Source organism: Amblyomma mixtum, chromosome 5 (genome assembly GCF_055824585.1).
Source record: "Amblyomma mixtum isolate Tamu chromosome 5, ASM5582458v1, whole genome shotgun sequence".
In the NCBI taxonomy this organism is placed as follows: Eukaryota; Metazoa; Arthropoda; class Arachnida; order Ixodida; family Ixodidae; genus Amblyomma; species Amblyomma mixtum.
This window is the reverse complement of record NC_143016.1, coordinates 161,734,971-162,009,401: the sequence shown is the minus strand read 5'-3', so window position 1 is coordinate 162,009,401 and position 274,431 is coordinate 161,734,971. Positions and strand designations below refer to the sequence as shown.

The 274,431-nt window shown below is 47.8% G+C and overlaps 2 protein-coding genes across 2 annotated transcripts; both read right to left on the bottom strand.

The window, feature by feature from the left end:
- Positions 1–81,981: 81,981 nt before the first annotated feature.
- Positions 81,982–220,471, bottom strand: LOC149344339 (uncharacterized). The gene is made up of 10 exons (XM_089547218.1): positions 220,316–220,471; positions 211,046–211,247; positions 152,546–152,649; positions 150,816–151,015; positions 136,271–136,433; positions 121,539–121,811; positions 118,262–118,406; positions 117,515–117,775; positions 84,682–84,838; positions 81,982–82,157 (listed from the first exon to the last, which is right to left on the bottom strand). The coding sequence occupies exons 1-9, from the start codon at positions 220,469–220,471 to the stop codon at positions 84,699–84,701; spliced, it is 1,644 nt and encodes a 547-aa protein (XP_089403344.1). The 3' UTR covers positions 81,982–82,157; positions 84,682–84,698.
- A 6,354-nt stretch (positions 220,472–226,825) lies between these two features.
- LOC149344338 (chymotrypsin-elastase inhibitor ixodidin-like) lies at positions 226,826–232,124 on the bottom strand. The gene is made up of 2 exons (XM_089542603.1): positions 232,034–232,124; positions 226,826–227,022 (listed from the first exon to the last, which is right to left on the bottom strand). Exons 1-2 carry the CDS (start codon positions 232,122–232,124, stop codon positions 226,826–226,828), a joined length of 288 nt encoding a protein of 95 aa, XP_089398729.1.
- Between the last annotated feature and the right edge of the window lie 42,307 nt (positions 232,125–274,431).

Below are 274,431 nucleotides of genomic sequence, written 5' to 3'. Positions count from 1 at the left end.
TAACAGTGAAATGCTAAATCATCAAACGTAACCAAAAAAAAATGGATGGCGGTTTGGAATTCCTGAGAACGATTTATTGTGCGAAAGGACAGTTTTTTTGCAGGTGAAATCCATCGCCACGTACCTGAAAGCGCGGTAGATGTGTCCACGAACCCACGGAGCCCGTTGTTGCCTCTGAAGTGATGGCCCTTCCCCTCGGTGAAGGAGTGGCCAGGGTTTGGTGCAGACAAAACAGGAGAAAATTTCATCCAGACTTATAGCACGCGGCTCATAAATAAGGCTAGAGGAATCTGGGGAAACAAATAATGAATTTTCAGATTTTGAGGCGATTGGAAGAAAAATGGACGTAAGAAAGCGGTAATGGGTCAAAATATATATATTAGGAGTAATAATCATAAATAATGAAATTTAGAGAGAAAACTGAAGGGAAAGAAGAGTTAACACAAAAATATCCCGGTCTCGACAACATAACTGCGTACAAGCTCACATACCAGCTTAACCGCATTCCCCTTGACGGTCGCAGTTATGCCAGTCATGCGCGTCTGCAACTTCTTTATCGTCACTGCCAATTAACTCAATCTGTGCCGGCGCCCCGTCCTGCAATATCGCGTTTCTGCAGCAACGTTTTCCACGCCAATGCATGCAGTGCACACCTCCTTGTCACCACTCGCACATAGCTGAAAGCGGAAAATTAGTTTGAAAGTAGTTTTTGTTGATGAAGACGATGTGCAATGCAAAGTGCGATAGTGTTTTACAGTTTAACACGAGGCGTATTGGGCTACGTTGTAGCAGTGATGTGTCCTCTGTTGCGTCTTTTTTCGTGATTGATGGTTTTGGTTTAGGTGCGTTGTATTATGCATTGTGTTGATGTGCGATTGTTTTCTTCATGGATTGTATATATATATATATATATATATATATATATATATATATATATATATATATATATATATATATATATATATATATATATATGCACACACAGGGTGCCCCAGCTAAATGTAACCAAGCTTTTAAAAAAAAAGACCAAGTGCCCTAGACCAGTCAGACCAACTGAGGGTTGTTGCCAGTCGCGTGTACTAGTGAGCAGCATTTTTTATTATGCAAACGTGATTAATTAGGTGGGAATAATGAGCCAACTTTTTAATTATTGCCTTCAGGAACAAAGTGTAAATGTAGGAACTGCAGAACCCATATAAAAATAACCGGTTGCCATGTTTGCAACCAAATACCGCTGGTACATCTTTTATTTACCTTAAAAGAAAGCCCACAAAATACAAAAAGTACCACGTGATAGGGGAGCAGTTTCAGCGCTCCCAGACGACCGGTCAAGCAACAACATCCGCTTATCTTTGCAACGCTCTACCGTACCGCGTTCGGCGTTTTGCGATGGTTGTGTGGTACACGCCAGCAACTCTCGCAAGGTGCAAAGGCAAAGTGAATGGAACATGACGATGGAATTTTCCTCGGCGATGAAAGTGTTCTGCGAGAATCACTAACTCATGGGTGAGTTGCCTTTTTTGTTGGCTTTAGAGCTTGAGCTTCATTCCACGAGGGGAGTACATATCTAATAGGAATGACAAGTTTACGCCACGTCACGTTGAAGTGCGACGCACCATCATCACCGCCGCTTGCTCGATGCGCCCGATAGTGATGCGGTACGGGAGTTAGTCTCTAATAGGAATGTCAACGACAAAGGAACGCCTGGACAGAACGGTTTCTTTTCATTTTTGCTCTGCACGGCGAGAAGGGTGCGCATTACAAATGAGCAAAAGACAAATATAATTCTTGCCTTAGGAGCAGCTGGTGGCAGTAGAAGGAAGGCCTGGAAAATATACCAATTTTGAGGCTTTGGAGGGAAGCCAACAGCATCCACAATAATAAGGACCTACTTGACGCTAAGGCAGACAGGGAATCTCAAGAGAACGAGGCACAGAGCTTCGGCTATAAGTGAAGAAGTGGAGACGGACGTTTTTGCATCCATGGCTGCGAACCCTCACGCAAGCGTTCGTGATGTAAGTGCTGACGCAATTTTGTCGAAGTCATCTGCCTGGAGGATCACGAAGAAGTCAAAGCTTCACCGGTGCCATCTTCAACTCCATCAAAAGTTAGAAGTGAATGATTTCCAAAGCCGTCTTGACTTCAGCAACTGGATTGTGATGAAGTGAGACGATGTGCCATGCTTCCAGAAACGCTTTTCCAGAAACGCCCAAGTCAATCTCCAGAATGCCCATTACTGGAGCGGAGGGAACCCGCACTGGCTGGTCCGATCGCAGAATTAGTATCAGTGGTGTTTAGTGTCTGGTGCGGAATTTTCGATGGCAGGATTATTGGCCGCCGCGTCTTCGACAACACGCTTAACGTACAGCGCTACATAAACCAGATCTTGAAGGGCCCAGTAGATATATTCGGCACTGACCTTCTCCTGAAGTGTCGTGGCGACCCGTGGTTCCAGCATGATGGTGCGCCCCCTCACAGCACTACTGCGGCTCGAAGCGGGCTTGATGGCGTCTTCCAAAAGCAACGGATCGGGCGGCCGGACCAGTGTTATGGCCTGCAAGGCCACCGGACATGACCTCAGGCGACTTATTTTTGCGGGGATACGTGAAAGATAGGGTACATCGAACCAAGACAACCATGCCAGTTGCACTGAAAGCGAAAATTGCCAATTTTGCAGCAAAATTCGTGAAGATATCGTCCAAAGCGCAGCGGCAGACGTGTTAAATATGTGCCAGTTGTGCATCGCTTCAGAAGGAGACTTGTTTGAGCACATTTTGTAATATGCAAAAACTGGGCTGAGCAGCACGTTAAGAATTTTTTGATGAGCGCACGTAAAATAACGATTGACCTTCATAACACTTTCTCGCACTTTATTATCTTCACCAGAGACATCAGCGATCCTGGATAACCGCAGATGAATTTCTTCCTGAAATTTTAATTGTATGTTGCCATAATACATGGTGCCCTTTTTATGTTCTTTCTTCCCTCTTACTTTTTGTAGCCCATTTTCCTCCATGGTGTTTTCACAGTTGATGAATAAAATAATATTATATTCGTTCGCTTTCACTAGTCTGGCGGCATGGAGCTTTTTGCGAGTACCGCGCGTGAAACGCACGTGACCCTACCGCCGAACATCCATGACCATGATGGTGCACGTTTGGCGGCACGGCCACATGCCTATCACGCGAGGCGAGGTTTCACGTGAAAAACCGCTCCATGCAAGCTGCACTCCACTTCCGTGAAAATCAGCGCCCGATAACTCTCCATGACGCATAAGCAGTTCCTGTCGCATATTCCGCCACCACCTAAAAACGCCGAACCCTCTCCGGGACAGCGTTGCAAACATAAGCGGATGTCGTTGCTTGTCCGGTCGCTTCGGAGTGCTGAAACTGCGTCCCTATCACGTGGTTCTTTTTGTATTTCGCGGGCTTTCTTTTAAAGCAAATAAAAGAATCTGAGAATAACATTGGTTTGGTTCATTGGGGTTTAACGTCCAAAGCGACTGAGGCTATGAGAGACGCTGTAGTGAAGGGCTTCGGAAATTTCGACCACCTGGGGTTCTTTAACGTGCACTGACATCGCACAGCACTCGGGCCTCTAGAATTTCGCCTTCAAGAAATTCAGCCGCCGCGGCCGGGGTCGAACGCGCGTCTTTCAGATCAGCAGCCGAGCGCCGTAACCACTGAGCCACCGCGGCGGGGCATTCTGAGAATAAGAAGATAATGGATTAGAAACGCTGAAGAAAAAACATAAATACCCCCGAAAGCAGAAGATTTGTCAGCCGTCGCCGAAGCTCAGAGGTAGAGCACCGGACGCGTAATTCGGAGGTCGTGGGTATGGTTCCTACCGGCGGCATGTGGTTGTTTTTCTTCTGCTTTTCTAATCAATTATCTTTAAGCGATCACATATTCAGTAATATTCTCCAGTGATCACCCCCACAAAATAAATAAATATACGAGGTCTGTTAGAAATGTATCCGACCTTTGGCCGAAGAAAAAAAAACTGGCATAACTGGAGCGTTGGAAACCTAATAACCTTCAAAGTAGTCTCCTTAGGGCTCCATATACATCTCCCATCAGAGCTGCCATTGTTGGAAGTATTCCGAAAAGGCACTTTTCGGAATGGAATTTAGCTCTGCCGTCGTTGCAGCCACAATGTCCTTTCTTTTCTGAAATGGCGCTCCTTTCAATAACCTCTTCATTTTAGGAAACAGCCAGAAGTCGTAGGGGGACATATCAGGAGAGTAAGGAGCCTGTTGAACTACAGGAGTCTGGTTTTTCGCCAGAAAAGTCTGAATCAAATGCGAAGAATGTGCAGGAGCAATGCCGTGAGGGATGCGCCAATTTCTTGTTGACCTCAATTCCGGTCTCTTGCGCCGCACAGCACCACGTAGGCGATGGAGGACATCCCTGTAGTACCATTTAGTCATTCTTTGACCCTGTGGGGTGCGTACTCGCGGTGTGCCACACAGAGGGAGTCAAAAAAGCAGTCAGCATCACTTTGACATTGCTGCGCACTTGGCGGGCCTTCTTTGGTCTTGGCGACGTGGAATGCGTCCTCTGTGACGACTGGGATTTGGTTTCCGGGTCGTACCCTTACACCCAAGACTCGTCACTAGTGATTACGCCGTCGGTGAAGTCAGGGTAACTGTTTCTGGAATCCAGCATCTCCAGTGAGACTTCAACACGAAGCTGCTTTTTCTCCACCGTCAGCAGCTTCGGCACGAATTTCGCCGCATCTCTCTCCATGGCCAAATCTTCGGTGATAATGGAATGTGCAGAAAAATTGCTGATGTACACTTCTCCCGCAATTTCTCGGATAGTCACACAACAGTCCCGCATCACCATAGCGTTCACTTCGGCAATGACGTGGTCATTTCGGCATGTTGATGGCCGACCGGAGCGTGGCTCTCTCTCCACGGATGTGCGGCTGTCTTTAAACCAGTTGCACCACTGCTTAATCTGAGTGCTGCTCATAGCATCATCACCGAAAGCTGTCTGAACATTTCGAATGGTTTCCACTTGGCTATCGCCAAGTTTCTGGCAAAATTTGAGGTAGTAGCGCTGCTCCTCTCGCTCCGCCATTTTCCTTGCAACAAAAAACCGACGAGAGCACTGCGCACTGCCTCACTCAAACGCTGCTTCCCAGCCACTGACGCTATCGGCAGGCGGGAAAAAATTCGTGCATGCGCACGAGGGTTCAAGGTCGGCTGCTGTAAGCGCGCTTGTTTCACATCCATCAGGTGTTCGCAAAAAAAAATAAAGTCGGACACTTTTCTAACAGACCTCGTGTATAGAATCCTCTGTGTTCCTTTGTTACTGTGGCAGTTGACTCCTGTTAAAAAATGTATAACGAGCCCCTCAATCCCCTTCAGTTACACACACACACACACACACACACACACACACACACACACACACACACACACACACACACACACACACACACACACACACACACACACACACACACACACATGCTGTGTATATATATATATACATATCTATATATATATATATATATATATATATATATATATATATATATATATATATATATATATATATTGTAAAGAAGACAGGACTGGCACAGCTCGCAGCTTAAGCAAAGTTCAGCGCACACCAGAAAACTCACAAGATGGCTGACTCGCTGACCGAACCACACACACACACACTCCGTCTTCGTCAACCGACACACGCACACTTCGGCTTCATCGTCGGCGCGCTCCCGTGAGCACGCGCCATTACCCCTCCATCAAGGCGGCGGCCCGACGCCGGGAATGAACACGCAGGGCAAAGGTAATGTTCGGTATAGACGGCGGAGGACAGAGGACACGGAGAACTGTTAAGCTGGTAAAATGGTGGGTTGCAGCCTTCCATGGTAGGGCTTCATGCGCACCACGTGGACAGTTTCGGTCGGATGGCGCCGACGTGGTAAGGGAGGTCGTGTCCCGCGGGACAACTTCGTAAGTGACGTCACTAATACGACGAACCACCTCCGAAGTAGCGTCGGAGTAGCTTTTCGGAGAGTCCGCGGCGGCGCACAGGTGTCCATATCCACATAGAATCGCCGGGCTCGTACCGAACGTATCGGTGTCGGAGGTTGTAGCGACCGGCGTCGAGTTGTTGTTGATGTCGAATCCGGCACCTTGCGAGTTGGCGGGCGTCTTCAGCCCGCTGGATGAATTTGTTAGCGTCAGCATAGGTGCCGATGTCTGCGTGGTTATGACCAGCGGGTAGCATAGCGTCCAGCATGGTAGTGACACGCCGTCCGTAAACCAGCTGGAAAGGTGAAAGACGGGTAGTCTCTGTTCTGCCGTATTGTAGGCGAAGGTTGCATAAGGAAGAACTTCGTCCCACGTGCGATGCTCAACGTCGACGTACATAGCAAGCATATCTGCAAGCGTCCGGTTGAGGCGTTCAGTCAAGCCGTTGGTTTGTGGATGATAGGCTGTTGTCTTGCTGTGACTGGTGTGGGTGAGTTCGAAGAGAGATCGCATCAATGCCGCCGTAAAAGCGGTTCCACGGTCTGTGATGGCGACTGATGGCGCACCGTGTCGCAAGACATGTCATAAAAAACTGAGCCACTTCTGCAGCACTAGCATGGGGAAGCGCCTGTGTCTCGGCGTACCACGTTAAGTAGTCCGTCACCACAACAACCCCGCTGTTCCCAGAGAAAGGCAATGGAAACGGGCCCAGCAAGTCCACGCCCACTTGTTGGAAAGGGGTTGTAGGCGGTGGGATGGGCTGGAGAAGCCCTGCGGGTTTAACTGGTGGTGTCTTTCGTCGCTGGCAGTCACGGCAGGTCCTCACATATTGCTGGACTGATGAGAGCAGCTTTGGCCAGTAATACTTCCCACGAATGCGGGCAAACCTCCATGTTAACACCCAAATGGCCAGCCGATGGCTCGTCGTGGCAGGCGTGCAAGATTTTTGGACTTAGTTCGGATGTCACAACCAGAAGAAAGGTTTCCGTGTTATGCGCGAGGTTCCTCTTGTAATGGACGTCATCTCCGAAACTGTAGAAACCCAAACATCGAATGAAAAGCCGCGGAACAGCGACGTTAAGGCCCTCCAGATGCTCCATGAGTGGAAGTAACTCTGAGCCAGCCCGTTGACGCCGGGCCATATTGGACGATGTGACGAGAGGGAAAAAACGGGAAGTTGTCCTCCGTGTCGGCCGGAACAACGTCGGCAGGTGCACGTGACAAACAATCGGCGTCATTGTGCTTACGGCTGGACTTGTACACTACCGTGATGTCGTACTCCTGTAGCCGAAGGCTCCATCTCGCAAGACGTCCCGAAGGGTCTTTGAGGCTGGCTAGTGTAGTGCCGGCGCCCACATTTCGCTGGCGGGCCTGTCTAAACCAGCGCTGCGCGCCCGCCGGCGCTCAAAGCAGGCCCAGACTCTCTCGGACATGTCGCGACGTGCAGCGTGACTCATCCCGCCCCCGCGGCGCCGACACGGACCCTTCCTCCTCCCCTCCTCTCCGTCGGTGCGAACTCCTCCGACGCTCGCCGGCTCTCGACCGTTGGTCTAATTTTAACGGTGGCCGGTGCCGTGACCTGATTGAAGGATTTGAACGGCTGGCTGCCGTAACCGTCACCAGCTGCTTTAAAAGCGGAGCCGCGCTGAACCCGCGCGGCAGACGGGCAGCAGAAGAGCCATCACGCCGGAGCTACGCTCGCCGCCAGGGCCGCCCTTCTTCTTTGTGCTAGCTCGTGGTGCTCTTGACCCTTGTATCATGTAAAAGCCCTTGTACATACTGTACATAAAAGTCATTTTACTCACCGTCGCCTCGACCGTTCCTTGGCTCGGACTCCCAGTCCCAACAGTGGTGGCAGCGGTGGGATGCCAAAACCCAACACTAGCCAGCATAACGAATGATGGTCACCTACAGGTCCCACACTACTGCAAGGCATTCCTTCTCTGTGGTAGAGTAGCTTGCCTCTGCTTTCGAGAGGGAGCGGCTGGCGTACGCTATGACTTTCTCTTTGCCGTCCTGCCACTGAACGAGAATAGCGCCAAGGCCAACATTGCTGGCATCAGTATGAATTTCAGTGGCCGCTCGTTCATTCAAATTGGCGAGTATTTGGACAGTCTGCAGGCGTCTGTGTAGCTCGTTGAAGGCAGCTTACTGATCCTCCTGCCAGACAAAAGAGACATTGTCTCTAGTAAGCATTGTAAGGGGCTCGGCAATTGTAGAAAAAGTTTCAACGAAACGTCTGTAGTAGGCACAGGGGCACAGAAACCTACAAACGGACTTTTTGTAGGTTGGGCGCGGGAATTGTGCCATAGCGGCAGTCTTCTCCGGGTCAGGACGGTCTCCGTCAGCGCTTATCACGTGACCAAGAAAGCTGAGCTCTTCGAAAGCGAAGAGGCACTTTTGTGGCTTTATCGTCAACTGTGCCGAACGGAGTGCCTGTAGCACCATTCGGAGCCGGTTTAGGTGTTCCTCGAAGCTAGGAGCAAAAATGACAGCATCATCAAGGTACAGGCGCGGCCATAAGTAAACGGAGCACGCTATTGCGTTCAAAGTGCAATCACGCTTTCTCCATTGGTAATAAAGAAGCGTTGTTTGTCTACAAGAAAGCCCACCAACCTCCTTTACCAGCATGCGCGTACCACTGCTGGAAATTTCAATTACGTGACGCGTGAAAAATATTCGAAGACAGTTGCGTGCTCCGTTTACTTTTGTCCGCGCCTGTACACTAGGCATGTCTGCCATTTCAGCCCAGAAAGAACGGTGTCCATCATGCGTTGGAAGGTTGCTAGCGCAGAACAGAGTCCAAAGGGTAGCACTTTGAATTCATAAAGGCCGTCAGGTGTCACGAACGCTGCCTTCTCTGTCCCTTTCGTCCACTTCGATCTGCCAGTAACTATTCTTAAACTCGAGTGAAGAAAAATATTTAGCATCACGCAGTCGATCCAAGGCGTCAACGACACGTGGAATGGGGTAAACGTCACGTTTCGTGATATGATTTAACTTCCGATAATCGACGCAGAATCGCAAGGTATTATCTTTTTTCTTCACCAATACCACACGAAAAGCACACGGGATCGTGGACGGCTTTACTACGTCGTCTGCAAGCATTTCTTGCATTTGGGGTCGTATAGCGTCCCGTTCCATCGGCGACACTCTGTGCGGGTGTTGGGATATGGGGCTTGTCTCCTCGTTGACGATGATGCGGTGTTTGGCTACCGGGGTACGCCCTACCTTTGATGTCGTGGCGAAACCCTCTGCGAAATTGTGAAGGAGCAGTAATACAATTTCAGTCCCACGGTAACGGCGGTCCGGAGGAGGATCAACAGGAGTGACAATGTAGTCAACTGGGGATGTTTGGTTGAGCACCAAGTAGGGACCAATGAAACGCGGCTGAAACTTGTCGCAAAGACCAGGCGTCCGCAGAGGGGTAGAAAGCAGGACCTCGTCTCCAGGGTTGAACGAGACAACACGGTGCGTCGTGTCGTAGTGATTTTTGCGGTCTTCCTGTCAGGTTTCCGTGTTCAGGCGAGCAAGATGGTGGCACCGGGCCAAGCGGGAGAGGAACTGGTCGTGAACAGACGGTGAGGAGGTCGCAGGCGTCGAGAAGAAAGAGGCATCGAGAAGGGTAGTGGGATAACGGCCGTAAACGAGGAAAAATGGGGAGTAACCAGTGGTTCTTTGCAACTCGGAATTGAGGGAAAAAGTGACACAGGGAAGGACTGCGGCCGAATTCCGGTGGCAATTTCGACGTACATAGCAATCATATCTGACAGGTTGCGCTGGCACCGCTCAGTAAAACAATTAGTCTGGGGGTGGTAGCTGGACGTCATCTTGTGAAGTGTAGAAGAAGCTTGCACAACTTTGGTAACAACGGTCGAAAGGAACGTCCGGCCACGGTCACTGAGAAGCACTTGAGGGGCTCCGTGGCGCAGTGCGATGGATTGGAGAAAGAATGTGCGAGCTTCTGGCGCCGACCCATCAGGCAAAACTGCGGTCTCGGCGTAGCGTGTCAGATGGTCGATGGCAGTGGCCATCTAACGATTACCTCGTGTAGAGATAGGAAGCGGGCCATACTATTCAATGCCGACGACGGCGAACGGCGTGGCGGGGCATGCTAGAGGCTGCAGATGTCCAGCAGGAGGTGAAGTCGGCCGCTTTCGGCGCTGGCACAGCCGGCAAGATACGACGTATTAGGGACGCTGGAGGAAAGGCCAGGCCAGAAGAAAGGGCTCTTGAAGTGGTCATAGGTTTTGCGAAAACCTAAGTGACCGGCCGTCGCGTCATCGTGGAGGGCTCCCAAAATACGGGGACGAAGTGTGCGTGGTACCACAGGAACCCAGCGGGTGCCATCAGGGCAATTAACGTAGCGGCAGAGCACGTCGTTTTCGAGTTTGAAGTGACGAAGCTGCCGACGCAGCCGAGAGGTAGGAGGGTCGGAAGCTCCCGTGAGACGGTCGATTATGGAGCGGCAATACGCATCGTTTCCTTGATCCGACACAAGGGCGTTTAAGGCGTCAGATGCGACGCAGGGGAGGGCGGCGACGTGCAGAAGAGCTTGCGACGATGTGGAGTCGATGTGACAGGTGGAAGGTGGAGCAGAAGAACGACACTAAGACTCCGGAAACGGGCAACGAGAAAGGGCATCGGCGTCTCGGTGCGTTCGACCGGCCTTGTAGGTGACGTCAAAACTGTACTCTTGGAGACGAAGAACCCAGCGCCCAAGGCGGTCAGTCAAATTTTTGAGGCTAGACAACCAGCATAATGCATGATGGTCCGTGACGACCGTGAAGTGGCGGCCGTAAAGATAGGGGCGAAATTTATGAACTGCCCAAATGACGGCAAGGCATTCCTGATCAGTGATAGTGTAATTACGATCCGCAGGTGTCAGAGTGCAGCTGGCGAACGCCATAACTCTTTCGCGAGAAATGCGATCACGCTGAAGAACAGCACCAAGGCCATGGCCGCTAGCATCAGTGTGTAGAATGGTGGGAGCAGCATCGTCGAAGTGGCCAAGAACAGGGTGGGAGGTGAGTGCTTGCTTCAAGGCTTGAAAAGCACTTTCGCATTCCTCAGTCCAAACGAAAGCACTGTGAGCAGTGAGGAGCTAATTCAGTGGCGCGGCAAAGGTAGCGAAATTTCGTATAAAACGGCAAAAATAAGAGGACAGTCCGAAGAAACTACGCAGTTTTTTAGTCTGCTGGGGACGGGCAAAGTTCAGGACAGCGGCAAGCTTATCAGGGTCGGGTCGAATGCCGTCCCGGCTGACGAGGTGGCCCAAAATCGTGATTTCTTTCCTGGAGAAATGGCTCTTTTTCGTATTCAGTTAAAGGCCAGCAGAAGCGAGGCAGGCGAAGGCGCCATCGAGGCGGCGTAAGTGTTCACGAAAAGTGGAAGAGAAAATAACAATGTCGTCCTGATAGCATAAGTAGGTATTCCATTTCACGCCGCGGACGACTGTATCAATCATGCGTTCAAAAGTAGCAGGAGCATTGCACAGTCCAAATGGCATAACATTAAATTCATGAAGGCCGTCGAGAGTAGCGAACGCGGAAACAAAGCATAGTAAAAAACCAGGCGTATTTGTTAAGAGACAAAGAGCGCAATGTCATTACAAGTATGGATAACGTAATTAAAGCAGCCAAAGAGTTCTACACAAATCTATGCAGTAGGCAATGTAATCAGGACATTAATGAGAGAGGTAGTCGCGCACAGCAGTAGGACATCACACCAGAAACGAAAGAGGAACTGAAGAAACTTTTATGAGAAATCGAAAAGTAGGAAAGCAGCTGGTGCGGATCAGGTAAAAGCAGACATGTTGAAAGATGGAGGGTAAATTGCGCTAGAAAAACTAACCACCCCGATATGCAATGCCTTATCACAACGACAGTACCAGAAGCCTTAAAGAAGGCTAACATCATCTTAACCCATAATAATGGGAACGTCACGGACTTGAGAAATTATAGACCAATCAACTTACTGTCAGCTGGCTGCAAAATATTCACAGAGATAATCCCTCGTAGAATATGACATCTTGAGATTTCAATCAACCAAGTAAGCAGGCTGGCTTTCGTAAAGGATACTCGACAATAGACAATACTCGCACTATCATCCAGGTGATAGAGAAATGCGTAGAATATAACCGACCCCCTATATAGCCATCATTGATTATGTGAAAACATTTGATTCAATGGAAACCTTAGCAGTTATGCAGACATTGCGGGTTAAAATACTGAAGATATCTATAACGAATTTACAGCTAGCATAGTCCTTCATAAAGTCAGAAATAAAATTCAATAAGGAAAAGTGTCAGGCAGGGAGGCACGGTCTCGCCAATGCTATACACCGCCTGTTTACAGGAGGTGTTCGGTGGCCTGGATTGGGAACCGCTGAGGATAGCAGTTAATGGAGAATACTTCAGTAATCTCCGAACCGCTGATGACATTGGCTTGCTAAGTCACTCAGGAGATGAACTGCAAAGCATTGTTAATGACCCAGACAGGCACAGTAGAGCGGTAGTCTAAAATCTAGCGTGCAGAAACGAAACTAACGTTAAACACTGCCGCAACGGAACAGCAGTCCACAACTGGTGGCGAGGCGCTGGAAGTAGTAAAGAACACGTCTGCTTAAAGCTGGTAGTGACCGGTGATCCCGATGATGAAAAGCAAATAACCACAAGAATTAATAACTAGAAGATTTAAATTTCCTGAGTGGAGGAACATAAAGAAGCATAAACCAAGATGTTATATGCTATATATGCAAGTGAGTTTATTTCAGTGCTAATGACTTAAAGATGGACTCAGAAACACAAGACACAAAACAGCACATGAACATAAAACTTGATTCTTCTGCGAATCTGAGGGACTTTACTACGCTTCTATTATCGGCCTAGAAGGACTCATAAGAGCAGGCCATTCAGAATCGTGGTTCTACGTAACATTACTCAGCTCAAACAGCATGGCATGTGCCCAAGAATACGCTCTATATAAAGGGATTTGACAATCGAATGTGCGATCCTACAGGAAGCTCGGGCTTCTCCTTGCTGAATGCCTTTTGAAGAGTTCCGGATGTGTTTGAACACGTGTAACTGTAAGCTCAATGGTTGGTGGGGTGTTACTCTCGTAGCACCTTACACAAAACTTGCATGCGAAATATTCGAGCGACCTGCTTTGCTTGGTCTCTGTGATTTAAATTTCCTGAGTGGGCGAATATGAAAAAATTATGCACACCCAGGAGATCATGTGAAAATAAATGTTATGAGCACGGCAGATGTTTTTCAGTCTAATGACACAGGAATAAGGAACACAAGAAATAACGCAGGATATGAACATGAAACATGGCTGTTAGGCGAATCTGAGGGACTTACTACGGCCGTCTTATCGCTGTTTCTCTGCATTCGTTCAGCGAGGAGTGAGTACAGTGAGACAGGCGGGATTTGGCAGTCCGGATAGGGTGAGTGGATGATACCTTTTTCTATTCTTGCCTTCATCTGTAACAAGGGAGGCAAGAGGTGAGGGACACCTTCGAATGACGCAATTTTAGGTCACGTCCGGTTGGACTGGATTTCAACGCGCCATGCTTCGCCTAAGACACGTGGGCTGTTTCTATGGCCCGGAACGAACAGGGGCATAAACACAAGTCCAGCTTTCTTGGACATAAGTTTTAATGGTGAGGCAACTGTGCAATAATCAGGGCAATGTAAAAACATATTGATTATAGTGGTCTTCCTACGCGCGAACAAAGCTTTCTTTCAAAGTTTGAACTGGGTTGACACCGACTATAAGTCTAACTTTGAAAATCTATAGGGTGCAGATCAAACAATATTTGCGAAGCAGCAAAGGAATATTCTAAGATTGATAGGAACTGCCAGATTTTCTGACTCACAGAAAAATCTTGCCTTTAATGTTTGTCCTGCGCTGGCACGGATAAGCAAGACTGACTCAGGAAACCGGTGGGGTGCGTTTTCACAATAAATGGCGAATAAATTACGACTGTCCAGAGCAATGTATCGCGAATATGTTGATTGTTATTCGGCATTCTTAAGATATGCGAAAAAATCGTCTTCATAAACAAGTACACATTGAAAAATGCGCTTGTCCAGATTTTATTGGTATGAGCTACAGGAAAACCAGACTAGTTTATTTGATTCGTGGCACACATTCACGACTAGGTCGGGCCACATCACACAAGGAAGCGCTGTTAATGTTGCCTCTAGGTGGATGTAGCGTAGTCAAGCTGTGTTCAAACAGCTTTTCGGGCCAAAAAACTCGATCTTCGATTCCTTGCCTCCAGATGAACATGATATAACATTACCCCCTGGCAGTCTCAAGAAAAAGGGGTAAGAAGCGGCGCTAGTGACATAAAAACGGCCACGCAGGTGGCTGCAGTCGCGGAGGCATCCTCGCCGGCGCCTGTAAAACCTCCTCGCATCATGCGGGCAGCGACTCTCCCCGAGCGCGGCACTTTGAAAAGCCTTCACGGAAAGGTACACAAAACAGGAATACACATGGCAGTGAAACACGTCCGGGCAAGCCTGCCGCAACAAACTTCGGGCGGCGGATCACCGCGCTGAAATGACATAACTGTCTACCTCTCTGAATGATACCCTGGCATCCTCTACATCCGTGCCGTCTATCCCACACGATGGCGGCGAAACAAAACTAGGCGTTTATGACGACGTCAAGCGTATCCGGGGATGTATATCTGGGATATACATGTTGGTTTATGGGGGTTTAAAGTCCCAAAGCGACTTCGGTTATGACGTACGCCGTAGTGAATGGTCCGGAAATTTCGACCGCTTGGGGTTCATTAACGTGCACTGACATCGCACAGGACACAGGCCTCTAGAATTTCGCCTCCATCGCAATTCGACCGCCGCGGACGGGGTTGAACGCGTGTGTTTGAGATCAGCAGGCGAGTGCCATAACCACCGAGCCACCGCGACGGCTCTCAGACCTATATGTCTCGAAGTTTCTCTAGAAGAAGGCACACAAAGAAAAAAAGCTTCGTCCAGCGCAAGAACAAAGAACTAGTTCTTGCCCTAACTTCCTCGCCGTACTAGCCGGCCACTCAGTGGAACTTTCTCATAGATTTCTTCTTTGAACGTCTCGTAACCGGGCTACATTCTGTTTGCGAGATCTGTACCGTTCGAAATTACAGATCCCAAAACTGCCTTAATGAGTGTAGAAAAAGTGTCAAAATAATGAGTTAACCTTTGCAAAACCATGCATAGAGCTTTCGATAGACATTTGGGGTAACCGTGGTTAAACCGCTACAAAATGTTTCTCCACCGTTCCTTTTCACCTCTTCTGTGAAATAAAAAAAAATGTTTATTCTGATTGTGAAGGCCTCAATAAGTAGAATTTATGTTGGGATTGATTGAAAATTTGGCACAAAATTATTGTTCTAGCAAGCTTATGTGCTTCTGTCGCGTATAGCAGTGATAATTGGGGCCTTGAGAAAAAGCGTTACTTATTGATAGTGTAAAACTTTACCCTCTGAAGTAGCGCATCCGGCTCCGGATGTGGGATTTGTAGAAGAGCAGGCGTTTCCACGAACATAGACAAAGAGGTGAAATAAGCAGAGAGCGGCAAAGAGCAAAAATCAGGAGCAGAAATGCTGGAATATAAAAGAAGCAGTGAATGAACCGGCACACTTTACATAAAACATGAGACATCCTGTACAAGTTCACGCTGCGATCGAAAAAGGGGAGAAAACGCAAATATAGAAAATAGCACAAGAAAGAGAACAATAATGTTTATTACAGGAAAACAAAAATTACAAATTCAAAGCAACAAATGCACCAGAACAAAGTTTATTATAAAGAACAATTTATTCAACCCCAAGCGGCTCCCACAGCGCCTCTTTCGCGCCGCAAATAAATGCAGCGTGGTACACGGGCACAGGGCTGCATGTTTTAAAGGGATAGTGTTAGAGGTTCTATTGCGGCAAAAATTGGTGTACCAACGGTGTGACGGTAAGTCCAATTGGTTGAGAGCGTCATTATGTTACACTCATATTACCTCTGAAAAAGGTGAAAATGAAAACTGTCCAGCCGTGACACAAGCCGCTAGCCCTTTGCCCTTTAGCCGGGCGCGCTGCTCTTTCACCACTAAGGAGCTTGTAATTAGTGTGATAAGAGGAGGCCATCTATGAACGCCTAGCAAAGCAAGGTAGACAACAGAGCATGAAACAACAGATATTAAAATAAGATGACTTGTCAGTGTCAGGAATAATGTCGCCAGTAAACGTAGCGAATGGGTACGAGCAACCGAACGCCGCTTGACAAGTGACAGCGACGCAAGAATGCGGCGGCCGCGGGACCTAAGAGAGCGACGGAGTATGCAGCAGCGCCAAGAGATGGCACCCAAGATGCGATCTGCATCACACACGCTATCGCATTGAAGTCTTGAGGCAACTTAAAAGTCTTTTGAATTTTTCCTCAGCGCCGATGCGATCAAAAGGATCGATAGTGAATGCTATGCGCATGTTCGGTAAACCCTGTTCAGGAGAACGGCGAGCAAGACCATGATCGTGGCGGAGGGCAAATAACGGCCGAGAAAGTGGCTCTCCGAGAGAAGTCAGCCAAGACACCTATTGATCAAAACGTGAGTGTTTCCGGCTCTCCAGGTGACTGACGTCACTGATGTGTTCGATGTCTGCGTCGGGGAGCATAAACTTCTCACACTGCCCTCTTGGCTTTAGATCATAATCGCGTAATATGTGAATTTTCCATGCGCATACGCTGATAGTTATCATAAATTCATACACGACTCCGGGCCACGCAGGACCCTTTTAATCAAGAATGACTCTATCGACTCCTAAACATCGCCAACGGAACGCGGAGTGCTTTGAAGCGCAGCCAGCGTTCGAGCTGCTCTCACCATATCCCCCCTGTTTTAAAACTCGGTGCGGTTAACCTAGAGTCTCTACGACCACGCACTCGTTCGAGTATGTGTGTACTTTTCTCCTCTCAACGAGGTGAGAAAAGCTCAACAGTGCGCTTTCACAGGCAAAACACTGGTTGTAGATCTGCGAAATAACGAACGTGCAAGCTTGTGTCTCATAGTGCTAATCAATATGATTACCATTCCATTTAACACGCTAGAAGGGGAAATCAGAAAAACCTAAAAGTGTAGGTGAATTCGAAATACATTGATGAAGTAGTGACCACTATCCTATTCTTGAGTTTCTTTATTGTTTAGAGCACGCACAGATCTCCGCTGCATTCCTTTGTCGCTGTGCGTTTAATTTTCAAGTGTCCATAAATGTCTGTCAGCCCAGTGATCAAGAGTCCTTCAAATTAAAGCGGTCTATCAAGTGAAAGCAGGAATTTTTTTACATAAGCAGCACGAGCGCTCCTGACAGGCCGCTTTATATTCTTCGTGGCTCAGAGCTGAGTTCAGTCGCAGTGTGCAAGTCATTGGCAACGGCACGGTTGGGGGTAGGGTATCATGCTGCACGCCACAGTCGAGACTATTCGTGCTCGTGAGCAGGACACTGTAAAAAAATAAAACACCTTTAAAGGCTTTTTCAGGAGTCTATAACTTCACGCTGCCCATAATGAAGTCTTGTGCCTTCATACATATTTTGTGCGGGATGTTTCGAGAAAGAACCAGCCCGAAAATCAAACCCCTTGACCTAAAGGTTTTGAGGTAAATCACACGCAATTACCGCCGAGCCATTGAAATTTTACCACTTCTACACCCCTACACCCTTGAAGAAAAATGCATGCAATGGGTTCATAATTTGTTACCAGTTGTATTAGTTTCCTTAAGCGTTCATTAAATAATTATAATGCCAACATAATGTAATATACCTGTACTACTGGAGCTCTTGATAGGAATAGAAAGGCTGTGTGCAACTACGAAAAACTTTTACGGACACGCAGATCAAAATAGTAAAGCAATGTGGAAAATATTTTTATCAAAACAAAACATCCATAAACAAAGCACAAAAAGCTTGGCCAATGAATTGTTTACTGCATCCAAAGACACAAATTCAATAATTTCAAGGAACACCTACAGTACATCTCCTTTTATTGGTTTTATGGTGCTGCAAGAAAAAGATTCTATTGTACTTACATCAGCCTCCTCTATTTCTCAGCAAACGGAATCTACAGTTCATTCTTGTGGAGCATTATCCTCCAGCTTGAGGAAGGCTTGGACTGTAACACTAAGTACCAGGAATAAGCGCCCAAATGCATAATAACTTGTCCGCAATGTTACGGTAGCTTACGCTGAACATCCATAATCCTGACATTATGGAAGCTGCGGAGTGAACTGCATTAATGAGCCAGCTGAGTAATCATCTTTCCTCGACGAACAGGCTCTAAGCCAACTAAGGATTTCTTCCGAGAACGGTATGCATGGTGCGAGTCTCCATTTTGCACTAAAACAGGAAAACATTTCTTATCTGTTTACATTGCCCAATGATCTTTATAGAATGCCAACATACTGCTTATTATGTGTGATATTACGCATGCTAACTCTAACAGAAAGTATAAAATATGCCCATGCTGTGAGCAAGCGCGAGATGTTATTCCCTCAGCCATGGCGGAGGTCATTGTGGTTTCAAAGAAAATAGCCCTCAACTGCATTACATAAACATTGTCTTAGCTAAAAAAGCTACCTGTTAAGAAATGGAATGGCGGTGGTTAGGCCATGCAGTTAATTCTGCACGAACTGGTACAAGCTAGTGCAAACGACTTGCCTGGCTGGAGATTATACTGACTATAAATAGCACGAAAGACCACGACAACAAAGACGAAAATAATAGTGAACTTCGTAATCCTTCACAATCACAACAATGACCAGACATGTGTAATATTCACTTTGACAACAGAAAAAGTTAATCTGGTGAAATATTCAACGGAGCCCCCAAGGTGGAGTCGATTTGTAAAAAGGCAGTAATTACTCATTGACATCCACCCAAGCGCAGCCATACGGCTAAAAAAGAAAGCTATACAGCTTTCTCAGAAACTTCGCCAATAAAGTAAAATCCGTCCGGGTCCGGGGTCAGCTAACCTGGACGGCAAGCTTGATCAACAACCCGAAGTAGGAAGAGTGCACCCACTTCGAGTTATTGATCAATTCGCTCTCGCCCTACAATAGCTTGCCGTCCTGGTTAACTCAGTTGGTGGAGCGACAGCTCCAGTGAAGAGGCGGTCCTGGGTTCGAGCCACGGATAGGACGAACTTTTCTTTAAATGCGAATTTTCTGAGAAAGCTGCATAGCTTTCAGCCTCTCCTTTATTACTTTCCTTACGGCAGGAGTCAGGTGTCCACCGAGATATCTGGGACATATGCTGCGGCATTTACTGTCCGAAAAAAAAAACTTTCAATTTTTTTGTTTTTCCAGTGCCTCTGTCTGGTCTCCAAGTGCTGTGCGCATTTCTTTTTTCTTGACTGCCTGAACCAGTCTGTCGCTTTACCTTGGGATCAGTGATCTAGACGTTAATGTTGTCATGAAAGAAACCTTCAGCTTTGTGCATAGGATGGTTGTGAATACTATGTATGCATATATATATCGAAGTATACGCTTCTTTATAAGAACATTTTTTTGTCTGGACGTTTCGATCGTAAGATTGGTCTTTTTGAAGGTCGGCTAGAAAATAGTGTGTATATATATTGCCACCTGGTGTTCTCAGGTGGCGCTGAAGTGTCTCCGAAGACGTTGAAGTGTCTCGCGCTGGCTGGCTGGCTGGCTGCTTGCTGTATTCTGCCGGTTAGCGACCTGTCGCCCTATCTTCCGTTACATATTTTGGTGTAGGCGCTGGGTAAAGATCCCCGTATATGTTTCATACTCCTCCGGATACCCTGGGCTCCAGTCCTTCGCTAGTGGACACCCCCGTGCACCGTGCTAGCCGGAGAAACCAAGGCCTACCTCCCGAACACGGGCTTTTGGAGTCTGCCAGAGCACCCACCCATCGACCTGCCATGCCAGCTGCAGCCTACAACACCTTGCAGAATCCGCGACTGCCCAAACCATTCCACGGCAGTCAGCTCGAAGACGTAGAAGACTGGCTTCTCGAGTTTGAACGCGTGGCCTCATTCAACCAGTGGGACGACGCCGCCAAGCTTCGAAACGTCTTCTTTAGTCTCGAGGATGGTGCGCGTACCTGGTACGAAAACCGAGAAGACGCCCTAACATCATGGCACGAGTTCCGCCGACGCCTGCTGGAGACCTACACCAGCACGGATCGTCGAGAACGGGCTGAACGGGCTTTGCAGTCTCGCATTCAGATGCCTAATGAGACTGTAAGCATGTACGTGGAGGATATGACTCGGCTCTTCCGGCGAGCTGACCCGGCCATGCCCGAAGATAAGAAGGTGCGCCAACTCATGCGCGGCGTTAAGGAGCAACTTTTCGCTGGCCTCGTGCGCAGTCCACCTGGGACTGTTGCTGAGGTTCTCACGGAAGCGGTCACGATGGAGAAGATGCTCTTGCGGCGGTCTACCACCTACGACCGGCCGGTACTCGCCGCTTCACTTACAGAGCCGCTTCCTGCCTTCGGGGCTAACCCTGGTCTTCTCCGCGACCTGATCCGCTCCGTTGTGCGCGAAGAGCTCCAGGCGCTTTTCGGTGCTCACCTGCCGACGGCCGGCTCTCTCGCTAGCCTCGTCCGCGAAGAGGTTCAAGCATTGAGACATTCGTTCCCGTCCGTTGACCCGCCGCCTTTACCCACGGAGTGCCGTCGTCCAACGTATGCTGAAGCCTTGCAACGTCCTGCGCCCTCTTCGGCGCATTTTCCTCCGTCCAATCAAGGCTCGCTGTTTTCCGCACACCCCGACACGTACTACATCGACAATCGACGATCACCTCGGCGGAAGACGGATCTGTGGCGTGCTCCAGATCGGTGGCGTCTCTGCTTTCACTGCGGGGAACCCGGTCATCTGTATCGCCAGTGCCCGTATCGACAGCTTGGGCTGCAGGGGTTCCCTATCGACATGCCGCGTCCACCAAGAGGTCAACGACCCCGGGAGATCGAGGACTACGTAGCCCAGCAGCGCATGGCGACAATTCCCCAGCGGCAGTCTCGGTCTCCATCACCACGCCGACCTTCGCCACAGCCCCAAAGCTCCTCCTGGATGGCGCATAGACGGTCGCCAAGTCCCCGCCGGGAAAACTAAAGAGAGCGACCTCAGGGGGCGAGGCCGCTGGCAATCGATGCGAACAAGACCCCCCGACAACGCGAACAGCGACCGACCGCGATTTAAAGGCAACGACTGCAGTACCTGAACTCGGAGATCGATTCTCGTTGGATATACCCGTGCTTCTCGATGGCTATAAAGTTAGTGCTTTGGTGGACACTGGCGCTGATTTCTCGATTTTAAGCGGAAAGCTAGCGGCGCTTCTTAAAAAAGTAATGACGCCATGGTCCGGCACGCAGACTCGCACGGCTGGCGGACATGTCGTAACTCCGCTTGGCCTATGCACAGCAAGAGTCCGAATTCGCAGCTCCACATTTGTTGTCAGCTGCCTAGTTCTACCTGACTGCTCCCGTGACTGTATCCTTGGCGTTGATTTTCTTTGAGAGTATGGAGCTATTATTGACCTCCGAAAGCGCACTGTCACATTTTCTACCGAGAAAGCTGATGTTTACTCCGAGGACTTTCCACGCCGCGCCGCCCTTCGAATATCCGCCGAGAGCGTTTGGATTCCGCCACGCGCCAGTGTTTTTGTGAGTGTTCACTGCGACGGACTACGTGAAGGGACAGCGGTCGCAGAGGGCAACCTGTCCCTTTTGCTCACCCACGGCATCTGCTCAGCGCGAAGTCTCATCCATCTCCGCGATGGCTGCTCTGAGCTCCTGGTGACTAACTTCTCTAACGAGCCCCGGCACCTTTTTCGTGCGACTGCCATCGCATTCGCCGACCCCTTAGCGGAGGTTTCTGAATGTTTCGCGTTCGAAGCTGTTAGACTTGTGCGCCCATCCCTTGACATCAGCCCGGACCTTTCGGTGACTCAACAGCGAGAAATACGTGCCCTCCTACTCGAATACGCTACCTGTTTCGCTTCTTCGTCGAAAGTCCGGCAAACGGCTCTTCTCAAGCACCGCATCATTACGCCCGACGAAGCCCGCCCCATCCATCAGCAGCCGTACCGTATCTCACCGAAGGAGCGTGAGGGGATCCAAACGCAGGTGAAGGAGATGCTTTCAGATGGAATCATTCAACCTTCCAGCAGCCCCTGGTCTTCACCTGTCGTGCTGGTGAAGAAAAAGGATGGGACACTCCGCTTCTGCGTGGATTATCGAAAACTGAACAACATCACTAAAAAAGACGTCTACCCGCTGCCTCGTATCGACGACTCGCTCGACAGACTTCGTCGCGCCCAGTACTTCTCCTCCATTGATTTAAAGAGTGGGTACTGGCAGATAGAGGTCGACGAGCGGGACCGCGAAAAAACGGCGTTCGTGACACCCGATGGACTGTACGAATTTAAAGTGCTACCTTTTGGGCTATGTTCAGCGCCGGCAACTTTCCAGCGGATGATGGATACCGTTCTCGCTGGACTAAAATGGCAAACTTGTTTGGTTTATCTCGACGATGTCGTCGTATTTTCCGAAACCTTTGCCGAACACCTTGAACGCCTGAGGACAGTATTAGATGCCCTCCGAACGGCCGACTTAACGCTAAAGCCAGAGAAGTGCCACTTTGGGTACAAAGAGTTGAAGTTTCTCAGTCACCTCGTGAGTGCCGATGGCGTTAAGCCCGACCCCGAGAAAACTGCTGCCGTCGCCAACTTTCCTGTTCCTGCAACAAAGAAAAGTGTGCAACGTTTTTTGGGTCTGTGCGCATATTACCGCCGCTTCATCGCCGACTTTTCAAAGATTGCCGCACCCCTGTACCACCTCACGCGCAATGATACACAGTTCGTGTGGGCTGCCGAGCAGCAGGAGGCTTTTGCCGAGCTGCGCAGACGACTGCTAACAACCCCTGTTCTTGCGCACTTTGATGAAGAGACTGAAACCGAAGTCCACACCGACGCGAGCAACGTCGGCCTCGGTGCCGTACTCGTCCAACACCAAGGTGGCGTGGAAAGGGTCATCGCGTATGCAAGCCGCACGCTTTCTCGCGCTGAAACACACTATTCGACCACAGAAAAAGAATGCCTTGCTGTTGTGTGGGCAACCATGAAATTTCGTCCGTACCTCTACGGCCGCCCGTTCAAAGTAGTTACCGACCACCATTCGTTGTGCTGGCTTGCCAATCTTCGCGACCCATCGGGGCGCCTAGCCCGATGGAGCCTCCGACTCCAAAAATTCGACTACACCATTGTGCACAAATCTGGCCAGACGCACGAAGACGCTGACGCACTCTCTCGCGCACCCGTCGGGTTAGCGGATGATAGCATAGAAGACGAGAGTGGTTTTATTGGAGTTGTCAGCGACTTAGACCTAATGACCCGACAGCGAGCTGACCCAGACCTGCGACCTATCATTGATTATCTGGAGGGCCGAGCTTCTGTCGTACCCCGACAATTTTCTAGAAACCTGCCGGCCTTCTGTCTCCGGAACGGCATTTTGTTTAAGAAAAACTCGGCATCGATCTTCTGGGCCCATTCCCTGTGTCATCGGCCGGTCATAAATGGATCATAGTCGCGACCGACTATTTAACAAGGTATGCGGAAACTAAGGCGGTGCAGCGCGGTACGTCATCTGAGATCGCCCAGTTTTTTATGCAACAAATTGTGCTGCGTCATGGCGCACCGTTCCACGTAATCACTGATCGAGGTACGTCGTTTACGGCACAGCTCATGCGCGACGTGTTCGAGCTCAGTCACACGAACCATCGCAAAACCACTGCCTATCACCCACAGACGAACGGGCTCACAGAGAGACTCAACAGAACGATCGCCGACATGATCGCAATGTACATAGACTCGCAGCACAAAACCTGGGACGAGATTCTCCCGTACGTCACATACGCTTACAACACGGCCACCCAGGAGACGATCCGATTTACACCATTTCGTCTGGTCTACGGACGTGACGTTCAGACGATGCTGGATGCAATGCTTCCATGTTGCACTGATGACCACCCACTCACGCCAGACGCCGAGCAGTTCGCTCAGCGCGCCGAAGAAGCACGTCAACTTGCCCGTATTCACATTCAGCGGCAGCAGAGCACGGATGCGCGTCGCTACAACCTCCGTCATCGGCACGTCGAATACCATCCGGGTGACCAAGTTTGGGTGTGGACCCCGGTACGCCGCCCAGGCTTGTCTGAAAAACTGATGAGCCGTTACTTTAGACCGTACCGAGTTTTGCGCCGCGTCACCGAAGTGACCTACGAAGTTCTTCCTGACGGGACTGTGCAGCCTCAGCGTCGTCCACCCCGCTCTGAGGTTGTGCACGTTGTCCGCATGAAACCCTACTTCACGCGGTAATGGATAGTACGCTGTTTTCCGCTAGTTTTCGCGTGGGACACCTTCGCCCACCTCCCTTGTACATTTTTATGTGCTTGTGCTGTTTTTTTTTCTCTTTCCACTGCCCGTACTGCAACCCCGCTTTTATGTTTTTCTTTTTTTGGGAGGGGGAGTAATGCCACCTGGTGTTCTCAGGTGGCACTGAAGTGTCTCCGAAGACGTTGAAGTGTCTCGCGCTGGCTGGCTGGCTGCTTGCTGTATTCTGCCGGTTAGCGACCTGTCGCCCTATTTTCCGTTACAATATGTATATATAAACGAAATTCGGTTGACACACGGTAGAAAAACAACTTTATTCTAACGTTTCGACCAGGGTCTGGCCTTCGTCAGAGTGCCGAAGGCCAGACCCTGGTCGAAACGTTATAATAAAGTTGTTGTTTTTCTACCGTGTGTCAACCGAATTACGTTTATGTTCTACCGGATCCATCCGATCTTCACCCCATTCTTATATATATATATATATATATATATATATATATATATATATATATATATATATATATAGTAGTTGCCGCAGGTCTTGTTGTTCAATGGGCCAGGAAGACTTGTAGAAGAAGGGGTCACAACTTTGCAATTATCTTCATTTAATACCGACAGTTTCAAACGGAGGACCGTCCTTCCTCAGGGTATACACGGTATACACGCAAATGAACACAATATCTGATTTATATATATATATATATATATATAGCGAAGTATACGCTTCGTTAAAGGAAACATATTTATTCAACTCGACGTTTCGATCGGAAGACCGACCTTCTTCAGGAGTGATTTTACATTGTGAAGGCATCCCCTTTTATAGGGGCGGGCACAGAACAGGAAAGTGGGAAACACAAAGCACATAGCAGAAAAATACACATAAAAAATTATTAGAGGCAGTGCGACCCACACACACATACACCAAAAAAAAAAAAAAAGAGTGCGAGCAACAGGTACTCAGTCAGAAAATACAACGTCCAGATGCGGCCTCTGCTTTGTTAAGCACCACAGGCTTGCTTATTGACAGTCGTGTCCAGCTGGGAGGTGCTCGACAGGTGCGTGGTCGTGCAACAACATTCGTAGAAAAATGCGAAAACTTGTTCCTTCTCCTGGCCGCGAGAGCAAAAAAAATAAAATATGACCCTCCAACAGAGAGAGCCGACAACAGAAAAAAAAAAGAAAAAAAAGGAAAATGAACAGAGCAAGGAAGAAACCTCGAAAAAAAAGTGAAATAGGTAAAAGAAAATCTTTAAAGTAGTGCTTTTTCTTCGCACCCAGCTATAGTGCACCCACCCCTGGTTGAGGGGAAGTATTGGAAGGAATGTAAAAAAAGAAAAAATATAAGAAAAAAAATATATAAAAAAATGTGAGCTTACATAGTAAAATTAAAAAGAAAAAAAAAGAAATTGTGCGGCATTCGCGTGACCACAAGGTGAGCACACCGGGGGGGGGGGGGGGGGGGGGAACGGCACAGGTGTGGCACAGGTGTGGCATGCAGAAAGGGGTATGACCTCAGACGACTTAGTCAGTGTTGCTTTGTTTAATTTCGTAGGCCCCTGACCTCGGAAGAGAGGTGAGGGTGCCGTAAGTTTCATTAATGCCATTTTGCACTGTGTTAAATTTAAAAATAAAATATGATTCTCATTGCTCGCGCTCACGAGTGTTTTTGAAGCCACTCTGTAGTATTGTTACTTTAAGTTTGTGAAACTCGTGACCTTTCTCGCGGAGGTGTTTCGAAAGAGGGAGGTTGGGGAGGGATTGGGTATGCGAGCGGTGGTTATTAAATCTGAAACGGAAGGAATTGTCTGTTTGGCCTATGTATTGCATTCGACAGTCGCCACACTCGAGCATGTAAACCACGTTGCTGGAATCGCAATTCAGGTCTTCCCGGATAGAATGCTTGAAATTTGAATGGGTGCTTTTAGCCAGTGCCGTGGTTTCTATGTGTTTGCAGACTTGACATCGGCTTTTTTTGCATGGTGTGCAACCTACAGCTCTCGGTTTATTGACTGTCGAATGGACAACATGGTTTTGCAGATTTTTTGGTCTCCTATATGTTACTTGGGGGACCGTTGTGAAAATATTTGAAAGACGGTCACTCTGTTCTATGATATTAAAGTGTTTTTTTTAGGATCTTGTTAATATTCGGGAGATCATTTGTGAAGGTTAGTATAAGATTACAGCGCTGTGATGATGGCTGAGATTCCTTAATGACATGATTAATATTAGTTGCTTCTGCCTTTTTAATGGCATCGTTGATTATAGAAGACGGGTAATGTTGTTTTTTTAGAGTGTCCCGCATGCGATTAGCATTTTCGTGAAAATCTTCCGATCGTGAGCAAATTCGTTTGAATCTGATGGCCTGTGAGTATGGGATTGAAGTTTTGCAGTGGCGTGGGTGGCAGCTGTTGAAATGAAGATACTGTTGTCTGTCTGTGGGTTTTTTATAGACACTAGTGATTAATGTACTTCCTTTTACTCGAACCAGAACATCCAGGAAGTTAATTTTATTGGTTGAGTAGGTGTGTGTGAAAGAGATATTGGGATGGATTTTGTTGAATGAGGCGATAAAATGGATGAGTTCGTCCTCGGTTTCTGTCCAAACTATGAATATGTCATCCAGAAAGCGTTTGTAAAACGCTGGTTTTGTTGGATATGAGGACAGAAAGTCAGATTCAATTTTGTTCATAAATATGTTGGCGTAATTTGGAGCCATTTTTGTGCCCATAGCTGTACCGCTAGTTTGAAGATAATATGAGTTGTTGAACTCAAAGGTGTTAAGTTTAAGAACCAAATTTGCAAGTGTCTCGACGGCATTTGGACTAGGGGTGTCTAGAATTTTGTATTCTTTATATGATCCAACCATTGCCTGAATTCCGTCGTCATGTGGGATGTTAGTGTAAAGTGATACCACATCCAGGGTAACTAGGAAAGCGCCTTGAGGGAAGGTGACATTCGATAATTCTTTCAGGAAGTGATTAGTGTCGCGTATGTAAGATGGATGTTTCGGAGGTATATGTTTGATGAGCGAATCGATATACTCTGAGATCGGTTCTGTTATTGTGCCAATACCAGAAACAATCGGTCTCCCTGGATGATTCTGTTTGTGTATTTTCGGAAGCATGTAGAAGCGCCCCGCGGAGGAATTTCTTGGCTTGAGCGCCTTACCTACTCACGGTGGTAATTCACCTTCATCTGTTAATTTTTTTATAGTTTGCTCTACGATGTTCTTTTGCTTAGCGGTCGGGTCTGATGGGAGTTTAGTATAGAATTTTGTGTTGTTGAGCTGGCGGTTGCCCTCCTGAATGTAGTTATCTGTGTCTAAAATAACTATGCCTCCACCTTTGTCGGCGGGCTTGATGACAATGTCGGTTCGTTTGCTAAGTGAGCCTAAGGCGTTACGCTCTTTTTTTGTGAGGTTAGGTGGCCCAGATTTTCGTGTCCCAAAAGCTTGAAGAATCTCCTTTTGTACCGCTTTTATATATAGGTCTAGATGTCTGTCCCTACCAGTTTTGGGTGTCCTCTGTTCCTGAGATTGGGGGTACCGCACATTATTTGTGTTCGGTTTGTCGAAGAAATATTCCCGTAATCTGAGAGTTCGCGAAAAGTTATCTAGATCCTGGAGTAACTTGTACTCGTTATACTTGCTATGGCTTGGGCAGAATTTAAGGCCAAGCGACAGCAGTGACTTTTCCTCGGGGGTGAGCTGTGAGCTTGACAGGTTAATTATATTTTCCGGAAGGTGTGGCTCTTCGCGTGTTTGGTCTAATGTGGTTGGATGTTGGTTTACGGTTTCCTTGTAATTGTCGGGTGTGGGTATGTGGCTTGCTAGTTGTAATGGCATTGTGAGCTCTATACAATCCTCGACAAGGATGCCATCACAGGAAAATTTAGTAAGTTTTTTCGTCCAAATTTGCTGAGTTTTGTTAGACTTGAAGACCTCAAGCTCATTTACCTCGGATGTTGAGAGTATCATGCTTTGACGCGCCCGCCTCTCCTATATTGTTAGTGATGCCAACGTCTTTTTGAAGTGCTCTATTGTTATTTTTAAAAGGTTTATGGATGCTTTAAGTAGTTCTGTGCTCCATGCTACGCGATGTGATTCCGAAAGGTTGCTAATGGATGGGGTTAAAGATACAAAAAGTCCTTTCGGCGCAGTTTCTGATTTAAGGTATATTTGAAGGGATTTTACGCGGAGCTGGTGCTTGATTCGTTTCTCAATAATTTTTCTTAGCTTTAAAAAATTCCGAGAGCGTGTGACACAAGTAGAGGGAGAGCTGGTGGGCGCGTGAGCTTGGTCGGCCCGTCAGTATTGTTTAAACTTTAGCCGTTGGGCTGAGCCACAGCGTCGTCTTAGGTCATACCTTTGTTTCGGCGTGGTGGCGTCATTCCCGAAGTCCTGGATGATGACGGAAGCTTGCCGGGATCCAGAAGCCGGTGTTGTTGGTGCTGAGGTGGGGTCCATCCGTGATCCGGGGCTCGTTGGTGTGGCATCCGGTGACGCCTCGGCCTGTACAATGGGTGCCGGTAGTGGGGACGGGGCATTTGCTGTTGAGCTCTGGTTCTCGGGTGTGGGGTCTCGCGCCGCAACTCTGCTTGGTTTGGCGGCTTTGAATGAAGACACCGTACACTCTGGGGCTCTCTGTGTTGGGGTTGGTAGCAAAGCTGCCCTCGGGGGCCTGGCGTCAGCTGAAGTTCTTCGCGGCGGATTCCGTGAGGAATTTTTCGGAGGAATCTTCTGACAGGAGCCTTGCAAACCAGGTGTCTGTCTTTGCTTGATGAGACTATCTGCTTCAGCGATGGTCGGGAAATCTGGCCCTGCAGGGCCACTGGAATGATGATTTGTTCTGCTTGAGACCTCAAAATAGCTCGAAGCTATGCGGGTGGACGGGAGGATCTTCTCTGAGGCAGTGAGGTGATCCTGCCATGGGACCAAGCAGTGTCGTCTGGCAGTGAGGATAAGGTTGTAAATATTCCAGGCGAGCACCGAAACGCCTCCAAAACTTGGGTGCACCCCGTCAGCGGCTAGGACTCTGGTCGCGGGGAAGGCCTCCAGGGAGTGGTGGATGTAGAACACGTCTTGTGTTTTGGCGCACAGTTGGACCAGTCTACAGTTGAACTCAATGGCTCGTTCATTGAATTTCTCCACTGTCCGCCTATTTCCGGAACCTCGTCGGCGGTTAGGGGCCCGGGGTAATACTAATGTGGCATACACCACCTCGATTTTAGGCCGTGCGTTGCGGATAAACTTTAGGGCCTCCTCATAGTGGCGAGCACCTGTCGAGCACCTCCCAGCTGGACACGACTGTCAATAAGCAAGCCTGTGGTGCTTAACAAAGCAGAGGCCGCATCTGGACGTTGTATTTTCTGACTGAGTACCTGTTCCTCACACTCTTTTTTTTTTTGGTGTATGTGTGTGTGGGTCGCACTGCCTCTAATAATTTTTTATGTGTATTTTTCTGCTATGTGCTTTGTGTTTCCCACTTTCCTGTTCTGTGCCCGCCCCTATAAAAGGGGATGCCTTCACAATGTAAAATCACTCCTGAAGAAGGTCGGTCTTCCGATCGAAACGTCGAGTTGAATAAATATGTTTCCTTTAAGGAAGCGTATACTTCGCTATATATTCTTATAAGCAGTCTAGTACTTCACGCTTTCGCAACCTATTTTCTTCAATGGCTGCCTTTAACGCTTCAAGGAAAGTTTTCTGGAAATTCCCACTCCACGCACCAACATGGGCCTTAATTGGAGATTCGCAGACCAAGCATCTGTACAACCATTTCGACGTTTCAAGCTTGTGCGCCCCGGCCTTCATTTCGCTACCCGGAGCCGGCATCAACGATGTGAGAAACCTGCTGGCTTGGTGCCTCCGAGTGTCACCGGACTGATCCTTCATTTGGGTACGAACGACATCTACGGTTCAAGCACGGACACGGTCCTTCGCCACTATGAGGAGGCCCTAAAGTTTATCCGCAACGCACGGCCTAAAATCGAGGTGGTGTATGCCACATTAGTATTACCCCGGGCCCCTAACCGCCGACGAGGTTCCGGAAATAGGCGGACAGTGGAGAAATTCAATGAACGAGCCATTGAGTTCAACTGTAGACTGGTCCAACTGTGCGCCAAAACACAAGACGTGTTCTACATCCACCACTCCCTGGAGGCCTTCCCCGCGACCAGAGTCCTAGCCGCTGACGGGGTGCACCCAAGTTTTGGAGGCGTTTCGGTGCTCGCCTGGAATATTTACAACCTTATCCTCACTGCCAGACGACACTGCTTGGTCCCATGGCAGGATCACCTCACTTCCTCAGAGAAGATCCTCCCGTCCACCCGCATAGCTTCGAGTTATTTTGAGGTCTCAAGCAGAACAAATCATCATTCCAGTGGCCCTGCAGGGCGAGATTTCCCGACCATCGCTGAAGCAGATAGTCTCATCAAGCAAAGACAGACACCTGGTTTGCAAGGCTCCCGTCAGAAGATTCCTCCGAAAAATTCCTCACGGAATCCGCCGCGAAGAACTTCAGCTAACGCCAGGCCCCCGAGGGCAGCTTTGCTACCAACCCCAACACAGAGAGCCCCAGAGTGTACGGTGTCTTCATTCAAAGCCGCCAAACCAAGCAGAGTTGCGGCGCGAGACCCCACACCCGAGAACCAGAGCTCAACAGCAAATGCCCCGTCCCCACTACCGGCACCCATTGTACAGGCCGAGGCGTCACCGGATGCCACACCAACGAGCCCCGGATCACGGATGGACCCCACCTCAGCACCAACAACACCGGCTTCTGGATCCCGGCAAGCTTCCGTCATCATCCAGGACTTCGGGAATGACGCCACCACGCCGAAACAAAGGTATGACCTCAGACGACGCTGTGGCTCAGCCCAACGGCTAAAGTTTAAACAATACTGACGGGCCGACCAAGCTCACGCGCCCACCAGCTCTCCCTCTACTTGTGCCACACGCTCTCGGAATTTTTTAAAGCTAAGAAAAATTATTGAGAAACGAATGAAGCACCAGCTCCACGTAAAATCCCTTCAAATATACCTTAAATCAGAAACTGCGCCGAAAGGACTTTTTGTATCTTTAACCCCATCCATTAGCAACCTTTCGGAATCACATCGCGTAGCATGGAGCACAGAACTACTTAAAGCATCCATAAACCTTTTAAAAATAACAATTGAGCACTTCAAAAAGACGTTGGCATCACTAACACTAGAGGAGAGGCGGGCGCGTCAAAGCATGATACTCTCAACATCCGAGGTAAATGAGCTTGAGGTCTTCAAGTCTAACAAAACTCAGCAAATTTGGACGAAAAAACTTACTAAATTTTCCCGTTATGGCATCCTTGTCGAGGATTGTATAGAGCTCACAATGCCATTACAACTAGCAAGCCACATACCCACACCCGACAATTACAAGGAAACCGTAAACCAACATCCAACCACATTAGACCAAACACCCGAAGAGCCACACCTTCCGGAAAATATAATTAACCTGTCAAGCTCTCAGCTCACCCCCGAGGAAAAGTCACTGCTGTCGCGTGGCCTTAAATTCTGCCCAAGCCATAGCAAGTATAACGAGTACAAGTTACTCCAGGATCTAGATAACTTTTCGCGAACTCTCAGATTACGGGAATATTTCTTCGACAAACCGAACACAAATAATGTGCGGTACCCCCAATCTCAGGAACAGTGGACACCCAAAACTGGTAGGGACAGACATCTAGACCTATATATAAAAGCGGTACAAAAGGAGATTCTTCAAGCTTTTGGGACACGAAAATCTGGGCCACCTAACCTCACAAAAAAAGAGCGTAACGCCTTAGGCTCACTTAGCAAACGAACCGACATTGTCATCAAGCCCGCCGACAAAGGTGGAGGCATAGTTATTTTAGACACAGATAACTACATTCAGGAGGGCAACCGCCAGCTCAACAACACAAAATTCTATACTAAACTCCCATCAGACCCGACCGCTAAGCAAAAGAACATCGTAGAGCAAACTATAAAAAAACTAACAGATGAAGGTGAATTACCACCGCGAGTAGGTAAGGCGCTCACGCCAAGAAATTCCTCCGCGGGGCGCTTCTACATGCTTCCGAAAATACACAAACAGAATCATCCAGGGAGACCGATTGTTTCTGGTATTGGCACAATAACAGAACCGATCTCAGAGTATATCGATTCGCTCATCAAACATATACCTCCGAAACATCCATCTTACATACGCGACACTAATCACTTCCTGAAAGAATTATCGAATGTCACCTTCCCTCAAGGCGCTTTCCTAGTTACCCTGGATGTGGTATCACTTTACACTAACATCCCACATGACGACGGAATTTCAGGCAATGGTTGGATCATATAAAGAATACAAAATTCTAGACACTCCTAGTCCATGTGCCGTCGAGACACTTGCAAATTTGGTTCTTAAACTTAACACCTTTGAGTTCAACAACTCATATTATCTTCAAACTAGCGGTACAGCTATGGGCACAAAAATGGCTCCAAATTACGCCAACATATTTATGAACAAAATTGAATCTGACTTTCTGTCCTCATATCCAACAAAACCAGCTTTTTACAAACGCTTTCTGGATGACATATTCATAGTTTGGACAGAAACCGAGGACGAACTCATCCATTTTATCGCCTCATTCAACAAAATCCATCCCAATATCTCTTTCACACACACCTACTCAACCAATAAAATTAACTTCCTGGATGTTCTGGTTCGAGTAGAAGGAAGTACATTAATCACTAGTGTCTATAAAAAACCCACAGACAGACAACAGTATCTTCATTTCAACAGCTGCCACCCACGCCACTGCAAAACTTCAATCCCATACTCACAGGCCATCAGATTCAAACGAATTTGCTCACGATCGGAAGATTTTCACGAAAATGCTAATCGCATGCGGGACACTCGAAAAAAACAACATTACCCGTCTTCTATAATCAACGATGCCATTAAAAAGGCAGAAGCAACTAATATTAATCATGTCATTAAGGAATCTCAGCCATCAGCACAGCGCTGTAATCTTATACTAACCTTCACAAATGATCTCCCGAATATTAACAACATCCTAAAAAAACACTTTAATATCATAGAACAGAGTGACCGTCTTTCAAATATTTTCACAACGGTCCCCCAAGTAACATATAGGAGACCAAAAAATCTGCAAAACCATGTTGTCCATTCGACAGTCAATAAACCGAGAGCTGTAGGTTGCACACCATGCAAAAAAAGCCGATGTCAAGTGTGCAAACACATAGAAACCACGGCACTGGCTAAAAGCACCCATTCAAATTTCAAGCATTCTATCCGGGAAGACCTGAATTGCGATTCCAGCAACGTGGTTTACATGCTCGAGTGTGGCGACTGTCGAATGCAATACATAGGCCAAACAGACAATTCCTTCCGTTTCAGATTTAATAACCACCGCTCATATACCCAATCCCTCCCCAACCTCCCTCTTTCGAAACACCTCCGCGAGAAAGGTCACGAGTTTGACAAACTTAAAGTAACAATACTACAGAGTGGCTTCAAAAACACTTGTGAGCGCGAGCAACGAGAATCATATTTTATTTTTAAATTTAACACAGTGCAAAATGGCATTAATGAAACTTACGGCACCCTCACCTCTCTTCCGAGGTCAGGGGCCTACGAAATTAAACAAAGCAACACTGACTAAGTCGTCTGAGGTCATACCCCTTTCTGCATGCCATACCTGTGCCACACCTGTGCCGTTCCCCCCCCCCCCCCCCCCCGGTGTGGTCACCTTGTGGCCACGCGAATGCCGCACAATTTCTTTTTTTTTCTTTTTAATTTTACTATGTAAGCTCACATTTTTTAATATATTTTTTCTTATATTTTTTCTTTTTTTACATTCCTTCCAATACTTCCCCTCAACCAGGGGTGGGTGCACTATAGCTGGGTGCGAAGAAAAAGCACTACTTTAAAGATTTTGTTTTACCTATTTCACTTTTTTTTCGAGGTTTCTTCCTTGCTCTGTTCATTTTCCTTTTTTTCTTTTTTTTTCTGTTGTCGGCTCTCTCTGTTGGAGGGTCATATTTTATTTTTTTGCTCTCGCGGCCAGGAGAAGGAACAAGTTTTCGCATTTTTCTACGAATGTTGTTGCACGGCCACGCACCTGTCGAGCACCTCCCAGCTGGACACGACTGTCAATAAGCAAGCCTGTGGTGCTTAACAAAGCAGAGGCCGCATCTGGACGTTGTATTTTCTGACTGAGTACCTGTTCCTCGCACTCTTTTTTTTTTTTTTGGTGTATGTGTGTGTGGGTCGCACTGCCTCTAATAATTTTTTGTGTATTTTTCTGCTATGTGCTTTGTGTTTCCCACTTTCCTGTTCTGTGCCCGCCCCTATAAAAGGGGATGCCTTCACAATGTAAAATCACTCCTGAAGAAGGTCGGTCTTCCGATCGAAACGTCGAGTTGAATAAATGTTTCCTTTAACGAAGCGTATACTTCGCTATATATTCTTATAAGCAGTCTAGTACTTCACGCTTTCGCAACCTATATATATATATATATATATATATATATATATATATATATATATATATATATATATATACATACACACAGTGCTAATATAGTCGTGCTTATTGGTTATTTATATATTGTCTTAATTATTTATTCTTTAATGTGATTCACTCATCCCCATATATTCCTATTCATTCTGTCTGTAAGCAGTTCGAGCGTGTCCATTTGTTGTGTGTTGTGTATTAATTGCTTCTCGCAGCTTGCGTTGCGAAAACAAACAGCTCGCGACGTTGGCCGGTGCCTAAACCTCTTTTTTCATGTGCATGTTGTGTTTTGAAATCCTGAAATATCCTATAGAACTGAGTTGCCTTCCAGCCCCCGCGGCTCCGCCGCTGGCTGCAGCGCGCAGCGCATACAAGGTCGATCCAGTCCACGACCTACTGTATAATGGGCGACCTGCGCGTGCGCCGCCGCCCCAGCGCCGAAGTTTTGCTTTTGCTTGTGCTGTATTTTTTAGTTCTCTAAGCCGCCACCGCTGAGAGTGGCGCTGTAACTCACCCCCACGACGAAACTAACGAAACCGAAGAGACGGCGACCGGCTGCGGAGCACTGCGACCTACCACGCGTGGGCCCTCGATTTACGTGCTGAGCGGCCGCTAAGCTGGGTGCGGAAGAGTTCTTTTTAAGTAGGCAGGTTGTCACTTAACCGGAGGAAGCTTTGGCGTGCCGTGTGCCTGTGGGTGGCAGCGAATGCCTCCGCGTTTGCGGCATCTTCCCGCAGCATGGTCTACTGTTGCGTGCCGCTCTGCAAGTCGAGCGGGCGAACGTCAACAGGGATCTTTTTTCGTGAAAGGACTTCAGCCACTAAAACGGTCCGCAGCTGTGGTGCTACCGTCAGCTGCAAAAAATCCACTGTTTCAGTGCTCCATGGATGACAGTGTGGCCCATAGAATGAGGCTTGTGAAGCTCGTGTGTCACAAATTCATGAGGCCCTTTCTCACTAACTTCATTGGCCAGCTGACTGAGCGCAATGCAAAAAGAAAATTATTGATCAAGAAACCTTGCTCTCGAAAAGTACTGAAAGTATAGCACTTATTTCTGTGATGGCGCGATAACGCACCACTGGCACTTATTTCTGAGCACATGCTTTTGGAATCATTTGTTAAATCTGCATGAACAGAACACTCGCAGCTGAGCTCACCCTGAAAATTTCCACAAATATTGCATGCATTAAAGTTGACAATCTCGCCCTTTCAAAAGACTCATCACTAAAGTTTGTGTTCAAAAGCTTAAGCGCACGACAAAAAACAAGGGGGCAGAAACCGAGCTCGCGTATTGCACTGGACAGCCTGCCCGTCAAATACGTAACACCGAGGAATGAACGTGCGCGGGAGTCGAGAAGGGAGACTGCCAATCTACTCCAACTGTGCTGCTATCGCCCGCAAACTAAAAACAGTGAAAACGCGGTTAAAGAGCAGAAAAGGCGAGTGCCGTCGCCACTGGTCGTAGCAATCGCGTCCGTCGAAAGAACGACGGCGGCATGACCTCCCGCCGCCGCCGCCCCCCAGCCCCGGAGCTCTTTCCCGCAACATTGCCACTCTCATTTCACTGGCCCGCGGCTTTACCTTGCCGCAACCATCTCTCATGCCAAATAATGGCTTCGCAAACTATTCCGCGGAACTCCGCGCCGCCGTCGCCGGTCGCTTGCAGCCACAGCCGAAGCGCGTGAAACGCTGCTGAGGGGGTGAGTTTTAGCGGCACCTACCGGCTGGCTTGGTCCCTACTCAGAGGTCACGTGGTATTTCTTCGGCCGCGCGCTCCCGTAGAGGGTGGCGCGATGCGCAGGTCGCCCATTATACAGTAGGTCGTGATCCAGTCACTGCAGTGCCACGTGCACATGTTATTCCGCGAACTTTCTCCATGGGTTCGCTGTAGCGCCGCGCAGCCCGTTTCTTTCTTTTTTTCATGACGAATTCTCTGGCCTGCACTGCTACCTTTTTTCCACGTTTCCACCTACCCCTACCCCTTCACGCCGCGAAAAAACGTGCACGTCTTTTACTCTTGCACTTTTTTTTTGCTTTCTTCCGAGCACACGAGGGGCCCTCTATATAGGGTTCTCGCGCGGTCAGCACCCTGTATAGTTCAATTTTTCATCCCTACATGCCAGTAGACGATACTTTCACACCGGGATCGGTTCGCGCGCACTCTCAAACCCAGGCAACAAGCGCCATCTTCTGCCGGGCTGCCAAATCGCTGCGAAACGCCTTCGCGCCATGGATAAAAAGCGAGCTTTGTGACCGCTCCGATTCCTTGAATTTTAAATTTGCCCGTGTCATCTTCATGGAAGTACAACAGGTAATCTGGGCAGCACTGGTTTGCCTCCGCATGCATTAAGAGCCGGAGGAAGAGAAGCAGCTGGGATGTGGAGCGCTGTGTGCGTTGTGCGCCACGTGTGTCGAGTGAGTGTGTGTGTGTGTGTGTGTGTGTGTGTGTGTGTGTGTGTGTGTGTGTGTGTGTGTGTGTGTGTGTGTGTGTGTGCGTGCGTGCGTGCGTGTGTGTGTGCTCTGCCACTGTGCAATGTTAAGCCTGCATCGTTTCCTGTTGGGCGTTAAAAATGCCAACCTATATGAAATATGGATTGCTGCGGTGCATAGAAGGAAATAACAAGTAAGTGCGAAAGCACGAGTGCGTACTGTGTTTGAGACGGCCGACCTAAGTGCATGGCTATCGCAATACAATTAGCATTCAAAGACCGTGTTATGCGACCATGCTGGTACGCTCGGAGCATTCGGAACGGGCTGAATAAACGCCTCCTTTGTGGACATGGAAGCCTGTTTTCTTGGTGCTAGTCGCTCTGCCGCCCTCTTTCCTGCGATTGCTGCGTGCACTGCAGCGGTGCCCGTTCAGCCCGAATCTGCGGCTTGATTTTCTGTGTTTAGACGCTAGCAGCGTCAATTTATGTATGACTGCTGAAATAGTGCGCTGGCTTGCAGTATGACCGATATAATCTATGAATTTGGTCGAGTGGGGAGTACCTCCTTGAGCTCATTTTGGTCGTTCGACTCAGCTCGAATTTGTAGCTCGAGTGCTCATGTGCTATGCGGGTAACACTTCGTCAGGATTTCCCCAATTATTGTATACCCCGGATTTCGTAATATCGTGCCTAAGTGCGTTCGTACCTCGTAACTGGCAACAAGTGCCAGTCTCGGAGCAAGGGTTTGCGATAGTGTATTGACAAAACATACGAGACGTGTTCCCGCTTAATCGCGCACAGTGCAGGCATTTCGCTGAACAGTTCGTAGCAATGCTTACTGTGTTATTGAACCCTGCCTCATTGTTTGATTTTATGGGGATTAACTTTCCAAAACGACTCAGGCTATGAGAGACGACTCATCGTTTAGCGGACTTCCAACACATGATTTCAGAAATTCGCATGCGAAGTCCTTCCGCTCACCGGAGGCATTTGCCCGGGTGGTTGAGAAAGCTGTAAAACCCATTAGCGGTGGACACAACAGCCTCCCCTAAAGTCACAGGACAACAAACTCAATCACCGCGAATTTTGTATTCAATTACGGAGCCGTAAAACACTTAGGTAGTGCCATTTAGCCGCCCCTCCCGTGTGCGCCCTGTGTCGTATCGCCTCGTATGAGAACTCGGAAGTCCACTTTCAACAGATGGCTCCAGAGCGCTTTCGAAATGGCGGCGCTCAAATTTATATTGTGCTCTAGTCTATATTCCATCGCTGACTTTACACCTGATTTTGTTTAATGGCAGCAAATCGATGGGACATTGCGCACCGGTGGGCGTTACATATAATTCAAGGAATTATTCTCCTCGGGTGTAATATTGTCACGTTGGTAATCAGCGGCCGAGGGACAAAAGCGGCGTAGCCCAGGACGTGCGCTTCCAGATCACTTTCACACACACACTTCCACATCTTCTTGAAAGGCGCTTTCGTCTGCACGAGCGCTGACGTCATTAGCCCCCCTCCTCCGAAGGCATCGACCCGATGCCGCCACGAACGCAGGAGTGGTATCGAGAAGAGTTAGTGCGCCCTTTCGTAGTAATGCTTCAGGCAAGCGATGTGGACCACCTCGGGGCGGGGCTGGCAGCGAGATTGTTGAGTTTGATGAGGGACGACTTCATAATTCAGGGCTCCAAGGCGTCGCACAATTCGGTAAGGACCGAAATAGCGGCGCAAGAGCTTTTCACTTAGGCCTCGTCGCCAGATTGGGGATCAAACCCAGACAAGTTCACCCGGGAGGTATTCAACAAGCCGCCTCTATAGGTTGTAGCGTTGCGCGTCCTGGCCCTGTTGATCTTGAATGCGAAGCCGTGCGAATTGGCGGGCAGCTTCGGCACGTTGTATGAAGGACGCAACGTTGTCATTTGGGTGGTCGTCGTCATGGGGCAGCATGGCATCGAGTGTTGTCGTCACCTGACGGCCATAAGCAAGGCTAAACGGCGTCATATTGGTGGTTTCTTTTACGGCTATATTATATGCGAACGTTACATAGGGCAGGACGTCGTCCCAGGTCTTATGTCCCACGTCGATGTAGATAGAAAGCATGTCTGCAAGCATCTTGTTTAGACGTTCCGTCAGTCCGTTAGTCTGGGGGTGATAAGAAGTCATCCTACGGTGACTGGTGTGACTGAAAACTAGAATATGGTGAAAGAGATTAGAGGAGAAGGCGGCCCCTCTGTTCGTAATCAAAACTTGGGGAGCACCATGACGTAAGACGATTTGATGCACAAACAAGTGGGCTACTTCGAGGGCGTTGCTACTCGGAGGGGATGCTGCCTCTGCATAACGCGTGAGATAATCAGTGGCTACGATTATCCACCTTTTTCCGGAGCCTGATTAAGGGAAGGGCCCCAGCAAGTCCGTGCCGACTTGTTGAAACGCTCGTGAAGGCGGCTGAATGGGCTTCAGGAATCCGGCCGGCTTCACGGGTGGGACCTTACGGCGCTGGCAATCCCGGCAAGTGCGGACATAATGTGCCATGTCATGACCCGGGCGAGGCCAGTAGTACTTCTCTTGAATTCTGGCTTGTGTTCTAGTAACCACAAGGTGGCCGGCAGCGCTTTTGTCATGGCAGGCGTGAAGGAGTTCATTGCGTAGGGACACAGGTATGAGCGACAAGTATGGCCTAGTGTTGGCAGCGAAGTTCTTCTTAAAGATAACACCGTTACGTATGCAGAGAGACGACAAAGCACGCCTGAAGGCTTCGGGAACTCTGCTGCTGGCTCCTTCAAGATAACGAATGACGTCGCGAAGAGCGGTGTCGGCGCGTTGATGCTCGGCGAAATTGTTGGTATGTAAATGATGATGTCCTCAGGCTTAATGTATTGCACTCAGGAATACCTCATCGTCGTCAGCAGCGTCATCCGGAGCTGGTTGCGCAGGAGCACGGGATAAGCAGTCTGCGTCCGCGTGTGTGTGACCGGATTTGTAAATGACGGTGATATCGAACTCTTGAAGTCGCAGGCTCCATCTAGCTAGGCGGCCGGAAGGATCCTTGAGATTGGTCAGCCAGCATAGGGCGAGATGATTGGTCACTACTTTGAAGGAGCGGCCGTAAAGGAGCGACCGTCTGAACTTGGAAACAGCCCACACGATGGCGAGGAACTCTTCTTTAGAGGCAGAGTAGTTGGCTTCTGTCTCAGAGAGTGCGCGGCTGGCAAAGGCGATGACACGTTGCTGGTCCGACTGAACTTGAACAAGGACAGCGCCCAAATCAACGTTGCGCGCATCGGTGTGGACCCTTGTGTCAGCAAAATCATCAAAGTGCGCCAGCACAGGGGGCGACTGCAGGCGGCGTTGAAGCTCTTGAAACGCTTTCTGCTGCGGAGGTTCCCACTTGATCAGTACATGCGCTTTTGTCAGATCAGTAAGGGGTGAAGCAATTTTGGAGAAATTTTCCACCCAGCGGCGGTAATATGCGCATAGCCCGAGGAAGCGACGAACTTCTTTCTGGTCACGCGGTGGTGGAAAATGGGCAATGGCGGATGTTTTTGCCGGATCCAGAAGGGCACCTTCTTGGTTCACCACATGGCCTAAAAACTTTAACTCTTCATATGCAAAATGGCATTTCTCGGCTTTTAGAGTAAGGCCTGATCACGTTATGGCCTGCAAGACCTCCTCGAGGCGACGAAAGTGTTCCTCGAAATACGGGGCTAAAACACGTCGTCCAGGTCAACCACACAAATTTGCAACTTGAAATCCGCAAGAACGGTGTCCATGAACCTTTAGAAAGTCGCGGGTGCCGAACGAAGACCAAAAGGCATCACCTGAAACTCGTACAACCCGTCTGGAGTGATGAATGCCGTCTTTTCGCGGTCTATTTCGTCTATCTCAGTTTGGCAATATCCAGACTTCAAGTCTATGGAGGAAAAATATCTGGTGTTGCATAAGCGATCCAAGGCGTCGTCCATTCTAGGGAGCGGATACGCATCCTTTTTTAGTGATTTTGTTTAACCGACGGTAGTCAACGCAGAATCGTAAGAGGCCGTCCTTCTTCATAAGGACTACAGGTGCCACCCATGGGCTCCTAGAAGGGCGAAAAACGTCGTTTGCGAGCATTTCTTTCACCTGTTTGCTAATAGCCTCACTTTTTTGGTAGACACTCGATAAGGTGACTGTCGGAGGGGCGGAACATTTTCATCTGTAATAATGAAATGTTTCGCAAGATGCGTCCGCCCGACGCGTGGGGAGGACGCGAATGCACCACGGTAGCGATTGAGCAGTTCCCGCACTTTGCCTCGCTGCTCCAGCGGCAGGGTTGTGTTAATGTCGTAGTTGACACCAGCAAGTCCGTCGGGCCCAGTTATTGAAGCAGTTATTAAACTGTGCACACACCTATTTTCACTAAGAGCGTCAATATACGCCGCAGTCATCCCCTTGTTAAGGTGTTGGTGTTCGTTGCAGAAGTTGGTGAAAAGAACGTTGACCTTGCTATCTTCAAGCAAGACAACCACCCTGGCAACAGAAATTCCTCTGTCCAGTAGCAACAGCTGCTTGCTTTCCACGACACTCTCAATATGCCGTACGTTCTGTGAGCCGACGGCTACCATTACGCTGGAACGTGGAGGCACGGTTACGCGTTCTTCTAGAATATGCAGCGCCGATGGGAGAACACTATCCACGGGTATGGCCTTCTCGGTCGACAACTTGACGGACTGCGACTGCAGATCAATACCTGCACCGTTTTCGGTTAGAAAGTCCATACCGAGTATGACGTCCAAGGAGCACTCTGCTAACACTACAGACGTTGCCTAGAATGTTTGGCCTTGCACGGTTACCCTCGACGTGCACGTTCCCGTAGGTGTGATCAAATGTCCCCCTGCAGTACGCATCAGTGAGCCGTCCCAAGCGGTTGTGATCTTTTTTAGTGCCGCGGCGAATTGTCCACTAAGCACTGAATAATCGGCACCCGTATTCACCAGCGCGGTTACATCGGCGCCGTCAACCGAAATCTCGAAGTCGGCAGTTGGTGGTGTCATACTTTGGGGATGTCGAGGCATTCGGTCTCGGCTGCGGTGCGTCGAAGGAGTTCGGCATCGAGAAAAGGCGTCGCGGCCATGGAGGGGTGCGTCAGGACATCAGCTAGTTTTGAGGGACGTGGGCTCAAGAATAGTCGGTATGGCTACGGAATTCAGCGTTGGTGGTGATGGAGGATCTTGTATAATTCGTCGTTCAGCAGTCGCCCCTCCAGGGGCTGCTGCATCTAGTTTCCCCTACGGGGCCTCTGAGACTGGCCTCGTCCTTGAGAACTGTAGCGACGCGGTGATGGAGATCTAGAGAAACGGCGCTGTACGGAGTCCGCTTGCGAGATGTAGTCCGCGATCTCCTGCGGTCGTTCTCCATACATTGGATGAAGACAACCGACGGGGAATCCTCGAAGGCCCATCTCCTTGTATGGGCAGCGGAGCCAAACATGTCCAGGCCGGCGAACAGCTGCTCCTTGACACCTCTCACCAGCAAGCTCACCTTGCTCCCCTCCGACATGCTTGGATCCACACGTTGGAATAGTCTCTTCATATCCTCAACATACACCGTCACACTCTCGTCGGGGAGTTGATTTTGGGCCTTTAAAAGCAGGTTATCCTTCTCCTTTCGCAACAGGCTGTTCTTGAAGACTTGGAGGAACTCTGTTTTGAACGTATTCCACGTTGCAAGACAGATTCATTGTCTACAAACCAGGTCCTCGCGTAGTCTTCAAGGGCCAAATAAACATGCCGCATCTTAAAGTCAGCGCCCCCACCATTGAACATGGCCACCCTCTCATACTGGTCTAGCCAGTCTTCGGCGTCCTCGTGTGGTTGACCGTGGAAATGCGGTCGCTCTCGCTGGTGTTGGAGCAGGACTGGCGGGGATGTAGCTGGAGGATTCATTGTTGTAGCACTTGACCTCCGTGAACAATGGGAATCAGGCAGCAGCCCTAATTCGGGAGATAAGCCCTGCAAATGGCGACTGGCCTGGTGGATTGGCGTGTCTACCTTCGGTATTTTTCGGGGGCTTGAATTGCGGCTTCAAGGGGGTGTACGGTGCATTAAATACGTACCCAGCACCTGCACCAGATGTCACGTTGCTAATCAGCGGGAGAGGGTAAACAGCGGTGTAGCCCAGTACGTGCGCTTCCAGAACACTTCCACACACAAACTTCCTCCTCTTCTTGAAAGGCGCTTTAGTCTGCGCGAGCGCTGGCGTCATTAGCCCCCTCCTCCCAAGCCACCGACCCGTTTCCGCCACGAACGCACGAGTGGTCTCGTGAAGAGTTAGTGCGCCCTTTCGTAGTAGTGCTTCAGGCAAACGATGTGGACCACCTCGGGGTGGGGCTGACAGCGAGATTGTTGAGTTTCATGAGGGATGACTTCATAATTCATAGCTCCAAGGCGTCGCACAAGTTGGTAAGGACCGAAATAGCGGCGCAAGAGCTTTTCACTTAGGCTGCGTCGTTGACTTGGGGACCAAATCCAAACAAGATCAACCGGGAGGTATTCAACAAGCCGCATCCGTACGTTGTAGCTTTGCACGTCTTGGCCCTGTTGATCTTGAATGCGAAGCCGTGCGAGTTGGCGGGCAGCTTCGGCACGTTGTATGAAGGATGTAAGGATGTCATTTTGGTAGTCATCGTCGTGGGGCAGCATGGCATCGAGTGTTGCCGTCACCTGACAGCCATAAACAAAGCTAAACGGCGTCATGTTGGTGGTTTCTTTTACGGGTGTATTATATGCGAACGTTACATAGGGCAGGACGTCGTCCCAGATCTTATGTTCCACGTCCATGTACATAAAAAGCATGTCTGCAAGCGTCTTGTTTAGACGTTCCGTCAGTCCGTTAGTCTGGGGATGATAAGAAGTCGTCCTACATTGACTGGTGTGACTGAAAACTAGAATATGGTGCAAGAGATCAGGGGAGAAGGCAACAACTAGTGGATAAACTAGGCTGGGAAATGTAGAGTAGCCAGTGAGTGTGGCTGGATGTCTGTGATAAACAACCAGTATATAAGCATGAGTGGGAAATATTAGATAGCCGGCGAGTTGGGCCGGCTGCTTGTGATGGATGAGCCAATGTGGAACCTTATATGACTAATACTGAATAGCAAAGGGATGCTAATAAACCCAGTGAATAAGCTTGTAGGCGATAATTGGCTGATGATTGGAAAGCCAGTGTAGTGCTTTGGCTCACATATTGGATCCTGTAGCGCTCTAGTGAGACGTCACTAAAGGTATTTATGAGTCACTTTTCCCCGGTATTCGACCAGTGCTGGGCCATTGTGGCGTTCTGCTTGGGCTCAGTTCTATTAATTGCATTCAAAATTCCTGGCTGGGAAATATTGAGTAGCTACTGAGTGTGACTGGATATATGTGCTAAAAGCCAGCGGAAAAGCTTGGGTGGTGCATATTTGATAGCCGGTGATCTGGGCGCGCTGCCTGTGATAGATGAGCCAATGTGGAACTTAGATGGCTAATACTGAATAGCCAATTAATGTCAAAAACCCAGTCAGTGAGCTTGTATGCGATAAGTGGCTGCTGATTGGAAAGCCAGTGTAGTGCTTTGCTCAGACATTGGAACCTGTGGCGCCCCAGTGAGACGTTATTACAGGTGTTTATTATAGTCAGCTTCCCCCGGTATTCGACCAGTGCCGGGCCATTGTTGGCGTCCAGATTGGGTCCAGTTCTATTCATTGCATCAATATTCTTGCAACTTAGAGGATATTAGGTAATTCACTCGGCATGCCGCACCGCTCAATTCAAAATACGCGATCAGGGGAACTGAGGTGACGCTATTATTAGCCGTCCTACCAGCCTCATTTTGTTTTCAGCGGTTGCAGCGCGCACATAGCACATACGTATGCCTGAATTCACTTTAAGTCTCACACAGCTGCTGAGCAGTGCATGCGGAAGCTGATGTTATTAATAGTAGCAGGCAGCTGTCCACATCTAACAACACCCTGCAGTGCTTGGTGTACAAGGAAATTTACAGGAAAGTAAAACGCAGTTGCGCTTTGTGAATTTTTTTCTTTATTAATGGCTCCTAAGTATTGTGCAGCAGCCCATACACGTCAGCGGCCCTCGGTGGAGTGTAAACGGTATATACTTAAGAATGCATGCGCTTTTTGGGCGAAATAACACTGCTCGTGGTGAATCGTTAAACATAAGTTCAGTTTCTTTTGAGGAATTACTCTGGCTGAACTTGTGAGCGAATACTGACTTCAGAACTGTGGAAAAGGGTGCCAGTTTTTCTGGTTGATGCGAGTGGTCGAGAGATTGTGTACTGCAACACTACAGCAAGCACACAGGAAAGAGAGGAGGCAAATGAATGTTTTAATATCTCCTATTCCTAGTTTGTCATTGTCTTTCGTTGCACTGTGGAACTTCACGTTGAGTGCTACAGCTGGAAAGATGTAAAGGGTGCTTGTTAGCTGCATTAGAGCTCATATTACTACTTGGCGTGTGCATGTATTTCGAGCTTTGTAGGAGTTACAAATGTCACACAATCTGTCATTCACTAACTCAACTAGAGAAGCTATTGTATTTTGTATGCATATGCATGAATTTTCGAAAGCTGGCCTCTCTTTCTGTGATGTGCACACCACACAGGTGAGGGATTTTTGGAACGCGGCGTGTCGGCAGTGGTCCGTCGGACAGCGGAGCGCCGTACGTGCCAGCCCCGCGTTGCGCGTGGGCGCGTGCGAGTGGTGTGCGCGAGGCAGGCATGACGAGCGTAGAGCTACGTGTCAGCAAACCGAGGTGTTGAGGAAGACACCTAAGCACAAGTCTGGTCGTTCAAGCGTGGAAGTGGCAGCTGTCGGACGTTGGGTTCGAGCTGCCGGTGACTTCCCTTGAATCACCGAAGCAAGACCATTAAGCCTCATTCAAGCGTGGAGGTGGCAGCCGTCAGACTTCGGGTCTGTGCTGCCAAGGCGTCCTTGGATAGGCTGCACAAGCCTACGGTGTTTGCGGAACGCCGTCGACAGGACCCGGCTACAGTTCTCCTGCTGCAGCCGCCCAGTTCTTGGGGGCGACTGACAAGAGTTCGTCAGCGTCTCCCGTGTCATCTCCGTTCCTCATCTCGTGGCTCTCTACCACCGCCTCCCAGGACGCAACGCCGGCGACGCATCGCAACTCGCCATCCGGCGTCTGTGCTATCTGCAAGCAGGGTGTCGAACCGGAATTTTTTCGGGTTCGGTTCAGGTTCGGGTTCACGCCTTTCGGGTTCAGTTCCGGGTTCGGCTCCGGAGCGACATTCTGTTCCGGTTCGAACCGCTCCGGATAGCGTGGAACCGGTTCAAACGGGTTCAGACTATAAAAAAATTCTGAACGTAAGTTTTTATTCAACCTTGTTTTGCTGTTTACTTTTCTAAAACAGCCCTGCAAAATTTGCTCCATGCGAGATGTTTTACTGTCCGCGGCAAAAAGATTTAAATTTGCGCAAGAGCCGCGAAATCAAATGAACTCAGAATTAGTGCACACCGGCTGTGCATATATACTAGACTCTATCTGATGAGATACATAAAAAGAAAAGCTGATGGATTTTTCATCTACAAAACCTTTCAGCTTCAGATGTTTCGAAGTCCCCGTCAGGCGAATAATAGGTCTCTCTTGAAGCCTGTGTCAATAGGGAATTATTCCGGCGAAAAATGCTTAAGCGGGCGCCATCAGGACCGCTGCATGCGCCCACTATGAGCGGAAGTTGTCTTGTATTTGCAGGTATATACAGCCAAGACATCTTTCTGTCACCCCAAAAGCGGCTTGCCAGTCACTCCCCCCCCCCCCCCCCCTCAGGCTTGCATTGGTTGGGGGCTCTTCGTGTCTGTACCGACACAAACTCGCGACGTCTTCGATGCGACGTTGCGCTGTGAATATGTTGCAATTGGTGCATTGCAAGAGAACGATCGTAAATTCGTTAAATAGAATCTTTATTACTTTTCTGGGTCGCTTTCAAAGGGAGCCCATGCGTGGACAGAATTTAATGCTACCTTGATACAGTATGGTGAGTCTTTCGTGCAGTTTTTGTCCAGTAACCTGTTTCTCGATTTTTATTTTCCGAAACCGAAAACCACCGTTTCCTGGCAGCTGGGCTTATTAGGTGACTAAATGCTATCTGTCTTTTATGTACATAGTCGTGAGGGAATTTTGTGCTGATAGACTTGATTTCCTAAGTATTCGCTTTTCCTGAGAATACCTGTACGGCTTCTCCAAAAGGCAGCTGACAAAGGTTCTGACCGGTCATTACTTCCTCTACGTGCAGCCTTGCCTAGCCTTTCTTGACGGCCTTATATTAAGGCGAGTTCAGAGGATGTACATTCAATAGGCCCCAAAAACCTTTCTTAGACTTCAAAAGTCGACCTTACGTGTTAGGACATGCCATCGAGCCAAGCGGACGCATGTCCCATGATCAGTGAATTGCTACATCTGCAAGCAAGGGGGAACTATTGAACAACGAAATTATTTGTGACGCTATGTTCGCTTGAGACATAGCTCACTTCATCATTCTCTTAAAAAGTACATTGAGGTTATGGCTTACACTATAAGATTTGTGCCAGTAATGAAGGACACCGGAATTCCGTGTGAACTTTTCCTGTTAATAAGACTGCTTAGCGTGTGAAGAAGCTGTATGCTTGATAAACACGCACAATCGCCACTTTCGGCGATCACTGTTCAGAGAACAGTTCATTTTAGCTCAAAACGTATATGCTGCGAAAGTTCAACCTCCTGACTGATCGCCTTTCTTGACGTGTGCGCCTTCAGAAATTTTTATGTGCGGGTAGAGCAAGGGAGTGATAGTGGCATGAGGCCGTATGCGGAGGTCGCGGAATTCGACCCAGTCAAGTAAGGCAAGACGAGGTCAGGGAGGTTCCTGATATTCCATGCATGCGGCAACAATAAAAAGAATCTTCGAAGATGGCCGAGTAGCCTAAGGCAGCAGTAAACAGCAGCTTCTCTGTTGCGCCCGCCGCCACTGGCTCGATTCCCACTCAGGGTTAGAGTATTGTAGTAGGTTTCTTTACTGCGTTCCCAGGTGAAAATCTTTCCCAGCTCAACTGGTTTATGGAACAATTTCCAGTTGGTTCCAGTTGGAACCAAATGGAACCCAGATGGTTCCAACTGGAACCAGCTGAAAATTGTTCCATAAACCATTTGGGCTGGGAAAGATTTTCGCCAGGGTTAGCAGTTTAGTCCTCTTTCTCAAAAATTAAAAAAATTCCGTGGTGTGTGCATGTGCGCGCGCGCGTGCGTGTGTGTGTGTGGGGGGGGGGGGGTGCGTGCGTGCGTGGGTGCGTACGTGCGCTTAAGCATGTGTATGCACACGCGTGCATAATCTGATGGGCGCACATCCGGGCACTCACTGGCAAAAAAATTGACAGACGGTGGCAATTGTCGGTAATGCGAAGTTTAATTAAGCGCAACTCATCACACGCTACCTGGCATGTGGCGTATTACGCTGCTATAGCCACTCTTGGGGTCTTCCCGTGGCAGCCACCTTCCAGGTGGCGTTTAATTCGCTCTGCTACTTGGACAACCGGTTACGCCGACTACGACGCGGAACGCTGGAACGGGCGCATAATAGCTTCGGTCTAAAATGCCCCATCTACCTGCAGCCGATCTACCTGAGATGGAATGCTGTGAATGCTGCACGTGTGCCATTGTAAAGCGTTCCACAACAGAACGCGAAAACGCTAGCGAATCCTGACGCCGCTTTGGAATAACTTGTATTTGAGTCGCCGCGGTGGTGAACGGCGAGGTTCCAACAAGTTCGAAATTTTGGCTTGGACGCGCCGCTCAGTCGCCCATTAGCTTGCATGTGAACCAACCTTTAGCCTCTCGTCTCAGACACAAACAACCCGAAGCGAGGGTTCTCGCACAGCTTCTGCCCTCACCGTTCGACCACGTTTTTCATGTGGCAGTCTCTGTAAAAGAAGACGCATTACGTTCGCTGCTATTGACGAGGGTGGCGCTGGTGAACACTCTGATGGTTCGGTTACACTACACTCCGGTTGCACCGCCGAAAGCCAAAAAGATTAGACAGTCGTCACCGCAGCGCCGAAGTAGCGGACACCTTAAATTTTCTCTCTGTGCGCTTTTCTTTAGACTACCTGTATAGCCTCTCCAGAAGGCAGACAACTCACGTACTTACAGTGCATTTGTTTCCTGTACTGTTGTAACGGCAACCTTTTCTGGAGTTCCTTAACACCAGTGCTTTAAAACGTGTAAAGGAAATGTACATTTATTTCTTCTGCTGCAAAAGCGTTCTTCTCTAAAATTCACACACCGACGCTGCCTGTCAAGGCATTACTTCATGCTGAGAAGATGTTTGTGTCATGGACGGTAAATTGCCGCGTACGCAATGCGCCAAAGACCATAGACCATTGTTCTATTCTGTGCAATGATGCTACGTTCTTCTGGGACATAATTACGGCGAACGTGCACTTGAGAAGGACATTGAAATCACACGGATTAGTACCCGTTTTTTTCCAGTGGAGAAAAACTGTGTTGTGCCGTGTGATCTATTTATGTTGCTGTGACTCTTTAGTGTCAAGAGCCGTATGATGGACCACCGCCGAATCACCGGGGTCATCGAAATCTTTGTTCCGTGAGCAGTGCGCTTTGGTGAGGGGAGTATACTTGCCCTGGAAGGGCCGCCTTGCTGGCTCCCCTATATACATGCATGGGTGGGCCTCTCTGACTTCTGATGTTTAGGGAGGTGGGGATTTGCAGGAGTATGGTGGGCTCGTATTGCACAGCCTGGTGTTTTGTGGCATGGGCTTACTCCGATTTTCCTTTTCGGCACTATTTCCATGCAATAAACAAAAAAATCGTCGCCGTAGCTCAGTTGGTAGAGCACCGGACGCAAAATTCGAACAAGGGTTCGGATCCTATTTTCGGAATGTGTTTTTCTTTTTAGTTTAATCAATTATCGTTAAAAGTAATTACTCTTTAAGCTCCTATTTATGAACACCACAAATTACGTTTAAAAAAGTACATCTCCTATGCTCCTTGGTTTCGGTTATTGTTGGCTTCCCTCATGTGCGGCAGAGAGGCAGATATAAGCCGCCCGTCAGAGAATTCAAGATACAGCAATCTGAGAACAGCGTGACGAAGCTGCCCGCTAGCGATTGGCATTTTTTTATATAAGCAGAACAATTTCAATGCATCGACATTAACGAAAATCACTTCATCGCAGTTACATTTCATTTCAGTAGCACATTTCTAGGCGTTTTTCACATCTCAGCGAGCGCATGTATTTCCCCATTGCCTCTTTGTGTAATGACTATTTTTTTTTCTAAGTATCGCACCGCTGCTACATGCCCGCCTTTCATTGTTTATTTCCGTCGCGTGCAACAAATAATGTTCGGATTCTTTAAAAAGAAAACACATGTATATTTCTTTCTTTTGTAATAATAGTATTATGTGTGTTCTAACGCGTCAAAGCGGCGCGGAGTCTATCAGGAACGCTGTAGTGGAGGACTCCAGATTAGCGTATACCAGCTGGGGTTCTTCAGAATGCGCTCACATCGCACAGCACACACGCATTTTGCATTTCGTCGCTATCAAAATGCGACCTCGCCACCGGTATCAAACCCGCGACCTTGGCATTAGCAGCCGAGCACCACAGCCACTGAGCCATTGTGAGGGGTCTTATTCATTATCTGCTATCTGAGACAAGGAATACCTCAGAAAGTAAACGTTGCACAACGTGATTGGGTCATTGCGCCTATGATTCACATATTTATGGTACTCGACACAAAGAAAAGGAAACCATTTTCACTCTGTGCTTTACGAGTTAAAGCAGTGCTAACAATTCGAGTAAAGCTGTACGTAAGCACGTGAAAGGGGTATACTATAAAATCCAACATTTCACGTAAATCGGATTTAAATTCTTTACAATTACCAAAATCACATTGCAGAAACGCCAATTAGCTTTCTTCGTAGACACGAGACTTCTTTCAGTTTTGTTGTTGACCTGTGTGCCATTTCGACTGGATGCCAATTTCGCACTCTATAGCGCCGACAGCTTTCGCTGGGTAAATCTAAGCTCTGGCATATGTCATTTGTTCTGAAAAAAGAAAAAAAAAGTATGCCGTGTTGCACAAAATGGGCGGCTGAACCGAGTCCCGAACCGGTTCGGAACGGTTCCTTTGAATCGTTCCGGTTCGGGTTCAGTTCCAAGATGGCGAAAAAAATTTGGGTTCGGTTCGGTTCCAGTTCCGGGCAAATATTCGGGTTCGGTTCCGGTTTCGGGTTCAGGTTCGGTTCCGGTTCGACACCCTGTCTGCAAGGCATTCCCGCATCACCTGGAACGCTTTGTAGCCCGTGAACTCTCTCCTTTTTATCTGTTGTGTTTTACGCGTGCCTAGTGTGTGTTTTTCTTAGTGTTTTCGTTCCTTTCATTGGCTTCTTTCCTTTAAAATATAAACTCTGCTTCGTTTTGTTTTGTTTGATTTTTTTGTTCCTTTCCTCGAACCTGCACGCGAAAGCGTTCCCCTTCACCAGCCGGGGGCGCGTCCACCCGATTCGTGACGATTTGGCGTCCGCGACAGGACGAAGCCATGTTTTTTTTCTCTTTCCTTTCTTTAGTCTGTAAAAACAAACGATGGCAACACTAAAGGAGTTGGTTGAATTAGGCGAAAAGATGGGGTTGGGAGATTCCGAGCTGCGTTCGTGGGTTTCCGCTGAGCAGGAGAAGGAACGCGCTGCACGTGAAGCCGAACGCGCTGCACGTGCAGCAGAACGCGAGCACGAAAAGGCCCAAGCAGAAGCCCTACGCACTGCACGTGAAGTCGAACGCGAGCATGCAAATCGCTGGCACGGGCTGAAGAGCGGAGATTGCAGCTCCAATTAAGGCTTGCAGAAGATGGTGGGGGTAACCGAGAACCTGCACCGGGGCCCTCAGCAACGGTTAGCCCACACAATTTCATCCCGCCATTCGACGACCGCAGGGATGACTTAGACGCATACCTCAAATGTTTTGAGCGTATCGCAGAAGGGCACAGCTGGCCTAAGGAAAAATGGGCTACAGCACTCAGTATGTCTTTGACTGGGGAGGCTCTCCGTGTGTTCGGTCGATTGTCTCCAGCAGATTCAATGGACTACGAAAAGGCAAAGCTAGCCCTGCTCCAGCATTTTCGGTTCACAGCAGAGGGTTATCGCGAAAGGTTTCGTGAGAGTAAGCCGCTAGATAAAGAAACAGGGAAGCAATACGCAGCGCGCTTGCTCAGTCTTTTCGATCGATGGGTCGAGATGTCGGGAGCGGCCACGACGTACATTGATCTACGTGACTTGGTGGTGGCCGAACAGTTCATGAGGAACTGCCATACTCGTCTAGCGATTTTCCTGCGAGAAAGAGAATGCAAGACGCTGGACAAATAGGCTGAGGCAGCAGACAACTTTCTAGAGGCCCAGCGGCTAAGAAACTTGTCTTTGTTCAAAGATCAGTTCGAGATGGGCATTCCGAAAGAGCAGGATGCACCATCAAATAGACAGTCAGTAAGGTGCCTCCTTTGTAATCGTTTAGGACATAAGGCTACCGACTGTCGCTCAAAGCCAAAACAGCTTTATTGCGTTTATTTCCGGGAAACAGGGCATGAAGTGAGTCGTTGCTCAAGAAAGCAAGAAAATCAAAACCAGTCGTCATGTTGCATCCAGCCAGAGAGTGTTGCGCTCGAAGCGATGTCCACAACGGCAGGTATGCTTGAACCAGCTGTGGATAAGGTGGTGGTCGGGCTTGTCCGGGAAAATCTTTCAGACGCACACCACATGCCTCTCTTAGAGGGAGAGCTCCGTGGCCTACCCGTACTTGTTTTACGGGACACGGGGAGCAATACTGTGGTTGTGCGGAGGGCCCTAGTTCCTGACTCAGCTCTCACTGGCTCGAGATCTACGGTGTTCCTCATTGATGGTAGTAGTTTGGAAGTTCCCGAGGCAGAAGTCTATATCGCTTCCCCTTATTTCACTGGGACGGCTCTGGTGAAGTGCATGGAGACCCGATTATACGATGTCATAATTGGAAATATACCAGATGCCTGTGAGCCGTCAAATCTAGATATTAATTGGAAGAAATCAAGGCCCGTAGCTATATTACGTCCTGGCATGTTCAATGACGGAGGATGATGCCCAATGTGCATACAGTGCTACTATCCGGTGTTTGTAATCTGTGCAAATGCATTGTAGTAGAAGTTGTGCTTTGTTTTCTTCTTCTTTCGTTCTGAGGTTATGGATTGTTCAGTGTGTACATATTCACTTGTATGATATAGACGTGTTTAAAGTTTATCTCTTATGTTTTGTATAGTTTTCATTTTGCGTTTGCCAGATGTATAGTGTTTGACCCCATAGTGTATGGCCCCGGTGTGCGCGTTTCCATGTGCGTCCATGTATGACTGTGCACAGTGCTTTCGTGGACTTCGGCGAAATCTAACTTGTCTGTTTACTACATGAACAGAAGTGTTGTGTGCACCGACGGCAGTTTTTTTTTTGAAAGGGGACGCCGCTAGGGGGCCAGACGAAGAGAAACATCAACGCAGTAGAAAATGGAGTACTCCATCGCTTTCTACTGATCAAGCGAAATCCGTGGATACCCGCTTTACATCCGTGAGTCCCGATTTCGCCATTTTCTGCCCGTCGGAAAATCCAAGGCAGAGAACGGCGCGCTAAGCCTAGGCGGCGTCGGGCCGTCGGCCCGAAGGAACGCTGCTACATCTCACGCCGCACCTGTGAGGATGGCTGACGCTGACGCGGCGGCGTCGGCCGGAGCCAGGACACCGCACGAAGAGAATCTTCAAAGCGACGACAACGCTACCGACCACGCTAACGACAATGCTACGGACCTCTCGCAGAAGAGAACAATCGACAACGGGGGATGGTTCACTGCCAAATACCAAAACTCGAGACTGATTGCCGTTCCGGAGGCCGGGACAGACGCGGCGGACAATTCAGCGCTGAGCCAACCCAAACTCAAGTGGAATCCCGTTCGGGGAGAGAAGCTACCTCGTTTGGCAAAAAGCGACTTCAAAGTCATACTTAGACCGAAGAATGGACTCAACATCAGCGAACTGAGCACGCATCACATGGCCCGGGCTATAACTAAAAAATGCGGAAAACCAAACATCTGCAACGAAGGCAGCTTCCTTATACGGCTGCGCAACGGATCCAACATCGCTATACTCAGAACGCCAAGCATGGAGACTGCCAGTGCTGTGCAGTGTATTTATTTCGAGTCTGCGCTTTGATGCAAAGAAGTATGCAGTGACAGCTTACGTGGCCGCGCCGGACAATTCATGCAAAGGTGTCATTCATGGAGTGGACGCCGGGACCACGCCAACTGAACTACTATCACATCTTCGGGTACGTACCCAAAGAGTCAAAATACTTTATGCAAGAATGCTTGGCAAATCCCAAAGCGCGGTCATTACCTTCGAGGGAAAGATCGTTCCACGCTACGTCTATTATTACGGCGGCGAGATACGTTGCTACCTCTATCGATCATCGCGGCAAGTCTGTTATACATGCTTAAAGTCCGGACATAAGGCGGACGTATGCCCGACACTTGACGTCGTCGTCTGCTCTAAATGCACCGAGCAAGTGATCGAGGACGGACACTCCTGCGAGCCCATGTGTGTGCTATGCACGGAAGCGCATCCTACAGGGGCAAGGGAGTGCAAGTAACGCCTGAGAAAACCGAGACCACGGACGAGAAAAAAAAGAGGAACCAGGCGGCGGAGACAACGGCGGACGCGGCCGGGCCCGGAAACGCTGGTTCAGTGAGGACTCCAGTTCGAGATCCAAGTCCAGATCGGCATCGAGATCAGGATCAAAGTCGAGATCGGCGTCCAGGACCCGGGAGGATCCAGAAACCAAAAACAAGCAGCAGCAGAAGAAGACCACACCAAAAAAGGAGGAAGCAACCAGGGTGAGCTGGAAAGAGCATCTTTTCCCTACCTTTCCCACTGCTCCAAAAAACAGAAACACACAGAAAAAAGTGATAGGTAACAACGCTAATGGGGAAGCTAACTAGGAAGTTCAAGAGCTAAGACAAATAATTCAGACGCTCAGGGCAGAAAACGCCGAGCTGAGGCAGAAACTAAACGATCTGATAGACGAACTAAAGGCCCAAAGAACAGGGCAGAACAACACTAACCCACACACAGATGAAGATCACGCGACAACTATAGGGCGCTAGGAATTTACAACTGCCATGGTTGCGGTTAACAAAGCACTGGCAAATCTTTGCATCCTCATCTCCAACATCCAAGACGAGACGCGCAAGGATAGAGAGCGTCTAGTGCAATTCACAGCCATGAAATCCAGAGGAAAACCCTATAGCAGGCCATCTCAGTATGGCGAGCAACCGTAAACGCTCGGTCAAGTTGGAAACCCTCGAGATATGGCAGTGGAACTGACGTGGGATCCACCGAAAGCAGGGTCTTCTTAAACAACACATCACAAATTGCACCTCTCCGCCAGACATAATCACCCTACAGGAAACCGGCTGCTCACTCACTCTCGCAGGGTACTCCGTCTATGAGGGGCAGGGGCAAAGCAAGGTCGCCACGCTGGTTGCGAAAGCAGTCACCGCAATCAGACACGACATCGACGGAACGGACATTGACCACGTCCGTATAGAAATCATTACCCAAAAGACAAGCCAAGAAAGCACCTTCCTACTTAACGTGTACAGCCCGCCAAGCCAGAGGAAAGCCAATTTCAGCTACCTGCTAGGCAAAGCAGAAGCAGCAGGCAAGAACGGTATCGTTATTCTGGGGGACTTTAATGCCTGGCATAAAAGCTGGGGCTACGTTCGGGAAACCCAGAAAGGCAGGGATCTAGCCAGAGAGGCTGATCGTAGAAGGCTCACCCTCATCACTGACCACACCCAACCCACGCGAGTGGGGAACAGCATCAACCGAGATGCGTGCCCAGGCTTATCATTTGTCAGAGGGGTAGGGCACGCAAGATGGAAAAACGACGGCGAAACTCTAGGCAGTGACCACTGCATCCTGCGCATCCATATAGAAACCCTCCCGATCAGGAGACAACATGGCCAGGCTAGACTGACAAACTGGGAAGCCTATAGGAAATCCAGGGCACAGTCTGAAGACGCTGAGATCACCGACATAAAAGGCTGGGTCGCAAGAATCCAGACAGACTGGCAAAAACTAACCCGAAAGGTCGCCCTCACTACCAACACGCCCGAGGTGGACAAACATCTCTTACACCTTTGGGACGCCAGACGGGGCCTACTAAAAAGGTGGGAAAGGCATAAGCATAATAGGCGGCTCAAGCGTAAATCGCTGAGGTCACCAGACAAGCCGAAGAATACGCGACGGAGCTCTCGAGGCGCGACTGGAACCAAAAGTGCAACGAATTCAGGGGACTCTAGGTTGGGCCAAGACATGGGCCTTGCTAAGGGCTCTCATAGACTCAACCACGACGAAATCCGAAACTCGTAAGACGACCCAAAGGATCGCTCACCAGTTACAAGGCATTGACGAGGAACTGGTACAGAACATCAAGAAGCGTTATATCGGCAATGCAACACACGCCGACAGCAGCTGTGCATACACGGGCGAAGCGAATCCCGCTCTGGACGAACCCCTTACCATAGAAGAAGTCAGACACGTTGTGATGTCCGCCACAAAGAACACAACACCAGGGAGGGATGGCATCACCAATTCCATGATAAGGAATCTGGATGACAATTCAATCAAAAGATTCACGGAATTCGTCAATAAACACTGGGAACAGGGGACCCTCCCGGACGACTGGCGACATGCGGAAATAGTAATGATTCCGAAGTCCGGAAAGACTCCAAACCTGGAAAATCTTAGACCCATTTCCTTAACATCATGCTTGGGAAAAGTGTACGAGAGAGTTGTGCATCACAGGTTGCAGACCCACCTTGAGGACAACGAACTCGTGCCGCACACTATGTTTAGATTTCGAAAATACTATCGACACAAGACGTTCTCCTGCAGATCAAGGAGGAGGTGCTTACTACCGTTCCAAAATATGGAGAAAACATCTTGCTCGCTCTCGATCTTAAAGCGGCCTTCGACAACATCAGTCACAGGGCTGTGCTGGAGGGGCTCAGCAAACTGGGTTGTGGGCAGAGAATATTCAACTATGTGAAAGCCTTTCTGACTAACCGAACCGCTACCATTGGAATAGGAGGCATCAGGACTGACACCTTCCACACCCCCGAAAAAGGAACACCGCAAGGCTCTGTGCTATCACCTATGCTTTTTAATATTGCAATGATTGGTTTAGCAAGGGCGCTTGAAGAAATTGAAGGAATCAGGCATGCCATCTACGCAGATGATGTCACAATCTGGTTGACAAGGGTATCCTTGGGAGAAAAACAAGAGCTTCTTCAGCGAGCAGCAGACAGGGTCAACGCATACGCCCGACACTGTGGACTCGCATGCTCCCCTGAAAAATCCGAGGTGCTCAGAGTCTACAGACAAGGGTATGATCTGCAAAACTCCATAGATATCTACCTAGGGGAAACGAAGGTTCCGGAAGTATCGAAAGTTAAGATCCTCGGCAATGGATCCAACGCAACCGTCGTATTGATCACACGATCAGACAGCTAGCAAATACCACAGCACAGATCACCAGGATGATTGTAAGAATTTCCAACAGAAGAAGAGGTAGGAAGGAGGAAGACACATGTAGACTAGTACAGGCCCTCGTGGTCAGTAGGATCTTATACGGCGTCCCCTACCAAACACCGCTCGAGCAAGAAAAGGAGCAGTTAGAGGCAATTCTTAGAAAACCATACAAATGCGCTCTCGGACTGCCGGTCAACACTTCGACGAAGAAATTCCTTAAACTGGGCATAAACAACACAGTACAAGAACATATCGAGGCCCACCTTCTCGCGCAGAAAACAAGACTGATGCTGTCCGCAACAGGCCGAAACACGCTGTGGTTGCTCGGCATGAGGGACGCTTTGAAAGAAATCAATAGCACAGCGAGCGTTCCAAATGAAATCAGGAGGATCATTGAGATCAGTCCGATTGCAAAAAACATGCATCCCGATATACATCAGGCGAGAAGAAAGGCAGGATCTGAATTCCACGAAAGAAGCTTCGCCGGGGCAAAAGACGTATTATACGTTGACGCAACAACATACAGACATCGATACGGCTCGGTAGCCAGCGTGGTGGATCACCAGCTCAGGGAAATAAACTGCGCTTCGATAAAAACCAACAACATCCTCGAGGCTGAGGAAGCAGTAATTGCACTCGCCATCACCCAGCAGAGTGACGAGCCCCATGCACACATCATTACAGACTCGCAAGAGGCGTGCAGAAGATACAGCAGTGGACGCATATCCACTGCAGCCATTCACATACTCAAGGCGAGGACAATCACTTTTACGAGATGCTTCGTCACGTGGACACCAGGCCATGAGGCTGTCAAAGGGAACCAATGTGCGGACGCCAATGCCCGAGCATACGCCAACCGGGAGGCGCGCACCGAAGGGGAACTGGACGCAGTCACTAGACGGTATGGAGCCATCTTAGAACACCAACGAGCCCTCCGTAGGGTCTACCCTCCTCTCAACAAAGACCTTAGTAGAGAGCAGTCGGTTGCCTGGAGACAACTGCAGACTAATACATACCCCAATCTGAGTTTACTTAGCAAAATTTATCCTTCAACATATGCCACATGCCCGCTATGCGGTGAACACCCAACGCTTTACCACGTTACATGGGCCTGTCAGAAAATGCAGGCAGCGCCGATAAACAACACACTAACACCGGAGCAGTGGGAGGCTGCGCTGTCCAGCTCGAAGCCTGAAGAGCAGCTCAAGCTGATCGACAGGGCTTGCAAAACTGCAAAGGCCGCTGGGGCCCTGGACTGAGGGCTCCACCTACGCTTCGAGAAAAAACACTTGTAGTACAATAAAGTTTTTCATTCATTCATTCATTCATTCATTCATTCATTCATTCATTCATTCATTCATTCATTCATTCATTCATTCATTCATTCTGAGGAAAAAACTTTTCCGAAGGGGGGGCATATGCAAATATGCCCCCCCCCCTTCCGAAAAGCTCCCTTCGGAAATATGTCCCTTCGACATATGCAAATTGTCGCGAATCGGGTGGACGCGCCCCCGACTGGTGAAGGGGAACGCTTTCGCGTGGAGGTTCGAGGAAAGGAACAAAGAAATCAAACAAAACAAAACGAAGCCGTGTTTATATTTTAAAGGAAAGGAGCCAATGAAAGGAACGAAAACACTAAGGAAAACACACACTAGGCACGCGTAAAACACAACAGATAAAAAGGAGAGAGTTCACGGGCTACAAAGCGTTCCAGGTGATGCCGGAATACCTTGCAGATAGCACAGACGCGAGATGGCGAGTTGCGATGCGTCGCTGGCGTTGCGTCCTGGGAGGCGGTGGTAGAGAGCCACGAGATGAGGAACGGAGATGACACGGGAGACGCTGACGAACTCTTGTCAGTCGCCCCCAAGAACTGGGCAGCTACAGCAGGAGAACTGTAGCCGGGTCCTGTCGACGGCGTTCCGCAAACACCGTAGGCTTTTGCAGCCTATTGTTACGTTTTGAATTATTCCGAGCTTCGAGACAGTGGGTTTCAGATGGACATCCGCTTGTCTGCGCAAATTCCTTCCGGCTGATCCCACAGGCTCGCGGTGCTCTTACGTTTCAAATTCCTCTGTGCATCGCGACCTCGGTGTGGAGATGGCCGTCCGCTGCCTGGGAAGTTTCATCCCGGCCATCTACTTGGGCCACAGCAGCATGGTGTCGTGTGCGTCGGCGGCGACGGCGGTGGTCTGCGTGATTCACGGCGGATGCGGCAGAAGCTGTTTACAACGAGCAACGACGCCTGTGTACTCGCGCTTCTTAAGAGACTTCTCCTCTTGCCTTGTGCGGAACCCTGGGCGCGAGGGAAGCTTCGGCAGTCCATCACGGCGGAGGGGGCAGAGGTTGTTTACAGCGAGCAACGACGGTTGTATACTCGCGCTTCTGAAGAGACATCTCCTCTTGCCTTGTGCGGAACCCCAAGCGCGAGTGAGGCTTCGGCATTCCGTCCACACGGAGAGCTGTGCAGTTCAGGTGTCTGGCCTTGCCCCCACTTGGATCTCTTTCCGTGCTTGTCATCACTGCTGCATGAACGGCCGGGACAACATTTTGCCGGATGTGGCGAGAGTGTGTCCGGAACGTCCTGGTGGACGGTTCCCGAAGACTGTACCCGTGACTTAAACTACAATGATTGGACGCTTTTAATCGAGCTAAATTCCCCAACCAGGGACCTAGGGACAAGGGGCCCCTTTAAAAGGAGCCGCAGTGCTCATTTTGAGTACCGAAATCTCCTTATTCGCCATTTAAATGAATCTCTGCTAAGTTTCTCTCATCCTCGACCCGTCTCTGCATCGGCGTCAACCCCGATGCCCGAGTGCCTGCAACCCGACTACTCACTTGGTTTTCGTTACCCGTTGAGTACGCTACCGGAGCAGACACAACGCAACACTATCCAAGGAAGCCTTGGCAGCGCAGACCCGAAGTCTGACGGCTGCCACCTCCACGCTTGAATGAGGCTTAATGGTCTTGCGTCGGTGATTCAAGTGAAGTCACCGGCAGCTCGAACCCAACGTCCGACAGCTGCCACTTCCACGCTTGAACGACCAGACTTGTGCTGAGGTGTCTTCCTCAACACCTCGGTTTGCTGACACGTAGCTCTACGCTCCTCGTGCCTGCCTCGCGCACACCACTCGCACGCGCTCACGCGCAACTCGAGGCTGGCACGTACGGCGCTCCGATGTCCGATGCAGCACTGCCGACACGCCGCGTTCCAAAAATCCCTCACCAGTGTGGTGTGCACATCACACTTTCATTGCGTGTTCTCCCCGTGCTCTGCAGAATGTTTTTTACAGAGCATCTCCAGGGCCATTTTGCACTGTGGTCCCTTGTGTGTTCAACCTGCCTGACCTCGTTGCTTGGTGGGGGAGTCTAAGAATCTTGTACGCGTTGAAGTATCCATATGAAGCGTTATGTGGACATTTTTGTATTTAAAATTTGTGTGAAACCGTGATGCCTAAATAGGAGAAATTTCGTGTCAGTCCAAACACAGAGCTCGGGCTTAGACACTTTTAATCTACCATCCAGTGCCCTAACGACGGACGAAAGATACGTTCACTATCGAAGCATAACATTTTGCCCCCCGACAACTAAATACAATGAATTCTCTGTTTGGAAAGATTTGGACAATTGCGCGGGAATGTTCTAACTCAAAGAATACTTTGCTGATAGGCCCTAACTTACTGAGGATTGCAGAGAATTCGGCGTCACAAACCAACATTGGACACCTAGCATGGAAAGAGACACACTTGGGCATGTGTGTTAATGCGATCCAGAACGACATAATTTGCGCCTACCAAAGCCACACTCTAGGGAGATCGAACCTGTCCAAAAAAGAACGGGATGCATTAAAGGCTCTCAGCAGATGGAAAGATGTAATCATAAAGCCAGCGGAAAGGGAGGAGGTATGGCAGTCATGGGTACTGAAACATACATTGAGAATGGCATGGGACAACTCTCTTACACATGTTGCTATCAGCGTCTTGAAGGACACCCAACTCCACAATACTTATCAATATATAGCAGAGACTGAATCACCTTGCGAAAAATGCGGACATATCCTTACGGTTATCTAAACCCTCACCGCATCACACCCGTCACCAGGTTGATTTTACTTCCTACTGAATATCCACAAAGAGGATGATCGTGGCCGCCGTATATAATCTGGCATTGACACGATAACGCCATCAATTTCCAGTTACACTAAAACTATACTTAAATTGTATTCGAACAACACACCCATCCGACATACGCGACACAAACCATTTCTTCACAAAATAGCACAAGTTAAACTTGAGGAAGTTGCCTCCCTGGAAACGTTGGGTGTAGCCTCTCTCTACACTAACATTTGACATTCCGATGGCACCATATCTCTGATCGAAGTTTAAAAACAAGATAGAAATGACGAGTTCCCTGCGCACATGTTCTAGAAATGCTTGCAAAAATCGTACTCGAATACCAAAATTTTGAAATCAACAATCAACCTATTTTTAAATTAATGGCGCAGCCATGGGTACAAGGATGACCCCATCTATGCCAACATCTTAAGGTATAGTATTGAATCTAAATATATATAAGATTGCCTCATTAAGCCCATCGTATTTGGATGATGTCTTTTTAATTTTAACCGGCAGAGAGCATGAACTCCTACGTTTTATTGAACAATACTACCTTGTCCACCCCAACATATCTTTCACTCACACGTACTCCCACAGCACAATCAACTTCCTTGATGTTGGGACTGGTAAAGGAAGGCTCATTTATCAGCAGCGTGTATTGAAAACTGGCGGACCGTCAACAATAATTACAGTTTCAATGTTGTCATTGGCGTCACTCTAAAACACCAACGTTGGATGGCAGCTATGGGATCGACCGACATCAGCTACCTCGGCGCGGTGAGTGCCTGAAGTTTTCCTCAAACGCCAGACTTTCTCTAACACAGGTTATAGTAGCTTAGAGAAAGAATTGGTGTAGCATTGCGTTAACCTTGTGTGTTTCAAGCCTAGGAAGAGTGTTTTGAAAACCAAGGGATGCTGAAGGGGTAAACAAGGCAGTGTGTGAAATTCTTGCGCGTACCGAACTAGTAGCGATATAGTAGTGTACGGCAAGTAGTTTCTAAAAGGGCAAACAGCAAGAGGCAGTGTGAACGATGGAGAGTTACAAGGTTAAAGAACTTCTCCAAATTTGTGAAGAGTTGGGCATTGATTTGGGCTCAACAAAAAGAAAGAATGCGATCCTTGAGGTCATGAGGACTGCGGACGTGACGGCTGAGGAAGCCGAAGAGGCCTGGGCTGATATCAATGAAAGGCGTGAACAGGAGGAAAAGAGAGAAAAGGAACGTCAACGTCGCGAGGAGGAAAGGGAAGAGGAGGAGAGGCGGGAGCGCCAGGCGCTTAGAGAGCACGAGGTAAGAATGATGGAGCTGGAGCTCCTCGAAACCTTGCCAACGCCTATTCTTGCTTCTACGACAGTTCCCTCTAACGGGCCAAGAATAAGCGACCAACTGCCGCCCGTGGTCGTCGGCGAGGATATGGATAGATACCTCGAGAAATTTGAGCACGTGTGCGAGGGTAATCACATTGAGGCTCTAATCTGCGGCCCAGAGCGTGGCTGTGACTCACATGACGGTGACTTTGAAGCGCCAAGCCAGAGCGCAGCGTTAGCTGTAAAGTGCTATGCTACAGAGATTACCGCTGCGATCCTGAAAGATGAAGGCGTAGCGCCAAGATGTAGGCCACAGGAGAGCGAGCAGCTGTTCTCTGCGGAAATTGAGACAGGTCGCTCTGAGTTCGCTACGGGCAGTGGCGCACCGATAGCGCCAACTGAGAGTTCGATCGTAGGCGAGGAATGCCGCTCAGCGCTGCATCGAGACAAAGATCAGCTCAGTGAATGTCGAACTCCAGCGTCTTGTGATAGACTGCCGGAAAACGAGCTATTGTGCTCAAAGGAAATAGCACCGAACGGTTCGTCAGGTGAACCGTCGCCTGGCACTGCTAGAAAAGCGCAGGTTTTGTGGCTGCGCGAGCAAAGTCTTGCTCGGGACGAGTGCATGAATTCTTTAAGACCAGATTTTGCTGGTCAGACGAAGGCTGGTAGCTTGAAGGATGAGGGCACCGAAATAACCGTAGAATCGCACAACAGATCCGCTAGGGCAGTTCCCAAAAAGCGGCGGCGTAGAAGAAAAACCAATTTGAATGGTTGCGCTAAAAAGGGAAAAGTGCGGAAGAAGCTTGTACGATCGAGGGCCGGCAATGTGCGTAAGAGCCCGAAATTGTCACCTTGGAGCCCAAGAGTTCGTAGGCGTCGCGTAAAAGGAAAGCCGACTCACCAGGCGCAGCCTTGTCTAAAGCGTACTACGCCGCTGTGGAAGAACCGCAGAAGAATTCCTAGGATTCGGGACGGGCGTGATGGACTCCAGAGAAGGGTGCGCGGTCGTCACACAAAAGAGCGCCACAGTGCACGCGCTAGTCAGAAAGGGAAACGACATGACTGGGATCGAGAAATGAGGAAGCGCCCCTCTCGCTTTCGGCCTTCCAAGCGCTGCCTAGGCTTTGGATGCATGTCGCGGAGAGGCGTGACTAATCAATCCCACAGGTTCTGTGAAGGGCAGGCTGGTCGAGCGGCCGTCCGGCCGCGACCGCGCAGGGCGCGGCTGAAGTTTGTCGATTCCAAAGAATAATCTTTCTTGTATTTAGTGTTTGTTTTTTGGTCATTCACTCAGCTGTAAAAGGAAAGATGGAGGCAAACCAAAATTTGAGCTTCGGACTTAGAAACTGGCCCTATTGTTTCTCTAGCCTGATGGGCAGAGTGATTCATGGTTTCGGAGGGTTAGCATTGCAATCGGAGCCCGCTAAGGTGACGTGAGACTCGAAGAAAGAGAATGCGTTCCAAATGTTGAAACAAGCCTTGAGCCATAAGCCGGTTCTAACGGCACCAGACTTTCCGAAAGGTTTCATCTTTGAATGTTACGCGAGCGATCGCGGAATGGGAGCGGTGCTATGCCAAGAAGATGCTAGTGGTCATGAACGACCAATTTTGTATTTGAGTCGAAAACTAAGTTGTAGGGAAGAGGCATACAGCACCTCTGAAAAAAGTGCGCCTGCCTTGTGCGGGCAGTTCAGAAGCTGGCTTGTTATGTCTCCGGTTCAGAGTTTGTTGTGGAAACGGACCATTTCCCTCTAACCTGGTTAAGTAACATGTCGTCTAAAAGCGGCCGTTTGCTGAGGTGGAGCATGACCCTCCAGCAGCACAATCTGGTTGTCCGCTATAAGAAGGGAAGGTTGAACGCGAACGCCGATGCTCTAAGTCGTGCATTCTAGGCCTCGCTTCTTTCAGTGACCTCCTCGTTACTTACCTTCTCTCGCTTTGCAGCAAACTATCATGTTCGAAGGAAGAAAGGGGCAAAAATGAATGACCTCATTTGCTTCCTCAGTAGTGTGTTTTCGGTCCAAATGATTTCAAGTGGACCAATCTGATTTTCATTATTATTGTTGATTATTAAGTGCTCCTGCTATTTTGATGTGTTGATACTTTGCAAAATGGTTGTTTGAACCTTGTGTACCAGATCGTACGCATGCCTCTTGTTGCAGCGGGAATAAATGTGGACATCAATTTAGTTAGGTTAATTTGGATTATGGCTTCGTCTGGTGTTTGATGGGAGACAGAGGGCACTTGCTTGTGTTGGGTGTTGTCTTTTGCCGGTCGGTTTTGTAGTCTGCAGAACGACCAACCATGACCAGTGGCGAGAAGCAAAGGGAATCGGAACGACCTCAGCGAATCTGGTCGAGGTGCCTTGGAGACAACGAGGAGAACAGAGCTCCGGGCCTGCGAGTGGGACCTGGTGCTCGTGAAGTTACCTGGACGTGAACTTGGAAGAGCCTGACGAAGATGCGCGCCAGGCATCCGAGCCACGTGGAAGCAGCTCGTCTTCCCGGCGCTTTATCTGATGGCGGGGGTGCTGTTATGCCGGGAAACCCGCCCGGATTCCAATTCTGCAGGTCGCAAACTTTCTGCTGCGAACGTCCCTTTGACAAGCCCTGGTGCTGCGCCGCAAGGCAACGCGCCCTAACGCTCCCTTGACAAGCCACGATGCTGCGCCGTAAGTCAGCGGTGTCTAAGGAGAAGCATCGGCGAGCAACGTGCCTGGACCTGTCGCAAGAGGCCAGACAGCGAGGCGCCAGATTCCTTCTCTCCCGGACGCCACCGCGCGCGGCAAAATTTGAAGCGGTTGGCCCGCGCGATCGCTGATTGGTCCTTTCGGACTGCCGTCGAGTGCTGCCTTTGGATTGGCCAGTTCTGAGGGGCCACCGTTCCTGAGGCTATATAAGCGCCACCGCTGCCGCTTGGATAGCTAGCTACAACTGACGGAGTGACCGAGTGACAGACCCACCGTGAGTCGAGTGCTGCTCACGAGTGGAGTCGGATGGTGTGACGTGCTGGTGTCTCGCTGATCGTCGCTGTGCGAGAACAGTCGCGTTGTGTAGCTCTCGGCCCCCGTGCCGATGTTGAACTATATTATGCCCTGTACATAATGTATAAAGCGTTTTTCTTGATCTCACCGACGCCGGACTCGGAGTCTACGCTACCGCCAGGAGAGCTGGCAACGCTCAGTCACGAAACGGGTGGCGAGCGCAACGGGACCACCTCTATGGCACAATATTGGTGATAGCGGTGGGATGCCCAAAGTCACAACATTGGTGGCAGCGGTGGGATGCCCGAAGTCACAACAAGAATCCCATACTCTCAGGCACAGCGAATAAAAGAATCTGTTCCCAAGATCAAAACTTCGTAAGGAACTCTAATCGCATGCGAGAAGTTTTTACGAAGCAATGATATCCCCCCGCTATTGTCGACGGTGCAATTCAAATGGCATCTATACGTAACGGAGCCGGAACACTAGAGGGACATTGATGTAGTGAAGAAACATATCACCGGGCAATCTTGGTACTTACATTCATAAGTAACCCTCCAATGTAAACAAAATCCTTAAAGAAAACATTTCAGCATTCTCGAACAAAGCAAGCGTTCGCCAAAATTTTCACCCCTCCCCCTTATGTAGTCCACAGACGACCGAAAAACATTCGAAACATTCTAGTACACTTAAAAACATATAATCACCTGGAGTTTGGGTGCCTACCATGTAGAAAAATAGATGACAGGTTTGCAAACATATAAAAACAACACGCTGTGCAGTAAGCACAACCTGAGGTTTCAAATGGAAGATGAAAGGCAACTTTAGTTGTGATTCCTGCAATGTCGTCTACCTCTTAGAATTCTGTGTGGCAGTATGCAGTACATTGGGCAGACGGTTAACCGTCTACGAGTTCGCTTTAATAGCCACCAAGCTAATGCCCCATCTCTACAATACCTCCCCTTGTCAAAACACATTAATGAGAAAAAAACACCTATTTTACGCATTTAAATTAACAGTAGTCCTACAGGGTGGGTTCACCAACAGCTGGGAACGGGATCAACGTTACCAATAGTTTATTTATAAGTTTGGAACAATTGACCACGACATTAACGAAAGCCTGGTGTCACAATTTCAGCACATTTTTGAAAAAATAAATAAAAACAGCGCCGCACGGACGCCTCTTGCCGGCACAAGTCGTAAAACAGAGTTGAAAGAAACCCCAGAGGGCGACTGGCCTTGTAAGTGTGGCTGCCCCTCCAAAACCGCTCGCCGGCGCGACGCCAAAGGATTGCATGAGTCATGGTATCGAACGTTCTAGAATATCGGAGATGTTTCTACTCGAAGCCGACGGAGAGGGCGTAACGTTGTGTGTGCTAAGAGAGGCCCGCCCCCTCTTCACTTGCGCGTAGGCGGCGGCGCCAGTGCAGAAAGCCCCGGAAGCTACTCGAAGCCGATCACAGCATTTTGACCAATCAAGGACGCGCGCCCGGCGCGAAAAGAAGAAGGAGACAGCACAGCCGATAGTGTGTGTATGTGCGCGCCTGCCTTGGCGCGAAGAATAGACAGAAATGGAGCAAGCCTCTATAAGAAAGGCTTTGACCGCTGTCGACTAGCCGGAGCCGCCGTTTAAGCTTCATCGAAGCGCGCCCGCTCGACTCCCAAGCGCTCGTCCTGTCGTGTTTGTTCTCTCTTGTCCCCGTTCCATTCGTGCTGCGACAGATTTTTGTATTATGTCCCAAGACAACACCTCTCGCCCCAGCCACGGTCCAATGAGTCAGCGCGCACAAGTCTGCGGGACGGCAGCGTTGTGTACCTCTAGTTGTCGAAATGTCGCAGTGCCCGCTGAGCAAAGTGTGTTTTGTAATACGGGAGTAACTACTCATTGACATCCACCCGAGCGCAGCCATTCGGCTACAAAGGAAAGCTATACAGCTTTCTTAGAAACTTTGTAGTTAAAGAAAAATTTGTCCTGGTCTGTTGTTCGAACCCGGGACCACCGCTTCACCGGAGGAGTCGCTCTACTAATTGAGCTAACCAGGGCTGCAAGCTTATGGTAGGGCGAAAGCGAATTGATCAATAACTCGAAGTGGGAACTGTGTTGGTTAAATGTTTAGGGGAATCCCTCAAGGTGGAGTAGATTTTTAGAAGGGAGTAATTACTCACTGACATCCATTCGAGCGCAGCCATACGACTACAGTGGAACACTATACCGCTTTCACAGAAACATCGTTTCTCAGAAACTTTGTTCAGGGATTCCCCTAAATATTTTACCAACGCAGTTCCCACTACGAGTTATTGAACAATTCGCTCTCGCATTGCAATAAGCTTGCCGTCACGGTTAGCTCAATTGGTAGCGGGACTGCTCCGGTGAAGCGGTGGTCCCGGGTTCGAACGCCGGACCAGGATGAATTTTTCTTTAACTACGAAATATATATATATATATATATATATATATATAGAAGAAACAGACGTGTAGAAGAGGAATTACACTTCACGTTTCGGCCGGGGACCGGACTTTGTCTGAGGAAACTTATCATCAAGCAGTCCCTGAAATTTAAATTATTGCGTTATCATTATCTGCATAAGCAAAGAATAATATAAAAAATAAAACAAGCTAAAATGGAGTTCAAATCATGCAATCGCAAACGGGATAAAGATTTGTATCAGGGGTGACCAAAATTTAAAGAGAACATGGACATGTGGCGACCATACAGGGTGGAGAATAATGCGGAGCGCGCATGGGCAAAAAGGGTGCGGAGCAAAAAGAGGAAAAAAAGGAAACAAGGCGACGCCATAATCTGGATGATAATGGATACCTTCTATATGTGCATAGGCAATCAAATGAATAAACCGCGCGAAACAGCAGTGATTCACAATGTAATGCAATCCCTATGCAGAGATGTTGTCTAGTCACGTACGCCACATTTTATAAACAGAATAAAAATACCAGTCACATCCACCCTGTTATTTAAGGGTCTGGTCAGAAAAATGGGGCGATTAGCACAGGTAAGTTAGCTCACCTACAGTTCGGCTTATACTTGACGAGATGACTTTAAACTTTTGCAGTAATTTTAACTTCACCGGCGACAGTGCAAGCGCAATTTATCTACTAGAATGTTCTGTCTGTGAGCTGCATTACACAGGTCAAACTGCGATGTCTTTCAGACTGCTCTCTAAGAGTCATAAGGCTCACAATGCATATCTACCCAACGCCTTACACTCCTAATCTAGTTCCAGGTAAGCTATCCTGGTGCCACATGAGTTGCGGTTAAAGCCTCCGATCCATTTATTCTATCTGGAACGAGGCAGATTTCTGCTTTTTTTTAAGTGTGTCACATTTTTCTGCCCCTTTCGATCCTGTAAAGATCTCATAAAGTGTTGCGCCCTAGCACAGCAACACGCGGACTACCTTCAATATGATGTTCAAAGCTGCTCTGCGGATACATGCCCCAGCGGAATCGGCCGCAAGCCTCGGTTCGACATCGGCTTTCACCATGGCTACGCCGGCTTCCCCGCTTACTGGTGGCCATCTTGATATTAATTTTCGCTCCGCGTGTCCGCGGAGGTCCCACGGAGAACTTTTCGCCACCGCCCGCTTCTCCCATCGTGCTACGCATCATATACTACTTGGGCTAGACATCATGTGCCATTTGTCAACCTTCCAGTTAACTTGCGCGTGCGTAGACAGGCACTTGCCTTCGTCTAGCATATTAGCAGTGGCGAAGTGCTTTGGCGGCTCAAGGTGGGGACAGTTGTGTGCGTACATGCAGTCGCACAATTTCCTCTCCGCCGTTCAATAGATCTGCTGTTACCTGATCCTTACCAGCTGCTCTCCCACTTTTCATTGCCCCTCGCGCTTTCTTTACTTTCTCTCTTGCTACTAGCGGATGTCCCTGTGCTGAGCGCTACTGCCTCTCTCATCGAACTCCGGATTATATTGCCTACTGTGTAGATTTGTGTAGAACTCTTTGATTGCTTTAATTATGTTTTTCATACAGTATATGACATTGTCCTGTTTGTCGCTAAAAAAATAAGCCTTGCTTCAACTTCACTGGTTTTAAGCTACTGCCATTCGTTAGAAAATGATCAATTCTCTCTTTATTAAACTTCCTTATGTCGGCGGCCTTGCGCTTATTGATTAGCTGTGATAGGTCTTCCAGTTCTATTCTGTTGGTGTGGTTATACACCTTCATGCTTTGGCTATCTTATTTACATATTTTGTCTGCCAAGATAGCTTCCCAGCAACCTGTCGAAATAACCTGACGCTTACTTCTAGAGCGCGTGGCATAGTGATAGGTGTGAGATTATTGTTCATTACTTGAACATTAAGGTTGTCGCCCAAGTTAAAGTCACATATCTGTTCAGCAAAAGTAACCTGAATTCCACTACTCTCCTTCTAAACGATAACACGTTAATGGGCCCCACTTCACTGCTTTATTTCGTTCCTTCTTCAGGTCTAGGTTAATTTCATACCATAGCATCCTGAGATCTCTACAAAACATCTTTCCGAGGACCTCCACATGCAGCATGATGCCTCGGTGAGCGCATCGTATGTAGTCTATTCAATTTTTAATCTCATAACTGGGGCTCTTGCAAGTCCATTTCCTGTTTCGTCTTTTGGGGAAGAAGGAGCCTATATCATAGTTGCCTACTTCACAGTCTCCAGCGTGCTTCTTCCCTGCCTTTGCAATGAAGTCGCCGATCAGTACAGTGTGCTGTCTTTTTAATGTACTCCGTGCCAATTCAGCGTCCTCATTGAAGCTTTTACGAACACGTGATATTCTTGAGGTTAAAGGTTTGTGCTTGTAATCGCCCGTTTGAATCATAGCTAATCTTCGTTCCTTTGCATTCGTCAAGTCGATGTTGGACTTGGGTGAGAGGACAGCTATCTCGCTTTGAAGGGCAAAGTGTATCACAAGCAGTAGTGAAACTGGTCAGAGGAGACCCCGCACTGCAGACTGCAAACCCAGGGGATGCGTCTCTACCAGCTTTTCAGGCAACACAGTCTTTGTTTTTGGCCTATTTCGGCAACACTGAGATTGGATTGACGGTCCCATTGCGCAACATTGAGACAGTTGTGCAATGTAACTATTGTTCTACCCCATGATGCGCGGAGATTAGTCGGTATGCATTTGTGTGTGTCCTCATGGGTGTGTTTGTGCATGCGTGCGTCAGTGTGTGTGTGAGCTGGCGTCGGCAGTCGCATACGTCAATTAGACGAGCACTATGCCCAAAAAAACCGAAATGTCCCCAAACAGCACAAACAAATGGTCATTATCATATGATTACACACAAAGGTTGCAGTTCTGTCGCATGTCAAGCACCGTAACTAGCGCAACGAGAGGAGAAATGCAGAAGGAAGGCTAGACACACTCCACTCTTGTCCAGCGCCTGTCTTGTTTTTTTTCTGTTGTCCTCGTCATATTCCGTCAGTAAATACAATTTTAATTTAAATACCTTTACTGACGACAACCTTATGTCGAAACAATCAACGATAATCTCACAGCTATCATTATCGAACGCGCTCTAGAAGTAGGCGGTTAGTTAGTAACGACAGCATACCGGCAAGGTATCTCAGTAGACGAAAGTATCTTTACTCACGACAACCTTATGTTCAAGCAATTAATGATAATCTGACAGCCATCATTACGGAACGCTCTCTAGAAGTAGGTGGTTAGTTTGAAAGCACACCGGCAAGCTATCTCAGCAGATGAAACATCTGAATAAGAAATGCCAAAGCATGAAGGCGTCTAACCCCACAGACAGAACAGAACTGGCACAGCTGTCAAAGCTAATCAATAAGCGCAAGGTGGCCGACATAAGGTAGTTTAATATAGAGAGAATCCTGCATTCTCTAAAGGACTGAAGTAGCCAAAAAGCAGTGAAGTGGCATCAATGCATAGGCAAAAACCAGACATATTTGTTAGGCGAAAAAGAGGGCAATGATATTAGATGTATGGATAACATAATTAAAGTAACCAAAGAGTTCTACACCGATCTATACAGTAAGCAGTATAATCACTACCTCAATGAAATAGGCAGTAGCGCACAACACTGGGACATTCCGCCGAAGACGAAAGAGGAAGTACAGAAACTTTTATGAAATATGAAAAGGGAAAGAGCAGCTGTTGAGGATCTGGTCACAGCAGATCTCTTGAAGGACGGAGAGGAAATTGTGGGAATTAAAGTAACCACAATGATATGTAATGCCTTATCGTCTCTAGTGTACTACAAGCTTGGAATAAGGCTAACATCATCTTAACTCATAAGAATACAGACTACAAAGACTTGGAAAATTGCAGGCCATTTTGCTTACTTTCAGCTACCTACAAAATATTCACCAAGGTAATCGCTAATATAATATGATATCTCTAGACTTCTGTCAACCAAGTAATCAGGCAGGCTTTCGTACAGGATACCCGACAACAGAAAATATTCGCACTATCAACCCGGTGATAGAGAAATGCGCAGAATATAAACGACCCGCATATATAGCCACCATTAGTTATGAGAAAGCATTTGATTCAATGGAATCCTTAGCAGCCATGCAGACATAGCGAGTTAAAATACTGGAAGACATCGATAACGACTCCACAGCTAGCATAGTCCTGCATAGTCACCAAAAAAAAATTCAATAAGGAAGGGTGTCAGGCAGAAGCATGGTCTCGCCATTGCTATTCACCACCTGTTTACAAGAGGTGTTCCGTGGCCTGGATTGCTCGGCTAATCTGAGGGACTCACTATGACTTGACTACGCTTCTTTTAGCGGCCTACAAGGCCTCAAACGAGCAGGCCTTTCTGACTCGTAGTTCTACGTAACACCACTCAGCTCAAACAGCATGTCATGTACCCAAGAATACGCTGTACATAAAGGGATTTCACAGTTGAATTCGCGATCCTATAGGAAGCGCGGGCTCCTTCTTGTTGATGGCCTTTTAAGTGTTCCGTATGTGTCGACCACACGTAACTGTAAGTTCAATGGTTCGTATGGTGTCACTATTGGTAATGTGTATCTCACAGCAATCGCCTAAACAAATGGTCTTTTTTCTTTGATTAAAATGCTTCCCTACAGTGTCGTCATTGTGCCTTGAGGCGTAGCGACCATGAGTAACTTGTAGCGGAGATACAATATCTGTACCACCATGCAATCAATCAGGATCACGACATCATCTTCCAATGGGTCATCATCTTCCAATGCTATAGCGGCATTGTTGGTAACGCCTTAGCTGACGGTGCAGCTCGGTCGGCTCACGGTACAACGAACACTGTCGGATACCATTAACAAGAGCTGACGCAGCACGACAGCTTCAACTGCTCGCCTTGAAACGTGACTGTACAGTCGTGGTCTACCCCTGCAGGTTGGACACCCCGCTCGCACCACTTCGACCTGTTGCTTCAACTTCATATACCATTCGGCCTCCCCCGCGGTGATACTACGCTGTTGTGCCGCCTGTGGCTGGGAGTGGCGTTCACCAACGGCTATTCCAATCTCATCGCAATGGCAGACTCTCCAGCGTGTGAGCAGTGCGGTTGCGATGAAACGATCGGGCAATCTCCTCTATGACTGCCCTCGTTTTTAGCGAGGGCGTAGTTTTTCTGACTGCTACTCTCTACCACTTGGACTCGCGTCCCCTAATATAGTACAAGTTTGTGGGGCCTTGCACACAACCGTCCACACAAAGGAAAGTGGGGAAAGCACTCCTAAGATTCTTAAAGTACTCGGCGTTGTATTCCCGTCTATAATATAAGTTGTTAGTGCGCGCCCTCTGTCCCCTTGACGATGGTCGATGGACACTTAAAAACTCATTTCTTTGCCACTCTTTTTCCTTTTCTCCCCTTTGTTTCTCTCCCCAAGTGTAGGGTAGCCTACTGGGCATCGCCTGGTTAACCTTCCTGCCTTTCCGTTAATTTTTCTCTCCCTCTCTCCCTCGATTTTCGGTTCCGTGTCTCCGGGTGACCATGAACTAACATCTCCTGGCAGTCTCAAGGAAAAGGGAAAGGGGTCAGAAGTGGCGCGAGTGACAGCCAACCGGACACATAGGTGGCTGAAGTCGCGGAGGCAGCCTCGCCAGCGCCTGTAAAGCCTCCTCGCATTATGCGGGCAGTGACTCTCCCCGAACACCGCGCTTTGACAAGCCTCCGCAGGAAGGTGCAGTCTTTGTCAAAAGTAACCAGGCTACATGCTTAGCTTCTCATTCGTATAACAGAGCCCTCAAGGCTTCCCTAAAGATCAAAAAGTTCTTCGAAGGTGAGAACAGGAGTTGTTCTTACCATACAGTTATTTAGAGCTTGAGGGCTGGCATAATAAATTTAATATACGACTGAGAAGAAAAACGTGCAGCCTGGTTACTTTTGACAAAGGCTGTACACACATAGGTATACACATGGCAGTGAAACACGTCCGAGCAAGCCCGCCGCAACAAACGTCGGTCGTCGGATTTCACCGCGCTGAAGTGGCTTAAATGTCTACTGCTCTGAATGGTACCTGCCATCCGTTACAACCGCACCGTCTATCCCACATAGCGCTTGTGTGTGTGTTTCCTCTCTTTTGTCCGTGTCTTTGTTTGCGCTATTACATTTCTAATCCCACATGATGTCGTAGAAACATATCAAGGTGTTTATGATAATATCAATCGTTTGCAAGGATATATATCGGACCTACATGTCTGCACTTTCTCTAGAAGAATGGACGGAAAGAAAAAAGCTTCGTCTGACGCATGGAAGAACTAATCCTTACACTAACTTCGTCGCCGGACTGCCGGCCACCCAGTGGAACCTTCCCATAGATTTCTTGTCTGAACATGTCGTGACCGGGCAGCATTGTGTTAGTGAGATCTGTAGATCCCAAAACTGCCGTTAGAAGCGTCGAAAAGGTGTCAAAATAAAAAGGTAAACCTTTTAAAAGCCATGCGTAGAGCTTTAAATCGACATTTGGGTGTAACCTTTGCTAAACCCCCGCCAAAGTTTTCTCAACCCCCCATTTTTACCTCTTGTGTGAAATAAAAAATTGTTCTCTTTCTAACTCTGAAGGCCTCAATAACTAGAACTGATGTTCGGATTGATTGAAAATTTGCCACGCTCTCATTGTTCTAGCAAGCTTATGTGCTTCTGTCGCGTATAGCAGTGATAATTGGGCCCTTAAGAAAAAGCGTTACTTTAATTCCGTAAAACTTTACCCTCCGAAATACCGCATCTACATCCCAGCACTTTACCTGATTCATTTCAAATGCTGCTAGCTCCTGCAGTAGAATTCGTAGTAGAGCAGGTGTTTGCGCACTCATACACGACGACGGGAAAAAGCGGAGAGTGGAAACGGGCGGAAATCCGGAGCAGGAATTCGGGCACATATAAAAGACGCAGCGAATATATCACCTCAGTCTGCATATATCATGAAACATGCTGTAGAAGTTTGCACTGCGTACGAGAAATGGAAGAAAAACGTAAATATAGAACAGTTGTGCAAAAAATAAAGGAAAACAATGTTTTGTCACGGAAATAAAGAGCCCAGATTTAAAGCGATAAATACGCTAAGAGGTGCAGCTTATTACACAGAACAATTCTATTGCTAACAGTTCGCACTGCGAGCGAGAAAAGGAGGAAAAACGTTAAGGAAAAGTGGACCAAGAAAAGAGAAAAATGATTTTTATGACAGGCACACAAAGGCCTCAAAGACCACCAAAACACACAGTTTATCATAAAAAGAACGATTTATTCCATCGCCTGCGGCTCCCACTGCGCCCCTATGCAGCCGCAAACACATCCATCATGGCACACGCGCACGGCCCTTCGTGGTTTAAGGACATAATGTTAGCGGCTCCGTTGCGGCAAAAATCCTTGTTCCATCGGTGTGACGACAAGGCCAATTACTCGAGAGGTTCATGACGTCAGAACCACATTACATCTGAAAAACCAATTGGGGAGAAAATCAAAATTGTCCAGCCGGACCTCAAGCCGCTGACCCTTTGGCATTGAGCCGGGCGCGCTGCCCTTTCACCACGGAGAGCTTGTATTTACCGCGATGAAAGGAGGCCCTCTATGAACGCCTAGAAAAGCAAGGTCGACAAGGGAGCAGAAAACAACAGATTGTAAATTATGGTAGCCCGTTAGCGTCAAGAATAATATCGCTAGTAAACGTAGTGAATAGGTACGAGCAATGAGCAACCAAAGACTGCGTGACAAGTCGTAGCGGCGGAAGAATGCAGCGGCCGGGGGAACTAAGAGCGCGACGGAATATGTAGCACGCCAAGAGATGGCGTCCGAGATGCGGTGTGCGCGGCTCATGCTACTGCATAGTCATGAGGGAACTTCAGAGTGTTTTAAATTTTTCCTCACCATTGATGCGAGCGAAAGCATTGAAAATAAATGCTATGTGCATGTTCGGTAAATCCTGGCCAGGAGTGCGGTGACCATGCACATATCGTGGCGGAAGGCAAATAAGGGCTGAAAAAGTGGCTCTTCTAGAGAGGCCAGCCGATACACCTAGAGATCAAAACGTGAGTGTTTCCTGCTCTCCAGGAGACTGACGTCACTGATGTGTTCGATGTCTGCGATGGCGAGCACAGACGTTTCACACTACCGATCTTCGCTTTAAAACATAAGCGCTTCATGTGTGAATTTTCCATGTGCATACGCTGACAGTTATCTTAAAATCATGCACGTCTCGGGGCCACAGAGTACCCTTTTAATCAAGAATGGACTGCATCGACTCCGAAATATCGCCAACAGAGGGCGGAGCTCTTGAAGCGTAGCAGGAGTTCAAGCATCTCTCACCATATCCCCACTATTTTAACGCTCTGCGCGGTGAACGTATAGTCTCTGTCACCTCGCACTGGTTCACAGAATCAGTGTAATTTTCTCCCCTCAACGGGCTGAGAAAAGTTCAAAAATGCGCTTTCATAGGCAACCATTGGACGTAGATCTGCGAAATAACGAACGCAGAATCTTCGTGCCTCATAGGGCAAACAAACATGTCTCCCACTCTGTTTACCACGCTACATTGGGGAATTCAGAAAAAGCATAAAATTGTAGATGAATCCGAGGTATCTTGAAGAACTAGTGACCACTATCCCTGTCTTGATTTTCTGTAATGTTTAGAGTGCGCACAGAACTCCGCTCCATTTCTTCGCCATTGTTGTGCGTTTCTGCTTCAAGTGTCCATAAATGTCGGCTCTGCGATGACGCCTTCTTCAAATTAAACCGGTCTGTTAAGTGAAAGCAGGAATTTTTTTTACATTGAAAACCTGTTGTATAGAATTGCTCGCAAAAGCCGCAATGTCGCCCGTCGCAACATAGCTACCAACAACAGCAGTAGCGCACCTTGAAGGCTAGTAGCCGCTTTATATTCTTTGTGGCTCAGACCGGAGTTCGGGCGTGGCGTGCCGGTTACTGGCATCGGCACGACCGGCAGTAGCGGATCAGTTGCACTCCGCAGTCGAGACTTATGTGCTCGTGAGCACGAGAAGTGACGGTAGACTGTAAACAATAAAACACGTTTAAAATGTTTTCAGGTGTCTGTTACAGGCACCGACCACAGAACGGAGTCTTGCACTTTCAACTATCACTCAGGCTGGGTGTTTCGAGAAAGAACCAGCCCAAAAATAAAAACAAAGACGTGACCTAAAGGGTTGAGGTGAATCACACGCAGTTACCGCCGAGCCATTGGCATTTTAGCGCTTCTTACACCCCTACTCCCTTAAGGAAAAATGCATGCAATGGGTTCACAATTTTTTCCAAGTTCTATTACTTTTCTTAAGCGTACTTTAAATCATAATTATAATGCCAACGTAATGTAATATACCTGTTCTACTGGAGCTCTTGATGGGAGTAGACAGGGTGTGTGCATCTACGAAAAACATTTATTGACACGCAGATCAAAAAAATCTTTTGTTATGAAAAGCAAACATATCCATAAAGAAGGCACAAGAAGCTTGGCCAATGTGTTTCTTACTGCCATCGAAAGAGCACTAATACAACAATCTCAAAGAACAACTACAGTACATCTGCTTTTCTTGGTGTTATGGTGCTGCAAGAATAGGATTTCATTGCACTTACATCTACCTCCTATTTTTTTCTGAACGAACAGAATCAACAATTCATGCTTGTGCAGCATAATACGCCAGCTTGAGGGAGGCTTGGTCTGTAACAGTAAGTACCAGGAATAAGTGTTCAGGTGCATACTAAATTACAGGCGAAGTTAAGGTAGCTTATCTCTTGGTCTTGGTAGCTCTTGGTAGTTTGGTCTCTAACAGTAATGACCAGGAATAAGTGTTCAGATGCATAATAACCAGCACGCAAAGTTAAGGTAGCTTATGCTGAACGTCCATAATACTGACATTATGGCAGCTGTGGAGTGAACTGCATTGGTGAGCCAGCTGAGTAGTCATCCTTGCTCGACGAACAGGTTCTCAGCCAACTAAGGATTTTCTCGGAGAACAGAATGCAATCTTCGAGTCTCCACATTACAGTAAAACAGGAAAACATTTCTTATCAGTTTATATTGCCCAACGATCCTCATAAAATGCCAATATACTGCTCATTAATTATGTGTGATATGCCGAAAGAAGCTGCCCGCAAAGTTGGAAGGTACCTAAACCACTTTTTTCATGCGTATGTAGAGTTTATAAATCCAGAAATATCCTACAGAACTAAGTAACGTTCCAGCCCCCACGGCGGAGCCGCGCGCTGCGGCGCGCAGCACATACCGGGGATCCAGTCAATGGAGTGCCACGTGCACATGTTATTCCGCGAACTTTTTCACTGCGTTCGCCGTAGCGCCGTGCAGCCCGTTTCTTTTTTTTTCATGACGAATACCATGGTCTGTACTGCTACCTTCCTTCCACGTTTCTACCTACCCCTAGCACTTATCACCCTGCGATAAAACGTGCACGTCTTTAACTCTTGCACTTTTTTTTTCCTTTCTTCCGAGCACACGAGGGGCCCTCTATATAGGGTTCTCGTTCGTTCAGCACCCCGTATAGTTCAATTTTTCAACCCTATGAACTCAAGCGTTCTGCTTGGGTACAGTTATATTCACTGCATTCAAAACTCTTGCAACTTAGAGGATATTAGGTACCTCACTCGGCATACCGCACCGCTCAATTCAAAATACGCGAGCAGGGGAGCTGATGTGATGCTCTATTTAGCCGTCCTACCGGCCTCATTTTGTTTTCAGCGGTTGCAGCGCGCACATGGCAAATACGTATGCCTGAATTCTGCTTTAAGTCCCACACAGCTGCTGAGCAATGCAAGCTGAAGCAGATGTTATTAATAGCAGCAGGCAGCTGTCGTTATCTAGCCACTCCCTGCGTGCTTGCTGCACAAAGAAATTTATAAGCAAGTACAACGCAGTAGCGTTTGTGGGTTTTTTTTTTATTACTTGCTCACAAGTTGGGTGCAGCAGCAAAAACACAACAGCGGTCCTCGGTGGAGTGTCTACAATGTTTACCTGAGAATGCATGCGCTGTTTGTGTGAAATAGCATTTCTAGTGCTGCGTCGTTAAACATAATTTCCGTTTCTTTTGAGGAGTGACTCTTGCTAAACTTGTGAGCGATTCCTGACTTCAGTACTGTGAGAAAAGAAGGTGCCTGTTTGTCTGGTTGATGCGAGTCGTCGAGAGATTCTGTACTGCAACACAACAGCAAGGACACAGGAAAGAGAGGAGGCAAATGAATGCTTTAGTATCTCCTGTCCTCTGTTTGGCATTGTCTTTCGTTGCACTGTAGAACTTCACATTGATTTCTATAGCTCTACAGAAGTAAATGGTGCTTTATTATCTGCATTAGCGCCCATATTACTAGTTGGTTGATAGATTTATTTATCGCGGTTTAACGTCCCAAAGCGACTGAGGCTATTAGGGACGCCGTAGTGAAGGGCTCCGCAAACTTCTACCACCAGGGGTTCTCTAACGTGCACTGACATCGCACAGTACACGGGCCTCTAGAATTTCGCCTCCATCGAAATTCAGCCGCCGCGGCGGGGATCCAATCCGCGTCTTTCGGGCCAGCAGCGGAACGCCGTAACCACTGAGCCACCGCGGCGGGTATTAGTACTTGGCGCGTGCATGTATCTTGAGCTCTGTAAGAGTTACAAATATTGCACAATCTGTTATTCGTTTAATTAGTCAAGTACCGAAGGTATTGTATTTTGTACGAGTTTGCATAAATTTTCTAACGTTGGTCTTTCTTTCATTGCTGTCAATCTTTGGTTTTGCGTGTTCTCCCTGCACTTTCCAAAATGTTGCTTTACAGAGCATCTCCAGGACCAGTTTGCACTGTGGTGCCTTGTGTGTTTAACCCGCCTCACCTTGTTGCTTGGTGGGGGAGCTTAAGAATCCTGTGGCGCTGAAGTATCCACAAGAAGCGCTATGCGGATATTTTCGTGTTCAAAAATTGTTTAAAACAGTGGCGGCTAAATATAATACATTTCCTCTCAGCCGAGACACACAGCCTGGGTTTAGACGCTGAGCTCCCCTTTCTACCAACACTGAAATGTAGGCTGCATCTTTGGCAACATTCTGTTTCCACAGCCTGTACTCATTACTACTTGGAGCTCACGCCAAAAATTTGATAATATTACGAGTTCTGAGTAGCTAGCACTGTCCAATAAAATATCTTGTAACACTGCAACCAGCTGTGTGAAGAATAAGGCGGCGCAGAAGGGCAACATCGAGTAGGCGTCCAATAGTTCCTCGTCTCTCATGTTCTGACTTGTGTTGCGCTGAGAATTCGAGCACATTTGCAGATTAAAAATTGCTTACTGTCTCTGGTTGTTTTAATTTGTTCAAAGCCTACAATTCGCTATTTTACAAAAATCGAATTATACCTGCACGAAATGGGCCCAATGCTAAGTATTTGTAATGGGAGATATGCCGATTTCTCAAGTTCTAGCAGTGCAACAAATTTTTGTATTGGCTTCATGATCTTTGTACTTTAGGTACCGTGATGTGAAGGTAATTGCTGTCACTACTTAATAATTCTTCCATTAAAGGTTTATTATTTGGTTTATGGGATTAACGTCTTAAAGCGACTCACGCTATGAATGCCGCCGTAGTTGAGGGCTCCAGAAATTTCGACGACCTGGTTGTCATCAAAAGTGCACTGACATCGTATAATGCACGGGCCTCAAGCATTTTGCCTCCATCGAACAGGACCGTCGCGGGCGGGATCGAATATGCATCTTTTGGGTCAGCACCCGAGCAACGCAACCACAGAGCCACAGCGGCAGCATTCGGAATAAAAGGGCTAAGATGGTGCTGTGTGGGCCCATTGACGACAGAATAATTCAGCCTTTCATGTCAGGCTGTAGTATTTGAAAAACTGTCCGGGAGCGTTGGCTAGTGTATAATGCGGTTTTGTAAATAAAAGAGTGCAATCCCGAAAGACTACAGCATAATGCTCCACTGTTTCTGGCACTGCTCAGAAGCCATTAGCAGTGAGGAGAGTGGTGCCTACTCTTGAGAGATTCAGAGGAGGAGTGCTACAGAAGATTTCGCTATAAGGAATGTGAGTACTGTTGCAGTACGGGAAATGGGAGCCCGCTGACTTTTTATCGGGACACTGTAGCACATTAGTGCCCTGTTCTTTATTGCCCACAGCAAAGAGCCCAGTGGTTGGACGCCGACAGCAAGATGAACGCGACTGTGCTCTCCTCGGAGGACTACCTGTCGGTGTTCGACATGACTCGTGGACCGGACGTCAAGACTGTCATCCCGGCAGGCTTTGTGCTGCTGGACGTGGCGAGGTGGCTGGGCAGAGGTGAAATGTGGTCTTAGGATCAAGTGTAGCTCATGAGGTAGCATTAGTTGCTTGTAACACTGTCATTCTGGCTCGTTGGCTTAATCAAGTGTGTAGGTAACGGTGCAAGATAATGATGACTGAAAACAATAATATGCTGCCATCACCTCATATCCACAAGTACAGGGGCAGACTATTCCACAAACGACTCCTCTCCACGTGACCCCCCCCCCCCCTCCCTCCCCATTCATCCTATTCCAGCACCCACCCCAAGCATCCACAAACTCCTAGGCTTAAATATCCCCCGTTCCCTCAAATACCCGTTTCCTCGAACTTTGCCTATATATACCCTCATTGGGCACTCGTCGGCCCTAATATCCTCATATATGTAAAACAACATTGCACATATAACGTTTTGTTTCCGCAGCAGGTGAGCATGGGAGATTTCGGTTACAACCGGCTACGATCACAACACCGTAAAACTCGGAGCACCACCCTTTGTCACCCAATACTGTGAATTGTTGTTCAAAACACACTTTATAGCACTACAGTAAAGCAGCTTAAATGTACCATCTTTGTCAAAAGTAACCAGGCTGCATGGTTTGCTTCTAGCTTGTATAGTGGAGCCCTTGTGGCTTTCCTAAAGATAGAAAGGTGTTGGAAGGTAAGAAGACCCCCAGTCCTTACCTTTAAGGACCATTTCAGCTTCAGGGAAGCTGAAAGGGCTCCACAGTACGAGCTAGAAGCAAACCATGCAGCCTGGTTACTTTTCACAAAGGCTGTACGTTCGTGTGATTTTTTGTTCATATATATGTTCGTTTTTTGTGCTCCTGATTTCTTGGTTGTATTGTCGAGCGCTCCTACCGCAGAGCCTTAAAGGCAGCGACGGTCGAAGTTCAATCTTCGTTGCCGCAAATACTGAAAAAAAAAGCGCAAGAAAGCTGCGAACGAAAACAAACATACACATTGCCGTGTCCAAGGCTTTTCGTCCTCGTCACTGCGGCGCTGTCATTTTTTTCCGCGATAGAAGGCAGCGTGGGCTACATACTTTCCCTCCTGATGATTGCTGTGGTGGTTGGTTCAACAGAACCCTGACATGACGTGTATTTTTGAGCCACACCTTCGCCTCCGTGTTCTGTTTGCAGACAGCGGAGGTCGGTTTAATGCGAGGTATGTTGCGGTGCCATCTGTCAGGACGGGCATCCCTAAGGAGCGGTCAGCCGATATTTGTCGGGTCGAAAACTGCCGTTGAAGACGGCAGTTACCCGATTATGGTCTCGAAATGATCGCGCGCGATGCTTCTGCGCAGCCGGGCCGTTCTTGCTCCCTCACGAAGGAACCAGGGCTGCACCACCAGTCTATGGCGTCAGATTGCGGTTATCAAAATACTGCCGCTGATTAAAACTGGTTCTCGCGAAGAAAGTAACCGAATAACGGAAATCACTTACAGTCAAAAGTAGTTGAATTGCCCTGACCAGACTGCTTTAAAATCTAATGAAATAGTTATAAAAGTACGGAAGATGTAATTGATTACAAGTGATCAAGCACTTGGAACGGATTAAGGAACTGTGAATAGAAACTAGGATATTGAAAATGGGACGAGTGCATTCGGTTGTCACTTTCAGTTTATGAGTGGAAGTTTACAAGATCTCTCCAGAGGAAAGTATGCAGGGTGTTTTACGCAAGACTTTACACAATTTTTAAAAATATGCATTTTTTGTTATGAGAGTGCTTTTTCTGGAGTAGCATTCTCAGCGTTGTAGTTAATCAATTCATCTAAGACGTGATAACTAGTAGAATGGTTAACTAATATTGAATAGCTAACCTCTTAACTATTACTGTTTCTTCCTTAATTATAGAGAGACGTGTAGCGGATCGTAAGTAATATCCTTGTCTGTTTTTAGAATATCGAAAACGCGGTTACCCTCGGTGTTGTGGCTCAACAACTTTTGGTGACGAAAAGGTTTAAGTGCCACGCGCAAGCATATCTTCAGTGCTTACAGGGACCACCTAGGTACCGTTGTGCGATGTGGCCTGCCTCAGCCACATCACCATAGATGGCACATCAATCGCGAAGGCGCCGTGTCCATCCAGTCTAAGTAACACACTCACTACTTCTACAAAGTGAAGTTCTCGCAGAATAAATATACAGCCGACCTAGAACGCGATTCGACGCCGTTCACTGGGATAAAGTCTTTTGTGCAATTTACACAGTTACCGCTGTTAAACTGTGCACAGCGATAGCGAAATTGTAACACGATGAGTTAACGGCGTGCAGCTGACGTAAGCTGGCTGTTCTGACGCAGCAGACTTTATGCAAATTGCTGGAAGGGAATAAAAGAAAAAGAAATCAACATCGCAAGAATACTGCTACTGGGCCTTTAATAAAGCATGGTTCGCGGACACATGGCCCAAGCACGGGCTATATAGTGGCCACTGTTCATCGTCAAAAACGATTAACTGTTCCACTTCCATATGAAGTAGATTCCTGGCTACGCTATGGTGAGAGACCGTGAATATGTTTTTTACTCTCACTCTTGTTCTGAAGTTGTCTAAACCGTGTGGTCGATTCTCTGCAGCGATGGGAGGATCTGGGCCAGGTCGCGCCGTCGTATTTTTCCCGTCTCTGTGGTGGGGATGGCGTCCACGATGTACACTCCACCACGAAGATGCTTATACCAGGAATGCCGAGCTATAACAGCAAGGAGAAAAGGAGGGCAACAGATGAGAACTCCAAGTTTTACACGCGCAAGCATGCTAGAAGGACCAAAAAAGATATCCAAATCTACGGCTCCCTACTCAAGCTGCGTACTGGCGCACTAACATAATACTGGGCCTTTTCACCTCTGAGGTCAACTCAAAACATAAGTCCGCAGGACGTCTTAAAGGGCCTCTAATTGATCTAATTCGCAAGAGAACCTAATCGTAGTGTTAAGTATGCCTAAATAATTGTTTTGTTAAAGCGAGGCTCTGTGGGTAAGTCTTACAACATCGCATTTGAGTAACGTGAATTCTTATCTGTGATCGAGAACATGTGATCAGTCAGAGTTTTTTGAAGCTTGATTTCATCTCGAGAATGCGTATTCTTAGTAAACCATAGTGGCTGTTCTTATGCCTTACAAACCGAAGACAACGCGGTGCTGCTTTGTCTTGGAAGGTGCAGCCAAGCATTTATGTATGGAAGGTGTACTCATCCGTGATATACGGAATGGAGATGACGTCAAACGTGAAAATGAGACAAACGCTCTTGAAAACAATAGAAATTTTTACATCCCGTAGGAAGCGAGAGCCAGATGCCCATTTATCGCTTCACGAACGGAGATGTAGACGATTCTGGAGATGCGCTAACGAGCGCTGATTTCGTAAATCAAAGTTTGTATGGTAAAAGCTATTCTTCTCGTTGGAAAGCACTCCGGGGTTCGACGAATTCAGAATGGATTAGGTGCAAATGACTGTTGGTATAAACCATAATGCATTTCAAGAGAATTACTCACTTCCACGCGCCTTTTTTTGTCGTTAGCGAGTTTAATTACCTCAAATAAAGGAAGTGCGGGGACGGAAACCAATTATTAGCGCCTCTTTTGGGTCTTGTTCCAGTACATGATTAAGAGAGAGCGATTTTCCGGAAACTGTTAGAAACAAAAAACTTTCCTCTACTGGCCGATAGGATGCCTGCACCTTCTTTATAAATCTGTTAGCAATAAAATCCTTATAATCGAAATATTTACTAAGCTTAAGCTGCTAAGTAATGTGTCAGCTCTTGTCCAGGCAGTGGCCGAGTGCTGCTGGTGGTTGATAGCCACTGCCGCATCATCGATGCGGTCGCACGGTGGCCGGGCGGCACTCATGACGCGCGGATGCTGGCGAACAGCAGCGTGGCCCAACGCTTCGACGATAGTGTTTACAGCGGCGTGCCGCTCGGAGACAGCGGATATCCATGCAGGCCGTGATTGATGACGCCGTTCCGGACTGCGGACAATCCCGGAAAAAGGCGCTCAACGCTGGGGCGCTGCGTACGGCACAACGAGGGCGATTGTAGAGAGGTGAGCCTTCATGATCCGCTGGAAAGCAAACAGGTTGCGTGAAGTACGCATGAAGAGAACGCTCACAGCTCTATGTACGCTACTGCGCTCTGGTGGTAGTACGTGATTACTCGGTCATGCCACTGTAGAAAAGTATGGCAAAGTGTGCATTATTGGTCAGCATTTTTTACATTTTGATTGTGCTGATTAGACACTGGGGCGTTAAAACAAACTGGGTGAACCTCTCCTTTAGCTCATGGACTATGGTTGTCTGCACTGCCCTTATTTTGGGCATAGTATGGTATTTAAGTTATTTCAACCAGCAGTAATTTCCCTAGCGGGTGTGGTCATTAGTGCAGTTTTCGAATTTCATTCGAATATGAATTCTGCCCAGTGAAAATTTACATTATCCAGTATAAAGGTATTTAACTTTCAGAATTTTATTGTGCGGTATACCGTCTACAGATCGCAGCATGCAGGAAATAGCCTAAAGTGGACGCATGCATCAACGTTTGCGTGGTACTGCCATGTTGGAGGGCGATTGCGGGAATTACGGGTGACACTGCTTTTCCAGGACGATCGGGCAGCTGAAGCGGCGCTTCCATTACCTGCATGGCGAGCTCCGAATAGCTGCTCACCAGTGCTCAACAATCATCTTCACCTGCTATGTGCTGCACAGCATTGCCAAGCATCGCAGCGCATGCAGTAGCGATGAAGAATGAGTGCTACAACCAGAGGTGCCAGTTCCTCGCATTGCCAAGGCTGATGATGGCAGCACAGTGCGAAATGCACTTGTGCAACAACAATTCTCTTACAGTAAGTATCAAAGTTTTCGTGTGATTTCTGAAATGAATAAAGGGAAAATATATTATCCCCTCTGTTACTATTCTACCATATCTTGCCCTGGACTACACGAATACCCTTGCTGAATGTCCAGTGCTTTGCTCATAATTGTTGACACACCGACAGTGAATAGGAACATGTTTCATTTTGTTTGTGTACGCAACGAAAAAGAAACATTTCAACCGGTAAACATATGCAAAAAAAACATTTTTTATTAGCAAACAGCATATCGGCACATCTACTGCCACTTAGCGTTTATTGTATGTTAACCTTGGGTAGGAATGATGATTGCGCATTCGAACCTTGCTCTTTATGCCCCGAGTATTGCATGTCGCCAGAACGGCACAAGCTGAGATGAGATATCATGGCACATAAAAGTATATGTATTCGGGGAACCCCGAACACTTCGGTATTGCGTGCTACTTCAGGAAACGGTTGCAAGAAGATAACACATCACGTAGAAATATGCTATTGGGTTGATATGAAAACCATGCAACCATGTCGCAGATGAGATAACAATTTATGATGTTTTTAAAGTGCAGGGGACAGGTGGTACCACTGAGGTTAATGATCCGACACGCATGTATCTTGCCTTCAATTACGCTTATTTTCCTTTTGATTATGTAGTGTTCCTGTCAAGATTCGTGACAAACGCCCTAAAAGTGGATAGACACCTTTTTTATTATGCACACAGGAAAACATAACTTTAAAAATTAAAGCAAGGCAAATAAATAAAAAAATATATATACAAAATATGTACAAAATATATACAAAATGTATTTTGTATATACAAAATAAACAAAAATAAAATAAGTAAAATAAATACAATAATAAATCGGGGCATGACACCGACTCTTGCACGATGTTCATCCCGGTATTGGCCTTCCAGGTGCTGTCATACCGGCTCTCTGCTGGTACGCGCCGTGACCTGGACTCCTGCATATCTCCTACACTGCTCTTCCCGGATTCTTCAGCTTCGTGGATGCCTGAACAGTCATCTAGAGTATCAACCGGACCTGACCTCCCATATCTGGCGCTGCTCGACACCTTCGCCTGGAAACCACCTTCGACAACGTCATCAGTTACATGGCCAGAGGCAACAGTATTTAATCTGCGGCACAACGTCAGCTCGGCGGGGCACGACACCGACTCTTGCACGATGTTCACCTCGGTATTGGCCTTCCAGGTTAGTTACCTAGACTGCGCTAAGGAGACTCGCAGTAGTGATCGTTGTCTTTTCGCGGTGTCGTGCCCCTACGACTTGAAATGGCGCACTGCGCTCCGTGTGTTATGTGACATACTTGCCTTTGATTTGCTATCTGAGCTAATGCTGTTGCTTTCGCGAAAATTTGAACTTAATTCTGGCCCCGGACCAACCAACCTTTCCAATGTTTTAGATGCTCTCAAGCGGATAGAAGAACACCATGCATACAGCCATAAGTACCGACCTTAATCAATTAAAACCAACCCAAATCAGCCAAGAAACACAACTAACTGCACTTTCAAACCGAGTAGCAGTGCTCGAATTAGACAAGCATAAAACGATATCACCAGCAAGAAAGGTAGATACTAGCCAGATTAGGCAGGACATCGCTGAACTAAAGGCCGCCAACATAGACGCGAAGAATAGAATGCGCCGAAACAACCTGCTCTTTTTCGGCTTAGATAACAGCGACAAATAATCGTGGACTGAATCGGAGGAAAAAGTTATTGCGCTGTGCAAAGAAAAACTAGATTTAAATCTAGAACCAAACGCGATAGAACGTGCCCACCGCTGTCACAAAATTCGGCGCATTTTAGAAACAAACAAAGAAAAACCGCCGCGCGCACGGCGTCTCGCCGGCGCGAGCCGAACGGGAGAGAAGGAAAAGCCCCCCTAAGCTCGTGGCTAACCTCTCCCCTCCACTACCGCTCACCGACACGGCGTGCGCCAAGGGAATGAGTCATCCACGCCGATGATTTCTCTAGAACATCCGAGTTGCTTCTACTGCTGACGAGGGGAAAAGAGCGTAGCCTTGCGTGCACTAAGACACGTCCCCCTCGCTCGTCGGCGGCGGCGCCACGCCAGAACTAGCCAAAACCTTCGCGAAACGTCTTCTGACTTTAAACAATGAGGACGCGCGGCCGGCGAGAGAAAGTAAGGGAAACTACGCGGGAGATACTGCGTGTATGTGCGCGCCTACTTTGGCGCGTACAACAGACAGACGGGAGAGCGAGCCTATAAAAGAAGGACGTTGACCGCTGTCAAGTCAGTCCGGACCGCCGTTTAAGCTTCATCGAAGCGCGCCCGTTCGACTTCCGGGAAAACACCACACGGCCAGCATCGGACCAACGAGGCAACGTTCGCCAGTCTGCGGGACGGCATCGTCGTGGAACTCTGGTCGTCTGACTGCCGCAGTGCCCGGTGAACAAATTGTGTTTTGTTTGTTTACCTCTCTCTCTTGTGTTAGTGCACTTTAGGTGCAATATTTTCTTTGTACTGTAGTCTCTCTCTCGAGTTTAACTTTGCCCGAGTTGCATTGCTTGTTAATCACTTTGTATGTGATTGTACTAGTGATTGTGTAATCCTCTGTATCGTCTCTTTGCTGCATAAACTTTGTTTTGTTTGTGAACCTTTGGCTCCGACCCATTCTCTGGCTTGCGACCAGCGAAAGCTGGGCACCGAACGCCCAAAAACCTCTTGTCACTTGGTAGCTGGTCTCCGCTGAGCTTGCCACGCTGATTCGAGGGCATCTCCTTTGAGTCCGAGACCGCTATCCCCACACGCTCTAAGGGTGTCTGGGAGCTTCCCACGTAAAAGTGCGTGAAGTGTGAGTGACAATATATTCTGACGTCCGCGACAGGACGTTTGGTGTTTGTAAGCGCAGAGAACGGAGAAAGAGTCGGAAGGAGTTTACGAAGGGGTCGTAAACGAGCGTTAGCAGCAGAGCGATATTGTGAGGTGCCGCGCTGAAGCGGTTAGTGATGTTCACCGTGTCGAGGTATTCGTTGCCTTGAATGTAGAGTTCGCTCTCCAAATATGAGCTTTAAGGAGCTAAAGGAGCTAATAGAGGTCGGCCTCCAGGTGGGGGTGGCCGGAGCCAAACTGCGAGAATGGGTGGACCAGGAAAGAGAGAGAGCTCGAGAAGAGAAAGAGAGGAAAAGGCGAGAGGAAGAGGCCGAAAGGGCTTTTGAAAGAGAGATGGCAATCCTTCAGAAGAAGTTTGCTGAAATTCGGCGTTCGAGGAACGTCAGAGATCCAGTGTAGCTTAACCCCGGAGAGGCCGGGTGGAAGACTAACGAGTCTAATTTGTTGACAACCACGGAAGAGGTTGTAACTAGCTCCACTAGTGAGAGTGAGGTTGTGGAACAGCCTTTTCCTGCAACTAAAACCACAGAGAGTGAAGAACAGACCAGAGTGTCGCTTCCTCACTGAAGTAAAAGTGTAGCTAGTGCTGAGGTAGTAGGCACTGAAGTAAAGGCCAACCTGACGCTTCAGTCACAGGGAACCCTAGGGTAGCCGCCTGAGGGCGAAGAAGTACTTCGGATCTCTATGGAGGAGTCCGAGTGCAACACGTCTGAGTCTTGCAGTGCCGACCACGAGAAAGAAGGGTTAAGGGCAGGGTGTCGAACCGGAACTGAACCCGAAACCAGAACCGAACCCGAATTTTCGCCCGGAACCGGAACCGAACCGTACCCATATTTTTTTCGCCATCTTGGAACTGAACCCGAACCGGAACGATTCAAAGGAACCGTTCCGAACCGGTTCGGGGCCCGGTTCAGCCCCACTTTTTTTGCATCCCGGCATACGTCTTGTTTTCCGACAAAATGAGATGATCTATCGTATAGATTTACCCACCCGTAGCTGTAGGCTCTGGGAAGTGCGAAAATGGTACCCAGTATATGCGACAGCAAACTTACAGGAGGTCTGGTGCCCGGGAAGAAGCCTGATTGAGGCTTCTGTAATGTACTACCGCCAATTCTAAACACTTGCACGTCAGGTTTATGTGAAATCTTGAGTTATTACTCCTCCTTTTTACATATTTGCGTAAATCTTTAATCAGAATGTTAGGACTGCTCTAACTCAATAAAGTACTATAGCCACCAAACTTTTGATTGCGTGTCTTCTTCTTTCAAACGGTGCGATAGACGTTGGTGTACATGGAGCACTGCGTGGCATCCAACCTCACATAATAATTCATTTATATTTGAATTTCTTCTTAACCCTGTTTCGGTTTCACCAACATAACGACGGCTACGACGTGTAGTGGGAATTAGGTCGCGTGATGTGCTATAAAACGGCAGTATAACTGGTGATACGTCGTTCGTTGTATTTATAGGTCTTGAAGTCGGCTGATTTAAGTGCTACAGTGAGTCAAAACAACGTATCAGCGTTTGTACTAGTTTTCCCGTGCCTCACGTGACCTAATGTTGAACTCACGTCACAGCCATCATTCGGTTGATGAAACCGAAACAGCATGGGAGAAAAAATTATTTTCTAAATTATTTAGTGGCAGTAGGTGCATACCACACAGTTATCCATGTATTCTAATATCTATGGCGTCATTTGCATGGAGAAAACATGCAATAACACTGGGTGTCTATAGTCATTTTAGTACCGATTGAGAATGCCTTCCTTTTCTTTGCGTAATTTCCTACAAATAGACGAAATATTAGCGCGAGGACCCAACAATGTTGTGATGGTGGTTTTTGAGGAAAGGAAATGGCCCAGTCTGTCTCACTTCTTGACGGACACCTTAAACGCGCCGTAAGAGGGGGAGGAAGGTGGGAGGGAAAGAAAAGAGAGAAACGGGCGCAGTAGGGGTGGGCTCCGGAATAATTTATACTAGCTGGGGATCCTTAATGGGCAACTGCATAGGTTTTAGAAATCGATGAGCTTCAATGGGTTGAATGTGTGAAACTTCCAGGTAAAGTATGCGCAGACCTTTTGGCCTAGCATTTAAAACGGTGACGTAATCACCAATTAAAATTGCGACGGCCTTCAAGCTTCTCCGCAGCGCACAACGCTAAGTGGGGGACGCATGATGACGTCATCGAAAGTATCTGTACATTTTCAACGCATAAACGCCTGCTTTGAAGGAAAAAAACCAATGCCACCGAAGTCAAAGCCCGCCGAACGTTGTTTCACAGCGTTCAACGGGGTGGGGCAGGGCGTGGCTGACGGCAGCAGCAATTTGAAATCATACCTTCCGTGACGTCACGCTGAACTTCCCCGCACTCCTTTGTTGCTTTGACGAGAAGTGCAAAACTTAATCGTTGATTATGTCACTATTTTTAACGTGCCCTGACATCGCACAGTACACGGGCCTTTAGAATTTCGCCCCCATAGAAATTCAACCGCCGCGGCCGGGATCGAACACGCGTCTTCCGGGTCAGCAGTCGAGCACCATGACCACTGAGCCACCGCGGCGGCTAGGGTTGAGAGGCGCTATTTCATTTGCGTGGTTAGCCGAAGAACGACCTCTGCAACCACGGGCTAGTTCGCCAGCTCCTTCGCTATAACCGAGTGGTGTGGCCAGAGTTGTTCGCTATATCTGCGACAAATTTCCGTTGCGCTTATGCATATTTTCACGGTAGCACCACACCCGCTCGTAATAAGCGAGAGTTCGTTACATCTGCGGTCATTAAAGTGGGGTCCACTGTAGATCCGCTGACTTCACTTTAATACACTAGTATCAAGAAAGTCTAGGTAAGGCTGTAGATGTATGGATAGAGGAAGTAATGACCGATCGCATCATTTGTCATCTGCCTTATGGAGAGGCCACAGGTAAGAAAAAGCGAAGAGAGAGAAAACCGAATGAATCAGCACTCGCGACCATGTTCAGAAAAGACAGGCGAGCACTTAGTCACCTATTAAGCACAGCTGCCAGGAAGAGGTTGTTTGTAGTTTTGACGCTGGGTTCAGTGTCGACACTGAACCCAGCTATAAAAGAGCCTCCACAGCAGTTCTTCGGCAGTGGGCGCGGCGAAGCGATTGGCATCATGTCGCTTACCACGAAATTCTTTTTCACAACACAGGTTAGTTGTTCCTTTTCAAAAGTTCGTTCTGGCAACGAAATTTTTCTTGTTGTTGTGCCGTGCCCACGCACTTATATGAACTTGGTGTATGAATTTTACTTCATGTGCAAAATGCTACTCTGCGGCGATGTTGAGCAAAACCCTGGACCTTCAGTCGAAGATATGTTTCAGTGTATTTTGGAAGGTCAGACTCGAATCTTTAAAGAGCTTGAATCCATTAAAACCTGTGTGTCAGAAAACGAGCAACTGTTGCGTGATGTCGATTCTCGGTTGCGTTCTTTAGATGGACAGCTGAAACAAATGCATGTAAAGTCCCCTGCGATTGCTACTTTAGAAAATTCTACCGCTTCCCTTCAGAGCATTATTACTTGGCAAAAGGACAAATTAACGGATCTTGAGGACCGCAGTCGTCGTTCTAACGTTGTTGTGTATGGCATTGATGAATCCCCGGATGAAAGTGAAGAAACACTGAGAACTAAGGTGATTTCGGATGTATTTGGTGTAAAACTGGGCGTCCAGTGCACGTCCGTCGCTCGCATTCACCGTCTTGGGCTCAGCGGAACTCGCAGACCAGTCATTGCGTACTTCCAAGATTTTAATGAAAAACAAGCCGTCTGGCGGAACGTAAGCAAGCTCAAAGGTAGCAATATATACCTGCAAAACGATTACAGCCAGCACACGCTGCGCAAACGCAAACTGCTTTGGGAAAGCTCGAAGGCAGAAAGAGATAATAAACAAAAGGTGTATCTTGTTTATGATAAGTTGAAAATTGACGGTAACCTGTTCGTTTGGGACGAAGTTAATAACACACGCGTCGCGCTTCCTTCTCGGAACGCCGTAGAGACATGACGGAATGCATCCACTGCGCCCAAAGAGTTACGGGTAGTGAACTTGAATGCACAGAGTATTGCCAATAAAGTTGACCAGCTTGAGTTTCTCATTTTGGCCCATGATCCCCACATAATGATAATTACCGAAACTTGGTTGCATGACGGCATTACTGACAGTGTTATTGTCCCCGCGTCACATAAAATGTTCCGAAGAGACCGACCTACCCGTGGTGGGGGCGTAGCCGTCATAATAAAAAACTGTTTGAATGGCACTGTTCTTAACCAGATAGATGACCATGAGAGTTTATTTGTTAGGGTAAACTGCTGGGGTAGTTTGTTCACAGTCTGCGCAGTGTACAGACCACCATCTGCCTCCCCCGATTTCTTGGTTGAGCTGTATGATCATATGTCTTTGTTCAAAGATGACCGCCTTATTCTCGCTGGTGATTTCAACCTTCCTTTACTTGATTGGGCTAACCCTGATTGTGTTTTTAATGATTCAACCAACCATCTTTTGAATATTATGCTGATGTGTGATTTGGTGCAGACTGTCTCTGATTTCACTAGAGAAGTGGGTAACGCTCGTTCAATTCTTGATTTGGTATTTGTCAGCGCTAGTTTATCTGAATACAGTGTGCATGTTGACACGGCTATCTCTGATCACAAAAGCGTTCATTTGTCTTTGCTGCTTGATGCCCAGAAAAATCATAAGATAGCGAACAATAACACTGTAAAAAATTTTTCACGTGCCGATGATCTTGCGATCCTAGACAAACTCTGGGATTTATGTGATTACCTGCCTAGCGACGTCACAGCAATATGGACTACACTTAAGGACACTATTCACTTTTGCATTGAAAATTTTGTTCCCAACCAGCGTGTACGTACAAATAAGCCTAATCCGTGGATTACTAGAGAAATCATTCATTTGCATCGCAAAATTAAACGCGCTAAACGAAGCGTTCATAAAACTACCTGTTTTCGCACGCTGAAAACTCAGCTAGCTTCTAAGCTTTCCGAAGCAAAAAAAAAACTACTTTTCGCAGGCACTGCCCAACTTCTTAAGAGAGAGCCCTGAGAAGTTTTGGCGTTACCTACGTGATTCTAAAGATGAGGTAAATCAGCTATCTATTGACGGCATGGTCTCGGAGATTCCTGTGGATATTGCAAATCACTTCAATAGTTTCTTTCATTCTGTCTTTGCCTCTAGTGATCCAGATTTGGAACTTCAGGTATCTGGATCTGATATATCAGGTGACTTTATAAGCTATGAAGGCGTACTAAACATGCTGCTAAACTTAAAAACGAAATCGGCAGTGGGGCCTGATGATATCCCTAATGAGTTTCTGCGCCGTTATTCCGAACCATTAGCCCACATTTTAACTCGCCTCTTCGAACTTTCATTAAAAGATTCTGTTGTCCCTGATGACTGGCGCTTAGCTCGCGTTGTTCCAATTTTTAAGAAAGGTGATCGTTTGAACGTTAACAATTACCGTCGCATATCGCTAACTTCAGGTACCTGCAAGCTTATGGAGCATGTTATATCTAAATATCTTATGTCATTTCTGGAAAAAAATAACATCCTGTCTCCCTTTCAACATGGTTTTAGAAGAGGCTTATCTACGGTTACTCAGCTCGTCACTACAGTTCATGAATTCGCTTCATCGATTGACAATGCTGGACAGGTTGACGTCATTTTTTTAGATTTCAGCAAGGCGTTTGATCGCGTCATGCACAATAAGCTCATCTTTAAACTTCAGCATCTTGGTCTTCCAACAGCACTTTTCAAATGGATTAAAACCTATCTTTCCAACAGAAAACAGTTCGTCGATGTTAAAAAATCTCATTCAGGTATTTTACCCGTTACCTCTGGTGTGCCTCAAGGCAGCGTACTTGGGCCTCTTTTATTCCTTATTTATATCAATGATTTGGTTAACTCCGTAAATACGTCCGAAGTCAGTATTAGACTATTCGCAGATGACTGCATTCTGTTCAAGAAAATTAGCAGCACTACCGACCAAGAATGCTTGCAGTCAAATCTTAATAATGTCCTAGAGTGGTGCACCCTTTGGTCCATGAAAATAAATAGCGACAAATCAGTTCTTCTTCAGGTTACTAACAAGAAAGCGCCATACAGTTTTAATTACGCAATAAACAATCTTCCACTGCTACAGGTGAGCGAATACAAATATCTTGGAGTCACCATTACAAATCGCCTTTCATGGTCCAGCCACATTAATAGCATTTGCTCGTCTGCTTCAAGGAACCTCGGCCTTCTAAGACACAAATTAAAACACGCTCCCTCTGAACTTAAACAACTTGCCTTCAACACACTAATTCGTCCGAAACTTGAGTATGCTTCCGTCGTATGGGATCCGCACTTAAAAAAGGATATAAAGAAACTTGAAATGATCCAAAGAAAAGCCGTCCGTTTCATTTTTAACGCTTACCATAGCTCTATCTCGCCATCCGTTCTGATGTCTACGAAGAACATATCCACTCTAGAAAGAAGGAGAGCACTCGCAAGGCTTAAATTTCTGTACTCATTTTACTCTAGTCAATTTAATATTAATGCTGCTCCCTATATATCCCCCCGTTCTACACGACAGACACGCAATAGCCACAACCATAACCTTACCCCGTACTTTGCACGCACAAATACGTTCAAAAACTCATTTTTTCCCCGAACAATCACAACATGGAACTCACTGCCAGCAAATGTCTTTTCGGCTCAGGATGCCGCTGCTTTTGAAAAGAGTGTCTTATTGTATGTGTAAACTTAACAATATCATTGCCCTCTGTTTGGTTTTCTTCTTTTATTGTTGCCGGGACGCTGGATTTGAGTAGTGTTTGATAATATTTTTGCTTTTTGAATGTTGCCCCCCTGCTTGGTCTCTATGACTGCAGTATGTGTAAATAAATAAAAAAAAATAAGTGCTTGAAACAAGTTGGTGGACTAATGGTGCCCGCCAGATTAACCACTTTTTATCACTCTATCAAGGGCGCAAAAAATTCTGCTGACGCAAAGGTTGACTTTGATAGCACCCCACGAAAAGTCCCAAACATTCTATCACAAACAAATTTCTTACTTTACTATAGCGAGAAGCCACGATTAGCTGAGTTTTTGAAGATACCGAGCTATAGGGGCTCGGGATTTATAACGTGAGTCACAAAGGCGGTGTCGAATAGGTGATTTAAATAAAATATGTTTGGTAAGTTCTGGATGTTAGGGAAAGCCAGTGCTCTCAAGAGGCTCCCGTTGGGTGGAGGATGGGTGGTTGAAGGGTTCTCGGATATTCTCGTGCCATGTAGGAAAAGAGGGGGGGACTGGCAAGTCGGTTTCGAGGTGACGGAAAGGTATCTGTCTGTATGTATACGTGCCGATACATGACAGTTTCGTTTCTCAGTAGTGCGCGGGAACGTAGAGGGCGCGTGCGGCGGCAATTTTGGGGCCCATAAGTACACTGCGTACGAGGAAGTCCCAACTGACTAGAGCTTCAAGGGAGACCTATTACTCGCGCTACGGGGCCTCCCGAACTGCTGAAGCAGGAGGGTCTTGTAGATGCAAAATACATCTGCTTTTCGTCTTACACCTCATAACGTAGATTATAGCGTATATACATAGCCGATTTTCATTTCATTCTACGGGTCTTGCCGTAAATTCGTCTTTGTGCTGCGGACAACAAATAAAATGGGTAAAGTGAGAACATCGCGCATTAAACAATTTTTTCGTGCTCAAGTAACGCAGTAAACATGACAAAAGGAAGACAGGAGACGACACGAGCTCTCACTAACAACTGGTTATTTTATTCTGGGAAAAGTATATAAAGGCCCAGGACACAGGGAACAACCCCCCAAAACAGAACAAAGGTTAAAACTTAAAAACCATACTGCGCATGCACATCACAGTCGAGTCGTGACGTCTTTTTCAACGAAATTCGAAAAGTATCTTTCATAGTAGACGGCACTCCCCTATCTCCTGGACCTCACACAATGCCAAGAAAGCCTGACTCCTTATCTACCAAATTGATAGATGGTGAAGCAACACTCATCTGATTCTTTCCTGATCCCATTGACCTCGACCAACTCCCTGCAAATGCAAACAGGGTTATTAAACAGGACACTTGTCTTATCTACTGGGGGAAGTAATCGCTGCACTCGCTGCAATGCAAAGCCAAGTTGTGCGACGCGGCTACTTTTTTCACCCATCTGTGATGTTCGAACAAATCCTCATTGCGTCCCCACTTATAAAGAGAAGTCTCGTGTTTAATCACCCTGATCGAATTTGTAGGGATATGGTGGAGGCCTTTATGATCAGGAAGGAAGCAAATCAGCGTGTTGCTTCACCATCCATCGATTTTGTAGATAAGGAGTCAGGTTTTCTTGGCAACTGTGTGTGGTCCAGGAGATAGGGGAGGGCCGTCTACTATGGAATATATAGTCTTCGACTTTCGTTGAAAAAGATGTCATGACTCGACTATGATGTGCATGCGCAGTGTGTTTTTTTAGTTTTGATCTATCTTCTTTTTTTTATTGTTCACTGTGTCCTGCGACTTCATATACTTTTCAGAGAATGTAATAACCAGTTGTTAGTCAGCGGCTGTGTCGTCTCCTTTGGTCCCGTTTACTGCGCTGCTTAAGCAACTCTTACCAACTAGCCCAGTTTTATATTCCCGTAAACAAATCTTTGTATTTTTTTTATTTTGTATAGCGATGTGCAAGAAAAAAGAAAACGCATAGCGAGGTTGACTGAAACCCATCTGCGTTCTAATTTTTTTTTGTCCTGAACCCGTTTGAACCCGTTTGAACCGGTTCGAGACGGTCCGAACCGGTTCGAACCGGTTCGAACCGGAACGGAATGGCCCTCTGGAGCCGAACCCGGAACTCAACCCGAAAGGCGTGAACCCGAACCCGAACCCGAAAAAATGCCGGTTCGACACCCTGGTTAAGGGGCACAGAGTGCGAAAGCTCAGATGTAGTAATGGCTGAGGAGAGCGCACTCATTGAAAACACGGAAACTGTTCCGACTCAACCCTCGAGCAGCGAGGAGGGCCTTCCCGTTGAGGAAGGCGAGGGAATTTGTGCCTGCTAGGAAGGCGAGCAAATGTTTGCCTCTGAGGAAGGAGAATGTGCAGTAGAAGTAAAAGAACAGACTGGAGATAAGTCTGCTTACGACTGCACTGAAAGTAACCAACTGAAGCAAGGAATTGGCAAAGGAGAATTTATAAGTGAGGAGAATGATTCTCCAATGACTCCTGAGCCGAGCTCTGAGTATTGCGCTCGAAGAGTAGGCAAAAAGAAGAAAAGGAAGAAGGACTTGGAAGAAGAAAGCGCAGTCCTCGAAGAACAAAAGAAAGCTGTACCAGTAGCTCCATCGCGAGAGAACAACTCGGATGACGCAATTCAAAATGAACCGGGCTTGACCCGTAGGAGAATGCGGAAGGAAGTAAAAAGAAAAAGAACCGAATCGAGTACCACCGACACAGGTGGAATTGAACAGGACGGGCCTCGCAGAAAGCAGAGGAAGAGAATGGACAGAAAGAGAACCAAGCTGAAGACAGCTCAGTCGGATGCAAGTAAGGTGCACAAACATCGCAGCAAAGTGAGAAAGAAGCTGAGACGAACGAGCCCAGCGTTCAGCAAAGACTCAGTCTGGAGGCGCAAACGCAAACAGTAAAGCGCGCGCCGAGAAGGAGAACACAGGAAGTGGAGCCGTCATGAGCGAACTGGCGTTAAATTTGTTCGCAACGGCCGCGATAGCCACAGGAAAGGAGGAAGGGTTCGAAGCATGAACCGATGCACAGAGAGCAGTACGAACAGGAAGCTGGGCCAAAACAGCGTTCGAAATAGAAGCTTCAGAATGAGGCGGAAGAAGAGTCGAACCCGCGACAGGAAGAAAAGCCCCAGCCGCTTCCGAAAGGGAATTGAAAGCGCGACTGCAAGCTTGAAGCAAGCAGTAATTCTCCGAGCCCGCTGGGTAGGCCTAACTTGGAAGTATAGGCGAAAGTGTGCCTTGTATTTGCGTGCTCCATGTTTGTAGCCTTGTGTTAACGTATTGCTCAATCGTGGCAGGTTTCTGTGTATTGTGAACATTGCGTTGAGTTACGTATGTGGAAACATCATTGTATTGATGTATGTATTTTCACATGTAGTTTGTGAGCGCATGCATGTGCGCGCGAATTTTGTGATTTGTGAATATTGTTGCACAATATTCTTAAAGGAAGGGGCAGTGTCACAAAATTCGGCGCATTTTAGAAACAAAGAATAACCGCCGCGCGCACGGCGTCTCGCCGGCGTGAGCCGAACAGGAGAGAAGGAAAACCCCCGCTAAGCGCGTGGCTACCTCTCCCCTCCACCACCGCTCACCGACACGGCGTGCGCCAAGGGAATGAGTCATCCACGCCGACGATTTCTCTAGAACATCCGAGTTGCTTCTACTGCTGACGGGGGGAAAAGAGCGTAGCCTTGCGTGCACTAAGACACGTCCCCCTCGCCCGTCGGCGGCGGCGCCACGCCAGAACTAGCCAGAACCTTCGCGAAACGTCTTCTGACTTTAACCAATGAGGACACGCGGCCGGCGAGAGAAAGGAAGGGAAACTACGCGGGAGATACTGCGTGCATGTGCGCGCCTACTTTGGCGCGTACAACAAACAGACGGGAGAGCGAGCCTATAAAAGAAGGACGTTGACCGCTGTCAAGTCAGTCCGGACCGCCGTTTAAGCTTCATCGAAGCGCGCCCGTTCGACTCCTGGGAAAACACCACTCGGCCAGCATCGGACCAACGAGGCAACGTTCGCCAGTCTGCGGGACGGCATCGTCGTGGAACTCTGGTCGTCGGACTGCCGCAGTGCCCGGTGAACAAATTGTGTTTTGTTTGTTTACCTCTCTCTCTTGTGTTAGTGCACTTTAGGTGCAATATTTTCTTTGTACTGTAGTCTCTCTCTCGAGTTTAACTTTACCCGAGTTGCATTGTTGTTAATCACTTTGTATGTGCTTGTACTAGTGATTGTGTAATCCTCTGTATCGTCTCTTTGCTGTATAAACTTTGTTTTGTTTGTGAACCTTTGGCTCCGACCCATTCTCTGGCTTGCGACAAGCGAAAGCTGGGCACCGAACGCCCAAAAACCTCTTGTCACTTGGTAGCTGGTCTCCGCTGAGCTTGTCACGCTGAGTCGAGGGCATCTCCTTTGAGTCCGAGACCGCTACCCCCACACGCTCTAAGGGTGTCTGGGAGCTTCCCACGTAAAGTGCGCGAAGTCTGAGTGACAACCGCATTGGTCAATTCTCAACGGAAAAAAAGCGGCCAATAATAGTTAAAATGAATCACTTCAAGGCAAAAGAAAGCGTGCTTGCATGTGGTCGTAAATTGAAAGAAAGACCTTACGTTATCCGAGAAGACTTCGAATTCGCCACTAGACTCGCTCGTTCCAAATTATTTCAATTCATTAAGCCCCGAGGGTGTAGCTTTAAGCTTCGGTACGATAAACCTATCGTTGGCGAGAAGTGTTACACCTACGATCAGGCCTCTGATACCATCACAGAAACAGATACGAACACCAAGCCCGTGGCAAAGATAAATGGAGCACAGAACAATATGCAGCAGGCCTCAGAGCAAGCCAAGTGACACTCTACTGAACTGCATGAACCGATTCCTCCAAGCAATCGTCATTCACCAGCACTCATCAACATCGCTTTTACTAATATAGGGAGTGTTCTACCTATACACCATCAGGTTCACAGTTTGATTGAAGTCACAGACGCCGATATGGTCATACTCACAGAAACCTGGCTACACCCAGAGATGGAAGACCACGAAGTTTCCCCTCAGACTTCCACTTCACCACATACCGCAAAGATCACACTAACCGAAAAGGGGGAGGAGTTCTAATAGCCGTTCGTAACACTCTGCAGGCCTCGCTTATCCGGCCTGATAATAACCTAGAAAGCATCTGGGTACACCTTCACAACGCCTCTGAAAAGCTAGTGTTCGGTGTCTGCTATAGACCTCGATACAGTCACCTATCATTCGCTGATATCTCTACGCCATGAATTAATGATTATTAGGAATGAGTATCCTAAAGTATCCATATTTCTGTTTGGTGATTTCAATTACGCACAAATTAACTGGTTATTGCTCTCGACACTAAGTTCGGCACCTGCAAACGAACAGAAACTTTTTCTAGAACTAACCCTTGACTTTAACCTTCAGCAAGCGATGACAAGTCCAACGAGAGGAGACAACATCCTAGATCTTTTGCTCACAAGTCACCCGGACGACGTAAAATCTTTGTCATTTCTGGATTAAGCGACCGCAACCTTGTTCACATCTCCATAACGCTGCCTTTAAAAAAGAAATCGCCAACCAGCAAACTGATAAAAGACTACGAAAGGGCTGATTTTGACGCTATGAACAATGATCATGCAAAATTTTTCGACAACTTTCGTTGCACTTATCTAAATCGCACACCTAACTCAAACTGGAATTTGTACACCCTGCTACATTTGGAAAGTAAGCCCGTTCCAACACTACTTATAAAATCAGACACCAGGAATCAGTAGTTTAACAAACGCCTGAAGTCTCTCCTTGGCAAAAAGAAGCGCCTGTATCGAACAGCAAAACTTCAAAATAGTCACTTAGCATGGGAAAAATATCGCTTGTGCGCCCAACAGTATACCACAGAACTGACAAGTGCGAAAGATAAGTTTTACTCTCAAGATTTACTATCAATCCTTCAGTCTAACCCAAACAAATTTTGGCGCATGCTATCTAATAAAGCACAAGATCGCCATGTACAACTCCTAGATGCTGATGGAGAACCAATCAAAAACGATGACAGTGCGACGGCGCTCAACAATTACTTTACGTCTGTTTTTTTCGCTGCTAACGTTACTGCTAATGAACACATTCGGGAAATCTCACTCTCAGAAATGCCTAAAATTGAAATTAACCCTGCTGGTGTATCAAAGCTTATTGCCTCACTGAAAATATCTACATCTGCTGGCTGCGATCAAATTAACAGTAAGCTACTAAAAAATACCATTTCATTGTCTAGCCAGGTACTGCACCTAATTCTCACGCAATCGTTAGATACCGGGGTTGCCGCTGACGATTGGAAAAAAAGCTCAAATTACACCCATATTTAAAGCGGATGACCGCACGTGCCCTAACAACTATCGTCCCATTTCTCTCACTTGTATACCGTCTAAACTACTTGAGCACATTATTTTTTCCAATCTAATGACCCACCTAGAATCAATGAACTTTGTCTATCCGAATCAACACGGCTTCCGGAAGCAGCTGTCACGTGAGACCCAGCTCGCCGAATTCACCCACGACATTCTACAATACTTAGATAACCTTGTCCAGATCGACGCTATCTTTCTCGACTTTTCAAAAGCATTTGATCGTGTTTCCCATAATCACCTTCTTTTTAAGTTGTCATCGCTCGGCATTCCACAAACTTTGCTCGCCTGGCCAGAACACTTCCTTAAAAGCAGTTCACCTGTGTTGATAACTGTTGCTCAGCTTTTCCCGACGTAACATCCGGCGTACCTCAAGGTGCAGGCTTATCACCTCTTTTATTCCTCATCTACATCAATGACCTGCCGACCAACATAAAATCCACGCTACGTTTATTCGCAGATGACTGCGTTATTTACAGCCTCATCCACGGCGCTAGCGCCACTGCCGCTCTTCAACAGGATCTAACCACTATCTCAACGTGGTGTGACAAATGGCACATGCCTCTTAATCTAAATAAATGCCAATCCGTATCATTCTCTCGCAATAACACAGTTATTGATAGCCCTTAGAACATAAAATCGGTCGCCGTTACGAGAACATCATCTTATAAATATCTAGGAGTACAAATCACATCATCACTGTCATGGACAACACCCATTCAGACCATCTGTTCCAAAGCATCGCGCACACTTGGTTTTCTCCGGCGCAATCTAAAATCTGCATCACCTGAAGTAAAAAAGTTGGCATACATAACGTTCGTACGTCCTAAATTGGAGTACGCGTCATCTGTCTGGCATCCATCACAAACTTATCTCATCTCAGGCCTTGAAGCCATTAAAAATCGCGCCGCCCGTTTCATTATATCGCAGTACTCAAGAAATGCCAGCGGAACATTACTAAAACGATCCCTCGGCCTTCAAACGCTAGCAACTCGCCGCTTAATTTCCCATCTATGGCTCTTTCACACTTTGTTTTATCGCTCACCAAGACATTTGTTGCTGCAGCCACCCCCGCGTACGTCATCCCGCCTAAACCACAGTAGCCCAATCGCACGCATTAAAACCCGCACCTCCGCAATGAGCAGTTCATTTTTTCCCGACACCATAGTGCTCTGGAATGGCCTGCCCGACAGTGTTGGAATTTAAATATCTTGGTGTATATTTAACAAGTTCAATGTCTTGGCATCGTCACGTGCATTTCGTTACTGCCAAAGCCTGTCGTGTTTTAGGTTTCCTGCGACGTAACGCTAAACTTTTCCCTTTAAAGACTAAAGAACTGCTGTATAATTCAAACGTTAGAAGCATACTTGAGTATGCTTGCACAGTCTGGGATCCGAAAACCTTGCTTGACGTTCAAAAGCTAGAAAGAGTTCAGAATTTGGCCGTTCGTTTTGTTTTCAATAACTATGGGCGATATTTTAGTGTAACGAGCGCGAAAAAATCTTTGGGTTGGGACTCACTTCAAAAACGTAGGAAAGTACTGCGTTTAAAATTATTTCATAATATATTTCATTCTAGAACTGGAATAGACAGAACCAAATATATAGCCAACCCTGATTACGTGTCTTTACGTAGAGATCATTCACTTAAAGTTAAAGAATACAGGTGCCGCACTGACCTTTTTAAAATGTCTTTTTTCCCCAAAACGGTTTCGGAATGGAACAAGCTGCCTGAGGAAGTAGTGTCCATATTATCAAATGATTCATTTTCTTCCATGCTGTGACATTTTTTTGTGTATAATAATTCCGTGTTCTTTCTATCTCATTGTTATCTTTTTTTTTTTGTAACCACCTGCACGCGGTGGCATTTGTGTACTTTTTCTTCTACCCCCCCACTGTAATGCCAGCCAATGGCGCTGTGGGTATGATGATAAATAAATAATAACATGCTCCGATCGCCACCTTTTCCGTGAGAAACTGGCTAATCACTACTCATAAACATCATTCATACTGCGGCACTGAAGTGCCAACTGTTCCCTGTTTTCCTTTTCTTTGTTTATGTCTTGCTTTTATTTTGTATATTATTGTACTCTTTTTTCACTCCGTGTATTTTTCCCCCTCACGTTTTTGTTCTCTGCCACTACCCTCCAACCTATATGTACACCCCCCCTTATGTAATGCCTCCGGGCCTTTAAGGGACAAATAAATGAAATGAAATAAAAATGTAAAACTATTAAGGAAGCTTGCTACTTCTTAGCATGACATATAAATACTCTGAATTAGTGTACACATGATGGTTGTTCTTCAAACACTGCCTCTAAGACTTAGAATGCCGCATGTGGCCAGAAAAGTGCAAGTTAAAGTAAGGAATTCACCCACACCAATAATATCATGAACAAAGTGACAGCCCATTCACTTGAGCAGCACATACTGCTTCAAAAAATGGTTGCGCTCGACACGACACACATTACATACAGGTATGCTTTTCCAGCAGTGTGAAAACTATGTATTGAAATCACATGTACTGTGCGATGTCAGTACATGTTGAAGAACCATAGTTGGTCGAAATTATTGAGGCCTGCACTACAGAGTCTCTTATAGCCTGAGTTGCTTTGGGCCTTTAAACTCCATCAAAGCAAATCACAAAAGAAAAGGCATAAAATGTAATGGGGCTTCAGAAAAAAGAAATTTGCATCCACAATCTATGCGGATTCCTTTGACACATGTTAGGCTCATTCTTTGTCCCATTAAGAACATCATTGGGCTCCATTTGTTTTTATGGGGTGTAACGTTCCGAAGGAACTCAGGCTAGGAGGGAGGCCGTAGTGGAGGGCTCTGGATAATTTTGGCCACCTGGAGCTCTTTAACATGCACCGAGATCGCACAGTACATGAACCTCTAATAAGGAAAGATAGGATATCTGAAAATGAAATGACAGATAATCTTTGCTATAAAGCTAACTGAACATTAAAATAAATGTGGAGTCACTCAGCTTTTTTCTTCGTTTTCTGCTATTTCATTGTTGGATACTTTCAGTTCCAGCTGTAGCTTCTTTACCTAAGGCCTACGTCGCTCTTTTCACGAAGAAGTATTTCAATCTCTAAATCAGATTTGCGGGCCTCTGTCCTCATTTGTACTTGTGTTGCAGCTAAGAGCGCTGCAGCAACAACCCTACATTTGTTGATGACAGCAACAGCAGCATTGCTGACTGCCTTCCAGCCTTATGCCGCATCTGCCACTTTTGCTGCTGCTTCTGCTGTTGCTCCTGCTGCATTCAATTCAATACGAGCCGCTCTTTTTTTCGCTTCCAGGACATAATGTCCAGCTCAACATTTCTTTTTTTCAGCTGAATAAACTCTTGGAGGTTCTGGTTCTGCTGGGCTGGCCGTGAGAGGCGTGGAGTTGGAGGTCTCACTGCTGCTGCTGATGACTGCGCTGGGGTGGCAACTAGTGCTGCTTCCACTACCACCGGTTCTCCGAGAGTATCATCATGTAGACATATGTCACCTTGTCGTGCTGGGCTCTCTTGGTTGCCAGCTTCTGAGCCGACAATGTCCTCACCTGCTTCCACCGGATCAAATGTGTAGAACATTGCTTTTTCGACCGCAGCCACTGGTGCTTGGTAGTCAGCGTAGACTTCGGTCAGGCTGCTTTCATGTCACTAACGTTGCTGCCCTAGCTCCTCAGCAGTGCCTGGCAAAGGCTGGTCACCACCATCTTCAAGGAGCCTCTGTGAATTATTTGCACTTTTATTGATCCTGTACATCAAAAGGAGAATTTGCTGAATGCGTAACACACCGGCAGGTATACAATTAGGTTTGTAGCAATAAAGCTGCTGTGTACAGAGACTAGATTTGTCTCCTGATGTTAGACTTATGTGTACAAGTACAAGAAGTTCTGCAAGATGGGCTTACATTGTATCAATCATTTTGGCGGACTGCACATAATGTTGAATGTGTAAAAGTTTTAAAGAATTTCTCTTCAGCAAATAAGTGTCATTATGCAAGATAGCTGCTTAAAAGTGATGCTTACCAATGTACAGGCCGAAATCGAGATTTCCTACTTTCGTGTGTGTGTGCCTATGCCCGCATTCTCTCATTCGTGTAGCCCTATTTTAGCGATATTCACTCAGCTGCAACTAAGCATCATACATTGCTGAATTTTCCACCCTACAACACTTTTTCTAGTCGCTGGTAATACAAACTGAGTGATTGCGGTTCATTGCATCAGGTGTGCCCTCCAACATTGCGTTGTCCGCTCCGACGACGTCTCTGAGAGCCCCCACTAGAGCAGGCAGCTCATACTCATTATGACCAGCATCTGCACACATTAACAAATATTGGATTAGAAATATGCATAAACATTGTTTAGGAATACTTCACAATAAGCATCCATACCTAGCAGCAGCACAGTTTCTGTGCTATACACTGTATTTCTGTGCAGGACATGTCATTATGCTAATGCTTTATTTTTTTTAGCCACGAGCTTGTGGTAATGACTATTGTCTCTTAAAAACCCATCATGCCCAGCAAACACTGTTTGGCCAAGTGCTGCATGCTACTTTCTTATTTCACTTATTTCATTATATTTGTGTATAAACACTCACTACTTGTATTTCATGCATGCGTGTAAAATAAACTTCCTTGCATGTTGCGACCAGTGCCGCTGGCTCGTATCCTGGTACATGTGCTCTAGCAAATTATAGTGTGTGTCTGGACTGCAAGCTGCTGATTGTGATCTTGAACTGCTGCATGAATATGAAGTTCAACAAACGAGACATTATTCAACCGAAATGAGTGGATGTTGCGAGTGAAAGAGCAGCACAGAGTCAGTAACATTTTCCTTGATACACTGGAAAGATATACAGTCGGCTTTGCCCTTCTGAGATTTTGTAAAGACCAATTTAGTGTCCAATTTTCTTGCCCCAGTTCTAGCTTCACTTCTAGCCATTTATCAGAGTGACAGTCCTTGCAGTAACTCTAACTTGTAGTGAGGAGTAGTTAACGGCCTTTTTGTTGTTTTCTAATAGACTCGTTGGTCAGGAGAGATGGTTCTCTCGCTCGGAGCTAGTTACAATGAATAGTAATGATAGGTGCCTAATAAATTTTCGGATTGCAATGTTGGTCGCAGTGAAACTCTACTGAACAATTAAACAAGAAAATGTTTCACAGGACGCTGCATGCGGGAACATAATTAGACTTGCCGAAATCCATTACCTGAAATTAAACGGAAAGAACGTGGCTTTCTCGCCTTCGTCGAGCTGCTGTTCATAAACTGACTGGTTTGGTTTATGAGGGTTTAACGTCCCAAAGCGACTCAGGTGATGCGGGACGCCTTAGTGAAGGGCTCCGGAAATTTCGACCACCTGGGGTTCGCCTCCATCGAAATTCGACCACCACGGCCGGGATCGAAACCGGTGTTTTCGGGCCAGCAGCCGAGCGTCACAACCACTGAGCCACCGCCGCGGCCACTGTTATTCATAACTGTGATACGTGTATGAGGCTACTTTTCTCAGCTTTCTTAGGCAGAGTCGCTTTCTCGCGCTCCTCTGGAAGTCGGTGTCCGTAAGCATTGCCCTTGACTGCTTGGAGCGGACAATATTCTAGTCGGCTGCGGTCGCATGGAGTACGCCTGCACAAGTTCACTCCGCGACGCACAGGACGAACCAGCGTGTTCCAAGCTCCACGACAACTATAGCAGCGTGCGAAACCATTCTGCTCAACGGATCGTTTGAAAGCCGCGTACCCGCAAGCTAGCCTTGTCCTGTATGCAGGGTGCCACAAACTGCAGCCCTTTAGCGAAATTACAAACATCGACAGAGACTCGTAATGTGTTTCAGTTGTACAAAATGAACCGTAGCGATTAGTGCCACAGCGGAAGTTGTACTACAAAGAGAAGGGGTAATAGATCACTTACCGGTGTGTTTCTCGTGCTGGCGTATGAGCTGAATGGCCGCCTTCAGCTGCTGCTGTAAGTTTTGCCGCAGCTTTTTTATTTCTTCCACTTCTATCCTGGTGGTGTGGTGTGAATTCAGTTTCATGGCGACTTCTGCCCAAGCCTGATCCCGTTTTTTTCTCGTCATAGATGAATTGAACTTCCTGAACAACGCCGTAGATTTTTCGTTTACAATATGTATCAAGTCCATTTTCTCTTCTTCGCTCCAATCGCTTGAATCGCTTGGCGGTGGTTGCGAGGCCATGCTAGAAGGTCGCGCGTGCACTATCCCGACGTTTGATTCCAGCTCCGCTGCTTCTTCGGGACTGACAGAGGGCAGTTCAGTTCGCAGCCTAAGTTGAATCGCTCGGTGAGGAGAAAAGGAAGCTTGTGGATGGACATCCTACGGCTGTGAGTCATTGCGCCGGTTTCCGAGTACTATGCGGGGATGACTGCAGTATTCTGTTTCTCTTGATTCTGCGAAATGCAGTGCGAAGTCTTTGTGCACAGGTTGCCTTCTGAGCGCTTTGTGTTGTTCGCGGTGGTTTCAATACTTCCAGTAGCAGTCTCTTTCAGGAATGAACCCTTTGCAGAACCATATAAGTTATCTTGTTAGCTGCAGCACTGGAGACAGCTATTGTCAAAATAATGCTGTGCCCCTTGCCTCTCATATGCCCCTCAAATGACGTCCACCAGGCAATGGCGTCGACCGATTTGCATGACACAGCGGTTAACCTGTTTAAGCCATTGTTGACGACATTTCATCACCCCTCCTTGTAACGCCAATCCCTGCCACCACTTCGGATTAACCACGGAGTCTTGGAAATCTATGGGTGCTGTTGACTGCGGGGCCTCCTTTTTGGGGCATTCCCCCGCATTTTTGACTTGCACACGCAATACAATACCCCCCCCCCCCTCCCTCGTGTTGAAATTCGTAAGAGAGGGTGAAGCGCAGCTGTGTGCACGACAAACAGCTTGGATCGTCAGCGCTGCATCCAACTTCTGCACTTGGGACAGGCGCGTTCCCGTGGAAAGTGGTTACCACAATTTTCAGTTTTCAGTTGTTCAAAAAACGCGGGAGTGTGGCCGGTTCTTGACACCGAATAGCCGTCATCTATAGGAGAGCGCGACCGCATGTCGCAAAAGCAACCGACTTCCGGCCGATTCCCCATTTCATTCCTGGTCGGCGGCTAGCTTTCCCTCCTAGGTACTAAAAGTACCTACCGTCTGCAATAGGTCTGGTCTGTAGTTCGTTTTCGGTTCCAGGCAGCAACTCAGGTTCTGGTAACACCGTTTCGGTTCGTGCAAGCGCACTACGTCTGCAGGGATGTCCAGACTTATTTTAGGTTAAAATAAGACGAGACTCAGATATAAGACCGGACTTAGAGGCTCGCGTTTTTGCAAGCGGTCCCTGGCTTTATGTTTCAACGAGCGGCAGTTCCCTTGACAGATTTCTAAGTGTTCGTGTCGGTTGAGACAAGCTTCCAGACAAGCCCATATGGTTGAGAGAAGCTTCCAAGGGCAGGTTCAGAAGCTGCGGGACGCTGGTTATCCGGATGTAGCTCTGGCTAAAATATCCGTGAGGATACTGACTAGGGGCGATAGTCTCGCAGAAGAAAAAGACGGCACGCTTACAAGAACCGTGGGGATTCCGTACATACATGGAATGTCACACCGGTTGAAGAAGGTAGGTTCGAGATATGGAGTGAAAGTTGTTTTCACAGCTAAGAATAAGATGAGCAGAGTCTGCAGCGGGGTAACGAAGAAGATCGAGTGCCTGGACGACCAAGCGAGGAATGAATGCAGTTTGCCACAAAAAACCACTGGTCGTTTCAACACCGCAGTGGTTCATTCTATACCGCTTTCATGCGGCAAGACGTACATCGGCCAGACAGGCCGCTGTATAAACAAGCGGCTGTTTGAATACCGCAGGTCAGTGAAAGAGGCAGCGTCATTGAACCTTGCTGTGCACTGCCGGCAGTATAAAGATTGCTTCCCCCTTTTGGACAGGACGAATATCTTGTTTAGTCACCCAGATGAGACCTGCAGCGAGTTAGTAGAGGCGTTTCTGATAAGCCAGGAGTCTGAAACATGTGTCGCCTCGCCTTATATTAATCTCATTGAAAAAGATTGGCGCTTTCGGGGAATGTGTGGCGACAGGCTGATACAGGTGCTTGTTATGTGCTAAGATTGCTGAATGGCTTTGTTGAGATGAAGCATTTAGCGTTCCACTGCATGCGCGTACGGGTTTCTTAGGGGCCTTCGCGATGCATCTTTGTGTGTTATCGTTGTCTTCGGTGCTTATATATCTAACCCTTCTAGAAATAAAGTTCAGTTGTTAGATTGCGCTCGTGTCGTCTCTTTTGTCTTCCACTACATCCTGTGTTTCGCGCTGCTTTAAGATGAATTTTGTAGCCAGCCATAGTAGGAAGCCAAGTCCCTCTGGTTTTGTAGCCGGGTCCAAGAAAATAAATAACACCACTGGAAACTCCGTCCGGACCAGCCAGGTATCCGATTAGCTGGCACGTTGTACTAGATAATTGCAGCGTTTGGGGCGGTGACCCATATATTCGAAGTCTTGGTCTGGGATGCTTAAGAAAATGATGTTCAAACCTGGCCAGAGGCGGACGAGTAGTTGACATTGTTTTACGGTAAAGTTGCACACCATGTAGACTGCCAGGCAGATTTAGTGGCTGTTCAAATTCTTCGCCACTACTCCTTCCCTAGGGCTGCTACTAACTTTGATGGCTTGCGACTAGGAGAGTAGCCGACTACTTCTGTAGATCGGGCAGCTTACGTTGTTGGAGGCTGAAGTCTCCCCTCTCATTCCGTTTTCGTTCGGTACTACGGTTGACTGTAACGGTCGAGATTGAGAATCAGTTTGAAGCAGTGAAAAGGTGGAAGGCAGCAACTCAGGTTCTGGTAACAGCAGATCTATTGAAGGACATAGGGTTTATTGTGCTAGAAAAACAAACCACCCTGTATGCGTAATCCCGTATAACATCGAGCGGACCAAACGCCTAGAAGAACAATAAAATCATCTTAATCCAGAAGGAAGGAGACGTCAAGGACTTGAAAATTGCAGATCCATCAGCTTACTGTCCATTGCCTGTAATGTAATTACTACGGTAATTGCTAATAGAGTCTGAACAACCTTAAAATCCAATAAACCAATGATCAGGCAGGCTTTCAAAGGGCAATCCACAAGAAAACATTCACAATTATAGAGAATAGTGCAGGATATAACCAAGGCGTATATATAAAGCATGGCACGAAATAAATTTGGTCGTCATCATTTTGAAAACGCTGTGGTGCCACCTCTTGAACGCGGCCTTCCGGGCGGCCATGGGAGGCCACACGACACAGGGCGCCCACGGTAGCATCAGCCGAACGGTACTATGTACACGCTGAGCGACGCCGTAATTGAAGATATAATTTACAGTGATCGAATATAATACCCTGCGACTTTCGGGGATGCCGTTGTGTCCACTGGCGATGGGTTTTGCAGGCCCCTTAGCCAACCCCCGGGCAAATTCCCAGGCTGAGTACAAGAACTTCCTATTCAATTTTTCCTCATAGCCCGAGTCGTTTTGGGACATTAAACCCCATAAATCCATATGGAACGTCAAGCAGGGTTCAATAACGCCACGATCATCTGTTTCGGTTTATGGGGGTTTAATGTCCCAAAGTGACTCAGGCTATGAAGGATGCCGTAGTAAAGGGGTCCGGAAAATTCAACCACCTGTGGCTCTTTAACGTGCACTGACCTCACACAGTACACGGGCCTCTAACAGTACGCTTTCCTCGAAATGCAACAACCATGGCCGGGTCGCATTTCGATGAAGGCGTAATGCTAGAGGCCCGTGTACTGTGCTGTTGATCTGCATGCCTGTCCTTTGCGGGGTAATGTGGGAATACGTGGGCAGATAACAGGTTTGATGTGGATTTGTCAAGCCACCACCTCAAACCCTGTGAAGCTAGTACTTGTTGCGAGCTACAAATTACTAACGTGCGTAGCCGCGATATTCTGAACTCCGTGGTATACAATATTTCGTGGAACGCTGGCGAAATGTTACCCACTCATAGCACTTGAGCGGAAAATGCCAGCTGATTCCAACCACCAAAATGGGCTCATGGAGGATCATCAAATTCATTGCATGCTCTCGGTCATATTGGAAGCCACCGCGCTATTTCAGCGCGACCAGATAAATCGATATCGCTAACGAGTGAACAAAAAAATCTCCGCTCTAGCTCAGGGCTCCACGGGCACCTCTGCGGAGCACGCCACCTCCGCTTGGAGGAGAGCAGCAGAGGGACTTGCAGCAGCAAAATAGGCTTTCATCTCCGCAAAAGAGACGTTTATTCACCACGACCCAAGTGCTTCGAGCAGACAGCATGTTACCATAACACGGTCACTCAGTGCTAAAAGTATTGCGATGGCCACGCTCTTAAATCGACCGTTCAATACACAGTACTTACTTTTGATTTCGTATTTGCCTTCTATTTCGTTCAATGCACCGTATAAATCCATACTTGACACAGGTTAGCATTTTTAACTCCTCATGGAAATTGATGCAGGCGGAATACTAAGAAGCGGCAGAGCTCTCGACACACGTGCCGCACATCGCACACAGCGCACCACGACACAGCTGCTTCATTCCTCTGCCTGTTAATGCATCCGTAGACAATGCAGTGGTGCCCAGATGACGTCTTGTACTTCCACGAGGATGACTCAGATATGCTTAAGCCCTCTGAGAGGTTAAAAAGTTCGCTTGTTGTTCATGGCGCAAAGATACTTCGTAGCATTTTAGCAGCGCGGTGAAAGATGGCGCCTGTTGCCTCGGTTTGAGAATCCGCACGAACCGGCCCTGGTGCGAGAGTATCTTATTCTGATCTATAGCCCTCATAGATTACGAGAAAGTATTCGACTCAGTCGAAACCTCAGCAGTTATGCAGACGTTGCGTTATGAGTCTACAGAGGAGCATCATGCAAAAATACTAGAAGATATCTATAGCAGCTGCCATAGCTGCCATAGTCCTCAAAAATCTGATACCATATTCTGATCAGATTCACCGCGGTGGCTCAGTACTTATGATGCTCACCTACTGACCGAAAGACGAGGGTTTGATACCGTCCGGAGCGGTCAAATTTCGATGGAGGCAAAATTCTAGAGGCCCGTGTACTGTGCGATGTGAGTGCAAGTTAAAGAACCCTCAAGAGGCCGAAATTTCCGGAGCCCTTCACTACGGCGTCTTTCATAGCCTCAGCGGCTTTGGACCAAACCAAACCAAACCAAACCGAAAGGGTGCCAGGCAGACGAACACTATCTCACAAATGCTATTCACAGCCTGTTAACACGATGTATTCAAAACACAACTGGGGATAAGGGTAAATGGAAAAAACCTTATTAATCTCCAATTCGCTTGAAACAGTGCCATTCAAAGTAACTTATATAAAATGCAGCGCATGATCAATGAGTTAGACAGGGAGAACAGTACGGTGTGTCTAAAAAATAGTACTCACAAAACCAAAGTAATGTGCAACAGCAGTTCACGATTGGTGCCGATGTGCTTGACGTGCTAATGGAATACTTAGGGCAGGTAGAGACCGCAGATATGGATCGCGAGAGTGAAATAACTAGAAAATTAAGACTGGGGTGGCGCGCATTTGGCAAGTTCTCTCACGTCATGAATGGAAGTTTACCAATGTCCCTCAAAAGAAAAGTATACATCTGTATCTGATACTCGCCTATGAGGTTAAAAATGGACGTTAATAAAGAGAGGTGAACGTAAACTGAGGACAACGCAGCAAGCCATCTATAGGAACATTATAGGAACAACGTCAATGTACAGCAATAGTGCGTTGTGTGTCTCATCATCATCATCATTTATTATCCCTTAAGGGCCCTGGTTTGGGCATTACATAAAGGGGGGGGGGGACAAGAAAGTATGGCCATGGTCATATTTATACAGACAAAAAAAAACGCTGAAACGTGGGCTTATGACATCCCAGTGCAAATAAAGCGGAAGAAACAGGCTTGGGCACGCCATGTAACGCGAAGCAACATAGGCGATGGTCCTTAAGGGCAACAGATTTGTCTAGAAAAGAAGGCAAGCACCACAGGGGGTGCAGAATTATTGATGCGTGGATGTGGCTAGAAGGATAGAAGGAATGGTTAAATGAAGAGATGTAGTAGAGGCCTTTTTCGTCCAGTACGCGTAGTCAGGGTGATGATGATGATGATGATGATGATGATGATGATGGAGTACGGATTCTGTGCTGGCGTTCGCGCGCAGAAACTATACGACCGATGACGTTGCGGAATGGGTGTGAGAGCTAGAATTCCTGTTAGTTCATTCCGGAGGGGTCGAATGGTCAAGCGATACGCCATAGCCCTGCGATGGGAGGCGCTGCTATCGGTGGGGCTTGTGAGACCCTGGTTGCTCTTCCCCGAGAATTTCTGCCACCTGCTACGGTGGTCACTTCGCTCACAATTCTGAGTGCATGTTGTGACCGCCTCATAACGTCGTGCGACCAAGGTGGCCCACCTGCCAACTAAGAATACGTGGCCATCCTTCAGCGGCCCATTCTTTGCTCACAATGCCGATGACGGCAACATGGATGTCATGCAAGACGGGAGCCTTAACGGGAGGCTTCTGTTTTAAAAAAAAAACGGCACAAAAATGTCAGGTGAGCCAGGTACCCATGCATGCGCTTTCGAACCGATGGTGGTGTAGTGCGTTAATTTTGTACCCTGCGTGCCCCTTGCCATTACCATCTGGCATTTTTTTAGGCTGGACGTGTGCTGCCTAGTTAGAAGTATGGGCTTGGCACAGATCTGAATGCTAATGCTCTGTTTGGAGAACCACTGTAAACTGGGCAGGCCATCCTGGCAGACACATTGACTAACGCTCCTCTCTACTGTTGCTGCCTCTTTTTTATGCTGTGATGAGCGCCGCTGCCTTCATTCTGTATCCTCATATGGCTTTGCCGGTTCCACTTTCTGTTTTTCGCCGGAAGTCGGCGTTCATTTTGTATCTGCTCGCCTGGATGAAAAAAATGACGGCTTGTCGAGGAACTTCAATCGCCTAGTGAAGGAACCTCAAGCGTATTTCAATGCACGTATTTCAACCGAATACAAATCTGTGATGCAAGCACATAATTCTAGAGCGCCGGTGTTATCAACGTGGCACCATGGCATGAACGCATGGTATTAACGGCGCGCCAGAGCACGCGGGATCCTTGAGGTGACAATGCCTTCTTCAACTCAACGGCGCGGGGCCGACGCCTGCCAGTGGAGGCAGTAATGACGCCGTCTCCCCATTGTTGCGGGAAGGAATGGCTACATTCCCACTTTCAATGCAACTCATTTCATCTGCTTGCCCAAAACATCGCCGAGCAGTACTGGCTGCATGGCACCGGGTAAAACAAATGCTCCCTCTTCATTGATCTAAGAACTCGAGCGGCAAAGGGAGGAAACCGTCTCTTCGGAGGCCGTGACCTTAGAAATGGTGCTACAACTTGACCTAAGTGAGCGCCAAGTTCCAGCGGGCCCTTGTTGACCTTGTGGCACCGCCCATGCCTTCTGCTGTGGGCGGCTCCTCAAAACTTCACCATTGTCCAATTTATTGGAGGCTAGTGAAGTATTTGTTCATTCCTTAGCTAGTAAAAAGAAAACAGTGGACCGTATACATTAACAGGCCGAATCACCGGCGATCGTATACTTTGTGGAACAGCTGAAAATATGTAAAATAACTGTTCCCTCATCAGCACTGCCTGGCTCTCGCAAGTAAAATTCCGGCCGCCTCGTTCCAGACCCCAGCCTTTCATGTGATATGGGCGACTTTACCAGGTGAATTTTAAATGGCGGCCAGTCTCGAGACAGAGATTCTTTACACACTCCGTTGTGTCACAGGTCTTCCGCAGCAGCCACTCACAGGAGTGGTGATTGACGAGTGGAAGAACACAACAGAACGGTTTAGGTATTAACAACGGTTTTCTTTGATTTTTTTGACAATGAACATACAGAGACTTCAAAATTTCCTTTAGAGAGAAGATTTTTTGTGTTTACTGCAGAAAAACGCTCCAGAATCCAAAAAAGTACCACAGAAGAGTGCTTCCTTTAAACAAAAAGCCATTACGACAAAAGAACCAAACATTGCATTTTTTTCTACTTCTATTTCTAAGTAGTAGTCAATTCAAGGCGGCCAAATCTCACTACACTGAAAGTGTGCGTTTGTCGGCTTTAGTCAACAGGATCAGGCCGTACCGTAGGCCTTGTATTCAGTTCCATCGACACATTGGTTTTGTTTATTCGGTAATGAATTGTGCGGCACCGTATTCACTTAGCGGTACTGTTGCACGCGGGGCGCGTGCTCTTGCTCTACCGCTTTGCTGCATTTCTCCCAAGGTCGGCTAGCAACCTGAAGAACTCTCTGGTTAACCTCCCTGCTTTCATCTACCTATTTGTTTCTCCCTGTCTCCCCTGACTTCGGGAAATTTACTGGGATCCTGATGTCCATCGAGAGAACAGCTCACCAGCGACGAGCGCCTTGAGTTCCTCGGCCAAGTTCTCGCCACGATTCTCACAGTCTGGCCGGAGCACGACAATGGCGGCGGGCAGCTCACCCGCTTCTACGTCTGCCACGCCCAGCACAGCCGCCTCGGTCACGTCTGGGTGTTCCAGGAGGCAATCCTCAAGCTGGCAGGAGCTCACTTTCCTGCTGAAGCAAAGCAGAGTGGACGTGATCCGGTCGACCAGGTACAGCCTGCCGTCCTTGTCGTAATATCCAACGTCGCCTGCGCATCGCAGACATTTTCAGCATGAACAACTTCATCCAGACCGATCAGCTAGAAGCTCAGAAGGAGAAACAAGATTTATCAAACGAAAGGGTAGTTCCTTTCTAAACTCTTCCATGTCTCATGCCATTCATGCAAACCGAGAGACAGTGTGTACAGTCTGTGCACTATCCAGTTCCGGGGATTTGGACTGAATCGCATCTTGGCAGATTGTGCACTCAATATTTTATCAACAAGATGGTGGATTTGTATAAAAAGTGAATATTTATACTAAGAGGTGTCGGCACATACCACAAGTGGCTTCTAAATTTCTACTTTCATTTTTTGCTAATCTACGCCTCTGCACTGTTCTTGATCACTTTATTAACAGGGATAACGATTGACTGGCGCAGCACCGAAATGTCGACAATAGTTAGAATACACTACGGTAAGTAGGTTGAGTCGCGGAGACGGGACGCCAAAATTCTTTCTTTAGAATAGATTTACCTGTATGAAACCAGCCTTGAGCGTCCAAAGCCAAGTCAGTTTCGGCACGCATGTTGCAGTAGCCTTTCATGACTGCAGGCGAATGTACTAACACCTCACCCTCCTCCATGGGCCCCAAAACTGTGCCCGACTCCATGTCAATTACCTGCAAACGTTAGATACCAAGCAAATGAACGGTAATGCTTACTCTCCATGAATAAAAAACACGCCCACCATCCCCACCCGGGATTATCAACCAAGATTCGCGGCGCACAAGAAAGCAGTGAGCAGCACGCAATTTTGTCAATAAGAAATAAAAGATGTATGCAAAGAAAGAAGCGCGTTGCAGCGAATTTTGTTGGACCGATTAACCATAAAACGCACAGCTTTGTAAATTTTCAGCAAACCGATGATGCATCCTACATTAATTCGTGCACTTCAAATCATCTATCGTTATCTATCTCCAAAGCCTGCATGAGCCAGTGTCAATGATGTCCAAGACAACATTAATTGATTCATAAACAAAATCAGTTGTCGGTCGTCGGTAGCAGCAACAATTGTGAAAAAGCCAGACACAAAATCCAAGTGCACCAAGAGTTTGCGCTTAGTAATAGTGCAGAAGAACACTTGAAATGAATGAGAACCAATTCACGAAGAAATCATCTTGGTAAATAAAACGGAGAAAGTGACTCCACTACAATGATCGCCTACCTGATTCCCGTTTCTCTAAATGTCATACGCTCTTCTCTGTAAGCAAGAAAAGTGAGCAAAGTTGCATGAAGCTCCCTTTCTATTTTATGTAGTTTTGTTATCGCCACCTCAACACGCTGCATTTGCCTGCGCTGATTGTTGATCAGTGTACACAGGCGAACCGAGAGACTTCACAAGGCACCTGACAGAAGACCACAACGATGTGAAAACGAGAAAGCAAAAAGAAACGAAATCACCGAAAATGCAAATAAGAGATAGCCACGAGAATAATTTGGACTAAGCCAAGTTACTGACAACGAAAAACAATGTTTTAGCCTACGTAAACCTAAATTCACCAGCCAGAGGACCCGAGTCGCATGAAACAGGAACGATGACCCCTTGAACACATCTGCACCAAATTATTAAAAACGCTACTAAATGCTACAAAACCCGCATGTGTCCGACCTGTTGCCTCAGTGTGAGCAAGAACTCTTAGGGTTCCCGAAAAGTCATTTCTCTTTTTACTATAGCCACTAAGCAGAAAGCGTGTGTTTAGGCGTGTTTCATTAGTGGAGAGTACGCCGCAATATCATCGACTACGCTAAAATCATTTTCTTACGCGGGACGCGGCCAGAGTGCTTTGTAAATGTCGTGATTATTCGCGAGATTTCTATTATGCTCGATATTTTTGTCGGTGTTTTTAGGCACCTTAATTTTGAAAGATCATTGCCTGAATTTTAGTGCAAGAATGCGAATTAGAGCAATAGCCACGCTTTATTGTTTTCTGTTCGTGGGCAAAAGTTCGCGTATCGAGGAAAAGTATCTTCGGAAGTCTTCTGCCATTCTCCTGCCTTTCGGGTTGCCGCCAGAACGCATGATATCTGGTGGAGATGCTGTGCGTGCAATGAACACCTTTTCGGTGAAGAGATTCATGAAGTCCAGCAGGATTTCTCAGCTCCTCAACCTACAACCACATCACAGAAGCCCATGCCGTAACTTATGACGTAGCATCGCCCAACTCGTAGAAAATGTTTAGCCGTCGACGAGACCATTATGTAACACCCAAAATTCAACAACATCTAAGCGGCCCACCTATCAACGACCCAAAAGCCGCCATAATCGGACACCTGAAGTACCAAAAACCGTCACTGTTAAGACCAGTCACACGCTCGTATGCGGATACTCTTCGTGTTTTCTGTTCTGGACTGCCTCGACTAAGTCCCGGATAGCGACTCTAAGAGATCAACGGCTTGTTACGCTGAGAGGAGTAGATGCCAGATCGTACAACTCGCCAGCAATATCTAACTCACGCCTCGCGTGGACGGCCGCAGCTACGCAGCGGCTGCAAGATTGGGAGTTCCGGTCGCTCTCTGGAGAAACGACGAATGCACCCCAAGACTGACGGCACCATCACTCGGAAGAAGGCCATGACGATATACATGACCCAGCAAAGAAGCAACAACACTTCTCAGTACATCCAGAGTCCTTCAAGACTTTCTTGAAGCGCTTGTCCAAGTCTCCTCTGTGTGTTTTTTTATTTTTTCGCTTATTCCAGCCGTTGTTAATCTAAAGGCGAGAAAGATTACTTACAGTTCTCTCCTGTCACTATTCGATCCAAGAGAGGAACAGGACGTGAAGAAAAGGTGAGGAGGTTAACCAGAAGAATGCATTGGCTTGCGAGACTGATTTGGGAGAAGGAGACTGGAGCACAGAACGCGGAAAGGCAATGAAGGACTGAGTCCTGAAATAGACCCCTGAACCGTACTACTATGGAAGTGATGATGGAGTAGGCAAGAAATGCGCTCGTGATAAAGTGATAGCCTATCTCGTAGGGGCAATGCACTCAAGGGACGGAAAAGTGCTTCGCCTCTTTTGAGAGCCGCTAATCACTCTGGCTACATACAGAAATTCGTCTCCGACAATGCAGACAATGACCAGCCCCCGGCATGGCAACTGTATCGGTGCGAAATGCGCGATGAGCACAAAAAATCTCTTCTCACGTCTTCTCAAATTTGAAGACAGCGCTGGCAGGGCATTCTGACCAAATGAATGAAAATGAGATTTTTATTCATGGAGAACAAGTGCAGCGCGGAAGATTTTGAATCAGAAGGAAGCTTCGCTCTAGTGAACATCACCATGTCCAGCATTCTTGGGCAAACATTTCCAGTCATGCACTATTGTAAGGTAGTATTGTCGGAAGGTTGAGGTAATTGTCGATTCTTTCTACGGATAGCAATACCTTTCTTTTAAAGTTTTTGCATCGCTCACATAGAGCGGTTAAGACTGCGTTAAAAAACCAGCGAAAAACGTTTTGGCGATAGCAAATACGTCAATGCTAGCGTGCCAACGACAGCACTGCGGATGCATTGATTGTTATAGTAAAATCTTAAAACATTTTCAAGAGTTGCGTTCATAAACTTCTTCCAGCTGAAAAATGTTTTGTCCAGAATTGCTGGCCATGGTCGATAACAAGCCTCTCACGAGCACCGCTTTGAGAATGCTACTCACGGGGCTGAGGCGTCTCACTCAAGCTCCTGCCATTCTTCTCCTTTGTTGTTAGGAATACCTGAGAAATGATGCAATCAGTTCCTTGAATGCGCGCACGCACCTTGATCCGTGTACCGGGCACAGGAAACCCGACATTGTCGTAGGCGCACTCTCCTCGGGGCGGCACTGCCACGCAGCCGGTCTCGGTGATTCCGTAGATGTTCCGGAACACCAGTGGTCGCAGTGTGGCCCCGATCTCCCGGGCGGCGGCCGGGGTCACGGGAGCCCCGAGGAGCACCACGGTCCTTAGCGACGGGGGTGGGCCGCAGTTGCGCTTCTGGACATGCCGCGCGACGGCCAGCAGGCGAAGCGGCGGACTCGCGAACCATGTAACCTGCGGCGCCCCATTCGACGTCGGGTGCCTTCACGATAGACAAAACCGCGCACAAAAGGTACCACTTTTGCGCTAGCCACCATCGGCGCAACACCCGCTGCTATGACTGTACTGTCGCGTTTACCGCAACTATGTTTAGGGGATTTCTCAAGGAAGCAAAAATGACACGAAGGCGTGTTGTTTTCTCTTTTTTTGGCGTGCGCATCCTGGAGGCTAGGCTACACAGCTATTCACTTCAAAACAACAGTGCTGACGAGATACGTTTTGGTCTTGACATTGAGATGAAAAGCTTTATTCGATGGGTCAGACAATTACTCAAATCGAAATCTTTATATAATACATTTTTTTACGCTCAAGCATCTTCATTATCGCCACCGAGAGCCACACAACCCATTTTTATGCAGAATAAAAATTGTCCAGTGTGGTAATAATTGCCCTTTTCAGATGACCTGAATAAGAAAAGGGAATATAGAGGGGAGTGGGTGTTAGTAAACGTTGAAAAGCGAGAACACTGCTAGAATAAAACAATAAGCAAAAATTTATACATACTTCAACAGACGCAAAATGTTAGCACAAATATATCTTTGTACTTTTACAATGTTACCATTAGCGCTCTTTAAATCGCCCTGATCCCTGGCGGCGGCCGAGCAGTAAGCTGATTCCGCAGTTTTGAAGCTTTAGACAAGAAGGACTTAAAGAGCGATTAGTTTTATTCAAAGTAATGGCACTTGTTCGAGCCATGCCTATATGAAGGGTGGTGCTTTGACTAAAAAAAATGAGTTCACTACGCACGTGATGATGGTGGAATACAGGGAGATGCTGAGGCTTAGAACTTAACGGCCGGAGACAAGCCATGATGAATCCAGACTATCTGTAATGGTGGCCCTCCTAGCCATTTGGTTATATTTAGAGAATATTGCGTTCATAATCCCCGATGGTTTGTACGAGTTTAAGTTGCTCCCCTTTGGCCTGAGTACCGCTCCTGCCACCTTTCAAAGAATGACGGACACTGTTCTGGTTGGCCTCAAATGGCAATCGTGTCTCGTCTATCTTGATGATGTGGTTATTTTCGCTGCGACCTACGAAGAACATCTCAAAAGCTTGAGTGCAGTATTGACGGCAATCCGATCAGCCGGTCTGTCTCTAAAACCCGAAAAATGCCACGCGCACCAACGGCTGAAGTTTTTGTGCCATGTTGTGACACCTGAGGGCGTCAGCCCCGACCCTGACAAGACGGCCGCTGAAGCTGCGTTTTCGACTCCAACTGATAAGCGAGCTGTGCGCCGGTTTCTTGGCCTCTGCGCATATTACAGACGCTTCGTGCAAGGCTTCTCCAGGCTGGCTGAGCCTCTCACACGGCTGATAAAAGACGATCAACCTTTCGTCTGGGCACAGGAACAGCGGGACGCCTTCGAAAATCTCCTCAAACGCCTACAAACAACGCCCATTCTTGCCCATTTTGACGAGGAGGCGGACACAGAACTTCACACCGACGCCAGCAACATTGGCCTCGGTGCAGTCCTCCTCCAGTGGCAAGATGGTGTTGAGCGCGTGATTGCTTACGGCAGCCGCACGCTGTCTCGGTCCGAGGCGAATTACTCAACCACTGAAAAGAAGTGCCTAGCTGTTGTGTGGGCGATAACGAAGTTCCGGCCCTACTTGTATGGTCGCCCGTTTCGGGTCGTCAGTGACCACCACTCACTGTGTTGGCTCGCGAATCTTAAAGATCCCTCGGGCCGGCTAGCTCGTTGGAGCCTTCGCTTGCAAGAATTTGATGTAACAGTTGTCTACAAGTCGGGCAACAAACACAGCGATGCAGACTGCTTGCCCCGTGCTCCTATTCCGTCCAGCTCTGATGACCTCGAAGATGACCCTCTATTTATTGGTGCTCTGACCACGTCCGCCCTCGCTTAACAACAGAGGAACGACACGGAATTGCGGCCACTCATCGATTATTTTGAGGGTACCGCCTCGTCTATTCGCGCGTGGTTTGTCGTCGTTTTGCTTGCGAGATGGCGTCCTCTACAAACGAAATTACGGCCCGACGGACTCTGGTTACCTGCTCGTGGTTCCAACGGCGTTCCGCACTGACGTTTTGCAGGCATGCCACGACGAGCTTCCTTCCGTCCACCTCGGATTTTCTCGAACGATGGCACGAGTTCGTGACCGTTATTACTGGCGCAGGCTTTCTGCGTCTGTCAAGCGTTATGTACGCACTTGCCGCGAGTGTCAACGTCGGAAGAAACCATCTTTCAAGCCGGCTGGCTTGCTCCAACCCATTGCTCCGCCGAGAATTCCTTTCCACCAAGTCGGTATGGACTTACTGGGCCCATATCCCACGTCATCATTGGGTAACCGGTATATTGTGGTTGCCACCGACTACCTCACCCGGTATTGTGAGACGAAAGCCCTGCCCCGCGGCACTGCTGCTGAAATTGCTGACTTTTTCATCACCAGCATAGTCCTCCGCCATGGCGCCCCTTATGTTGTTTTAACTGACCGAGGCACAGCGTTCACGTCCACGCTTACTCAGGAAGTTATGCGGCTCAGTGGCACAAGTCATCGTAAGACCACAGCTTACCATCCTCAAACCAACGACCTAACCGAGCGCCTCAATAAGACTAGCGCTGATATGATTTCTATGTACGCCGACGATGACCATAAGAACTTGGACGAAATACTTCCCTACGTCACGTTTGCCTAAAATACTGCCCTTCAAGAGACGACGGGGTTCACGTCATTTCGTTTGGTACACGGTCGTGAAGTGGTGACTATGTTGGACACGATGTTGTTGCCCGATATTGCGCACCCATCCGCTGCCGACGCTGATGCATTCCTTCGCCATGCAGAGGCTGCCCGCCGATGCCCCCCGAGAAGTCGATGCTCACCACTATAACCTTCGTCATCGCGAAGCCATTTTCCAGCCTGGGGATCAAGTGTGGGTTTGGAGCCCCATCCGTATGCGCGGTTGCTCCGAGAAGCTTTTGCGCCCTTACTTCGGCCCCTACGAGGTACTCCGCAAACTCGGCGACTTTACGCATGAAGTGCGCCCGCAAGGAAGTGTTCGTTCTTCCAGACGCCCGTCGACATCCGAAATTGTGCACGTCGCAAGACTCAAGCCGTACCATGCCCGCTAGGACAACTCTCACCACGTTCAGTGCCTGGGACTCTGTTAACGCCCACACGTGGCTCCCCCTCACCTTCAGGCATCGAGTCGATGTCTTTCCAGAGGGGAGGGGCAATGCCGCACTTAGTTTAGATACCACTCTACCGGCGCCCCGTGCGGTCTGTCTTCGAGCTTTGTCGCGCGCCGGACTTCGTCCTCTTCTGCTCGGTGCTAGGGTCGGCCGGCTGCGCTTTGCCCAGTGTGCTCGCCAGGTAGTGTTCTGCCAGGGATAGAACGTTCTACTGGCGTCCGTGACAATATCAAGCAAATGGAGAAATTCTGAATCATTCTATTGAGGGTGTCAGGACAGCCAGGCTTGCATGCGGCTTTTGAAGGCATATTCCTCAAGCCTACTGGTGACTGCAGTTTTGAGCAATCGTTTGCTGTTCGCAAGTCTACAGACACACGCTCGTTTTTCACACTACTCATGCAGTTTTTATCAACCTGATAATGAAGGACTAAAAAATCCAATTTTTGCATTATGCGAATCCTTTTTGTTTTTATTCGAGCAGTTTGTCATGAAGCATAACTTTAGAAGCGGTAATAGAAGGCAGGAGATAGAGTGTTAAAAGAGGTAGTGACGAGCAATTTCGCGAATTACTGTAGCCGCATTTACAAACTGCCCACTATAACTGTAGGCAGCACAAAAAGTGTAAACGTGCGTCAGCATCCTCTATTAAGCTCCTTGGACCACCTAAATTTCAAGAGTTGCGAAACCGGTATTGTATCACTCCTTCTACTGGGACACGATTTTCAGGATATTTACCGTCGCCCTACTGGTGTGATGCACCAAACATACGGTCACCGAATGCCCACAACTGTGCCAAAATTCTTCCATTCATTTATAAAGAAAGCATCGAGATCTATGCGGTCGGCAAAAAGTGATGCATTTCAGTAAGTCCAATTCACCACAACCATGTACCTAGAAACAGACGCTTGAAAAGTAACTGCTAAGGTACGCGATAAGCTGTTAAGGCATTTATACTTTACGATATTTGTGTCAGATAATATGAGAGCGGCCTCACATCCGTACAGTTCGAAGGGGCTGTTTTTAGTTTCTCGTGCAAGTCGCTTTTTCTTTAGGTCTCCTCTACACTCCTCGCTCAAGAAACGTTGTGCTGCCATGTTCCTCGCCTCGGCCTGTGCGTTTCGCTGCAGCTGCCGCAGGTGGACCATGCTACTCTCCTCCGCTTTGGCCATACCCTTCCTCCTCCTTCCACAGTAATCACGTTCCGGATGGTTACCGTGGTACGCCTTCTTACAATCTCTCCATACGCTCCTTCCACGGCAGGTTTCCTCCTACTTCTAGAGTAACTTCTAGAGTATCGCAACCCCTACTGGTTGCGTTGCGCGCTCTCACGCTCTCGCCATGCCCTCTGTGCCACGGTAATCATCCACTGGTTGGAGATTTCTCCACTTCAGCCACACCCTCCTCCTTTCACAGTAACCACCTTCCAGGCGGCTGCCTTTGTCACCAACCTCTGGTTAAGCCTTCCTATGCTTTTGCCCTAAAGCCTCCCTACATGGTAACAATCTTAATCCAAACACGGTAACTAACCCCCGGGTGCTTTCAGTGGCAGCCGCCGACCGGTTGCACCTTTTCACGCTCTGGCCATACCCTCCTCTATGCACGGTAACCACCCACCGGATGATTCCGGCGGAACCATACATCCGTTATGCATTTCTCCGCTAACGTTACACCGACCTCCTTGCACGGTTTCCAGCCACCAGTTGGCTCACATAGCACCGCACCCACCCGTCACGGCGGTGACTACAACTGACAACTACATACTACTACGACGTTAAACCGAGGAACTGGCGCTGAACACCTGTCGCTGCAAAACTGCCTCATGCTACCAGTGGCATCCGAACTCAAGACCTTCGTGTATGTCATGCGGTGCTCTACCAATTCAGGTTATGGTGGCGGCTATCCAATGTTCTACAGGAGGCGCTGGTTAATAGCGTCAAGACTATTGCAGGAAACATAAATGCAAAGTGCCTGGCAGAACAGCGCTGCCAAAGGTCAGCAGATATAGCACCACATGCGGCATCCGGAGGTCGTGGCTTCAGCTCTCACTAGTGGATGTGTTGGTTTTTAAGCATGAAAGGATTTTAGCTTCCGTTGACAGCGCGCTGTTGGTGACCTTGGGTCTAGAATGAAGGAGGAGATGAAGCCGAAACTGCACGAACTTAGGTGAAGCTTTCAGTCCGCCTGGTGCTGCGGGCTGCGCTGATGCCGGAACAGCGCATGCGTCAAGAATAGTGTCCTCGTCGTCCCGTTGAGGACGGAGCTACCGCGAGACGCGCACGTGTCGCGCTGAAGTTCAATGCGTTAACGTACCAACAGGCCCAACTATTTGTAATTATGTCCGAGAGGGACTTTACTTAGTTATATTTATAGCTCCTCATACGAACTCCGTTCTGGAGAACCCCATCTTGCAAGCGATGGGTAGTGACAGAATTGTGCCGACTGACTTAAGCTCGCTTAAAGAGTGAAAACAGCGCACATTTTTTCGGCAGCCAATTCACGGTATACGCTGAAAACTATAATACGGACGACCTAATAGTGACACATTATGAGTTTGCTGGACTAACCCACCAGAAACGTTTACAGAGAAGGAGCTGCTTGCTTCGTGAGCATAATGGCACAAGAGTGCTGTAAACTGCGCTGCACGTAACCGGTGAAATTAGGGCCGCCACTTAGAACACGCGGAGGCCAGACGGTTTTGACGACTATAGGCCCTCAGTAGAAACGGCACACCATAGTACCAAAGCGACTGTAACATCCAACCATAGCAATGTGATTCAAGCAGAGCAGTTGACGCTCTACTACGGAGCACCAGTTCTTTTCCGGCTGAGGGCTCTCCATCTCGAACCATACCGTCTTTCTGAAGGCACCAGCGTCAAAACCGTACGAAAAGGAGCGTGGCTCGTATGGCAGTAAAGAATGGCGCACATGTAGCCGACGAGAAAGTAGCACGAGGACAAAAAAGTAACCAGGTGTATTAAATCAACCCTGATAAGAGGCGAGCAGCCGCCCGGAACGAAGGCTGGTCTGCAGTAGCCGGTAGCTGGAGCCAAGTAACCAGCAGAATAGAAAGAGTGCTGGCATAACAGCCGCTCGCCGCTCGCGTCAGGGACGCCACCATAAATATTCCTACGTGGCTGTAGGCGAGAACGGCCTAAAAACGACCCGGCACAGCTCGGAGGCCGAGATCACAGTGCCCGCACAGAGAGCGCATAGCGTAGGGCGCAGGGCACCCGAACCCAGAACACGCGCACCACCAATGCATTTTGTTCGTTTCGTCTTCATTCACAAAATCCGTTCCAATATTATTAGAGTGAGACCTGTACTCCTGGGAGTACAAATTTTGATTTCGATGTGAATGAGACAATGACCTTCAATGAATCCTAAGGTCAAACCGAACTTACCTGCTTGTAGGTATGGCCGAATTCCGCTAGGTGGCGCCGCCCTGGTTAGCTGGCTGACTATCGTGGTCCGTTTTTCACCGGCCCCTGGCCTGGTCCAGGGCCTTGCCCGCCCCTGGATTTACACTCCATCGCGTCAGGAAGACATCCGCACCACGTGGACACCATTGGCACCACGGCCCGCTGTCGAGCTGGCGCTCCAAGCGCCTCCAAAAATCTCCTGCAGCGCGGCGCCTCACTAACCCTAACGCGCCGCGCCTGCACCTCTGGCATGCAGCATCTCAACAAGCCCCTGAAGCCGAGACCCACCCATACCTCGCCGGTGTCAACTTCTTCCGACGCGGCCGCCGCGGGGTCTACTCCAACCACGCTTACAGCCATGTCTCAACCGGCTGCGTTCAACACCGGCCACACCACAGCGCCCATTCCCGTCGCGTTCACCGACGCTGGGAGCTCCGAATCGACAGCCGCGACGCAGCCGGCAGCGTTCGTCACCGCCGCGGCGTCCACTGCTGGCCAACTCCACGCATTAAGGGAAGCCAAGAGCTTCGGGCCCACAGACGCATCCCAGTCGACTGCGTTCGTCGCCGCCGCCAGTGCCGCCGTACGTACTCTGACCACACTTCCCGCTGACAGCAAGTCCAGCACCTTGGTACCTGCGTCGCAGATTGCGGCTCAGGCTGACGACACAGCAGACATGGACCTCACGGCGTCCCCGGTCGACGGCCATCTTATTCCGGCCCCTGAGCTCGGCTGGAGCACCATCGGTGCCAGCCTTAAGCCTGCCTCCGCCACACGGCCCCGCACCGAGCTCATCACAGTTGCCATCCAGGTTCCCCCTGGCACCCTCACCCCCAAGCTACCGCTCTACGACGTGCTCGCCGCAGTCGTCTCCGCTGCACAACTGTCCTCCGAGAGCAGTGCGGAGATTACCCTTCAGGCCAACCCAGCCCAAAGCCTTGTGTTTTTAAAGCACATTCCCCTCTCACCGCCCACCTCCTGCTTTCTATCACGCATCTTCAGCTTCACGGTAAGCCTATCACCATCAAAACGTATGCCCCTAATCCTCCCATCTCATGCCTCGGCGTCATCCATAACGTCGGTGGCCACTTCACCCCTGATGACCTCATGCATGATATCGAATCATTCAAAACCGATATTCTTGCTGCTCGCATGATGGGCACCACTCATTCGGTGCTCATAACTTTCGCTGGAACCGTAATCCCCCACTTTGTGTATTTCAAACGCGTTGCCTTCCGGTGCCGTCCCCATAAGCCTAAGCCTCCCACCTGCACCCGTTGTCTCGCTCTTGCACACCGCGCCCACCAGTGGCCACAGCACAGCGTTCCGGCAAAGTGCCGTCGCTGTGCTGCTCCTCTACCCGCCGACCCTTCCGCTCAAGTATGTGCCCAGCCCTGGTGCGTTCATTGCCACGTAAACACCCACCCCTCCCTCGACCCCACTTGCCCCTTCCTCCTTGCTAAACAACGCGAGTGTGCCAAAGCTGCGTACCTCCGACGCCTAGCTTTGCGCCAGGCCACGCAACCCACCCCCTCCTCCTCCTCTAATCATGAACCTCTGTCAGCTCCGGCCACGTCACCACCAGGCTCCTACGCCGCCAATGTTAAAGTATCCTCGGTTCCAGCGTCCCTTTAGGCCGATTCACACGACGGACCGTTCGCCCGCGGCCCGCGCACTACGTGTACATGCGTCAGCACTTTGAGAGGCGCGCTGGATGCATGGATGGATGGCGGCCGACAGCGCGCCCCTCAAAGTGCTGACGCATGTACACGTAGTGCGCGGGCCGCGGGCGAACGGTCCGTCGTGTGAATCGGCCTTTTCCGGCGTCTCTTCCACTGCACCACCATCTACATCCCTGACTGACGAGAGCCGCTCCTTCGACCACCGGCTCGCTATGCTGGAACGACAGCAGCGAGAGCAGCAGCGCATTTCCCACGACCTACAACAACAGATCCACGCCTTGACCCAAACCCTCCAGACAACCACCTCCTCTCTTACCTCCCAGCTTACCAAGCTACATGAGCACCTTGCCACACTCACCACTCCCTCCTCCACCGCCCAGGTCGCCCCTTTGCCTGATCTTCTCGAAACCACCACACAGGCACACCACACTCGCTTGGTTCAGCTAGAGACATCGGTTCTGCAGATTCTTACAACCCTCCAAGCACAATCCAAACAATTAGAATCCTTCACTTCTACGCTCCAATCCCTGCATGAGTCACTGCCCCCGGCCAAAAAGAAGGAACGCGTACCCTCACGAAGTTCTACCTCTACACTATCATAATGGCTTTTGGCGAGGACCTCGAGATTGTGCAGTGGAACTGCCAAAATCTGTGCCATAATAAGACCCCCCTCCACCAGTATCTACTCGCCCGCCCCTCCCTGCCCCATTTTCTCCTTCTCCAGGAGACCTGGACGGCCCGCACTGTGCCAGGCTACCGCGCCTACCATGCCACTACGGCCACACCACTTGCGTCTATTTATGTACGTAGCGACGTGCTCTTGGAGCCACTTGATATCCCCTCCGTCCTTCTTAAATATTTAGTTGGTGTGGTCTATTACCACCATTCTTCCCGCGTCTCACTCGCCCTTTTGTCTTTCTACAACCCCCCTGTCACCTCCTCTTTATTTTCCGCCCTGGGCAAGTTCCTTCACTCTCTTCTTTTTAACTCCCATCTCCTCTTTGGTGGTGACTTTAATGCCCCTCACACACTCTAGGGCTACCCTCAAACTCGGCCGCCTCCTCCACTGTCTGGCCCAGGAACGCCACCTCACCCTTCTCAATACTCCTGGCTCCCCTACTCGAGCGGGCACTGCCTCACAGCGTCCCATGACACCCGATCTCAATTTCTCTCGGGGTTCACTTTAATTTCACTGGCAAGTGACAGCCGAAACCCTTCTCAGTGACCACTATCTTGTCCACATTTCCACCTCTCTTTCCCACATCCCTCGATGCCATCTGGTCACTCATACTGACTGGCACGCCTTCCGCGCTAATTTAGCCTCTGACTCCTTTCAATCCTACGACGACTGGACGTCGCGCATCACTGCAGCGCTCACGTCCAGTAGCCGTCGTGTTCGCTTTTGTCACCCAGTCCCAGACTCAGATCCTCACCTACTCCGTTTATGGCGTCGCCGTAAACGTCTTCAACGCTCCTTCTGCTGCCAACCTCACAATGCCCAACTTTCCTCCCGGATCACTGCTCTGCGGGCCGAGATCTTCGCCCACTGCGCCTCACTCGAGCACTCTCGTTGGAGTGCTCTTTGTGACCGTCTTGACTCTGCATTGCACTCGCGATCCACGTGGTCTCTCTTCAAATCTCTCCTTGGCACTAAGACTGCCCTTGCTCCCACTCTAGCTAATGCCCTCACTCAAGGAACTCCCTCCGATGTTTTTGATCAGCTCGCCTCTCTCTATCTCCCGCCCCCTCTGGCACCCTCCTACCCGGTGTACTGCGGTGGACCTAACCCCGATCTGGACCAATCCTTCACTCTCCGGGAGCTCGAATCGGCTATGGCTGCTAATGCTACACGCTCGGCTCCCGGTGAGGATGCCATTACATACACCACACTTCGCAACCTTCCTGACTGCGCCAAAGAATTCCTCCTTAAAACCTACAATGATGCATGGGACAGCGGCTGCCTGCCCAGCTCCTGGACCTCCTCCCTCATTTCTATGATTCCAAAGTCGGGCAAGCCTCCCTCTCTCTCTAACCTCCGCCCAATCTCCCTGACATCATGTGTTGGTAAGACCTTTGAGCGAATGGCCCTTACTCGCCTCTCTAATTTTCTCGAGACGAGGGAGTTCTTCCCTCATTGTCTCATCGGCTTCCGACGCCACGTCTGTGCACAGGACATGTTTCTGGTTCTCCAGCACACGTTTCTGTCACCTACCCCCACTCAAATTCACGCACCTGTGACCGTCGATGTTCGCAAGGCCTTCGACGGTGTTTGCCACGACCACTACCTTTCCCAACTCGCCTCCCTAGACTGTGGCTCCCGCATGTACTGTTACATCCGCTCATTCCTCTCTAAACGTGTCGCTCGCTTTCGAGTCGACACCTATCTGTCCGACCCCCCCAACCTCACCCGAGGCACTCCTCAAGGTGCTGTTCTCTCTCCTACCCTTTTAAATCTTGCTATGGCGCCTCTCGCCTCCCAGCTAGCTGAAATTCCCGACCTGCATCATATATTTTACGCCGATGGCATCACTCTCTGGTGTTCGTCTGGCTCTCCCGTTCACGTACAGGACACCCTGCAACGTGGCCTAGATCTCATCGACTCCTTTCTCACCACCGCTGGCCTCTCTCCTGCTCCTGAAAAATCCGAGCTCCTTCTCCTCAACCATTCCTCATACCAGCGCTCACAAAACCACTTCGTCTCTCTCCACCTTTCTGGCTCTCCCATTCCTGTCGTCACGCAGTGCAAAGTTCTTGGCTTTCCTTTGCATGCAGCCAAGAATGTGCAAGCCCTCCACCACACTGTCACCACCTGCCACTCCGTGAGTCACCTCCTGCGGCGCGTGGTCACTCGGCGCTCAGGTCTCCACGAGGCTCATGCGTGCCGAGTTGCCCACGCGCTGGCCCTCAACAAGGTCTTGTACTTTGCACCCTACGTTTCCTTCGATCAGACTCAACGCTCTTGAGACTGCCCTTGTGGGCCTCTACAAGGCAGCTCTGAATCTCCCTATCACTATCTCTACTGCAAAGATCTTTGCAACGGGCCTCTTTCATCCTCTCCGTTCTCTGCTCTCTCTCCATCATGACTCGCAGCTTGCCCGGTTTTCTCTTACCCGTCAGGGTCAGTGGTTACTGACTCAAGCGGGTATCTCGCCCATTCCCAGCGCCCCGTTTACCTCTCCTATTCCCACCCCGGCTCCCAATCTTCGGATCCTCCCCCTTCCGTCCAACATGTCCCCCGTTCTGCACGCCGGCCGTCGTCATGCGGCCGCAAAGCACGATTCCCCTCTCTTTGATACCCAGGGTGTAGCTTACACGAATGCCTCCTTCGTGGCTCCTCGAGGTTCCTGCGGCTACGCCCTGTACCACCCCCACCTCCCCGCTCCTGAAACTCACACCAGCGGGCCGTTTCTACGCCCTCCGGATGCATTGTCCCTCGAAGTCCCCGCCATTGCGCATGCCCTCCAGTCATTTGCCCTCCTTCCCTCTCTTCAAGAGTACACAGTCTATTCAGAGTCACAAGCCGCTATACACCACATACAGAAACGCACGTCCTAACCCCTTCTCTTCAACAGGAGGTCGAACGAGCGGTCTCCGCATTGCAGTGTTCTATCGTTTTCCTCCGCTGGGTCCCTGGGCATTCAGGTATTGACGGCAATGAGCTAGCTCATCAGCTCGCCCGTGACACACTTTTCCGGGCACCGTTGATCCCCTGGCCCAAGCCCTTGGAGGACGGTGGGAGACTCACCCTTCGCCGCACCATAAAAGAGGTCTACCTCGAGCTCCACCTCGACAAACGCCTTTACCCTTCCCCTCATCCATCACTCACAGTGCCGGAGGCTCGCCTTCTTCGGCACGTTCAAATGAATGCAGTCATCACCCCGTCTCGCCTCTTTCTCTATCGCTATCGATCGGACCCTTCCTGTCCCAACTGCCCCTGTATCTATGCGGACCTTGCCCATTGCCTCTTCTATTGCCCGGCTGCTCAGCAGTCGGGTTCCTACCCCCACCATCACCACCTGTCTCGACTGGCTTGGCGCTGAAGGGGAGGAAGAACAGCGACTTCTGGTCGCCCAGGCGCTCGACATGCTCGGCCTGCAAATTTTGGCCGAATAACGTCTTCTACTACTGCTACTAGGTATGGCCCAAGCTATGGTAGTATGACCCCGAGATCATATGACTATGACCACTAGGTACCTGACCCTTTCGCATTTCACATTTATCTTGACCGTTGACCTTGACATCTGATTCGAGGCAGTGACCTCCACATCTACAATGAACTTCAATGGCTCACAAGGTCAAACCGAACTTGACGGGGGGGGGGGGGGGGGCGGGGCGGTATGGCCGAAGCTATGGTAATGGGACCACATGAATAAATGACTATGACCTTTGAGTGCTGTCGTATTGTATCGCGATGGGGGTTGTCGCCAGGTCTGCTCGTGGCTTGTCGCGTTCGCCGTGCCTTGCTGCGCATGCGCCGGCGGCTCACCAAATGTATTTAACATCTGTGCGACGCCGTGCAGGGTTGTTCTTGGTTCGAGGCTGCTAGGAGGACCTCGTAATAAAGCTTCCTGTTCCCTGGCCGGCAGCTGGTTACAACCAGCGGCGACGAGGATAGGATAGATGAGGACAGCCAAAAAACCAGAATGACCATAAGCGTCGGGTGGCTACCGGAGTTTTAGCTGGAAGGTGGCAACTTCGAAGTCTACCTGGAACGCTTCGAATAATTCGCTGCTGCCAACGACACGAGGGATGACAAGAAACTGCAAGTTTTCTTAACGTCTACTGGCGAAAAAGCCTATGTCACACTCTGGAGCTTGCTGTTGCCTGCGACGGGATTCGAGCTCCGTTTTCGTGACCTATGTAAACTGACCTTGACACAGGCACTAGCAGCTCTAATTTGTTGCCCTTATCCAAGCCAAGCTGAGCTTTTCGGCGTGGTTGTCGAAGTAGGCGGTAAAGATGGCGTCCAGACGCAGTGAACATTCCAGCGTTCTGCCTCACACTTGCTGGCATCATCCTCCCTTCTGCAAGTGGCGAGCGCTTCTCGCGCGGAAAATTGAAAATTTGTTTTTGAGGAAAGGAAATCGCCAGATGATGTCTCAAACCTGGGGGGACACCTAAACCACACATGTCGCCATGCATAAAAAGCGGCAAAATAAGCTGAGTGCTCTTTCGCTTGTATAAGAAAAGCTAAAGGAAGGAAAAGCGCCTTATGAGAGATGCTCCCTGTCTCGTGCGCTGCTATCAGTGTCTATGAGCAGTCCTAGATTTCGTGCGCGTTTCCTGAAATGCATCTCATGCTCAAGCCTACTCTCGACGACGAGATCGTCAGTGAATTTTATTTTGCTTGCGCAGGAATTAGTTTTCAATCATAAATTTAATAAATTGCAGTGGTAAGTTTGCACTGATCAAAACCAGAAATAAACAAAACATTCCCCTATTTTTGTTATTTTTTTCGGTGACTGTTTGCTTCCGTAATATGCTTTTCCACATCGGTTAGTTGGAAGCCATCTTTAGCAACATTTTATAAGAACTCCACAAAAGTCATATACAGCCCTAAAGCCATCTACTGACAGATACCCCGATGTTAGCTCTACTCCCTTACTCTTCACCGTCGACATGCAACACTTTCTACTAGTCATGTTTGGAATTCGTTACAGCACTGACAACACATTAGAGGTAAAGCTACTGTATTCCTAATACATCTGTGCATAGCAACCCGTCAGAAATATTACGCGTCTGTAGTTTTTTTTTGCTAGCTCTTCTGCTTTCCAGCTGATGCTCTCCTTCCCATCGGTACTGGGGGAAAGGAGCGGGTTTGTGTTTGCAATGACAAGTATTGCGACACACTGCATGCCGCGTGAATAAGTGGAACTCCCTGGTGTTATAGCTGCCCTGTAATTAATCGCTTCTTTACCTTCATACATTGTTCATACAAAAGGGAATTGAGATTAAGGCTCAGCACTCTTAATGTTGAAATGATTAAAAAGGCTACAGTGGACACAACATGAAGCCGAAGTTGAAAGTTTCCAAACACACTAGATGCCGTCGCGCCGCCGATGGAGAGAGGGAATAAACTTTGGGGATGTCCTTCAGTGTCCTAAATAAATGAAACGAAGTAGCCCTTGGCTGAGTCGGACATAAAGAAAGATGCGGTGCACCTTGTGTCTGAGGATGGCATCCAGAAGACTGCTTGCGGACAGTTCTTCCGTCATGACGAATGCGGCACCGCTGTAGAGCGCTTTCAGGTGGTACATGAATACAGCAAAGGTGATCCTTGGGCTAATGATGCAGATTTCTTCAGACGACAGCGGTTCACAAGCCCTTTAAAGACACAAATAAGTAAATCAGGTAAACGATAGAACAGGAAAACGGCTTCTATGCCTTGGGCTCGTTTTCCAACGTAGCCTAAACAAAGATTTAAATTGTATGATGCATTTTAGGCAGTACACAATAACTTCTGCTGGCGCTTCTCGACAGCAAAATTCTTCAGCCCAACACCGATCTGTTATGTGATTTCAAAGCTGATTTCTGATTTCATAAAGCAGTTCTTATGTTAACCCGTCCTGAAAAACAATCAAGTTCAACCTATATAGAACAGATTCTGAAAGTATGAAGCGTCATTTCGAAGTTGATGTATTTTTAAAACAGCGGGTTAAATGGGCGTGCAGGTATTTCACGGCTAGAGTATGAAACAGGCGCGCTACCAATTTAAACGTATTTAACCAAAACTTTCATAAATCTTGCTTCTTGGCTACCTTCGTGTTGAAGTTGCCCATTAGTACAGTGTTACTTTTCTCGTTTCTCAGAGCACCCAAGGAGGCTGCTGTTTGTTAACAGCTGGCGAGTACTTTAAAAAAGAGTGTGAGAAAGTATCCTCCGTTATCAGAGCTATCTTTTTTAATATCTAAGGTTAAACGCCTGATGCGATGCTGGGATTACCCCTAAAGATGCCCTATCCGCTTGGGGTTTCCTCGACTCGCACAAGTCTCTCGTGTAGTGCCACATGCTTCCACATGCGCTACATTTGCTCACTAATAAGCCATTCAAACCAGACAGCCTAGACATCAATACAAGGAAAATGGAGTTCTCGAACACCATGGCAAGCGTACGAAAAGTACCACTCACTGTATCAAACGGCGCCACAGACGATACCGCCTGCCGCCTGCCGCTCAGCCATTCCCCAGAGCCACCTGGGTGATAACTACGGTGTCTTGCTCCTTACAGTGCGCGAGTCGTTTATCGTGAATTTTGAAGACTGTCTCCAATGTAAACCTTGCCCCTGATTGAACGGCAGTATCTGCGAGGAAATGCAGTGTTTGCGGCAGTACTGTCACACTACACGAGAAGCATGCAAGATTTGGGGAAACCGCCAGTAGGTAGGGCGTCTTCTGGGGTGATGTCCGTCTTCAAAACGCACATTTATCACGGCGCTCAAAAAAGATGGCTTTAAAATCGTGAAGCCAACTGCGTCGCGCTCTTCTTCAAAGCACTCGATAACTGTTAACGAATGGCAGCCTCCTTGAATGCCCATTCAAAAGAGAAATATAATTTCGTAATTTTTCTGCACGTGTTTTTATGCTGGTCTCCCAACAGCTTCGTACCGCCAGCCGGGAAACATGACCATGCGAACTTAACGCCATGTTTTAAAAATACACCGATCTCGAAATGGCGGTTCATACATTCAGAATGGGTTCTAGGATGAACTTGGTTGTTCTTCACGAAGGGGCGAATCGATAGGTGCGCTGTAAAATCATATAATCCCTTGAAAAGATTATCTTCCCTTGTATTCCGATGGGACTAAGGGTACTTTTCACCCCTAGGCGATTCCGGCTGCTTCAAACTCCCCCTTTGTTTCTGAACACGGTGAAGTTCTATAGAGTGCATATATCGCATCAAGGCAGTTGTAAATGATGAGGAGTATAAATAATTTATTGAACAAACGCAACCATGTCTATGCTTCAAAATTTGTGGTTTTTAAATCTACCACACACGTGTACAATTGTGTGGTTGCTAGCAAAGCAAAAAAAGACGCAAAAAACTTTTAACTATCGTCTCGAGTCCAGAATGGCGTTCATCAAAGTACGCGCTTAAAAACCAGTTGAGGCGGTTAATACTGGCAGCAGCAATAGTTTTGAGGCTACTTTACGAAAAGAAAGCTCCTTTTACGGAGAGGAACATAGCCTGGATTTTTTAGACGGCGAGTAATATCACACAGAAAAATCCAGCCAAAAATTCTGTTTGGTGTTTTTTTGAGGGAAGGAAATGGCGCAGTAGCTGTCTCACTTCTCGGTGGACAGCCTCACCGCGCTTTGAGGGAAGAAAGGAATATGGGAGTGAAAGGAGAAATTGGTCCCATAGTAGAGGGTCTGAATAATTTCGACCACCTTGGGATCAATAACATACACTGACATCGCACAGCACACGGGCGCCTTTTGCGTTTCGCCATAATCGAACAGCGGCCGCCGCAGTCGGGTTCCAACACAGGTACTGCGGCTCAGTAGCCAAGCGCCCTAACTACTGAGCCACCACCCCAGGTAGACGAGCCTTCGCGTTATGCTGCCTAAGAGAACGCAAGGACATCTCATGCTCCACCCTCTTGAGTCGTGCCAGGGCTCCCCATCCTCTCCATAGGTGTTGTAGCTGCGAACCGCACACACCGGTGCTGCGCCGCATATGTCAGATTGCCAGATCCTTAGCCCTCCTCTTAACCTCTGAAATGCGGTGCCTCCCTCTCGATCTGGCTGCCCCAGGCTCGGGCGCTCAGCCTCTGTTGTGCTGCCCCCTTTTTCGTACTCTGCATTCATTCCGTATACCTCGTTGATGACATCCTTCACACTGATAAGGTATGGGAGAAGGCGGTGCACAGGCTCTTCCTGCTTCCAAAGTTTAAGTACTTGCTTTAGGTCATCGTCACGGCTACTTTCCTCGGCCAACCCTCTCCAGGTATTGTCGTTGACGAGTGAAGAGACAACACTTACTTTAACGCTAGTGGTACACGTCGGGCTGGTTGCACAGTTGGTGCGGCGTCGTCACGCAGAACTATTCTGTAGACCCTTTGAACGCAGCCAGTTCCTGGGAGCAGACGATGAAACTGGCAAATCCTTCAGAGCTGCTTCGAGATACCGTGTGTACGCGTGACGGAAGCCCAACGGTTTCGCTGGCTTTTAGGCCTAGGATTGCTTGATGGCCCTTGCGTTCTAGGAAAATAACAATGACCGCGTGATGGGGCCCACAGCTGCCTCTGCTCGAACGAGCTGCATCTGCTCAAACGACACCAGCATGCTTGATCACGCCCCCGCCATATGCACGCAGCACCGCACTGCTTGCGTCCAGGGGTGGCTTCGGGTCAGTTTTCGGATAGCATCCCAAGGGCAGCAGGTTTGCTTGAGCCCCCGTATCAACCTTGAATTCAAGGGCCGTGTTGGAGATTTCGGCTCGTACTGTCAAGTTGCGGTTGTTTTTTCCCACTTCCTGGCGACACGTCGAGAATGTCGAAGTTATTTTCAGTGCCCTGTAGCTCGGCTGCATCAGCAACACGTTTGCAGACGGAAGCAAAATGGATCAGCCTGTGACACTTCCTACGTGTTTTTTTCATATGCAGGAAAGCACCTTTGCGCGTGGTGTCATCCACACCGAAGACATTTGTAAAGCCTGAATGGGGATGGTGCCTCGCTTTGACGGCTTAAATTTTCTTTCCGCACAACATCTATCTGGCTTTCTTGGTGTACCCATACTTCCTGTTCTGTCTCGGCCACTTCCTGACTTGGTTCTTTGCTTTCATCCTCGCCGAACCTGAACGTGTTGAATATCTCGACGGCTTCAGCGCCCACCACACTTAGCAGAAGTGCCTTTACCGGTTCCGCGATCGGCTTGGCGGTAGTTGCTGATGCTCCGAAGAAAAATTCAGACCTTTGTTTTAATTCGTAGTGCTGTGGCCCCACAAGGGCAAAGACGAAACGGAGTGACGACAACACAAGTCCTCACTAACAACTCATAAATATTTTACCAGCACAGAACAAGGAAAATCAAACATTACATGCGCAGCCTAGAGCATGGTTTCAAAGGCGCCAGGCTACAAGTGCTACAGAACCACAAATCTACCTGTTATCATGAGTTTAATGCTCTTTCAAGATAATCAACCTCAGCTTCAAGTAGCAGCAATGCTGGCGAACTCACGCATTCATCAGCCAACTTACTTATACAGAAGGCCTCCATAAACTCTCGCGAAGTCTTATCTTTGTTTCCAGAGAACGCGCGTTTCTTTCAATAGTGGGACACACTTGTGGCTTTTGACATGCTTGGTCAAGTGCATCCCTGAACCTCCGTCATGTAACCTGACATCTTCCTGGAGCGTCCCGTCTGCTCTATGTGGTGCCGACCGCATGTCAGGAAAATGGTACAGACTACTCCGCAAGAACAGTCTACACACGGATTGGAGTGCTTCACACCACAGGCATTTCTTCTCTCCCGCGGTGCTTCAAATCTCTCAATGGCGGCACATATCCGCCCTATCTAATTCTTAGCCGAAAATACCATGTCCACCTCATAACGACGAGACACCTTCTTAAGGCTATTGAGACACTCCGTGGATGCAAGGGATGGAGGCGAGTTTTTTTCCTTACCTGTGTGCTCTCTTTCTGTGACCTAGTCCCCATTATAGTTTGCTTCTGTACCGTAAGTACCGTTGCAACACCGAAGCCAGAACAGAGGCTGGGAACCCAGCATTTTTTGTGTGGCCACCTCATGGCATTGTCGCGAACGCAATGTCCATCGCAAGGAAACAAGACTTTGTGCAAGCCGAATTCAAAGCATTGAACGCAATGCTATTCTTAATCAACTTCGAATGACCGGAAGAAAAATTCAACCAAAGTTTCTTTGACCTTGGTGAAAACAACCTGCACACATGGTAGCCCTCGAAAAACAAGAAAAGGTCCGAATGCTGAATGCGTCCATTTTCGGGAGCTCAACACGTAAAATTCAGGCCACGTCCTTTTTCTTTGAGCACCTTCAAAACATCGACCATTGTCCGGGTGGAGTCAGGACATTCCGCAAAAACTATAAAATCTTCAACAGAACGGAAAACTTCCGTCCATTTTGCTTCAAAATGACGCTGAATGCACCAATCAACCACGCACAGAAAAAATATCGCTCAGAAACGGAGCAACTCTTGACCCGTTACAGATACCAGATTTTTGAATGTAAACTTCATTATTCTAGCCACTAAAGGTGGAGGCTGTTTCGACCTTGTCCTTGTGGTGCCACAGCAGTATGAATTCGTACCAACTCGCCCAATTCTCAACCCTTTTGAAATTTGCTTGAATGCCTTCTAGTTCATGTAACTTTCCGCAGCAGTTGTCAGTGGATCTGCTGGCTCCAGGAAGTCCGTTGCAATAGAAATCTTCGGTTTACCAAGACAGGGGGTGTCGTTGGCAATCCCAATTCTGACACCATATATGGTTGTGGAACGCAGACAGAACAAGGCAGCCCTTGAGCAAGGGGAACAACAACGAGAAGGTTTATTTATTGGTCACTTATATACCTCAACTTGGAGAGGGTGTTCTTCCCTTGCGCTGAAAGCATCCTGTTGTGAGGCCTTTTATCAATGCGTGGCTTTAGCAGCACGCCCTATACGATACAGGAGGGAATGCTGTATGGGGGAGGGGGGGTTTGAGGTCTCTTCTGATATATGTTGAGAGCGGAGAGATTCGACCCGTAGAACTCTCATGAATTGCTCTATATCCGGGGAGGGTGCTTTTGCCTCCAGTTTCCTGGAGTGCGAGACCACAGGGGGGGGGGGGGGGGGGTATGGGAGGGTGAAGAGATACTGGGAAAGGGGCGTACGTGCCGAGTGGATGCATCGGCAGTTCCACTGGACAAAGCTATGGAATGGGAAGCATGTAATAGCCTGATGTGTCCTTGGGGTGGGAGCTATGAAGACAGCCACAGGGCTTTATGTTTTTTAAGGAGTGGGGAGTCAGATGGGGAGGAGAGGGCCATAAGTGTGTGTTAGATTTGTTCGATGAATTCCGCCTGCTTGTCGGCGGCGTTGGAGAGTGTAGCGACAAGGGGTATTAGTTGATTGATCTGTAGTGTTTGTGCCGGGATTTGTTGTTCCAGGGATTCTTGGCGTTGTGGAATGATGCCAAAGAAGGCTGCGAGGTGGTTCATGCATGTCTCAAAGATCTGCATGCCGTGTTAAAGCTGGGATAGGGTATCGGGTTGATCGGGTTGTGCGGGGAGGGGGTTGCGGGTTGTGGAGTTGAGGGAGTGGGAAGTGGCCTACCTGGTTGTGGTCGCGGGGCAGGTGCTTCTTGGCTCAGGGCTCTGGTGCTATCCGTACTGGAGATTAGGCTCTGGGGGAGATAGGTTCTGGCAGTAGGCTTCTCGTTGCAGTGATCGCTAGATTGGACATCAGGGCACATTACGCTGGTGGCAGTCAAGATCCTTGCTGGACATCTGAATAGGTCTTGGTGGTGCCAGTGTGGGGATGATGCTGGCGAGAGGAGGGGTTTGGAGATGTAGATAGGGTTTCATTGCAGTTGCTTGCGAGATTGCTTGGCTGTGGGTCACGAGGTTTTGCATTTGCAGACGGTTGCGCTCGGGCTTGGTCCCCCTGCTTGCGGACCGGGCAGGTGTCCCCGAAGGCAACATGATCTTTTTGACAGCGCAGGCAACAGGGGACACAGAGATGGGCAGCGTTCGAGTGAAGAAGGGTGGTGGTGCAGGTAGGGCAGTGGGCTCGGGTGGAAAAGCACTGAAGCTGTTTGTGCCCTTAATGAAGGCAGCGAAAGCAGCCCAATGCCCTGCGGCGGTGTTGGTAGCAGCGCTACGTTATTTGTTCGAAGTAAATAGTTCGCGGAACTGTGCGGCCCTCAAGCGCAACCAGAAAAGTGTTCGTGGATCCCATCATCCATACCCCGATGATGGTGTGGGTCCATGAAGAGATGCGGGCCAGGAGCTGTAAGTGAGCCCGGTGCGATTAATCTGGAATGTTCCTTGGGCTGAGTGTGCGGCGATGAGTTCGTACGGGGGTAGTTCGTGAGGAGTTGAGCTAGACAGCGATGAAACGCCAGTTCCGAAGAGGCGTCGGTTTCCAATGAGGCGCCGGGGCCCTATGAGCCGCCGAGACGCTGAGGCGCTGGAGAATGATGAAACGACGAGAATGCATTTCACAGTGTCAGTGATAGTCCAGAGAAGTAGAAGCCTTTGGTCCAAACGGGTGTGGACAAAAATTTCCGCGTGTGCCTGGTCAGTGAGGCGGGCGGCGAACGTGATAGGGGTAAAATATGACTCAGTGGTGCAGCTATTAGTAACGCAAAGGGGTGAAAGTAAATTTAGATGAGCGTGCGTCGATAACGGGGTGGCTCGGGAAGCTTGCGGGTTCTACGGCCGTACATAACCGCGGGGAATGGGTTGGGGTCTTCTTCTACGTCTTGAAGTGAGATGGGTGCAAAGCTTGTGGTGAGGACAGATCCGTGACTGGCGCAAAACCTTCATCGGCGTCTTCCGTCGCCTGCATGGGATATGGCGTCGCGGATGAAGTGTCCGCGGTAGGCTTACCGCACCGGCTGCCGCTTTGTACTTTCAAAAGATCGATGCGTGGTGAAAAAAGGTCTCATTTTCATATTATGGCTGCTGGGTAAAGCTGTGAACTTTTCGGCGACAGGTTGGAATTAGCTCGATGTAAGACAGTCTGCATCCGCTAGGCGCGTTAGGGAAAACCGCGCGCATATGAGCTAACGTCTTCAGACCGATCGACTGACTAATCAACCAGGCAACCAAGCGGTCACGCACTGAATAGAAAGAATATGTGATATACTCCCCATGATCACCCTGAGATGCTTAGAGTTTCATTTGAACTTGCTGCTTGTTACAGGTACAGACCGAGCATATTTGTCTGCGGTCGCCAGGATAAAACAGGAAATTATACTGGTTCGCATAGGCTAGCCGCAAATATCATAAAGTTTAGTTTGGCATTGCAAATCGCGCAAAGTAAAGTATGACTGCGGTGAAACCCTGCCATTACGAGGGTAGTGCAGTATGTGCCACAGCTCGGTAAAATATGAGCGATATGCGTTAAATGCAGTTTGTATTTAAGTTTTCGTCATGTCTATTAGTATTTACGCTGTATCCAGTGCATCCTACGCTCTCTCCAGTCCACTCTTCCGTGAAAACCAAGGGACCCTTCTTATCACCGAAGATGAGCTTGTAGCTTCTGTCGCCATAAGCTCATCTTCAGCGATAAGGGTCCGTTGCTTTTCTTTGAAGGGCGCACTGGTGAGAGCGTGAACAATAACCTTGTTGTCGCCGAAGATGACCTTTTAGCCTTCGTCCCGAAAAGGCGCCACTGTGTTCTGCATTTTTAGGATTGCGCAGCAACCACGGTCCACTATAACTTTCGTCGACGAGGTGCAGGTCACTGTGCCCTAATATCATTGGATGTGGAAGCTGCAATGGGTACTAGAATAATAAAAATGTTTAAATGCGATCTTACTGGCGATATTTATATTATTCTTTAGTACATCACTTCCACCAACGTGCAATAGCCACCGCTTTCGCTGATAATGGTTTGCAGCATCGGCCTATAAAAGAACGGGCACGCGCACTAATTGAATGTTTCTCTGCAGAGATCGTCTACAGCGTTTTTAAGACATCGGATGCGGGGGCAAGCACATTCGACAGCGAGTCTCTCCTTCTGGCGAAAAGAAAATGGGTGCTCAAATCGAGTGTTGTGTCCTATTAATAATGAAGATGCTGCCTCCTCCCCCTCCCGATCCCGCAAGGAGAACCAAAAAATTGCTGATGGTTTAGCATCGCTAAGCACGGAATACTGAGCGAAAGCTGGTTTTGAAGGAAATATTTCACTACGGGACCTCCGGCTTCAATCGCGGATCGTGCAAATTTGACCTTCAAATGAGCTTGAGCTTCGAAAGCAAAGGAAAGGCGCACAACTGGCCTCCTGGGGCAGTGGACAGCTTAGTGGCGCCTTAAGGTGAGAAACCAATGGAGCGGGAGCTAGGAAAGCAAAGGAAAGGCGCAAAACTGCCCTGTTAGAACAGTGGGAACCTCATTCGTGCTTCAAGCTACGTGGCGATAGTTTCAGATGTGCGCTGCATGCGGTGGCATTTACAACGTTATTGAAGAAAGGAGCACTGAAGCTATATGCCGTCTGCGTTAATTGTGTTCATCGGCGTTGCCATTTAAAACGTTTTCTGCTGCGATAATTTTCAGGGGAGGAAGTGCGCATAACCGGCTCCCTAGGTCAGTAGACACCTGAATCGCGCTAATATGTACGTGAGGTGAAGAGACAGATAGATTTGGGCTGCATGTGTTAACGCTGACAACGTTGTGGCAGACACGCGGCACTGCTCCAATAGGACGCAGCGTTCATAGGGTGAGCAAACTCTCGCGATCAAACATTAACTACCACTTGCCAGGGTGGGGGGGGGGGGATGCGCTGCACATATCTATTCAAGACATCGTCAGGTGCAAGGCGTGGACTGTCCCAAATTAAACGGGACATGGTCCTTAGCGAAAATCTTGCACCAGCACAACTTAAAAGTGACCCAGTCGATAGCAGACTTCTCCACTTATGTCAGGCGTATCAAAGTCTGGAAAAGCGCTGGCTCACGCAGAAGCAGAATAGTGCGCTCTAACGTAAATTTGCGCACATGCTACAACTCATAACCGAGCATGTTGCCCATCTGACCCCGCAGCAATGGAATCAGCTCTTTAACTGCCTTGACGGCAACCGCCACATGAAAAACACCTGGTCACTCCTACGCCATATGCTAGACCCCAGCTCCTCGCGCGCAGAGAGCAGCAAGAAAATTACTTAACTGTTACATATTTCCCAGCGGCAGGGCGTCGATATCGAATCGACCCTCACTGTTACCTACTTCTCAAATTTAACGCCGGAGTCCTTATCATCATATACCGCAACTCTAAATCCATCCTTGGGTGCCTGCATAACGGAAGCAGAGATATGGGCTGCACTACAGCAGCTACGCACCGCCTCTGCCCCGGGCTTGGACGGCATTACCAATAAGGTATTCCGCAATTCGAATGCATGGCCAATATCATCATTCGTCAAATTGTGAGCGATCACTGGGAGAGCAGCACCCTACCCCTAGAAAGGAAGTCGGCCAAGGTTACGTTCGTACCTAAGACAAAAAAACCTCTTGACCTGGAAAAAATTACGCCCATCTCCCTGGCACTGTGCGCGTTGAAGCCTATGGAGCATGTGGTTATGAATCGCCTCCACCGTTACATGGAAAAAGAATCCCTGTTCCCCCTCCCCCCCCCTCCCCACCATGTTCGGCTTTGGAGCAGGGCTGTCGAAACAGGACGTCCTGCTACAGCTAAAGGAGGAAGTACTGAACCCTGATTTCTCTCAACTTACCAGAGCGATCTTGGCCCCCAAGCCTTTGATAATGTCTAAGATACCTCCATCCTTCAGTCACTCAGCACACTAAATATGGCTCCCGTGCGCATCGGTACATAGCTGCTTTTTTGCGTTACAGGACCGCCTGCCTGCAACTAGGCACGGCCCAGACGCAAACCTTCACGCTGGAAGTAGAGGAACCCCCTGGATGCAGTCCTGTCCCCCTTACTGTTTAATATTACCCTGATTCCATTAGCACGCAAATTGCCAGCAATCCCTACGCTCAAACACTCCTTGTACGCCGACGACATACCAATCTGGTCTAACACAGGTAGTGACGGTGATATAGAATCTCATCTGCGGCAAGCTGCCGACGTTGTGTCCTCGCACGCCCAAAGTATAGGCCTCAGCTGCTCGGCATCAAAATCGGAGCTTTTAGAAACAAATCTTAAAGAGCATCACCCTCCTGCAATTCACATCACGCTGGATCGAGCACCTATCCAAACAGTCCAAAACATTAAGGTCCTAGGCCTCTACATTTCCAACAATGGCACTAACACCAATGCCAGAAAAGCTGTTCGCAAATCTGCGCAAAACATCGCCACACTAATCAAACGTATCTCCGACCGCCACAGGGGCTAAGAGAGGCGGATACGCGCCACCTCATTCAGGCCTATGCAGAATTACCCATTCCCTCCCCTACCTCTACTTCTCCCTCCCTGATCCCGAGCAGGTGAACACTCTTATCAGAATGGCTAACAAAACGGCTCTCCTCCTACCCGAAACCACAGCTACCGTAAACGTCTTCAGCTGAGGGTACATAACACCTTACAAAAGCTTGTCGAAGAACACTTAATGGGCCGATACCACCGAATCTCTAGGACGGTAACCGGGCAGCAACTCTTAAGTCCACCACAAATTCATTCCCCTCCTGAAGCCATCAGTGCAAATATTTACATCCCTCCACTCCCGAAAAACACTCACCCGGAGTACAATCACGAGCGACGCACTGCGAGCGCTAAGGCCCTTCGAAAGCGCTACCCCTGCCGTCTATGTGGACGCCGCTGAATATCCTCAGTAGTGCAAATTCGCTATTGCAGGGACAGACAATGATAATAAATTAGATACCTTTGCCACCATTTGGAACTCGACCCAGTCCATGAAAGCGGAAGAGGCGGCAATAGCCCTTGCGGTTACTCACTCCTCCTCAGAATATATTTTCTCTGAATATTGCAAACCGAAAAAGTCACGCCCCAGCCGCTAAGATCCTCCAATCTACTCCCCCACCCAACCGCCACAGTACCCACCTCTGGGTTCCAGCGCACTGCGGACAACCGGGCAACACGGCCGCCCACGAGCAAGCCCGAGCTCTCGTCAACCATACAGTGGACGGCCTGCCCTCGTTCTGAAGTGCGAAGGACCGCCTCCTCACCTATCACGACATGACTATGCCAAATTCCGCCAAATTTACCCACCTCCTCACCCTTCTCTGACCAAAAGCGGGCAGGCGGTATGGCGACGATTACAAACCGCCTCCATGCCATCGCCTTTCTTCCTCTTCCTCATACACTGGGGGGGTGAAATCTCCAACCTGTACCTTATGCCTAAGCACCAGAGCGGATTTCAAAACACCTAGCAGACATGTACTAAGTACATGGGTTATTTTGTACTGCTTACATGCGTTACCATGTTAGCCCTATTTTTCTGTGTATATGTATGTATGCACCTGTAAGGATTGCGCTGTGTAGGTACGATTAAGCTTTGTTAGTTCTTGTGAATTATGTTCTATTTTGGTACTGATATACCTAGTGTTTACCTCTTGTTACTGAAAACCTTTTTGATATCGTAACCCCCCTCACACAATGCCCGTTGTGGCCTATGAGGTTCAATAAATAAATAAATAAATAAACTTGCCCAAGAAAACCGAAACCTCCCTTCTAAGGGATGGAATCACAGAAGCGACGAGAGGCAGCTCTGCGCGGCTCACACGCGGAGCTACAGCTTCGCATCGTGGGCTGGGCCTTGAAGGCCGCCGCGGCCCAACAGTGCCTGGTCATCTAGAGCGGCCCGAGGGTCCGTATCCATCCTGTTCAGCACCCCTCGCAGTTATCCCACCTTCACCTAATAAAGTTATTACCACCACCACCAGCGTCCGGACTGCACTCAACGTTACAGACGCCAAGCCGCTTATAGTTGTCCGATACGCCCTAGCTTCCGCTCTGTAAAAAGGTTCGGCAATAGTTGAACCGTGCCATTCGCTATAGTGTTAACGGCCCCGTGCCCTGTCGCAGAAAAGCCGGTGTAGTCGTCGGCTTCGACAGCGTTGGCCGTGAGTAAAAATCCCAGAAGCATTAATAAGTAAAACCGAGTAAAAAATCGTTCGAGTTGCGAAATCAAACCAGGGCCTCCAGAGTGCGAGACGGGCACGCTAACCATTCCGCTACGCTAGCTCGATGGTTTGGAGTGAACAAAGGCGTGTCTAATGAATACGGTGTAGTCTTCGAATGGTATATAGAGACATGTACTGTGGAGTATATTAGTGATTATGGACGTGGAAATTGCAGAAGTCGCAGTTATCGAGTAGCAACGTATAATTCCGCTACCTTTCCTATTCGCTTGGAGCGCACGCAGCGCCATCTGGCGGCACCCAATAAAACTACTTACTACTCCTCCTCCTCCTCCTCGCAATGCACGCCACTGCCAGAACCGATAGCTCGCGATGGCAGCGCCTCCTGCTCGTCTCGTTCGGACGCAGTGGGGTCGTGCATAGAGTTTCTTACTATTACCTAGAGGGAACGCTGGTGACCCCTCTATGGGAGTTTTCATGGAGACCCCTCGAGGCCACTTCAGCCACCATGGGCGCTCAAAGCATCATGGGGCGGTGAGCTACCGACTGCAGAACTAAAACTTTTGGCCAAAAAATAATAGAAAAATAAAGCTGTTAGATAACTACGAATGTCCTACCAATCAATATCTTGTCTAATGATTGCAACAAACGAGCAGAAAAGCATTTAAGTGCAAAGTTTGGCCAAAATAAGAGAGGACTAGCTTTCCTATTGGCCAAGTGATGAACACTCAAAAAACTAATATTGCGTAATTAACAGGTGCACTTTTAAAAGTAAATATGTTTTCAAAAAAAAATGTTGTTGCTTAGATACTTTGAGAGGTTTTTTAATGGCATTTCGGAAGAGTAAAACCTTTTATTTGCGTCGTGTGTCGTCGCGTTTTCACTACTATGGCTTTTGCACACTGCGTTCGCGCGAAAGTCGTCTGCGCACACACGGACAGCGTTTTTGGAATGAAACATCTTAGTAATGACACTCCGTGTTCCTGAAAAAGTACGACTGTTCCGCAACAAGTAGCTCACCGCCCCTTGATGCTTTGAGCGTCCATGGTGGCTGAAGTGCAGCGCCGCCAGCTTTCCCTCTAGGTAATAGTAAGAAACTCTATGGGGTCGTGCGGGAACGCAGGAATGGCGGTGAGCAGCGAATAACGCAGTGGACATCCAATGCACGTTCACCACGAAACTTGTGGCTTGCTGCCCGTTGGTTCAGCGCGGAAGCTATGCTGGCGTTCGTGGCATCGGGTTTGTCCAGAACGATGTGGCGACGAACTACTACTGCAACTTGAGTTTAGGTGAGAAGTGGGAAAGAAGAGGAATGAGAAGAGGGAAAAGCAGAAGGCGCTATCGCGTCTGCTGTTAAGGCGAAGCTTAAGCGTCCTCCTCATTTTCTTGGAGGTGGACACCAACGCCATGTAAGTAAAGCGAAATTGAGGTGTCTACTAACCCAGGAAGCCCGTTGTGCGCCTTTCCTTCGTCAAAATCAATGCCCTCTGCAAAGTTGTCAACGCCAATAAACCGAATGAACGCCAGCGGACCATTTGATTGGTTTGGTTTGGTTTTCTCAGGTAAGGAAATGGCGGAGTGATTGCCACATCTTGATGGACATCCAAACCGCACTGTAAGGAAACTGATAAAAAAGGGAGTGAAAAAATAAAGCAAGAAAGAGGCAATTGAAATTTGTTTTTTGTGGAAAGGAAATGACCAGTATCTGTCTCACATCTCGGTGGACACTTTAACCGCCCTTTGAGGGAAGATTAAAGGAGGGAATGAGAGATGCTGTGTCACGTGGCTGCCACAACACCACCACTCCTGTGCTTGGTTAAATTGCGGCGTCGATCACCATGTCTTCTCTAGAGCAGTGGAGCTTTCGCCTGAAGTGGCTAGAAATTCTTTAGGTGCGAGCATGTGCGCAAGCATCCCACACAATGCACGCGGCCGGACAATAAGACGGAGATCTTTTCTCAGGCGTTCTCACTCGGTAGCAGCGAGGTAGTAGACGAAATATTTCCGCCGAAGCTCAATGTTTTTCGGCAAGCCCGACGTGCCGCTGCTGTAGGCGATCACGGTCACTTCGTCTTGGCTGCCGCGGTCGTCGTCGAACGTCGCCTCGTTCGCCTCCCACTGAAAGGGCGACACCCACGTGAAGCCGGGCATGTCGTCCACGGACAGCTTTCTCTGGAGCAAACGGGACGAGGGATGCGATGAACAGATAATTGAGTCATAAAAAAACCCATCAGCTATTCGAAAATGAAATTTCAAAGGGAAGCGCTGATTCGAGCTAAACCTATGGATTGACGCTGTCAGGTAACAAACGAAACCGTTTGAGTAAGCAATCTCAATAATGATGAAAGACTACCAGACACGATGTTGCCGGATTTCGGAATACGCGTATGCTGCTGTACATTCTTCAGTGGCTGCTGTTGTGAGCCGGTTTTTTAGCCTTGTGCTGTCAATTTCGCGTTCCTCGAGCTTTGAGTACGCTTCATAGTAAGAGGTGGAAATAGCAAAGCAGCAAACACTGATTCCATTTTCAATGTATGCAGAAAAGGCTTTCATAACTTACCGTATATTGCCGATTATACGTCGACTCTAATTATAGGCCGACCCCCCAACTCGCGAACCCTTTGGGATAAAAAATGTTATACTCCGAATTTAGGTCGACGCTGTCGCACCCTGCGGTGCTAGCTCGCCCAAAAAGTTTTTTGGATTGGATTTCTAGCTGTCCCATTTGTATCAAATATTGCCAGCCCGCCCAGCTTTGGCCGTTTTTCCGTCGAACGCCCATGGTTTGTCGATAACAAGTTGCTATCGTATTAAAACAAACCTTTGGTGCATATCTCGATTAAATTTTTTTTACACACATCCACTTTCGCTCCGTGTCTGACAACTATTAAGAAATCACGAGTGCACGAGGCAAGATATTATTCTTGACTCGGTCGAAATTACTTTTGACCCCGTAGATAGGCCGACTTTAAGACTCCTCATATACGTCGACTCCGATTATAAGCCGAGTCCCCAACTTTGGAAGGACATTTAAAAAAAACGTCGACTTATGCGCGGCAATATACGGTAGTGTGCTTTGCACAAATGTATGTGCAGTTATTTTCTAAGCAGAACGATCGACCGATCTTGCACAATGTAGCACTGGGCTTGTATTATCCTTAGTTTGGCGGGTAACTAGTACAAGACGTGAAAGAACCAGCCTTGAAATGCAATATGATGTGTTGAGTATATAACATAGAAAAAGTCAGTTACTTATCAATCGTGTTTCATCCGAAATAAAAAGTGCTGCTAAGAGGAGAATACTTTCACAAATGACTGCCAGTTCGCTGTCTGCATAGTGGCAAACATAATATTTAAAGTATTCACTATCATGTTAAATTTCAGAATCGCTTCACCATATTACCATTTTATTGCATACATCTGCTTTCTACAATGCCTAATTGATTGCTTGGAAAATTCACGAGTTTTCCCATTTAGTGACTCCTCAACAATCATACCTGTTATGCATCAAGACGTCAATTACTATCATGTCCTCGACCAAATTCTGCGCTTTTTTATTCTTGCACTTCCTCGTTGGGACTCGATACTTTCATCGCACGGTCCTTCGTACGGTCCTTAATTTCATGTTATATGTGCGAATGCTGGTCATGGACTGTTTATATTCGAGTGGGAGAAATGTCCAGTAGACAAACCGCTAATCACCTTGAGTTTAAACTCCGGAAGCAGCGAAACGAAGCAGTCTGCAGTGAGCGAGTCGGTAAGGAGGTGAGTGACATCCAAACTCCTGATGCTGGCCAGGTGTTCCACTGCAATCGGCGAGGACGGTAGAGGCGAGTGAAGAGTTGAACTAAAAGGTTTGGCTTATATAACTACACAAGCTTTACCACGCATATTTTGAGTGCTCGTAGAGTAGACCATGCCGTGCTTTCTTAACCAGCTATCACTAACGCGGTTAACTTGTGTTTCTTGACTCAGTGTAAGACAGACGCAGCCGAAAGCTCAAGACCGCATAGTGGAGATCTAGCGCTGATACACGAACCGTATAAACAGAGCGGGTTTCCTTTAACAGTTACCGCGATATCTCCACTATGAAGCCCCAGCTACCCCCGCTCTTGCCTTGTTTGCTGTCTCAAGAAAGCAGTTGCACTCGCAGTGATCCTCGCAAATGTTGGTTCATTCTAGGCTTCATCGACCTTGTATCACAAGTGGCAATGTGCTCGACTATAGTAGCATCAACTTTAAAAAACAGCAATCAATTACACTTGCCACAGTCCATGGCCTCCAGTATTACTTCACTAGACAATTACAACAGTTGACAAAATCATTTTAAAGATTGCCAGCACCAAACAAGCCAAACACCAAATTCTTTAGCTTACAGTTGCATATAGTGATTACGTTCTTCTTGAGGCAAAACGAAAAGCTTTTGCAATGGTCTACTTTTCGTCACGCAAGAATTGCGCTCGGCGGTCCTGAATATGGCCGGAGCTTCACAGCGGACATAAGCTGTATCCGTCTATAGGGGCCATGCAGAGGGTCCTTCGCCGCTATTTCCCGAATGTACAGTTGTTCGTGTCAGAGGGAACGCCGGAGCCCATCGCATATTTCCTCGAGCCTTACTTGTGACGATGTGCGGCAGCCGCTTTTCGCGAAATGGTGAAAAAAGGTTCTGCCATCTTCACTGCTGCCAGCACTTCCCCCAGTGTCCGCCACAGATAAGGAGAAACATTGGAATGCTCTATTTTGCGCTATCGTTAGCACTTTTCTGAACTACAAAGTTGGACGCAAAACATACATGAAGGAATTGAAAATATAAATGATGGCGCCATTACTACAAAGGCCAGGTGCATTGCCTGCCGTTGCGACGCCGACCGATTATCGATATCAGTACTTGCTGATTAAATTTTCTGCGCACTGTAGGGACACGGGCGCGGCGGCTCTGCCAGAAGCTGGCAGAGCGGCGGAACTCTGTTCGCTCAGCGATACAGTGCCTTTACTGCGGGCTTCGCCTCCCAGGTAGTCTCACAGGTTTTTAAACAGCGACTTTTTCACAGAAAACATCAGGTTCTAACCTAAAAGGCACCAGACAACCAGAAGCAATGGTAAAGTATGTGCACATTGTTAGCTCTTGGTACAGAAACCAAAAAAAAAAAACTTAAGGGGACACTTAAGCTTCCCCTTAAAGGTACGACGCAATATGCTTAATGGGTTAATGACAATAGACGAGGCTAATTAGCCGAGGCTAATTCTTGGCTAACATTCGCAGATCCCTGGAAGCCCTCAGAATACTCCTGGCGATGTGCAGAAGTTAAGTGGTGTGCCATTGCCCTGCTATGGCAAGTGCTGCCATTGGTGGGGCTTGTGTGATCCAGGTTGCTCTCCGCAAACAACCTGAGTGCTTTCCACCAGAAACCGCGAGTAATAATTAATTTAACTGCTACCTGTCACGCTGGTCAGTTTGCTCACTGTCTGGTGGGCAGGTTGTGATTATGCCGCAGGGTCATGAGATTTAGGTGTTCTACTAACGTTGTCGGAGCAGCCGATTGCTCCGACCTCTCTGAGGCTTTAAATGGTCGACTCCGCAGACGCCGACACCGGATAGGATAACTTCATTTAGCTCTAGCGCAAGTACTTTTATGCGGTCAGATGAGTTCATCTCCGCAATGGTCGGTTGCCCTTATTCCAGGACTCCGCTGGATGCTTCCGTCAGCTGAGCTCGCCGTATCAGACCGATCTGGTCTTCGCGGCAGTCTCTGGAGAGCAGACCTTCCCATTATTCTGCCTTGGGTTTGGTATAACTGGAACGACGTCTACTTTTTGACATGCCCATGTTATGTGATACAGGGTAGGATTTTCATGGCACCACGGAGAATTGTGCGCGTAATGTGCGGGGTGAATTTTACTTAGAGGTGTTTAGCTTTGGATATGACCCCGTTTGTAGTTGTCTCCATGTGACAGCGTCTTCTTTGTTTAAAGATTTGTGCAGTAGTGGGTACTGCATCTTGCTGCCTTTGTAGTTGTTGAGTATGGCCGAGTATTCCTGAGGTACTGGCAGGAATTCCTCAAGGTCGTTGACGTTGGATGCTCGGTAGTCAGTATCTCCGCGAGCTATCCTGTCCGCCTTTTGATTTCCACCCACCCTCGTGTGCCCCGGTATTCAGATGATCATATGTTTTATTGGCTTGTGTGGTTCTGCATCTGTTTGTTGCGTCTTGCAGTCTACAGAGCGGAGTATGCGGAGTGCTTTGTGACCGGCTCTGGAGCAAATATAGTTGCGGCAGGCAGCTTGTTAGTCGATAAGAATTGTCAGTGACCGCCCAGTCGAATAGCCCTCCGGCGCCGCTAGAGCAACGGCCGCTTCTTCAGCCTCGGCTATCGTGCAGTCAGGCGCTGGTCATCTCCTGTAATTCCGAGTTTACTACAGTTGCCACTGCTTTGTTGGTGTCTTGTCCACTTGTCATGACGTATGTGGCACCGTCCACGTACACTGGTATGCGTATGTTTTGTGTGAACGGTCGGCTCTTGCCTCTAAGTGGTCTTTGTGAAAGTTAGGGTCCATGTTTCTTGTTCTTGGTGCCACCTTGAGGGTACTGCAGTACTCATCGAGGATTGTTTCGGTTCTCAATATTTCCAGAATTTGCTCGGTGTAGCCCCGTTTTTTTTTAAGAGAACTCTGTCTGTAGGGGTCGGTCTAGTCTGCGCATTTGGGCAACATGCTGCGCTTACCGTAGGTCTTCGCACGTGTTGTTCAGTCCCAAGGGTAAGAGCTCTTCAGTTGAGGTGTTATGGGGTACAGGGAGCGCGGTTTTTTACGCTTTATGTAAACTCGTGTCCGCCTGTTGCAGTTAACTCTTTGATACGGTTGTAGTACGGGAGACTACGTGGCCCGGCTGAACACAAGGCTCCTGACCAGCTTGAGTGTGTCTTCTTCTAGCATGCCATGACGTCTATGCGAGATGCGCGTAATCATGAGGGCCACTTGGAGTGTAGATGCTATTAATGGCGCAAGGGAATGAGTACAGCGCTGATTTGACTGTATCCACATCTGTAGGGCTCGTATGACTCTCTTCTCTGGTATTGGTTCTCCTTCGAGGTAGACTTTTAGTCGCAGCTCTTTACTGGTAGGGACTGTCCGGTTCTGTTTCGCTGTCCACACCCGTATGAACTCAGATTTTTCGGTCGAGCATGCTAGCCCTCTTCCTTTGACGCAGTTTTCCACGCAGGTGGCCGCTTCTTGCAGCCTATCCGTTTTCTCGCCCAGTGAGCCACTATTGGTCCATATGGTGATGTCATCGACATAAATGGCATGGTGTATGTCGTCGATTTCTTTTAGTTGTTACGCCAGTCCGATCACGGCCACGTTGAATGGCGTGGGTGAGATGACCGACCCTTGAGGTATTCCCTTCTTTGGCTTTCGAAACTTCTATGACTGAAGTTCTCCCATACCGATGGTTGCAGTTCTGTTTCATAGGAAGGATTTGATATAGCTGTGAATCCTTCGCACGCAGTTCAGGTCGTCTAGGCACGTAAGGACTGCTTCCGGGCTCTCATTGTCAAAGGCCCATTTGATGTCTAGGGCCATTATTACGTTTTTTCCATCCCTAGGAACGTTCCGAAATACATCTTCATATAATTTAAGGAGTACGTCTTGAGTTGATAATTTTGCTCTAAAGCCTAACATGCTGCGAGGGATCAGTTCTTTGTCTTTCATGTAGTTTCGAATTCTCTGCGTTACCACTCGCTCGTGTGGTTTTCCTGGGCGTGACGTAACCGAGATCGGTCTGATGTTTTCTATCTGCAGTTTCTTGCCTAGCTTGCATATCATCACCACTTCGGCATGCTTCCACTCCTCAGGGACAGTTTCACCTTCCCAAGCTTTGTTGAGGAAGTGTGTCAGTTCAGCGATCAGCGCATCACCGAGGTTGCGAATGAGTGCGTTGTTTTTTTATACACCCGCGGCCGTATTTCTGGTGGCGTTTCGTATGGCCGCGTAGACCTCTTCTAAGTGATGGGTCTGTGATTAGCTTTATCCTCTCCCCGGTATGGGTCGGCGGGTTCGTGCTACCAAAGCATTTGTCACTCTGTCTAGGAGTTCCGAGTCAGTGCCCTCGAAATGGTGGATCAACCGGTATATGGCTTTACTGTTTTCTGCTTTTGTCTTAGTCGGATCAAGGAGCGCTCAAGGATATGCCATGTCCGTGTCGTGTTTAGCGTCCCACTGAGAGAATAGCTCAATTGTTGCCAATTTTGTTTTGCCAGCTGTGTGGCGTATTCCTCTGCTTTCGCTGTAATTTCCGCGATCTTAAGCTTGAGTTTCCCTTTACTAGAACAGAAAACTGGGCAAGTTGGAACGGATTCATCTTAATACAGCGCGATACACAGGACGAGAGAAAGAAACAAGAGACGACACGAGCGCAATGTTTTACGTTTTTGTTTTTCTGTCTCCTGGTGAGTCTACGCCTAGCATCCCAGAGTTTGAGCAGCCGACCGTCCACCTCGTGTGTTTCCGCTGTTCGTTTTATTCTTTTGGTATACTTGTCTTGCGTATCCCTTAGCATGGTTCCCCATTCCTGTATCTCATTCTCGGTAAAATGGCTGTGGCATACTTCGCTGAACGCATGAGTCCGTTATTTTCGCCGTACCGAACTGGCGTCTCAGCCTGTCTGAGTTTACTTGCGTCTTGAGTATGTAGTGGTCGCTGCTAAGTTTTCCAATAGTTTCTTCCATTGTGTTTGTCCGATTCCTCTCATGAATGTGAGGTCAGGGCAGGTGTATTTGCTTACGCTATTCTCAACCCTGGTAGGGGTTGCTGGGTCGGTGAGCACGTTGCAGTTCAAGTTATCTGCAACCTCGTCTAGTGTTTTACCTTTAATGTTGCCTTTTTGGTACCCTTAGCTCTTGTCCATGGCATTGAATTCCCCAAAGATGAACAGCGTATTTTTTTTCGCTAGTCTGTGGGCACCGTGAAAACGTTCAATTAATTTTGGTTTTCTTTGCTTCGGCAGGTTGTACACGTTCACGATGAATACACTTCCCCCTTCTGTTTTCTTTTTCAGTACGATCTCTACTATCACAAGCTCAAAGTCAGTGTTGGTTGTGCTGTTGTGATAGATGGCTATGGCTGCCTTGCTCACGAATATGGCTCTTTCCCGTCGTGTGGCTATCGTAGCTGGTGCATCCCATGAGAGTTGGTGTCGCGCTCGTTTCTTTAACTGCGATAACGTCAGGCGGTGTCAGCTGCGTGTGAATGAATTGTTGGATGAGGCCTTGTTTCTTGCGATGGTCCCTGCAGTTCCATTGCCATATATTAAGATATCTTGTTTGCGCTGGATCGTGTTAGCCATAATTTAGGTTCTTGAGCTTCTGTTATTGTTCGTTCCCTGGGACGTGGATTGATTGGCGAGAGCTGCTAACGCAGGGTGGTTGTAGGCCTTTTCATTGATGTTGTCTGTTTGTTTTTGTTTGCGGAAGGCACTTCTTAGCTCTGCTGTCTTTGTACGTGATGCATCATCCATTGCATCATTTGTTGCATAATTTGCTGCATCATCTGTTGTGTTTCCGCTTTGAAGTTTGAGCGTTCCTCCTCGCTCATCTGCAGCGAGGAGTGCGCTTGTGTAGCATTCGACTGCGGGGGGCCATTGGATTTTAGGTCGTGAACTATCTTTGTGACTTCCCCAATTTGGCGTCCCAACTCGTTCTGTTTAATGAGGGCAAGGTTTAGTTCGCGCTTAAGTGCTGCTTTCTTCGCGTCTCCATGCTCAATGTCACGGTTGCGTGCGTTGTTTGCATAGGTGTTGTTTTTGTTACCAGTCCCACCCTAGTCTGGAACAACCCCGATGGCATGGGCTCTCCAGCGCACCTTGTTGCTGCTTTTGTGGGCGGATCCGGTTTCTTCGTTCTTCCGGAGCTGGTTACTGGCATTCGTTCCCGCAAGGGGCGGCAGGGGGAAACGACTGGGACCGCGAGCGGGATCCCCAGCAGCTCTGTGATGTCTCTCCCTCCGAGGTGAACGGCGGCGGCCGTCTGCTGCGGTCACCGCGGCTGCGGCGTCTGCTGTCGCGTCTCGCGTTTCAATTTTTATTATTGCTGAGGGTGATCTTGGTTCGGTGACTTCTGACTTTCTTGAGTCATTCGCGGCATTCCTTCGACCCGGTAGGGTGGGCTTTACCACAGACAACGCTCTTGGGTGTGCCGGAATGTCCAGCCCGCGGGTTTTGCGTTCCGCACTGGCTACACACACGCACATTCGGTGTGGGGCACACGTCGAAGCTGTTGCCTAAGGTGGAAACACGTTTAACACACTTGTCTCGTGGGGCGGCACAGGTAGCATGCCGTATTGCCCCCTAACATATAAATACCAGCGCAAAACAGCAGGACACACGACGAAGAACGAGGACACATAAGCGCCTTACCCTACTGTCTCGCCCCCGTAGTAGATATATTTTGGGACAATGGGAGCGTCAAAGGTGATGACGGCTGTCTTGGTTTTTCCTAACATCAGGGTGCTGATTATGGTGACTCCTTGGGTGCACACTCGTAAATGGGCCTTGAATTCTTCCGCTGCCATCCCGGCATGAATTCCGTGTATCATGCAACGTTGGACATCTTCCGGCGCGGCTACGTAGGTGTTCAGGCTTGTAATGCTCCTGACGAGTTGGATAACACCATCTGTCGGGCTAGTTGGTTGCGATCCATATGTATCAGCAGCGCGAACACAAGACATTGAATAGGTTGGGGCAACCGAAAAGGAAATAAAAATAATAGGCCCCTGCCTGCACCGTTTACACACAACAGGCTTAACCCAATTGCAAAATAAAAGAGGAGGCCCGTAGGCAAGTTGTAATTTGACCACCCGTGGGTGGAAAAATAAAATATTAGGGAAAATGCTACATTAGCGACCCACAGCCGAGAGAGCGGACCCGGGGAGGCTCCCCTGACCTCCCCTGGGAAGTAGCGGAAAGGGAAATGGGACGTGGGAAGGGAATGGGGACAGCGAGTTTTTTGCTCTGATCCTTCAATTAAGACAGGAAGAACGAGAAGAAGGTAAAGAGCGCTGACGAGTTGGGCAGCTGGTTCATGTGGGGTGTTCACGATTATGACATTAGATACCGGCCGGAGCCTTATGATCAAATCTTCATTTTTGCATTGGTAGTTGCACGCTGCGACTACAGCGCGGGCTACCTGGTGGGTGTGAAGCAGTCTGACAGCCAGTCGCTTCTTCGGTCGTGGGATAATTTTTAAGTCATTTTTAGGGAGCCGAGGCAACCTGCGCCTAGGCTGGTTTCGCGTTCCTTGTCCGTTGGCGTTTCCGCCGGCGGCGGCTGGCCCTCCGTCGGTCGGGGTGACTTGTGTTGAGTTGTGTTCGCCGAGATTGTTTTGGGGGGTTGGGTTGTTTCCCGCAGCGATCCGTCTGCTATTCTTTTGGAGTTTCTTCTGGCATTTGGACAACGTCAATTCCCAGCTGGCGTCATTGTTGTACAGCAGCTGTACAGCCTGCTGTACAAAGGAAATTTAAGCAGCCATCTAGTAGCGGCGCTTATCCTAAGCTGTCAAATGACCCGACGTTTCCCCATGAACGTTACTATTTTTGAGGCGAACGAGGTATCGTTTCCAGTGGAACGATCCAGAAGCCATGCCACACATAGAAGGCCACCACCGTCCGCAAGATGTTGAAGTAACGAGCGTTAGCTGTATGGTTTACTAGAATTGATACGAATGAGGTTAATAGGAGGTGCTCTAGTAAAAATATGAATTTGTACGTTTATTTCACCATATGATAAACACACTCACAAAAATTTCACTTGTACATACTGCTACCAACTATCACGCAAAACACTACTTAATATCTTCATTGGCACCATCATCAAATTTTCACTTTATCGGTTAGACGAAATGTCGTCTTCCATAACACTTTCTTCGTCATCCTTGGTGGTTGTTTCTACAATGCAATTGTAGATAGCGCTACAAGTCTCAATGCGCGATGAGCTGTTTTCTAGTTGCCACAGATGGCGCTGTGATCTCAGGCGGATAGCAAACCCCACGAAATCTCGAGACATAACGAGTAGTTGCTGCCAGAGATGGCGCTGTGATGTTAGGGTCGTAGCAGACCCCACGAAATCTCGAAACGTGATGAGTAAAAGGTAACGCTTTTCAAATCAATCCTTGTAGCGAAATTCTTACTTCCGAAGGACGAGCGACGAGCTCTTGTTCTTGATGAGAAAAGCACGAACTTAAGGCGGCTGACCCCTTCCTATACTAGAAAGCACGAGCTGATGTGCGAGTTGGTTGTACATGATATGATTGAAACAGCGCAAGGCCGAAGGCCTAAAAAGAGAGCAGAGGAAAGGAGGAAAAGGACAACACAGCGCTGAACTAGCAACTGACATTTATTTGGCACGCTGCGCGTATAAATACATTCAGGCACCAAAATAGAAAACAACGCATAGAGAAATTCATGCACCAGGATCCCTGCAAGCAAACACAAACTAAGAAGTGCGATTCAGGAAGCGAAGTTCTTTTTGTGATAAAGACACTGATGCAGCACTTACACATGTATCACCATACTTCTTGATATTCGAAGCCTCGATAATTTCCCGACAAAGCTGGTCTTTGTTCCTAGCAACAACTCGGCAAACATTAAACTGTGGGGTGCAATCACATTCACGGCAATGCATGCTAAGGTTACGAGACTCTTTGTTATCTACATTGTTGCGGTGCTGCCTGAGCCTATCATTTAAGCACTGTCCAGTCTGGCCAATATAAAACCTATTACAAGTGAGAGGAATGGAATACACGACATTTTTTTGACACTTCACAAATTTGCATTCATGGTTTTGGGGCAATCGGGGGAAGTTTTCCCTGGGTTGTTGACACGCGTACACAAGCTAGATAACTTAACGGGGGCCGAAAAAACAACATCCACTCCGACTCTTTTACCAACACTTTTCAAATTATGTGAAATCTTGTGGATATAGGGAATGGCTGCTACTCGCTTACTTGTTTGACGTTCAGAACTGGCGGAGCATTTCAGTTTCTTCAACAAAACTTCGGCCACAGAACTTCGGTTTGTGGTGTATTTTCCGCTGTTCTTGCCCCTTTGGACGTAACTCATGAAGTTCCTGTAGAGGACACAATTAGATTTCTAGACTTGAGCCTGAAGTTTTCACCTTGCAGTGTGTGCTGGTCCTTCGAGCCTAGGGCCAATAAACCGTTGCTACCTTACAGTTCCGCGCACTCGAAGCTTGTTAAAAGAGGAATTGTCATGTCAAGCTTCAGGAGTGCACTTACAAAATCCTGTCTACATCTAACTGAACGCAGCTTTAGTAACCAGGTAGAGAGGCTTTCTGCTAGTGGCTATCCGCTTCACGTGCTTTCTTCTGTGGCCGAAGTTTTGTTGAAGAAACTGAAATGCTCCGCCAGTTCTGAACGTCAAACAAGTAAGCGAGTAGCAGCCATTCCCTATATCCACAAGATTTCACATAATTTGAAAAGTGTTGGTAAAAGAGTCGGAGTGGATGTTGTTTTTTCGGCCCCCGTTAAGTTATCTAGCTTGTGTACGCGTGTCAACAACCCAGGGAAAACTTCCCCCGATTGCCCCAAAAACCATGAATGCAAATTTGTGAAGTGTCAAAAAAATGTCGTGTATTCCATTCCTCTCACTTGTAATAGGTTTTATATTGGCCAGACTGGACAGTGCTTAAATGATAGGCTCAGGCAGCACCGCAACAATGTAGATAACAAAGAGTCTCGTAACCTTAGCATGCATTGCCGTGAATGTGATTGCACCCCACAGTTTAATGTTTGCCGAGTTGTTGCTAGGAACAAAGACCAGCTTTGTCGGGAAATTATCGAGGCTTCGAATATCACGAAGTATGGTGATACATGTGTAAGTGCTGCATCAGTGTCTTTATCACAAAAAGAACTTCGCTTCCTGAATCGCACTTCTTAGTTTGTGTTTGCTTGCAGGGATCCTGGTGCATGAATTGCTCTATGCGTGGTTTTCTATTTTGGTGCTTGAATGTATTTATACGCGCAGCGTGCCAAATAAATGTCAGTTGCTAGTTCAGCGCTGTGTTGTCCTTTTCCTCCTTTCCTCTGCTCTCTTTTATGGCTTTCGGCCTTGCGCTGTTTCAATCATATCATGTACAACCAACTCGCCCATCAGCTCGTGCTTTCAAGCTTCATTTCTAGTATAAGGGGCCCTGTTTTTTCGTCATGGTTTTCTCAACCACATCGCCTTGTGCAATTCATCGCTGTGGCTAACTGCAAGTCCAGAACGCTAGGATTCTGCATTCGCAAAAATTTCTTCCACCCGAAGTGCTGGCGTTTTTTGGGGGCTTCTTGCCCTCAGTCAGCCATGGCACAAGGATGTGCAAATTTTTGAGAGCGGAGTGGCTACGACAGGCCAGGTTGTGCCAGGATCACCTACGGATTCTTCTTCAACTCTCCAATCAGCCAGCTGGTTGGAAGAATCAGTGGCGCGAACTAACGCGCCTTATCCACAACACCACAGACGTCTGGTGGCAGCAGCAGCTTCCCGCGCTTCGTAACCTCGTCCCGAAGAAACATCGTGGGTTCGTAGGCCAGGTTCACAACTTGAGCGGCGCTCCGCTTCCGGCCCATGTGCGTCATGTGCTGGATCTTGGCCCAAAGTTCGCTGTTGAGCCCCGAAAAAGTACACCAGAACTTCTTGCCATGGTAAGGCACATTTCCGGATATGCTCCAGCTCCTGAGGCCAGCAGATGCATCTCAGAAGGTGTCGACGTTCTAACGCGCCCTAGGAATCCGGCTAAGATCCTACCCTTCAATAAGACTGTGGACTACCTACGTGACAATTCTTTGGTCCTGTTGACTGCAGATAAGGAAGGGGGTTTTGTCGTTCTCTCTAAGGATAGTTTCAACAAAAAAGCAATGGATGCCGTCCTGTCGGTGTGTAGGGAGGGTAGAAAAACAAGTCTTTCGAAGTCTAAATGCAAGGTCAAGAAGTTGTGTAAACAGAATAACTTAGACAAGCTGTTTACCTCGATAAATACCTGTAAAATAGCCAGCTTGAGTATGTTTTTTACTGTTAAGACACATAAAACTGACGTGCCGTTCCGGGTCATTGTTTCCGAGAAAGGCTCTTGGCAAAAATGTTTAGGACAGTTTCTGAAAGAAAAACTAACACTACTACCAGTTGACGATTCCTTCCAGGTTAAGAATTCCCTTGACGTGATTAGCACTCTAGACTACTACCATGACAAGCAACTGTGTGCTTTTTCTATTGACGTAAAGGACTTGTACTACTCCATTCCGCATGACAGTCTCCTTCTGTGCATTAGGGACGTAATTGAAAATTATGGTGCCATTCGCTTTCAAAACGCAGCCGGCATGTCCGTCGAGAGCTTTTTAGAAATGTTATTAGCCTACCTTGAATCCACGTATACAGAGTGGGATGGTCGAATTTTTATCCAGAAGAAGGGTATTTGCATAGGTTCCTGCATTGCTCCAATTTTGAGTGATTTCTTTTTAGCAATGCATGACAGAGAATTAAGTAACCGCTTAAATGGCACAGCGGTTGCGGCAGTTCGTCGCTTAGTGGATGACTATCTTGTTTTACTGACTTGTGAACGCGAAGCTTTTAGTAGGGAAGTGTCCAAAGTTTGTGGTGTATTTTCCGCTGTTCTTGCCCCTTTGGACGTAACTCATGAAGTTCCTGTAGAGGACACAATTAGATTTCTAGACTTGAGCCTGAAGTTTTCACCTTGCAGTGTGTGCTGGTCCTTCGAGCCTAGGGCCAATAAACCGTTGCTACCTTACAGTTCCGCGCACTCGAAGCTTGTTAAAAGAGGAATTGTCATGTCAAGCTTCAGGAGTGCACTTACAAAATCCTGTCTACATCTAACTGAACGCAGCTTTAGTAACCAGGTAGAGAGGCTTTCTGCTAGTGGCTATCCGCTTCACGTGCTTTCTTCTGTGGCCGAAGTTTTGTTGAAGAAACTGAAATGCTCCGCCAGTTCTGAACGTCAAACAAGTAAGCGAGTAGCAGCCATTCCCTATATCCACAAGATTTCACATAATTTGAAAAGTGTTGGTAAAAGAGTCGGAGTGGATGTTGTTTTTTCGGCCCCCGTTAAGTTATCTAGCTTGTGTACGCGTGTCAACAACCCAGGGAAAACTTCCCCCGATTGCCCCAAAAACCATGAATGCAAATTTGTGAAGTGTCAAAAAAATGTCGTGTATTCCATTCCTCTCACTTGTAATAGGTTTTATATTGGCCAGACTGGACAGTGCTTAAATGATAGGCTCAGGCAGCACCGCAACAATGTAGATAACAAAGAGTCTCGTAACCTTAGCATGCATTGCCGTGAATGTGATTGCACCCCACAGTTTAATGTTTGCCGAGTTGTTGCTAGGAACAAAGACCAGCTTTGTCGGGAAATTATCGAGGCTTCGAATATCAAGAAGTATGGTGATACATGTGTAAGCGCTGCATCAGTGTTTTTATCGCAAAAATAACTTCGCTTCCTGAATCGCACTTCTTAGTTTGTGTTTGCTTGCAGGGATCCTAGTGCATGAATTGCTCTATGCGTGGTTTTCTATTTTGGTGCTTGAATGTATTTATACGCGCAGCGTGCCAAATAAATGTCAGTTGCTAGTTCAGCGCTGTGTTGTCCTTTTCCTCCTTTCCTCTGCTCTCTTTTTTGGCCTTCGGCCTTGCGCTGTTTCAATCATTTCCTATACTAATGCGCCTTACTGACAAGTGCGTCGTGCGTGCCGTGTTTGCAGCTGACAAGAACAGGCCCGCCTAATCTTGCCTTAAGCGGAGAAGCTGTCTGTTCTAAGAAATAGAAAAAGAAAGAGCCGCCTCACCGGAGCTGATGGGTTTCACTGGCGCGGCTGGCGAGTGAGTGTATGCAGATAATCAAAAAGTCTGAGTGACACAGGCACCGCGCCTTGAATGCAGTCACTCCAGCCAGGTCTCTTGAAAAAGCGTTCCGCTGGCGTCGCCGTACTGCTCTCTGAGCGGTTGTTGCGGGCCATTATTAGCAGCTACAGCTGGCCCCAGGACTTGAGAAAAGGCATGTTCTGAGCAGCACCGGGTGGTCTTCCAAATCTTGTCCCGTTTAAGCTGGCGTGATGTCACCAGCCGAGGGAAGTTCAGGGGATACTTTTTAATGATCACTGGAGATATCAAGCCCTTATTTAGATATAGCCCGAGGTTGCCCTTATTCAAACCTCATAGGCAAATCCAGGGGAGAATTACGATAATGAAGCAAAACACATTCGCACACTGTGGCGCCTATACAAACACACACAAGATTTTCATGCGATTCGTATAGGACCCCGTGCCTAAGACAGTTTAAAGAGGCTTTCCCCGTACGCAAACCTTAAGTTACGATGTCAGAGTGTACGAGTGCATTTTCAAGGCTAAGGGCAGAGTCCGGACGTGTACCGAACTCAGTTTATTTATTTTATTTATTTTCTATACCCTCATGGCCCACAGGGCATTATTGAGGGGACTGGTATGTATATATATATATATATATATATATATATATATATATATATATATATATATATATATATATATATATATATATATATATATATATATATATATATAAAATGAAACTGTTACAAAAAGGGCGGTAACGCATAACGTTAGACCTGCCTACAAAAAATAGTACGCATCATTGCAAAAAGAAAACTACCTGCCAGAAAATACATAATTCGAAAAGCGGAACAACCCAATATTTAGTAATACCAACACCAAAACGAATAAATTCACAAAAACAGTCGCAAAAAGTTGCAAGTAAACAAAAAGATATGTACTAGAACGTCACTATTCGTAGGAACATTGAACGAGCAACTGGGTACAATGGCAGAAGGCTATAAATAATACAAAGTGCATACGAAAAAAGGAACAGAGCTAAATACACAATATTCAAAAGAAAATGAACCAATTGAGGCTATGGTAAACCACAATGTAATGACAACATTGTCCTAAACTCATCAACGTCATTTGCAGCTACAATATGTGGTGGTAGGTGGTTCCACTCCAACGGTGTTTTTGGAATAAAAGAATTTATGCAGGATGTCGTCCGGCAACGAGGAACGCCAACTTTCCGTGAGTGATCGATGCGGAATGAAACATATGTTGGTGTTCTGATCAATGCATCTTTAAGAGTGGATTTCATGTAAATTTTAAAAAAATAGATACAGTCGTGACCCTTTTCTTAGCAGACGAAGAGGGGTTAACGACCAACTATTTTTGATTTCTGTTCTCCGCAGTGATGTAAAACGACTACAGGTACAGGATAAATGTTGGATGTTTTGTTTTACACAACATACTTAGCAGAGTGGGCTGCAGGAGGGACCGATTTTGCATAGACAGTAGCTAGCGTATGCTTGGCCAAAATGAATTCGTTTTAGACACGTGTGGTCATGGATATCCAGATTACGCGCTATGTGGAAGAAGCAGATAGTGTTCACGCGTGAAAGGGGTGCGTACTGACGGTCCGAGTCCCAGTCCGAGTCACAGCACAGTACGCTCGGCGAGCACAATACTCCGCTACTCTTTCTGGCAGTGAGCGGAATCGACAGAGCCAAAACATGCCATCTCTTCCTTCATAGCGCAGTATTGTCGCTGCCTACAGTATTAGTCTTCTCTCCAAACAGAGCATCGTCAATATTTCTTACTTATGACATAATTCCAACACATCTGCAAACTATCAACGATAGAAGTCAAGAAAAAGACAGTTCTTTTTGTTACAACAAACTTGCTACAGGCATATCTAGTAGAAAGAAATTTCATAGATGGCGTTAACTACCCGAGCGATGCAGTACTGGTGGTGCGAACGCACCGCGGAGAGAGAAACGCGTCAGGGGGCCATGAGCACCGTCTTGCAGGAGAACAATTTCGCCGAACGACACAGTGACGCCATTGTCTCTTACAAAAATTAATTTCTTTAGGCTGCCTATAGACTCTCCACAGAATTCTGTCTATAAAGACAGAAGACGTTCTAGACAAATCCTATAGAGTGGTCTATAGACAGTACAGATACTTTAGACAGTCAATGAAAATCAATGAATATACGGCCATACACTTTTTGTAGACTATGTTCTTTAGACTGGGAATATACAAAATTAAAGGAAGGCAATAGAGCCTTTATGATGTCGATATGCAGTCTGTACCACATTTTCACAAGGTTAGCCTCCCCTTCGTTGCCAAAAAGACGGTTTAGCATGGATAAGCGCGGAATGTCGTACAGTAGCCCTAGTTACCGTGGGCACTTAAGGTACTTAAGTACTAAAGACATTTCACCTCAGCGCTGCAGGCCTAAAGACCTTTACTTAGAAGGCATTTACCACGAAGGCATTAAACCTAATGTCTTTTAGGTAAAGAATGAAAAAGACCGAAATAACTTTACTCAGGTGAAGGCCTTTCAGGCGTGCACACCATAAAGGTCTTGGGTAAAGACGTGGGGAAATATTTAAATGCTTTTGCCAAGGTATAGGTTTTGGTTTTGTGGGGTTTAACGTCCCAAAGCGACTAAGGCTATGAGAGACGCCGTAGTGAAGGGCTCCGGAAATTTCGACCACCTGGGGTTCTTTAACGTGCACTGACATCGCACAGTACACGGGCCTCTACAATTTCTCCCCCAAAGAAATTCTAGCCGCCGCGGCCGGGATCGAACCCGCGTCTTTTGGGACAGCAGCCGAGCACCATAGCCGCTGAGCCACCGCGGCGGCTCTTTTGCCAAGGTATAGGACTTGCGCATAGGTATAGACAGTGCAAGATTTGACATCTTTAAGGGGACCACTCCGCAAATTGTCTTTAACAGAACTGCTTATGAATTTTTTTGAAAATGTGTTGTGCGTTTACGCATATATTGCATCCGGGATTTTCTTCTCACGCCAACTAGCAAAGCTAACTGTTTTATCATCCACTCTAGCAGAATCGCATCCTTGATTCATCGAGGATGGGGCTAACGATCACACCGTTATCGCCATCTCCTGGGTTCAGATCTTCCGCACGTTTCTTGGGCAAGGGAGCAGCCATTGCCCCAGCATGGCTAACACGCATCTGTTCTTCACACACCAGGTGTTCCTGTCCCTGGGGACGTGTTGCCTGCTTGCTTCGGAGCCAGTCACTCTTCATGCAACTGGCTAGCTACCCGATGCCGGTGCGAGCAATCGCTGTTGCCACGCATTCGCCTACATCGTGGAACAATCTCCCATCGTCGTACCAGCTATCAGGCTCTTCGCTATCACAGCGACACCGCAGCAGCCTGAGCAAAAGCCCTGCAGTCAGTCACTATCTTCAGTGGACAAAGGAGCAGCCATTGCGCCAGCATGTTTAACACGCATCTGTTCTTCGCACCCCAGGTGTGTAACCGGCGCTCTCTTTCCGCTAAGAAAAACAACAGATTCCTTATTTCGCTCATTCGCCCAAGGGTGATTTGTGGTGTTTCCCGCGACTGCTTTGACTCTATATCTCTTGATATGCTGCGGCGACGTCGAGTCCAATCCCGGTCCCGGTCACAACACACGCGTTGCCTCTGCCTCTACTGAACCGGTCGCGATTCTCAGCAAATGGGCGAGATAACTAAATTACTTAGTCATTGACAAAGAAACGACGGAGCTCACGACTGGCCAAATTAAACTAAGTGCAGACGTTAACTCAATCAAATCAAGCCAGCAAGTCTTCGAAACTAAGTTGCTTGATGTATTCAGCCATTTGGAACTGATTGAAAGGAGATGCAAAGCCCTGGAGACCCTAGGACTCGACGTCGCCTCAACTCAAGATACTGTCGAGTAGCTTACTTTGCGACAATATGAATTACAGGCTCGTGTAGATGACCTTGAAGACCGCTGACGACTGAACAATTTAATCTTACGCGGTATACCCGATGAACGTGAAAGCTGGGAACAGACCGAACACAAAGTGATCACTGCATTTTCAACTGCCTTCGGCAATGAATTTGATGCGCGCCCACAGAATAGGTACATTTTGTCTTGAGAAATGTCGGCCTGTAGTTATCCGGTTCACCTCATTCAAGACCGTGGCAGGATACTAGTATCTCGAGCTAAGCTTAAAACTAATAACATTTCTGTATCGAAGGATTTTTCGCCCGTATCGCGCGCCAGCAACTTACTGATTTCCCTAAAAGCCTGCCTCAGTTACGAATGTTACAGCTTCGTCAAAACAAACTCTACGTTAACAATAAGTGCTACATGTACGATCACTTTACAAACAACGTTAAACTGACAAGGGAATTTGCCTATCAAAGTACTAGAAGAGCACCCACTGCTGTCGCCTAGATCAGATGCCCAAAACACCGTCAACGCCCTGTAGCCTCATGTCAGGGGACGTTGACAATCGTCGCATTCACCACGCACATCTGTTCTTTTCGCTAACACAAGATGTATTAGTGCACTGCACGGGCTCGGGCCGGCCCGAAAGCCCGGGCCGGGCCGTGGCATGGTTTGTTTTGCCGGGCTTGGGCCGGGCCCGGGCCTGAAGTTGCGGGCCCGGGCCGGGCTCGGGCTTAAAGCTGCGGACCCCAGTCGGGCTTGGATCCGTACAGAAACGGCTGGTGTCCCACTATTCTTTACTTTTGCAGAGTGAAGTACACAACTGCGGCATTGGAGCTGCGACACGGATGAGCTATGGGTTATAGTACGCGCTGAGAAAAAAAAACAGCTTTATTCATTGACTTATTTATTTCCTTATTTCCTCGCCGCAGTGGCTTAGTGATCAAGGCACTTGATTACTGAGCCGGGGAACCAGGGTTTGCTTCTAGCTCCGGCGTCCGCATTTCTATTTAGGCGGCAAGCATGACAGCTATGTACGTACTTTGCAGTATCATTGTTCGTTGAAGAAACCCAGGTGGTCGAAATGATCCGGAGCCCTCTGCTTCGGTGTCTCTCACAGCCTGACTCCCCTTGGGCCTTTAAGCCCCAAAAACATAGCTTTTATTTTATAGATATATTTTTCTCATTTGAGAAAATTCACAAACTAAAACGCGTTTGGTTTTCTATTTGATCAGCCGACCTGGAACGTCTCGTAAATGAAATAGCCACAAAAGCTCGCGAGAGTTTGTAAATCTCATCTATCCCTCCTCGCTTCTTCAGCCTAGTTGTCATGACAGGTGTTTTGCCCTGTAAGTTATCACGTGGTTCGCGCGTTATCTTCTGCTCCACCGGTAAGAGTAAAATTCAACCGCTCTTAATGGGCCATGGATCGTTCGTCATCCCAAAACATACCTATACACTATTAAAAATGCATTCGGGAAGAACATACGAGTTTAGGACGCTTATAGTCTTCAAAACACACACCGTGAAATTCTCAAGCCTTTTAGTTTTTCGTTTCTGCTGAAAGGCGACCAGTTCGGATATAAGTTCAACCTGTGAGATCGCGTTCACTAAAAAAATGTTATCCCACTGCTTGCTAGGAAGCTTTGATGTTTATACTTCCGGGCGGCAAAATATAACTGATTTTAATCATGAGGGAATGCAAAGTAGTCTATTACGCGTGTATGCAGCCCTTTTTATTTGGCGCTCGGAACTTCCGAATTATCTTTGCGCACCTACACGAGATCACTGTCCAAAAGGGGGCCTATCGAGCACTCCTCTTAATCACTTCTTTCTGGGTTAAAAAGAACCAACTTTCTGCAAGCCAAACTGTGGTTTCAGAACTTTTGTCGGCCAGTTTATTATCGGTCTAGTAGCAGTCTACTTGCTCAGAGTGAGCAGTATATCTCAAGAGTTACTATGAAACGGGCTGGGCCGGGCCCGGGCTGGGCTTCCCTCCGGGATTCACGGGCCGGGCCGGGCCCGCTAGAGCGATAATTTAGCGGGCCTAGGCCGGGCCCGGGCTTGAAGCCGCGGACCTGGGCCGGGCTCGGGCTTCAGGTCTCGGGCCCGGGCCGGGCTTGGGCCTCAGGTTGAGGCCCGTGCAGTGCTCTAAGATGTATTGTAAGGAAGCGTGATACGTTTGATCTCGTAGCCGACACGTGTAACACAGATATTATTGCACTTACTGAAACATGGCTTCATTCTAACATTCGTAACACTGAAATTTTCCACAACTCATCCCGATACACTTTCTATTGCTGAGACCGCACGTCACGTCAGGGTGGTGGCGTACTACATGCCATTAGTAAAACACTCCCGTCTTACGCTATTAACATCACAACAGATCTCGAGACTGTCTGGGCATGCGTGTAACTTGCACACTAAAAACATGTATTCGGGGTAGGCTACAGTCCTCCTGGTCACTCTGCTAACTTCGTCGATGATCTGCACGATGATATAAATGCTATTTGCACACTACACCCCCTGCCGCCAGTTTTCTTACTTGGCGACCTCAATCTTCATAATATATCTTGGTCTTTTCGTATCCCAGTTTAGAACCCTTTTTCTAACTTAAGCAGCGATTTCTTAAATCTGTGTTCCACTTTTTTCCTTTCCAATCTAGTCTCTCAACCGACAAGAATTAATACCACTCTAAACACCCTGGACTTAATATTGACTACCCATCCCGACATGTCCTCAGAAATCACTTACCTGGTCTCAGCCACCATCTATTGCTCTCATTTGACATTTTCGTCATTACACCACCAGCTGAGAGATTTTCTAAACCCATCCGCGGCTATAAAAAAGCTGATTTCCGGGCCATTAACAGGGAACTTGCCGACTTTCTTGATTATTATTGAAACGAGTTTGATGACCGCTCTCTCGATACCCACTGGAATCTATTCGTTACCAAGCTTAAAGAACTAACAAATACATACTGTTACGGACAATCTGTTCCCCCTAGAGAGCCCCGTGGCACAACTCCTATATTAAATGATTATCGAAAAAAAATGGATGAGGCTTAACTTGGTTAAGCCTGGAGAATGCGAAGCATCATCATGTCGCGTAATTTGGAGGCGCACAACCACAGCGACGGCGCAAGGTGGGCCCCCGTTTCTCCACTGTCGTGACGTCATCGTGTCACGTGGTGTGACGTCATGTATCACATGATTTGGAGGCGCACAACCACAGCGACGGCGCGAGGTGGGCCCCCGTTTCTCCACTGCCGTGACGTCATCGTGTCACGTGGTGTGGCATCATAGTGTCACGTGGTGTGACGTCATGTATCACGTGATTTGGAGGCGCACAACCACAGCGACGGCGCGAGGTGGGCCCCCGTTTCTCCAGTGTCGTGACGTCATCGTGTCACGTGGTGTGACGTCATGTATCACGTGATTTGGAGGCGCACAACCACAGCGACGGCGCGAGGTGGGCCCCGTTTCTCCACTGTCGTGACGTCATTGTGTCACGTGGTGTGACGTCATGTATCACGTGATTTGGAGGCGCATAACCACGGTGAAGGGCTGAAGTGGTAGCTAAAGTAGTATGCTTCGCATAAAAGCACTTTTACCGAGTTGCGAAAAGGTGTGATAGTGGAGTAAGATGGGAGGCGTACCGCAAAGCTAACGACACTTACGTAACTGCACTTAAAAGCACCACAAATAATTTTCTTCACAACACACTTCCTAGCATTCTTTCCATGGTCCTAAAAAGGTCTGGCACATTGTTAACCCCAACCACAGTGATACCATTAGCTTATTAAACAAGAATGGCCTTGCCATCTCAGATGCAGAATGCCCAGAGGTATTAAACTCCACATTCTGTAATAACTTTGGTCATTGTACAAACGCCATTTTTCCATAAGCGCAGAATTATAACTACATAACTATAGATCCCATTCGCATCGAAGCTTGTGGTACTGAGGAGATTATTGAGTCCCTTAAATCATGCTCCTGTCCAGGTATTGACTTAATCATGCGAAATTTCTTAAGGGTTCCCAAACATACTGTTCACCGCGGCAAAAACAGTCCCTGGACACCGGTGCTCTGCCTGCTGACTGGACGGTCGGGAAGGTGGTCTCGATTCATGAATCAGATAACAAGAATTCGTCCCTTAATTACCATCGCATATCTTTAACAAGCATTCCATGTAAATTATTGGAGCACGTATTATACACAGGCATTGCGAACTTCCTGAAATCAAGTTCACTCTTTACAGACATGCAGCACGGTTTCCCTAAGCGACTGTCTTGCGAAACTCAGTTAGCATCATTTAGGCATAAACTTAATCTCATACTTGTTCGCCAAACTAATAGCTGACTGCGTATTTCTCGATTACGCGAAAGCTTTCGAAAAGGCATGCCATAAATTGCCACTTTTTAAGGTAAGCGAACTAAACCTTGATCCGAGGCTTTTTTCCTGGCTGGAATACATGTATTTCCTTTGTAACCGCTCTCAATCCGTAATTGCTAACAATGCTACCTCCCCATCAACCCCGGTCCATTCTGGAGTGCCACAGGAATCTGTTCTAGGCCCTCTTTTATTTGTTATTTATAATAACGACCTACCTAGCTGCGTAGCCTCGAATATACGCTTATTCGCTGATGACTGGGTAATTTTTCGCGAAATTAACGATACTAACGGCGTGTGCGTTATACAAAATGATCTCTCTTCTATATCAGCACGGTGCAACTTATGGCTAGTGGAACTTAATTCTTATAAATGCAATATTTTACATGTCTCCCGCTCATCATCTACTACGCGCGCATATTGCCTAAATAATACCATAATCGAGGTCGTCACGTCATATCGCTACCTCTGTGTTCATATATCTTCCTCTCTAAATTGGTCGCTCCAGATTAACACCATAATTAACAATGCCAACAGTATGCTGGACTACCTACGCCGGAATTTCTCCAATTCCCCTACCTCCCTAAAACTCATGTTATATAGAACCCTTGTCCGTATTAAACAATAATACGCATCTGAAGTTTGGGACCCCAGCTACGCAAATTCAATTAATGCGCTCGAGCTTGTACAGAATAACGCCGCCTGTTTCATCCTACTTGTACTGCAAGTGTCACCTCCATGAAAAATGCGCTCAACTTTCCACCTTTAGCCTACCGCCTAAAATTTTCGCGGTTATGTTTATTTCATACAACTTTTTACAGGTATGCCAATCTACGCGATGAAATGATAACTCGTCCCTCTTTCATCTCTCCACGGCTAGATCACGTTTATTTAATTCTTCTGCTTTACCTAAAGCAGTTAAACTCTGGAATGATCTTCCAGACCACATAATCTCTTTCATTGATCGTGGAGAGTTTAAAAAACATCTATACATACATTTATTGCCCTAGTTATGTTCTAAGTGTACGACAGACTCATTTGCTGTCAGCGTTGTTTTTCCATTTACCACGGCTTCTGTTGCCGCTGGTCACCTTTTTTTTCACATGTTCATGTTTCGCTTTTTTTTTTTTTCGTGTTTGATATTATTTTAACTCTGTCTTGTATCATTTTTGTGTTCCGCTCGCGTATTTGCCTTTTACCGCTTTCGTTGTCCTGTTATTAGGGTTTTTTCCGTCTGCATGTTCCTTTTTTCGATATGCCCCCTTATCCAATGCTCTTCGGGGCCTCTGAACTACAAATAAATAAAATAAATGAATGAACAAATAGAGATTTTACATAGGATTTGCACGAAGGCTTTCTAGCTGTTACTGATGAAATTTTGTCCTCACGGCTTTTGTAAAAGTAGAATCAGTGGAAGGTAAGATCTACATTAAGGTAAAATTTGACTTCGCTCTGGTTTCTGGAGTCACTAATATCTAACCGCTTCAGAGAAACACGGGCATCTTGAATGATTGTCTTGGTTCTCACCATAAAGCTTACTATTTACATTTTTTACTGACGGCCTCCAGTACTAGGGATTATGCTTAAGAAATTTATTACTCACAATTTATCAAGTCTCCGAGTATAATGACCTCTTTCACTTCGATCGCATAACATAAGCGTACATGCCGAACATTTTTAAATTCAGTTCCCCACCATGTGCACAGCATGCAGTAGTTGACATTGACATCCCTTTTTTTCGATGGCACTGAAGTAAAGTTTAATAAGCCTATTCTTGGAAGATCAGCTAATCCACTTGCTCAAGTTTACGATAGCTTACTACACCGGCCAGTTTCCCGACGAAATCAAAACAGGTCGACTTAATCCTATTCCCGAAGGGGCGAAATTAAATGCATAAACTATTCCGCAAAGTTTTCGTAGTCACAGTTCTATCTATATGTAATTAAAAGTCGTTTCAGGTAACGCCTGGAAAAACTACAATCATCCTTCCACGCTGTTATGGTTTGCCGCAAATCGCACCACCCAATAGGCATTCAATATAAATAAAATTTTTGATAACATAGAGAGTTATTAACGGAAGGTAAATTTGCAGCATTGCATAACCATTTTGGCTCGGTTCGACACGATATATTATTCGGAAAACTGGATTGCTTTTCATAAGAGAAACAGCTTTGAAACTGTTCGAAAATAATCTCACACATCAGTCACCACTATCGATTATGGCTTGGACTTCGAAGTGGGATTTATAACTACAGCTGTGGAGCAAAGCTCCATTTCTGACCCACTCATTTTCGTGTCATACATAAATGTCATAGTAGTTAGTGGAATAGATATGTAGTGCCCGTAGTATAGTTAGTAGTATACGTACATAGTGTATATAGTTTCAGAAAACATTCCTTCGAGGGAGGTAACCTAATATGTAATGGATTTGGCAACCTCCGCTACCGGCCTTTGGAAGTTTGCGCATCTCTTATCAACTGCGGTTTTCAGAAAATGTCTTACGAAATTACGCGAACATTAGATACTTATCCGGACTTACAACCATGCTACAAGATCATTTCGAACGCCTTCCAACTGAATGCAATTCGACCCGACTGCCGAACATACGCTGCTACACAAAGTTTTTCAACGGCATACGGTTCAGATGACATTCGAGCCCACGGAGCGAAGATATTCCAGATTTTTGAATGTCTTCGAAACACAAACACAGCCCGAACCGATGAATAGCCGTCGCCGTCGCTTCGCCCCTCCCACAGCCAAGTGATGCAAAGCTATCGATAGTACTATCGATACTATCGATAGTTGAGTCGCTATCGAACTATCGATAGTAGAAAAGACTATCGATAGTACTATCGATAGTACTATCGATAGTAGTATCGATAGTAGTATCGATAGTACTATCGATGGTACTATCGATGGTACTATCGATAGTACTATCGATAGCCGGGTCGACACTACTTGTTATATAGTACAATCGATACTATAATATCAACCACGCATAGCCACTGCATCCTAACCTTGGTTTCCCGGGTGTGGTGTATGGAGGTGATGGTATGAGTAACTGACAGCATGCGCCCGTTTTTGCAGCCTACGCGTCACCGAGCTCTGCAGACGTTCCCTACGTAAAGTTGCTGGATAAAATGTTAGCGTGCAAATGACCTAGTTGCGAAGCATGTGTGCGCAAACCATTTCTGCAGCGGTTGCGTCACCAAACCAGCACAACTTGTGCTGTTTTTGTTTCATCGGCCGCAGTTCCACGTATTTTTCCGAACTGTCCCACTGTACGTTAAAGAACCTCAGCTGGTCGAAATTTACCCGAAGACCTCCAATCAGGTATCGTAAATGTTTTGGTTATATCGCTGGCCAACAAATGCATAATATCAATATTGGTGCTATCAATAGTCTTACCATCGACAGTTCCACTATTGATAGTCTTGCTATCGATAGCGGTACTATCGATAGTAGTACTAACGATAACAACACTATCGATAGTAGACTATCGATAATACTATCGATAGTCTATCGATACACTATATATAGATATCGATAGACTATCGATAATACTATCGATAGTTTAATAATAATAGAGTCTAATAATAATATCGATAACACTATTGATAGTCTATGGATAGTAGCACTATCGATAGTTTTTTTACACTATCGATAGTTAGAAAAAACTATCGATACTATCGATAGTCAATTTTCCGATAGTTTTGCATCCCTACGTGGCACAGCCGCTTGTCTGCTTTCGGCTCTACGGCTGTTCATTTCGATACCCGCTGCTCGCTTTTTCTGCTGCTGTTTGTTCAACAAATAGCTCGTGTTCTTTCTAAGTGTGTGCTTGAAGATAATAGTGCAGCAATGAACATTTACCGCGTGAGCATGAAATTTCCCCAGGAGTGCCCTGGCGAGGACGACTGCTCTCATACTGTTGTTCATATCGCTGTGTACGAACGAACAGGTAGTGCTCGTTTTCATGGCACAAATCGCAATTTGCGATTTAGTTCTATTACCAGTTGAACCCGCTTTAGTTTTTATTACCAGTTGAACCCGTGATTGTTTACGCAATGCGCAAATCTGTGGGAAGCGATTGCTCGGTCGCCTGAGAAACACTTCATAGCCGGGTTGCTGACATCGCGTAGCACCGGCACTTCTCGCTAATCGTCCCGGCTTCCTTTGATGTGAGCAGTGGTTAATTTTAAACTACTGTATCAAGGAATATGTTTGGTGACAGTTCGTGTTAACTGAAACGGCCTAATTTGTTATCCACAAGCTAGCGACGGCCGCCACTGCTGCTGGCCGTAAGCCACTGCTCAGCAGTCAGGTTCGAATCGGCGCTTCCCGTTCATTGTATGCGCGCCCTGCAATGTAAACAATCAATAGCGCAGCAAGAAGTTTTGGTCGCTCATGTTGCAGCACGGCCTCCTCAGAGAATTTGTGGAGGGATCAAACACAAGAATAATATCTGGATTGCCATATTGACAATATCATTGTGTATTAGCTGCGCACTGTCTACAAAAGTGAATTATGTACTTTCTGAAATAAAAGAATGCATTCGTATGTCTTAAAAATCATGGCAGACATAACTGATACCAATGCTTACATAATTTTGAGTATTTAACACGTAAAGAAAATATCACACGAAGTCTAAAACTATATTAGTCCGAAACCAGCAAGCAGTTCATGCCGGTGATATGAAAAACACGAAGGTCATGAAATTAGCAGGTATATAGGACAAATAATTTAATCAATCTTTGCCGTTCAAGAACCTTAACATGTTTGTACATATGCAACGGCCAGCGAAAAATCTCAACGACGCTGTCATTCGTTCCAGTGTACTGCGCAGCAGCCGCTGTCACCGGTCATCTATTGCGGGTAATTGCACTGAAATTTTAGTCGCAACAAATAACATATGTATAGACGAGCAGTTCTGCAAAGTATGCATTAGAAGTGCGAAGATAACATGGAGTATTAGAAATGTGAATATACTACTTGATAAAGCACAAAAAGTGTCAATGAAACAAAGTCACTATGTATACCAAAACCTCGAAACAAGATATTTAGATACGCGTATGACTCCTCCCTTGTTCATTTTTGTGATCGCAAAGGACCATCAACCACACCCTCTCTCTACCATGGACTCCTTTAAATCTAGGTATCTAAGCAAAAGTCACTCTATATAAGGCGTCAAATAAGGCAAATAAACATTTTGCGCAATCACACATAGTAAACTTAACACACGGAAAGACAGACGAGACAGGCAAGAACAAAAGTATGATTGCTCAAGACGCGATATGTACTTGGGCCATGCTGCGGTCGCAACAATGCGATATGGTTAGAATAATAGAGGAACAATGCAGAAATCAATACGAAAGTACGTATTTTTTAACTGTCTGCACGGCGACAATTATTCTGCACCCATAATTACAGAGGGCTATTGCTTTGGTACAAAAAAAAACAGTTAGCTAAAAAGGAAAGAGGACAAACGAAAGCCACGAATGATGCCTTAAGTTTAAATAACCAATATCCGAGTGTGTATGTTGGGAACAGCCGCGTGGGCAGGGTTTTGAATGAGCAAGGTCAATCAAGATCGGTTATTGATATGTCCTCAAAGGTTTCGTATTCGCATGGTAATTTTGATCATGATGGTAACTGACGCTTGCGTTACGTGACTCCAGGTGCATGGGCGTTGCCACGAAATGAACCCGAGTTAGCAATGTTCGCGCCAAAATGTCTTTTCTAGCCTGAAAAAGACATTGTAGGTGACAAAATGCAGAATGACTTCCCGCGCCGGTAGTTGTTTTGGTAAGCGATGCGTGACAGTTCGAAAAAATTTCGGGGTGGGGTGAGTTGCTCAAGCACCATAAGCCCTCCCCCCGCCCCCCCCCCCCCCCCCCCCCCCCCCCCCCCCCCCCGCCGGCTGCGCCCAAGTAAGCAATAGTTGATTTCAGGTCACTTTTGTCAAAGCTACACTCATTGACCATTTCCATTTGCTAAAAGTTGTGAATTCGCCCTTCACAACCGCCGCAATCACAGACCCAACCCTGCGGGCTAGCTAGCCCTAGTCGCCGCGGTTGAGAAGGGAGTCGTCGTCGACTGAAATTAATTTGGAAAGCGTCCATCACTGGCGAGTGTTCATGTGTGCACATGTAAAATGTAGCCGTTCGTTTCGCTTATTTCCAATACGGATAAGGTAGAAGCGCGAACATATTCACTCCGTCGGCTCATAAGCATCAGGTGTCGTTGGCCGAAAAAACTTGCCCCCCCCCCTACAATCATATTACAGTTAACTAGATAGTTCGCTATAATCACATGTAATCACATGCTGATGTTGACCGCGACCGTGTCGTTGTTGGACTGGTGTGAACGCAGTGACTGACCCCGTCATTGTCACTGCACACTGAAAACGAGCTGAGGCTTCCGAATGCGTTTGGAAAGTGTCGTGTAGCACCGCGGGAGTCCGTCGAGTCCGACTGCCATTCCAAATCTCCAATGCGATTCGACTCAGGTATTATGCTAAAACACACAAATAGCGAAAAATCATTTAAGTAGATGACTCGTGTTTCGCTGGTCAGACAGTGCTCATCTGCTGTTTGTGGTCTGTCATTTCTTGCAGGTATCATTTCTCCCTGTCTTTTGGATGCTATAACACACAGCAGTTCCCGTAGAGCACAATAGATAGTTAAATAGTTCAAATACTTCCCAAAAACAATGAGCACTTATTTTTTGCTCTCTTTTCGGTTATTTTGTCTTGTGATTCCTATGTCAGCTATCTGTTTATTTGAATACTTTTCAGATTTCTTTACATCTTGTTGGGTATATGTATACCTTGAGGTTTCCTTTTGTACAACATATAAGTAATAAGTATACGTAAGTAAGTTGTCTTCTGTGTATTCTTCGGGGAAGGCAGGCCTCAGGAAGTCAGGTGTTGGTAACAACTTGGTTTATTTAATTCCTTCTAAGGACACGAAAATAAACTTCAACTGATAATTAAAAATGCAAATTTGTGACGTCTTTGCCCTCTTTGTGTCTCAGGGCATACATCACAATGCCGACAGTGGATAATTTCTTAAACCATTTTAGGCTACCGTCCTCCTTTAGAAGCTACTCGATCTTCTCAATGTTTTACACTCGCTTGCATATTTTACCATGCGCTTCCTGGTTATCCTTGAGAGTTTTGGAATCTCTCCCATTTTTCCGCAGCTTTTTATTTGGATTCTCTATTCATGTTGTTGTCTAGAAATTAGGCTGCTCGCAACAAGATGGACAGGTTGGGTGACACCACCAGGTCAAGTAACCTGTCTTCAACAATCAGAGACTTTCGACACAGAAATCAGCAGGGCTCTGGCGTGACGAGAACTACAATGCTATCACATTAAAAGAGAAGATACTGAATTCTGCGGCACCTAAAGTCCCAGAAGCTGAGAGGGAAGTTCAGCGTGTTGTCCGCTTAAGAAAGCAATTGATGGCGGCGGCTTCTCAAGCCAAAATAGCCGCGAGGGCGATCATGTGCACTTTCCACCTCACAGAAGACAAGTGGACGAAAGCCGAGTCCTGCCAAGCGGTGGAGGATGCGACGAGTGCCCAACTCCGTCTACCGCCGTGCACTATATACAGCTTTCCTTCAATGGCTTTAGAGTGTCCACTACGAGGATACAGACTGCAATTTTTTTGTTATCAAGAGGTGATAGCGCCGACTCCTACTAACTCTATAGCGCTGGGGATGTTGTTGTTATTGCTTTAGTGACATGGCACACACCCACAAAGGCTGACTGGCAAGGGTTCAGTGAAGAGAGCCAAGAAAAGATGGTAAATGTGTTTCAAACAAATTGATGTGCTTATTGTGAGAAATCGAAAAACAATTAGAGAAGTAGAGAGAAGGAAACATCAACGATGTTCTTAAATTTTGAAAGTTTTAATCCCATTAGCACGGAAATATGCCGGTAGCTGTTACGTAATCTGAAGGCATTCACAAATTTGGTGCCACGCAAAAGCTATGACGCTCGCAACGAAGGAGAGAAGAAGCGGGACTGGCAAAGCAGGTCCCACCTTTGTAAAGGCGATTTCTAGATGCGCCCTTCTCTGAAGCGCAAAGCTCCGGAAAAAAAGTAAGAAATGTTCTATTGTTTTTATTTCTCCACAACCCTCACAAAAGTCTGTGGGACTTAGCACGCATCTACAAAACTAAAGGTTCAAGCGGATGATCCTGCACCAAACAACAGTCACAACTACCTCTCACTGCAGTGATTTACATGCACGAACCTTTCATAAGTGCATCAGGTCTTGTATATAGAAGGCGTGTCGCGTAACTTGAACAAAGGATTGACAAAAAGTGGCGAAGATGAGCAGGTTGAAACCAACGACATTTTTGTTTCCCATCTTATCGCTCTCACCAAAGTGTTTTTTAAACTCTAATTGTTAGTTAGGCACGATTAATTATGAAAACTTTGAAATATTTATGTGAGGGTCACGAACATTTCGTCAAGCTTTAGAGGGCTTTAAGGAAGAACCGAGCCGTTTTTTGTAGAAGCGTACCTCCCACATTGTGCAAAATATTGTCCCCGCTAGGTCTGCCCAAGCAGCTCAGGGCAGACCTAGCACGACAGAAACACCCATTGTCAGTTATCAACGATTCAATCAAAAAAGCTTCAAAGCATGGCCGGCACGAACTCATAAATGGCAAGAAGCAGCGACGCACGGCCTCTCAAGTCAATCTTGTCTTTACACATTCGGCATCTATCCCCAATGTTAGTACAATTCTTAAGAAACACCACAACATCCTTCTACAGAGCGATAAGATGAAAAAAGTCATTTCTCCTCGCCCCCACGTTGTGTATACGCGTGCAAGGAACATCCGTGACATGATAATGTCGTCTACGATCGGCAGCCGTAGCTTCAGAGGATCTGCGCCATGCAATAAACCTAGGTGTAAACTCTATCCGATAATGGCAACAACTAGTAGTGCCAAAAGCACAGCGTCATCCTTTTCATTCCAGATAAAAGTTAATTTCTCTTGCGACAGCGCTACTGTTGTCTGCTTCCTGGAATGTGGCACTTGTAAAGCACAGTACGTAGGACAAACAGTTAGACCGTTCAGAATCCGAATAAACGATCATGTGCGGACAAAGCCAAAGCCAAACAGCAGGCCGGCTATCATGCTTACACCCTTAACAGAGTAACAAAAATAATTATCCAAGACATACTGGGAGTAGAGACAAACAGAACGGGCGGCAGAAAGCATGACAAGCAATGCTTGCCCCGTCACTGCTTCTTTTTTCCGTGTCACTCATACTGTCATTCATTTATGTTAGTGCTTTTGTTCGCCCCCTTTTTTGTGTTCTTTGTATTGTTTTGTAATTTTGTATTCTATTGTCAAGAATTATATTGTATTGTCACGTATTTTTGCCTCCTTTTTGACCCTGTCTTTATTCTCATTTTTGCTGCTGTGTCTGCTGTTGTCTGTTGTCATGTTGCGGTTGATACATTGATAAACTGCCCCGCTGTTCTGCGCGCGCTCCCATGCAGTGGAAAATTACATTTGTTTAATTATGAATAGTCCTGAAATTTCATTTGTCTCACTGCAGTTCGTTTCTGGTGTTGGATTGGTTGTTAACCTTGCCTCTTTCTTTTCTCTTTTATTTCTTTTCTGTGAGTGCCTGTGTATGGATTGATTTGAAAGTTATGATTCTTGCGGATGTCCTATTTTTTATCCTGTTGTGCGGCCGCAACCCTACCCTGAGAGGGATTTTGCAAAGTCTTGCGCAATAGCGTTTTCCTTTTTTCCTTTCTTTTCTTCTTTCTTTTTCTTTTTTTTGGGGATTTCTGTGGAACCTATTCCTACTAATTTCTCTTTAAATGTTACCTGCTCGTTGCTTGTGCACGGGTTAAGCGCTTCACGCTTGTCACCGAAATGCGGCAATAGGCGACACCTGGAGCGTCACTCCCCTGTTTTTCTAAGAGAGCCATGAGGTGGTGCGGAAAGGAATTTTTCTTCCGGCCCTCACTTTTATTTTCCTGTCCTTCCCTCCTTCCAAACACCTGCATCCGCGTTAGGGGATCGCCCCCTTTTGATGTTGTCAGCTATTTCCTTCTATTTTTCTTATCCCGTATTTTTAAACTTACCTGCTCACCATTTTTTGCATTTGTGTTCCACGCTATTCCTGTGCCTCGCGCGTGCTTTAAAAGCTGCGTGTTTCGAATGCGGTAGTACACTCGAAAACGGCTGGCCCTCCAGCCGAAACGTCGTCAATTAAATCGTCTTAAGTTTTTTTTTAATTTCTGTTTACTACTTTATCTGATATAAATATATATAATTGTTACGGCACGACGGGCCCGCGCAGAGAAAGCCACACAGGAACGCAGGAGACCCAGGAAAACACCACCGGCCGCGGCGGTTCTCTTTCGTTCTCTACCTCTCGCGCTAGCGCCGCGCGCACTCCCCTCGCGCTCGCCCCGCGCCTCTGACCAAAGCGCAACGCGCTCGCGGTCAGCGTAGGCCGTATGCCGTAACATCTCTCCACCGGGGGGAGGGGGGGGGGAGATAGAACGCAGTTCCAACACCGCTGGTGTCCTCTGGCGCGTGCTTCGCTTTGCATCGTCTTGAAAGAATGTCGTACGCCAAAAAAGGACGAAACAGGAAGCAAAAACACAGAACAGGAGAGAGGCGCGTGTTTTTCCTTCCTGTTTCGTTATTTTTTGGCGTACGACATTCTTTCAACACGATGTACCAACTAACCCGTCAAAAAGTTCTACTTCGCTTTGCAGGCTGCCATCAGGCTGGCTAGGTGCTTCTTGAGCGGGGTCGTGTCCCCGGCGAAATTGATGGGTATCACATCGCTCGCGAGCCACGTATTGTCTATCACCTGCAGGTCCTGTGTCAGGGGTAAGCGAGGTTCCGCAATGTCAGAAAAGCTATCGCCGCTGGATAGGAACGAGGAATCCTGAGACGAAGCGTGTGGGCTAGTGACTCCGCGCTGGTGTCTCTTGCGACAGCATACGATGGGGAAGGAAACGGTGTCACTGTTACGAGGAACGCCCTGCATTTCTTGCACATTTTGTGGCGCTTCCTTGATGGGATTGCATTCCTTGAGAAAGGCATCGAACTCGTCCCGACGAGCCCCGGTTGAGGTTCATCTCACCGGCTCAGCTTGATTTGCAGTAGGCATCATCAAGTTGTGATGACATAGTGTCGTTTGACACCAAACTGTCCCGGTAGATCTCGGGGCTGCTTGTAGGCGGTTCCTCGACATACGACGGAAAGCGGTTCCAGTAAGCCGTTCATCTCAAGCTTAGCCCGACTTTCAGTTCCGGTGGCATAGTCGGGCGACGGCGTTTGTATTTGCGTTTGCGGATTCGTGTTAGCTTTTGGAAGCGCATCGCCGCGCTTGCCCTCGTCTAGTTTTCTTGTGGGTGACGAGGTTGCGTGGGAGCCAATAAGCGTGATGCGGGAGCCAAGTCGCGATCACTGCGGGTGCTGGAGACATATCGCATCATGTTCGAGCCATATTCCGGAAAAATGTGGTGCACACCGCGTGGTCGATGCTCGGGATGTCTTCTACGCGGTACGTCACGGGCCCGAGCCGTGCAACGACACGGTAAGGGCCGCAGTATCGGGCTAAGCGCTTCGCGGCACGGCCAGTCGCGCGGATGGTGCGGCGAACGAGGACCAAGTCACCGGACCGGAAGGAGGAAAGTGGTGGTGCTGCAGCATTGAGCACTTGCGCACGCGTATGCGCCGTGAGAAGGTTGCACTGAGCGTGGAGGCGGGCGTAACGAAGTCGTTGGGCGCAGGCAGTTGGGGACGCAGTAGGATGGGGAAAGCCCAACTGCGCGTCGAGAGGGATGGAAGGCGTTCTGCCATAGACGACTGAGAACGGCGTGACATGCGTTGTTTCTTGAGCCTCAGTGTTCAGTGCACAAGCTGCAGCAGAAACAAAACGATTCCAGTTTGTGTGAGACGGAGCGACGTAGGAGGCGAGTATATTCGTGGGGGTGCGGTTGACACGCTCCACGAGGCCATTGCACTGGGGATGATTGACGGATGCAGCGGAATGCGCAATGACGAAGAAGCGGAGGACGCGCTCAAATTCTTGGCACATAAAGCAGCTCCCACGGTCCGTGATGAGGCGTCGGGGCACTCCATGCCGAAAAACATGAGGTTTTTTCCACAAACAAGACGGCATGAGCGGACGACGTGTCGGGAACGGGCAGTGCTTCGACCCACTTGGAAAAGTAGTCGATCGCCAACCAGCAACCAGCAACCAGAATATACCGGTTGCCGGCGCGCGTCTTCGAGAACGGGACTAAATGGTCCAATACAACTAGTTCGAAAGGTGAACTCGGCGGCGAGAACGCCTGCGAGAGTGGCTTGGTTACTCGTGTGGACGACTTCCTGAATTGGCATCTCTGGAAGGACGCCACGTTGTTCCTGGACGTCTCTGGACATATTGGGCCCCCAAAAGCGTTCCGACACTCGTGCGTAGGTCTTGCCGCGACCAAGGTGACCAGCCGTGGGAACGTCGTGTAGGCCGCGTGTAGGCCGCGCACAAGAGGTTATCCTTCATTCGATAGACCCGCTGCAGTTTGCGGAGGCCTGCGCGGACGGCTGTGCCAATGGAGTGGATTAAGCCAGCAACGTCGGGATCTTGCGTTTGCGTAGTCCTGAGGTCCGTCAAAGCCGTCATGGAACAAGGGTGGCGAGAAAGGAAATCGGCATCTTATTGGGCAGAGCCGCGCCGATGCACTATGGTGAAATCATACTCTTTAATTTGCAGGGACCAGCGTGTAATCTTGGCATTTAAGTGTTTGGCAGACTGCAGCCAAGTGAGAGCGCTATTGTCCGTGACTATATGGTCAGGTGACGGCCGTACAAGTAGGGACGGAACTTCTTGACGGCCCAGACAACGGCGAGGCACTCGAGTTCTGAAGAGTGGCGGCGACGCTCAACGTCGGAAAGCTGGCGGCTGGCATAAGCGAGGACTTTGTTTTCACCAGACTCGTCCTCCTGCAGGAGGACCGCGCCGAGCCCATCTTGGCTGGCATCCGTTGTGGAGGACGATGGGGGCCGATTCGTTGTAATGGGCCAACGTAGGAGGCTCGGGAAGGGCGTGCTTGATGTCAACAGCTCGCGTTCCTTAAGGAACGCGAGCTGTTGGGCCGCTGTCCGACTCCACGCTGGATTCTTCTTCAGCAGGGTGGTCAACGGAGCGCTTCGCTTGGCAAAGTCGGGAATAAAACGCCAGAAATACGAAGCAAAGCCAAGGAAACTTTTGAGCTCCTTGGCGGTGGTGGGAAGCGCTTTTAGCTTCTCAGGGTCGGCTCGGATGCCATACCGGCTCAGAGCGTGACCCAAGTACGTGACCTTTGCGAAACCAAAGAAACATTTCTTTGGTTTCAAGCGAAGCCCAACAGAGGTAAGGGCTTCAAGGACGAGTTTGAGTCGCCTTTGGTGTTCTTCAAACGTGGCCGCATGCCAAACTTAGCGAAAAAGAGAATGTGTTTAAAATGCATTTCAAACATGTTGTATTAATTTCATATTTATTTCGCATTTTTGGTCCCTATGCTTAAAATGCAATACGAATTCTTTTTAAGTATACTAGGAATAATATTTTGAACGTCCTTTAAAATACGTGAAAAGTACATTTTCGCCCTCTTTGCATATTGTCACCGACAAACGGGTGAAGAAATAGCCCGAGTTCTAATCAGACAAGGTGGGCGTGCCAACCAGCAGGCAGCTCGAGCGAGGAAGAAGACGATCTTCGATCACCTCGAATGCCCAAGGCTTGGCAAGTCCCTGCTTAAACAGTTCGGCCGCGGTACGGCGCCACTGATTGGTCGGACGGTGGCATTGCTCCCGCTCTCTGAAGGGCACCGACTCGGTGCCGCAGCAATGGGCAGCACGAAGAGAAGGGACGCTGCATGTGTCCGGCGGCAGGTGTAGACATGCCTGAAGCGCTAGCGGGCGTGGTATGGCTTCATCCGTGCGACATGGACAACTTCGGAGGTCGGCCGTCTGGAGGAGCGAACTGTTCCTTGGAGAAGGACTTCATAGTTCACCTCACTTACTTGGCGGAGTACCTCGTAGGGGCCGAAATATCGGCGCAGAAGCTTTTCGGAGCGTCCACGCATGCGGATTGGGCTCCAAACCCAGACTTGTTCGCCGGGCTGGTAACTAACAGCTCTGTGGCGGAGGTTATAGCGGCGAGCGTCGTGGGTTTGCTGGTGCCGGATGCGCTGTCGAGCGAGTTGGCGGGCGGCCTCGGCGTAACGAACGAAGTGGTCAGCACCCACAACACTTGAGGTAGTACTAGTTGGAAGCAACATTGCGTCGAGCATGGTGGTGGCTTCGCGACCATGCACTAAACGAAATGGAGTGAAACGCGTCGTTTCTTGTAGTTCAGTGTTATAGGAGAAAGTGACGTAAGGGAGTATGGCATCCCAGTTCCGGTGGTCTGCGTCAACATACATGGAGATCATGTCGGCGATCGTCTTGTTGAGCCGTTCGGTGAGTCCGTTCGTTTGAGGGTGGTAAGCGGTTGTTTTTCGGTGACTCGTGCCGCTAAGGCGCATAACCTCCTGTGTGTGGGCCGAGGTGAACGCCGTTCCGCTGTCAGTTATAACGACGAGAGGGGCACCATGACGAAGCAGAATGTTTTGAACGAAAAAGTTCGCAATTTCGTCAGCCGTACCACGGGGAAGAGCTTTAGTTTCACAGTACCGGCTGAGGTAGTAGGTGGCCACCACAATGTAGCGGTTACCTAGCGAGGACTGCGGAAAGGGGCCGAGTAAGTCCATGCCAACTTGGTGGAAGGGGACTTGTGGCGGATCAATGGGCTGTAGTAGTCCGGCTGGCTCAGTCGGTGGCGTCTTGCGACGCTGGCACTCGCGGCAAGTTCGGACGTAACGCTGTACAACTGCCGCAACCCTGGGCCAGTAGTACTTTTGGCGTATCCGCGCCAAAGTGCGAGAAAAACCCAGGTGACCAGAAGATGGGTCATCATGGCACGCCTGCAGGACTTCTTCGCGCAAACCCGCAGGTACGACGATCAGATAGACAGCTTCCGTCGGGCGGTAGTTTTTCTTATACCGAACGCCATCGCGCAAACAGAATGACGACAGACCACGTGAGAAGAGTCGCGGGGGTGACTCTGCGCTTCCTTCAAGATACTCAATGAGAGGCCGGAGTTCACTGTCGTCTCTTTGGTGTTGAGTGAGGACGGACGTTGAGATGGCGCCGAGAAACAAAGAATCGTCGTCGGGATCAGCTCGGTTGTCCTCGACAGGGGCACGAGACAGACAGTCGGCATCACTGTGCTTCCTACCGGACTTATAAACGATTGTGACATCGAACTCTTGAAGACGAAGGCTCCAGAGTGCAAGCCGCCCCGAGGGATCTTTCAGGTTCGCTAGCCAACACAGCGAATGGTGATCACTGACAACTCGAAACGGGCGGTCGTATAAATATCGGCGAAATTTGGTCACTGCCCACACAATTGCCAGGCATTCTTTTTCGGTAGTGGAATAGTTCGCCTCCGAGCGTGACAAGGTGCGGCTTGCGTATGCGATTACGCGTTCGAGACTATCCTGCCACTGCACAAGGACCGCACCGAGTCCGATGTTGCTGGCGTCTGTGTGCAGTTCAGTGTCGGCTGACTCGTCGAAGTGGCCAAGGATGGGCGTACTTTGCAGACGACTGCGGAGGTCTTCGAAGGCCTGTTGTTGCTCCTGGACCCAGAAGAACGGTTCGGCATCTTTCGTGAGGCGGATGAGGGGCTCAGCAATCTGGGAGAAGTTCCGCACAAAACGCCGATAATAGGCACAGAGGCCCAGAAAGCGGCGCACACTTCGCTTATCGGTTGGCATGGGAAAAGCAGCGACGGCCGCTGCCTTATCGGGATCAGGGCTTACTCCCTTAGCGCTCACGATGTGGCCCAGAAACTTCAACTCCTGGAAAGCGAAGTGACACTTTTCGGGCTTGAGGGAAAGACCGGCTGAACGAATTGGGGCCAACACGGCGCGCAGGCGCCTCTGGTACTCTTCGAACGTAGCGGAGAAGATGACAACGTCATCCAGGTAGACGAGGCAGGACTGCCATTTTAGGTCGGCAAGCACGGTGTCCATCATCCTCTGGAAGGTGGCAGGAGCCGAGCACAGTCCGAAAGGGAGCACCCGGAATTCGTACAGACCATCCGGTGTAATAAAGGCGGTCTTTTCCCGGTCGCGCTCGTCCACCTCGATCTGCCAATAGCCACTACGTAAATCTAGTGACGAGAAATACGTGGCATGGCGTAGCCTGTCCAGGGAGTCATCAATCCGCGGCAGAGGATAAACGTCCTTTTTGGTGACTTTGTTTAGACGCCTGTAATCAACACAGAACCGTAGGGTGCCATCCTTCTTCGCCACAAGAACAACAGGCGATGCCCACGGGCTCGTCGACGGCTGTATCACGTCGTCCTGGAGCATTTCTTGAACTTGTTGGCGAATAGCGTCACGTTCCTTCGAAGAGACCCGATAAGGCTGCTGGTTTAACGGTCGCCGGTTTGCGTCAACAATAATGCGATGCTTTGTGAGCGGAGTCTGCCTAACTTTAGAGGTCGAGGCAAAACAGTCGCGGAAAGAGTCGATAATGCTCTCCAGGCAGCGTTTCTGATGAGACGGGAGGTTCGGGTTGACGTCGGTCTTTATGGGAGTGGTCGGTGCCTCCACTGATGCCGGGATTTCGGACAACGCGTGCTGTCCCGCTAATTCACAAAGTTCTTCAAAATACGCAATAGCTCTTTTGCCAGGCAAACACTGAGGTTCAGAACCAAAATTGGTCACCAGAAGTTCGGTTCGCCCACTGTTCAATTCAATAATTCCGCGAGCAACACAGACTTGCCGACCAAGGAGCAGCGAGATGTTGGTTTCAGCGATGCCACGAGTGCTAGGGCTGTTATCGCACTCTACGGTAACAAACATGCTGGCTCTTGACGGGATTACTACCTGGTCGGCACAGACGCATAGCTTAGCCCTGCGTGGCTCGGTATCGTCGTCGACAGGGCCTTGGATGGAAAACGACACGATGAGCTCCTGTAGATTGATAACGGCACCGTACTCTTGAAGAAAATCCAAAACGAGTATGAGGTCCTTGTAGCACTCGGGTAACACAGCAAATTAACCAGGGAAAGTAACTCCGCGGATCTGGATTCGCGAAGTGCAGACACCGATCGGAGTTACGACGTGGCCACTAGCTGTCCGGATATGCGGCCCAGACCAAGGGGTCAGTACCTTCCTCAGGGCCGTGGCTAACCGACAGCTAATTACAGAAAAATCGGCGCCGGTATCCACCAGTGTAGTAACGTCGTGGTTGTTAGCGGATACCGGAATTTCGGCAGAAACCAGTCGGTCGCAGCGCGTCGTTGAGGTCGTCGGGTCAGGTCGTCGTCGGTCGGAGCGTCGCGGCGAATCTTCGAACGGAGGCTCTTGACACGGTCCAGTAGCGGCGGCCCTACCCCCGGAGGACGCCGTCTTCAGTTTTCCCGGTGTGGGGACGCGCCTCTGAACTGGCTAGAGGACGACGGGCGGTTGGGCGAAGAGAACCGCCTTGGGGATGGCGATCGGGACTGGCGTCGCTGCGGGGTCGAGGACTGCACGTTATCAGCCAGGTACAGCTCGATATCCCGTGGTTTTTCACCGTAGCGCGGTCGAGGTGCGTCAGGTGAAAAAAATGGCTGAGGCTTAACTTGGTTAAGCCTGGAGAATCCGAAGCATCATCGTGTCGCGTAATTTGGAGACGCACAACCACAGCGACGACGCGAGGTGGGCCCCCGTTTCTCCACTGTCGTGACGTCATCGTGTCACGTGGTGTGACGTCATGTATCACGTGATTTGGAGGCGCACAACCACAGCGACGGCGCGAGGTGGGCCCCCGTTTCTCCACTGTCGTGACGTCATCGTGTCACGTGGTGTGACGTCATGTATCACGTGATTTGGAGGCGCACAACCACAACGACGGCGCGAGGTGGGCCCCCGTTACTCCACTGCCGTGACGTCATCGTGTCACGTGGTGTGACGTCATGTATCACGTGATTTGGAGGCGCACACCCATAGCGACGGCGCGAGGTGGGCCCCCGTTTCTCCACTATCGTGACGTCATCGTGTCACGTGGTGGGACGTCATGTATCACGTGATTTGGAGGCGCATAACCACGGTAAGGGCTGAAGTGGTAGCTAAACAGTATGCTTCGCATAAAACCTCTTAAACCCATTCTGCGGTAGGGGCAGTGACGGAGGATGTGGCCGGGCTCCCCGCAGTGGTAACAGAGCGGCCGATTGTTTGGCGTACGCCACACGTGCGCTTTGCTCATGCGGGGCCTGTACTCATGCGGCACAGATGGTACTGCTGCGCTCGGGTACTGCAGAGATGGCACTGGCATGGGAACGAAGGGGGAAAAGGCTTGCATCGCTGGCCCAGGACTTCGTAGTGCCTCGCTGTACGTCATAACAGAGGGCGCCGGGTGTGGAGCTGGGGGCGGCTGCACAGCTCGTCGGATTTCGTCACGGACTACGTCCGTTACGGCAGCGACACTGGCCTGTGGAGCTTCCAAGCGAAGTTTAGCCAATTCCTCGCGCACAACGCTTCTTACAAGCTCTCGAAGCTCCTCGGCGGGCAGCGACGTAGGCGTGTACTGGGAAGCGGCTGCTACAGTAGCCTCACGTCCGTAGTGCGCACCCCGTTCCTGTAGAGAGCGCTCGATACTCGTTGCCTCCCTTGTGCCACTTTTCTTGGCGGGTCACGGACAAGTCCGGCAAAAAGCTGTTCCTTCACGCCGCGCATTAAGTGGCGCACCTTCTTCGCCTCTGGCATAGCAGGGTCGACCCGATTTAACAGACGCGTCATGTCCTCGACGAACATCGCAACGCTCTCGTTGGACTGCTGGGACCTCTAGTGCAGAGCGATTTCAGCCTTTTCTTTTCTTTCGTCGGTGGTAAACGTCGCTAGGAGTTCTCGACGAAACACTTCCCAGGTGGTAAAGGAGGCTTCGTGATTTTCGAACCATGTTTTTGCTGAGTCCTGCAGCGCAAAGTAGACATTACGCAATTTGCGATCGCCGTCCCATTCGTTGAAGCCCGCCACTCGGTCAAACTGGCCAACCAGTCTTCTACGTCCTCGAACCTGTCCCCGTGGAACGGCGGCGGCGACCGAGGTGCGTGAAGGACGAATGGCGGGGCATTCCCGGAATGCGAACGGCAAATATACCTACACAGCAAAACCATGACCGAAGTGCCGCAGCAGATAAGAAGTGCTCTGACAAGCGCCATGCTTGGCTTGCCTTATATATACCCACTGAGAGCGACGCACTATATTGCCCTGTGAGGCGTTTTCTGTGCAAAGACTGTGGGCCCACAAATTATCGCAGAAGTGCCGTACTGGTCGTGTTAGAATGTAGGGATGATTTAGGCCCGAATTACTGGTCGAAATTTGCGTCAAAAATAGGTCAGCAGTCGAACTGTCAACCAACAGATACACGGGTGCCTAAGGGAGCCGGCCGGCCTTGCCGGTCGTGGTCCTTTTCGCTGGCATATTCGGGCCCGGAAGTACCCAAGGCACATTTGGCGGTATAATGCTACCACCTTCTCGGCACGAAGTGTAAATAAGTGGGGATTACCTTCCTGCTAGAAGTTACCATAAACGAAAGGATGGCAGGAAAAAGAGAGTTTTCACTGTTCCCCGCTATTTCGAGCTCTAGATTGTTCCACGGTAGCTTCAAATATGTTTACGCGGATTGCCCATTTGTTAGAATTAATTATACTTGGACGGATTAATTGCGTATTTACGAAAGTACTCTTTAAATACATTGCCAACACCAAAATGCGATTGCCCGAAACTCGATTTCGAGCATCAGGTTGTTCAACGGCAGCATGAAGTGTGCTGGAAATATGCGAAGGCGGGCTGCCAATTTGCTAGAATTTCAGTATTCTTTGGACGAATTAACTGCGTTTTTAGGGAAGTACACTTCAAATACGTTGACAACACGCAAGTGCCATTTCCCGAAACGCGAGTTCGAGCACTCTACTGTTCAACGGAAGCTAGAAATGTGCTGTAGATACGTTTAAAAGGACTGCCTGTTTGTGAGAATTGTAAGTATACTTCGGATGAATTATTTTCATATTTCCGAAAGTACACTTTTAATACATTGACAAGATGGTAAAACTGCATACTGATATGTTTTGCCGTACTAGTGGCGTGTCCCACCAGGCATCGAGTCCAGGAGCACCGCCGCAGTGCCGAAGGAGGAAGGGACGTGGGCCGGAGACGGGGAGTAGGGGAAATGAAGGAAAAACTGTATTTACATTTTTACATGATTATTTACAAAAATGACAAACAAGGTAAAAACTGAGAAGTCTCAGGGAAACGTTGAGCGTATCGCTCAGGGAGTCGCTCCGGGAATGGCTTTTCGATGAACGGCTCGAGCGCTTTAAATAGACCGTCCCGAGATCTTCCCGCCTTTTTCAACCAATCGTAGGGACTTCGTCCGGGTGCTCCAAGGTCGTTCACCGCTTCGTCGTCTTCCTCGGCTGAGGCCCCTGGATACTTGGAAATGTCCAGAAGGGCGTGTTGACGGGCTAGGCGTTTCCGGCCAGGTGGATTCCATATCTTTGTTCCAAGGAAACGTCAAGGGCGAACACCTACAGCGTCGTCAACTCGCTTCATCCGCTGAGGCCCTTGGATACTCGGAAATGTCCAGAAGAGCATGTTGACGGGCTAGTCGTTTCCGGCCAGGTGGATTTCATATCTTGTTCCAAGAAAGTGCCCCAAAGGCGACCACCTGCCGCGGCGTCACCCCGCGGTTGACAAAAGAGCTAGGACCGGTTGAATGGCAGGCGCTTGGCAGACGCTTGCCTCCGCAGGTGGCAGCTGGCATTGAGACATTGTTACCCTGACAGATGCACACACAAAGTCGCATGGTCAATACTTGGGTGCCTTGGGTGACGTTTAAGGGGAACTCCGGAAGACACGTCGTGGCAGTTAGGCAGAAGTGGTGGTACCAGGAATCCAGGAGTCGAATACGTCCCTCGTGACGGTTCTACCTGTCATGAGGTTGCATGGGAGCGCGTGCATGAAAGAAGACCCCTTTCGCAAAATCACGCACTGCATCTGGGCATGGCCTAAGTGGAGACAGGTGTGATGGGAACACACAAAGAGACTTAAGGGGGGGGGGGGGGGGGGGTAGAAACACAACAGCACGTCCGCCGCCCGAAGAGGTCTCGTAGTGGTTGCAGCCAACGCTGCTGCGCGCAGAGACCTGGAGTTGTGTCCATTCGGCTTTTGGTCACAGCTGGGCCCAAAGGTTCTTCTTGCTTTGTTGACAACTGTAACGGTCTCAACCAGCAAGGTACAAAGCCCAACAAGCAGAAAGCGCCAAACCGACGTCAAGAACTGCCAAGCTGTTTTCGGTCAAGAAAGACTCTTTCGAGTAAATGAGTTGTCGCGTGAAATTTACGTCCTCCTCCGAAAGTTGACAAGTTTGACCAAACCAGAATACAGAGAGCTTGTTTAGCCAAAAGGGAGGAAACATTTTCTAAAATTTTGGTGGGGTGCCGTAGCACGGTTTATGTCACAGAAAGCCACCTCCCGTGAGAGCACAAAGGGAAGGTGGAGCTGCTGAACACACATACAGACAGACAAAAAATGAATGCCGCTAAAGCAAAAAAAAGAAAATACAAATTTGCATAGCGGATTAACGTCTGGGGAGTCAGGAAAGGGCATTACACGGGAAAGCTTCGGATGAGGCCATCAGCGTTGCCATTACCTCGGAATTTTCTGCAACGCATGTAAACTGAGTCCAGCAATGCCAAGCTCCAAAATTTCGCTCTCATTTCACATAGGAGAGTGTAATGAACAAAAGACAAAAAACAAGCATTAAACTCAATATGAGATTATGCCTCGTATCCGCCCCTTGCGCGGCCGCGGTCCGACAGCTGCCTTAGCAGATGAGACATTACATAATGCTAGGAATTTCAGCTTGCATTTCTGTACAGGAGAGTTAAATGAACAAACAAAAACAAGCATTTAACTTAAGACGGGATTATTCCTCGAAAACTGTCCAGAAATAGCGTTACGATTAGAGGAATATACTGGTTCCTATTATTCCGCCGCCCCCTGCGCGGCCGCGGTCCGATAGCTGCTCTAGCAGGTGCAACAGGACACAAGGCTAGGAATTTCAGCTTGGGACCCTTAACTGTTCCTCGTCCAAGTCTCGCGGTTCTGAAGTTTGTCTGACGCTCAGAAAGCAGAACGCGAGAAGGGAACGAACGAGTGCGAATGCCGTGCCAGCGTATCCGTCTCTCTCGGATTGGGTTCGCGCGTTGCGTTCTCTTGGCTTGTGTTCCCACGGGGCGGGTGCGAACTCTTGAGCACCGAGGTGCCAAATTGGGGCGGCTACGCGGTTCGGATTTCAGTCGAGCAGTCAACAAGAGCCGCACTTTCCCCTTAATTAACTCTTCCCGTTTGGCCACCTCTATACGCTGCCGCTCCGTGGAAACCCTCGCTCTTGGTTTGCGGGGCGCGTCAAAGCCACACTCTTAATCTGGTTCCACTTATGTTCCACATAAACTGAGTTAGCTCACCAGTTTCACTGGAACAAGGGGTATTTTATCTGGATCACACTTAATTATGTGAAACCATCAGAATTTTTCATTTATATTTGTTTTTCTTTATGTGGAACAGGCCGTCCCGCAGCGAACCATGCAGGTTTAAGTGGAACTTCCTGGTTGTTGAACTTATTTTGATCCGCTTATTTCTCACGCGTTCCACATAAGATCTCAGACCGCACGCTTGAGAATTTTCCGCATTGCAACCTTTGTCTACACCCCGCAGTGTAATGCACCACGAGGATACTGTTATGGGTCAATGCGCTGCTATATTTGTATATAAGCCACCAGAATCGTTTTCACTTAGAGTTGTGGATCGATTCGGCCTCGCCCTACCATCAACAATAGCCACGGTTAGCTTCGTTGGAAGAGCGACTGTCCCGCAGATAATGGTGGTCCCGGGTTCGCTTCCTGTTCAGGACTGAATTTTTGAAGCGAAAGCTTTACTACGCCAGGTTTTCAAGAGAGCAGCGCCAGTGAGTTTATCCTTGAATTTCCCCTATTGGTTGGGAGAGGTCATGTGGCGAACTGACGTCATCACAATCTGCCCACCATGGCAGATGGCAACAGCACCATCGGACTGTGAGCAACCTCTTTACCGTGGTAGGTGGAGATTAAATTGATTATTGGTTTGGTTTGTTTTATGGGGTTAACGTCCCGAAGCGACTCAGGCTATGAGAGACGCCGTAGTAAAGGGCTCCGGAAATTTCGACCACCTGGGGTTCTTTAACTTGCACTGACAGTACACGAGCCTTTAGAATTTCTCCTCCAAAGAAATTGGACCGCCGCGGCCGGGATCGAACCCGCGTCTTTCGGGTCAGCAGCCGAGCACCATAACCACTAAGCCACCGCGGCGGGCTAAACTGATTATTGGCTGAGAGGCCACCTAACCTTTTAACAAACCAGCGACGCAGAGTCGGAGGCTTCTCCAACTTCGGCACTGGACGAGGAGATGGTTTCAACTGAGACGGAGCGCCGGAACACTTACTTTGTGACCAGACTCAGCGAGTGTGACGACTCGGCTACGCGTGCATTTCATCGACGCTTTACCGACAATTCGTTCGGCGGTGTGCGTGGCGTTTGTGAACGTAGCCATGCAAAGGAAGCTTTAGCTTCTCACCATGGTTAGCCAAAGTTTAAACCACAGCTAATTTTTCTTGAAGCATCGCATTTTTTTGCCTATTTTTTTATTATTGCTTTTGCCCCGTGCTTTCGCTGAGTGTTTTGCCTTTCCTCTTCTATATCCTCCTCCTTGAGGACGTCTGCCACGCGAAATCATTCAACAAAGAGCGGGATAGATGATGACCTTTTACCGTCTTTGAGAGTCACATTGTGCTCTAGCTTATAAACGCCTTTTACGCACCCACGGCCGCAGCACATAAAAGGCCCCCTATATGCAATAAGCAGGGCGTCTTGCAACTTCTCGTAACATTTTAGTATAGGATGTTAAAACATCCATTTCGTGTTTGGACTCTAAAGTGAAAGAGTTCCATATCATTGCAGCAGAAAGCTTGAATATTGTACAAATCCGTTGAAATCCGTAGTTTTCTTTTTATTTCAAACGTATACCACGATACCCACACCTAAAGCGCAGCAGGGACCAGAAGATTGCAATGCATGACCATTACGCTCGAAACGGCAGAAATATTAAAGAGCCACTGACGCTCTTTCCAAGATCGCGGCACTGAACCATGGTAGCGGCGTGCGCATTTAGGTGCCCGCAAAATGCTAAAACAGCCCTGTGCTACGCAGTGTTAGTGCATGTTACTGAGCCCAGACGGCAGAAATTACTTCCGTGCCATCACAAAGTCGTCAACACCGCCCGCATACACAGCCCGTACGGAGCTCGGCAGTATGACGCAACTAACGTTCATGTGCATGCAACGAAACCCGCCATGACCCGCGCCGACGGCCCCGGACATGCAGGAGCCCGAAAAACATAACACCATAGTAAAGAAAAGTTCCTCCCTTATGAGAGCACAGATTTTTTTCTCGCAGCCACTAACACGACCACAGCGCCACCGCTTCGTCAACTGAGGCGCCCGCAGCGCTGATACAATATCTCTCTCGCGCGCCACTGGCGGCGAGCTCCGTTAATTTTTGCGTTCATTTTGTATTCCGCACTACGCCGCGATATTTGAGTACCTTCCGCCAAGAGAGGACGCCGCGTCCTTTGGATCGCTGAAAATTGCTAAAGGTAGGTGGTTTTTTCTTATTTACTGTAAGGTTAATTAGTGGCGCATGTGTGTTTTGTGCTCCTGCTAGGTTAGTCATTATGCCGCGCCTGTGGGTTAGAGCAGGAACCAACGGTTGGAAGATTGAAACGTGCACATGTTCGCTACGCACGCGGGCAATGGCGTTGTCAGTTTTGCGGACAGCGCTCGCTGTTCTGCCAGGATCCTCTTCTCGGTTCCTAAAGATATTGCCAGAAATTCTTTGTCAGCTATGACCGCCGTACAATTAGGAATGCTGTTCAGTTGTACGGCGGTTATGTTTAAAGTAGCAGGAGCTGCTAATTCCACGGCCGGCGCCGTTCGCGGCCGTTGCGTTCCGGGCGCTTTTTTACGTGTGTGGTCAGGTTTACGCGCGCTCGTCATGGACCTTGCGAATTCGGGTTCCGCAACGAAATGGACCATACGCTATAGTTTTGGTTGTGGATTGCAAGTTGCCGGTGCGGGGCGGATTTCAGTTCCGGATTTCGAATTACGTTAAGCTCGATCTGTGCCTATATCAAGCGTAGAAGGTGCCGATCGACAAGCCCTGAGGCATCGTTCTTATTCTGAAGTATGTATACTAGCTAATAGCGCCCTCTATATTTCCCTCGTTAAAAAGTTAGCGGCTTCAAAAAGGTGAGCGAAATGATCCTGTGCCTTTACGTCCAGGTAATGTAAGCGTGCGCAAGTTTGGTTGTATGGTATCTGGTTTAGTGTTCATTCCTGTTGTAGCATATACGGTGCGAATCGTCGATCTGTTTTGTAGACGCCACGTAAATGTGATTTCTTTGCGTGCAATGAATGGCATATTGAACCAGTTGTCAGGGCGATGAGGAAAATGTGATAAAGTATATGCTTGTTATTTGATAAGCTTTTAATATTGCCAGGGTAACTGCATGCAATATCACTATATTATATTATATTATATTATATTATATTACTATATTTTTGAAAAAGAGTAAAATTTTGAAAGCTCCTGCAAATATAATGTAAGCTTATGTGAGGTCTATTTTGTGAAATAAAGATATCTTTTTAAATATGCTTTGTTCCTTTGCCGAACTTATGTTTAAAGGATTGTACGAAATGTAAGCACTAAATTGATGCACTCATCTTTTTCATATTATGGTTTTCCCACAGTGCAAATTCATTAGCTCTGTAAGCTTGGCAAAGAAAACAAGAGAACTGCATGCAAAGAAAGTAGCTGCTGCATCTATTGTTCACAATGCTGATGTTTCTCAGCCAGCTGTTTCTCTAAATGATGCCCTGCTTGAATTGAAGGTAAAAGTAGCCTTTCTTTGCTTATAATAAATGGTTTCTACCTCAGTAGTATACCTGATGATGCAAATGCACAGCTTCAAATGTTACGCTGGTATTACAAGACCTTGCAGTGACGTAAAAGGCATTGCAATGATATGCAATGTCCTTGAAACAATCATGGGATTTCAGTGCACACAGTTTTCGGCTGCCGTGTGATTTTGCTAACAATACTCATTGGAATGAATTTTGTAAAAGTTTTTGTTGACACTTAGGCACTACAAGATGCTGCGTTTGATGCTGGGCACTTGAACCTGACAAGAATGAAGGCCCTTCTGCATGTAACATTTGCGGCTCATAAGGCTGAGACTCCACAACAGCTGCCTGCCTACTTATTGAATGCAGACGTGGTAAGAGTATGCTAATTTGCTTTTGGTTCTTGTCAAGAATTTTGAACAAGCTTCATAGCACAATGCAACCTGCAAAGCACTTCAGCACATTCCCTATGAGTACAGATAAACTGTTCTGTTGCTGGTAGTGATCACTTTTCTCAGTGCATGTCACTAGTTGCATATTCCTTCATCTGTAAAGAGCTATTGCAAGTTGCATTGGAAAACAAGGATGTGGTTTCAATGTAACTTACCCTGGAGCACATAAATAAATCAGCATATATGCAGTGCATTACAGAAGTGTCATCTGTACAGGTAATGATCGGCAGTATCTGGATCATTTTAGTGGCCTTACCTTTACTTATGTAAAAATAGGAAAGGTAGAGCATAGATTCTGCATTTCGCAATTTGCCCTAGCATCTCTGCATTTGGTGTCTTTCTGTGTGAGGTCCCTATAGACTCATGAAATTGTCAATATTTTTGATATCTTTGCAAATTATGGGCAGTTTTCTTACGAAGGTCGAATAATAGTTTCTGTAAAATATGTGCTTAAGTTGGTGTGTTTTTTTGCAGCTTACACTTGAAGCAGAAATTCTTTTTAAAGCAACAATGCAAGATATGGAAAGATAAAAAGAGATGTCCAGCAGACACTTCAAAGGGGAGATTTTGTGGAGCTGGATGGGTATCTTCGACCAAAAAATTCTGAATTCTGTGTGATCACACAGGTAAGACAGCTTCCTTTTGTAATTACTGCTGACAGACTTAAGCAACAATGAAAATGCATGAAATATTTGGGGTCCCTGGGCAGCATAATAGGTATTTCTGTAATACTTGGCTGAAAATGTGCAGGAACCTGTGGTGCATGTTTATTTTATTGTTTAATATAAATGATGAATTTTTCTTGACAAAGAATGTATGGAGGGTAGCATTCAGTTCTTCCACTGCTATAAAAAATAGCCATTCAAATGAGTGTTCACTGGTATCCATTCAAAAGAATGCAGAATGGAAATCACGATAGGCAGTGATTAATGTTTTTCATGCTTAGTTAAAATTGAGCTTAAAAAAACTGTAGACACTTAACATTTTGATTCGTGTTTTCTTGCTTGTGGTGATGTGTGAGGCGTTATTATGCATGAATTACCACCCGGTGTTCTCCTACCACCAATAAATAATTTATAATCGCATTTCTTTCTCATGCTGTTTCGGTTTCAACAGCCGAATCAGGACTCTGACGTCAGTGTATGCTTGCAGGTCATGTGAGACGTGAAAAAACTGCAGTATGATCACTGCTTCCTCATTTGTTGTCATTGTGGTTCTTGAAGAAGGCTGACTTCAGCAGTGCAGTAAATCAAAACAAAGAAGCAGTGACTACATGGACGTTTTTCCATGCCTCACGTGACACAAAAGCACTTTTTGATGTTACAGATATCGTTCAGCTGTTGAAGCCGAATTAGCATGACAGAAAAAGTTCAATTATAAATTATTTAGGGGCCTAGGCTAATATTACATGGTGATTCATATGTTGTAGTGTCTTTCGCATCCTCGTTGAGTAATTTAAATGAGCATTTATTGTTTTACATTTGAAATAATGTATCATGCAAATCATCGTATCAAGGCAGTCAATGAATTGTTGCGTATAGCCTGGACTGTTTTTGCATTAAAGGGGAGATGCAACACTGACAGGCCCGTACCAGGCCCATGTATCATTACTGACGACGGACTGATAATGATCGTCACCAGGAAGAACACCATTGCCATGGCTCCCGGCTCATCTATGGAGAGTGCCCTTATTTTGTGCCTAGCTGTCTACTTCATTTTGGACCTTTCTTATCCGCATGCTTTTGGCTAAACCTTGGAACTAGTTCAGACATTGCTGCTGCAAAACGAAAAATTTGATAAAGGCTGATATCCTTCAAACTGAAGAGTCTGCTTAAAGGCCACCGACTTATTTAGACACAGCCATTTCTCTATAGTTCATGGTTTTGATAATAAAGGATTGAAGGTTTCGGATAAGCATTAAGGTAAAGCTTAACACATCAAATATAGCATCTTAAGAGACAACTGTCATATTTGAAAATAAAAGCCTCAATTTCCTCCGAGTAATTAAGTATTGTATTTTTTGTGGCAGTGAAATAAAGCTTTGATGTAATGGATGCTTGTGTTCATCAACCATGAACAACACTCCTCAAGTGCAAGCATAATATCTGTGTATTATTGCCCATTTGTCTGTGCAGGAGGCGATTTTAGGTTGCATGGTGATGAAAGAAGAGTTTTAATATCTCTCATCCCACAACCTCAAGCTTTAAACTTAGGGGTGCATCAGACTCTATTTGTATAGTTTGGCTGATGGACTAGGTGTCCAACCAACAGAAATCATGATTGTATACTGTGAATTTGATGCAAGAAGTGTGGTTTAAGGGTACAGGAATATGCATATAGTATATCTGTTAAGAATTACTACAGAGTGATTTCATTCATATCAGGTGTATTGTGGACTTTATATTTCACCCTATAGTCCCTTGTGTGCAGTGCACTGCATATACAATACTATTGTGAAATAATTTAGTTAATATATAGACAAAATTATTTTACTATGGTTTGTACAAACAGCGCACTGCGTGCAAGGAACTCTAGAGTGAAATATGTGGTTCACAAGATACCTGGAACGGGGTTCCAGCTATCTATATGATGCAGCGTTCCTGCTAAATTCCTGGAACGCTGTTTCAGATATATAGGCGCAGCACTGTTCCGGCTAAAACCTCGGAAATTTGTTCCACATATTTTGGAGTATCTGGAGCATAGTTCCAGCTATATAGGTGGAACATTTTTGCAAAAATGTTCCAGCTACTAAGTGGATCCTTAGGTGGAACCAGACTAAGAGTGTAGCCATCGCGGAACCGTCACAGGTTAAGTCGTCGGCGTTCGTCTCATTGTCAGTTTGGGATCCAGCCTGCTATGGCTCACTACCGTGAGAGTTTACAAGGGTTACAGGGCCACGTTTGCCCTCTTCACCCGCGTGCTCTGCTAGCGCTGCGAATTCTGGAGCCTTCGAACTGGTGAGGACCTGCGCAGCGTTATCTCCAAAACTAAGGCCGTTTTCTTTGGGCAGCATATTGAAGCGATTTGAGAAAATCGAGGGATACTGCATAGGCAGGTTTTGGAAGACGGCTGCCTCGGTCAGACGTAGCTCGAGCGGGCTCTCGATCGCGACGCGGGCAGTAAGTTGGTCGTGTTGGATACCTTTCCTATCCTTATACTGGCGGTACAGCAGGCCAGAACGGAGCTGGAAAGTATGTTCTTCCGTGACACACCTATGTCACTTTGGTGACTCAAGTTGCGTAGAGATTCGTCTTTGTCTTGCTCAGCGGTGAACGTTTCTCTGTCGACACGAAGGAGTTCGAGAAAGCCATCCGAGTGGGGTAACACAAGATTGGTATTCAATTCCGCACCTAGCCCCAGCTCATCACTTGCGCCTGATTCGGAAGACTCACTATAGCTTGCACTACTATCGGTGCTCTTTACCCCTGTGCTAGAAGTGAGTAAGTCCTGGGCTGGCTCGTCATTAGGTAGCGCGGAGCCGTCACGGTTTAAGTCGCCGGCGTTCGTCTCATCGTCAATTTGTAACAAAGCCTGCTCTAGCTCATCACCGTGAGAATTTATCAGGCTTAGAGGTTCAGGTTTGCCCTCTTCAACTACGTGATCTGCTGGCGCTGCGACCTCACGAGCCTTCGAAATGGTAAGGACCTGCGCAGCATTATCTCCAAAACAAAGGCCTTTTTCTTTGGGCAGCATATCCAAGCGATTTGAGAAAATCGAGAGATGCTGCTTAGGCAGCTTTTGGGAGACGGCTGCCTCGGTCAGACTCAGCTCGAGCGGGCTCTCGATCGCGACGCGGGCAGTAGGCAAAGACACGCAGTATTCATTCTCGATTTTAATTTCTTTTCGCTCCGAAACCTCCTTATTTAGTGTTGAATTCCTCTCCGCGCGCTTTGCCGCTAAAATTCGTTGCAACTCCAAACGCTTTAGAGCAATTTGTTTTTCTAACCTGTCGGCCTCCTTCTTAGCGGCTTCCTCGCGGTAAAGGCGTTCTTTTTCAACCCTGACGGCCTCCTCCTTGCGTTCTTTTTCAATCCTGTCAGCCTCCTTCTTAGAGGCTTCCTTGCGGTAAAGGCGTTCTTTTTCAACCCTCTCGACTTCCTCCTTAGCCTTCCTGATTCCCTCCTGAATGACTTCCCAGGTCTCCAAAATTTTGTCTTCCTCCTTAGCACCACATTCCTTAATAGCCTCAATCAGCTGCGGTTTTCTGCGACTTTTCCTGGCCTCAATACCCAGCTTTTCACACAGCAACATCAACTCTGGCTTCTCTAGCTTGCTCAAATCCATGGCAATTCCCGAACGAGGACTTTCAAAAATAAGCTGCTACGTGAAATGCTTAAGCGAGCACGTGCAGAAAAACAATCTACAGAAAGTGATAAATTTCCAGAGTTATGAAGCCTGGCAGCTTCTTAAAGAAAGTCAAGCGCTCACCACTGCTGAAGCCAGGACCAAGCGTGGACGATCCCGCCGCTGCCAACCAGTTGATATGTTTTGCCGAGCTAGTAGCGTGTCCCACCAGGCATCGGGTCCAGGAGCACCGCTGCAGTGCCGAAGGAGGAAGGAACGTAGGCCGGAGACGGGGAGTAGGGGAAGTGAAGGAAAAACTGTATTTACATTTTTACATGATTCTTTACAAAAATGACAAACAAGGTAAAAACTGAGAAGTCTCAGGGAAACGTTGAGCGTATCGCTCAGGGAGTCGCTCCGGGAATGGCTTCTCGATGAACGGCTCGAGCGCTTTAAATAGACCCTCCCGAGATCTTCCCGCCTTTTTCAACCAATCGTAGGGACTTCGTCCGGGTGCTCCAAGGTCGTTCACCGCTTCGTTGTCTTCCTCGGCTGAGGTCCCTGGATACTTGGAAATGTCCAGAAGGGCGTGTTGACGGGCTAGTCGTTTCCGGCCAGGTGGATTCCATATCTTTGTTCCAAGTAAACGTCAAGGGCGAACACCTACAGCGTCGTCAACTCGCTTCATCCGCTGAGGCCCTTGGATACTCGGAAATGTCCAGAAGAGCATGTTGACGGGCTAGTCGTTTCCGGCCAGGTGGATTGCATATCTTGTTCCAAGGAAGTGCCCCAAAGGCGACCACCTGCCGCGGCGTCACCCCACGGTTGACAAAAGAGCTAGGACCGGTTGAATGGCAGGCGCTTGGCAGACGCTCGCCTCCGAAGGTGGCAGCTGGCGTTGAGACATTGTTACCCTGACAGAGGCACACACAAAGTCGCATGGTCAATACTTGGGTGCCTTGGGTGACGTTTAAGGGGAACTCCGGAAGACACGTCGTGGCAGTTAGGCAGAAGTGGTGGTACCAGGAATCCAGGAGTCGAATACGTCCCTCGTGACGGTTCTACCTGTCATGAGGTTGCATGGGAGCGCGTGCATGAAAGAAGACCCCTTTCGCAGAATCACGCACTGCATCTGGGCATGGCCTAAGTGGAGACAGGTGTGATGGGAACACACAAAGAGACTAAAGGGGGGGGGGGGGGGGGGGGTAGACACACAACAATATATATATACTTTTAAAAGACTGCCCATTGGTTAGAATTGAAGTATACTTCGGATGAATTGATTTCATATTTACGAATGTACACTTTTAATACATTGACAAGGTGCAAAAACTTTCTACATATTTTTTCACGTATTTGAAAAGTGCTCGAAGTATGCTTCTAGTCAGGTATTTTCGGCATATTTTAAGAATATATTTCGAATACCAAGCAAGAAATTTCAGGAACGTATTTTCTAAATGTTTTAGTGCATTCATGAATACAAAATATGTTTTACCCGCCGCGGTGGCTCAGCGGTTATGGTGCTCGGCTGCTGACCCAAAAGACGCGGGTTCGATCCCGGCCGCGGCGGCTAGAATTTCTTTGGAGGAGAACTTCTTGAGGCCCGTGTACTGTGCGATGTCAGTGCACGTTAAAGAACCCCAGGTGGTCGAAATTTCCGGAGCCCTCCACTACGGCGTCTCTCATAGCCTTAGTCGCTTTGGGACGTTAAACCCCATAAAACAACCAAACCAACCAACAAAATATGTTTTAAATACAAGTTAAATAGCCCACCGTATATTTCAAACGTATTAGTTTTTGCTAAGGGCAATAGCGTCGTCCAGGTAGACCAGCGCCATAGTCCACTTCATATGGCCTAAGACGCGATCCATGACACGTTGAAAGGTAGCTGTAGCATTTGAGAGACCGAAGGGCATATGGTTGAACTGGTAGAGGCCGTCGGGAGTCACGAAAGCCGTCTTTTCCGCATAATCGGAGTGAACAGGCACCTGCCAGTAGACCGAGAGCAGATATAGGGTAGAAAAATAACATGCCCCCTTCAGGCGGTCAAGTGCATCGTCGAGGCGGGGCAACGGGCACACGTTGAGACGAGTAGTAGCATTTAACTTGCGATAATCACGCAGAAGCGGCGTGTTCAATCCTTCTTGCGCACAAAGACGACAGGGGAGGACCAAGGGTGACAAGGAGGGGCAATCATTCCCTGGTCAAGCATGTCACATACGTTCTGCTGGATGACTCTCCGTTCGGCTGGCGCTACACGGCTATGTTGGTGATGAATGGGACCCGGTTTGCGGTGTTGATCCGGTGTTGGGCCTAGGAAGTGCACCTAAGTTCACCGGCGCTTAGAGCAAGGCAACTGCGATGCTCGAGCAGCAAGCCCTTCAGAGAGGCGAGCTCCGCGCAGCTCAGGGTGGGCTCAAAGTTAAATGCTTTCCATGATAGGACCACCGGCGCAGGGGTGTGGCGAGATGGTTCTTCAGGTTGCAACGACGCAACCGGTGATCCGGAGTTCAAGAATGAGGCTGTACCAAATTGCGTGCCGGGAGTCAGCACTAGCTGTGCGCGGCTGATTTTGGGCATAAATACGTGGACCTCTCCTTTGAGAAAAGACAGAAGGCTTAGAGGGGAGGGCATCTCTCGGGCTGGAGCTGAACACCGGATGGGTTCGAAAAGTACGTCCTCTGTGATCGGACTGTCAAGCTTGGCATACACCCAAGTTGCCGCGCCCGGTGGCAGAGTCACGCCGGACGCCACAGTCACAGCAGTGACGTCGATTGGCTTGGCTCGACGTGGCCACTTCGTTGCGAGGTAACGCACAGATCCTGAAGCACGCTTGGTCGCCGACACCAGGGACTGCCGCAGGGCGACACCGAGACTGGAAATCCGGCTAAGCCAACCCGGCCCACATAAAGTTCGGCTCGCCCCAAGTAGCACAGGTAATCGGCCCAGTATTGGAAATGTATTCAAACCATCAAACCATCAATTGCCAATAATGGGCCGATTACCTGTGCTGCTTGGGCCCGTGGTTCTGTTGTGGTAAAATTAAGGATGACTCCGGCTTCCTGGCACCACCCGCACCCGAGGACCACTAGCCAAATAGGGCTGTCCGCGACAACAAACTCGGTGGAGATGGTCTTTCCGAGCGCTGACAGGTTGACGATGACATGTCCGACTTTCTCCACCGGGGCGCCGTTAAAAGCTAAGAGCCGGATTTTGGCGGCTGGAAGAAGCAGGTGGGGTGCGTTAACAATAAATGTTTTGTCCGGTACGTTGACAGCCGCTCCGGTGTCGACCAAGCCGGTCGAGCAGGGCGACGTCAACGAGCACGCAGGGAGCTTCAGTTGTCATCGAAGCCAATGAAAGAAGGGGACGCGGCGAACTGAGTGTGGGGACGGACTTTATCCGGGGGCACCGTTCCACCGAATCGTTTTCCGACGTCGGAGGACCAGCACAGTCCCTCGCGTAGTGTCTCCTCAGGCCGGAGCGGAAGCAGGTCGTGCGGGTGTCGTTACGCACACGTAGGGTGGAGGCCGCTGTAGGGACTGCGAATCGAGGAGCCTGCACCGGGAGCTTGCACCGGGTAACCATATCCAGGAGGCGCTCAATACCGGCGTCCAGCCGCTGCGGACGACCGACCCCCTCCGAGCGCCTAGGTCTAGCGGTGCCGGCCGCTGCGTCGTCGAAGCCATCGGCTGGTGGCGGAGTCGTCTGGAACGTCGTGTACTTGATTCTGGGAGCGGGTGAGCGGCATGATCCCACCGCTGCCACCAAATGTTACGGGACGGCGGGCCCGCGCAGAAAAAGCCACACAGGAACGCAGGAGACCCAGGAAAGGACCACCGGTCGCGGCGGTTCTCTTTGGTTCTCTACCTCTCGCCCTAGCGCCGCGCGCTCTTTGTGATCAGCGTAGGTCGTATACAGTAACAATATATATATATATATATATATATATATATATACATATATATATATATATATATATATATATATATATATATATATATATATATATATATATATATATATATATATATATATATATATATATATATATATAAGCCGAAATGGAGGCATTCCGAAAAGAATGAGATCAAGGGCGGCACAGAGGACCGGTGCACCACTGAGAACTAATTTTGTCAAGAAGCGGCCGTACCATTTGGAAAAATATCGCAGTGTTCCGGAACCCAAACTGAGCGAATGCCTTTCGCCCATTCAGAAAATCTACTCAAGTGAACGGCTCAAAACAGCATCCCGCGCGGACTCCAAAGCCACCAAAACAGAGAGGAAGAATGAAAGGAAGATGGCGTGGGACGCATTGTAGGGAATTTTTAAGGAAACAAACCCATCGGCGGAAAACCCGGGGTCGTCTTTGTCATCGTCGTTTTCGTGGTCGATGTGACTGAAAGAATAAACCTAGAGGAGCCACGTAGTTGGTAGATGAGCCACGTACATCACGTGGCCTTGTATCTTGTGACATTATCCCAACCTGCGCAACAGACAGTCAGCAAAATACCCACCGCAGACGATGGTAGTTAGTGACTGGTCGCTAGAAGTTGTTCACGAAGAGCAACCTCGGTCTCCGTTTCAAACAGCCGCCTGCCGGGGAAGTGGCGCATTGCTTAGCCACCGCACAACTGTTCCAGTAGTGGTATTAGTGCTTTTAGCGATAACTGAATATAGCAGTTCACGCAGGAGTACCTGAGGAAAGTATTTTGGGGCCTCTGCTCTTCTTTTTCTACATCAATGATCTGGTAAACATTGACAACACAGCAAAATTCATCATATACGCTGATGATACCAGCGTATACTTTGAATAGGGTCTGATGCCGATCTTCTTATTTCACGCGCAAAAGTACATTTAAATAAACTACAATCTTGGAGTATTGTTAATTCGGTTGCCATAAGCAACAGTAAAACAACAGCTGTTTTATTCAGGCCGAAAAACCGTAACATAGACAAACAGGCCATACTCCATCTCGGCACTGCAAATATTGAGATAGCGTCACAAGTTAAATGGCTTGGCGTTCTCTTCGAAAGAAATATGTCCTGGAATGCTCACATAGATGCAGTTGCAATTCAAATTTCTCGCATTACGGGGATTCTGTGCAAATTGCGATATTTTGCTCCTGTTTGCATTAAACGCCTTATTTTCAGTGCCCTGTTTACTTCAAATATTAACTACTGTCACCTAGTGTGGGGTACAACTACTTTGTCAAATATTACTAAACCTCACATCCTACAAAAAAGGCAATTCGTCTAGTTGCAAACGCTGCATACGATAGTCACACTGCACCTCTCTTTAAGGAACTAAACATTATCAGACTTCCTGTCATTTATAAAACAATGCTCCTTAAGCTTTATTCTAACGGAATTAAACAGAATAAAAACATTTTAGGCGGCATAACAAACCTCACACCTAAACGAAAGCACGGCATACCCACACTACTGAACCGTGGAAAATACCTCAAGCACGCACTAAATATTCTCAACAAAGGAGTTGTTTTATAGCCACAATACTGTTTTTTATGTAAATATATCATCACCGCATTAATTGCACTTTCTACCTTTTTCTGTATTGCACCGTACATTGTATACTTCTTTAAACACTCTCCTAATCTTGTAATTGCCTTTGCTTATGCATTGAGTTTGTACCACATCCTCCGATGTCTGATGCGTTGTGTTTGTATTGTAGTTTTGTTGCCAATGCCATGTTTTTAGGGGCTGTGAACCCCGTCAAGCCCAGTTAGAGGCTTTTTGTTTCGCAGCATCTGTAATGTTCATGTTGGAAAAAAAATGATGCTGATGATGATGCCTAGTTCCGCATTATGGGCTTTAACGCATTAACACTCTCGCGTCATAATCTTAAGGCGGAGCTTCAGTGTCCCCTCCAGTGTTTTGCAGCTACGGCGCGATGCATCCGGAAAGCATAGAGCGTCGCCGCTTATGCAGTAGCGGAAACCGTAGCAACGAGTGACCGGTGAGATGCCCAACTGAAAGGTACAGTACTCAGCACTAATTCAGAGGCAACATATCTCGTGCACTGTTGTTGACGCACAACGGCTAATGCGAATCAAACGCTCTGTACTCGCCCCTTTGCATACATCACAGGAAGCGGAGAGCGGCTGGCAGGTTGCTACACTGTCACCTTCGTTGAGCTCTCCGGCGAGGATCAGTGTGGCTCCCGAGAACATGACGCCGCACAGCGCGGCGAGGTGGTCTACGGAGGAGCTGCTGAAACGGGTGTAGACGCGGCATCCCCGGCCCACGCCCATGGTCTGCAGGCCGGCAGTGATGCCCCGGAAACGCCTCAGCAGATCGCCGTGAGACACCGCTTTCTCCTGGCAGAGCTGAAAGCAAATCAGGACGGGGTTCCGAAAGTACTTTAATCACTTATATGGTTGCGCTAGGTAGATCAGTGAGGTATCAGGAATTTGCCTGATTTGCGGACGCTAGGATCTAAGTGGCACTCCGGTGGAGCAATTGCTGGCAGAATCCACACGCCTAACACCCCACCAGTAGCTCGCTTCATCAACCTGACATGAACATGTTCCAGCTAGCCCCAATCAAGCGCACGTTTTAACTTTAGGTGCATTCAAGTTCAATTGCATATTTATATGGTTTGGTTTGGTTGGTTTATGGGGTTTAACGTCCCAAAGCGACTAAGGCCATGAGAGACGCCGTAGTGGAGGGCTCCGGAAATTTCGACCACCTGGGGTTCTTTAAAGGGAGACTGAAGCACTTTTTCTGAAAATCGGGCTGGCAGCGGCTTCCTATAGTTTTTCATACTGTATACTGGAATATCGCATCCAAATAAGGCAAAAACAAGCGCGAATTGCCTTTTTTAGCCGAAATATGCGGCCTGTGCGAAATATGCGGCCTGTGCCGCGGGGCACGCCGCGCGGCGCGCCGCCGCCCGTGATTGGTCAAGAGAGGTCGTGACGTCACTTTGAGGACTGGAGAAGCTGCCGATGCGGATCCGGCGCTGCGTTGAGGGCAGATCGCAGCTTTCCGTGTCGTTGTAAAAGCGAATACGGCGACTATTTTTTTTACTGACCACCGAAGAAAAGGATACTACAGTTTGCTCATTCCACGTATCACCTGAAACCAAAAAAGACACAAGCAAAAAATTCTATGCCTAGCACAAGCATACGCCAGCGTCAAAGACGCGATACAGACCATGCGTACAAGGTGCCAGCACAACATCGGCTCGTATTTTCGAAAAGGAAGGGGTGCGAACAATACTCAAGTCAATTACCACCACCGGACGCCTCCTGGCTCGCCCGGAAGAGCGTCATCCTAAAGAAAAGGCCCAAAGCACTGTGTAAATCCTGTTCTCAGTACCCGGCGTTGCAGGTTGGGGCAAGAAAGTATTTCAAGTGAACGATGAAGGAGCACAAAGTTGGTGTCAAAATTAGCGAAGCGCAGTGGCCAAGCACTGCGAGGCATGTGACCACAAGATAGTGACGCAATCATGGTGCGCTGGAAACCAAGCCAAATACGCGCACAAATACGCTTCACTCCTGGCGCGTTCAGCAGATGCCAGAAAATATAAATCGCTGCCTCGGAAACGTTCGCCCTTCCTAGATTTGCAGTTTAGGTTCAGTGATGTAGTTGCCAACTATATGTGTGTTTAAAAGCCAAGCTAGCTGCAACTCGCCCGCTGCCACAACTTTATGAAGAAACCGAGTAAGGTTGCGGTGTTTTTTTGCAAAAACTCGGTTGGCATTCATTTCTCTCATAAATTTGCATCCGAAATCAACGTCGAACGCTTTTATTTTAATTGCTTAGCTAGGATTAAACGAGATGCCGCATATGAAGAGCTTCGATGCTTGCTTGCTTTGCTTTATTGTCCTTTGCTCTGCTTGCTTGCTTGCTTGCTTGCTTGCTTGCTTGCTTGCTTGCTTGCTTGGACACGTCGAACCGAGTATAAAATCACTAACCGAGCCTTGCTGAGCACGTCTAAGGAGGTCTGGCTGCACCTAAGCTGAGGAGAGCGACACATGTTTAAGCCTCTATAAGGTTTCTTCAGGGGCTAAGTGAGCATGTTTCTACTTTTAAAAGAGGCGCTTCTTCGGAATGGTGACACGCCTCTTATGCGCGAGGAAATCGATGGAACTGTGTCATGGCTCAGCCGCGCCTTTTCGACAGAAATCTCCAGAGATCACACTAGGACATGCTCTGCCTGTAGCCGCTCTTACGAAAGTGTTTCGAGCAGAGTAAGCTTGCTTTAGTCGGCTTGAATTCTTCGTCACAGCAGCGAGCGGTAGCGCTGCGAGCTTGTGGTCTTGCGGAAAACAGTGGAAGACGACACAGTCGCGGCCGTAGTTGTTCGTGGACACGAACGCAGAGTAATACCTGTTGAATCTGATTCTCAAGGTCGGCTGACACGCTTTGTACGTCGCAACGCACGCAGTACGAGGAACAACGCATGCAGCACGAGAAACAACGCGCGCTGAAAGCGCGCTCGGGTGCGCCGAAGCATCCCCGGCTCCTCAACATGACGTCACGATGGCCGACATGGACGAGTTTCCCTCTCCGCTGTTCCCCTCTCCTGCGCTCGCGCGGGGCGCGGCAAATTTAAACATTGCGTTTTTAATGGGTGATTGCGCCACTGTTTTAGTCAAAATCGAAAAAATAATTTCACAGACGTGATCAGCAATGAAACTACTTCAAAACCCTAGAAGGTTAGCTGATTCGAAAACCGCTTCAGTATACCTTTAACGTGCACTGACATCGCACAGTACACGGGCCTCTACAATTTCTCCTCCAAAGAAATTCAACCGCCGCGCCCGGGATCGAACCCGCGTCTTTCGGGTCAGCAGCCGAGCACCATAACCACTGAGCCACCGCGTCGGCTGCATATTTATATATATACATGCATACACAAAGCAGGACATGCAGGATATATATATATATATCAAAAATTATTTCTTGCCAGCTGATTGATTAATATAAGATAAAGTCACCAGAACTTGAAAACATAACAAGATTTAATTCACGACGTTTCGGCTGGGGGACCAGCCTTTTTCGAAAAAGGCTGGTCCTTCAGCCGAAACGTCGTGAATTAAACCTTGTTATGTTTTTCAAGTCCTGGTGACTTTATCTTATATATATATATATATATATATATATATATATATATATATATATACATATATAATAACACATGCTATAAACACAAATAACATAGATGCTAACATGCTCTTCGATCCCTACACGTGGCGCGACTTCCCATCTTCTAGCAGCATACCGTGTCGAAGAACTGCTGTAAAAGTCTGACCTCCAACCAGACTCATTTCAACTCGTTTTCCAGTGACTACCACTGGTTTGCTTAGCCTACCACTAATTCCATTGTCATACCTGCCTGCTGAACATGTGCACCTGAAAACCCTTTTCAACTTTGAGCCTGTTTTGAGCCGCACATCAACTGTCGCCCACCACATTGACAGCGGTTCTCATGCTCCTCTGCGTCAGCGCCCCTATCGTGTCTCTACCACCGAGCGCCGAGTTATTGAAGTCCAAGTTGACACTATGCTTCAGAATGGCGTGATCGAACCTTCTAAGTGTCCGTGAGCCTCTCCTGTAGTCCTCGTGAGGAAGAAAGACGGTTCTATTCGCTTCTGCGTTGACTACCGTCGCCTAAATAAAATCACGCGGAAAGATGTGTACCCTCTACCGCGTATAGATGATGCATTGGACTGTTTACAAGGCGCTGAACTTTTTTCTTCGCTCGATTTACGCTCCGGTTACTGGCAGGTACCCATGGCTGCGGAAGATCGCCCTAAAACCGCATTCGTCACCCCCGATGGCCTCTTTGAGTTTACCGTCATGCCTTTCGGTCTGTGTAATGCTCCTGCTACATTCGAGCGTATGATGGACACTATTCTGCGTGGCCTGAAGTGGAAGACGTGCCTGTGTTACCTTGACGACATCGTGGTGGTCTCGCCGGACTTTGCGACCCACCTCTCTCGCCTGAAGCAGGTCTTGACATGTCTTGCGAATGCCGGTCTGCAGCTCAACTTGAAGAAGTGTGGTTTCGCTGCTCGTGAGCTGACTATTTTAGGCCACGTTGTGTCCAAGGAGGGTATCCGCCCTGATCCCGCCAAACTTCGAGCTGTGACTGCGTTCCCGAGACCTACTACCATTAAGCTACTCAGAAGATTCTTGGGCTTGTGCTCATACTTTCGGCGTTTTATACGGAACTTTGCATCCATTGTCGCCCCGCTGACTCAGCTCCTTGGCCATAACTCAGACTTTTCCCTGTGGTCACCAGCATGCGACGCCGCCTACAATACCTTGCGCCGCCTCCTCACAGCTCCGCCCATCCTGCGCCATTTTGACCCCCAGGCGCCCACCGAAGTGCACGCCGACGCCAGTGGTGTCGGCCTCGGCGCTGTGCTTGCACAGCGCCCCTCTGGATTCGGCGAATACGTGGTTGCTTATGCCAGCTATACTCTCACGAAAGCCGAAACTAACTACTCAGTAACGGAAAAGGAGTGCTTGACCGTTGTCTGGGCACTCACAAAGTTTCGACCTTACCTTTACGGCCGTCCTTTTGATGTGGTCACTGACCATCCTGCCCTCTGCTGGCTTTCATCGCTCAAAGATCCCTCCGGCCGGTTGGCACCATGGGCTCTTCGTCTCCAAGAATATAATATCCGTGTCGTTTACCGATCTGGTCGCAAGCATACAGACGCCGACGCTTTGTCTCGCTCGCCGCTTCCAGCCGACATTGCCAGCCTCTCTGCCTTGGACCCCGTGGCGTTTACGCTCGACGTCAGTGACATGCCCGCCGAACAACGAAAGGACCCATAGATCGCCTCTCTTACTGACTACCTCTCCAACCATTCGCAAGTTACCCCTTCACGCGCCGTTCGCCGCCAAGCTTCCCACTACGAAATTCGGGATCACCTCCTTTACCGGCGCAACTACAATTCAACTGGACGGAAATGGCTCCTCGTGATCCCGCGCCATCTACGGACCGAAGTATATAAAGCTTTCCACGCCGATCCGCAGTGCGGTCACGCCGGACTTTTCAAGACGTACACTCGAATCCGTCTTCGCTACTATTGGCGCGGTATGTACAACTCGGTTCTTCGGTACGTCCGATCATGCCTGGCTTGCCAACGCCGCAAACCTGCCTCTCACCGTTCGGCTGGTGAGTTACAGCCTCTCATATGTCTGCTTAGACCCTTCGACCGCATTGGCACTGACTTCTACGGCCCTCTTCCGAACACAGCTGCCGGCAATCGCTGGGTCATTGTCGCGGTTGACCATCTGACGAGATATGCCGAAACCGCCGCGCTCCCAGCTGCCACAGCCCGTGATGTGGCCGGATTCTTATTGACGCACTTCATTCTCCGTCACGGTGCTCCTCGCGAATTGCTCAGCGACAGAGGCTGTGCTTTCTTATCTGACGTCGTTCAAGCCCTGCTCGCTCAGTGCAAAGTCATTCACCGCACTTGCACCGCCTACCATCCGCAAACAAACGGTCTTACTGAACGATTTAATCGCACCAGCGGTGACATGTTCGCGAAGTACATTGGATCCGATCACACCGACTGGGACATTGTGCTGCCTTATATCACCTATGCATACAACACTGCTACGCAATCCAGCACGGGTTTCTCTCCGTTCTTTTTGCTTTACGGTCGGCATCCATCTGCTCTCCTTGATACAGTGCTCCCCTACAAACCTGATGCCTCTGAATGTACCACCGTTACCGAAGCTCCACGGCACGCCGAAGAATGCCGCCAGATTGCCCGATCTTTCACGACCGACTCTCAATGGCGCCAAAAACATCACCATGACACCACTCAGAAGAATGCACTACACTTCGAGCCCGGCTCGCTCGTGTGGCTATGGGTTCCATCCAGCAGTCCCGGCCTCTCAACAAAACTGCTCTCCAAGTACCATGGGCCCTACCGTGTCGTTGAGCGCACTTCGCCAGTCAATTCATTGTTGAGCCTCTTACACCACCTTCTGATCTTCGGCGCCGTGGCCGTGAAACTGTACATGTGCAGCGCCTTAAGCCGTTCTACGACACCATCGTATCTTCGTCCCCTTAAGTCGCTAGGATGGCTCCTTTTTCTCTGGGGGGCATTGTGAAGAAGAAGATGGACCCCTTCGTTGGACGCCGATAAAGAAGAAGCGGTTGTGGGATTGCCATCGCGCAGATCGTGTTGGTCTTGGTCGCCCCGCTCCATCGCCGACCTCGACGCAGTCCCCGAAGTCCTTCTTCTACACAATCATCTTATGCGAAGTTAAGCTGTGTGTCGCGCCCAAGTCTCGCCCCTTACCCAAAGTACACACACACTTTCTCCTCTTATTGATAGGCACTTTCGTTGCACAAGCGCTGGCGTCATTAGCCCCTCTCCTCCGAAGGCATCGACCCGATGCCGCCACGAATACAGGAGTGGTCTCGAGAAAAGTTAGTGCGCCCTTTCGTAGTAGGGCTTCAGGCGAACCACGGGGACCACCTCGGGGCGGGAGTGGCGTCGAGATTGTTGAGTCTCATGAGGGACGACTTAATAATTCAGGGCTCCAAAGCGTCGCACAATTCGGTAATGACCAAAATAGCGCCGCAAGAAGGCCGCGTCGTCGGATGGGGGGCCAACCCCAGACAAGAATACCCGGGAGGTATTGAACAAGCTGCCTCCGTAGGTTGTAGCGTTGCGCGTCCTGGCCCTGTTGGTCCTGAATGCGAAGCCGTGCCAGTTGGCGGGCAGCTTCGGCAGTTGTAAACAGGATGCAACGTCGTCATATGGGTGGTCGTCGTCATGAGGCAGCATGTCATCGAGTGTTGTAGTCACCTGACGGCCATAAACGAGGCTAAGCGGCGTCATGTTGGCGGTTTCTTGTACGGCTGTATTATACGCGAACGTTACATAGGGCACGACGTTATCCCAGGTCTTATGTTCTACGTCTATGTACATGGAAAGCACGTTTGCAAGCGTCTTCTTTAGACGTTCCGTCAGTCCGTTAGTTTAGGGATGATAAGAAGTCGTTCTACGGTGAGTGGTGTGACTGAAAACTGGATTAAGGTGCAGGAGCTCAGAGGAGAACGCAGCCCCTCTGTCCGCAATCAAAACTTGTAGAACACCGTGACGTAAGACGATTTGATGCGCAAAGAGCTGGGCTATTTGGAGAGCGGTGCTACTCGGAAGGGATGCTGTCTCTGCCTGACGCGTGAGATAATCAGTGGCTACGATTATCCATCTTTTTCGGAGCCTGATGTATGGAAGGGTTCAAGCAAGGCCATGCCGACTTGTTGACACGCTTGCGAAGGCGGCTCAATATGCTTGAGGAATCCGGCTGGCTTCACAGGCCGAACCTTCCGGCGCTGGCAATCCCGGCAAGTGCGGACATAATGTGAAACGTCAGGACACAGGCGAGGCCAGTAGTACTTCTCTTGAATTCCGGCTTGTGTTCTAGCAACACCGAGGTGGCCGGAAGCTGGTTCGTCATGGCAGGCGTGAAGAATTTCTTTGCGTAGGGTCACGGGGACGACCAGCAAATATGGCCTAGCGTTGACAGTGAAGTTATTCTTAAAGAGAACACTGTTACGTATGCAGAAAGACGACAAAGCGCGCCTGAAGGCTTTAGGAACTCTGCTGCTGGCACCTTCAAGATAACGAATGACATTGCGAAGATCGGGGTCGGCGCGTTGATGCTCGGCGAAATGGTTGGTATGCATTGCCCTCAGGAAGAATTCATTGTCATCAGCAGCGTCATCCGGAGCTGGTTGCACAGGAGCACGAGACAATCAGTCTACGTCTGCGTGTGTGCGACCCGATTTGTAAATGACGGTGATACCGAACTCTTGAAGTCGAAGGCTCCATCTAGCTAGGCGGCCGGAAAAATCCTTGAGATTGGTCAGCCAGCATAGTGCGTGATGATCGGTCATAACTTTCAAAGAGCGGCCATAAATGTATGGTCTGAACTTGGAAACTGCTCACAAGATGGCGAGGCATTCTTTTTCAGAGGCAGAGTAGTTGGATTCAGTCTTGGAGAGTGCGCGGCTGGCATAGGCGATCACACGGTGTTGGTCCCGCTGAACTTGAATGAGGACAGCGGCCAAACCAATGTTGCTCGCCTCGGTGTGGACCCTTGTGTCAGCAAGCTCATCAAAATGCGCCAGTACGGGGTTGACTGCAGGCGGCGTTGAAGCTCTTGAAACGCCTTCTGCTGTAGTGGTTCCCACCTGAACGGCACATGCGCTTTTGTGAGATCAGTAAGAGTGAAGAAATTTCGAGAAATTCTCCACGAAGCGGCGGTAATACGCGTATAGCCCGAGGAAGCGACGAACATCCTTTTGGTCATGCGGCGGTGGAAAATTGGCAATGGCGGATGTTTTTCAGGATCTGGAAGGACGCCTTCTTAGTTCACGACATGGCCTATAAACTTTAGCTCTTCATATGCAAAATGGCATTTTTCGGCTTTTAGAGTAAGGCCTGATGACGTTATGGCCTGCAAGACCTCCTCGAGGCGACGAGGGTGCTCCTGGAAAGACGGGGTAAGAACGATGACGTCGTCCAGGCAGACAAGAAAAGTTCGCCACTTCAAATTCGCAAGAACGGTGTCCATGAGTATTTAGAATGTCGCGGGTGCCGAACAAAGACCAAATGGCATCACTTGAAACCCGTACAACCCGTCTGGAGTCATGAATGCCATCTTTTCGCGGTCTCTTTCATCTACCTCAATTTGACAACATTCAGACTTGAAGTCTACGGAGGAGAAATATCTGGTGTTGCTTAAGCGATCCAAGGCGTCATCAATTCTGGGCAGTAGGTACACATCCTTTTTAGCGATGTTGTTAAACCGACGGTAGTCAACGGAGATTCGTAAGCTGCCGTACTTCTTCTTCACAAGCACTACAGGTGCCGCCCACGGGCTCCTAGAAGGGCGAATAACGTCGTTTGCGGGCATTTCTTTCACCTGTGTGCTAAAAGCCTCATGTTCTTTGGTCGACACTTGATAAGGGGACTGTTGGAGTGGCGGAACATTTTCATCTGTAATAATGCGATGTTTCGCAAGATGCGTCCTCCCGACGCGTGGCGACGATGCGAATGCACCACGGTAGCGATTGAGCAGTTCCCACACTTTGTCTCGCTGCTCGAGCGGAAGGGTTGAGTTAATGTCGTACTTAGCACCTGCAAGTCCGTCGGGCTCAGTTGTTGAAGCAGTTGTTAAATTGTGCACACACCTAGTTTCACTAAGAGCGTCAATATACACCACAGTCGTCCCCTTTAAGGTGTTCGTGTTCGTTGCTGAAGTTGGTGAGAAGGACGCTGACCTTGCTATGTTCAAGGAAAAAAAACGTCCTGGCGACAGAAATTTCTCTGTCCAGTAGCAACAGCGGCTTGCTTTCGACGACACCCTCAATTTGTCGTATGTGCTTTGAGCCAACGGTTACCATTACACTGGAATGTGGAGGCACGGTCACGCGTTCGTCCAGAATGTTCAGCGCCGCTGGGAGAACACTATCCACGGATATGGCCTTCTCGCTCGAGAACTTGACGGACGTCGATTGCAGATCAATAACAGCACCGTTTTCGGTCAGAAAGTCCATGACGAGTATGACGCCGCGGGAGCACTTAGCTAGCACTACGAACGTTGCCAAGAATGTTTGGCCTTGCACGGTTACCCTCGACGTGCACATCCCCATAGGTGCAATCAAACGTCCCCCTGCAGTACGCATCTGTGGGAAATTCCAAGCGGTTGTGGCCTTTTTAGTGCCGCGCCGAATTGTCCACTAAGTACAAAATAATCGGCACCAGTATCCACCAGCGCGGTTGCATCGCTGCCGTCAACCGAAATTTCTAAGTGGGCAGTTGGTGGTGTCTTACTTTGGGGAAGTGGAGGCATTCGGTCTGGGCTGCGGTGCGTCGAAGGAGTTCGGCATCGAGGAAAGGCCTCTTGGCCATGGAGGGGTGCATCAGGACATCGGCTAGTTTTGAGGTACGTGGGCTCTGGAATCGTCGAGACGGCTAGGGAATTCGGCGTTGGTTGATAACTGTCTTCTGGCGATGGAGGATCTTGTACACTTTCTCCTTGAGCAGCCGCACCTCCAGAGGCTGCTGCATCTAGTTTCCCCTACGCGGACTCTGAGACTGGCCTCGTCCTGGTGAACTGTAGCAACGCGGTGACGGATATCGAGAAAAACGGCGCTCTACGGAGTCCGCTTGCGAGATGTAATCCACGACTCCTGCGGTCGTTCTCCATGCATCGGACGAGTACAATCCTCGAAGGCCCATCTCCTTGTACGGGCAGCGGTGCCAAACATGTCCAGCCTCACCGCAATGGTAGCAAAGCGGTTGATTGTCTGGCGTTCTCCAGACGTCCGTTCTGCGGCGTCCTAGCCGCAGTGGAGAATTCGGCTGGGGAGGTGGAGTCCGTGCAATGGCGGAGGCAGGTGTGTCGTAAGGTGGGTTCGGCTGGGATGGAATAAAACGCCGTGTGACTGCGGTGTAGCTAAGATGGTGGGCTGAGGCTGCATACGGCCGGAAACAGGTAGTGGTGTACAAATACTTAGAGCTTGTTGCACCTCCTTGCGGACAACGTCACGAAGTTTGCTATCCTGAGGCTGTTCCTTGACCGGAAAGAGCTTCGCCAGGTGCACTCAAAGCGATCGATGCTGATGGAAAAGGAAGTATCTATGAGTGAAGATTTTTCTGCGGCGACACGTAAGGCGAGAAAGCGGCTAATTGACTATGCGAAAGAGTTTGGTTTAAAAGTCAATTTAAGGCACAACAAACTAATTGCCAATGGCAAATGCTATGGATATAATGCGGAAACTGACCTAGTGTTTGAAATTGGACCTGCTCTAAACAGTGAACGCATTCAGTCTCCGCGCTCCCTTCGCTCTGGTCGAACTCTAGCTGGTACTGGAACGTAGGGGCCCGCCAGGGGTGGTGGTACTGCCATTGAGAACATTGGTCTGAGTGTAGTTTTTACTAACATAAGAAGTCTTTTGCCCAAAAGAGATGACTTGAGTGCATTGATAAATGATTGTAGCGCTGATATTATTGCCTTAACAGAGGCATGGCTGTCTGATAACGTGTCCAACAGTGAACTATTTTTTTGTGAAAAAAATTACAACATATTTCGATGTGACAGATATGAAAGGCAAGGTGGTGGTGTTTTACTTGCTGTCAACGACCGAATTGAATGCTTTCGTGTTGCCGTAGTGACTAGTTTAGAAATTGTGTGGTGCTGTATAACTTTCCGTTTTAAGAAAATTGTTATTGGTGTCTGCTATCGACCACCGTCAAGCCCCATTAGTTTCTGTGAAGATTTACACGACTGCCTCAATACAATTTCTGTGCGCTTTCCGGATGTGAGCGTTTTTCTTTTAGGAGATTTCAACTTCCCAGACATTGAGTGGAATCATGGTAGTCCAGTCTTTCTTTCTTCGTGTTCCAATTCTAACCACTTCCTTCACATATGTTCCGATTTCGGATTATCGCAACTTATTGAGCTCCCCACACGTGTCACTCCCACTGCCTCATCCCTTCTTGATCTCATCCTCACATCATCTCCAGACATCGTGTCTTCTATCATTCATTTGCCTGGGTTAAGCGATCACATGATAATCAACTTCAACCTCTCTCTACCCCTATCACGCTCACGTAAGCAGTTCAAATATATCAGAGATTACAGCAAGGCTGACTTCCAGGCTATTAATAACAATATGTCTTTATTTTTAGATGAATTTTTGAGTGTTTATCTCGACCGTAGCGTACATCGTAACTGGGAGATCTTCAAATCTAAAGTTTCTGACCTCGTAAATAAATACATACCAATCAAAAAGGTATATAGCAACAGTGCTGCACCCTGGTACAACAGGTATCTTAATAGGCTTTCCAATAAGAAAAAAAGACTTTTCAGGACAGCTCGCTTCACACACTCTGCTGTCAGGTGGTCCGCGTATAAAGCCGCTGCAGTCGCTTATTCAAAGGCATTAAAATCAAGCAAATTTACCTTCTTAATCAGACTCTTCCAGCTATGCTAAGCAATGACCCGAAGCAGTTTTGGAACACAGTGAAAGGCAAAGAAAATACCACCATACAACTATTTACCCCGGATGGGGATCCAGTTCCTGACCACCTGTGCGCATCGCTTCTCAATAGCACTTTTATCAAAGCCTTCTCTAGCCCCACCGGCACTTCCGTCCTACCTTCGCTCATAGAATATCACTTTTTACCAATGGATCCCATCGTCATCTCCTCAGAAGGAATTCGTGGCATTATTAACCAACTTAAAACGTCATCCTCTTGTGGTATCGATGGCCTCAGTACTAAATTCTTGAAAAATACCGTAGAATATTCTTCCATTATTCTACATTGTATTTTTTCGCAGTCTTTAAACCATCACACCCTTCCAAATGACTGGCTCACCGGCAAAGTAATCCCAGTGCACAAATCAGGGGAAACGCAAGATCCACGTAATTATCGTCCCATCTCACTTACTTCCGTTCCATGTAAAGTTCTAGAGCACATCATATTTAGTCATCTTGTTAATTTCCTAGAATCAAACCAGTTCTTTACTCCGAAACAGCATGGTTTTCGCAAATTCTTCTCGTGTGAAACGCAGTTAATGATTTTCACTAACGACTTGCATGTTTCTTTAGACTCTGGACTCATTACTGATTGCTTATTCTTAGATTTTTCCAAAGCCTTCGATAAAGTCAGTCATTCTCTTTTACTTTTAAAACTGAGCCAACTTAACATTGACCCTAATGTACTCAATTGGATTCGTGCCTTTCTTAGTAACCGTACTCAGTTCGTCTTCGCAAATAACCACGACTCTTCACCAGTGCCAGTACATTCAGGTGTGCCCCAGGGGTCGGTTCTTGGCCCGTTATTATTTCTAATATACATCAATGACTTACCTTTAAAGATTTCATCTAACATGTGCTTGTTTGCTGACGACTGCGTAATTTACAGAGTAATTAATAACACTGATGATATTATTCAGCTACAGACAGACTTAAATAAAACTTATGACTGGTGTCAATTGTGGAAAATGGAATTAAACATATCTAAATGCAAATGCATGCGCGTAACCCGTAACCAGCAAACGAGCCCAGATTATTTTATTAACGACACTCAGCTGAATCCAGTCTCGTCTTACAAGTATCTTGGCGTTAATGTTTGTTCTAACCTTTCTTGGAAAGCTCACATCAGGTTCATTACTTCAAAGGCTAACCGCATGCTAGGGTACGTCCGCAGGAATTTTTCATCCTCTCCACCTTCATTGAAAATGCTACTGTATACTACACTCATTCGTCCGCAACTAGAGTACGCATGTTCAATTTGGGATCCTGACACCATCATATTAACAAATGAACTCGAGGCCGTGCAGAATCGAAGCGTCCGTTTCATCGTTGGAAACTACCATCGCACTGCCAGTGTAACAAAAATGAAATCTAATCTTAAACTCCCCTTACTCTCCACTCGCCGTAAGCTTTCACGCATTTGCCTCTTCCATAAAATTTACTATCACAATCCTTGCCTGAAAGCCATCTGTGTAAAGGCACCATCTTTCATCTCGCCTCGCATAGACCACAATCAAAAAGTAGCTGTTCCACACTGCCGCACAGTGACCTGCTCTAATTCCTTCCTCCCTAAAACATGTCGTGACTGGAATAATCTTTCACCCACAGCCACCTGTGTTAGCGACACTGCGCGTTTTAAAAGCAAATTACTCGCACTATTAGAATTAGACCAATTACGATATGTTGTTTACTCATATGTAGACTACATAAGCTTTCTTTTTTTTGTAATCTTTTTATTTATTTCTTTTTACTCCTGTACTTTTGTTCTCAATGTTTTCGTCATCTGTCTTTAGGATCTTTCAATATTGTTCGTATATATAGCCCTGTTTTTGATCTATGTATTGTTTTCTTCACTGTCCCACCCCGTCTGTAATGCGAAAGCCCTGAGGGTAAAATAAATGAAATGAAATGAAACAGCGGTCGTACAAAATTAATTTAAAAAACACTAAATAAAGTATTATAATTTCTGAACAATACACTCGATAGCTAAACAATCAAATAGCATTAAAATATTCAAGTAAGGAGGGACATAATATTTATTTTTTCTGGCATAGTGATACATAGAGATTACGCAAAACAGATTGCTGATATTAACGGTCATCGGAATAAAAACTGGGCATTTGATGAGATTATGCTAAAAAGTAACTATAATTCTGGAAGTTTCACTCAGTTGATGTCGCCTTTTTAACAATCTCCGGTATTGGTAACTGAATGAGAACTGGCATGCATTAATTACGCTGTAATTTGCTACTTCAAATCTTTATAATTCAACAATTCATTCTTGATCAAAAATTAGTAGTTACTAAAAGTTTTCAGGGATATTTTAAGATAATGAATGACGTTGTTTTTTTTAATTTCGTCAAAGTTGTCCTTTTTTCAAGCTTTTGGTCCATGATTTAAACCCCTAATTAAATATCATCTGACAGGTCAAGAAGTACAAATTTTGTCGGGCGATAGGAAAGAGAATACATTATTATTGAGAAAAACTTGCAGTCGCAAGTTTTTTCTCTTTGCTGTCACAATATTTCCTAAAAACTGCCTCTATTAGAATGTATTACTTTTTCAACATTGTGATTTTGGAGCCGCAAAATTATAAAAGCTAAGAAGTGTTTTTGCACTGCTTCCAACAAAAATGATTACGTACAGTTATTGAGCAAATAATCCGGTTCTCCAAAATTTTGTTTTACTTTCTGCGGGGATCCAATCTAGCGGTTTTGGCAAGTGGTGAAGTCGGCGGTTTACACCTCATGTGGTATAATATTTTGTCCCCAAAAAACTGAGGAGTTTCTTGGAAAACTAAGTACCATTCCTTTGTGCCGGCACGTTTTCCCATCTCGTCTGAAAATTTAATTCAAAACTAAATATGGCCGTGATGTACACTTCGATTGCCGTCCTTATCTGAACATATCTTTACAGACTACTGCGCAATCAAAACTCTCCTGTACACCGGACAGCTGTGCTTGAAACCTAATACTAAAGTAAAAGCTTGCTCAGTGGTGGTATCTATTGTAAAGGAATTGTATTATTTTATACGTATGGCAACTTTAAAAATGGCTAAAAAATCGACATTCGCGCTTTCTTGCGAAAACAGGATAGTTGTCTGAAAATAAGCAATCGTGAACGAACTGAATGATAGCCCGAGTTCATGGTGCAGTATGAGAGAAGAACTAGAACCAGGGCACGCTGCAGACTGGTTATCGACGCTAGGGTAATTAATGGTTGGGTACTAAAGAAAACGCATGTTCTTTCTGCCAATTCTGTGTTTATAGTTGCGGATCTTTTACTTCATTACTTTGCATACAGTGTCTTGCAAAAGATAGTCAGATATACTTGATGATTACTAAGTACTGTAGGCATCAAAACTGCGAAGCACGAAAGCGAGAATCGGAGCCACTTTTACTTAATAGCGATTTAAATGTGCTCAGTAGCGATAATATAGGGACGGACGCGAAAACTTAAAGGACGTCCGTTATGTCTCATTCTGTCTTCACTTTCGTTAAGCCTATTATGTGTCTACTCAGTGCATTCAAACTTTCATGCTTCGAAGAATGTCACCATCGTAGCATCCCACCCTGGAATAGTAGAAACAACACGGCAAAAGTGCATTATTTTTGTCCAAAGGCTTCAAAGAAACAGTCGGTTACAGCGGTGCAGGACCTGCAAGAGAGAGACCCCCGCCTAATAGCCTAATGTGCCTCATTGCAGGGATGGCTGAGAAGCACATGAGAATTTTTGGCCGAGCATTCCGAACACGCTATGTTTATTGAGAGCTTGGTTGGAAGTCCGCGTTGTGCCGCTTATCGGCTGCTGCTCGTTCCCTGAAGTGCGTTGTTGGACGAACTGCGCTGAGTGTTTCTGCGCAGGTATTCAACCCCTCGGAGGGCACTGGCGCTCGGGGATGCAGCCTCCGTTGGGCACGCGGATGAATCCCCTGCGGCAGAAACACCCGCTCACGCACTGAAACGTGCAGAATTGGGCCGGCGGTTGGCCGCAGACGGGTGGGCAGGCGCTGCCGCACATGTTGAACTCCTCGCCGGGACGACAACCCCGGTTTGGACGGCCACCTGGGCATGCGAGAAAACTTTGAGAAGACTGTGGGGCACGCCGCAGGAACGAATTACGCTTTCAGTTAGTTTCTTACCGAAGTGGCGCTCACTACATTACACTTTTTAAAAAATGCTACAGTCTTAACATGAATTAGCCTATATAGAAGTAAAAAAGAAGTAAGCTCTCCTCTATCACCCACTCTTTTAGCGGCACGGTAGACTGCCGAAACCCTAAGGTAGATTTCTATATCTAAACGTACGGATTACTTCAGGTTGGAAACGGAAAGAAATTCCGTCTTGAAAATGTTCGATGTTCTGGCAGTTCTGAAGGTTTTACCCGAGGCTTCGATCTCCGCTGCTTTTTAATCTCGAGCGCTCCTGCGTCGTGTTTAAAAACCTCCTCCCATTTCTAACTGCATCTAGTTACTATGGTTTGCAGAGTAGATATTCCTCCGTTGTCAAGAGCAAGCATTCTGCATATTTAGGGGCCGAAGTGTACTCGTGTACTTGGGCAGCATACCCTGCGCCTAAAAGAGGTTGCGCTATAAGGAAGCCTAGTCACATTTTACCCACCTACAGGATCTCCATGTTTACAATGCAGTCTCAAGGAAAACGTAGTTCGGATGCTTAAGAAGCTGCGTGCAAAAATTACAGTGCCAGCTGAATAGTGGGTGACTTGGATTTATGTACTGAAGAGACAGCACAATCGAAAAAACGATAGGCAAAAAGACCCGCATCTAAGCAACGAGTGAAACCTTTCAATCCGCAGTGGTATAGCAACTTCTCCCAAAATTTCATGCTTTTGCTATACGCAAAACTCGATGAAGAACCGGTGATTGCCGTGGTGTCCGTGTATCTCTACAAAAGGCACTTTTATTGCACTGACCTGCCCGCAATTTTCGTCACCTTTTACCTGTTACCTGATCTCCAACAGAAGCAATAGAAGCAAGGTTTTACAATGCCCAGACAGCTGCTTCGCCTCTTTCCTATTGCTGAAGTGGACGCCACAGAGTGATGTTCTCTAACTTCAATAGACCTAAAAACTGCTGAGAATATTGACCACGCAATATACTTCTGCACTAACTGAAAACAGAGTTTTCCTTGTGGTATGGACTATGTGTGGGCTCACGGCCTTGCACAAACAGAGTAGCTGTATATCGATAAAATGTTTTGCTTCTTTTTTTTACACAACATTGCGCACATAACTGTTCAAATTCCGTGCAAGAGTAGAATACGAGGCGTAAGAACACTGGGCTCAAGATCTGGAATAATTGTGTCACCAGATATTAAAAATGTGAGCCGTGACAATGCGTGCCTTTAGAACTCCTCGGAACTATGCGACACGAGAAAGTCAAGCATGGTTTCACTGCTAGAATGAGAAAAAGCGTTACTATTTACGTGACCAAAGTTAAACCCATTCTGAGTCAATACTGAGGACCCGAAGGAGAGACGGTTTACTTTGCTGCAAAAAATGTGAGCACTCTACGACCTCTCGCTCTGCGCTCGGCCGAAGTGCCGATTGCTTCTTTACCTCACACCTCACCGCCGGCCACGCATTGGTTTGCATCTATCGGTACCCAGGGATCAGGTGACCACACATGAGGCATCTTAGTAGAGTTCATTGCCGGCCCCAACGCTCTGTAATCCACCGGAAGCATTCTTTTAGCAGTGTCATAAGCCAGCTTATCAACAGCGATGGAACGCCACTCAAAATGTTTCGTTTCATCTCCAGGACGGCAAAATGTTTCCGGCTGAGTTTTACGGACAGGAGTTACGCATGATTAGAAGTGGGCGTAACTGTTACACCGGTCTCTGCGTCATAAAGCAGCACATTTCGAAGTTCAAGTGTACTGGAGTCTTCAAAACATTTGCACAAAAATAAAATCTGCTTGTGCGCCTTCGCATTCTGTTTCAATACTACGCCTAAAGTTTCTATTCGATTAGGACTGAACCTTCATTTTTTTTTACACAATTTTTATTTCCATTCGTTGGTCCACAGTCCTCAACACAGCATCTTTTGTCACCTTGTTTAAATTTATCTGGCATTAGTTAACGGCCTTAACGCATAAAATAGAGATTTTACATAATTGCGCTTTGCAGCAGCATTAGCACGTTCATGCAACTTTTATCAGAAACTAGAAACTCTAAACTTGAGTGGGGCTGTTTTGTCCTATTTACAAGAGCAACGTTACTTTACGAGGTCTGTTAGAAAAGTATCCGACCTTTGGCCGAAGAAAAAAAACTGGCATAACTGGAGCGTTGGAAGCCTAACCACCCTCAACGTAGCCTTTTGGGGCTCCACACACTTCTCCCAGCGTTGCTGCCGTTGTTGGAAGTATTCCAAAAAGGCCTCTTTGGGAATGGAATTTAGCTCAGGTGTCGTTGCAGCCATAATGTCCTCTCTTGTCTGGAATCGCGCTCCTTTCAATGCCCTCTTGATTTTTAGAAACAGCTAAAAGTCACAGGGGGCCATATCAGGAGTATAAGGATCGTGTTCAACTACAGGAGTCTGATGTTTCACCAAAAAAGTCTGAATAAAGTGCGAGGAATGTGCAGGAGCATTGTCGTGATGAATGCACCAATTTCCTGTTGACCTCAACTCCGGTGTCTTGCGCCGCACAGCATCACGTAGGCGACGGAGGACATCCCTGTAGTACTCTTGGGTCATTGTTTGACCCCGTGGTGCGTACTCGTGGTGTACCACACAGCGGGAGTCAAAGAAAGCAGTCAGCACCACTTTGACGTTGCTGCGTACTTGGCAGGCCTTGTTTGCTCTTGGTGACGTGAGATGCTTCCGCTGTGACGACTGGGATTTGGTTTCCGGGTCGTACCCGTACCGAGACTCGTCACCAGAGATTATGGTGTTCATGAAGTCGGGGTCACTGTTTGCGGAATAGAGCATGTCCTGTGAGACTTCAACAGGAAGCTGCTTTTGCTCCTCCGTGAGCAGCTTCCGCACAAATTTTGCCGCAACTCTCTTCATGGCCAAATCTTCGGTGATAATGAAAGGTGCAGAAACGGTGGTGATGTCCACCTCGTCCGCAATTTCTCGGATAGTCACACGACGGTCGCACATCACCACAGCGTTCACTTCGGCTACGACCTGGTTATTTTGGCATGTTGATGGCCGACCGGAGCGTGGCTCGCTCTCCACCGATGTGCGGCCGTCTTTAAACCAGTTGCACCACTGCTTAATCTGTGTGCTGCTCATAGCATCATCACCGAAAGCCGTCTGCGTATTCCGAATGGTTTCCACTTGGCTGTCGCCCAGTTTCTGGCAAAATTTGACGCATTAGCGCTGCTACACTCACTCCGCCATTTTCCTTGCAATAAAAAACCGACGCGAGCACTGCGCACCACCTCACTCAAACGCTGCCCCACAGCTATTGACGCTCTCGGCAGGCGTGAAAAAATTCGCTCATGAGCACGAAGGATCAAGGTCGGCTGATGCAAGCGCGCTAGTTTCATATCCATCAGGTGTTCGCAAAAAAAAATATGGTCGAATACTTTTCTAACAGCCCTCGTATTACATCAATCGTCACTCAGCAGTTCTGCCGACCGGTGCTTTTTGTTGCCGTTGAGGACTGTTTTGATTTACACTTAGGTGGAAAAATTTTGTTTGATATATCCGTAAAGCTTGTTTGGAGAATCTTGTAAATGTCATTGCGGTTCATGAAAGTCCTCTGAGCTCTCGCATGAATCAAATCGCAGTAGAATTCATGATTATTGAGAGGCAGTGCATCAAAAGTAGTACATAGGGACCAATCGCTGCTATTATTAGTGAGACGAAAATAACACACCTGATGTAGAGGCTTCTATTTTCTGTAATTTTGAGCTTGTAAGCAACCCTCCCCACTGCTGCTTTTGTAGGAGGCGGTACTGGCGCTTCGTGGTACGTGCCCCACTGTGGTTGAGATGGTCGTCAGGGGTTGGCAAGTTTTACTTATTTACTGCCATGCCTTGATAGCACGCGGCGTGCTCTTAGTAGTGTTAACAATGAAATAGCAAAACCAGCCCCTTGAACATATCAGCTTGCTGATAAGGAAAATGTCACCAGCAGAAACTGATAAAAAGCAAGGTAAATCTGAAGGTCACAGAATTAAAAGAACTGAGAATGCGAACACAGTAATGCCCAAAAACCTAGGGTATAAATATAAATTACGGAATTATGACTGTTTTGTATTCTGAAAACTGGCAGGCTTTGATTTTCTCATTGACGAATGAAATGCTAGGGGAAAGAAGAAAAGTGAACATGGCACGGTAGTTCCAGAAGTTCGGCATTGTTACCATCGGAGGTTCTGGTACTGTTGATTGCAAATTGTTTTCGCGAACTATGTTCATCTTGTTTGCAGCGAAAGGAAATGGACACTTAATAGCTGAGTGAAGAAGTGCTGCTGCGTTTATCAATTGAGTACCTTCTTCTAACATTAGTTCGTAATGGGGGCTCAGTTGCTTAACTCACACGTCTGCTGGAAGGCAGTTGACCTCCTTAGGTTTCAAATGCTTCTATAAGATGGCGTAGAGTAGAATATAATGACATATATTTATTAATTTCTCCTTGAATTATTCAGATTTAAAATTTTAGGTGTGCTTGCAAGTATTTCCTTCGGTGAGTGTTCTTTTTAGCTTCATTAGCTTTCTTGACACATGTTTTGGTGTAACTGGTAATGGGTAGTTCATTGCCCTTAGCACTCATGATTATTTTCGGCATTGAACGGACTTCGAGTTTATATTGCCTGATGCAAAACGAAGAGTAATTAAAGACGGTCGCCTGCCTGTCACTGTTTTGAAAAAGCCACCTGCGCAGGTACACAATATGACGTTTTTCTTTGACCGCACGAACTCAGTCGAGTATGCGTTGTTAACTTTTGCTGTGTTGGCGCGAGGCAAGAAAAGTGAGTAGCATACGAACTGTTGAACCCCGATTACCTGTAAAATATGTGTGACGACAAGATGATGTTTCGAGAAGAGAGGCTTGAAATTACGATAAGCCTTAGCGATTTAATTGTGCGGGCAGGTCGGTACTCACGTTGCGCTTGGGCGAAGCCGACGACGAGGACCGCCAGCAGCAGGGCACGAACTATGAAGGATGACTGCATTTCAAAACCCTGCATGCGCATGGCGGAGACGTGGACGGTTAGAAGAGTTTTCCTAAGCAGCAGTCTGCTGGTGTGCCTTTAACGAAACGGGTTTGCCAGTCTCTGTCTTGTGCAAGTAGAAAATTAGAAGTGCTGCAGAGAAATGCAGCTCCACTGCTTGTGATTTTTACTCGCATCAATGCCCTCAATTAAAACGTCGGACATTTCAGTGGCATAACGCACATGGTGTTTTTACGCGCCGTCAAAAAAATACACACATCATCATAAACATCAGTGGAATACTGCGTCAATTGCATAGAAAAGGGCTCTTGCATATCGCTTCAATTAACCTTGTCCCGTGCTAGTGTTTGTAAGGATCGGTCCCTTACGGGCTGATCCAAGCATACCTCCTGTCCTTTCTTAATAAATGTTTTCACCACCACCACCACCGTACTAGCTACGGCCACCCTATCTCGACATATTTCCCAGTCTCGTCCGCCCAGCTGACTTTCTGCCGGCCTCTGATACGAGTTTCTTCCCTAGGAGTTCAGTCCGCTGCCCTTAAGGCACCATCAATTATCTTTCCTCTTTATTACACACCCGGCCTGTGTCCACATGTTAATTCCGATTCCAGCTATAATATCCTATATCGCATTTGGAGACTAACAAAATCTGCTATTTTTTTCGCCCTCTAATGTTGCGCCCATCATTTACAGCTCTAAAGCTGGCTACGATCATGATCCTACCCATTAAGACTAGAGAAAACAATATCGACCCGAAAATCGGCGCAACAGAGAACAAGCTTGACGTGATGAGAAAGAAGAAAAATCTCTCTGACTAATCCTAACTATTCGCTTGTCAGTTCCATCATTGATTGCGCTGCAATAATTTTTTTCTATGGGATTCGAAACAAACCTTCTTTCCGGAAGGAATTGAAGAAAAGTGCAATTTTAGTTCTAGCCAACATACGCATCCCACCAGTTCGATTGTGCTCATCGCTTTGGTTAATTAACGCAGAATTAAAGCTCCTCATGAATAGTTACCTTTTTAAGTTTTAAAACTTTATAATTTGTAGCTATAGCCCGCTCGTAGACAAGATGAAAAGATGTTAGACATTAAATCTCCTCAGCAGCAACGCATACTGATGGGCTGTAACAAACATAGTTTGGTGCATTTGGTTGCGTTTGTCACACAGTAAAGTACTAAGGAAATTGAAAGCACTAAGATTGCGTTCGGTACCGGACCCGGGTTCAGTAATGAACCCGGACGAAAGAGTTGCTGTCAGGTTTCCAGCTGTCTGGCTGTCAGTTCCGAGCTATCAGCCCAATAAGCAGGGTTTGCGATGCAAGGTAGGAGAAAATCAGAAAACGTGAGGGGAAGTGGCCACATTTTATTTGTATCCGTAATCTGCACACATACCCGATACTACCTAAATTAATCATTAAAATTTGCAACGCCGACGCTTTAACTTTCGCTTAAAACTGGCCGCTCATACTTGTAAGCGGCTGTGAACATTTATTGTAATTCTTATTTTTGACAGAGGTTCCTTTCTGTCCCCTAGGAGTGACGAAGACCAGAGGCTCTCGAAGCGCTTTGAAATATTTCACCACTGTGTTCACATTAATTACGCACTAAAAGCAGCCCCGCTGTCCATCGCACGAGGTTAATTATAGTTACCGATGGAATATTTTATCGCCCCTTAGGCTATACTTATATATTTTTTGAGATATTAGAGATTTTGATAAATCTCACTTCATTACGCGGTTCAAACGTTGACGCAAATTTCATCGCGGACTTACCACGTCTAATTTTTCACGCATCGGCACTTCGCATTGCTTCCCTATTCCCTGCATCAGCCGAAGCCGCCTCATCGCAAGAATACGCTGATATGTACTATGCATTAAGGCGAAAGCCTTTATTGGCTCAAGCTCGCAGTGTCTGTCCGTGCGCCGGAATCGTGCCAACCAGGGTGTAAGAAATATTTCAGGTGCAGTAACAGCGCCTCCGCGGCCGCCGAAACCCCGTACCAACTTCGACGCTTCACCGTGAGATGGCGCTACGGTACAGGAGGCTTTCCAATGTGCGCCGTGACGCGTGCCACGGTGTAAGAAATATTGACACATGCTATCAGCAATTATAGCGTTGTCGGTGATGCGTCACCTGTGCGAAATTAACTTACTTGATTTTAATGGTACTTTTAAGCGAAACTGGACAGCTAGTCTTCAAGGTTATGACCTGATGTTACTTTAAAGATGCGATGGCATCTGAAACCGCGAAAATTTTTGTTGTGTGGTCTGCTTTTCCTCAGGCAACGAACGCCTAACATGGCCTGTTATTGTGTAGATAAAAAAGCACAATCGAGCTGCTACAATTATATCACAGCTAGCCATGTCTACCAACGTCCGCTATTTTGCATCGCCACTTTTGCTTTCTATGTGTCTGTAGAACAGCTAGACACTAATGTACATAGCTCGGTAACAGGTCATCATTCTTACGGAATTTAGAACCAGAGGTATTGGATGTAATACTGACGCCCACAAAAGTACTGACAAGGAGTATGCGTGTATAATTTTTTCTCGCGGTACACAAACTACTTTTCACTACAGGTAGGTGTTGGTTGAGCTCGGGTTAAAAAGAGGGAAGCAGCTGAGAGAATTTCAAAGGCATATAGAATGCACTTGAAATTATTCTGTGAAAACACTAGCAATGAAATGCACCGATTCATTACGCAGTTATGACAACAAACAGGCCCCGTGGGCGATACTTCACTCTGTGACAATGCAACGCAAAGAGAGTACTTGAAAATTTCAACGAGGATAAAACAGTTTTAAACTAGCTTCGATAGCTTGCGCAGCATTTGTGTTTTGTTTTCAGCATTCTTTTTCAGCTGCTTGCAATACTGACGCATGCGTAGTGCTACGTAATAATGCACGACTTGTGCCATTATGTCGACTTTATGCTCACTGCATGGAAACGACATCTTATGATTGTCTAGAATGTAGTCGACAGTTATGTCGCAGACATTCTTATCAGAAGCTTGCTTCTGAAACTGTTCTCTATTTCGTTTAAGAGAGAAAATATGGCAACATTTGCCCGCCTCGTGTTTTCTGCAAAACTATGGCTGCTTCAGGCCTGGTCACGTTTGCAGAAGCCGTTAGCCAAGTTTTGCACGCTGAGCAATCGGTGCATTTCAGCTGCTTCCTGCATAGAAACCAGGTCACATATTAAATTATACAATCGGTTACACTAGCTGAGTCGGGTTCGTTGTGGATAAAGTCCTCACAATCATTCTCACTCTAGAAGACCATCAAGTTTGGCCTTCAGCTCATTGATACGTGGCTCGTAAGGTTCTTTGAAGGCTAGAATCATGTCGGACAGGTTTATCAGAAGCGAGTCTTCATTTTCATGTACCTGGCAGTTACCATACCTTGGAGGTTTCAACAAGCTGTACACAGAAAGTATGCTGTACAGCTGCAAGAAAGTTGGTAGACACGGGTGCTCATTTTCTCACCTGCTTGGCGGATAATACCGAATAATTTTTCGAGCACATCTTGGTTAAACTTCACAGTTAAAACATACTTGAAATTGCATTTCTCCAACAGGTACTTGCAAAGTTGCATGCTTGAAAGAATAGTCACTCTTAAGCCCTCGGCAGTTGAATTTGACAGAAAATCTCTGTGGTCAATAAGTCTGTGCCTTCATGTTTTCTTCCCATTCATTCAGTTAATTCACAAAAGATTCCAGAACAACGAAATCTTGACTGGGCAGTTTTAACCCTTCCTTTGGATGTTTCCGATTCAATGCATCAAACAAATTGTTCATTTTCACAGTAAAATCAACAGTGCCCTTGACATTCTCTAGACCTGGCGTACCTCTTTTGGAATAGAACTCTAGCCCATTGCCAACGCTGAGGCAGAACAGCTGTGTTGCTAGTTTCACCCGCGTCTTTTCAGTATTTGTTGAGTTTAGGTGTGAGTATGAGAGTTTAGGACAAACCCTCAATTTGCCTTCATGATTAGTGCCTGCAATGTGTAGTTTGTCATAGTGTGACCAGAAAACGCGGGTACTGTTAACGCAAAGCACTTTTCCACATTTCTATTGCCTTCAAAGAGATGACTTGACCACACGCATGAAGAAGATAACCCTTGGCAACCAAAACACCACCACACAAGTGAAATTAGCACAAACAAAGCAAGACACAAACGTGAAAAGCAAACGCAAAAGCAGCCCGCTACGAACACACCGTAATGCCATCTGGTGGCAAGGGAGGGAAATGGGTACTCGCGCGCGCGTCGACGGCGGCTGCTGCATTGCCGCTCCTTCGCCAGACGTCTCATTGCGGTCGAGTGGGCGAGACGCATGGCTCCGAAGCGGCCCAGTGATTCCGCACCAAGCAGTTCGGGGAAGCGGCAGTGAGGTGACCATGAGGCTTTCGCCAAGCACACTTTAGAATTTCCAAACAGTTTTCTTTAATTTTTCCACTGAAGTCCGCCAATAATTTAAAAAAAAAGGCTTTGAGAAGAACGAAGACGGCTCACGCAGCACGTTAACACTAGGTTATTTAAACTATAACCGGGGTTTAGGTCAGCGCTTAGCTACAGTCTTTGTCAAAAGTTTAGAGCCCAGGGGGTTTGCTTCAAGCCTCGCAGTGGGACTCCTGTAACATTAGTGGTAGTCCTACCCATTGCAAGAGGGAGGACCAGAAATCTTCTTACCTTCAGAAAATTTGGAGCGCTGGAGATGCATTACGAGCCAGACAGTGTGCTTCAGGAGCAAACCCCCTGGGCTCCAAACTTTTGACAAAGGCTGTACATGGCAGCAGCGACGAAACGTAGTGCGTGGTCGGTCAAGCTTTGGCTCTAAGCGACGGCAGTGCGGCTAGGCAAAAGACCATCTTCTTCGGCACAATGAAGCATTGTCTTTGTGAACTTAAGTCTCTATATGGATCTATTGAGTAGCATGGTAAATAAATCATCATTAATCTTTACGCACAAACAACAAAAGTAAAAACGGAATTTATTTGAAATACGGTACAATATTAGAATGAAATATAGAACGTCAGCATAAAATACAAGACGATTTCGTTAACATGAAATAAATGAAAGCAATATACTGTGAACAGCAAAATGCAAAAAAATCGTTTTGCATAATTTCTATTACGAAAGCGTTTAATAGGAAAAGACTTATTTATTCCAGGAGGTATGTTCCATGATTTGGGCGCAACGAAAAAGACTACATTTGGAATTATCAGTGCGGTCGCAGTGTGGGCTAATGTTAAAGATATGGTAACATCTGCTTGATCCGGAAATATCCTGAAAAATATAGGAACTGTGTGAAACACGATAAGAATTGAAGAAGCAACGCAGGAAGTTCAGTGACTCGACGTCAAGGCGCACAGGTAGAGGGGTTAGGTTGAGGGTAGACAAGATAAAAGAGGGTTAGAAATGTTAACCGAAGCTATTATATATGAACGGGATTTTTTTTGTGATTGCTCCCAATGCGGTTAATGCGACAATATTTTTGAGGGTTCTAGAAAGCAGATGCATAATCTAGTATGGAACGAAACACTGATGTATACTTTAATAGATCAGGCTCTTTGAGCACATCGGTGAACTTGTGCCTCAAGTAAGAAAGATTTTAGTTGTCCTAGCGCTAATGAAATTATTGTTTCGACCAGGACGCGTTAGAGGCAAATTTGACGCCGTGATACTCATATGGTAAAACCCTGTAGAATGAAGGGTCATTGAAAGTGTAATTGAAAAGTAAGGAAAATGGGCTTTTCGTAAAAGACATAACCACAGTGATATTAAAATATATATTTCCAAATAAAAAACCAGCAGATGTCATGTTGATCAAATGTTTCGGGGAATCCCCCGATTTGGAGTACATTTGTATTAAGGAAGTAATCATACATTGGCATCTACTTAAGCGCAGCCATATGACTGCAAAGAAAAGCTGGACAGCTTTCTCAGAAACTTCGCACTTCCGGGACCCGGATCCGGGATGAGGAAGAATTTTTATTTAAATGCGAAGTTGAAGCCAATGAGCAATTACTTCTTTATTATAGAAAAAAATTGTATTTAGTCGCAGGTAATTTTCTGGCGTGCGAATGGTCTGATATAAGGCACCAGGTACAAAAACTAGCAAATGAGCTATTTAGTAGCAGTTTATATTGTGGCGTTAAATTAAATGACGTAACATGCACTCGTCCGAATAAAATCAACAGGTGTTGTGAAATATCCAACAAGTGCATATTAAGAATAATAAAGAACAAAGTACCGGTCCTTGAAGGACGCTGGATGACACGTCAACAGAATAATAGTAATTTGAATTATGACAAATGAACAGGGACCGCTCAGAACAAAAGCCAACAATCGAACGATTGAAGTGAAGATTTTTCATAATGACTCTAAGTTTGCATAAGAGATTAGATTTTAGGAGGATGTCGTAATCTTTACGGAGTATTGCCTGCCGGTTCAGCATTGCTAAGCATGAAATACTGTGGGAAAGCACAGTTTTTTCAGACGGGTACCCCCGCAACGTACCTGAAAGCGCGATTGAAGGCATCCACTGACCCAAGGAGCTAGTTATGTGCGTTTTGAAAGTTTTCACCGTCAATACCAAGTTATCCCATTTACGCCTGCGGTTTATGCTCTAGTCCCGCATTTCTCCAGCAGTGTTAGGAACGGCAACGCATATTGCTGAAAAATGAAAATTCTTCTATAGAGAAAGGAAATTCCGCAGCAATTGTATCACATGTCGATGGACACCCCAACGGGCCATAAGAGAAGGGAAGAAGGTGGAAGTGAAAGAACAAAGTGGTGCCGTAGTGGAAGTTTCCGGAATAATTTCGACCACCTGAGGATATTTAACGTGCACTGACATCGCAAAGCATTTGGGCGCCATTGCGTTTAGCCTCCATGATCTTCAGCTCAGTATCTTCCAGGATCTTCAGCTCAGTAGACAAGTGCCCTAACCACTGATCCGCCGCGGCGGGGCAGCGTACTGCTCTAGTGCAGTGTTTCTGCAACAACGTTTTCCACGCCAACGCATGCAGGGCACATCTGCCTGTCTTTACCGCCACATAGCTCATAGTGCGATTATTATTTTTATTATTAGTGCGATTATTGGTTCATGAAGAGCAAGATGTGCAGTGCACAGCGTGAGAGCGTGTTAGTTCAACACAAGGCGTGATCGGCTGCTGCGATAGCCTAGTGATCTCGAGCAGTAGACAGCGAAGCTGAGATGTTCGCGCACCAACGGGCTTGAATGCGAGTAGAAGCAGTATTTATTTTAGTTATTTATTTCTGTTTCGCTGAAGGTCACCCTTAAGGTCAAACTTCACAAAAAACGATGAGCAGGTTTAACCTCGTGAAGTAGTGCTTTCGCAATGAAATACATACGTAATTACGGCGCCCCGCCCGGCACAGGATGTCACGGGTGCAGGAAATGTCCCGTCTATATTTAACTCACTGTGTTACGGTGCTGAAACCTTTTCTAGAGCCGTGTATAAAATTACGAAGCATGTTACTACATTTAACTTGTAATAAAATATCTTTGTATGAATGTGTAGTCGGATATCAGAAAACAAGCGAATATTAAACAGTAGGCTGCCGAGCTAATTCCAGATTATTCAGTTTAACTATTTAAATTTGGGGCCTGGAAGTAGTTAGAGCTTGCAGCCGGTCGTTATAAATAGCCATATCAGGTTTTATCTCTCTTAAAGCGCGATTACCCTCGACGCGGTGGTTCAGCGTACTGTCCATATCGCGCCGAAAGTCTTGCACAAAGCAACCTCCTCTGGTTTACGTCAGTGCGTGACGCATTTTTCGCGTGCCCTTCTGTCTATCGTGTTGGATGAAGCAGTAAGCAGCGGCGAGTACCGCAGCGCGTGAAGGACTGAGAAGGGTCGCCTGGTACTTGCACCGAGGGAAGTAGTGCGCTTGATTTCGTTGATTTGTGTGCGGGCTTCTCGAAAGCGCGTGTCTTTTGGCGCGATATGGCCAAAATTTGTTGCGCCTCAGCGCCGACGGTAATTGGGTTTTCTGACTTTTAAAACTAATATGGCTATCACTACCATAAAGTTAAAATTCTCTAATTTTCACCGGGCGCCCACCATAATGCTCAAGAAGCTAGTTACAAAAATGTGAACCATCTTACTAGATAACAATAATCACCTGTTTTCTGACGTAAGCCAACACTGGAATGTTTGTGTCGTTTGAACCGTCTCTATACCCCATAAATCGTGCTTGTAAAATTAATGGCAATATGCCTTTAAAAACCTGCTATGTATGACAGACTAGATGTAAATTTTCTTAACAGTGTAAATAGATAAAACCACCAGTATATACATAAAACATTGAAATGGCTCATCTCATTGTGACCATATATAATGCAAGGTCGTTCACTCTTTGCAAATCACGCAAAATTTTAGAGCTTGCTTCGTCATTCCCGATTGTTGCGAACCCATTAATACATTCTTGATGAAGCTTAGCCCTGATCTGCCATATGTAGCCTCTCACTGTAAGCTCTTCCACTTCGAGTATTTTTATAATCGCATAATTCCTCAGCCGTTATTGCTGACTCATTTTATCGCTCCTTCGCACCAGGTATCTTGCTCGCATTGTTCATACCCCCTTATATTTATAAGGCGGGTAGGTATTCGATCCCGCAGTATTAGCGCTCTCCCAGTCATTTTTGCCGTAGGTGAGGGAAGGCAGGGAACTCTTCAGAACAACACACATAGTTACCTGGGGGGGGGGGGGGGGGGGGGGGGGGAGGAATTAGTCAACGTTTCGACAAGACCAAATTATGTTCGTCTAGACGTTCACTAAACGTTGGCTAGCAGTCTGACGATCCCCCTAAAAGTTCTTCGCCTTGTTCAGTGCTGTCATTTCAGTCATGTACAGCCTTTGTCAAAAGTTTGGAGCCCAGGGGGTTTGCTTCTGAAGCACACTGTCTCGTTCGTAATGCATCTCCACATTTGCTGAAGGTAAGATGATTTCTGGCCCTGCCTCCTCCAATGGGTAGGGCTGCCACGAATGTTACAGGAGTCCCACTGCGAGGCTTAGAAGCAAACCCCCTGGACTCTAAACTTTTGACAAAGACTGTACATCCACCGAGTGGAAAAGCTTTTCCGCATTGACCGCAATCATCCAAGATTATTGCATGCTGGGCAATCGTTATAATTATTCTGCTCTTTTACGTTCTTCAGCTTTCTTTGTGCATGTGACCGCTCCTGTCTTACAGAACCACTCCCTTATTAAAAATCTACTCCACATTGGGGGATTCCGCGAAAAATTTTGACTAACTACTCATGCCTGTAATCCCTACAATTTATATTTTAAATGTCATCTCCTGATCTTTCTTTCGTAAAGCTTTCACGCAGTAAACTTTCTTATAAATGTAAAGGTTATTCGGAAAAATAAGAGCAGGGAGAAACATTGTAAGCGGCAGTATGAAGTTAATCGTTTGGGGGGGGGGGGGGGGGGGGGGGGGGGGGGGGGGCGCATTTTCAACAAGCGTTAGTTGAATGCCGTGAACATAAACTTTACGACACTTCATGTTCTGCTGATAACGTATGCCTCATTCCGTGCTGTTAAGAGATGCTATGTACTGTCAGCTGTACTCACGGCAGACCACTGAGCGTTGAGGAACCCACACACTGCCAATAATAAGCGACCAGAGGGTCTACAGCGCGCGCTTTTATACTCCCCAGCCGGGGCTTCGCATGTAGGAAAAAAAAAAACGAAAACGCAATGGCCCACGACTGCGCACCCGTGTCGTGCCTCCTCGTTCTTTTCGCCGAATCGGGTTGGCAGCACTCTGTAATCCTGGCGGGGCACCACACCGGTTTTGCCGCCCTTCATATTTTCTCTTTGCCGCTTTAATCGAAGTCATCTGAAGCACGCCCTTGCTTAGGTCGTCCACGAGGCGAGGACCGTGCTTGAGGCTCCGGCACGTGAACGCCTGGCTGCCGAACGTGTCCGGGATAATCGGCACAGTGAGCGTGTGTATTTCAGAGCGCGAATTACGCGCCGCACGTGCGCTGGTTACGAGATAATGCTTTAATAGGAATTGTGAACACAGTAAAGTCATAGAAAGGAAAAGTGAGACACACGGCTGTAAATTTCCGACTCCTCATCACAAGATCAAGGCCTACAACATTCCGTTTGCCGGCATCTTGTTGCAGTTTTTTTGTCTTTGTAGCGACTCAGGGCGTCAGAAGCAAAACAAAGTAACGAGGAGGTGGGGGCTGGAGGGATTTCAGGAGTAGTTAGCTTTCAGTGCATGATAAAGTATGTTGCAATAACACAAAGACAGCCAACAATATTGGCACGTAGAAGGCCTCTTCCTTGGACGCGCCTGCAAGCAGCAGATATCCACGATCGTGGTAGAGGCATACCATGGTAGCGCACCGGCTTGCAGCGCGATAAAATAAGAGGGCACAAAGCGTGCTCACATTAGTTTTTTGACCGCTACATGTTGCCCATATATTAAACACATTGCAGTTGATTCTCGAACATCTCCAGGAAAGGAAGCATGATTTCTTTGTTTGTTTGTTTGTTTGTTTGTTTGTTTGTTTGTTTGTTTGTTTGTTTGTTTGTTTGTTTGTTTGTTTGTTTGTTTGTCTGTTACAACTGTTTGGTGAAAATTTCTTCATGTTCCTCTTAGCGTGTATTGCTTGATGTTACGGAAAGAGTTTACTAGAGACCATTATTGCTGTTTGGCGCAGATGAGGTGGGCTGGAAAGACTGCTTAGGCGGACTGAAGTTCGAGCTCAATCTCAATTGCTATTGGTTCGAAGTGAACAGCGACTATTGAATGTGTGTTTTGCTTCAATGAAACGTTCATATGCATTGAGCGATCTCACACAGTCCTAATGAAAGCAACCGGCTGAAATTCTTAACTTGATGAAGGGAAAGGCATTATTTGAAGGTGTTTCTTTAGTAAAAGAAATACAATCGAGCCGTGATGCTGTTAATCCTAGACAGCAAGAGTCCAGTCTCTTTACTGAAGATTTTGCCAACGTCTTACGTCCCTAAACTATTTCGCGAATTTCAAAATTATAGCCGTTTTTTCTGCCGCATATCTTGCTTCTCACGCCTTCCAGTTATTGTTAAAGATTTTTGCAAAAGAGGAAAAGTCGACACCTGGAAAGAAAAATGAATTGAGATAAAATAGCGCGGCCAACTGAAAGGGTCATTTGTAAATAAGCGTTCATCACAAATCCACAAAGGCCAAACAAATAACAAACGCTAGAAGTAACAAAAAAACACCGCAAAGGCCAGCATCGTTCCTTTATATCAGAAAACATTATCCAGCATGGACTTTAACCACACTACGTAGCCAAAAAACTAAAAACAAATGTGGTGATGAACGAGTGATAACAGCACAAGTCATAGGGAGGTCGCTATTACTAAAAGCAGGGTTGATAAACTTGCGAGTGTGAATGACAGCACAGGTTGAAAGATTATGAATAAGGATAAGAAACAATGCTAAGATATTAACAATCATAAAACCAATTGAAGGTAGCAAGCGGACTTTCCAAAGGGCATCTAAACGAAACCGTCCAAAAAAGCTAGTTCTTTTGTGGTGAGGAGAACAGAAGGCGTGCTAACGCAGTTGTCTTTTGTTTGATGAATATAAAAAGCCTCAATTACTTCTCTTTCTATTTTTTCTTTTGCCCTGGCTAGAAACCTGGTCTCGTGAAATTTCGGACAACAATCTTTACACCTGCTACAATGTATAGCTAGGTTGCTTCCCGTCTTGCTTTTTAGGGTCACATTGTGCTGTCGACCACGCTCATTGAAACACTGTCCCGTTTGCCCCCACATACACTCTTCCACACGTCAAAGGGATCTCGTATGCCTCATTAGTGGTTCATTTTGTGAACACTGTTTGATGTTTGACAGTACAGGCGTTTTTGACGCGCTTTCCTGATACCATCGGACATAAACTTTCCAGTTTGCAGGGGGCTGAAAAAATCAGCTGCACTCCGTGCCTAGAAGCCCCTTTTTTCAAATTGTGCAAAAACCCATGCAGGCAAGGTATGACCTGCACAGGTTTGTTTCCAATGTGACGCTTGTAGCCCGGTTTCTTCATTTTTTGAAGGAGGCTTTCAGACGGGCTGGTGAAGAGTTGCGATGGGTAACCTGCTGACATAACTCTTCCGATCCGATAATGCAAGCTTTCACTTATCTTGTGTGGACAAGATTTTTCTAGGGCCGACCAAATGCAAAGAGAAACTATTCCTCGTTTTACTAATTTGGAGTGGGCGCTATCGTAGGCTAACAGAGACTTCTCTGAGCGAGGCGTTCAACCTCTATGTTGAACGCCTGGCCGCCCCAAACATACATTCGTGTTCTGACTGCGGACGCCGTGTGGATGCAGCGGCTAGTCGGGGCCTCTGCACTGGTCGGAGCGCTATGCCACGTCAGGTTCTCAAGGTCAAGATAATATACACGGTGTGAGGATTCCGGGTCCAAGAAATCAAAGATGTACATCCGTTGACACAGCCCACAAGCAGAGAAGATGCTCAGTGTCGGCATTTGGCCGCACATTTCCGAGCGGCTCCATGCCATAGCGAGGGTATACAACCGGTATAAGCCGCCAATCCGTGACCTTATGTCCGAAGAGCTCCTTCACATGCAGACGCAGTGGCCGTAGGCGGCAATGCTGCTGTCGATGCAGCTAATGGGCCCGCCTTGGGAGTGCACCTCGGTCAGCAGCACACACCACATGCACGTTGCGGGGTGGAAGATGTATACGCCTTAGCGGATGCCTAAGATTTCATCGCTGTCATCGTGGTAGTTGTAGAACGGGTCGAACGAGTAGACCTTTCCTTTGGTGGCGACAGCATGTCGTTGACGAGCTCTGGAACGCCGTTCAGCAGCACGTTCCACATCGTGCAGTGGTAACCAATCTTCTCAGAAATGAAAGCGGGCGTTAGTTTTTCCTCCCTGCTGTCGGGCAAGCACTGGGTAAGAAGGGGTTTGGTAAACGTTTTTCTTTCTTTTTTCCGCAAGCCTGTGTTGATTTCAGTGAGAAAGCTTCTAACGCACCCTTTGCTGTTATGACGATATAGCATCTGTTCCTAGGTTTACGCGACGAAGAGAGAGGGTAAGCGAGTAAGAAGGGTTGCGGGGAAAGGGGGACACGAGGAGGGTAGGAAGGGAATCATGCACTGGGTGTCGCAGGCGGTTGGGACACCATGACACATTTTTCTTCGCTACAGACTAGTGCATCGTTCGATGTGATATCCTGAAGCGCTAGGAATATTTAGCCTCTTGACTGCAAACGCCTTGTGGAATTGCTTCATAGGCCACGGAACTGTAGGCACTGCGTACAAAGAAGATTTACGGTGTTCGTAAGATTGCGAAGGCAAGCACAAAGTCTGCGAAGACCTATATAGATGTGCAGCTGATATCACAAAGCAATGCGAACATCCCCATTAGACAGCCGTAGATGCAGCCAGGAGGCAGGTAAGGGCTTGGGACGCTTGACATCAGGAGGCCAAAGCCCGCGAACATGCGGCCGTTGGAAACGGAGATCAACGCGCTAGGAAAGGTGACATCAAACGCGCTACACGACAAGATCGCTCAAATTCCGAAGTACAAAAATGCTTGCGCCCCCAACATCTGTGCAGAATGAGGCAGACGCGAGTCCCCAGCTCTGCAGGCAAGCCAATCTGACGCTGCAATTTCCGTTACTGGTGGTATCTGTTTCGTTAGTTCTAATGCAGGATAGCGATTTAGACACGATTAAAGATTCTTACTTGACAAGAAAAAAGTGGGAAGCTTCAGTTCACTGTAAGAGTACGACGTGATAGCGTTAAAGGGTCCGTACGGTCGCTAGGGGATCCCCTGGCGCGCCGTTTCGCAGACATCGACACACTAGTTGAAATCAAAACTGTTTTATTGCACATCATCTTCCACATTATTTAGTGACGGTAATTAGTGACCCTCATTACCTGTGTGGTCCTCTAATGTAATTTGCCTGCTGGGGGGTTGGCGGTACTCGTACAAGGCCTGTGTATATCCCACTTAACGCACGTTCCTCAGTGGCGGTTTCGATTTCGACTAACCACAGTTTGTTTTTCATATCAGCAAAATTGCTTTCCTACTCCTCTACCTTCTCGACCAATCAGGATTTTCCAGTCTCACCGATGATGACGCTGGGTCTGGACGAACGGGACCTTTAATGCTGTCGCGTAAAAAAAAAAAAAAATTGGTGGGGGATACTTAAGCTTAGCCTTAAGCGTACGACGAGATAGCATTGGGTGAATTCCCATATATGCAGAAGGCCATTCACTATTTTACAATGACAGATCATTGGGAGTCCTCATGCCCCTCCTGTCGCACTAGTGCAGGGGTTAAGCGATGGGCCATGTGGGACCCAGGTTGCTCCTCCAGAGCTACCAATAATTTATTTACCTCCCACAGAATGCAGCTTGCTCACTATCCGGTGGGTAGGTTTTGATGACGCAACAAGGACACGTGACCTAGTTGGCCCATCCAGGTTGCCCTCTGGGAACCACCTGCCAGAGCCATGCCCGTGATTTGTCGCTCACAACGCCGACGAGGACACCGGGGCCTTTGACGCTGGCGCGTTAACAGAGCGACATGAAGTCGATAAAAGGCAGTCAGATGCATTGTTAACGTACTTCTTTCTGCTGCACGATAACTAAAGAAATTATGCCCGGTAGTTCTAAAAAGAGAGGCTAGCGGTGTTTGCAAATGAAGCGTCCATTCCACTGCCAATTCACACAGCACGGGAAGCGTAAAACAAACGCAATTTATCAGACACCGTTACTGCACATGAGTTCAGTAGATTAATATTGCCACGAGGGCGTTTCAAATCCACGGCGGAGCAAGCAGGTCAACTTCGCTGGCGACTGCACGAGGGTGCGATGCTATCACCGCAACCGATGACGTCTCGGGTTAAACTGCAACAAACATTCGCGCTGTGCGTTGCAAATCGCCTCTTCAACAACTTCCACCCGCGGCGCCCCGCTCGTAACACGTTTCCCACAACCGGTAGATACCCGCCGCGGTGGCTCAGAGGATAGCGTGCTCGGCTACTCATCAGGAGTAACCGGGTTCGAAAGCAGCCGCGGCAGCCTGCGCTTCGATAAAGGGAAAACACAAAAGGAGCCCGTGTACTGTGCGATATAAATGCACGTTAAGGATTCCCGGGTTGTCAAAATTAATCCGGAGCCCTCCACTACGGCCCCTCCTTCTCTCTTTCGCCTTTCACTCCCACCCTCCTTCCTTCCCTCACGGTGCGGTTGGGGCTTCCACCGAGATATGTGAGACAGATACGGCGCCACTTCCTTTCCTCAAAACCACGTATTTAGAAGTGTATATACAAGGCACAGTGTCCAAATCACAAGTTCCTATTTCACCAGAAACTGCTGCAGGTATTCAGGCCCCTTAGGCATTTCTTACCAGAATAGGAAATGAAAATGCGAAATGCCAACGACTTACAGCGCATTTCCACCATCGCGGCAAGGTTGAACAAAGTGGTTGTTGCTCGCGGTGTGAATAGACCAAGAGCTGCATGACACCTATAAGAAGCACCTGCTAGACGATAAGGCGGCAACAAAACATGCACGAAACGAAAGAAAAGAGAACCGCATGACTTAAGCAATATATATCTCACGTTTCTTTTTAAGGCCGCCAGATATTCAATCCCTATCAATGCGACTGGCATGGCCGATCAACTAAACAAAATTCTCGATTGGAAAGCGTTAACCACATATCTCGTGCCGTCAAGAAAGTAATTCGCTCTGAAACAAACCCGTAATGGCAGAAGAGCCATCCTGACCACTTATGCGCACTTTGTAACGGCTAAGTGCTTTTAATCTTTGTAACAGCAAGAGTACTTGTCCTTTTTCGAGCACTCATTCGTGTGAGTGTCATAAAATGACAAACATATTCCAAAATCTAACAGAAATAGTCCCCCTTCGACGCACTACATCCGCTCACGCCGCGAATACCGATCACCATATCGCTGTTTCAGAAAAAAGCCGCATGATGCCGCCACCATCGAAGGAATGACCGGCCCTTCTTGCTTATTGAAGCAGGTGGCTCTGCAGGATGTGGACGGTGCGGCTAAACGGCGTTCCAGAGCATGTCACCCGCAGGGCTGTACGCATCAACGACAGGGTCTACTGGTTCGACAGTTCGTAGATGGCATGGAACTTGGTCCACGTGTTCATCTTCGACCCCGCGTCGCACAAGTGGGATGTGGTGCAGACGCAAGTTCCCAACGCCGGGCCGATAACCATTTCCCTCCCCACAGTTGTAGCGTACAGCCACTGCGCGTATCTGTGGGGCGGCCCGAACAGCTGGCCATTTCGAAGTGTTCTTTATCGCTTCGACCCAAACACGATAACATGCAGCCGTCTGGCGGTGTCCGGTGAGGTGCCATCATCGATTCACGGCAGCACAGCTTGTGCTGTGGGTAACCGCAAGCATATCTTAAGTTACTGGGAACCTTCGCCATATATGCGGGTCCTTGACTTGGATACCCTAGAGTGGCATCGTGTCCCGACCAGCGGATAGGCTCCGGTTCTACATGCCGGCCATACTGCGTCTGCCATCGGGACCCGCATGTATGTGTTCGGCGGCAGCCCAAGAGACCGTTCCCTCATCGTATACTATTTTGAAACGACCACCTCTTCTTGGGTGCGCCCAAAGGTTCAGGGCGTTCCCCCTGTGAATCGGCGAGGGCATTCAGCCTTTGTGTTCAACGAACAGCTGTACATTATCGGAGGGTACAGTGATGTGCTGAAAACCTACTTAGCAGATGTGCACAAGTACGACCCCGTGAGGTCATGCTGGACCGAACTGAAGCCATGTGGCTCACCACCATCTCCCAGGTCCTGGAATGGCTGCTCAGTGATGGGTGAAAGTGTGTTTATCTTCGGTGGCTTTGGGCCGGCACCCAGCCAGGATGAGAGGCAGGTTCCTGAGGAGCGAAGGGCGCTGACGGATCTCCACGTGTTGCACTTGGCACCGACACTGCAGAACCTGTGCTTGCTTGCAGTAATTGATGCATGGCTGGATCTACGCCCCTTGGCACGCTTCATTAGAGAAGACGTGGAGGCTATCACTTCTCACCCATCGTAGTCGATGGTAGATGCTGCATCTCAAGCAAACTGAGTGCCTTCGGCGAAGCCAGCTTGGTGGTACGGTGATGATGCAACTTCAGCGCAGCTACTTGACACAGAAATAAACACTTGTTTTATACGCAAAGAACGCCTTCCTTCAGTGCTCTATTTTTGCGCAAGCAAGAAAGTCGCTAGTGTTTCGTTTATATTCATGTCGCTCGGGGCCGCTACGTTTTCATAATAATAAAGCGAAGAAATTTTCTGAACGAAGAGTTATTCACTGAAATCGATGCACCTCCAGCCCGGTGGTTTCTTCAAGCAAGTCGCATTAACACCACTTCGGTATGAAGCCCGTGCTAAATTCTAGTTAGCCGCGTAGCCACTGCTGGTCATCCGTTTCAAAGCAGATGGTGGATAGAGATATGTCTTGGTAGGCGTCGATTCCAGCTCTTGTCCGGAAACAACTTGCTTCTTTTGCGACGACTTTAGAAAGCGAAACACTTATCGCTTATTTCCGCATGTCTGCTTTCACTTTGACGCTGCTGTAAAGGTTCACTGATTTTATAGCCTGCTAGTTATGGTTCTCTTTTTCCTATATAGATTCTAATTTCAATCTGGAAGCATCCGATCGGTATCTATGTCTTCAACCTGAGCTGACAGAATGAGTCAAAGCTTGTGTAACTGATCGTATTTGTTGCTGATCATATTGAAGGCAGTCGACAGCATGCTGGACTGTATCTGAAGCTTCCTTACAGCTTATTTATACTGATGCGAGAGCGCTCCAGTGCACTGCGCACGCCAGATACATTCTCGAGAAGCCATCCCACGATGGCTGGTGCGAAATATTGGGAAGATGTGTCTGTGACACCAACTTGAATACAAAAAGCAACTTTTTGCCATGAGGCTATTTAACGCGATAAAAATTGATCACAATCAACAGTAACGGCGAACGTGCGAAATAAATCGTGATAGCCTACGTGGATGGCCGAATTAGAAACGACGATCAACCGGAGTAAAGGAGTCGATGCAGGACTAAAACACTATATGTCATGTGAAAATGGAAGCAAGCATGATGGGAATGTAACAAGGTAAAGCGGGTGTATGGTCGAAAAAGCAGAATAAAAAAAACATGGCCAGAAACGCCATGGAAAAATTCTTCTCATCATACAAAAGAAAACAGAATGCAATCAGCAACTGTAGCGTTTCCGTTCCGCTACCGAGCAGAAAGAGACCGTCAAGAAAGAAGCGGTGGAGCTTATGCGCTGCATTCATCGCGTTTCACGTAACATCAAAAAAGTGGCAAGCCTTCAAGCGGTCAAGATTATTTTCTCTCCGCTGTGTAAACTTCGTAGTATGTGCCCGTTTGTGATTAATGTAAAGAAGAATAGCCCGCAGTGTACCAAGAAGCACGATAAGAAGTTCGCAAGTGTGTTTCAAGAGCTGCGCAGAAAGTTCCCCTCACTTCCGACAGCTTCTAGATTGGACTGACTGGTACATGTTTTAATGAAGGGGCATGTGAACACAGACTGCAAATAGGAAATAATCCAAGAGGCTACATAGCACACCTTTGTAAGCGACTAAAATGTAAGGATCAGGGTAAGAAAAGGTTCCTTGTAAACATGCATTTTAAAACATGACCTTTTCTTCAGAACTAAACACAATACAAAAGCGCGTATCTGTGGGGCGGCCCGCCCAGCTGGCCATTTCCAAGTGTTCTTTATCGCTTCGACCCAAACACGATGACAAGCAGCCGTCTGGCGGTGTCCGGTGAGGTGCCCTCATCGATGTACAGCAGCACAGCTTTTGTTGTGGGTCACCGCAAGTATATCTTCAGTGACTGCGATCCTTCGCCATATATGCGGGTCCTTGACTTGGATACCCTAGAGTGGCATCGTGTCCCCACCAGCGGAGAGGTTCCGGCTCTACGTGCCTGCCACTTTGCGTCTGCCATCGGGACCCGCATGTATGTGTTCAGCGGCAGCCGTGAAGACCGTTCCCTCACCCCATACTATTTTGAAACCACCACCACTTCCTGGGTGCGGCCACAGGTACAAGGCGTTCCCTGTTGACTACTGCCTAATGTCGCAGGGCATCCATAGCAAGCTCGCAATAATGGAAATAGACGAAGAGGGGAAGTACAGCCTAGGAAGTGATCATAAACGTATTAGTCTACAGTTGGGAGCCCTAGTCAGAAGAGAAATGCAGCGAAGTCAAAAAGACAACGCAAAATTAAACGATGAACAAATAGCGCTAATATCAGCCGAAATAGAAGAAGTAATCGAGAAACGCCCCATGGAAAAGTGGGATTATAATCAGTTAGACATGCTCATCGCTACAAAAATGAAACAAGTGAAAGGAGTAAACCACTGGAGAGGAAAGAGGAAGCCACGAACCTGGTCGAATATGGAAATTAAGGAGGCCATCGAACAACGACCGGTGGCTTCAAGGAGAACACAGAGAAGCATAGAAGGCGCAGTTATCTGAAGAGGAAATAGTCGAAAAATGGGAATCTTATCGACAAAAGAAACAGCAAGTTCAGGTCCTAGTCCAGGCTAAAATGAAGCAGTCCTCTGATAAATGGCTGGCTGAAGTTCGCGAGGCAAATAAAGGGGGGCCAAGAAAATTCTGGAACCATATAAGCTGGTTGGGAAAACAAATAAAAAAACGCAGGAACAGATTATAGATGCTGAGGGAAAATGTTTAGAGGGAGACGATGCTGTGAACTACATTACGTCATTTATAGCTGCGTCTTTTAGCAACGACAATAGAGTAATCTCCCCAAGTAAGGCGGCAACACAGGACGGCACAATAGAGAACAGCTTAGAACTGAGTAGTCTTAACTGGGAAAAGGCGGAAGCGAATATTCCTAAAACCACATCCGCAGGGATAGACGAAATTCCAATTAAGCTGATTAATGAACTTGGCCCAAGAAGCAAGGTAGCGCTAATAAAAGCATTGGAGACAGTCATAACAAATCAGCTAATTCCACACAGCTGGAGGCAAAGTAAAATGAATTTGTTTTATAAAGGGAAAGGAGATAAGATGAACATCAAATCCTACCGTCCGATTACGATAACGTCTGTTAGGTACATGCTGGCAATGCAGGCGGTGAAATTAAAAATGCAGGCATGGGTAGAAGGTAATCGGATACTCGGAGAACTTCAGAATGGGTTCAGAAGGGGTAGGCTTTTAGATGATAGCCTGTTCGTGCTTACCCAATGCATAGAAATAGCTAAGGCGGAAAACTGACCTCTGTTTTTAGCCTTTCTGGACATAAGCGGTGCATACGATAACGTGAACAGGGAACCCCTGTGGAGCATATTGAAAGATTTAGGTATCGGTCATGAGGTAATTGATTTTCTACAGGAAATCTACCGAGATATTGAAGTTGAAATTACATGGGAAGGGAAAAAAAGTACCACAACTGTGGGGGTGCACAAAGGATTAAGGCAAGGTTCTCCTCTATCACCGCTGCTGTTCATGCTTTACGTGATCAATATGGAAAGAAGGCTAGAAGAAAGTAATCTAGGTTATAATCTGTCGTATTTATCAGGCGGAAATGTAGTTTAGCAGCGACTCCCGGGTTTAATGTATGCGGACGATATTGTACTGTTAGGAGATAGCCAGGAAGATTTACAAACTTTGGTTAATTGCTGTGGAGACGAAGGAGACGCTCTAGGGTTCAGTTTTAGCGCAACTAAGTCAGGTGTGACGATTTTTAACGATACAACTGACCAGGTGCTTACAATACAAGGCCACGAAATACCCAAAGTGGCCGAATACAAATACCTCGGGATCTGGCTAAACGAAGGGCAGATATACACGGAAAAGCACGAACAGGCTGTTAGGGCAAAATGACGAAGAGAGACCGGGATAATGAAACATAGGGCATTATGGGGGTACAACAAATATGAAGTACTAAGAGGTATTTGGAAAGGAATAATGGTGCCGGGACTTACTTTCGGCAATGCGGTTCTGTGCTTAAGAGCAGAAGTTCAGTTGGGATTAGACGTAAATCAGAGAGTTGTTGGAAGATTAGCACTAGGTACCCACGGCAAAACCACAAACGAGGCAGTACAAGGGGATATGGGCTGGGCATCGTTCGAAGCACGGGAAGCTAAGAGTAAAATACTATATGAAGAACGCCTGAGGAAATTGGACGATAACATTTGGGCAGCTAAGGTATTTAAATATTTATACAGAAAGAGCGTTGACTCACAGTGGCGGAAAAGAACTAGAAAACTAACCCGGCAAGTATGCAGGTTATGAGGACGGAGAAAGAAAGTGCATTAAACGACAGGTTAAAAACGCGGAAGTTAAAAATAGGATGAATTCAATGGAAAAGAAACATAGTGTAGAACTATATCGATACTAGAAAAAGGCAGATCAGGAAAGAATTTTTTTATGAGAACTCAAGAGGCAGTGCCCTACTTTTTCAAGCTAGGTCAGGGTGTCTTACAACGCGCAACTACAAAAAGAAATTTAACGAAGAAGATGACATATGTGCAGTGTGTGGTAGAACTGTGGAAACAATTGAACACCTCATAATCAAATGTGATGGTATCCATCCGGATGTCGATGCAGGCGCAGTCGCTCTTCCTTAGGCCCTAGGGTTTAAAGATAACAATTGTCATGTAAATAAATCTGTATTGGAAGTTAGCAAAAAGCGATCGGAGGATTGGTGGCTGAAAAGCAGAGATGTGGCATAAGGTTAAAATGGTAGGAAACTGTCGGTAAAGATGATGGCGATTCTTAATGAGAATTGGCAACACAGTAAACGAAAAAAAATAATAAAGAAAGAAAAGCTGAGCATGGTGGCAATGGCCACCACCCCGTTTCAAAGGGGGCGCTCATATCCATCCATCCATCCATCCGTTCCCCCTGTGTACCGGCGAGGACATTCAGCTTTCGTGTTCAACGAAGTCCTGTACATTTTCGGAGGGTACAGCGATGTGCTGGAGACCTACTTAGCAGATGTGCACAAGTACGACCCCGTGATGTCGTGCTGGACCGAAGTGAAGCCATGTGGCTAACCACCGTCTCCCAGGTCCTGGAATGGCTGCTCAGTGATGGGTGAAAGTGTGTTTATCATCGGTGGCTTCGGGCCCGCACCCAACCAGGATGAGGGGCAGATTGTTGAGGTGCGAAGATCGCTGACGGATCTCCACGTGTTGCACTTGGCACCGACACTGAAGAACCTGTGCTCACTTGCAGTAATTGATGAGCGGCTGGATCTAAGCCACTTACAACCCTTCATTAGAGAAATGGTGTACGCCATCACTTCTCACCCAACGTAGTCGATGGTAGATGCTGCGTGTCAACCAAATGGAGTTCCTTCGGCGCAGCAAGCTTGGGAGTGCGGCGATCATACAACTTCGGCGCCGCTAATTCACACAGCAATAAACTCTTCTTTTATACGCAATGAATGCCTTCCTTCAGTGCTTGATTTTCGCGCAAGCAAGAAATTCGCTAGTGTTTTGTTTATTTCATCCCACTCTCAGGCGGAAATTTTTTTCAAACATTACCAAGAACAAATTTTACGAAAGAACTATTCTCTGAAATTGATTCCATTCCAGCCTGGTGGTTTCTTCAAGGGAATCGCATCAAAGTTACTTCGGGCTGAAGCTCGCGATGAAGTCTAGGTTGCCGCGTAGGCCCTGGTGGTCATCCTTTTCAAAGCAGTACGCAGATTGAGATGCTGAATGTGGCTGTAGGCGTCGATTTTGAATCTTCTCCAGAAACAACTTGCGTCTTTTCTGATTACTTTAGAAAGCCGGACAGCTATCATTTATTTCTGCATGTCTGCCTTCAGTTTGACGCTGGTTTAATTTTTACTGATTTTTAAGCCTGCAAGTTATGGTTTCCTTTTCCCAATATACATTTGAATTTCAAACTGGAAGCACCCGACCGGTATCTATGTCTTGAACATGAGCCGATAAAATTCGTCAAAACTTGGGTAACTGATCGTATCAGGTGGAGATCGTATTGAAGGCAATCGACTACAACGCGGCCAGTATTTGAAGCTTTTCGACAGCTTATTTATACGGATGTGAGAGCGCTCCGGCGCCCCGCGCACGTCACATACACTCTCGACGAGCCATCCAACGACGGCTGGGGTGAAATGTTCGGGAAATGTGTCGGGACACCAACTTGAATAGACAAAGCAATTTTGTGCCATGGCGCTCTTCAGCCGCAGATAACCTTGCGCCGTAAAAATTCATCACAGTCAACAGTAAACGTGACGGTGAGATTATAAAATGTGATATTTGTGAATAATGTGTGAATTTTTTTAGACAAGCATTGATATTCGAGTTTTGCTACATTCATTTGACAGAAGTCATATTCTCTCAACACCGGACACTGACGAAAAGGAAGAACTGCAATAGGCAGATGGCTACGAAGCTCTCATGTTTTAAGGCGAAAGACTTTAATGAGTCATCGTTGGCAACAGAAAGTTGCCAGCAGAAGTGTCACGCTTTTCGGTTGGTCGAAATGGTTATGACGTCAGAGCGCGCGGATTCGAAGTGATGAGGCCAGCCACGGATACCTACGCCCCCTTTTGGAGCGCGCGACAACTAATAAAATAGTTGTCCTCCGCGCCGGCAGTGGGCGTAAGGCGTCCGTGGCTGACCACATAACATACTTCACTACTGCTAACAGAGCCATGGATACCACCGAACTCATCGAAGCAGAGAGAGAGTCGTGCTAGAGAAGCAGTCAAAGTGTGAAGTTGTTATGTGTTGTCAAAGTGTGTAGTCAAATAAAGCAATAGTACACCGCAAATAGTCTTGCAGTCAACGCCAAACAGTGCGCCAGGAAAGGCTTTCGCCTTGCAGCACTTTGGGGAGCCAAAGTGCTCTGAGGTTTCTTACCTTGTTTATAAGATTTTTGCTTGAGCTCTCTCAAATTGGTTACAGCTTTCAATGCCTACTTTGAATGAACCTCTCGAAACATGTGGCTTAATTTACATGCAGTGCGTACCGTGTTGAAGTATTGCAGTGGGGCTCACGAACAATTACACAGGCGCAAATCGACCTGGCAAAGGCATTTGATCGCGTGTGTTACCCGTTTCTTTATTCTTTTGTAAACCACGTCAATCTTGGTTAAAGTCTTCCGACTGGGATGCGCCTTTGCCACAAACACTGTTCCTCGTGTTTTAGTGAGAATCGCCCTCTCCCACAAACAGTCCGCATACGGTGCTCTCTGAAACAAGCTTGCGCGTTGTCCCTGCTCCTGTTTACAGAATAACTGAGGATTGGGCGAGTTGGTGGTGATCCATCGTAAAAAACCAGCGCTTAAGAACACGGACCGAGGACAAGGTGAAACAGACTGACGGCTCTGAACTTACAACTGAATTTTATTCACACGTAGGCAGCCAATTTATACATTTACATAAACATGCGCAAAGGCGTTTTGTCAAACCCAGATGCACTGTTGCCACTCACAAGCGTAAAACTAGAGAAAACAAAGAAACAGCAATCATGCATTCAAGGCACCTGTGCCATTACCTCACCCTCGCTACCCAGAATGAAATGAGCTTGCTTCATTATGGGTAGGGAGGGTGAGGTAATGGCACACGTGTCTTGCACACGTGCCGCAGTAATAAACACGTGCCGAAGTAATTACTGCTCTCGGGTCAGGCACGTTCTCCACTGAGCCGCCCCTGGCAACACCCGTAGGCAAAGGGCTGATGTCAGAAACCTAGAGAGCGTGTTATCCACCGCTGATACTAGGATGGCTGGATGGAAACAACTTTATTACACAAAAAAAGAAAAATCTTCCAGGGTGGTCCCCTACTGGTCCGGGAGTCCACGGGCTGATACTAGTCATGTGCGAAGTCCTGATAGCATTTTACACGTATGCTTCGCGGACGGGAGGCTTTATCTCATGGCACTAAATCAGAGGAAAAAGAGAAAACGCAGACGCAACTACAATGGTTTCAATCAAAAATAATACATATCGTGGAAATATTGCATATTCGTAACTGTATAACCATCTCTTAGAGCACTTGTAAACTAATTAATATATGCTATTGAAACTAGCGCGCCAAGATAGTGGTTCCAGTCCTGAATTGAACGAGGCAGGAATGAGCGATAAACAGCATTCGTGTATCATCAAAAAAGTGCAACTTTTTCACAGCGGTGCAAGTGGCACGATGTGTTAATGGACCGCTGAATCAAAATGTCGTAAAGTTTTTTCTGGCAGTATGTTTTATGGAGCAAACGTAGCCGTATAATTTGATTACGTTACTACAATAAAGGAAGGTTCAAATTAGTTTTCATATTAGGGGCGCTGGTGCTGCGATGACAGCAGCTGAGAATGTAACGAGCAGACCGATTCTTATCATGTTCGTAGCTTACTAGAAAATCAAGACCAGCGTGCCGTACTGAGGCCGCATTCTCAGGTTTAGAACGAACAAGTGATTTGTAACGTTGTAGGTAAAGGAATATAGAGACAAGAAATTTTGTTCCAAGTAACCTAGAGAACAGTTAGCATTACTGGTCATACAGTTAATGTGGCGATCCGAAGAAAGGTTAGAAAACACACAGAAGCCTAAGCAGTTATACGATGTTAATATAGTGGCCCGTTCACTGTGCGATGTCAGTGCACGTTAAAGAACCTCAGGTGGTCGAAATTTCCGGAACTCTTCTCTGCGGCGTCCCTCATAGCCCAAGCCGCTTTGGAGCGTTTAAACCCCACAATCCAAATCTTTCACTCCCACCTTCCACCCTTTCCTCACAGCGCAGTTGAGGTGCCCACGTGGAAAATTTCCTTTCCTCCAAAGCAACTTATTTAGAGGCATATATGGAAGGCACAGTGACTAAAATCACATGTTTCCAGTTCATCAGCAACAGCTGTAGGAATTGACCCACTTTAGGCAATTCTTGCTAGAAGATGAAATGCAAAGGTGAAATCCCCACCATCCACGCCACATTTTCATCATTGCGGCCAGGTTAGTGGTTTGTTGGTTTATCGGGGTTGAACGTCCCAAAGCAATGCAGACTATGAGGGACGACGTAGTGAAGGGCTCCAGAAATTTCGACCACCTGGGGTCTTTAAATTGCGCTGACACCGCACAGTACACGGGCCTCTAGAATTTTGCCTCCATCGAAATTCGGCCACCGCGGGCCGGGATCGAACCCGCGTCTTGCGGGTCAGCAGCCCGAAAGACGCGGGTTGGATCCCGGCCACGCCTTCCGGGCTGCTGACCCCAAAAGACGCGGGTTCAACAGAAGGGTTGTTGCTCACGATGTGAATGCATGACACCCATACTATACACCTGCTAGACGATAAGGCGGCAACCAAACACGTGCGAAACGAAAGAAAAAAGCTCCGCTGGATTTAAGCAATATATATTTCACGTTTCTTTTTAGGGCCGCCAGATATTCAGTCCCTATCAATGCGACTGGGATGACCGATCAACTAAACGAAATTCTCGATTGGAAAGCGTTAACCACGTATCTCGCAGCGTCAAGAAGGTAATTCCCTCTGAAACAAACCCGTAATGGCAGACCAGCCTCTTGGCCCCTTACGCGCACTTTATAACGGCTTTTTGCGCTTTTAATCTTGGTGACAGCCACAGTACATGTTTTTTTTCGAACATTCATTCATGTGAGTTTCATAAAGTGACAAAGGTATTCCAAAATCTAACGGAAAGAGTCACCCGTCGACGCTTCGCGCACTTTATAACGGCTTTTTGCGCTTTTAATCTTGGTGACAGCAACCGTACGTGTTTTTTTTTCGAACATTCATTCGTGTAAGTGTCATAAAATGACAAAAGTATTCCAAAATCTAACGGAAATAGTCACCCGTCGATGCGCTATGTTCGCTCACGCAGCGAGTAATAATCACCATATCGCTTGTTCAAAGAATAGCCGTATGACGCCGCCACCATCGCCGGAATAACCGGGCGTTGTTTCTTACAGAAGCAGGTGTTCCTGCAGGATGTGGACGGTGAGGCTAAACGGCGTTCCAGAGCATGTCACCCACAGGGCTGTACGCATCAACGCCAAGGTTTACTCGTTCGACTGTCGCCACACGCTATGGAACTTGGTCCACGTGTTCATCTTCAACCCCGCGTCGCACCGGTGGGATATAGTGCAGACGCAGCTTCCCGACGGCGGGCCGATTAACATTTCCTTTCAGACAGTTGTAGCGTACGGCCACTGCGCGTATCTGTGGGGCGGTCCGCCCAGCTGGCAATCTCCGAGTGCCCTTTACCGCTTCGACACAAGTACCATGGCATGGAGCCGCCCGGAGGTGGCCGGTGAGGTGCCGACATCAAGTTACGGCAGCACAGCTTGCGTTGTGGGCCACCGCAAGTATATCTTCGGTGTCTTGGATCATTCGCAATATATGTGGGTCCTTGACTTGGATACCCTGCAGTGGCATCCTGTCCCCACCAGCGGAGAAGCGCCCGTTTGGCGTGCCTTCCACACTGCGTCTGCCATCCGGACCCGCATGTATGTGTTCGGCGGCAGCCCAGCAGACCCTTCCCTCATCCTATACTATTTTGAAACGACCACCTCTTCATGGGTACGCCCACAGGTACAAGGAGTTCCTCCTGTGTGTCGGCGAGGTCATTCAGTCTTCGTGTTCAACGAAGAGCTGTACATTTTCGGAGGGTACAGCGATGCGCTGGAGACCTACTTGGCAGATATACACAAGTACGACCCTGTGACGTCGCGTTGGACCGAAGTGAAGCCCTGTGGCTCACCACCATCTCCCAGGTACTGGCATGGCTGCTCAATTATGGGTGAAAGAGTGTTTATCTTCGGCGGCTTTGGGCCGGCACCCAACCAGGATGAGGGGCAGGTTGCCGAGGGGCGAAGGGCGCTGACGGATCTCCACGTGTTGCACTTGGCACCGACACTGCAGAACCTGTGCTTACTTGCAGTGATTGATGCGGGGCTCAATGTACGCCTCTTGCCAAGCTTGATTAAAGAAATGATCTACGCAACTTCGATGCAACTATGATACAACTTCGGCGCAGCTACTTGAAGCAGTAATAAACTCTTCTTTTATACGCAAAGAACGCCTTCCTTCTGTGCTCGATTTTCGCGCAAGAAAGAAAGTCGCTAGTATTTTGTTTATATTCATGTGGCCCGGGGCCGCCACTTTTTCTTAAACAACAAAGGAAACAAATGTTCTGAACGAAGAATTATTCACTGAAATCAATTCAACTCCAGCCCCGTGCTTTCTTCAAGCGAGGCGCATTAACGTCAATTCGGCACGAAGCTCGTGATCAATTGTAGTTTGCCGCGCAGCCCCTGCTGGTCATACTTATAAAAGCAGATGGTAGATAGAGATATATGGTGGCAGGTGTCGATTTCAGCTCTTATCCCGAAACAACTTGCGTCTCTTGCGATGACTTCAGAAAGGCAAACAGTTATCACTCATTTCCACATGTCTGCTATCTAGTTGACGGCGCTTTAAATGCTCATTCATTGTATGGCCCGCCGAAGCCGCGTTCCGATGGAGGCGATACGCAAAGGCGGCCGTGTGCTGCGCTATGTGAGAGCATGATAAAGATGCCCAGGTGGTTGAAATAATTCCGGAGACCTCCACTATGGCTCCTTTCTTCCTCTCTAATTTCATTCCCTCCTTTATCCCTTCCCAAGCTTTCGGTTTCGGGTGTCCACCGAGATATGTGAGGCAATTACTTCGTCGTTTCCTGTGCTCAAAAACCAATTTTTAGTTTTTGTTTACTGTTCACTTTTCTTTATGCATTGTAGCTACAATCCCGCAGTACCCGACCGGTATTTATGTCTTGAACCTGAGCCGATAAAATTGGTCAGCACCAGTGTAACAGATCGTATCAGGTGCTGATTGTATTGAGCGCAATCGATATAGGCTGGCCAGTATTTTATGCTTCCCGACAGCTTATCTATAGTGATCTCAGAACGCTCAGGCGCACCCCTGACGTCAGATACTCTCGACGAGCCATCCCACGATGGCTGGGTTGAAATGTTCGCGAAATGTGCCGGTGAGACCGTCTTCAATAGACAAAAACACTGTGTCATGGCGCTCTTTAGCCACAGAGTACCTTGCGTAGTAAAAACTGATTACCATCATTAGTAAAGGCGAAGGTGAGAGAAGAAAATGTGATATGCCTACGGGGATGTCGCAATGGGAAGCAACAATCAACTGGTGTAAAAGCGATCATAAAGAAGTAGTATCGTCAGAAACCCGCATGGCCCTAACCCTGCACTTAAAGCAACGACGGGACATGTGGTCAAGCGGCCCAAACACTAACCTGTCTCCTGGCTGCATCAACGGCTGCCTAATGCTGATGTTCGCATTCTTTGTGACCTCTGTTGCCCGTCTATATATGTTTTCGCAGACTCTGCGCTTGTCTTCGCAATTTCGCGAGCACCGCAAATCTTGTGTGTGCGCAGGGCCTACCGTTCCGGGGCCTCTGAAGCAATCACACAAGGCGTCTGATGTCGAGGTTAAATATTTGTAGCGCTTCACGCCATCACATCGAACGATGCACTAGGCTGTAACGAATAAAAATGTGTCTCGGAGTCACACGTGCCTGCGCCACCCAGTGCGTAGCGCCCTCCCTGCTCTCCTCGTGTACCCCTTTCCCTGCGCAAACCTTCTACATGCTTTCCCTCTCTCTTCTTCGCGTAAGCCCCGGAACAGTTGCCATATCGTGATAACAGCAAAGGGTGCGCTTGAAGGTATCACACTAAAACCAACAGAAGCTCGAAAAAAAAAACAACTCCTACCATATCTCTTCTTTCCCAGTGCTTGCCCGATAGCAGTAAGGAAAAACTACCACCTGGCTTCATTTCCGAGAGGACTGATGACCACTACAGGATGAGGACTGTGCGGCTGAACCGGGTTCCAGAAGCCGTCACCGAAACGGCTGTCACAATCAAAGGGAAGGTCTACTCGTTCGACCTGCTCTACAGCTACCACGATGACAGCGATGAAATCTTAGGTAGCCGATTCGGCGTATACATCTTCCACTCCCCAACGTACAGGTGAGGTGTGCCGCTGACTGAGCTGCAACCCGAAGATGGGCCCATTAACTTTACCGACCACAGCGTTGTCGCCAAGGCGACTGCGTCACAATGTGGGGCAGCTCCTCGGAGATGAGGTCGCGTACTGGCAGCATATACCGGTTCGATACCCTCGCTATGACGTGGAGCCGCCCGGAGATGTGCGGCCAAGTTCTGACACTAAGCATCTTCTTATCTGCTTGCATGCTGGGTGAACGAATGTACATCTTTTATTTCCTGGACCCAGAATCCTCACATCGCGTATATTATATTGACTTCGAGCGCCTTACATGGCATCGCGTTCCGACCAGTTGAGGGGCCCCTGCTGGCGGCTGCTTCCCCACGGCGTCCGCCGCCGGAACCCAAATGTATGTTTGGGCTTTTCAGGCGTTCAACATAGAGGCCAACGACCGGTACGATAATTCCTTGTATTATCTGGAAACAACCACCTCGATGTGGGTGCGCCCAAGAGTGGAAGGTGTGTACCCCAAAGGTTGCAAACATCACTGTACCTTCGTGTATGACGAAGAGGTGTTGATCTTTGGTGGCTGCAACGGACAAGTGGGCGCCTACAATGCAGACTGCAGAAGCATGACATCCAGAAGTTGTATTGGTTCTAGGTGACGGCATGTGGGTTACGCCCGTCTGCTAGGCGCTCCGCCGGCTGCAGGGTGATGGGAGAAAGGCTATTTGTTTTTGGTGCCTTGGGATATGCACGAAACCATGAGAACGGAGAGCACATCGACGTTTCTGAAGAAGGAAAGCCGATAACTGACCTACACGTGTTGCGCTTAGCACCTACGTTGCAGATTGTGTCTTGTCATCGACGCAGGTCTCTACGTAGGCGGATTACCGGTAACTATTATAAACGAGATCAACGCTTTCTCTTCTGGCTCATCATAGACAGCGGACTCGTGCTGCCCTTCAAATGAATGGCGCGCCTTCAACGGAGCCACAGACGGTGGTGATGTGACCACAATAGTTATTTCAGTGGTATTACGTACAAAACTACGGAAGTAGGAACAGAGGCCCACGAAGCTGCGCAGCTCTTTGAGAGAGGCCGCTTTCGGGAAGTCAGCAACGGCGCGCAGCTTCTCAGGATCGGGGAGAACGCCATCTTTACACACGACGTCGCCGAGGATGGTGAGTTGGCGGGCGCCGAAGTGACATTTTTTAAGGTTCAGTTGAAGGTCGGCACGAGAAAGGCAGGTAAGCACCTGGCGGAGACGATGCAGATGGGTGGGAAAATCATGGGAGAAGACCACGATGTCGTCCAGATAACAAGGACAGATCTTCCATTTGAGGCCACGCAGCACGTTGTCCATGATTCGTTCTAATGTTGCTGGGGCGTTACAAAGGCTGAATGGCATAACGTTGAATTCGTAAAGCCCACCCGGAGTGATGGAAGCGGTCTTTGCGCGATCAGCTGGAGCCATGGGAACTTGTCAATATCCGGAGCGTAGGTCAAGCGAAGAAAAGAATTCTGCGCCTTGCAAGCAGTCCAATGCATCGTCAATGCGCGGGAGCGGATACACATCCCGACGGGTAATTTTGTTGAGACGTAGATAATCCACGCAGAATCGCATAGACCCATCCTTTTTCTTGACGAGGAAAACGGGAGACGACCAGGGACTACTTGATTCTTGAACAACACCGCGGTGGAGCATGTTGTCCACTTGTTCGGCTATGACACGACGCTCTGCAGGTGACACACGGTATGGGCGCTGGTGCAAATGCGGGTGAGTGCCTCTGTCGATGTGGTGGGAGACAGCCGTCGTCCGGCCCAAAGAGGCTTGTTGCGTGTTGAATGAAGACCGAAAATGGTGCAACAGCTCAAGAAGCTGCGCGCGGCGGCGTGGCTCGAGGGCAGGATCAACAGAACAGGCGAGAAGATCACGCTGATGCGGGTCGGAAGCAACATTAGTGGGGATCAACGCATCAACTTCGCAAGCAGATGAACGTTCGGTAGCGTCGAGGTCAAATAGTAAGTCCACAGGCTCAAAACGGCCAACGTGCTCTCCACGAAGCAATGTGACGGGGTAAGAAAGGGTATTGGCGACCAGAAGTGTGCTCGCACCATTGCGCAAGTCAATCACGGCGACGGGCAGTGAGATACGGTGGCGGCAAAAAGAAACGTCGGAAGGTAAGAAGAGAACGGTGGCGTCGGCGGTAGAAGCGGCAGACAGAGGAACGAGGACAGCGCTAACGGGTGGAATAGTAGTGCCCTGAGCGACATGGAGTTTCGGAACAGCACGAGGACCCACGTCATCAAACACAGCGGCGGATGGCAGAGCGCATGGCACGGAAAGTTCGACTGTGAGGGCGGGCGCCGTCAATCAAGGCATGATGATGGGACAGAAAATCCCAGCGGAGGATGACATCATGAGAACAAGTGGTGAGGACGATGAATTCAATAAAATACAGGGTGTTCGCAATTATTACTCGAGCGCTGCAGAGAGCGGTGGGCTGGAGGTGCTGTGCGGTGGCGGTACGTAGCGACAAACCGCAAAAAGGCGTCGCACCCTTGCGCAGAAAGCGGCAGAGTTTTCTGGCTGATAACAGATACGGCGGCACCAGTGTCTATAAGAGCAAGAGTCGAAATACCTTCCACAATAACGTCAATAACGTTCGCAGGGAAAAGAGGACTTTGACGGTCGGCGGAGTACGCAGTTCGTGCCTCAGGAACTGCGGCGGTTAGTTTCCCTGCTCGGCGGAGGGAAATCGGCGGCGCATGGGCGAAATGGAGCGGCGACGGGGCGAAGGTGGGCGACAAAACGAGGAAGCCTGGTGGTCAGAAGGTTCAGGAGGCGGCCCCGGCGGAACTCGGAAGTAGGGGGCCGAATAATACATTCCAGTATATTCTGACACCGGTAGTTACATGCGGCGTCGACAATGGCGGGCGACGTGTCCGGGAATGCCGCAAGCAAAGCATATCGGGCGGTTGTCCGATGTGCGCCATGGAGAGGTAGGCGGCGCAACTCTACCAATAGTGCGTGGCGAGCGCATCATGACCGAAGGGTACGCATACGCCGTGGCAGGTGCTGGGCGAGCCTCAACTTCGGCATAGGTGCGAGGCTCCGCCTCAACGGGGTGCGGCGCGAAGGTGTCACGATAAATCAGCGGCGCAGCACTGGGGGCAGGTGGAGTTAGGGCAGCCTCAGAAAGCGCCATCGGTAGAGCGACAGGAGCCGGAGGATGGCCGGAAGGAAGAGCTTCCGAGACCTGTCGCTGTATTTCATTTCTGAGCTGCGGCGCCAAACAATATGGTGGTTCGGGTAGAGAGGGTAGAAGAGACAGCTGGCGGGAAACCTCCTCGCGGTAAATTTCTTGATTTCGGCGTGGAGAAAGAAGGCGTCGGGTGCGCGGCCAGTCCAGCGAGCGACGCGTGAGAAGGGTGGCGAACCAGAACGCGTTGCTTCCGTAGCTCGTCGAAGCTTTGGCAAAGTTCGTATACCGTTGCGATGGTGGTTGGACTCTTAGCCACGAGCATGTTGAAGGCGCCATCATCGATGCCCTTCAGAACGTGGCGAATTTTATCTTCCTCCGTCATAGACGGGTTGACTCGTTTGCACAAATCGACGATGTCCTCGATGCAACTGGTGAAGCTTTCACCTGTGTTCTGCGCTCGCGAACGGAGACACTGTTCAGCGCAAAATTTGCGAACTGCAGGGCTGCCGAATACTTCGGCAAACGTCCAGGTGGTCCAGGCAGACCAGGTGGTGATGTCCGAATCGTGGTTCCGATACCAAAGGCTGGCGACGTCAGTAAGATAAAATACGACGTTGTTAAGTTTCAGAGCGTCGTCCCACTTGTTATGTCGGCTCACCCGTTCGTAGGCTGACAACCAATCCTCCACATCTCGGTCGCAGCTGCCACTAAAGATAGCCGGGTTGCGTTGACGTAAGGGGCCAGAACAGGTGAGAGGTGGAAGCAGGTCACACGAAGCAGGAAGCAGGGTCGGGGGCTGCCGACTTGGCTCCTCCATGGCAACGGACACCGTGCGACTGGGAAGTTCCAGGGCGACTTCGGTGGTTAGGATCGTTGCAACCTCCACCAAGTGAACAGTGGATTTATTGAGGGTTCACGGCGACCAACGCACGCAGCGGTCGGGTCGTAGCAGGACGGCAGAACCAGCCGAAGGAAGCAGCTCCGGCACGAGACTTGCGCCCGAACCACCCGCTGTTGTTGTTGTTGTTGTCCTCTAGAAAATGGCGCATACCCACTGCGGGGGATTGGCCAAGACACAGGCGGCAACTGATAGGTGTACAAAATGTTAAACAAGAAAATAATGGTGGGGAAAAATAAAATAATCATGATAATAATAGCAATTAGGAAATAAATGAAAGGATCTCAGATGTGTAATTGAAATAGGTTAAACAAATGCTGTGAGATCGGTGACTGAAATAGAGAACGGGGCTAAATATTCCACGTTTCAGAAAGCTTTCATTCTAGAGAAATATTGATCATGAGAAAGAGCAGAGCTTAAGACGGCAGTCGTTTAGTATCTGTAAGGAAGTTTTGCATGGCGGAGAGCACATTCCAGTTGCTGTGCCCAAGGGAGGAAGCCCCAAGAGACAGAACAACCCCAGCTGACAGACTTAGACCAAGCTGTCGTAACGGAAGCTCCAGCAGGCGGCCCCGTAAAGAGGAGAAACGGCGGCAGGTCAACAAGAAATGATCTATCGTTTCGGGTTCTCCGCAGAACGGGCACAATGGGGAGACCGCCAGACCAGATCTATAAAGGTAGAAGTTTAAAAGAGGAACGCGACAACGTAGACGCGTGAAGGAAACCTCAAGCTTGCGTGATCGCCATCCTTTACTGCACCACGGGTAAAGGAGATGCCGGAATTCGGGAGAGGAGGTCAGAGCTGATGCTGCGAATTCTTTCAAGAGCAGATACCTGCGAAACCTGGCCGCGGTAATATATGCGCTGGGTGGAAGCACAGATACGACTGGGCCTTTAAGAGATGCCTTCGCCAGGGTATCAGCAACCTCATTCAAATGGATTCCTCTGTGCCCAGGCACCCAGACCAACCGTAATGAACACACGTGGGGTGGAACCAAGCATTTGAGTAACCGAAGTGCCTGAGATGTTGTAGGCGCGGTGAGAGAGGAACACAACGATAATGAATCTGTCATAATTATGACAGAAGACAAGGAGCTGTTTAATTTGCGCAACGCTAAGACTACTGCTAGAAATTCGGCCAAATAAATAGGGGTGTAATCGGGAAGGCGGAGTGAGAATGACCAGTCAAGGGAGATGGAGAAAATGCCAACACCGGCCTTTTCTTCACACTGTGAGGCGTCTGTCGCTATGAGCACATGAGATTTAAAGCACAGCAGGTAATCCTGCAATAAACCGCTCAGCAAATGAGAAGGCATTAACTTTGCATGTTTTGGAAAGATGTCATCGAAGACAATCTCAATAGATGAGTTGGCGCATACCGGACGGATGTCCGAAATGCGGACGTTTAAGGGGTCCAGGAGGGATTGCACCAAACATATCTGAGGGGTACGGAAACGAGACCAGGTTTCGTTGAAAAATAGCCTAGGCTGACGAAGGAAGATCAAATTGGAGGCATGGAGCGAAGAATCGCACATCCTTACGAATGTTTTCACCGTTAAGAGCCGAAACCTAGAAGTCAATGATGGAGTACGCGCTTCCAGGTACAAAACGGAATTCGCCACAAATTTTGGAAGGCCCAAACAAAGGCGCAACGCCTCCCGCTCCAAGAGAATCAAGGGACGAAGTTTATACGCTGGTGCACCAGAGAATAAAACACAGCCGAACTCTAAGACTGGACGGACGTACATTCTATAAATCATAAGAAGTGAGTGCCTTCTCATGCCAGAACGAACACTGCTCAGCCTGCGCAGCATACCGACTGCTCGGACTCCTTTCACAGTGATCTGCTCGATATGGGCCGCCCAGGAAAGAGAAGGATCATAAATTACTCCGAGGTATTTGACACTTTGCACTTGAGGAATTACATGGCGATGGCGACGAAGTGCGCCACTGCGGAGACGTCCTCTTCTTCTTCTTACAAGAGGTATATATGGAAGGCACCGTTACTAAAATCACATGTTTCTAGTTCACCAGAAACAGCTGTGGGAATTGACCCACATTAGGCAATTCTTGCTAGAAGATGAAATGCAAACGTGAAATCCCGACCATCCACGCCACATTTTCACCATCACGGCCAGGTTGGTTGGTCCTTGGAATTGAACGTCCCAAAGCAACTCAGACTATTTTCTACCACCTTGGGTTCTTTCGACCACCTTGGTTTCTTTAACGCGCACTGACATCGCACAGTATACGGGCCTCTAGAATTTCGCCTCCATCGAAATTCGGCTGCCGCGGCCGGGATCGAACTCTCGTCTTTCGGGTCAGCAGCCCGAAAGACGCGGGTTTGATACCGGCCGCGTCTTTCGGGCGTCTTTCGGGTTCAACAAAAGGGTTGTTGCTCACGATGTGAATGCATGACACCGATACTATACATCTGCTAGACGATAAGGCGGCAACACAACACGTGCGAAACGGAAGAAAAAAGTTTAGCAGGATTTAAACAATATATATTCCACGTCCTTTTCCAAATCCGCCAAGTTTTCAGTCCCTATAAATGGGACTGGCATGACGGATGAACTAAACGAAATTCTCGATTGGAAAACATTAAATACGTGTCTCCCAGCCTCAAGAAAGTAATTCGCTCTGAAACACACGCGTAATAGCGCAAGAGCCCTCCTCACTGCCAATAGCCACCCTTCAACGCACTAAGTTCAGCACACGCCACGAATACCGATCACCATCTCGCTGCTTCAGAAAAGGCCGCATCGCTGGAATGACCGACCCTTATTTCTGACAGAACTGGGTGTCTCTGCAAGATGTGGACGGTACGGCTAAACGGCGTTCCAGAGCATGCCACCCACAGGGCTGCACGCATCAACGGCACGGTCTACTCATTCAACAGTTGCCTCATCGCCAGAAACGTCGTCGACGTGTTCATCTTCGACCCCGCATCGTACCGGGGGGATATGGTGCAGACGCATCTCCCCTATGGCGGCGAGTTTAACATTCTCCGGGACACAGTTGCAGTGTACGGCCAGTGCGCGTATCTTTGGAGCGGCCCGCACAGCTGGCCATGTCGAAGTGTTCTTTATCGCTTCGACACAAACACGATGACATGCAGCCGTCTGGAAGTGTCTGGTGAGGTGCCCTCACCGATGTACGGCAGCACAGCCTGTGTTGTGGGTCATCGCAAGTATATCTTCAGTGACTGGTATCCTTCGCCATATATGGGGGTCCTTGACTTGGATACCCTAGCGTGGCATCGTGTCACCACCAGCGGAGAGGCTCCGGTTCGATGTGCCTCCCAACCTGCGTGTGCCATCGGGACCCGCATGTATGTGTTCGGCGGCAGCCCAGCAGACCCTTCCCTCATCCTATACTATTTTGAAACGACCACCGCTTCATGGGTACGCCCACAAGTACAAGGCGTTCCCCCTGTGTATCGGCAAGGACATTCAGCCATCGTGTACAACGAAGAGCTGTACATTTTCGGAGGGTACAGCGATGTGCTGAAGACCTGCTTAGCAGATGTGCACAAGTACGACCCCGTGACGTCGTGTTGGACCGAAGTGAAGCCATGTGGCTCAGGACCGTCTCCCAGGTACTGGCATGACTGCTCAGTGATGGGTGAAAGAGTGTTTATCTTCGGTGGCTTTGGGTCGGCATCCGACCGGGATGAGGGGCATTTTGCTGACGAGCGAAGATCGCTGACGAATCTCCACGTGTTGCACTTGGCATCGACACTGAGAAACCTGTGCTTACTTGCAGTAATTGATGCACGGCTCAATCTACGCCCCTTGCCACGCACCATTAGAGAAAAGGTCAGCGCTATCACTTCGCACTCATCGTAGTCGGTGGTAGATGCTGCATTTCATGCAAATTGAGTGCCTTCGGCGAAGCCAGCTCAGAGGGCCGCCGATAATAACACTTTTGGCGCCGCTATCTGACATAGCAATAAACCTTTCATTTACTGAAAAACGAGGCCTTCCTTCGTGCTCGATTTTCGCGTAAGCAAAAAAAAAATGGCAGTGGGTTAGCTCTGCTATGCCAGGATATACGCAGCGTGAGGTAATGGCGAGGTGTCTACATCTCGGTGGACATATGATGTGCACCGGAGTGACAGGGACACTCACGGGGGCGGTGTTTTCGTATTTGCTAGGACATGCTTCCGTTCGAAGCCGATAGCACTGCCTCCAGCTTGCAGTGAATCAGAGCGGGGAAATATTTCGAAGCGCAGTGGTTATATCCTAAGAGTAGGGCCCTTTTATCGCTCACCTGGTGCAAATTGTGTCGAGTGCTACAACGACCTGTCGCGGTTCCTTTCCACACTGAATAATGATGGTATTTTCGGTGGTGATCTTAACATGCCCAACGTAGAATGGAAGGATAAAAAGTCCATAATCGCCGACAAGTCTGCACTGGCGTTAGCCTTTGCAGAGCTCATCGCAGTGAATGACCTAACTTAGCATGTAAATGAGCCTACTAGACAGGAACACTCGAGCTCTTCCATTTTTGATTTAGCATTTTCAAACACAACCTCGCCAGCAGATAAGATATTAATAATCCCTGGTGTAAGTGATAACTGTTTCGTTGCGCGTTTTACGGTGTCAGTTGCGCGTACTGTGCATAAACAATCGAGGAAAGTTTATTTTTACAACAAAGGTGACTATGCATCCTTATCACGAGATCTTGTTTCCTTCTTGCCGGATTTTTTAAACAGCAGCAATACATTAACCTATGAGAACACTTGGGAACTCTTTAAAAACAAGTTGAAAACTCTTGTTGACATACATGTACCGTGAAAAATGGTGTGTTGCAAACAGCGAAATGATAAGCCATGGTTCGATCGGGATATCCGTGCACTGGTCAAAAAACGGCACCGTCTTTTCACCTCGTACTCAAAAAGCCGTTGCTCACGTACGTTTCAAGCAATGAAGATCCTTTCGCACGGCATCAAAGCTAAACTAAATATTCAAAAAAATAAATTCTTCGCTTCTTTGGGCGAAAACATTCAGCGTAACCCTAAGGAGCTATGGAAGTTTTTAAAATATCATGGAAGGGAACAGGTTGGCGTTCCACACCTATCAGTTGACGGCGCGGACGTCACTGATGATTATGACAAAGCTTGTTTTAATCGCTATTTTCGGTCTGTGTTTAGTGCTCCCTTTTGCACAGAATTTCCTGAAACCATTCAAGTTATTTGTACACCTATGTCAATTATTACAGTTACGTATAATGGAATTTTGAAGCAACTGCAATCGCTTAATGTTCAAACAGCTATTGGTCCTGATCGAGTTTCATCTTATGCTCCGAAAGCATGCGCTGAAGTGGTAGCACATTATTTGGTTGCGCTGTGTAACAAGTCGTTAGACTCTGGTTGTCTTCCCACAGAATGGAAAGCAGCTAACATAGTTCCAATCCACAAAAGTGGCTCCAAAACTGACGTTTCAAATTACCGACCAATTTCCCTCACAAGCGTAAACTGCAAGATTCTAGAGCACATTATCCACAGTGCCGTTATAAAACGCTTGGAAAATAGCAAATTCTTTGCGAATGTACAGCATGGTTTCAGGTCTTTGCTTTCATGTTTTACACAGCTGTTGGAATTCAGTCATGATATTATTTCGTGTTATGACAGTGGAAATCAAGTTCACTGCATATTTTTAGATTTTAAGAAAGCGTTTGACTGCGTACCGCATGCCCTTCTATTGCATAAACTTGCGTCCGTCGAGATCCACCCCGCTGTAATTTCATGGATTAGCGACTACCTTTCCGATTGATCACAATATGTTGCAATTAATGGTGTTACATCCCACTCTGCAGATGTTACTTCCGGTGTACCTCAGGGGTCAGTTTTGGGGCCGTTGTTGTTTTTAATTTATATTAATGACATTGTCGTGAACATTTCCTGTCAAATCCGCTTGTACGCAGATGACTGCGTCGTGTACAGCCCAATAGTCGCCGAACATGATGTTCGCACCCTGCAGCAAAATCTAGACAGCATCCATCGATGGTGCATCAAGTGGAAAATGACGGTGAACTCAAACAAATGTAAATGTGTTGCTTTTACACGAAAACGTAACCTAATAAACTCTGTGTACTGTTTAAATTCTACGCCTTTGGAAAAAGTTTCTGATTTTAAGTACCTCGGTGTACATTTCAGAGAGGACCTTACATGGAGAACCCACACTGAATATGTGGTAGGCAAACAAAGCATTCAAAATGTTGAACTTCTTCCGGCGTAATTTCCATAAAGCCCGAACAAATATAAGAGAATTGTTGTACCTCACACACATCAGACCTATTCTTGAGTATGCTAGCGTGGTGTGGAATCCATGTATGATTACGTTATCGGATGGTATAGAACGCGTACAGAAACGTGCAGCTCGTTTTGTCGACAATAATTACGACTTTCGACACAGCGTTTCAGCAATAAAGGAATCTCTCGGTTGGGAACTTCTCAGTAATAGGCGCATCCGCAGTAAACTAGAAATGTGCTATCGCATGTATTTCAGCTAAACCGGGATTGACAAAACTCTGTATGTTCAGCAGCCACATTTTGTACCTGCACGTGTGATCATGATTTTAAGGTGCGTGAAATCAAATGTCGAACAAACGTTTATCAGAACTATTTATTTCCGCTTGTCATATCAGTTTGGAACAAACTCCCCAAAAACGTCGTTGACTGCACATCTGTTGAAGCATTTCGCACTTTTATTCCTGCTCTTATTCATTGATTCACTTAATCTTATCTCTGTATCATTAATATATGTGTGTGTGTGTGTGTGTGTGTGTGTCTGGTTTTGCTGTATTTTATGGCTGTTCCGTGTGTTTGAATGTCTCATCACCTGACTCATCACCTGATCTCGGTGGACACTTGAACCTCGCCGTAAGGGAACGGAGGAAGATGGGACTGAACGAAGAGACCGTATTCACTAGACGCGCCTTTGTTGATACCGAACCACCGAGCTGGCATGGCCGAGCGGTTAGCGTGCTCTTCTCGCACTCCGGAGAACCTGGTTCGACTCCCAAACTCGAGCAATTTCCTACTCGATATTATTTATTTGTCTGCTATGACTACAAAGGTTAATTAGCTTAATTGGTTAATTAACTACTTAACTAAACTCAGTCCCACTTACATGGAGCATCACTATACCATCCCTTTAATTGGTTGCACAGTAACTAGCCAAGGTACAACAGGCCCCGTTTGAAATTCGCACACTGTGGAGTCACGATCATTTCGACCAATTGAAAAGCGTGACATTTCTGTCGACAACTCCTGCTTACAACGACGAGGCATTAAAGGCCTCCGCCTTAATAAATGAATAAATAAACCAGAGGGGAGGCGCATAACTGCACTCTTGGAACAGTGGACACCTCAACCGTGCTTTAAGCTAAGTTTCGGTAGTGACAGGGGTGCGCTGCATGCGTTGGCATGGACAACGTGGTGCCAGAAACGCGGCGCTGAAGCCATAGGCCGTTGGCGTTCATTGTGTTATTGGCGTTGGCGTTGTCAAAGTTTGTCAAAGATGGTCGAAATTATTCCCGAGACCTCCACTGCGGCGTCTTTCTCCGTTTCTAATTTCATTCCCTCCTTTATTCCTTCCCTAACGGCGTGGTTCAAGTGTCCATCTAGATGTTTGAGGCAGTTACTGCGTCATTTCTTGTGCTCGAAAACCGATTTGCATTTTTTATTGTTCACTTTTCTTTATACATTGTAACTACAATCCCGAAGTACCCATCCGGTATTTATGTCTTGAACCTGAGCCGATAATGTTCGTCAGCACCAGTGTAACAGATCGTATCAGGTACAGATCTATTGAACGCAATCGATATCAGGCTTAGTACACTGCACGGGCTTGGGCCAGCCCGAAAGCCCAGACCTGGCCCGGCCCGCGTGCCGGGCCGTGCCGAGACATGAATTATTTTGCCGGGCCTGGGCCGGGCCCGGGCCGGGCTCGGGCTTAAAGCTGCGGGCCCGAGCCGGGCTTGTGTCTGTACAGGAACGGCTGGTGTCCGACTTTTCATTCACTATTGCAGAGTGAAGTGCGCAAATGCGGCATTGAAGCAGAGACACGGATGAGCTATGAGTTATAGTACGCGCCGAGAAAAAAAAACTAAGCTTTATTCATTGACTTATTTATTTCCTAATTTCCA

Excerpts from the sequence above, each read along its gene's own strand:
- LOC149344339 (XM_089547218.1), bottom strand. The coding sequence starts at position 220,471 with ATGGACTTTCTGACCGAAAACGGTGCTGTTATTGATCTGCAATCGACG. Across the intron at positions 211,248-220,315 it reads CTCCACATTCCAGTGTAATG|CTCTGCCAGGAGAAAGCGGT; the intron begins GTAACCGTTGGC and ends ATTTGCTTTCAG. Across the intron at positions 136,434-150,815 it reads TACTACCTCGCTGCTACCGA|GGCTTGTGAACCGCTGTCGT; the intron begins GTGAGAACGCCT and ends GTGTCTTTAAAG.
- LOC149344338 (XM_089542603.1), bottom strand. The coding sequence starts at position 232,124 with ATGCGCATGCAGGGTTTTGAAATGCAGTCATCCTTCATAGTTCGTGCC. Across the intron at positions 227,023-232,033 it reads CGGCTTCGCCCAAGCGCAAC|GTGGCCGTCCAAACCGGGGT; the intron begins GTGAGTACCGAC and ends TCGCATGCCCAG.